Consider the following 288,358-nt stretch of genomic DNA (forward strand, 5'->3'; position numbering starts at 1 on the left):
TGCTTTAACAAATATCAATATTTTGCCTTTCTTGCAACACATACCCCCCATATTTTTTGTTTTGTTTCTTTTGCTGGAGAAGTTTAAGTAAACAAGAGGCATTAACATTTTAGTTGTAAATACTTAAAAATGTGTCTCTAACATAAAGCCTTTGTAATTTAAACAAATTTAAACAAATCACAATATTGTCACAGTCAACAAAAAAATCAGGACCCAACATTACATTTGGTTGCTATATTTCTTTTCTTTTTAAAATTTTTTGAAATTTATTTTTATTTGAGAGGTAGAGTTACAGAGAGAGAGAGAGAGAGAAAGGTCTTCCAGCCACTGGTTCACTACCCAAATGGCTGCAATAGCTGGATCTGGGCTGATCTGAAGCCAAGAGCCAGGAGCTTCTTCCAGGTTTCCCACGTGGGTACAGGGGCCCAAGGACTTGGGCCAAGGACTAGGCCATAGCAGAGAGCTGGATCGGAAGAGGAGCAGCTGGGATATGAACCCACACCCATATAGGATGCTGGTGCTGCAGATGGAGGCCCAGCCTACCAGGCTACAGCCCTATATTTCTTTTACTCTGCAACTTGTGGCCCTTGTTTTCTTTCCTCTTGCTATTTAATTGAGGAAGGAACTGAATCATCTGTCTTGTGGAGTTTCCTGCATTCAAGATTTGACTGATGGCATCCCCTTGGTGTGCATTAGATTTAGATGATTCCATTCTGGTTCAACTCTTCTCCCCCAGGAACACTTCATAGGTGATGCTGTATACTTTCTTTTGCATTACTTTCATTTTTGGTGATTTTAAGATTGATTCGTGGGTGCTGGAGATACCCACTATACAGCTTCCCATCGATCTTCCATCTAATGGTTTTAGCAGCCATTGATGATTGTTGCCTTGATCTATTATTTCATTTTAGAAGTTGCCAAATAGTGACTTTTTGATCCTATCAAACCTTTAGCACTTATCTCTTTGATTCTTCCATAAGAAACTATCTCTAAGGCTGAATGGGAAAGATGAGATAAACATTTATCACTTTTTAGAATGAATTATTGCCCTAGCAACCTCTAAATGTAACAAATGAGTATTCTTTTTAAAGCAGTGGTATGGCCCAACTAGAATTCTGGAGCGGTGTGTCTAGAATGGCTTGAAGCAGGAAGAGATGATTAGATCAGAAGGCTGAAAGACTGAAAGGATCTGAACGACACAGGAGGGGACAGAACCAAGAGGAGCTGGCAACTGATAGGAGGATTAAAGAAAAGGTACACATCAAAGATTACCTCCTGGGTTGTCTCAAAGCTAGTGGCAGGATTCTGATGGCATTAAAGGGAATAGAAGGCTCCATCAGATTAACCCATAGACAGCTGGATATATTTGAGAGGTGTTTGTCTCACGTTTAACTTCTGATACGGTTTTTAGTAATTTAGAATATGAGCCAGTAGTGAGGTCACTGTACGTCCATCAACACAGTGAGGTGCAGCATGTTCAGAGGTAAGATGTCAGTTCCTGGTTGGTGCTGCCAGAACATTCAGCTGGAGATGCAGAAGAGGAAACGCAGGAGAGAGTGCATCTCCACTTAGATGTCTACTCTTTACCTACATCAGGGTACTTCAAAACGTCTGTGGAAAGATGGAATTAAAAGATGAGTTTACCTTGGTGCAAAAAAACATTGTTGAAATCTATACATGAGGGGGTCTTCAAAGTTTGTGGAAAATGCCCATTACAAAAAAAATTGCATGAATTTCAACATTTTTTTGCACCAAGATAAACTCATCTTTTAATTCCACTTCTCCAAGAACGTTTTGAAGTACCCAAGTCCTTAATGTCTGCAAGTCTGTATCTGATGATGACCTAGTCTACTTCTACATTGCCTCAAAATGGCCAGTGGGCTGTGTGATGTGTGATGACACCACTGTTGGCTTAAATTCTAACTAACTAAAAACTGTGTAAGAGGCAAAACTGTGAGGTATATTTAATGTTTGTGAAATATGTGTGGTCCATTTGGGGGTTAACTGAGTACCTGTATTAGCTTCTTAGGGTTGCAGCAACAAATCACCATAGACTTCGTGGTTTAAAGCTACCCTACATTTTCTCTCCTCCTGCTCTGCAGGCCAGTAGTGTAAAGCGAGCTTCAATGGGGTCATCAGCAGAGCCATACCCCTCTGAAGAGTCCCTTTAGGAATCCCATGTTCAGTGTTACCTAAGCCTCACCCACATAGTTCTGCCCAATTTTACCTGAACAGATTTTTGCACTCAGTGGCTCTCCTATGGTTTCTACCTGAGATTCCCTTCCACTCTCTTTTATCACATGTGGCTTTTTGTTCACTTAGTACAGTGTTTTCAAGGTTCACCCATGTTGCATTGATACTTCCTTTTTATTGCCAAATTATATTCTCCTGTATCGATACATCACTTGATGATAAATGTATTCATTCACCAACTGATGGACATTTAGACTGTTTCCACTTTTTGGCTATTATGAATAATATTACCATGCATATTTGTGTGTAAGTTTTATGTAGATGTGTTTTCATTTCTCTTGAATGTGTTCATAGGAAGAGAACTGCTTGGTCACTTAGTAACTACTTTCCCATAACTGCATATCAGTTACGTCTTCTTTTCAAACCCAAATTTAGTACTGCATCCACAGTATTGCATTTACTCCCAACTAAAATCAGTTATCTTGCTACTACTCCCATTGTTTAGTAGCTCAATCTTGTGCTTACCAATTTGCCCTGGAGTTTGGTTATTCCTGCAAGGCTGTTCTCAGTATGCTGTGATTTTTGGAAAGCTGGGTGTACTCTCTGATTCTTGTCTATTCCCAGGCAGTGAGTGCACTGCCCTGCAGAAAGTAGAAACTCTATGTGCTTGGTATGGAATAAAAATCTGAGTTTTGTATGTTTGATCCTATAAAAATGTTTAATATTAAATAATAATGTTCTCAAATTTTGGTAATTTAATATTTGGCAAATAATATGTAAAGCATATAAAGTATAAGGTAAACAGATGTGATACATTATTTTTATTCTGAATTTCAGAAGCTACTATTTTGCACTAATAATTAAGAAAAATGAAACATTTCAGAAATTCTAGATAGGACTTTAACAAAAGTGAGTGACAACATGAGATGTTAAAACTGTTTCCAGTTTTACACAGATGTTCTTAAGCAAAAAAAAAAAATCTTTTCAATGTTTTGCTTTCCTCATTTTCATTACTCTCTAGTTATGAAGTCATGAAGGCCTATATGATAAATATAAGAATTTACTTCTTTTGAAGGCATGCATTTTTTAACCTAAGATAAATAATAATTGAGAGGTATTTCCCATTCTCTAAAGCTGGTCTAGTGCTAGCCCCAGACCAGAAAATGTAGACAACCCTGATGCAGACATGGGTTCCATCGAAGTTATTCCCATATTCAGCATAATTGTTCATGGACATATTCAAAATATCCTAGGCCAGTGGGTAGCTGTGAAGTGTCCTCATAATCATAGAGGAGAATGGGAGGAAGCCAGTTCCTGTCTAACTGCATTCCATCTGAAACTATCCACATAGCTTTAGGACTGACTAAATGTTACCATATTGGCAGAAATGACAGGAAACGATTTGATTGTAATCCCAAGGCAAGATGTACTCCATTGTTTTAGCTATTCATACTTTATTATTTTTACAAAACAATATTAAATAATAGTATATAGTCACATAAAGTCAATTATACATATATGTGAATATATATATGCAATATATATGTATATATATGTATATACATATTACATCCACAAAAATGGTTAGTGTTCTGGATGGAGAACCTGAGGCCCAGAAGTTAACTATACCAGTGGTTCTCAGGCCCTGCTGCTTCTTAGAATTGAGAGTACTGATATCCAAGACCATAGTGACTGATTACATTAGACTCTCAGAGGGCGGGACTTTTGCACTATTTGGGCAGAGTTAATACAAATTGTAGTTATCTTAACCCATGCAAATTTTGCTATTTTTTTTTCTTAAAAGCTTATCTGAAAAGCAGACTGACAGAGAAAGGGAGAGAGAGATCATCCATATACTGGTTCACTCTCCAGATGGCCACAACAGCTGAGGCTGGGTCAGGCGGAAGCCAGGAAACGAACTCCATCTGGGTCTCCCTTAAGGGTGGTGGGGCCCAAGTACTTTGGGCCATCTTATGTTGCTTTCTTTTTCTTTCTTTTTTTTTTTTTTTATTTTTAAAGATTTATTTATCTGAAAGGCAGAGTTACAGAGTGGCAGAGACAGAGAGAGAGAGAGATCTTCCATCTGCTGGTTCACTCCCCAAATAGCCACAATGACCATAGCTGAGCAGATCCGAAGCCAGAAGCCAGGAACTTCTTCCGGGTCTCCCACATGGGTACAGGGTCCCAGGTGCTCAGGCCATCTTCCATGCTTTCCCAGGCCATAGCAGAGAGCTGGATCATAAGAGGAGTAGCTGGGACTAGAACCAGTGCCGGCTGGGATGCGACTCCACAGTGGAGGGTTAACCTACTGTGGCACAGTGCCGGTCCCTCTGTTGCTTTCTGTAGCAGGGAGCTGGATTGTGAGTGGAGCAGCTGGGACTTAAATGGGTGCTCTGATATGGATGATGGCATTGCAGGTGGCAGCTTTACCACTGTGCCCCAAAGCTGGCCTAAAGCATAAACATTTTTAACAGGGATCATGATTTTGACATATTACACTGCATGAACTGGGCCAGAGGTATCACACGTATGCCTATAGCTACATTCGGTTAAATTTCAGTTAAATTATAGGCAGACAGGTACCAGTTTAAGAGACAAAACAGCTTTAAAAGTAATTTAGAAATATTACCCAGTAATGGGATGGGTTTTTTCTTTCTTCTTCTCCTCCTCCTTCTCCTCCTCCTCCTCCTCCTTCTCCTCCTTCTCCTTCCTTTTTTTTTTTTTTTTTTTTTTAAAGAGAAGAGGGAGACCTTCCATCTGCTGGTTCACTCCCTTGATGGCCACAATGGCTGGAGCTGGGCTGGTCCAAAGCCAGGAGTCAGGATCTTCTTCTTGGTCTCCCATGTGGGTACAGAGGATCAAGCACTTGTACCATCTTCCACTGCTTTTCCAGGCATATTAGCAGGGAGCTGGATTGGAAGTGGAGCAGCTGGATCTTCACCTGGTGCCCATATGCAATACTGGTGCTGTAGGCAGCAGCTTTATCTGCTACCCACAGTGCTGGGCCCCTGGGATGGCTTTATAGCAGTGAGCTCTCTGGGGCTCAAAGAATAAAAGCAGAAGTTGAATGATCACCTGCTGAGAATGTTGTCAAGGGACTTCCAAATTCATTAAGTCCTTGGATCCCATGACATTTAAGGTTCCTCCCAATTCTCAAGTTTCTTTAGCCAAAACTTAGGACAGATCACTTACAATGGATATACACATTGCTGTGAAAACTTTATGAGCAGTCTCTAAAACTGGTTAGAAGTCAGTGGTGTTCATGGCACACTGCCTCTGACGCCAGGCTCACTGAGGGGAATACTCCCTTCCTCCTCAGGCTTGGGTAAAGGGAACGGAACATCTGGCTCCCTAAGAGAGAAGTGTGGGAATAAGCTCGCTGAACCCTCACTCATTCCTTCTCAACAAGGAAGTGTCCTATCTGACCACGTGTGGAGCTGTCTCTGGTGGGATCCCAAACTGAGAACTAAGAGGACCCAGAATATAAAGAGGGACTCTGCCCCAGAAGGCAGAGGTCTGCACTTCTCTCCCATCACAGAGAAATATTAGGGAATATGACTGGAGGAAAAACGTCAACTTTGTTCTGTAGTTTAGCTTTTTCACTGACTGAGCTGATACTCTGACCTCTTTCTGACTCCCATGTCTTCCCAGTGGACAGGGGAATAAGACAGTTACCTGTTGGGATCCTTTAACCCCCACAAATATCACGATAATAGCATACACTGTAATTGTCCATGTCTGTGATATAGTACTGCATTATTTTTTTCAAGTTAATAAAACCATTCTATTCCAAGCACAAAGTACAAAAAGAACAAAGCATTATATAAAGATCCTCTTTCATTACCAATATAAAAAATTTCCACTTTATTGAGAATAATCTTAGTCATGATCTGCAGAAGTTGGTCCCGGGCAATTTGAAGACAGGTCTTCTTTGTCTGTAATTTATGTGAGGGAAATAAAAGATCAATGCAACTTTTATAGCAAAAAAGTCTGAAAAACTGTTTTAGTATAACATTTATTTGTGACTGGATGTATTTCCTATTTATTCTGCTAAACAAATCAGTTAAAGATAAAAGCAGCAATAAAGAAAAATTCCACACTGTCAAGTACAAAATCCTTAAATACAAGATAGTAAAGGCAGGTTGTGCAAATGTGTTAGAAGGAGATGCATATGGCTCAATGAGACATTGGCAAGTTTTAAGTAATTTCTTTCTTCATAAAGAAAAAAAAATTGGAGTGGATTTCAATGTATCTGTCTTTAATGGTTCAGGAACAATATTCTATATGTAAGTACATAAAAACTAGTTATATGGGGGCTGGTGCTGTGGCACAGTGGGTAAAGCCGCCACCTGCAGTGCTGGCATCACATACGGGTGCCGGTTCGAGTCCTAGCTGTTCCACTTCTGATTTAACTCTTTGCTATAGCCTGAGAAAGCAGTAGAACATGGCCCAAGTGTTTGGGCCCCTGCACCCATGTGGGAGACCTGGAAGAATCTCCTGGCTCCTGGCTTCGGATTGGCTCAGCTCCAGCCATTGCAGCCATTTGGTGAGTGAACTATCAGATGGAAGATCTCTCTTTCTCTCTTTTTCTCTCTCTCTCTCTCTCTCACTGCCTTTGCCTCTCTGTAACTCTGCCTTTCAAATAAATAAATAAATCTTTTTTAAAAAAGTTCTAAAACTTAATATAAGTATCTTTCAAATATCTGTAGCATAACAAAGAATCCTTAAAAAAGGCATGAGAAAATTCATGTTTTCTCAAGTTCTTGAGAATGAACTCATTCATTTTTCTTTCATTTTCAAGTTATTCTAAAATTATTTCTTTTGAAACAAAAACCAAAAATTTCCTTCTACACAGTCGTTTCTAAAAGGTTAAAAAGAATTTTAGTAAGGCCTCAATTATTTCTATGTCCACTACTGCTTTTCTTTATTTCTTTATTTATTGACCTGAAAGGCAGAGTGACAGAGAGAGACCCAGAAAGAGATCTACCTGCTGGTTCACCTGCCAAATGCCTCTAACCATTGGGGCTGGCCAGGCTGAAGCCTGGTTTCCATTATGGTCTTCCACATGGGTGGCACAGACACAAAACTTGCGCCATCATTTGCTGTGTCCCAGGCACATTAGCTGAAGCTGGATTGGAAGCAAAGGCGGGACTTGCTCCCAGACACTTTGTTATAGGATATAGCCAGCTACTATGCTATAAATCCCACCCCATCCACTGTTTCTTTAAAACATTCGTCACACATTGCCACCTGAGTAAAAAAGAAATTTCCATGTGTATTTGTGTGTGTGTGTGTGTGAAATCTGACTTCTGAAAAATCAAAGAGCATTCGTATTCAGTATTTATTAAAAACATCTTACCTTCATAGGCTGTTCCACACCAAATACAATACAGATGTTGTTCTCTTAAGTAACTAGTCAGTATCTGTAATTTTTCTAGTACCTAAATATAAAACACAAGTATATTAGTAGTTTACATTGAATAGAACCTTGATTTGCTGGCCCTTAGGTTATGCTAAATTAGCCCAATGCCTTAAATCTTCTGCTAAAGTCTCCAACAGTAAGGTCAGAACATGTCTCAGTTTACGAGCCACCCTGAGGTTTTCACGGGTCTAATAGATACAACAAGCACTATTTGTTAACACTGAGAAAAGTTTTGGGCTGGCTCTGTTATAATTAGTACTCTTAAAAGACCCTTCTACTTTCAAGGTCTGCCTCCCTTAGATGAAATGAAGGTTAACACTGCCTCCTTCTGGCATAAAAGTTCTCATCAGTGGGTTCCTAGGTTAAGTGGAACACAGGCGTTTGAAACTGTGAATGTTTTCTGCAAATTTCTTATACACAAATAACCACAGGAGTGTTATCTTCTTTTCTTGAATAATCTCCATTCCCTTTTGATCGACTTTTTTGGTGAAAGAAGTACATGTTAGAACCTCTTCCAGAAGTTTAAAAGGAAACAAGGTCTTAATGAAAATAATTTACATTTGCAGCCAATCCATCATCAAAGCTACAGCTGAGGTGAGAGAGTAATCTGAAACTAGAAGGGAAAATGACACGAAGATTTGGTTTGGGGCAAATACAATAATCCTGCAGTGCAGCAATTCTCAATCAGTTATTTTTCCCTCAGGGGAAATTTAGGACTAAATGGGATCTGGTAGGTTGAGGCCTAGGATGCCACTAAACAAGTCTAACACACAAAACACCCTCCACAACAGAGTTCTCCAGCTCTAAGTGTTAGTAGTGCTAAGCCTGAGACACCTGCTACAAAGGAAATGGTGCCACAACATACACTTAAATCTTCACTCTTATATTCATCTTCATCCTCTTCTTTTTCATCCTCTTCCTCTTCTTCAGTCTCCTCTTCTGGCCTCAACCAGTACCATGCCTCCCTGGGAACTTGAATATTCTGAAAATGCAGAATTGTTCTCATTAAACATAGCTAAGCATGAGCCCTCCCCCAAGTACATTCATGTTAACATGTATTTACTGAGAGCTGCTGTAACAGGGACGCTCATAACACGAGCTATGGGGATACAAAGTCCAATTAGAATATTGTCTCCAAGCTGCTGCTGACGGTCTAGCAGGAAAGACACATGATGGGTATAAAACAATACATGTGGCCGGCGCCGCTGCTCACTAGGCTAATCCTCCGCCTTGTGGCGCTGTCATACCGGGTTCTAGTCCTGGTCGGGGCGCCGGATTCTGTCCCGGTTGCCCCTCTTCCAGGCCAGCTCTCTGCTGTGGCAAGGGAGTGCAGTGGAGGATGGCCCAAGTGCTTGGGCCCTGCACCCCATGGGAGACCAGGATAAGTACCTGGCTCCTGCCATCGGATCAGCGCGGTGCGCCGGCTGTGTCGGCCATTGGAGGGTGAACCAACGGCAAAAGGAAGACCTTTCTCTCTGTCTCTCTCTCTCTCACTATCACTCTGCCTGTCAAAACAAAACAAAACAAAACAAAACAAAAAAACAATACATGTAAGCTATCAAATCAAAATGCTGCAAAAACACGTTCAAAATAAAGAACTATGGAAATACAGAAAAGTGAGATTGCTTCCAGCAGTCTATACGTGAGGGAAATTTCACATTTTTAAGACTTTAAATGAAGTTATTTTATTTTGATGGTATTTTGACCCCAAGATAAATTTTTACCCTAAGATAATAAAAGCAAAGATACATTATTAAAATCCAAATATGAATAATGCAACTGTTTTCCTTGATTTTACCAGTTAGAAACATACAAATTCTGAATATGGACTGAAAACAGGCTATTCTGGTTAGTTAAATATTCTGAAGAACAGAATTTTCACACATTCCAGTTTTATTTATTTATTTTCAACTACTTGAAAGGCAGAGAGAGAGAGAGAGAGGCAGACAGAGATCTTCCATTCTCCCATTTGCTGGTTCACTCCCCAAATGCCCCGAAGAGCCAGGACCGGGCCAGGCCAAAGGTAGGAGCCAGGACTCCATCTGAGTATCCCATATGAGTGACAGGAGCACAGGCACTTGAGCCAGAATCCACCGCTTCGAGAATACATTAGCTGGAAGCTAGATCAGACTCAAACCAGTACTCCATTGTGGGATGTGGGCTAAGAGGTGGCTTAACCCTCTGTGCTACAATGCCCACCCCTACTTTCTTTTTATTTTATTTTATTTGACAGGTAGAGTTAGACAGTGAGAGAGAGACAGAGAGAAAGGTCTTCCTTCCATTGGTTCACCCCTCAAATGGCCGCTACGGCTGGAGCTACACCGGTCCAAAGCCAGGAGCCGGGTTTTTAGTCCTGGTCTCCCATGCGGGTGCAGGGCCCAAGCACTTGGGCCATCCTCCACTGCACTCCCGGGGCACAGCAGAGAGCTGGACTGGAAGAGGAGCAGCCGGGACTAGAACCTGGCGCCCATATGGGATGCCTGTGCTGCAGGCAGAGGATTAGCCAAGTGAGCCACTGCGCTGGACCCTCTTTTTTTTTTTTTTTTTTTTTTTAAGATTTATTTATTTGTACAAAAGGCAGAAGGACACACAGAAAAGGAGGCAGAGAGATCTTTTACCTGTTGGTTCACCCCACCAAATGCCTGCAACAGTCATGCCAGGCAGAAGTCATGAGCCAGGAACTCCATCCAGGTCTCCCATGTGAGTGGCAGGAGCCCAAGTACTTGGGTCACCAGCTGTTGCATCCCAACTGCATTAGCTGGAAGTTGGATTGGAAGCATGGAGTAGCTGGGACTTGAACCAGGTACTCTGACATAGGACTGAGTTGTTCCAAGCAGCAGCTTAATCTGCTGTACCACAGTGCCCACTCTGGCATTTCAGTTCTGAGTAATCGATAGCCAAGTAAGCAGACGGCAACTAATGAAAAATACCATTTAACCCTTACTGGATAATGCAGACAACTCAGGTTCCTGCAGTATATAAATCATTATTGCATCCATTATTACAGGTTAACAGTATGCAACAAATGAAAGCTGTAGTAGGTAAAAGGTTAGATAAACCATACTTAGAGTTCTTTCTGTTTTGCTTTTCTTTTTTAAATAAAATATGTGGCAGATCACATTGGGTACCAAAACATGCACCAGGAAGTAAAAGGCTTACCTTCTGGGAATCCAATTGTTGGCAGGCTCGCTGGCTTCTTCTCAGATCTCCTTCTAGCTTCATCTCATCTTGCTTATTTTTAAGTCGCATTCTAATTGGAAGACAACATTTTATATTGACTATTTAACCATTTTGCATGTCCAAGTACCAGAAAACATCCCACTGTAAAGAGGAGATGAAAAGCAAACCAGCTCAATACAAAGTGTTACCGGAACTGTTCTGCAGCTTTCTCTTCAGCTTGGTTCTTCACGTGGACCTTTCTTCTGTAGCTTTCTAGTTTTTCCTCTGCTTTCCGTTTTAATAGTGCCTCGTGACCAAGGCCACCTTTCCCTGTTGACACAAAAAATTCTAATGAACATACTGACTTTGTACTTTAAAACATAACATTTTTTTTTTTTTTTGACAGGCAGGGTGGACAGTGAGAGAGAGAGACAGAGAGAAAGGTCTTCCTTTTGCCATTGGTTCACCCTCCAATGGCTGACACAGCCGGCGCACCGCGCTGATCCTATGGCAGGAGCCAGGAGCCAGGTGCTTTTCCTGGTCTCCCATGGGGTGCAGGGCCCAAGCACCTGGGCCATCCTCCACTGCACTCCCTGGCCACAGCAGAGGCCTGCCTGGAAGAGGGGCAACCGGGACAGAATCCGGCGCCCCGACCAGGACTAGAACCCGGTGTGCTGGCGCCGCTAGGCGGAGGATTAGCCTAGTGAGCCGTGGCGCCGGCCAAAACATAACATTTTAAATATTTACAATTGCCAGGAGGAAAAAACTAGATTTTTTTAAAAGCCCAAACACACAATGTGATTTTTATAAAGACAGTTAGTTTTATCTTGTAAGACAGTAATATTATACATAATATTCTATTAAAGTAGGAAAACTATCAACTGTCATACTTCCATGAATACCTAATGAATAAAATAAACCTTTTCTCTTGAATTGATCCAAAGTATTATGCAAAACATTTAATGGATAGATCTGCCTCAGAGCACTTTTAGGACATTTCAATGTACAAAAATAGCATTGTGGGGCTGGCATTGTGGCACTGCAGGTAAAGCTACCACCTGTGAGACCAGCATCCCATATGGGCACCAGTTCATGTCCTAGCAGCTTGACTTCTATTCTGGCTTCCTGATAATAGCCTGGGAAATGCAGCAGAAGATGGCCCAAATGTCTGGGCCCCTACCACCCATGTGAGAGCCTTGGATGAAGCTTCTGGCTTTGGCGTGGCCCAGCTTTGGCCATTGTGCACATCTCATGGAATAAACCAGGAGATGGAAGATCTCTCTCTCTCTCTCTCATTCTCTCTCTCTCTCTCTCTCTCTCTCTTTGTAACTCTCACTTTTAAATACGTAAATAAATATTTTTTAAAAAATAGCATTGTGCTTTCACGGTTACACCAATTTTCACCCATATTTTTATAAGTTAGAAGTTTAAAAAACATTTCAGTGAGGGTTTCCTGTGATTAGAACTTTTAAGTTATGCAAGTAATAAGTGATTAACATACAAGATCTATAAAGAGCTCAAGAAACTCAACAACAAAACAAACAATATAGTTAAGAAATGGGCAAAAGGCCATGAACAGGCAGTTTTCAGAGGATGACATTCAAATGCCCAACAGACACATGAAAGAATACTCAGGATCACTAGCCATCAGGGAAATGCAAATAAAAATCACAATGAGGTTTCACCTCACCCCAGTTAGAATGGGTGTCATCCAAAAATCAAAAAACAATAAATGCTGGTCAGGATGTGGGGAAAAGATACCCTAATACACTGTTAGTGGGAATGTAAACTAATACTTCCATGATGGAAGACACTATGGAGATTCCTCAGAAATCTGAAAATAAATCTACCATATGACCTAGCCATCCCATTCCTGGGAATTTATCAAATGAAATGAAATCATCCTATGAAAGAGTTATCTGTTCCCCTATGTTCACTGCAGCTGAATTCACAATAGCTAAGGTAAAGAATCAACCCAGAATGTTCATCAACTGATGACTAGATACAGAAAATATGATATATATACATTATGGAATACTACTCAGCCATAAAAGAGAATGAAATCCTGTCTTTTGCAACAAAAGTAATGCAACTGGAAACCATTATGCTAGTGAAATAAGCCAGTCTTGAAAAGATGAATATAAAAATTTTCTCTGATGTGTAGTAGTTAATATAAAATATAAAAAAATGTATAGGAATGAAATGGACATCTGATGATTTGATTGTTTATTTTAGCCCTTGTTTATCATCCCGTGGAACATGGTCTTTCTACTTTTTAACTTGTTGAATATTACGGTTAGTGGTGAAGTAAGCCTGTGATTATAAGGTGGTTAAAATCACATCTTTACAAAAATTAATGACAAGAAGGAAGGGAAGGAAGGGGATTAAGGAAGGGAGAGGTGGAGGGAGGGAAGTACAGTTATCTTAGAACCATACCTATGAGATACATGAAATCTGTTCTTTTTATATTAATAAAAATAAAAAGAACTTTAACAGTGCCTTCATAAAAGCATTTGTTAAGCAAATAGTCATAGTAGATCTAAGTAAGTTATTATTACTGATAAAAATGCACAAAAATAATTACATACCTGTTTTGACATTGAGAGGAATAGGTTCAACAATACCATCTCCTAAAACAGAGAACAAAATACAGACTACTTTAGAAATTCTTCCCTACATTACAGGTCAGTATAGCATAGAATTTTCCAATGTGTTTTTGTTTTTGTTTTATTGTTTTTTTGTTTTTGTTTTTGTTTGACAGGCAGAGTTAGACAGTGAGAGAGAGAGACAGAGAGAAAGGTCTTCCTTCTGCTGGTTCACCCCCAAAATGGCCGCTATAGCCAGCCACTGCGCTGATTTGAAGCCAGGAGCCAGGTGCTTCCTCCTGGTCTCCCATGCAAATGCAGGGCCCAAGCACTTGGGCCATCCTCCACTGCCTTCCGGGGCCACAGCAGAGAGCTGGACTGGAAGAGGAGCAACCAGGACAGAACTGGCACCCCAACCGGGACTAGAACCCGGAGTACCGGTGCCGCAGGCAGAGGATTAGCCTTGTGAGCCTGCGGCGCCAGCCCTTTCCAATGTTTTTATCAGAGGGCTTCAAATAGTTCATGGAAGGGCAGGAGTTTGGTAGTATGGTTAAGATGCTGCATGGGTTGCTTGCATCCCATATTGGAGTGACTAGTTTGGGTCCTGACTTACTAAGCTGCCCATCCAGTTTCCTGCTAAAGTGCACTCTGGGAGGTAGCAGGTACTCAAGTACTTGGGGCCCTGACACAGGGGAGATCAGAATGAGTTCTATGCTCCAGAGTTTGTCCCAACGCAGCCCTAGCTATTACAAGCATTTGGGGAATGAACCAGCTGATGGGAGATCTTTATGTCTTTTCTCTTTTACCTTTCAAATATATAAAAATAAATATACTTTTTAAAAATTGTGGAAAAATATGCATGAACTTTTTGAAGCCCTCGACTCTTCTGTACATAGCTCCCCTCAGAATGATATTCAAAACTGCAATCTATTAAGAGGAATTCAAAAAATTCATGGAAGACATAGATTATGAAAAAGCTATGCATAGATTTGAATTGTTTTGCATCAAACTAAATATCTTTTTTTTTTTAAAAGATTTTATTTATTTATTTGAGAGTCAGAGTTACAGAGAGGGAGAGACAGAGAGAAAGGTCTTCTATCCTCTGGTTCATTCACCAAATGGCTGGAGCTAGGCCAATCTGAAGCTAGAAGCTAGGAGTCTCCTTCAGGTCTCCCATGTGGGTGCAGGGGTCCAAGCACTTGGGCATCTTCCACTGCTTTCCCAGGCCATAAGCAGAGAGCTCGATCAGAAGAGAAGCAGCCAGGACAGGAACCCACATGGAATGCCGGCGCTGCAGGCGGGGGCTTAGCCTACTATGCCACAGCACCGGCCCATAAATTTATCTTTTAATTCTACTTTCCACGAAATTTTTTTAAAGAATCATATTTTTTTTATTTGAAAGAGTTACAGAGAGAGGTAGAGCCAGAGAGAGGTGTCTTCCATTCTTCTGGTTCACTCCCCTAATGACCGCAATGGCCAGAGCTGAGCCAATCTGAAGCCAGGAGCCAGGAGCCTCCTCCAAGTCCCCCATGTGGGTGCAGGGGCTGGGTCATCTTCTACTGATTTTCCTGGGCCACAGCAGAGAGCTGGATCGGAAGAGGAGCAGCTGGGACTTGAACCAGCGCCCATATGGGATGCCGGTGCTGCAGCCCGGGGTTATAACCCACTGCACCACAGCACCAGCCCCTCCATGAACTTTTAAAATTATCCTTGTATATATATAAAACAGATTACCTGTCTTAATTTTGAATTCCTCATCCATCAATAAGGCTAACTCACAGCTTCCTATGTTACCCTAAAAAATGGCAACAGCAGGAGTGGGCATTTAGCCTAGAAGATCAGAGGCCTATCTCCCACATCTGAGTGCCTGGGTTTGATTCCTGGTTCTGGCTCCTGACTTTAGCTTCCTACCAATGCAGACCCTCTGAGGCAGCAGGTAATGGCTGAGGAACTGGATTCCAGGTACCCACACAGGAAAGCTGGATTGTATTAATGACTCCTGGCTCAGGTCCTGGTCCAGCCCCAGCCATTTTGGGTATTTGGGGAAGCAAACCAGTGGTTAAGCACTTTCTGTCTGCCTCTGCCTCTAATATAGAAAAACAAGAAAAAAATGTTAAGAAGAGACGACACTAGTGGTGTAAGTCCAAGAGAATGAAAGTCCCAAAAGAAGGCAAAGTCTTGCTATGTGAAGACCAAACTAATTAGAAAAAAGGAGAGAAGAAAACAGTTTGCAGAAGCTACTAAACATCTGCAGCCCCTGCATTTGTTAGGCAGTTTCACTTCCTAAAAAGGGAGGTGGGACTGAGCTTCTCTAACTGCATGGTCACTCAGACAGTGACCCGCCGTCGCCCTCAACATTGTTCTGCTGTCCTCTGACCTCTGCTCTTCTCAACCCATCACTTGGCACCATTCTGTATGGCTTCCACTGTAAGCCACATCCACTCCCCTTAGAGCCTTGAAAGCCAGGCTGGACTGTAAGTAGCTCTTGAAGGCACCTGTAGTTTTTAAAATAGATACGGGAAGATGAAAATTCTCTGTAAGCCTTGTTAGTACATGAGAGATTAAGAAGCTTAAGTTTTCATTTGTACAGATGGAGAAAGACTCCAAGTATCTGCTCTGGCGTTCATCAGTAGCTGACAATTGAGCGGTTAGGAAACCTCTCTATTTCTGAACATGACTTACCACTTTTGCCAAGAGCCTGACCACTTTTATACCCCATCTTTTGGAGCAAGGCAAACCCTTTGTTTTCACAGCCTAGTGCATTCTTCAACCCAGTGTCACGTCTTTCTTGTTCTTCTTGTTTTATACTCTTCTGCCTATTTTTCAAATTAGCTTCCTGTTGTTTTTCTTCTTTTCGACGAGCTTCTCGGATTTGTCTTAGCACTGGCAATCCTGGTCTGATATCTTCTCTGAACAGTAAGGGAGGGGGAGTTTATTTTAGACAAGTATATCACATTTTCTCATAACATTGCTACATATTCACTTGACATGAGTTAATACCTCAGTATTTCAGCACTACTCTTTTTTTTTTAACTTTTATTTAATAAATATAAATTTCCAAAGTACAACTTTTGGATTATAGCAGCTTTTTCCCCCCATAACCTCACTCCCACACGCAACCATCCCATCTCCCACTCCCTCTCCCATTGCATTTGCATTAAGATTCATTTTCAATTATCTTTATATACAGAAGATCAATTTAGTATAAATTAAGTAAAGATTTCAACAGTTTGCACCCACACAGAACACAAAGTATAAAGTACTATTTGAGTACTAGTTATACTGTTAATTCACATAGCACAACACATTAAGGACAGAGATCTTACGTGAGGAGTAAGTGCACAGTGACTCCTTTTATTGATTTAACAATTGACACTCTTATTTATGGCATCAGTAATCACCCGAGGCTCTTGTCATGAGCTGCCAAGGCTATGGAAGCATTTGGAGTTCGCTGACTCTGATCTTATTTAGACAAGGTCATAGTCAAAGTGGAAGTTCTCTCCTCCCTTCAGAGAAAGGTACCTCCTTCCCTCCTTCTTTGATGGCTCCGTTCTTTCCACTGGGATCTCACTCACAGAGATCTTTCATTTAGGTTTTTTTTTTTTGGCAGAGTGTCTTGGCTTCCCATGCCTGAAATACTCTTAAGGGCTCTTCAGCCAGATCCAAATGCCTTAAGGCCTGATTCTGAGGCCAGAGTGCTGTTTAGGACATCTGCGATTCTATGAGTCTGCTGTGTATCCTGCTTCCCATGTTGGATTGTTCTCTCTTTTATAATTCTATCAGTTAGTATTGGCAGACACTAGTCTTGTTTATGTGATCCCTTTGACTCTTTTTTTTTTTTTTTTTTTTTTTTTGACAGGCAGAATTAGACAGTGAGAGAGACAGAGAGAAAGGTCTTCCTTCCATTGGTTCACCCTCCAATGACCGCTACTGCTGGTGCGCTGTGCTAATCCGAAGCCAGGAGCTAGGCGCTTCCTCCTGGTCTCCCATGTGGGTGCAGGGCCCAAGCACTTGGGCCATCCTCCATTGCTTTCCCAGGCCACAGCAGAGAGCTGGAATGGAAGAGGAGCAATCGGGATAGAATCCAGCGCCCCAACCAAGACTAGAACCTGGAGTGCTGGCGCCGCAGGCGGATGATTAACCAACTGAGCCACAGCGCTGGCCAGATCCCTTTGACTCTTAATTCTATCATTATGACCAATTATGAACTGAAACAGATCACTTTGACTAGTGAGATGGCATTGGTACATGCCACCTTGATGGGATTGAATTGGAATCCCCTGGCACATTTCTAACCCTACTATTAGGGGTAAGTCTGATTGAGCATGCAGTACTACTCTTAATGACCATCTTTGTTATCATGGATAACATCATCAGTGGTCTCTGAGAATGGTTATTTTATTAGAAACAATGAAAGCTGGTGCCAGGTTGTAGGAAACTAAAGAAAGTATAGAGTTAAAAAAATTAGAAGTAGCATGTTTAGACTAATTTTGGCATGAGGGTGGCAATAATAAAGAACAAAGCTCAACAGTAGCTAGATGAGAAAATATGATTAAATAAAGAAAAAAGGAGTACGTTTTCTTGGAAGAGAGCAGTAAGAAAGAACCAAAAGCTGAAGGAAAATGGATATCATTAAAAGGAGAAAGGTGCTCCTAGTATCTTTTCATGGATACATAATCCTTCCACAGAGCAGCAAGAACAATATTTAAAATCAATGTCATTGCTTATGGAGAAAGTGTTTGGTCCAGCAGTTGTGTCACTGCGTGGGATACCCACATCTCATATCATAGTGCCTGACTGGAGTTCCAGCTCCACTGATTTTCATTCAGCTTCCTGCTAATATGTACCCTGGGAGGCAGCAGGGGATAGCTTGAGTACTTGGGTCCCTGCCAGCCACCCGAGGGGGCCAGGTGGAGTTTGGCTTCTGGCTTTAGCCTGGCCCAGCCTTGGCTGTTATGGGCATTTAGGGAGTGGAACAGCAGATGGAAGATCTCTGTCTGTTTCATTCTCTTTCTCTGTCTGCCTTTCAAATACATAAATAAAAATTATTAAAATCAATGTCATTGCTTAATATTCTACCTGTCTAGAATATATCATCACATTCAATGTATACATTTACTTACTGGACATTAATGAAGGAATCTGACATATAGTCCTCTTCTTCTGCCATGTTCAACTTCATATGACAACAGTATCTACAAATCAAATAGAGTAAGTAACAATCAGTATTTTTTTTTTAGTTTACCAAAATGCATCACTTTATGCATCTCTAGCCATGAGCTTTATCCAGAGCTCAGTTATGTATTCAAGTACTTCGGACATCTCTCTCTGTGGAGTTCTCATATTCAATAATCCAAACTGCTCCTTATCTTCCTCTCAGAATTTTCTTTTATCCCCTGTATTTCCATATTAATGTTACCTCTATCTCCCCCTTCCAGACCTCTTACAAACTTTACCAATTCTTCCTCCATAATTTTCCTCCCAGACTTTTTTCCCTATAGTTGTGATCATTGCTTAATTTAGGTACTTTTTTTCCCCCTCACCTGAAATATTACAACAGCCACCTAAATGGTCTCACTGCCTTTAGCCTCTCCTTTTCTGATCCATACTTTATATCCCCTCTAGTGTTTTTGTTTTTAAAATACAAGTCAGGACAGGCTGCTTCCCTGTATCAAAAATTTTCAATAAACTTGACCGTGTAGGCAGGGAAGGAGTAGTCAATGCAATGCATGAGGTGTCATCTTTCACAGTCTGACTTGGACTCTCCCTTATGACTCATTATTCAAGCCACATGAGATTTTCATCGCCCACTGAACATACTGCAGACATTTCTTCCCTCTTAGGCCAAAGCTACCCTCATTCATAAACACTGCCCTGACCACTCGAGGCTCTCTCTACAGCACTTCATGTTCAAAATGTTCATCTGTAACTTGATATACTTTGTACTTCACTTACTTACATGAAAATATTTTGGGTGATGGTTTCTACCTAATGTAGTTAAAAACACGTAACTATTAGCCCACTAAGGGTTAAAATACTTAACTAGAAGTTATTCCCAAACTTTACTATGTATACAAATTGTCCTGGGATATTTTAAAATGCAGAATCTGGTTTTGGTACCAGTACCAGAGGGTCTGCATTCTAACCGGTTTCCAGGCAATGTTAATGCTGCCAGTCTAGTTGCCAGATATGAAATGTAGTCATTTACTGCAGTGAACATAGGTGCTTTTTCCTGCCCACCATTCTCCTCTTGGAAACCTAGTCCTTTTTGCCTTCCACATGGTACTGTGGATGGTGGCAATGTCAGTAATCCATAGTGCCTTGGGCACAAACATGGCCAGTTATAGTTTCCTATGTCTCAGCAACTGGGGAGAGGACTCAAAGCCAATTAATATCTCTTCTTACATGATATGAACGAATGGGTGGTGAAGGAAATAAGCTCTTTTCACTGGGGTTTCTGAACAGGGAATGTGTGAAACTGGGCTGTAGAAAGCCATCTTTTTTGCCACATGAAGATAATCTGTCTGTACAATGAAGCTAGACAGAGAAAATGGACAAAAGTAGATTTAAAAGCAAAGAGTCACTAATCCTAGTTCCATTATTTCTTTGATGTTGTAGCCTACCATTCTTCCTAGCTCCTGGCTTTGGATCAGCGTAGCTCCGGCCGTAGCGGCCATTTGGGAGGTGAACCAACAGAAGGAAGACCTTTCTCTCTGTCTCTCTCTCTCTCACTGCTAACTCTGTCAAATTAAAAAAATAGATAAATATTTAAAAACTTTTATTGACATAATTATAACTACTTAGGGAGCATACCATCAATTCATAATAAATGTTTAGCTATGATGAGGACAAGAAAGGTCTTTAACAGCTGTGATTTTGTAATAATAAAAGAATGCTTTTTCCTATATAAATGTCTTATTTCTTCAATTTATTTTCATTATTTGAAAGGTAGAGAAAGAGAGAGGAGAGACAGAGAGAGGTCTTCTATATACTGGTTCTCTCCAAATGGCTACAACAGCCAGGGCTGAGCCGGGTTGAAGCCGGGAGCCAGGAACTGCATCCAGGTCTCCCACATGGGTGGCAGGGAACCAAACATTTGGGCCATCTACCGCTGTCCTCCCAGACACATTAGTAGGGGGCTGGATCAGAAGTGAAGCAGCTGGGATGTGAACTGGCGCCCATATGGGATAGTGACATCGTAGGTGGCAGCTTATTCCATCACACCACTATGGCCCCAAGACAAACACTCTTATACCCTCTAAAATGGCTTCTAGGTTTTTAACATCCTTCTATATAGTCTCCTCTCCCACTAAACAGGATTGACCTGTATAACCAATAAGATGTGGAAATGAAGGGCTATGCCTTTTTGGTCATAATAGCTCTTAGTTAGATCACTCTGACGCTGAAGGTAGTTAGATGACTCACTTGAAGTAATTCACTATGATGGTCTGAGGATGTCTAGGAAGCTAATGGAGAAGTCTGCGTGGGAGGAACTGAGCCTTCCTGTCAACTACCAGTGCAAACTTGGGAGCCCCAGGAGTGGGCGACTTTGGAGTTGGATCCTCTAGCCCCCGGGAAGCCTTCAGATGACTCAGCCTGGCCTGCTATCTTCACTACAACTTCTTTTTTTTTTTTTTTAAAGATTTATTTTTATTTATTCGAAAGACAGATTTATAGAGAGGTCGAGACAGAGAGAGAGGTCTTCCCCAGATAGCTGCAATGGCCAGAACTGCGCAGATCTGAAGCCAGGAGCCAGGAGCCTTCTCCGGGTCTCCCACGTGGGTGCCAGGGCCCAAGTACTTGGGCCATCCTCCACTGCTTTCCCAGGCCACAGCAGAGAGCGGGATTGGAAGAGGAGCAACCGGGGCTCGAACTGGTGCCTATATGGGATGCCGGTGCTTCAGGCCAGGGCGTTAACCCGCTGCACCACAGCTCCAGCCCCCACTACAACTTCTTAAGAGAGTCCAAGCTAAGCTAAGCTGCTAACAAATTCCTGACTCACAAAAACCATGAGAATACATGATTATAGTTAACTGAGATGTCTAAATTTTGGGATAATTTGACATAAGGCAAAATAAACTGTCATTCTCATGAGGTGACAGCAACTTGTCAGCCACCTGGGGCTTTCTGTTCCCTACCCAGTCACACCCTTCCTGCCATTCTAGGAGTAGACACTATTCTGTCTTTTATGGCAGTAACTTCTGACCTTTTTAGTTTTGTTTTTCATGTCTGCATACTTAAACCTTATTTTATTTTGCCTATCTTATAACAAATTAAAAATGTATCCAATTGCATCATTTGTGGTAATTTACCCACTATCTCTAAACCTGATTCTTTATGATAACAGTGTTTTTTTTTTACAATAATAGCTTAGCATTTAACTAGGATAGCACACATCTTCGCAAAATCATCCCTGACAACACATTAAGACAGGAACAGTTAGTCCCAATTTCCAGTTGGAGAAATTAAGGCTGATATAGCTATATGACTTGCTCAAGAGTACAAAGGATCCAGGTTTCAGTGGTCTTGTCACTGCAAATAGGATTAGATTATAAGGGTCTCCAAAGTGCTAGGCAGATCTGAAAGGGGGCTATGGTTCTTTGTAAAGCTCCCTTTCTGTTGGTAATGATGTACGGTAGCATCATCCATTCCCATGAAACATAGAAGCTTCACAAGGCCATGGTCGGCTTGGCCAGAGTGACTACAGTGGAAGTGGTCAGGCTCTGGGTACATATTTTTGTAAAGATTTATTTATTTGAAAGGCAGAGTGGCAGAGAGAAAGGGAGGCATAAAGAGAGGTCTTCCAGCCGCTGGTCTTCCACCCAAGCTGCAACGGCTTGGGCCCTCTTCAGCGGCTTTGCCAGCCTCATTAGCAGGGAGCCGGATCAGAAGTGGAGCAGCCGGGAGGGGAACGCGCTCCGGGGGGACGCCGGTGTGGCAACCCCTCAGGGTATATCTGAAGGTAGGTTTGGATTGGAGGTGGTGTGTGAAATAATGACGGCAAGATTATGCCAGGCTTCCGGCTTGAATACCTGGAAGAATGGAGTTAACATGTTTTGAGTGGGAAAGCTCCAGGAGGTTTGTTTCTGTTTTTTGTTAATTTTTCGGCAGAGAGAGAGGAAGGAGATGGCCACAAAACTGCGTTTTCGTACAGATGAGGAGTCCCACTGCCCATCCCAGGGGAGCCACGAACTGAGTAGTTGGATGTATAGTAGGGAGGGAACAAGAAACGCATCAGGTCCCAACTCTTCCCTCGGAACCTGCCGATCCGGCCCTCCTCCGTTCCCCCGGACTACGAGCGCCCCCCAGACACCACCACCTCAGGGTGAGAATGTGGCTGACAGTGCAGTCGCAGCTGGCGCACAATGCCCCTTATCATTCTAACCCGCAGCCCCAAACCCCTTACCTGGTGCGCTCTTCCCGTCTTTGACCGGCGCCGGAGAGCGCGCCCCGCGCATGCGCCCACCAACCTGCGCAAGCGGGCCGAACCTGCGCTCTAGCGATTGGAAACTTGCCGGCGGGGCTAGGAGGACGTGGCGACTGCGCTTGCGCAAGGCCAGCTTTCCGCGCACGCGCTGTCCCCTTGTTTCCTGCTGGCAGGCGTGCGGGAGGCGGGGCATCCGGGTCCCTTGGCGGCTGCCTCTGCCTCCGGAGCTCAGCTGATCGGCTTCTGCCGCACAAGGAGGTGAGGTCGTCCCCATCCACAGCTAAAGCATGCACATTAAGTTGCACACCCCGAGTTGGCCCCTGGTACGCTTTCAGAGGGGGTGAGGCGGAAACTCGAGTTCCTAATGAACCTTTCCCCTTTCCCGGCCCGGCGCGCTATTCCGAGCCTCCGCCTCCTGGGGTTGACAGCTCCAGGAACCCTGCGACGAGGGGTTGGCCACCCGAGGAGGACTGCGGCGGCGCCGTGCATTTCCCGGAGTCCCGGCCGAGTAGCCCGGTGACCCCAGACCCCGTGCGCGAGGCCTCTGCCGGCTGCAGGGAGCGGCCGCCGGCTGTTGTCATTGACGCCGCTGCCGCGCGAACCCGCGGGGAGAGACGTGGGGAGCTTCGTGCTGGGGCGTCTAGGCGCCCTCCTGGTCCGGGTGGCAGCACCCCGAGCTGTGGGCAGGGGAGCGAAGAGGACGCGTGGTGGGGCCGCCGCGGGGGCCGACCCTGGTGCTTCCGTTTTCCAAGTGGGCTAATGGCATATGTTTTGCGAGGACAGTGCCTTTTCTGCAATATTTATTGTGATTTTCCCCTTGCCCCGTAATTCATTCTTCCTCACCAAGCCCAGTTATCTTGTGTTTTTTTTGTGTCGTACCATTATCCCTTCCAAACCTCAGATTTTGCCTCGAAGAAGTTAGGCTTTTTCCCCTCAAATGAAATGGGAAGCAAAACGATGCTTTTCACCTCTTAAGCGTGACTTTTCACATTACAGGGCCCTTACAGTGTGTTTTCCAATCTGTTAATTTAAGGTGTGAATTAACAGCGTCACTAATGGAGTTAGCACACAGTTTATTGCTAAATGAAGAAGCCTTGGCTCAAATCACCGAAGCCAAGAGACCAGTTTTTATCTTTGAGTGGTTGCGGTTCCTTGATAAAGTCCTGGTTGCTGCCAATAAGGTATGGTATTGCTTTCTTTCCAGTTGAATCAACATAAAGAAATCATGTGTTCATGATTTAAAAAACAAATGTTTTGGAAAGGTTGTGGGTACCTTGTGCAACTGGGGAATATTACACGAATGGAATTTCTAATCTAGCCTTTTTCTGTTCTGTGGCAAAACCCAGAGATCACTTAGATTCAGCTCATTATCTACTTCTTGTCTTTTCCTGGCATCTGAGTGTGACCAGTGTCACTTTAAATTCATCATCGTCCACTTCAAGTGATTTGCTTTGTAGCAATCTATATTTTCACTTAACTCTGAGGAGTTAATAGTATGCTTTATTTGTTTTCTTGCTGTACAATCTCTTCTATTCAGGTTGGTCTTTTATTGTCTATATGTTTTCTTTTGCACTTAAAACTAGATAACTTTTCTCAGATGTCTGATGACCTTTGACTGCACAAAACTGGTGATTAAAATTTATTCAGGAGACAGAGAGCAAGCTAACTCTCATGTGCTGGCTCACTCCCCCAAATGCCTCTAACAGTTGGGACGGTGCCAGGCTGAAGCCGGGAGCCGGGAACTCAATCCAGGTCTCCCACGTGGGTGGCAGGGAACCAACTACTTGAACTGCCTCTTGCCTCCTTCCAGGACCTGCATTGGCAGCCAAGCTGGGTGTCGAATCCAGAGACTCCAGTGTGGAATCTGGGCATCTTTACCTTTGTCTGCTCAAATTCAAGGGTGGATAGTGAAAAACTTCCTGGGCAGGTGAACTTTGTTAACTGAATATCATTGTAGGCTAGTCCAGTTCCTGACTTTACTCTGAAGTTCCTCTAGGCTGGCCATTTCCCCAAAGAGACTTTTCTGATGTAGTGTCTGAAGGGTGTATGGCTAGCTGCCTAGGCCCTATGAATTGAGGGAAAAGACTAAGAATGTCATCACTCAGTATGTGAATTTTCACTTAATCCTTCTGTTTCCAGTGCAATTTTCCCAGCCCACAGCTGTGCTTGGTTCCCCCAGTGTAGAAATACAATATTTTATTCTTTCCAGAGAATGAACCTCTTAGTTTTCCAGAATGTAGGATAGAAGAGTCATGGGGGGGGGGGTGTTTCACACAGTGTTTAGGATGTTGCTTGTGATACCTGCATTCTGAATTGGAGTACCTGGGTTCAAGTTCCTGCTCTGCTCATTTCTAACTTCCTGCTGATGAGTACCTTGGGAGACAGCAAGTAATGGTTTAACTAATTGGATCCTGGTTGGTTATGTGGAAGACCTAACTTCAATTCCCAGCTCCCAGCTTCAGTCTGGCCCAGCCCTGGCTACAGCAGTCTTGTGGGGGAGTGAATTAGCAGTTGGGATATCTCTGTCTCTTTGCCCTTCAAATAAATATTTTTAAAAAGTATTACAGTTTCAGGGCCTGCGCTATAGTGTAGCGGGTAAAGCTGCCACCTGCAGTGCCAGCATCTCATATGGGTGCCAGTTTGAGTCCCGGCTGCTCCACTTCCGATCCAGCTCTCTGCTATGGCCTAGGAAAGCAGTAGAAGATGGCCCAAGACCTTGGGCCCCTGCACCCATGTAGGAGACCTGGAAGAAGCTCCTGGCTCCTGGCTTCAGATAAGCCCAGCTCTGGCCATTGCAACCATTTGGGGAATGAATCAGCAGATGGAAGACTCTCTCTCCTTCTCTCTGCCTTTCAAATAAATAAATCTATAAAAAAAAAAAAGAAAGAAAGAAAAAGAAGTATTACAGTTTATTTTTTAAATTAATTTATTTGAAAGGCAGAATTACAGAGAGGCAGAAGCAGAGAGGTATATACTCAGTAGTGGGATAACTGGATCATATGGTAGTTCTATCTTTAGGTTTTTGAGGAACCTCCATATGATTTTCCACAGTATCTGTACTAATTTACTTTTTCACCAACTGTGTGTAAGAGTGGCCTTTTCTCCGCTCCTTCACCTACATTTGTTATCGTTAGTCTTTCCAATAATAGGTGATTTCTCATTGTTATTTTGATTTGCATTTCCCTCAATATCAGTGATGTTGACTTTTTTTTTTCTTATATATGTTGACCATTTGTATGTCTTCCTCTGAGAAACGTCTTTTAAAATATTTTTAGAGGGGAGTGTAATTTCACTTTTAGGCATGTAGATATCCAATTTCCCCAACACTGTTTATTGAAAAGACTCCTTTTTTTCCAGTGTAAGTTCCTTGCACCTTTGTGGAAAATCAGTTGACTATAGATGTATAGATTTACTTTTAGGGTCTCTATTCTGTTCCGTTGGTCCAGGCATCTGTTTTTATGATAATACCATGCTGTTTTAACTACTATGGCTTTGTAATATATTTTAAAGTCAGGTCATGTAACATCTCCTGCTTCGTTTCTTTTTGTTCAAGATTGCTTTCACTATTCAGGGTTTTTTTGTGATTCCAGGCAAATTTAATAGCTTCTTTTTCTAATTTTGTGAAAAATATCAGTGATATTTTGATAGGGATTGTGATGGATCTGTAAGCAGCTCTGGGTAGTAGAGACTTTTTAAAGATATTGATTCTTCCAATCCATCAATATGAGGTGTCTTTTCATTTCTTTGTGTCCTCTTTAATTTCTCTCATAAATGATGTATAGTTTTCATTGTACAGATGTTCCACTTGATTAAATTTATTCCTAATTATTTTTTAAGCTGTTGGATATAGGATTACTTTGTTGATTTATTTTTCAGATAATTCACTATTAGTTTATAACATTGCTACTGATTTTGTACATTGATTTTGTATCCTGCAACTTTGCTGAATTTGTTCTTTAGTATTAATAGTTTTTTGGTGGAGCCTTTGGGGCTTTCAATATATGAGATAGTGGCATCTTTAGACAGTGACATTTCTGTTTTTTTCCTTTCCCTTTCAGATGCTATTTATTTCTTTCTCTTGCCTAATTGCTCTGGCTAGGACTTCCAGTACTGTGTGAAATAAAAGTAGTGAAAGTGAGCATTCTGGGGCCAGCACTGTGGCGTAGTAGATAAAGCCTCTGTCTACAACACTGGCATCCCGTAGGGGCACCAGTTTGAGTCCCAGCTGCTACACTTCCAGTCCAGCTCCTTGCTAATCGCCAGGGAAGACCAGTGAAAGATGGCCCAAGTGTTTGGGTCCCTGCCACTCACTTGAGAGACCTGGGTGAAGCTCCTGGCTCTGGCTTCCTGGCTTTGGACTGGCCCAGCACTGGCTGTTGTGGCCATCTGGGAAGTGAACCGGCAGATGGAAGATCTCTCTGTCTCTCCCTCTCTCTCTGTCTCTAATTCTGATTTTCAAAATAAATAATGTTTTTTTTCTTTTTAAAGTGAACACCCTTGTCTTGTTCCAAGACAAAGAGAAAAGCCTTCAGCTTTTCCCCCATTCAATATGATGTTAGTTGTTGGCTTGTTATAAATGGCTTTTAATATTCTGAGCTATATTCTTCTATATTTCTTTTTTTTTTAGATTTTTATCATGAAGGATGTTGAGTTTTATCAAATGCTTTTTCTGCACTTATTGAGATGATCATATGCGTTTTGTTCTTCATTCTGTTGATGTGGTGTATTGTATTTGCATATATTAAACCATCCTTGCACCCCTGGGATGAATCCCAGTTGATCCTGGTAAATAATTTTTTAAATACGCTGTTGGATTTGGTTTGCTAGTGTTTTGTGGAAGATTTTAGCATCTGTACTCATCAAGAATATTGACCTGTAAGCTTTGTATTTTTGTTATGTCTGTTTCTGGTTTTGGTAGTTTTGAAAAATTCCTTCCTCTTCTATTTTTTGAAAAGTTTGAGGAGGATTGATGTTAATTCTTTATATGTTTGGTGGAATTCAGTAGTGAAACCATCTTGTCCTGGTTTTTCTTTTTATTACTGATTGAGCCTCAGTACTAGGGAATCATTATTGATCTGTTTAGGTACTCCCATTCTTCATGTCCTGGGAAGATACACGTGTCCAAGAACTTGTCCATTTCTTCTAGATTGTCAAGTTTGTTACCATGTAATTATTCATAGAAATCTTTAACAGTCTTTCACATGTCTGTGTTGTCAATCATAATGCTTCTCTTTTGGCTGGCGCCATGGCTCACTTGGCTAATCCTCCGCCTGCGGCGCCAGTACTCCGGGGTTCTAGTCCTGGTTGCTCCTCTTCCAGTCCAGCTCTCTGCTGTGGCCCGGGAGTACAGTGGAGGATGGCCCAAGTGCTTGGGTCCCTGCACCCACATGGGAGACTGGAAGGAAACACCTGGCTCCTGGCAGCACCGGCCATAGCTGCCATTAGGGGAGTGAACCAATGGAAGGAAGACCTTTCTCTCTGTCTCTCACTGTCTATAACTCTCTCTCTGTCTCTCTCTCTCACTGTCTAACTCTGCCTGTCAAAAAAAAATCATAATGCTTCTCTTTTAATCCTTAATTTTATGGATTTGAACCTTCTCTTTTTTTCTTAGTAACCTAGCTAAAGGTTTGTCAATTTTGTTTAACTTTTCAAAGAACCAGCTCTTTATTTCATTGACTTCTTTTTTTTTTCAGTTTCTATATCATTTATTTGTGCTCTGATTTTTGTAGTTTCTTTTACTAATTTTGATTTTGATTTATTCTTGTTTTCCTGGTTCCTTGAAGTATGCTGGTAAGTTGTTTGAGGTCTTTCTGCTTTGTTGAGGTAGATGTGGTTGCTATAAACTTCTGTCTTAGTACTGTTTTTGCTGTATTTCATAGGTTTTGGTATGTTGTATTATTTTTATTCATTTCAAGAATTTTTTTAAAAGGTTTATTTATTTATTTGAAAGGCAGAGTTACAGAGAGAAAGAGCACAATCTTCCATCTGCTCGTTCTCTCCCCAAATGGCTGCAACTGCCTGAGCTGGGTCAGTTTGAGTCAGGAGCTTCTTTTAGGTCTCCCATGTGGGTGCAGGGACCCAAGTACTTGGGCCATCCTTGGTTGCTTTTCCAGGTACTTCTAGGAGGGAGCTGGATTGGAAATGGAGCAGCTGGGACTCGAACTGGTGCCCTTATGGGATGCTGGCATTGCAGGTGGTGGCTTTACCCACTACACCACAACGCAGACCCCCATTTCAAAAAATTTTTAAGTTGTCTCCTTAGTTTCTTTCTTGATTCATTGGTTGTTCAGAAGTAAGTTTTCTCATTTCTATGTATTTATGTAGTTTCCATAGTTTTTCTTGTTAATGCTTTCTAGTTTTATTTCATTATTGGTCATAAAAGACGCTCAATATGATTTTTTTTTTGGTGACTTGTTTTGTGACCTAGCATGTGATCTTTCCTGGAGAATGCTCTGTGTGCTATTGAGAAAAATGTGTATTCTGCAGCTGCTAGATGGACTTTTCTCTCGATGTATGTTAAGTCCAGTTGATCTAAGGTACAGCTTAACTCTGTTGTTTTCTTGTTGATTTTCTGTTTGGATGATCTGTCCATTTCTGAAGGTGGGGTGTTAAAGTCTTCTACTCTTATTGTATGGTTATCTGTCTCTCCTTTAGGTCTGTTTATATTTGCTTTATGTATTTGGGTACTCCAATATTTACAGTTGTTATTTCCTCTTCCTGGGTTGAATACTTCATCATTATATGATGAGCTCCTTCTCTTTTTACTGCTTTTGATTTAAAATAGATTTTGTGTGATAGGAGCATGACTACTCTTGCCTTCTTTTGGGTTCCATTTGCATGGAATATCTTTTTCCATCCTTTCACTTTCAGTCTATGCAAGTCCTAAGAGGTAAAATAAGTCTCTTTGTTTTAACCATTTAGTCCCTGTGTGTTTTTAATTGGAAAGTTTAATCCATTTACATTTAAGTTATTTTTTGATAGGTAAGGTCTTACTATTGCTGTTTTGGTACTTGTTTTCTGTTTTATCAGAGTTCTTTTTTCTTCCTCCCTTATAAACAGCCTTTGTGATTAAATGATTTTGTTTAGTAATGCTTTGATTCCTTGCTTGTTATTTTTTGTAAGTCTATCATAGATTTTTGCTTTGTAATTTCCAGGAGACTTATAGAGAACCTCTTTTAGTTATAATAAGCTATTTTGAAATTATAGCAAGTAGCTTAAAAATACAAAAAACAGAAGTTTTCTGAGATAGAGATAAGAAGTACTAAAAACTACTCTATATGTATACTTTTCCCCACATTTGAATTTTTATGTCCATTTTATCTCTTTCTGTGTTGCCTGCATATTAACATTTTAATGTAGTTATTATCATTTTTACTTGTTTTTCACTCTTCACATATATGAATGGTTTACCTACATATTAAAATATTAGAATGTTCTGAATTTATACAGTTAATCAGTGAGTTTTCTGTCTTCTGATATTTTTTTCTTACTCATGAACTTCTCTTTCTTTGAAGAACTTGTGTTAGCATTTCTTGTAAGACAGGTTTGGTGATGATAAATTCTCTCAGATTTTGTTTGTCTGGGAGTGACTTTTCCCTTATATCTTAAGGGTGGTTTTGTTGGGTGTGAATTTTTGGCTGGGATTTTTTTTTTCTCCATCAGTACTTTAAAAGTATTATTCCGTTCCCTCCCGACCTGTAAGGTTCCTGTTGAAAAGTCTGCAGTCAGATGAACCGGGACCTTTTTGTGTGTTCTTTGCTTCTTTTCTTTTGCAGCTTTGAGAATTCTTTGGATTATGTCTTGGTGTAGACTTGGTTGTATCGAATCTGACTAATGATCTTTTACTAGATAGTTTTAACTTTCTGTAGATTTGGGATGTTTTCTGGTATCAACTTTTTGGATATGCTTTCTACCCCTTTTGAAATTCTCATGTCCCTCTTGGGTCCCAATAACTTGGATATTTACTGTTTTTATTCCATCCATAAATTTTTTTTAAAGACTTATTTATTTATTTGATAGAGTTACACAGAGAGAGAGGGAGAGGGGGAGAGAGAGAGATTGATCTTCCATCTGCTGGTTCACTCCCCAGTTGGCTGCAACGCTGGGGCTGTGCTGATCCAAAGCCAGTAGCTTCTTCCAGGTCTCCCAGGCAGGTGCAGGGGCCCAAGGATTTGGGCCATCTTCTGCTGCTTTCCCTGGCCATAGCAAAGAGCTGGATTGGAAGTGGAGCAGCTGGGACTCGAACCAGCATACATATGGGATGCTGGCACTGGAGGCGGCAGCTTTATTCTCTATGCTACAGTACCAGCCCCCATCCACAGATTCTTACAAGCTTTCTTCATTCTCCTTGATTCTTGTTTTTCTTCCACCTGTATATTTATGACCTGTCTTTGAGTTCATTGATTCAGTTTGATCTGTACTGCCTTTTCTGCCTTCCACTGCTTTTAATTTCACTTCGTATACTTTTCAGTTGGAGGATTTTGATTTTTAATTACTTCCATTTCTCATCAAGTTAAAGTATTAAATCTTTTCTTTGTGTTCTTTTGCAGTTTGTTGAGTTTCCTTGAAATAGTTTTTTAATTTTCATACCAGCCTTTGCAAGTTTCTATTCCTAGATGATTGGTTTCTGCCATCTATTTCTGTTTGTTGGGTGAAATCATGGTTCACTTGAAATTCTTTTTTTTTAAGATTTATTTTATTTTTATTTGATTGCTAGAGTGACACAGAGAGAGAGACAGAGAGACAAAGATCTTCCATCTGCTGGTCATTCTCCAGATGTCCACAATGGCCGGGACTGAGCAGGCTGAAGCTAGGAACCAGGAACTTCTTCCCGGTCTCCCTCACGTGTGCAGTGGCCTCAGCACTTGGATCATCCTGTGCTGCTTTCCCTGGCACAGTAGCAGGGAGCTAGATCAGAAGTGGATCAGCTGGGACTTGAATTGGCACTAATATGGGATACTAGGATGCAGGTGGTGGCTTCACCTGCTGTGCCACAATGCCGGCCCCTCCCTCAAAGTTCTTGATAATTGGTGGTGTACAACATTGAGTGCAGGATTACTTAGAGTAATTTGGCTTCATTTGTGGCTGTGCTTCTGGAAATTCTAAGTAGCCTTTTAGTTTTTTTCTGAGCATTTGGACACATGCTATGTCAGCAGTTGGTGACACTCTTAAGTCAAGGTTTTCCACATATCTGCTGTTGGTATGCTTTCACTGTTTCAGTCCTGTATTACTTCCCAAGTTCAGATTTGTCTGAAACTGTAGTTTGTATGTTACTCAGAATGAACTGGGAGGTGCCTATAAACTTCTTCCTGGGGCTTGAGTAGGCCTAGATGACTGGTCCCTGTGGCCTCATATACCAGGTTACTGGGTCAAACCTGGAGCCTACAGCCTGCTGAGATCAGTGAAGCCCAAGGGTAGGACTGAAGCCCACCCTAGTGTGGTCTGTCTGCTGTTGAGTTAGACTAGCTGCCTGATGATGCTCCTATCAAATACTGGAGATGTCTGAAGGGATGTAAGAGTGATCAGCTGATGCCACAGAACTCCACTGTGCACTGAAGCAAGTCAGAGGCTCTATCTGCAAACACTGGCCTAGGGACAGAGACCATTCAGATCTGCTCAATTTTTTTTTTTTTTTTAACCTTTCTCACACTGAGCCCCAGTACAGTCCCAAAGTTTCATGGTGTCTGTCAAAGGCAGGTGGAGAAGTGCTAGAAGCAGCCCCTCAGCTAGCCAGGCAGGCACTGTTTGAGTCACATGTGGGTCTTGTGGGCATGAGGTGCTATGCAATCTTGGGGGATACATGCCAGGGCCATATGAGGCTGGTGGTGGTACACACCAAAATATATCTTTCCCACCAAGTTTCAGGTCTCTGTCTGATGCTGGGGCAAGTCAAGAGACTTTCCACAGGCACTGACCTAGGGACAAAGACCATTAGGATCTGTTCAGTGTTGAATTTTACTGCTGTGGCACTGAGTCCCAATATAGTCCTTTGGTCCTTGCTGTCCATCTAAGCTGCAGGAAGGGTGATAAATGCAGCCCCTTAGCCACCTCTCCTGGCACTATCCTGATCACAGGCATTGGAGCCTACAAAGTCCCTGGGAGTACAAACTAGGCCCATCTGAGCCTGGCAGTGACACAGGCCAAAACAGGTCTGTCCCACCAGAGTACACGTGTCTGCCTGATGCCTGGGAAAGTCTAGACATTCTGTCTGCAAGCATTGGCCTGAAGGTAGAGGTCACCGGGCTTTATCCAGTACTAGGACTCAGGATAGCAGGTCTGTTCTGAGCTCCAAGGCAAAGTCTTAAGCCCTATCTCCTACCCTATTCTACACAGCTAGAGTCTTACTCCACTTTTTGCTGGAGGTTGGGTAGGAGTGATAGAGACGGTCCCCTGGCCATCCAGCTATGGAACATCCAAATACTCAATCTGCAGGTGTGAGCCTGGGGGCAAGGGACATGGAACCCTGTCTCATGCTGAATCTTATTGCTGGGGCCTGGTGCTGGGATTGGAGTCTAAGGACTGAACTTGATTCCCCCTTCTTTTCCCATCTCACTCCGAGATGAGTATCTCTCTTCAGGCTGTTTTCCCTGGAACTTGGAGAGAGGTGACATAGATAGCTCTTTCATTCCTGCTTTCTTCAATGGAAACTTTTTTTTTTTAAACAGGCACTGCAGTCTCTCACTTGGCTTCTGTGGCTCTCGTGATGGTGACCTCATGAATGAATAAGTAGCCACGTTGATGTCTCTTTGGGGAGGTGGGCATGGGCTGCTGTCTTGCTCTACCACTTTTACTTTATTTCACAACACTTTTACTTTGTTGTGAAATTGATAAATACAAGAGTATATAAAACATATCTAAATTAGAAGTATAGTAATGTGAATGTCTGCCCTCCCAAATTTAAAAAGTTTGCACATTTTCTGTGAAGTTGCACCTATTTGTGGCTTCCCAAGAGACCATTCGCTCGTAGTTATCCTCCTACTTCACCAGCTACTCCTTCTCATTCTTTTTTGTCGGCTCTTTCTCAGCCCTGGGCGTGTTTTTAATCTGTACTTAGCCCTTCAGTGATACACTTGATCTTAGGAATTTTACCTCCACTACAATCTAACAATGACTCCCAGGTCTCCATCTGCTTACTCTACCTCTTTCTTTTCTAAACAGCATCTCAAAGTTAACATCTTCAGACCAAATTCTTGATTTCCTCTCCCAGACATTCCTTTTCCCCAGTGTTCTCCATCACAGGAAATAACCTTTTCTTTTTTTTCTTTTGTAAAGATTTATTTGTTTGCAAGTCAGAGTTATATGGAGAAAAGAAGAGACGGGGCGGTGAAGGGGAGAGAGCGACAGCGTGCTAGAGATAGGTATTTTCCATCTACTGATTTACTCCCCAAAGTGCCACAGTGGCTGGGGCTGGGCCAGGCTGAAGCCAGGAGTCAGAAGCTTCTTCTGGATCCCACGTGTGTGCAGGGGCCCAAGCACTTGGGCCGTCCTCCAGTGGTATTCCAAGCACAGTAGCAGGGACCTGGATTGGAAGTGGAGCAGCTGGGTCTCCACATATGGGATGCTACATATGCTACATAGCACTGGTATATGGCAGATTTACTTGTTAGGCCACAGTGCCAGCCCCCAGAAAATAATCTTTTCATCCTTCTCATTGCTCAGGCCAAAAACCTTCCAGTCATTCTTGACCTTTTTTTTTCCCTCATACCTCTCATCGTAGTTATGGTTTTTCACATGAATTTATCTAGATTTCATTTCCTTCTTATCATCTGCATTGTTAACACCATTCAATCCCATCTGCATTCTTGCGGCAGTTTCCTGATTGCTCACCATGCTTCCGTCCATGCACTGTATAGCAGTATTAGCTCAGCGCTTAGAGCGGGCATGTTACAAAAGTTAGATCACTGCTTTCCTCTCCTTCAAATTCCTATTTAGAATAAAACACAAAATTCTTACAGTGGCATATATGAGGCTGCGTGATTAGTCCCTTCTGCTGTTATAACTTCAGCTTCTACTGCTTTCTTACTGCACTCTTGTCTAATTGGCCTTCTTTCTGTCCTCAAGTATGCTAAGCATATTTCAACTTCAAGGTCTTTGTTCTCTGCCTGGAATGTTTTTCCATATTTCACTCCTTCATAAGTTAACTCTTCACTTTTTTTTTTTCAGATTTATTAATTTATTTGAAAGGCAGGGTTACAAAGTGGCAGGGGCAGAGAGAGAGGTCTTCCATCTACTGATTCACTCCCCAGATGTCTGCAATGGCTGGAGCCAGGAGCCTCCTCTGGATCTCCCACGCGGGTGCAGGAGCCAAGGACTTGGGCCATCTTCTAGATTTTCCAGGCCATAGCAGGGAGCTGGATTGGAAGTGGAGCAGCGTAGACTCCACCTGGCACCCATGTGGGATGCCAGCACTGCAGGCGGTGGCTTTACCTGCTAAACCACAGCACCAGCCAGACTCTTCACTTTTTTCACAGGGTGTTTTCAAATTTAAATTTGTTTAAAATTGTTTGAGAGAGGAGAAGGAAGGAAGGAAAGGCTTCCCTTCTGCTAGTTCATCCCCCTAAATGCCTGCCATGGTACAGGACTGAGCTGGGTTGAAGACAGCAGCAGAGAATACAATCTAGTCTCCTATGTAGGTGGCAGGAACCCAGTTACTGAGCCATCACCACTGCCCTCCATGGTCCATATTAGCAAGCAGGTGGAATCAGCAGCCAGAGGCAGGTTTCAGACCCGGGCCTTCCGATATGGGATGCAGGTGTCCTAATGGGCAGCCTAACTGCTATGCCAAATGCCTACTCCTAGAGAATCGTTTTCCAACTAATGCATGTAAAACAATAAGCACTCATGTTATTCATTTATTTATGTGATAAACTCTGTCTTCCTCCTCAGAATGTAGTCTTCATGAGGGCAGTGACTTTGCTTATTTTGATCGCTATTGGCAGTGTGTTGCCTAGAATAGTGTATAGCATCCAATAAGTGCACAATGGGTATTTGTGGAAGGAATGAATAAATTATAGGTATTGATTATGGGTAGGTCTGGATTTTGTTAAATGTTAGCTGGGATTCTTCACTGTTTCTGTTGGTTTCTTTTACTGACCTGTAACTTTACAGAGTATTTACCTGCTTTAAACAGGGGAAACATATCTCTTTTTTTTTAATTTAAGATTTATTTTTATTTATTTGAAAGGCAGAGTTATGGGGGGGGGTAGATTTTCCATTCATTGGTTCATTCCCCAGGTGGCAAAACAACCAAGGCTCTGCCAGGCAGAAGCCAGGAGCCTGGAGATTCTTCTAGGTCTCCCACGTGGGTTCAGGGCCCCAAGCACTTAGGCCGTCTTCACTACTTTCCTAGGCACATTAGCAGGGAGCTGGACTGGAAGTGGAGCAGCCGGGTGTCAAACCAGCACCAATATGGAATGCTGGACTCACATGTGGTGGATTAACCTGCTGTGCCACAATGCCAACCCCAGTCTGGGTTTTTTAATGGATAAATTGTCCATATACCCAATATTTTGTATCTTTTGAATATTGATTTATTTTCTAGTAAATCAGCCTGGAGATGTTTTGGATCAGAGTACTTCACTTTTAAAAACTTTTTATTTATTTATTTGAAAGGCAGAGAGAGAGAGAGAGAGAAAGCTTCTATCTGCTAGTTCACTCTCCAAGTGAACTGCAGTAGCCAGATGTGGGCCAGCATCCGAGTAACTTGGGCCATTTTTTTTGCTGCCTTTCCAGGCACATTAGCAGGGAGCTGCATCTAGAGTAGCTAGAACTCAAACCAGCACCCTAATATGAGGGGCTGGTGTTGGCAAGCAGCTGCTTAACCTGCTGTGCCACCACTCCAGCTCCTGGAGTAGTCACTTACCTCGGAGGCTAACTTTTTTAGCATTGGAGAAGCATAAAGGAGAATTTAGGAAAGATTGGTTCATTTCTTACTGAGTTTTGCCTTATCTTAAAAATTCTCATTTATAGTTTATACTTAGTGTAATACAGATTTAAATAATTATAGAGTGACTGTATTGTTAAGTATTTTTAATATTGATTAAAAGGCAACGAAAGTATATTTAAGAAAAAACCAATGATTTTTTTTTTTAACAGACTGATGTAAAGGAAAAACAGAAAAAACTCGTTGAACAGTTAACTGGATTAATAAGTAGTTCACCTGGACCACCGACACGAAAATTGTTAGCTAAAAATCTTGCAGCCTTGTATAGCATTGGGGATACTTTTACAGTTTTTCAAACACTTGATAAATGTAATGATATTATCAGAAATAAAGATGACACTGCAGCCTACCTACCAACAAAATTGTAAGTACTTACTCTGACAGGGACCCTTGAAGTTGTTTTGTACCTCCAAAGTAATCTAGTAAGGGACTGCTGACCACAAAGACTTCCAGGTGGATGGAACCTGTGTAATGTTACTGCTAATAAAAACTCTGAGTATACCTGCAGAAGGGGCTCTCCTTCTCATCTCCTTTGCCAGTGATGCTTTGAACATCCTACAGGGAACTGATATGGTTTCAGTAATGTGCACATGGGTCTTTGGGTAAATTTGGAGGGAGATAATATTCTAGTCTGGGACAGAAAAAGTGTTTCTAGGTAATGGAATTTAGGCAGCATAGGCAAAAATTATGGCCCACAGGCCAAATCTAGCATGCTGCCTGTTTTGTAAATAAAGTTTTATTAGAATACAGCATGCCTATTCATTTCGGTACTAGTTGCTTTCAGGACATAGTTGATTTCACACTATAATGATAGAGTTGAGCAGCTGAGATGCAGCCCATATTGCCTGCAAGTTTCTTGACCCTTACATTAAGGGTTTCACCCAACTCTTTCAGTTGTATTTGTGATTTGGGTCAAAGAGATGTTTTTGGCATAAGTGCTGAGAGTAACAGCTATTGGACTGTCCTATGTATGAGTCAATAGGAAAATCACTAGTTATAGCACATAAGAGTGCTATGGGAGGGAAAATAACACCTGAATAAATTTAGTTTTGATGTGGGGTTAGAGCAGTGTCAGAGAAAGCTTCTCAAAGAAGCATTAGCCAAAAAAAAAAAAAAAAAAAAAAATCAACTATCAAAGATACTTGGAAATTAGTTAGTTAGTAAGGGGTTAAGATAGAAGGAAAAAAGGTAGATATGATAGGCTGGGGATCAGTAAACTTTCTGGAAAGGGCCAGCTGGTATTTTCATCTTCGTAGCAACTACTCACCTCTGCCATAGACAGTATGTAAATTAGTAAGTTTGGTTGTGTTCCAGTAAAATTTTATTTCCAAAGACAGGTGGCAGGCTAGATGGTGGGCCATATTTGGTCACTGGCTGTAGTTTGCCAGGCAATTTTCTAGGTAAAGAAAACTTCTTCATATTTTTGAAAAAATATTTATTTATTTGAGAGAGAGGTACAAACCTTGCAAGAGAAAGACAGAGATCTTCCATCTGCTAGTTCACTCCCCAAATGGCAGCAACAGCTGAGCTGATCCAAAGCCAGGAGCCAGGAGCTTCTTCCGGGTCTTCCACATGGGTGTAGGGGTCCAAGAACTTGGGCCATCTTCTGCTTTCCCAGGCCATAGCAGAGAGCTGGATCTAAAGAGGAGCAGCTGGGACTGGCATGCATATAGAATGCTGGTGCTGCAAATGGCAGCTTTATATGCAAAGCCACAGCGCCGGCTATGGATTTTGTGTTTGACATAGATGTGCATCTCAGAAGTTTTAGAGGACAGTGGAGGGTACTCATGCTTTCTAGTTTATTTTTGAGTTTGAAGCTGTGTTAGTACTTTGATGATATAGTTCTCCATTGCTTGGCAAATGCACGTATAATTTTGTAGTTCTGGATAAATATTTGTTTCATATTACTGATTGTTCATGCGTATTTCCAGTGGATTCATGGTTCTGTTTAGGAATTTTCTGATACATTCTGGAATGTAGCCTCAGTCATTTTTAACTTTGTTATCAACGTGTAGAACATTTTAGAAAGCATGGAATTTAGAGTCAGAGGGACTTAGACGGCCTGATTTTGCTACTTATTACATGTCTGATTCTGAGCCACATTTACTTCACCTCTCTCAGTCAAGAAATAACTTGTCAGATCACATTGCTACTAGGTGGCAGATTTTAGTTTTAGTTTTTTAGGCACAGGTGTGCCAGCATCTAAAACATATAGTCATAACCAAAGTGTCTAGCTCCACTTGCCTCCAAGATAAACCCACAGCTATTCACTCACGGTTGACATGAGTGATGGTGGGGTGCTTATTTGCCCCTGAAAATGAGAATACAGTGAAATTGTATTACTAACCTGAACAATAACCATTTCCTACAGGGCTGCAGTGGCTTGTGTTGGAGCATTTTATGAAAAAATGGGGAGAATGTTAGGCAGTGCATTTCCAGAAACAGTTAATAATCTTCTGAAGTCTTTGAAAAGTGCAGAGGTAAGTTTTATAACATATATTATTTGAATGTTTTGCTTGTGGCTAGAGTTAGACCAGTTAAAAATATGTTTGTTTTTTTTTCCTGTTACTTTAGTACTCACATTGTTTAGGAAGGTAGACTTTTCAAATTATTACCTATCCCTTCTTTTAATACATGTTGCCTTCTGTTTCTGGGAAAGGGAAAAGAATTTATTTCCCTGATAAGGAATAGGTTTACTTACTAGTTTTTATTTAACTGTATGGATAATTTTGGATTGGCATTTTTCTTTTTGTGCCATAGCTAATATGTTTCCTCTGACCGCTATAATAAATTACTGTTGACTGGGTGGTTTTAAATAACAGGCACTCACTGGCTTGTAGTTTATGAATATCAATCAAGTGTCAGCAGGGCCATGCTACCTCTGAAGGCTCTAGAGAAGAATCTTTCCTTCCTAGCTTCCAGCAGTTGCTGGGAACCCTCAGCCTTGCTTGGCTTGTAGGTGCATCTCTCCAATATCGGCCCCTTTTGCCACATGTCCTGTTCCTTGTGTATTTATGTGCTGTCTGGATTCTTCTCTTATGAGGATCCCAGTCACTGGGTTAAGGTCCATCATTATTTTACTTCATCCGTAAAGACCCTATTTCCTAATAAAGTTACACAGTTTACAACTTGGACTTATCCTTTTGGGGGACATAACTCAATCCATAACAGCTATACTAAAGTAAAAATAGCTGTTTTGTCATGTTAGTTCAGTGTAACCTTCATAAATTCCTGGTCACTTGGGATTAACAAAACATAAATAAATCCTAGATTCTCACGGTCTAATTCCTGTGTCCAGGAAAGCTAAATATTTATTGGATAATATTTCTGGGAACTATTTATTCATTCATTAAATAAGAATTGATTATATATTGCTTATCACGGATTAGGCATACAAAGATGCATGAGACATAATTTGTGACCTTGAAAAGCTACAATTTAGCTATGCATGAATACTATCAGAAATAAGGGTAAGAAACATATATATAGGAACAAAGTATAAAAATAAGAGTTTGAGTCACTTAGATGAGGGTTGCTTTATCTCTATGATGAGTATTTTAAATGGTTTGGTTTGTTCCTGTTTTGGATGTCTTATTTCTTAATCACTTCTTACTTAATCTTTTGTGTTCGAAGAGTTTGGACCCCAGAGAATGACATTGAAGCTTTTGAATCTTTCTGTTCTTATTGTATTCATATGTTATGGAAACACTGGAATATGTTTACTTAATTTCAGAAATTTACTGTTTAATTGGAGTTAATTATCTTTACCTTTCAGGGATTTTCTAGAATAATTAATTTTAACTTTATTGTACTGTTTACAATTTGGAGGTAACATCAATAGGCCCAGAATTTTTCTGTCTTGGTACATTCTTGTTCATATGTGGAATTTGTTTTTTTAATGTAATTTCAAAGTTTTGCTTTATGTACACATCTAGTCTCAAGGAAGAAGTGAAATCTTAATGAGTCTGCAAAAAGTTCTAAATGGACTGGGTGGTGCTGCAGCTTCCTCTCATCGTGATATTTACAAAAATGCCAGGTCCCTCTTGACTGATAGGTCAATGGCTGTTCGATGTGCAGTGGCTAAGGTTAGTACTCACCCAGTTTACAGTGCTGCTCCTTATCTTTCCTGCTCTTAAATAGTCAATGTATTTTTTCTTTGACAGTTTTAGATTATGGCTGCATGTTTTTGTTACCATGGGTTAGCTTTGTTTTCTGTAATTGTATATAAGTGGAATCATGTGATATGAATGTGTGTTCTAGCTTCTGTTTCTCATTGAGATTCATCTATACTATGATATGTCAGTAGTTCATTCCTTTTATTAGTGAATGGTATTTCATTGTGTGGATAAACCACATTTATTTGTTCCCTTACTGAACATTTGTGTTGTACCCAGTTTTGCCTATCACACACACAAAAAAAGCTGCTTTGAACATCAATGTCCAAAGTTTTGCATTTAAATATGCTTCATTTCACTTGGGTAAATACCTAGATATGGAATGACTGGATTATGGGGTAGATTTATATCTTTACCAACAATTTTTACTTAGATCTTTGTATTTTAGTTATTATAGTAGATACATACAGTTATCTTATTCTGACTTTAATTTCCATTTCTCTAATGCCTAGCAATTATACTATATACTAGTAATATTTTTGCACAATGATGTTATATCCACCAGCCTTGCTAAATTGACTTTTTGATTCTAGCTACTTTCCTAGAAGCATTAGCAGGGAGCTGGATCAGAAGTGGAGCAGCTGACATTTAGAACTAACCTTCTGATGTGGGATGCTGATATGGATTGTGAGTGGTAGCTTAATCTGATGCACAACAACATTGGCCCCAGAAGCTTGTCTGATCTTTAGAAAAAGTTCTACCAATTTCTTTTGGCAGCTTCCATTTTATATTCTATGTAGACAATCATTTTGCCTATATAAAAAGACAATTTTACTTTCCCAATCTTGGTGCATTTTATTTCTTCTTCTTTTTTTGCTTAACTTAATTGTACTAGCTAGTCCTCCTCAGTACAGTGTTGCATAGAAAACTTGAGAGCAGACATCTTTGTCTTGTTCTATATTCCAAGAGGGAAAATGTCCATTCCCTCATCATTAAATATGATGTTAACTGTAGGTGTTTTGTAGATTCCCTTTATAATCAGGTTGAGCCTGCTAAGAGTTTTTGTTGGAAACGTGTTCAATTTTATCACATGCCTTTTGTTTCAAATTTGATTTCTTGTGTTGTTGCTGTTTTCTACTTAAACTTTTTATTTTAAGACAATTGGAGGTTCACAAACAATTGTAAGAAATGGTATGTAAATCTATAAGTTCTTATCATTTCCTCCAGTGATAATACCTTGTAAAAGGATAGTAGAGAGTAATAAACAGGATATTGATATTGACATAATCTGCAGATCTTGTTCCAATTTCCCCAGTTTTAACATGTAAATCTGTTAAATCTTTCTCAGCATCTTTTGAGCTGATCATATGATTTTTCCTTTTTAGTTTGCTAATGTGATGAATTATATTTTTATGTTGTATATATTTTTTAATATTCACCAATCCTGCATTACCCTACTAGCTCATGATGTGTCGCTCCCCCTCTTCGTGGAGGAACGACACAGGACCCTGCGCTGTTCTTTTGTCTGCTCGGCCCTCCCCGGGTTTGCTGCTGGTTCTTCCCGGGTTGGCTGCCGTCCCCTCCACCTCCGTGGAAGGGCGGTTCCCCCTGCCACTTTCCCCACTTCCGCGGGGGAGCGGCACACCGCCGGCCGGCTCTCTCGGGGGCTGCACAGGTGTTCCTTCAGATAGATGTTCCCCTTAGATGTTCCCGGTGCATGTTGTCTCTCTCCTCCTTTATAGTCCTTTTCCACCAATCCCAACTCTGCTACCCACACGCCGAGTACGCTGCTCTCCTCCAATCAGGAGCAGGTCCTGCTGTTTATTGGTTGAACTGGAGGCAGCTGTGTAGAAGCTGCTTCTCCCTTCTCAGCGCCATATTGTGGGAGAGCAGATGCATAGAATAAGTCTTAATTCCAGTAACTTAGTCTAGTCCGAGTTGCTCCCAGTTGCTCCCCACGATGATGTATTATTCTTTTTATATTATATATATTATTATAATAGAACTGCCAATTTTTGTGTCTGTGTTCATGAAGAATATCAGTATATAGTTTTATTCTCTGTATCTTTGTTAGGTTTTTTTTTTTCTAAAGATTTATTTATTCATTTGAAAGAGTTACACACAGAGAGAGGGAGAGGCAGAGAGAGAGAGAGATCTTCCATCTGCTGGTTCACTTCCCAGATGACCGCAACGGCCAGAGCTGCGCCAATCCGGAGCCAGGAGCTTCTTCTAGGTCTCCCACATGGATGCAAGGGCCCAAGAACTTGGGCCATCTTTTACTGCTTTCCCAGGCCATAGCAGAGAGCTGGATTGGAAGAGGAGCAGCCGAGACTCAAACCAGTGCTCATATGAGATGCCAGCACTGCAGGTGGCGGCTTTACCTGCTACACCACAGCACCAGCCCCCGTTTGTTAGGTTTCATTATCAGTATGACACTAACCTAGTAGGATGAATTGGAAACCTCTTCAATTTTTTGGATTTTTTTTTTTTTTTTGAGAGCATTGGTATTATTCCTTACTTAAATATTTGGTTGAATTCACCAGTGCAACCATCTGGACCTAAAGTTTTCTTTGAGGGAAGATTTTTGAACTATAAAATTGATTTGTGTTTTTATTTAGTATTTTTTTTAAAAAGATTTATTTGCTTATTTGAAAGTCGGAGTTATGCAGAAAGAGAAGAAGAGGCAGAGAGAGAGAAAGAGAGAGAGAGAGAGAGGTCTTCCATCCGCTGGTTCACTCTGCAGATGGCCACAACAGCCGGAGCTGGGATGATCCGAAGCCAAGAGCCAGAAGTTTCTGCCAAGTCTCCCACGTGGATACAGGGACCCAAAAACTTGGGCCATCTTCTACTGCTTTCCCAGGCCATAGCAGAGAGCTGGATTGGGAGTGGGGCAGCTGGGACTCGAACTGGCGCCCATGTGGGATGGTGGAACTGCAGGCGGCAGCTTTACCTGCTATGCTACAGCGCTGGCTCCATATTTAGTGTTTTTAAACATGCTTTTTTATTTCTTGAAAGGCAGAGAGAGGGGCTGGCTCTGTGGCGTAGTGGGTAAAGCTGCTGCCTACAATGCCAGCATCCCATATGGGCACCAGTTTGAGTCCTGGCTGCTCCACTTCTGATTCATCTCTCTGCTGTGACCTGGGAAAGCAGTAGAAGATGGCCCAAGTCCTTGGCCCCGGCACCCATGTGGGAGTCCCGGAGGAAACTCCTGGCTCTTGGCTTTGTATTGGGGCAGCTTCTGCTGTTGCGGCCATCTGGAGAGTGAACTAGCATATGGAAGACCTCTCTATCTCTCTGCCTCTGCCTCTCTGTAACCTGCCTTTCAAATAAATAAATGTCTTTATATATATATATAAAAAAAAGGCAAAGAGAGAGATAGCTTCTATCTGATGATTCATTTCCCAAGTACCTGCAACCTCTAAGAATAGGCCAATCTGAAGCGGAAGCCTAAAACTCAGTCTGTGTTTCCTATGAGGGTGGCAGTGACCCAACTACTGGACCCATCCCTCTTCCCTCCCATGGTATGCATTAGCAGGAAGTTGGAATCAGAAGCAGAGTTGAGACATGATTGCTGGCATTCTGATATGGGATGTATGTATTCCAACTGGCATCCTAACCACTATGTTAAATGTCTGCCCCCCAAATAAAAAATATTTTAGAGGCTGGCGCCACGGCTCAGTAGGCTAATCCTACGCCTTGCGGCGCCGGCACACCGGGTTCTAGTCCCGGTCAGGGCGCCGGATTCTGTCCCGGTTGCCCCTCTTCCAGGCCAGCTCTCTGCTGTGGCCAGGGAGTACAGTGGAGGATGGCCCAGGTGCTTGGGCCCTGCAACCCGTGGGAGACCAGGATAAGTACCTGGCTCCTGCCATCGGATCAGCGTGGTGTGCCGGCCGCAGCACACCGGCCGCGGCGGCCATTGGAGGGTGAACCAATGGCAAAGGAAGACCTTTCTCTCTGTCTCTCTCGCTGTCCACTCTGCCTGTCAAAAAAAATTTTTTTTAGAAAGATTTATTTATTTATTTGAAAGGCAGAGTTAGTGGGAGAGACAGAGATCTTCCATCTACTGGTTTACTCCCCAAATGGCCACAATGACTAGGGCTGGACTAGTCTGAAGCAAGGAGCCAGAAGGCTCATTCAGGTCTCCCACATGGGTGCAGGGGCCCGAGTACTTGAGCCATCCTCTGCTGCTTTCCCTGGAGCATTAGCAGGGATTTGGATCAGAAGTGGAGCAGTCATGATAAAAACTGGCACCCAGATGGAATGCCAGTGTCATGGGTGGGGGCTTAATTCACTACAAAACAATTCTGGCACCCAAAATCAAATTTTCAAATGCAAGAGGTCTTCAGAAGATTCATGGATATTGTGTATTATGAAAAGCTATGCGTTAATTTTAATTTTTTACACCAAAATAATTAAATATAATTCCATTTTTAGAACTTTTGGGGAGTATCTTTGTAGATTTTGGGCTATTCAGTTTTTCTGTTTCTTCTTGAGCAAGTAGTTTATTTCATCTAAATTCACATTTATTAGCATAAGGTTGCTTATATATTCTTTTTATTCTTTTAATATTTATTGAATCTATTATGATTTGAATGCCCTTATTCTTGATTTTGATAGTATTGCCTCTATTTTTCCTGATCAGTTTTACTGGAGAGTTATCAAATTTATTGGGCTTCTCAAAGAAGCAGCTTTTTGTTTCATTTCTAGTCATTGCTCTGGTTCATTGATTTCCTTTATCTTTATTCTTTCCTGTTCCTGTTTTGTGTGTAGTTTGCCCCCTTTCCTCTAGTTTCTTCAAGTGAAGGCTAAAGTTATTGATTTGAGACCGTCATCTTCTCTGATACAGGATTTAGTGTTTCACAGTTTCCTTAAGTACTGGAAGTCCCCTCAGTGCAATAAACTGAGGCAGTCGTGGGCTTCAGCTTGTTTTTTTCCCATTTCTTAAAGATATAACCATCCTTCATTGCCTGATGTCACTTGTCTTGAAAACTGTTTTTCATACATTTTGTCCCGAATTTTGCCTATTTCAGGAAAGAGGGCAAATCTTGTTCTTAATCTATCTCTGGAAGAAGTTTTAGGTGTAATTTACTTTTTGGTTTTCATTTTTAATTCCAGTGTCTGCTGGAACTACAGAATGAAGCTGTATTCATGTGGACTGCTGAACTGGAAAACATAGCCACTCTTTGCTTTAAGGCTTTGGAAAACTCAAATTATGGAGTACGAGTGGCAGTGTCGAAACTCTTAGGAACAGTCATGGCTACAGCATTGATGCCAAAACAGGCCACAGGTACTGTTGTTTGCCAACCCCTGTTTTAGATTATCACAGATATTTGAAGATTTATGGAATGCTACTTTCTAAATTAATTACTAAATATAGGCAAGTTACTTTAAAGGATTTAAATTGTTAGGTATCTTTGTCTATTTTTTAAATAAAATGAAAGAATTCAAATGAAATTTTCCTTGATAGATTCATGATTTTTTTTTTGTGAAAATAAAGGTATAAAATAATATCTAGCAATTATGCTGGGTATGTAAGCAAGCAAGATTTATAAGATGGTTTTTGTAATATTCAAAAAACATTGGAATCTGGCACCTCATGTGCACATTTCTTACTTTCAGTCTCTGATGAGAATGTTCCCATTTCAGTATTAATTTTAGATTTTTCTTGACCATTACTGTAAGCATAATCAAAGGCAGAATTGATCTATCTTTCTTTTGCCTGTGTGCCTGCCTGCCTTCCTTTGTCTTTCTCTCTCTCTCTCTCATTTATTTTATTTATTTGAAAGGCAGAGTTACAGAGAGAGAAAGAGAGACAGAGCAAGGTCTTCCAACAACTAGTTCAATGTCCAAATGGCCTTAACAGTCCGAGCTGCGCCAGTCCGAAACCAGGAACCAGGATCTTCTCTCAGGTCTCCCCTGTGGGTATAGGGGCCCAAGGACTTGGGCTGTCCTTTGCTGCTTTCCCAAACATATTAGCAGGGAACTGGATCAGAAGTGAAGCAGCCAAGACTTGAACCCATGCCCATGGGATGCTGGCACTGCAGGCGGCAGCTTAATGCACTTTGCCACAACGTGCCCCCAGCATTAGTTTTTCAAGTGACTTCTGCTTTGCTTAAGAGTTTTATAGAGATGTCTCAGGGATGGTTGTGAGTAGATGCTGAATAAACCCAGCTTCTCTTTAGTTTACAGGTCTGTCCCACCTTTATATAGTAGAAAGACAATCAGTTGTATTAGTGAGTTTTGTGTTACCACAATGAAATACCTGAGGCAGAATATTTAACAAATACTATGAGCTATTTAGATAAAGAGTTTTGGAAGCTGGAGTATGAATGACAGGGCACTGGCCTCAGCTCATCTCTGATGAGGGCCCCCTCAACTATGTTACTTAATGGCTGATGGCAGTGGTGGCTATGTGTGAGGAAACAAGGGATCATATCTAATACAGGAAGCCAGAGAGACTCAGAGGTCAGGCTGAGGCTTTTGTAGCAACTCATTCTTGCGAGAACTCACTCTAGGAGACCTGCATTCCCCTCCAAGGGCAGTACCCGCTATGACTCAAGGATCTCCTATTAGGCCTCACTGTTGTATTTTTGTTGTTGTTGTTTTGTTTCGTTTTTGTTTTAATATTTATTTATTTATTTGAAAGGGTTACAAAGAGACAGGGTGAGAGATCCTCCATCTGCTGGTTCACCCTCCAGATGGTTGCATTAGCCAGGGCTGGGCCAGGCTGAAGCCAGGATCCAGGAGCTTCATCTGGGTCTCCTATGTGAGTGGCAGGGCCCAGGCAATTGGGCCATCTTCCACTGCTTTTCCCAGGCCTTCAGACAGGGAACTGGATCAAAAGTGGAGCACCCCAGACACGAACTGGCATCTACATAGGATGCCAGCATCATAGGTGGCAGCTTTACCTGCTACGCCACAACACCAGCCCTGAGGCCCCACTTAGTAAAGGTTCCACACCGTCTTCCACTGCTACACTGGGGAACAAGTTCCCAAAAAACCACATCCAAACAGTAGTAGATGTTATAGGGTCAGTTTCTTTTAATGATAAATAAAACTTTTATGACCATTATTTAATTAGATAGATTTTTTTTAAAAGATTTATTTATTTATTTGAAAAGCAGAGTGACAGAGACTGAGAGACAGAGAGACTGATCTTCGCACAACAGTGAGGGCTGGGCAAGGTCGAAACCAGGAGCCTGGAACAACATCCAGGTCTCCTGTGTGGGTGGTGGAGGCATCTTCCCCTGCTTTTCCAGGCCCATTAGCAGGGAGTTGTATGGGAAACGGAGCAGCTGGGACTTTATCTGGTACTCTGCTATAGGATACTGGCATTTCAGGCAGCAGCTTAACCTGCTGTGCCACAACATCAGCCCCAGATAGTTGATCTTTAATAACTATTTAATTGATGATGATGATATAATGTTTTCTGAGTACTGTGTTCCAATCATCAAATTAAGCATGTTAAATAATCTTCACAAAAGCCTTCTGAATTACAAGTATTGTTTTTTTCCATTTTATAGATGAGGAAGTCGAAGCTTAGAAAGATTGTGTAATTTGTGTTTTAAAAGGTGTTCTAGGGATGGACATTTGGCCAAGCAGTTAAGACGTGTGTCCCAAATTGGAGTGCCTGGGTTTTTTTTTTTGAAGCCCAGCCTTGACTTCTGACTCCAGATACTGCTAATGCAGACCCCAGGAGGCAGCTGTGATGCCTCAGCTGATTGGGGTCCTACCACCCATGTGGGAGACCTAGATTGAGTTCCCATCGCCTGGCTCTTGCCCCAGCTGGGAATGTTGTGGGCTTTTGGGAGTGAACCAGGAGATGGAAACTTTTCTGTCTCAAAGAGAAAAAGGTTTAAAGAAAAGTGTTCTGTTGAGTGTCAGAACTGAAATTCAAACATAAAATTCCCATAGAATTCTTGGGACTATGGTGGGTAATCTCTTATCTGAAATGCTTGGAACCAGAAGTGTTTCATAGGGGTCAGCCGTGTGGCCTGGCCAGTAAAGCCTTGTGATGCCAGCGTTCCATATGGAGTCCAGGTGGTAGCATCCTGGCTTGCTCCATGGTAGAAGATAGTACAAGTGTTTGGACTCCTGCCACCCATGTGGGAGACTACAGTGGCCTGACTCAGCCAACCTTTCTATGTGCAAGGATTTTATAAAATACGAAGTTCTGTATCAGGGATGGCGAATTAATCCATCTATAATTGCTAATAGAAAGCACTGTGTTGAGGGCTGGCATTGTGGAGCAGTGGGTTAGTAAGCCACTGTGTGTAACTCCTAGCATCCTATATCGGAGCACCAGTTTGAGTCCCAGCTGCTCTCCTTCCAATTCAGCTCCCTGCTAATGTGCCTTGGAGGGCAGTGGAAGATGGCTCAAGTGCTTGGGGCGCTGCCACTCTGTGAGACCTGGATTAAGTTCCAGGCTTCTGGCTTTGGCCTGGCTCGGCCCTGGCCATTTGCAGCCGTTTGGAGAGTGAACCAGCAGATGGAAGACCTTTCTGTCTTTCCCTCTTTTTGTTACTCTGCCTTTCAAATACATGAAATCTTTTTCAAAAAGGAAGAAAGCACTATATTAAGAAAATTTCTTTGCATCCACCTCAGCTGGGAATGAGAGCTGTGATCAATTAGCAGTAACTGCTATGTGTATACTTTATCCTTGTTGTGTTACGCTTAGTATATTTATCCTCATTAGACATTTGGGTATAGATTTATTGAATTGCTTTGATTTTCTAGCTCATTCCATTTTTCTTAGCATTTTTTTTTGTCTTAAGAGTAAATTCAGGTTTTAACAAGTACATTGTAAATTTTAGGATTATAAGAAAACTAAATGATGATATCCCCATTGTAGTAAATTTTTTCCCTAAAAATAATTGCTTGAATTTTAGAGACATCAGAAATTTGATTTAAGTAGTAAAAAAAACTAATTCAGAAATATATTTGCTTATAAATTTACTTTTCTTCTTGAAAGTGATGCGTCAAAATGTGAAGCGAGCGACATTTGATGAAGTCTTAGAGCTCATGGCCACAGGATTTCTCCGTGGAGGATCAGGTTTCTTAAAGAGTGGTGGAGAAATGTTAAAAGTTGGAGGATCTGTTAATCGTGAAGTGAGAGTTGGAGTTACACAGGTTTGTGTTATTGATGTATAATACAATTGTTTTCATATCTCCTTGTGAAAGTTTATAGAAGACTAAGTAACAGTACATACAGATTTTTCATGTTGTCTGGCTTCTTTTAAAACTCTTCTTTTACCAAGTAGATAAATAACATCCAAATTCCAAATGATATGCTTTTTGTAACTACATTTTGGATACTTTATGATATGTAAATAAACATATATCTACTCTATTTATATAAACATTAAAATTTTTTTGCCCAAATTCTCCTAGGATGAAAATAATTTGGTTTTAAAATGGAACTGTACTCAGGTAGCTTGAAACGTTTAACCTCTTGTTTTTTTTAAGATTTATTTATTTGAAAGGTGGAGTTAGAAGAAGAAACAGAGAGAGAGAGAGAGAGAGATCTTCCATCTGCTGGTTCACTCCCCTAATGACCACAATGGCCGAGGCTGGGCCAGGCTGAAGCCAGGAGCACAGAAATTCCTGTAGGTCTCCTCCATGGGTGCAGGGGCCCAAGCACTTAGGCCATCCTCTCCTGCTTTCCCAGGTGTATTAGCAGGGAGCTAGATAGGATACAGAGCAACCAGGACTCGAACCAGCACCCATATAGGATGCGGTTACTATAGGCAGCAGCTCAACTTGCTATGCACAACACCAGCCCCAAGGTAGTTGATCTTTTTTTTTTTTTTTTAAAGATTTATTTATTTTATTTGAGAGGTAAGAGTTACAGAGAGAGGGAGAAATGGACAGAAAGGTCTTCCACCCACTGATTCACTCCCCAAATGGCTACAAAGGCAGGAGCTGGGCTAATCTGAAGCCAGGAGCTTCTTCTGGAAGCCAGGAGCATTTGGGCCATTGTTCACTGCTTTCTCAGGCCATAGCAGAGAGCTAGGTCAGAAGAAGAGCAGCTGGGACCCGAATCAGTGCCCATATGGGATACTTAGCCTACTATACCACAGCATTGTTCTCCAGTGACCCTATAGCTAAACATATTGGTTATTACCCTGACTGGATTTACTATAATAATTAGTTACCAATGAATTAAGCAATTAATTGTGACTTAGAATTATGATTTCAAAGTAATAATTAGCACCAAATATTTATGGTTAATGATCTAATAATAATTAACTCCTAATAAGATGTTGTAGTTCTTCCTGATCATAGTGAAAATCACAACAACTGTACCTCCTCCCTGAAACACATTCAGTGTGGAAGTAAACCACTTCTACCATGCAGAGGAAGTCATAGGAAAGTGTTTTGTAGCTGTAGTCAGTGTTTTTTTTTTGCTTGTTAAGGTTTTCTTATTTCTGTAATGTGTTACATTGATCACTGGGTGAATTCAGCTTGCCTTCCCTCCCTTCCCATTCTCTGTGTTCTTCATGAAGCCATTATCCTAAGACCTCTTTTTAGTCGAAGATACTTTACCAGTAATTCTTGTGCTAGTAGTATTTAAAAAAAAAAAAAAAAAAAAAACAGAAAACAAAACTCAAGTTTTCTCTATTTTAATTTCAAACATAATTTTTTTTTATAGTTGCTTTATCTGTAATTTCTGTTCATGTACATAAATTTATCTGAAATTGTATGCTAATCTGTTTCTAGGCATATGTTGTTTTTGTAACAACACTGGGTGGTCAGTGGTTGGAGCGTAGCTTTGCTACGTTTTTGTCCCACGTTCTCGATCTGGTTTCCCATCCTCGAGCAACACAAACACATGTTGAGGCTGTGTACTCTAGACGATGTGTCTCCTTTATCCTAAGAGCTACTGTGGGAAGTTTGCTGGGTGAGAAAGCCCAGATTGCAGCTGCCAAGGAAATATGCCAAGCTATAGGAAAACAAATGAAAGCAGTGGGTAAGAAATGATGTCATAAAAGTGTGTTGCTAATGACCTCAGTTATCCATTTCTCTATTTACTCAGATCTGGCTAGTTTATATCTTCCTGGACTGCATTTCCATGGTCATTTTTGTTGAATACTTTTATTTACTATTAAAACAATGTACAATGACAATGAGATAGGTCAAGATTTGGTTAGCACATTTCTAAGATTACATTTTCTGTTTATTCTTAGTCCCCATACTGATTTTACAACTCTTTTGCTATGCAGCAGCGTACCTTCCTGTCTTCAAGGAATAGTCAGTTGTCATTTTTTCTGCTTTGTGTATATTGTTTTATAAACATATTGTTGTTGTTTTTTTCTCCCCTAATAAGCTTAATATGAATATTTATAAGGAATAATTGCAGGTGGCTATTAGCCACCTGTAGGATATATTTTGAAGCCTCAGTAATTCATAATTACAAGACATCCTTTTTTTTCCCACTTGGAAACTTCTGTTTTCTTTATTAATGCCTAGAAAAATCACAACTAATTTGTTAACTTAACATGTCCTAATAAAGTAAACACAAGTATAAACAAAACCAAATAAAGCGAACAACATGAAGGCCATATATCATTATATAATGATTATTGTAACATGATCATTGTCAATTTCAGTACTCGTATGGAATTATCATACAAAATATTGCTTATTTTGTCATGCAATTGAACAGTGATCTTAAAAATATATAATATAGGCATCTTACAATTTGCTCACATAAAATAAAAAGCAAAATTGAATTTTCAAATCAAGTTAAGTCTTTAAAACCATAAACATATATACACAAAGTGTATGAATTATTTTGTATGAAAATCTACTGGATATATGCCCCTCTCTTATTCCACTTACAAATCAATTCAATATAAAGACATCCTTTTTAAAAAAGATTTATTTATTTTATTCGAAAGAGTGACAGAGCCCAAGATTATATCTGCTGGTTCACTTTCCAAAGGCTAGGGCTGATCCATGCTGAAGCTAGGAGCCAGAAATTCCATCCTGGTCTCCCAAATGGGTGGGCAAGAGCCCAAGTACTTGGGCCATCGTCCACTGCTTTCCCAGGCAATTAACAGGGAGCTAGATCAGAAATGAAGCAACTGGGACTCAAACCAGTGCTCCTATATGGGATACAGGCATCTCAGGTAAAGTTTATCTTTTTTTTTTTTTTTTCCAAATTTATTTGAGAGGTGGAGTTACAGACAGAGGGAGAGACAGAGAGAGCAGTCTTCCATCCGTTGGTTTACTCTCCAAATGGCTGCAATGGCTGGAGCTGGGCTGATCTGAAGCCAGGAGTCAGGCACTTCTTCTGGGTGCAGGGACTTAAGCACTCGGGCTCTGTTGCCTCCTAAGTACATTTGCAGACAGCTGAATTGGAAGTGGAGCAACTAGGACTCAACCACATCCATATGGGATGCTGGCGCTGCAGACAGTGGCTTAACCTGCTGCACCACAGCACCTGCCCCAGAAAATAATTTTTAAATGCATAAGGCTAATTGAAAATTGTGAACTAAAGAATGTTTAAGTTAATGAGATATATCTATTTGGTAATGCTAAAATATTAATCTCTTCCAGATTCATAGCTTGAAAAAGATTTATACATGGATTTGTTGAAAAATTGTTGGAATGCCAGGAACACTTTGCCAAATAGTGGGAGTGAAATAGTAAGCCAGATCCAGGTAACACCTGTGTTGAGAGAGTTTAGACTTTAATAGTGAAAAGGGGCCAGCTTTGTGGCATCATGGATTAAGTGGTGCCAGCATCCAGTGTGAGTTATGGCTCATGTCCCGGCTATTCTTCCTGCTCAGCTCTCTGCTAATGCACCTGGGTAAGCAGTAGATGATGGCCCCAGTGTTTGAGCCCCTGCACCCATGTGGGAGACCTGAAGAAGCTCCTGGCTTCAGCTTAGGCCAGCTCCAATCCAGCTATGCAGCCATTTGGGGAGTGAAGCAGCAAATGGAAGATCTCTGTCTCTGTCTCTCCCTCTTTCTCTGTAACTCTGCTTTTTAAACAAATAAATCATTTTTTAAAAAGATTTATTTATTTATTTGAAAGAGTTAATAGTGAGACAGGGAGAGACAGAGAGAGAGGAGAGATCTTCCATCCACTGGTTCACTCCCCAAATGGCTGCAATGATCAGGACTAGGCCAAGCCAAAACCTGGTGCTAGGAGCTTCTTCCAGGTCTCCCAAGTAGGTGCAGGGGCTCGAGCATTGGCCCATATTCCGCTGCTTTCCCAGGCTTATTCGCAGGGAGCTGGATTGAAAGTGGACCAACTGGGACTTGAACCGGTGCCCATATGGGATGCTGGCATTGCAGACTATGGCTTAACCCATTGTGTCCCAGGGCTAGCCCCCCTGCATTATGTATTTCTATAGTTTATTCAAAATGAACACAAAAAGTAAGAAAGTTTTACTGTCATTTAAAGGTTAATAATGTTATGGTCATGGATTAGCTGCTTGATTTTATAAAATCGTAACAGCAGAATTAAATGCAGTGATATATTTTGAGACTTTATGGACCAGAGTATCTTTCCAGGTAGTTATTTGACGAGAGATCTCTAGTTTGTTCATATTAAATATATTTTAATTCTAGCAGTTCAGACGTCTGTATCCTACATTGGAAGGCTTGGATTCTATTCCTGGCTCCAGACTTACAGCATCCTACCAGTGCAGGTCTTGGAAGACAGCAGGGATGACTCATCTTAGTAATTAGGTTCTTGCCATGCACATGGAAGACCTGGATTGAGTTCCTGGCTCCCAGCTTCAGCCACGGTCCAACCCCCAACCTTTGAGGTCATGTGGGGAATGAACCAGTGAATAGGAGCTCACTCCCTTGCTCATTCTCTCTGTCTCTTTCACTCAAGAAAAAAAAAGGGTGGGGGGGTGGGAAAGATCAATGCTAATAACTTGAGGGACATTCCAGTAAGAAGTTCTAAAGCCAGTTTCCTATTGATTCACTTTTTGGTCAGTAATTTGACAATGATGCCTCTAGTATGTTGGAGTGCTTGAGATAGTAATAGTAGTAAAGCACAGTAGGGGCCAGCGCTGTGGCATAGTGGGTTAAGCCTCTGCCTGCAGCACCAGCATCCCATGTGGGCACTGGTTTGTGTCATGTCCCGGCTACCCCTCTTCCGATCCAGCTCTCTGCTATGGCCTGGGAAAGCCATGGAAGATGGTCCAAGTGCTTGATTAGGTCCGTGTACCCGCATGGGAGACTCGGAAGAAGCTCCTGGCTCCTAGCTTTGGGTCAGCCAGCTCTGCCGAGTGAACCAGCGGATGGAAGACCTTTCTCTCTGTCTCTGACTCTATCTTTAACTTTACCTCTCAAATGAATAAGCAAAATCTTTTTTAAAAAATAAAGCAACAGTAGTATTTGCTAAAATTTATTGGATGTGTACTGGGGACAGCATTGTGTTAGATTCTTTATGTATGCACTGCTTTCTTTATCAGTTATAGTACCCCTTGAGAAAGGCATGTGTAAGCCCTTTAACTGCTGAGAAAGTTAAGATAGAAAAGTTGAATGTTTTGCCTAGTCTTACATAGCTAATATGACATGTGGAATTGGGATTTGAACCCAAGTCTTCTTTGTCCAGAATCTGTGCTTTCATAAGATAGCATGGATTGCTGCTGCTTATTAAAATTCAGTTGTATTCCTAGGAGCAGTCAAATATATATCATTGTGTATATTTTTTGTATTGCCATTAGGTCATTAAACAGTATTTGTAAGTCAATCCAGTGTTTACTTATACAAGGTTCTTGCTGAGAAATAACTGCTTAGGATTTTTAGCATTCAAGGATCAACTGGTATGACTGAAAAGAAATTGTATAGACTAAGAAAATTGTGTTACAACTCAGTTCACCCATATCAAATATGTGATTTTGTGTTTACAGAAGCAGTAGTGAATGATACTAGTGGTGAAAACAAATCTGGTGCTGCAGACATTGCAGCAAGCCAGCATGTGATGGTCTGTGCCCTCCAGGAGCTCGGGAGCCTAGTGCAGAGCCTCAATGCCACTGCCTCCCCTCTTATTCAGGAAGCCTCTATAGGTATGGCATTCAGTTACTTGCTGGAATGTTTTTTCATTGTTTTTCAGAGTGATAAGTGTGATTGGTATTTAACTCTGGATTAAGTTTCTTATTATTTTAGTTAGCAATTTAGATCATTGGGTTGTATTTAATTTTCACTAGGGAATATTGAGCTAAATAGTGAAATAAAGTTGGGAGAGAAATCAAAAACCGTCATGATCGTTGTTTATAATTATTGACAAAATTTGTTGAAGACCTTAATTTTACATCAGCATTTTGTTTTGTTGGATATAATTGTACTATATTTTAGAAGCTGTTCTTTTAAAGCACTCTACTATTAATGACTAATGCAAGAATTTCAAAAATTCATGCAAACTGAGTATGATGAAAAAAACTATTCATGGATTTCAAAACTTTTTGCACCAGAATAAACTATTAATATCTTTGTCCATGTGTTCTTGGCAAAGGTATCAAACTACCTGTGTGAAATTGTGGCCATCATGATTTTAATTGTTTTATACACATCCCTTGGGTTTCTGAAGCTGTTTGACTTTTTTTCAGAGTCAGTTTTTGAGTATTTCTTTTCTAGGACTTCTGGAGATCGTAACTTCAGTGCTTCTTCATCCAAGTATGGCTGCTCGACTTGCTGCTGCATGGTGTTTGCGCTGTGTGGCTGTGGCATTACCTTTCCAGTTGACACCATTTCTAGACAGATGTGCAGAGCGACTCAACAACTTGAAGACTTCGCCAGAAGCTGTTAGTGGATACAGCTTTGCAATGGCTGCTCTATTAGGTGGTGTTCATCAGTGTCCTTTGGGCATTCCTCATGCTAAAGGAAAGGTATGAGGGAGATCCAAGATTTGTGAATGTTATCCTGTGGACTTTGGTCATTATTGGAACACTGCTGTGTTTAATATTGAAATGAATGATTAAATCAATAGTTTTTCTTTGGTAATATTAAGTATAGTTTTCTGTGAGCGTTTTTAATTAAGTTTGATATTTAATTCTGATACAGGAATAATACTTCTTGTCTGGGTGTGGTATCATTTTATAATTTGTTTTAGCTGAAAAAAACCTCATTATAATTACAGTTGTATACTGCATAATGACCTTTGGCCATCATTGCACTGCGTGTATGACAGTATATACCAGATAGCCTTAGTTTGTAGTAAACTGTACTATTTAGGTTTGTGAAAGCATACTCTGTGATATTTGCACAATAACAGAATCCTATAAGGAGGCATTTCTCTGTATAAACCATCATTAAGCAATGCATGACTGATCTTAAAAAATTCGTTTTTCTTTCAACTTTTAGAAATAAAAAATCACATGGTTGTATTGAGAATATGCTATTGCTATATTTAGCATTTTGGTAATAAAATAGACTTTCTGTTATGTTATATACTTAGGGTTTCTTCTTGGGAATCTTAAGTGTTTATGTAAATATTATTTGAAACTTTATATAGGCAGATTTGGGATAGCTTTTTAAATTCTTATTTTTTTCTGGAATGTTAGACCTGGATCCATTCATTCTTCTGAGTCCCAAAGCTATGGCACTAGTCCAGGTTTCCATTTTCCTTTGTCTTGATTGCTTTCTCATAAATTACCTTTCTTAAAGTCTTTTTCTCCTGTCTCTCTCGTTTGTATTTCACAGTTGTTCAGAGAACTTTAGGGGATGTCTAGTACTCAGAGAATAGAATATAATCTCCTCTGTTTGGTATACTGGTCTCATAATTTGCTTTTACTCTTTCTCCTTATTCTCAGGTTCTACTCAAATTCATCATCTTGCTTTCTTCTTGTGCCTTGTTTTCAGTCTGTAGCAATACTAACCATTTGGCACTACAATTTATATCTCCCTCTTTTATTCACTTGTACCAAACTTCAGGTTTTAAGGGTTTTTTTTGGTTTTGTTTTTAGAGGCCAATTTCAAAGTCTGTTTCTTTTGTGAAGTTTTTTGAAAACCACTCAATGTATAAAAGCCTTTCCTTTTGCTGATAACTACTACATCTGTGCTGCTATTTTATCATTTAATCATGTGCTGTTTTCTACTTCTCATTTTCTTATGTCTTTTCTCTCTGGACTGTAAGCTTTGTATGATTAGTTTAATAGTAGGTACATATGGGAGTTTACTAAATCTTTGAACATAGGATAGTAGTCCCATAATAATAGTGTTTATTAAATGGTTACATACATGAGCTAGCATTGTTCTGAGTACTGCGTTAACCCTTGAAAGAGTGGAAATTGGTGATTCCGTTTTATCATTGAGGGCTTTAAGGCAGGGTGGTTAAGTTGTCCCCAGTTAGAAAGTTAGCAAATGGAAGAGTTGGTATGTGAATACAGGCAGTCAGATTCTTGAGCTGGGGTCTTGTCAGAGTCATCAGGGAAATCAAGGCTGAATAGATCTTTTTTTTTTTATTTCTTTTATTTATTTATTTATTTATTTTTTTTTTGACAGGCAGAGTGGACAGTGAGAGAGAGAGACAGAGAGAAAGGTCTTCCTTTGCCGTTGGTTCACCCTCCAATGGCCGCCGCGGTCGGTGCGCTGCGGCCGGCGCACCGCGCTGATCCGATGGCAGGAGCCAGGAGCCAGGTGCTTTTCCTGGTCTCCCATGGGGTGCAGGGCCCAAGCACCTGGGCCATCCTCCACTGCACTCCCTGGCCACAGCAGAGGGCTGGCCTGGAAGAGGGGCAACCGGGACAGAATCCGGCGCCCCGACCGGGACTAGAACCTGGTGTGCCGGCGCCGCTAGGCGGAGGATTAGCCTAGTGAGCCGCGGCGCCGGCCCCAAGGCTGAATAGATCTTAAGGTTACCTCTCTGCAAACCTGTTAATAGCAACACCTCCAAAGGACAACTTTTAAAATAAAGTATACTAGTTGGCTGTTCAAATTAAAATCTAATTTGAAACTTCTCTTGCAGATGGTTGTTAGCATTGCTGAAGATCTTCTGAGAACTGCTGCCCAAAATAGCAGGCTGTCTTTGCAACGCACCCAAGCTGGATGGCTTTTACTTGGAGCACTTATGACTTTAGGTATAATTATATTTGAATGGGATTTTTGTCTTATTCTGTAACTGTCAGTAGATTCTCAAGCAAATTTAATTTACAGTATTAAATTTTACATTTTAGACTTTAAATGAAGTTGTAAAATGATTAAGCTGTTTTTCTTCACCATTTGGTGGTAAATTTCTCTTTTTGGTAATTTGTGCTTAAGTACATTTAATGAGAATGTTGTTAAAATTTTTGCCATTACCATCAGAATAACTATTGTCTATCTTATTAGCTTAGTGTTACTCTAAATAGATGAGAATGTGGGAAGTCAAATGCCATCCTCAAACTGAAGACAGCTGTATGATTTTAGTAGCATGATAAAATCATGCTCAGATAATATCACTGGTACTGCATTTATGGGGACCACTCTTAATTTGCTTTACTTTCATAAGTGATATGACAAATCTGAGATACAGGCAAAGGTTAGCGTAGTGCAGAAACACATAGTATCATTAAGATGAAGTGTGTCCACTTTTTAGTTCCTGTGTTTAGATGCTACTATGAGAAGTGTGTGTGTGTGTGTGTGTGTATGTGTATGTACCACAAAACTACTCACCATATTAAGCTTCTGTCTATTGAATGGGTGACTTGGTTTTCTTTTCTAAAGGAAATGAAAAATGATAACTCTTTTCTAGAAATTTATGTTAAGTATGTTGTTAAATGAATTCCTTGGCAATGTAAATATAGGTTCCTAGTTTTGAATATAGTGCTGTTACATAACATGGAATTAATCATATAAATTGTCCCTCAAATGGTGGTGTATACATACATGTATGTGAATGGGAGTGGGTGTATATGTTTATGAACATGTATATTTATAGTAAGGACTTCATGTGATTTGTCCCGGATATTTTCACCATTGAGAATATGTATGATCTGCCATTCTGAATATAGTGAAGATTTTTTAATTGCCTTTTATGTTTGGATGCTAAAAATATTAATGCCTTTATAATACCTTTTGTGCTTTAATAGAATACATATTTTATTCACTGGATAAAAACATTTTGAAAATAATGTTAACTTTGGAGGAGTGAAGTGACAATGTCAAAGCTTGTTTGGGACCCATTTACCTTCATTTGTAATGTATGATATAATTACATCTGTATATATACATTGTTCTGTATTCTCATTTTCTTGGTTAGGACCATCAGTTGTTCGTTACCATCTGCCCAAGATGCTGTTATTGTGGCGAAATGTTTTCCCTCGTTCTTTAAAGGAATTGGAGGCTGAGAAGGCACGAGGAGATTCCTTTACCTGGCAGGTAACTTTGGAAGGTCGTGCTGGAGCTTTATGTGGTAAGAACCAAAAGGGTTGTACTTACAAAATATTATTGTATTTTTAGAATGTTTGTAAAGTAAAAAAAAAAATCAGAGTGTTTTACTCTATTATTTAAATAATAAATTTGTAGACTTTGAGATTTAGAAACGTTATATAACTGTAGTGTGCTGATTTTGTAATGGAAATGAAGCTGGGAATCTGAGAAAGAGGCTAGAGTTGGTGATAAAACAGTAGCTAGAACTGCGGGCCTCTTGTTCCCAGTTGTTACAGTTTACACCTTTCAAAGAAGCACTGAGCCGCCACATTAAAAAACTGTGCATATTTATTTATAGGAAAAAGAAGCTCAGGATTGTCAAGGTTTTGGAGTTTACCATTAGTCTGTCCTTAATGGACAAAACAACTATTTTTTTTACATCATTATCAAGGCTGCAAGCATTGACACATTTTTCAGACATCAGTGTTAACAAAAATGATGGATACAGTTGTTTTTGTCTGGGAGTCAGCAACTTACAAGAAAGACTTCAGTATTGTTTAATTTAGGAAAGTGGAATCACATTGGGTGTCCCTGTTCTTGTTTTATGTCAGAGTAAAAATGCTGCTTTTTTCAAGAGGGAAAGAGATGTGTGTTTAACCCTAACAGTGGCAGGGCAAGGGGTCAGTTTTGCTTCTGTACGTTAAGAGGTGTTTTAGTCTTCACTCTCTTGCTAAAATAATGAGTGAAGATGCTGCTTCTCACTGGACCACTTTGTTCACTTCTTAGTCTTAAAACTGCTTTCTTTGTGGTCATTTGAGTTACTGTGGAGTTACAGTCTTCTCAGTTCCCACTCAGAGAAACCCCCTTAACAAATATCTTCCTTTCCTTCTTTTTCTGCTATCCACCTCCCTCCTGGTCTTTTCTGGGCATTTTTCTCTGTAGTTCTTGCTGGGTTAGTTTTTGATACGACATGGTTTCAGAACCTTGTATTTTATAGTAATTGAGAACTACAAATGCCTTTATGTAATTTTATAACTTTATTCCTTGCTCACAAAAGCTGCTCTAAATCTGTCCTTCGAACATTTTTGTGCAGCTATGAGAAGTTTTGTTGCACATTGTCCTGAACTCCTAACTGAAGATGTGATTAGAAAATTAATGACCCCAATTGAATGTGCCATGACTATGATGTCACAGTAAGTGAACAATTAAGACAAGTTATCCTATTTTTTGTATAGAAATAAATATTTATTTATGTATTTCTCGGCTATATTTTGTACTTCGTTCTGGAATCGTGGGGGAAACATAAAAACTTTATTTTTGTAAGATGACCTTAAAAATTGCAGTAGTAATATGGGTGAAATACAACTGTATTTTGAAGTGTTCTGCTTCTAACTGTAATGATCCCCTAACAAACTAAAACAAAGGTGTAATATTTATCAATGTTCTTTGGCAGAACATTAATACATTGCTGAAAAATACATTGCTAAAAGTTTGTAAGTCATACTTGTTCTAGTAAGCTGATACCAACTATGCTTTGATATTTTAGCATTCCATCTGTAATTAAAGCTCATGGTGCTCATCTGAAAGCCAGTGCTGCAATGGTCCGTTTAAGACTTTATGATATCTTGGCTTTGTTACCTCCAAAAACTTACGAAGGTAAATAAAAATTTCAGTGTCTGACAAAAGTTCCTCGTAATGCCTTGTCATAGAGTTCTGATTAAGACATTCCACTGACTAACACAGGAAGGTGACGACCATTCATAGAAGCAAGTTGACACTACTTCTGTGTTTTAGCCCTCTACATATGTTAGCTGCTGTGACTCTAACCCAACTTAAGAGGGTACTTACTGTTTTTGTAGATGAAGAGCCATGGGCAGAGAGGTAAAGCAACTTGCTGGTCTTAGAGCTAGTAAATAGCAGAGCTTAAGTTCAAACCCAGTGGGTTTATCTTAAAAATCTGTGCTTTAAAAGTGCTTCATAGACACTGTAATGCAGCCAGTAATTTAGGTAAATAAAGGGTCAATACTAATGTACTTTGCAGATATCAAACATTATATAAAGTATTAATGTTAAACCAACTATTGATTTGTTTCCAATACAGCCATGTTCAAGAATTTTGGTATGTTTTGGTATAGTATTTGCACATTATTGGGTGATGATTAATAAATAATCATGTCATTATAATGCACCTTTCCTCTGTTAGAGTGTTTTGGTTACTTTAAATAATTTGCGACGAAAGAACTACCATAATAATGAAAAAGAAAGTACCATTACTGTATATTAAAAATATTTTAATATAGATTTTTAAAAAGGAACATGGATTTAATTATTTTATTCTTATTAAACATGTTGCCACTCTTTGTGGACAGTTATTAAAATTTTTGTAAAAATTATTTTGTAATCTGATTTAGACTTCTGTTTCATAGGATCTTTCAATGCACTTCTTAGAGAACTGGTAGCAGAATTCACTTTGACTGACAACTCCGCCAACACAACCACTTCCCTTCTCAGATCCCTCTGCCATTATGATGATAGTGTTCTTCTTGGCTCCTGGCTTCAAGAAACTGATCATAAGTCAATTGAAGACCAGGTAATACACCATGCAGGGAAATGAAATACCAGCTTAATCTGAAATAGTGGTCCTATTACATATTATTACTTAAAAAGAAAATAGTATAGACTGAGGTTTAATATAGACTGAGATTTAATTTTCTTCTAGCTGTCTTGGACACTGAAAGATAGCATCTTGGTGGTGGATAAAGAGTCAAAAAGGAAAAAAAAGCAATAGTTAGAATTTGGCCAGTTGTCTTTACTCAATAGTCTTTAAATTTACATGCTCCAGGGTGACTGGCAAAAATCAGTTCTAAATGGCTTGGAGGTTACTGATGTTCTTTTTACTGTGTTCTAACAGTTGTGACATGTGGGAGAGGAATAAGAGTTAGTAGGAAGAAGATTTAGAACCTCTTTTGCCAACTGAATACATTATTTCTAACTTTTAAAAAAGAATGAATGAAGCTCTCTTAAAAAATTTTTGTGGCTTTAGTGATTGCAAATATTATTTCACTCAAAGTTTTGTGGATTTAGTGATTGCGAATATTGTCTTGCTCACACATTAAAGGGCATAGCATAATGATGTTTTAGAATGCATGAGACTTCACATTTCGTAAGGAGTTACTGGTGACTTTTTAAATAGCCAAATTATATTTTTGTGTGTTTTGCAATTTTCAGATCCAATCATTCTTTTTTCGTTCCCCTGCTGTATTCTTTATATACAGTTATTATTAAGTGAATTTCTAATGGTAGAGTAATTTTTATGTCACTGTCTTGTAGCTGCAACCAAACAGTGCCTCTGGAAGCGGGGCTCTGGAGCACGATCCCTCCTCCATTTACTTACGAATTCCTGCTGGGGAAGCTGTGCCTGGTCCTCTGCCTCTGGGAGTCTCAGTCATTGATGCCTCAGTGGCTCTTTTTGGTGTCGTGTTTCCTCATGTCTCTTATAAACACCGGTTAGTATAAAGTCAATCAGGTAATTTTAGTTAATTATGTTCAAACAATAGATTTTTTTCCATCCCAGTTAACTCCATAATATAATTACTACTTTAACCATATTCATTAATTTACTCACATAAGACACATTCACAGTAAAATAAATTGCATGCAAATTCCACTAGCTTGAAGTTATTTAAGATTTGGCCCTGTATACAGTCCACTGTATCGTGGACTCTGTGTTGGACAACAGAATTTTCATTACAGTAGTTTGACTCAGTTCGTAAGTGAGTTTGACCATCTAATAAGGAGCATCCAGTTGTTAAGGCTTGTTTTTGTTACTAAAGAAGTAAATAATTGGGAAGTCTACTCCTTGCTAACATTTGTCTGTGAGGTGGTTCAAGTCTGGAACTTGGGAACCTAAGGTAACTGGTTCTTTTTGTAGCAGAATCATTTTAGCTTTTGTATTCTATATCTGCAGATACTATCTGTGACTTCAGTAGGCATTTTGTATATTTATAGTGATTTTCCCAAAAGGAAAAGCAATAGTGAATTAATGTAAGACCTAAACAGATTTTACAAACTATACCTGAAAAGATTATTGTGTTTGTATCTAAAAAGTAGTATATATTTAAATATGTAAATTATTTGATTAATTGCTTTTTAAATTCATTTCAAGTAAAATATATTTCAACTTTAATATGAAATTTTACTTTACCCAGATACTGTTAAGAGCATTCAGTCACCACATAAATGTTAAAGAACATAAAGGTGAAAATCCTTTAGAGCTTCTGCTTTATCATCCTTGTTTTTTAGATCTAAGGAAATTCAGATATATGAGTTTGTGGTTTGTCCAAATTTATACAGCTAGGTGTGAGAGCTGTAAGTAAAATCCAAGATTGTTTTTAACTCTATGTGATCACTTTTATGGAACTAGAAGAAGTATAAGTACTTAAGTTCTATTAAAATATAATAAATAATACAAATATCCAGCACTGGAGGAATGAGTAAATAAATAATGAGAAGTCCTTAGGCCAGAATACATTTTTATAGAGATGTCATTTTGATATCAGAAAATGCTCATTATACAATGTTAGATTAAATATCAAAAGGCATGGCCGGCGCCGCGGCTCACTAGGCTAATCCTCCGCCTAGCGGCGCCGGCACACCGGGTTCTAGTCCCGGTCGGGGCGCCGGATTCTGTCCCGGTTGCCCCTCTTCCAGGCCAGCCCTCTGCTGTGGCCAGGGAGTGCAGTGGAGGATGGCCCAGGTGCTTGGGCCCTGCACCCCATGGGAGACCAGGAAAAGCACCTGGCTCCTGGCTCCTGCCATCGGATCAGCGCGGTGCGCTGGCCGCAGCGCGCCGGCCGCGGCAGCCATTGGAGGGTGAACCAACGGCAAAGGAAGACCTTTCTCTCTGTCTCTCTCTCTCTCACTGTCCACTCTGCCTGTCAAAAAAAAAAAAAAAAAAAAATCAAAAGGCAAGAAGCCATCCCAGTTCCATTTTTTAAAGCACATAATAATGTGAAAACGTGCCTGTGTATATGTGTATACATGACATGAAGCCCTAAAGGAAAGTGTACCAGAGGGCAACAGTGGTTATTTCTGGGTAATTGCTTTTTGCTAGTACTTTTCAAATTAAGCAAAATAAATGCTTTTATAATAAGGAACAAAGTTTTATAGCTAAATAAGCTTTTTATGTATTTGAGGTCAGATATAAGCAAATGACAGTGGTAATGTGGGTGCCATGTATAATACTGTTTTATTTATTTATTTATTATTTTTTTATTTTTTTAAAGACTGGTGTCCTAGGATCAGGAAACTCTAAACGTGGGTTCCTCTCTGGGACTTACTTTTTTTTTTTTTTTTAAAGATTTATTTATTTATTTGAAAGTCAGAGTTACACAGAGAGAGAAGGAGAGGCAGAGAGAGAGAGAGCGAGAGCGAGGTCTTCCATCTGATGGTTCACTCCCCAATGGGCTGCAACTGCTGGAGCTGTGCCGATCCGAAGCCAGGAGCCAGGAGCTTCTTGCATGTCTCCCATGCGGGCACAGGGGCCCAAGGACTTGGGCCATCTTCTGTTGCTTTCCCAGGCCATAGCAGAGAGCTGGATTGGAAGTGGAGCAGCCAGGTCTCGAACCGGAGCCCATATGGGATGCCAGCACTTCAGGCCAGGGCTTTAACCCGCTGTGCCACAGCGTCAGCCCTATTTATTTATTTTTAAAGATTTATTTAATCAAAGAGTTACAGAAAGAAAGAGCAAGAGAGAGAAATTTAATGTACTGGTTCACTCCCCAAATGGCCACAACAGCTGAAATTAGGCTAATCTGAAGCCAGGAGCCAGGAGCTTCTTCTGGGTCTCCCACATGAGTGCAAGGGCCCAAGTACTAGGGCCATCCTCCCCTGCTTTCCCAGGTGTATTAGCAGGAAGCTGGATCAGAAATGGAGCAGCTGGGACGTGAACCAGCACCCATATGGGATGTCAGTACCATAGGCAGCAGCTTTACTTTCTATGCCACATCACCAGCCCCTATTTATTTATTTTTTTTAAGATTTACATATTTGTTTATTTGAAGTGGGGAGAGAGTGCTGAGAAAGCCAGGAGCTGGGAACCCCATCCTAGTCTCCCACATGGGTGGCAGGGGCCCAAGTATTCAGGCCATCTTCTGCTGCCTTCCCAGGCACATTAGCAGGGAGCGGGTCAGAAGCAGAGTAGCCAGGACTCAAACTCTGATATGAAATGCAGGTGTCTCTGGTGCTGCTGTGCCATATTGCCCATCCATGTGCTTGTTTTAGCAATGTAAATAAGGCCCTGCTTCCTCAAGCATGGAAGATGTGAATCTATGATGAACGAAAGCAAGTTAGAAGCCGTCAGCTTTTAGCTGCAAGTACTCTGGCTGAAATTCACGCTGATGGCTAGATTGTTTTTTCCTTTGAGATTTTGAAAAATAATTTGACCTGAGACTGATGGCCCTTTATAAATTGGACTTAAATCCTTTTCAGTGACCTCAAAGAGATTTTGATTTCCTCCTTTAGATCATAATTATGCTGGTATGGTTCTACATCCAACTTTCATGGATTCCTTTGCTCCATCACACTTTTTTTTTTTTTTTTAAGATTTTATTTATCTATTTGAGAAGTAGAGTTACAGACAGTGAGAGGGAGAGACAGAGAGAAAGGTCTTCCATCCATTGGTTCACTCCCCAAATGGCCGCAATGGCCAGAGCTGCGCCGATGCGAAGCCAGAAGCCAAGTGCTTCTTCCTGGTCTCCCATGCAGGTGCAAGGGCCCAAGGACTTGGGCCATCCTCCACTGCTTTCCCAGGCCACAGAAGAGAGCTGGATTGGAACAGGAGCAGCTGGGACTAGAAGCAGCACCCACATGGGATGCTGGTGCCACAGGCAGAGGATTAACTTACTGCACCACGGCACCAGCCCCTCCATCATACTCCTTTTTGGAAGAATGATGTCATTCTCTTTTATCAGAAATCTCAAATGGCTTTTTTTTTTGTAAACCGTCTCATTTAAATTTTGAAATAATATAAAAAAATTCACTGTGGTTTTTCACATTTAAGAAGACCAAAACTAAACCCTTTTTAAAACATCTTGAGGCCTTCCAAACACAGGGTATGAAGTACTGTTTTGTAAGATCAAGGATAAAAAGTAGTGTCACATTTTAAAATTTCTAACCAAAAGCCTTCCATAGATAAACATAATTAATGATTGTTATTCGTTTTAAGAAACCAGCAGGACTTCTATGCCAAGCACTGTGTTGGATGCTGATGCTAATGTTGAAGAAGATCACTTCAGTTATAACCTTATTTCATGCATTGAGACTTAATAGTTAGTGTTTTGTTCCATTTAATAACATGTGTCCATATATATTAATTTAGGAGAAGGAGATCTGGTTGGAACAAGCTATAGGAATGAAATAGAAAAAAGACAGCATGGGGCATTACTTTCCAAACACTTCATTTGCACTCTTCTTATCTGTGTTTATTGACCCATATTTGAATAAGGAGTATCATTTATGTGATCTTTGTTCTAATACAATAGATTACAAATGTTGGATCACTTTGCTGAATGTGTGAAACAAGCCAAAGGTGTCCGCCAGCAGGCCGTACAGCTTAATATATTTACTGCTGTTCTGAGTGCACTGAAGGTATTTACTTTTAAAACATAATAACCATTCTGTAAAAAAATGTTGATGCATTTAATAAACCATTCATATTGAGATTATTATGAAGTTTATATATATATGACTTGATAACTGTGTTTTATATTAGGTTAATAAAATTGCTAGAAACTTTGTATTAGACTCATCATAATTTACTGAGTGTTTTATATACTAGCAATGTTACACTTCATGTTTCACTTTCAACCTCAGATTTTATAAGTGCCAGTAAGTATGTTAAGGATTTTTAAAGATGTCTGAATGATGAAATCTGATGCCCTGCAGAAAGTTAAAAATAAAATTTAAGTTCGATTTTATGGTTTAAACCATAAATCCTGAGAGGCTGCATTACAAAGTTGAAAGAATGTTCCATTCACAGATTGTGTTCTGGTTTAGCTACTTGCTGGCTGTGTGTTTAGGTAGTGTAACTCCTTCTACCTGTTTTGAAGTACGGTTTCCATCTGGCATGAAGTGGAATAGCAGATATTTTGCTGTCTCACAGAGTTCACGCATCCTACTATGCAGCCTCTCGTAATGTGCTTTAGAACTTTTATGTTGCTCAGCACTGAGCTCTGTGAGGTGGTAGCAGATACAAGTGGTTGAATGAGCATGTCTTGAAATCATGGTTTGGGAACCTCAGGAAAAAGGAATATAGGCATTGTTTACAGAAATACAGGTTTGTACTGTTTATATAATCATTAGTGTATGCCCCATTTAGAGGTCATCAAGCAGGACTAACATCTGAGTTTCTGAAGGAAGAGTGAGGCAGTCACGGTCTCCCTCAGTGGCTGGGAGAAGAGTGAGCCATCTGTAACTTTGCTGCACAGACTGCACTTTTCTTCATGGATATGCTGTTTCTTTTGTTGTAGTGCAGATTTTTTATAAAGCACCATGACTTGGATTTTTGGTGTCAAGTAAAAAAATTAAGTTCCAGGACAGTAAGTATAGCTAGAACAGAGATGTTAACATTTAGTGTGATGAACAAACTATATCCACATTCACTTGCTGATTATTTTTACTTCATTTTGTCTTTAAATATATATTGATTATATCTTCTTGGGAATTTTTTATAAATGATTCAAAATTTCATGCTCATGAGGCCTTTTTTACCCTCAAAGTTAGACTGATAAAATCCAACTGGTAGAGTGGTTGATTTAATAGCACAATATCCCTTATATGTAAAAGCAGCCTGTAAGTATTTGTCTTTGTATAGAAATACCCCCAGGCCTTGTTGATTTTAGAGCTAATCAGACTTTGACTATATTAGATATCATGTTCTGAAATCATATTTAAGATTAAAGTGATTACTATCAGTTTAATAGATGCTGGTTTTAGATATGATATATGCATGTGGAAATTGACTAAAGAAACAAATGTGTGAATATATATGTATGCTTACAATATTACAGAATATTTTTTCTTTTATTTAACATGGATTATGAGTTATCATAATCAGCATTATTTGTTTTTTAATAAATGTAGGGTTTAGCGGAAAATAAAAGTACTCTGGGACCTGAGGAAGTTCGTAAATCTGCCCTGACACTGGTTATGGGTGCTCTCGACAACCCCAACCCCATCTTACGATGCGCTGCAGGGGAAGCTCTTGGAAGAATGGCTCAGGTGGTTGGAGAAGCAACATTTATTGCTAGAATGGCCCAGTATAGCTTTGACAAGTAAGTGTGCCTCCTTACTAACCAGTAAGTTTCTTTTTTTTTTTTATTTTTATTTTTTTTTATTTTTATTTATTTTTTTTTTATTTTTTTGACAGGCAGAGTGGACAGTGAGTGAGAGAGACAGAGAGAAAGGTCTTCCTTTGCCGTTGGTTCACCCTCCAATGGCCGCCGCGGCCTGCGCGCTGCGGCCGGCGCACCGCGCTGATCCGATGGCAGGAGCCAGGAGCCAGGTGCTTTTCCTGGTCTCCCATGGGGTGCAGGGCCCAAGCACCTGGGCCATCCTCCACTGCACTCCCTGGCCACAGCAGAGGGCTGGCCTGGAAGAGGGGCAACCGGGACAGAATCCGGCGCCCCGACCGGGACTAGAACCCGGTGTGCTGGCGCCGCTAGGCGGAGGATTAGCCTAGTGAGCCGTGGCGCCGGCTCCAGTAAGTTTCTTTTAAGTTAATAATTACTAACTGTTTTGATTGGCTCAGCTCTGGCCATTGTGGCCATTTCGGGTGTGAACGAGCAGATGGGAGACCTCTCTTTCTGTCTCTACCTCTCTCTGCAACTCTGTCAAATAAATAAAGATAAATCTTTAAAAAAATTAACTGTTGGCCAGCGCCGTGGCTCACTAGGCTAGTCCTCCGCCTGCGGTGCTGGCACCCTGGGTTCTAGTCCCAGTCAGGGCACCAGTCCTGTCCCGGTTGCTCCTCTTCCAATCCAGCTCTCTGCTGTGGCCCGGGAGTGCAATGGAGGATGGCCCAAGTGCTTGGGCCCTGCACCCCATGGGAGACCAGGAGAAGCACCTGGCTCTTGGCTTTGGATCGGCGCAGTGTGCTGGCCATGGTAGCCATTTCGGGGGTGAACCAACAGAAGGAAGACCTTTCTCTCTCACTGTCTAACTCTGCATGTCCAAAAAAAAAAAAAAATTTACTGTTTTCCACATGGTATAGCATGTGAAATGTTTTGGGGTATTTTTTGTAATGATCTCAATTTTTAGTTTGATAATTGATTAGACTGTAATCAAGAAAAGTTGTAAAATGCCAAACAGTTTCAACCTGGGAGGGATTCTAATCCAGCTCTTGAATGTTATATGGAATCAGCAAGAATGTTAATAAGTACCTCTCAGTTTTGTGTATCCATGTAAGAGATGCTCTGGTCATTTTCTCTTCTCCCTGCCTTCTCCTACCCCCAGCTATTATTTCCGTTGTTTATCTAGGTTTTGGAACAAGCCATTATAAATTCTCATAATTATTTGGCAGCATTTGTTTTTCCTTTTTTAAAAAAGATTTTATTTATTCATTTAAAAGAGTTACAGAGAGGAGAGAGAGGAGGAGAGAGAGTTTTCATCTGTTGATTCATTCCCCAAATGGCCACAGTGGCCAGGGCAATGTTGGGCCAAAGCCAGGAGCTTCATTTGGGTCTCCCACATGGGTGGCAGGAACCCAAGTATTTGGGCCATCTTCCACTGCTTTCCCAGGTGCCTTAGCAGGGAGCTGGATCAGAAGTGGAATCAGCCAGGATTTGAACTGGAGCCCATATGGGATGCCAGTGTTGCAGGCGATGGCTTAACCAACTATGCCACAACTGCAGCCCTGTCATAGCTTTTTTTTTTTTTTAAAGTACCAATATGATGTAACAGTATTAAAGAAAAAGATTGGGGCCAGCATTACGGCACAGTGGGTTAAGCTGCCTCGTGTGACACTGGTGTCCCATATGGTGCCAGTTCAAGTCTCGGCTGCTTTACTTCCAATCTAGCTCCCTTCTGGAAAAGCAGCAAAAGATGGCCCATGTGCTTGGGTCCCTGCCACCCACATGGGAGACCTGGGAGAAGCTCCTGGCTCTTGGCTTTAGCCTGGACCAGCTTTGGTCATTGAGGCTTTCTGGGGAGTGAAGCAGCAGATAGGAAATCTCTCTCTCTTTCCCTCTCTTTCTGTAACTCTGACTTTCAAATACATAAATAATCTTTAATAAAAAGTACAGTCTTAAAAAAAAACCTTACATCAATGTAGCATTATGGGGGCCAGCGCTGTGGCGCAGCAGGTTAATGCCCTGGCCTGAAGCACCGGCATCCCATATGGGCGCCAGTTCAGTAGGCATCGGTTTAAGACCTGGCTGCTCCAATTCCGATCCAGCTCTCTGCTATGGCCTCGGAAAGCAGTGAAAGATGGCCCAAGTCTTTGGACACCTGCACCCATGTGGGAGACCCGGAAGAAGCTCCTGGCTCCTGGCTTCCGATCGGCGCAGCTCCAGCTGTTGCAACCACTTGGGGAGTGAACCATCAGATAGAAGATGTTTCTCTCTGCCTGTCCTCTCTCTGTGTAACTCTGACTTTCAAATAAATAAATAAATCTTTAAAAAATGTAGCATTAAGACAAATTAAGATAAGAATCATTCTTTTTTTATGTGTAGTCATATTTAACTTATTTTTAAATTTTTAATTAAATTGTAGTGTAAATACAGAATACGTTAGAAACTCATATTCCAATTGCAATGAATTATCACAGAGTGAACAAAAGAATCATTCTTATAAATCATTCTAAATTAATAAATAATAGCTTCAATTGCTTAAGACCCAGTTCTGATAAAAATAAAAATCTGTGCTGGTTGAATTTATTTCCATTCAAGTTGAAAATCACTTTGAGATCTCTGGGAAATATATTTTTTATATTCTAAATTATTTACTTTATTGAATATATGATTTATCACTGAGAAAACTGACCATGCTTTTTTGCTCAGTAAACTGTCACTTTTTGAGAAATAATATGAAGGTGTCTTCCTAATCTGTATCATGCTTTAGAATTCACAGATTGCATTCATTCTTCTTTCTTTCCTTTTAAGATTTATTTATTTATTTGAAAGAGTTACTGAGAGAGAGGGAGAGAGACAGAGATATTCCACCTCTGGTTCACACCTCCAAATGACTGCAATGGCTTGGGCTGGGCCAGTCCAAAACCAGGAGCCTGGAACTCCACATGGGTTGCGAGGGCCAGGTACCTGGGTCATCTTCCACTGCTTTCCCAGGCACTTACTTTCCTCCAGGAAGGAGGGAGCTGGATCAGAAGTAGAATAGCCGAGATTAACCAGTAATCATAAGGGATGCCAGCATTGCAGGCAGCAGCTTAACCGATTTGTGCCACAATATTTGCTCCTTAACCAGATTTTTAACACTCTGAAAAAGTCTATACATGTATTTATCCAAATTAACCTAGATACTGGGACCGGCACTGTGGCTCACTTGGTTAATCCTCTGCCTGCAGCACCGGCATCCCATATGGGCGCCGGGTTCTAGTACCGGTTGCTCCTCTTCTAGTCCAGCTCTCTGCTGTGGCCCAGGAGGGCAGTGGAAGATGGCCCAAGTGCTTGGGCCCTGTACCCGGTGGGAGACCAGGAGGAAGCACCTGGCTCCTGGCTTTGGATCAGTGCAGTGCCAGCTGTAGTGGCCATTTGTGGGTTGAACCAATGGAAGCAAAACCTTTCTCTCTTTCTGTCTTTCTCTCTCTCTCTCACTGTCTATAACCCTACCTGTAAAAAAAAAAAATACTAGATACTTAAAAATTTCATGTTTAAGTCTACTTAGTCTTGCCTTCTAGAAATGGCCTTTGAATATAATGGCATGTGTTAATGCCTGACACAAATGACATGATTTAATAAAAAAAGATTTATTTTATTTATTTGGAACACAGAGTTACAGGGGGAGAGAAAGAGAGAGATCTTCCATCCGCTGGTTCACTCCCTAGATGGCTATAACAACCAGGGTGAGTCCAGGCCGAAGCCAGGAGTCTGGAACTCTGGTCTTGTTGTGGGTGGCAGGGGTCCAAGTAGTTGGGCCATCTTCTGTTTTTCCAGCTCATTAGCAGAAAGATGGATTGGAAGTGGAGCAGCTAGGACTTGAATTGGTGCTCTTATTGGATGCCAGCACCATAGACAGAAGTTCAACCTGCTGTGTCACAACATAGGCCCCATCATGTGATTTTTTTTTTTTAACCTATGCTTCAGTTTGTCTACCTATATAATGGACATTTTCATTAGTCCCACATAGCAATAGTTTTGAGAAACGAGAGAAGAATGATATGGCCAACATTGTGGTGCCTGCCATTCATGGTGGAATAATAAGAAATAGATAACACTGTCTATCTAAACATCTGGAAAACTAGATATATAGATGAAGCAATGGTTTTAAGGCATTAGACATCAGCCAGTTCAGGACTGTGATCCCTGAGAAATGGGGAACATGCAAGGGAAGCCATACTGTTGTTCTGTATTATTGCTTGGAGGATGATTCCAGTCCAAAGTGAAAGAATAGTAAACCCAGCTCAACCTAACATTGAGCAAGAATTTGGAATCTCAAAAGACCAAGGTAGCTAAAATGTGTAAAGGAGAAAACCAGAGAGGAACTGTACAGGGAGAAAGCTATGAGCAGAGGGGTCATGTAAAGTATTTGAATCCTCACAGGAGTAGATGAAAACTGCCCAGGACCAGGGGAAGAACCATCAGAAAGGAGTGGGTGAAACAATCCCCAGGGTTCACACAGAGTCGAGAATGGGTATGTCCATATTCAGAATGGGGACACCTGAGCAGGAGTCCTCAGAAGGATGTGGCCTTATTAGTGGGAGCTACCCTACAAAAGCGTAAAAGCAAGTCTTAAAAGAATCAAACCCTTTCTCTCTCTGTAATGTCGCAGGTAAAATATTTAAAATTATGTTTGTAATTTAATGTTATATTCCTATTGGACATCTCTGTTCTATGTGTATGTGATAGTTACATAATCTATGCAGTTAACAAAATATCAAATTATATACTTTAATGGACACTTAAAATTTAATTATACATAAAATTTATTCATTTTACATATAAATACATCTCATTTGAGCTTATTTTTAAAAGTAGTATGAGAATACTTAATAAAGTTAATAGAAAATGGAATTAAGTTTATTTGGTGCAAAAAATTCTGAAATATAGGAATTTTTTTCATAATACACATTTTCAATGAACCTTTTGATGTGCTCTGATATGTAACATTTCCTTTTATATGTTTCTAAATTCTTTAAAAACATATTTCATGAAGAAAAAGAATTGGCTCATTTTAAAGAGTTTCAAAACAATTATAGTGAATTCTTAAGTGAAAAAGTATTTTATGAAATTCTGTGTATGCAGATAGTTTTAAAGTATATTTTCTAAACCAATTAAAATGCTATTATTTTATTTTAAAAACAATTATGAAAGTTTCAAATGGCTCTTGGCTTTTCAATGAGTAATATTAAAAATGGGCAAGTTGTCATTTTTCTCTCAAAGTAGCTTTTATTTAATGACTAGATACTTTAAATTTCTTTTATCTAATGACTAATTACTTTAAATTCTAGCTCTAACTTTTGCTAGGGAGTGAAGAAAGATGTAATCACGATTCTAATCTTCCCTGGTTTCCAGAATAAATCCATTCTATTTTGTGACATATAAGCTTGTAATCACCATAGGAAAATAGAGAAATCAGTCCCTTAAGCATAATGATCTTTTCAGGTTGAAATCAGCTCGAGATGTTGTATCTAGGACTGGCCATTCATTGGCTCTTGGATGTCTGCATCGTTATGTTGGGGGCATAGGCTCGGGACAGCATCTGAAGACCAGTGTCAGCATTTTACTGGCTCTAGCACAAGATGGAACATCCCCTGAAGTCCAGGTATGCTATTACTGATCTCTAAAGTGATGAGAGTTTAAAATGATATTTTTAGGGAAACCATTTGTTCTATAAAATAAAATGAGAACTCTCATAAATTGTTAGGAAAAATATATGAAGGTCTTCGTCATTTTGTTTGATGAGCCTTATTTTTAATAATATATAACAAGATTTTGTTATCCAACCTGTTTTTATAGTCTATCTTAGTCTGGGAATTTAACCCATTCACATACATTACTTCAAATATATTTTCTTTTTATTATTTATTTTCATTGAACCTGTTTTCCCATTTTGTTTTGTTTTGTTTTGTTTTGTATTACATCTGCCTTTCTCCACTAAAACCCTAACTGAGGTCCTGGGACATTGGCTGAATCTTTAGTTTTTGAAATTTTGTTTTTGCTACTTCTTCTTAAATGTTTTATACATAAATAAATATAACCATCTGGCGCCGTGGCTCAATAGGCTAATCCTCCACCTGTGGTGCCGGCACACTGGGTTCTAGTCCCGGTCAGGGTGCCGGATTCTATCCCGGTTGCCCCTCTTCCAGGCCAGCTCTCTGCTATGGCCCGGGAGTGCAGTGGAGGATGGCCCAAGTACTTGGGCCCTGCACCCGCATGGGAGACCAGGAGAAGCACCTGGCTCCTGGCTTTGGATCAGCGCGATGTGCCGGCCGCAGCACGCCGGCCGTGGTGGCCATTGAGGGATGAACCAACGGCAAAGGAAGACCTTTCTCTCTGTCTCTCTCTCACTGTCCACTCTGCCTGTCAAAAAAAGAAAAATAAATAAATAAATAAATATAATCACAGTAAGGGACAAAGGTGTATGAAAATATCCTATTTTCTTGGTTTACAAACTCACACTGATTTGCAAAAAAATTGTCAGGGCTATATGCCTGGAACAATTCAGTATATCCAAGTCAGTATACTGTGATCATTTCTTTCAACTAAAATTCAGTTATATTTTATTCTAGACTTGGTCTCTTCACTCACTTGCTTTGATAGTGGATTCTAGTGGCCCAATGTATCGTGGATATGTGGAACCAACGTTATCTCTAGTGCTTACCTTGCTGTTAACAGTTCCTCCTTCACATACAGAAGTTCATCAGTGTTTGGGTAGATGCTTGGGTGCTATCATAACTACTGTTGGCCCTGAACTACAAGGTAAGTAAATTTTATCTTAAATAATCTAGGCAGATAATTACTATCTTCTAATTTCTAGTGTCACCATTGTACTGCTTAAAGAAATTTTGTAGTAATAATAATAGTTACTGTGTACTGAACACTTGTGATTTACTGAAGACCTGGAACTCAGCATTTCACATGTGCTATCTTAATCCCTACACAAACTATGACCTGTATTTTTCCAAGTCTTGAACAAAGAAATAATTTCTCAATAAAATTTTACTTGAAAACAAGTATGATGGAGTTCCTTTGGCCTGGAGTGCATCCACTATTACTCATAGACTTTTGCTTCACTTTTTAACTCTAAGAATTAGGAACATAGGATGAAAACCACTTGTATTAGGTAACTAATATGGAAGATAGTAACTTGCTGAACTTGCTCACTCTGTGGACACAGTTATGATCCTAAAGCCTATGTTCTTAACACTCGATTCTGTTGAACTATTTCTACTAATGGTTACAATAAACATTTAAGTCAGCAGATTATTGTGAATGTTCCTGAAGATACAAACCACTTTCAGTTCTCTAGTTCTCCCTCTATCATATGTTAAATGCTTTCAATGGATCAAGCTTTTATATTCTTTACCTCATTTAATTCTGACAGCAATTCATAGGTAGATGTTATGTCCATTTTATAGATGAAACACTGGGGATAGGAGAGGTTTAAGACTGTTCCCAAGATTATATATGTTTGTTTGCTGTTAGTGAGTGGTTGGAGTCAAAAGGTGAAGCCCAGTTCTGTTACTATGCCTGCATTCTTAACCCCTCTGCTTTGTGCCTCCATTTGGAAATTGTATCATAACAAAAAAGTTAAAAAAGAAAAGATCTTAAGAATGCCAGTAATTGAAAAATACGTGATTTAAGTGGGTTTCTTCCTTGAACCCAGTTTGCACTTTGGGAAAGACATAGGAAAATATAGCTTTGATTAAGCAGACTTGTTTACCAACTGTCTTCTGAAGTGATGATGATAAAGCAATGCATATAGAAGTAGAACATAATGCTTTTCAATTGGCCACCGCTGCGGCTCACTAGGCTAATCCTCCACCTGCAGCGCCGGCACACCGGGTTCTAGTCCCGGTCCGGGCACCGGATTCTGTCCTGGTTGCTCCTCTTCCAGGCCAGCTCTCTGCTGTGGCCAGGGAGTGCAGTGGAGGATGGCCCAAGTGCTTGGGCCTTATACCCGCATGGGAGACCAGGGGAAGCACCTGGCTCCTGGCTTCTGATCAGCGTGGTGCGCTGGCCGCAGCGCGCCAGCCATGGTGGCCATTGGAGGGTGAACCAACGGCAAAGGAAGACCTTTCTCTCTGTCTCTCTCTCTCACTGTCCACTCTGCCTGTCAAAAAAAAAAAAAAAAAAACATAATGATTATGTGACAGGGATTTCCTTATTTGTTCATTATTTATATATTTTATAGTAACAAAGTATTTTAAGTGACATGTTTGACAAATTATTATTGACAGTATGTAATATTGTAATCTATTTTCCTTACTTGTCTCTAAAAAAATTGTCATTAATCTTATTAGGAAAAAAGGATTTGAAGTTACTGTATAATAGAAGTGATAATATTGGTTGAAAGAAAGAACAGAAATCTTCTGCTGTTTTAAATAAAACAATGATGGTTTTGAAAGACAGTATTATTCATGAGGAAATACAGAATAAGTATCTAAATAAGTTGCATTATTGTCATCCAAATGCAGTCATGTTGGGAATCATTTCCATGGATTTTGCAAATTGTGTTTTTCAAACAGTAATAACTAGAAGGAAGGGTGATTTAGAAGATATTTATTGTCTAGGAATCTTTTTAATGATCTAAGATACCTTATTTTGCATCTTTTATTTGTGTACAAGGGAATGGAGCAACGATTTCTACAATTCGTTCCTCTTGTTTGGTGGGATGTGCAATAACCCAGGACCACTCAGATTCTCTGGTGCAGGCAGCTGCCATTTCTTGCCTGCAGCAGCTTCACATGTTTGCACCACGACACGTCAACCTATCTAGTCTCGTTCCTAGCCTTTGTGTAAGTATAGAGCTGTTTGATGCATTGATTTTTTTTGGGAATCTCCCAAATTTCTTTCCTGAAAGACCAAACTGGACCAAAACAAATAAATTACCTGGATTGTGAATTAGGATTTCAGCTTTAGTAGTCAGTTTATGACTATTCACTTTATTCACTCTTTTTCACTTTTATCTTTTATAAAAAAAGTTTTAGTGTCTTTATTTTTATGTACTTTTATATTTTTAATTGACATGTAATTGAACATATTTATGAAGTACCATGTGATGTTTTGATACAGGTTTACATTTTAATGTTCAAATCATGATAAGAATATCTGTTTCCTCTATCGTTTATCATTTCTTTGTGATAGGAACATTCAAAAATTCTTTCTTCTAGCTCTTTAAAATAATGAATTATTTTGAAAAGCACACTATACAGAGAGAGAAAGGGAACTCCCATCGGCTGGTTCACTCCTCGAGAAAGAGACAGAGACAGAGACTGACAGACGAGAGAGCTCCCATCTGCTGGTTCACTCCCCAGATCCCTGCAGTGGCTGCCAGTCAGGAAGTTAATCCAGGTGTCCCATGTGGATGGCCTGGATCCAACTGCTTGAGCCATAACTGCTGCCTCCTAGGATCTGCATTAGCAGGAACCTAAATTCAGGAGCAGAGCTGAGTATCAAATCTAGACAACCCAATATAGCAGATTGGCATTTTAACCACTAGACCAAATGCTCACCCACTTTTCTAGTTTTTTTGAAATAAGCTGTACATTACTGTTATCTGTAGGCACTCTACTGTTTAATAGAACACCAGGACTTATTTTTCTCTCAGTAACAGTACCCATTGGCAACCAACTTTACCCCCAACCCTAGCTAAAAAATATTTTGATGAACTGTTGTCTTTCCCACTCAAGAGTTTTATTTCCTAAAACTTCCAAAGATCTGTTGTCATTACAGTCTTTAATTGTTGTCATTAATTTATTCATTTATCAGACACTGATAGCCAGTTATACATCAGGTATCATTCATTGTAATAGATATATTAGATGAACCAACATTAAGCTTCCATCATATTAAAGTTTGCAGTTTATAAGAAAAGTAGTCAATAATATTTCTTTACAAAGAAATCTTGTTACTAGAAAATACTGTAGGGAGCTGGCACTGTGGAGTAGTGGCTAAAGCTGCCACCTGCAGTGCCGGCATCTCATATGGGTGCTAGTTTGAGTCCCAGCTGTTCCACTTCCAGTCCAGCTCTCTACTATAGCCTGGGAAAGCAGTAGAAGGTGGCCCAAGTTCTTGGGCTCCTGTACCCACGTGGGAGACTCAGACAAATCTCCTGGCTCTGAATGGGCTCAGCTCCAGCTGTTGTGGCCATCTGGGAGATGAACCAGTAGATGGAAGGCCTGCCCTTCCCTCCCTCCCTCTTCTCCCTTTCTTCCTTTTCCCTCCTTCCCTCTCTCTCTCCCCCTTTCTCTCTGTCTCTCTCTCTCTCTCTCTCTCTGCCTCTGGCTCTGCTTCTGCTTCCGCCTCTGCCTCTCTGTAGCTCTGCCTTTCAAATAAATAAATAAATCTTTTTTAAAAATACTATAGGAGAGCGTAAGATATAAGGGAGCCTATCATAATCCAGGCATTCAGAAAAGATTTTCCTTAAAAAGTATTTAACGTATGATTTGCAGGATAAATGGCAGTTAGTTTGCAGAAGGGCATAATATTACAGCAGATACATTTATTTTTAATCAGAGGGAGAAACAAGTGAAAGGCCCCCAAATGGGAAGGAATGTGATACACTTAAAAATCAACTAATTGTGTTTTTAAAATATTTTTTAAGATTTATTTTAGGTCGGTGCCGCGGCTCACTAGGCTAATCCTCCGCCTTGCGGCGCCGGCACACTGGGTTCTAGTCCCGGTCAGGGCACCGGATTCTGTCCCGGTTGTCCCTCTTCCAGGCCAGCTCTCTGCTGTGGCCAGGGAGTGCAGTGGAGGATGGCCCAAGTACTTGGGCCCTGCACCCGCATGGGAGACCAGGAGAAGCACCTGGCTCCTGCCATTGGATCAGCGTGGTGCGCCGGCCGCAGCGCGCTGGCCGCGGCAGCCATTGGAGGGTGAACCAACGGCAAAGGAAGACCTTTCTCTCTGTCTCTCTCTCTCACTGTCCACTCTGCCTGTCAAAAAATAAAAATTAAAAAAAAAAAGATTTATTTTATTTATTTGAAAGAGTTAGAGAGAGAGAGAGAGATCTTCCATCCTCTGGTTCATTTCCCCAATGGTTGCTGTGCTGATTCGAAGCCAGGAGCTAGGAGCTTCCTCTGGGTCTCCCACGCAGGTGCAGGGACCCAAGGACTTGGGCCATCTTCTACTGCTTTCCCAGGCCATAGCAGAGAGCTGGATCAGAAGTGGAGCAGCCGAGACTCGAACTGGCACCCATATGGGATGCTGGCGCTTCAGGCCAGGGCTTTAACCCTCTGCTCCACAGCACCAGCCCCTAATTTGAGTGTTTAAGGCAAGAGAAAAGAGAGCAGTAATGGTAGAGAGGTGTACAAGATAAGGCTGGACAGATAACCAGGTGAAAGATCATGCAAAATTTTTAGATTTATTCAAACTTTGAACTTAATTCTACAGGCAGTGGGATAGCCAATAGAAGGTATTCCACAGCAGAGTAACGTGATGAAATTTGTTTTTCATTCTTGGTGTATGATGGAGAATGAACTATACAGGGTAAGAATTATGATGTTCTAGGAGGAATATCATAATGATTTGCTCTGAGTTGGTTGCTGTGGGAATTGGGGGAAATAAGTGAATTTGAGTGATATTTAGGAGGAAAGATTAATTGTTGATTAATTCACTCTTGGGGAAAGAGGAGACAGAGTGACCCTAGATTTCTGACTTAAGTGATCATTTCCTGATACTGGAAATATAGAGGGAGGAGAAGGTTGGGAAAACTGGATATCATTACCTCTGTTTTAGGCATGTGGATATTTAATTACATGGGCCTGGAGTTCAGAAAAGATAGAACTGTTTAGAGTTAAATTTGTGAGGCATAAACAAACATTTAGACAGTAAATGAAGACTTTGGAGTAGATGAGATCAACAGGAAGAGAATGCTGAACCCATCATAAGAAATTTAGAAAAGAAAAAAACATGAAGAAGCAGTCAGGGACGTAAAAGGAAGAATAAGAGATGTCATTGTTCACAGAAGCCAAGTAGAATAGAGGAGTGATGATCAGTTGATTCAAATATTGTCAAGATCAAGTGAGATGGGAGGTATGTGACCCTTGACCTTTGTCATGTGATATCCTCAGCAAGAGTTCATCAGATAGAGTTGTGCAAGTGGAACCCCGAGGATATTGTGTCAATGATGAAATATGAACAGAAACTCCTTTCCAGAAGTTTGACTGTAAAGGACAGCACAGGGGACAGTAGTGCAAGGGGTGACAGATTAGCACAGCCTTTTTCCTCTGAGAGAATGAGACATGAGCAGGTTTGAATATTAAGGGGATGGAGCCAGGAGAGCAGATATGTTAAAGATGTGGAGCAGAGAGGGAGTAATTAAGAATTTAGGGTTTCTAGCGGGATAGAATTCCCAGGACATAAGAAAGGAGAAATTGCTTCCAGTGCAATATGAAGAGAGGAGAGGATCAGTGTAGATATGGGTGGATTTAGAGATTTGGTGGCTGGACGTTAAAGAAATTGTTAGTTATTGGGTAATTTGTTCTTAAAAGGGAAAGTCAAGTTCTGTGATCTGAATTTGAGGACAGTGGGATATGGAGATTGAGCTGCCTGCAGAAATACCATCGTCTGTGGTAGTACAAGAGGTACAGGAGAGGTTGTTGATCCTCTGGGGCACCGTTGTGTGATTTATGATGGGATTAGTTTGCCTGGTTTTGAGTTTTCTACAACACCCATTGGCAGTCAGTAAAGAGACTTTGATACATTCAGAGTTGGACTTAGGCCAAGCAGATTCAGTGACAACAGAATGACAGAACTAAGGTTGTTAATAAGACAAGGCTGAAATGATAGACTGTGGAATTTTGGGTAGTGGTGAGGAAATTGATACTTAGGGAGGAGACCCCCTGGAGGTAACCATGGGAAGATATTATTGAACTGAAGGTAGATTATCCAGGATGAAGTAAAGGAACTGAATTAATTAGATATTATATCTGCTGCAGTACGTTTTGCTTTATGCAACAAGATTTACAAATATTTTACCACAGACTTAAGAGAACTAAATCAATCCCAGACCATCAAGGAATTTTAGTGAGCTATAGGGAAAATCCAAATGTATAAGAAATGTTTACAAATGGTTGTCTTGTTGCCACATTGCCAAAGCCTCTCAGGCCTTCTGCTTACCAGATCTTTGGACACTCTGAAAAACAGTCTATACATGGGTTCATCCAAATTAGTAAAATAAATTCAGATATATTAAGTGTTAATACCTAACACAAATGACATTTTTTTTCAGTAGATTATTGAGAGGTAAGTTTTATCATGGTAATATTTTTAAATGATACAAAACATTAAAATTTGTGTGACAATAGATAGAACTGTTCAAAATGTATTTTTTTTTAAAATATCCACTACTTTGAATTTATGAAATTTGTGTCCTGGCAGGCAGTTGCTTTTCCTGTCATGTCACCACAGTTACTCTTCTGTCCTGACAGAAGTACTTCTGCACATAGGCATTTATATCATCTGGGATAATTTTAGGAGTTGGCAGTAAGACATACTGACAGTAAATGTTATCTTTGTGATTAAAAAAAAAAATGCTTCTCTCTTTTCCTGCCAAAATTTTTTTGGTACCACGCCATTCCAAATAAATACAAGGTTGCACAGAACACTACTATATATGGCCAGGGAACATACAGTTGTCAATGCTACTGGTTTCCCATTGACATAAATGACAGCAAATAGACTTTACCATTATAATTACAAACTTTTTTATTATTTCATTCATAGCTTAGGCTAAAAATGTAATATATGTGTGTGTTTACATATATACATGTGTACACACAAGTATATATATATATGAAATATGTACATATAAAGTTATATATTGTTTATTTTTGTTTTTATTGGCCAACATAATTAAACAAAAAGCCCTAGACAGAAAAGCATCACAAAGCATTTGCCTTTGAAATCCTCCTGAACGAGAGGCAGGATTGTCTAACATTTTTGTCCTAAAAATACAGTAGTTGCAGTGAACTTTTTGACAGAGATTCCATAATTGAGCCTGTGTCAACACTTGCATTTGTGTCGTTACAAATTCCTGTCTTAAAGCATCCTACAAAATTGTTGCCAAAAAATTCTACCCCCAATCATTTATACGTTGGTGAAACCATGTGCCATAAGGAAATGGTGGAGTTGATTTGTGAAGGAAGGAAGAACACTGAAGAGTACCTCTGCAGATGAACTGAAGTTGTAGACATTTCTGTTAGCAATCTGGAATCACTCTTGGAGGAAGTAGTGGCGATGTTATTTTCCTTCAGCGCACGGCTTGATAAAACAGATTGTCTTCAGTTTCATCATGTATTCAATCTAATACCATCAAAGAATTCCTGATTACAAGCGTAGTACCTAAATTCCTAATCCCTTTTCCTTCTAGAAGGCAGACTTTGCCAAAGATGACTTCATTCACTTAAAGAGAAGGAAATAAAATACCTTGGCAAAGCAAGCCCTGGGTGTTCTGATGCCATTTGCTGCTAAGTATCTGTATGAATTAGTCATCTTTAGCTCTTACTGGCATCAAATGAAAAGACAACTTGAACTGGATTTCAAGATATTTATACACTGACATCAGAATATTCTGTTCCTTCAAACTTGTTAAAGTAAAAAAATGATTTATGTATGTATTTATTTATTTGAGAGGCCAAGTTAGAGACAAAGGGAAAGACAGAGGGAGATCTTCCCTCTACTGATTAACTCCCCAAATGGCTGCAATGGCTGGAGCTGGGACAATCTGAAGCCAGGAGCCAGAGCTTCTTCCAGGTGTCCCACACCAGTGCAGGGGCCCAAGGGCTTGAGCCATTTTCTGCTGCTTTCTCAGGCTGTAGCAGAGAGCTGGAATGGAAGTGGAGAATCTAGGACTTGAACTGGCATCCATATGGGATGCTGGCACTGCAGGTGGCAGCTTTACCTGCTACACCACAGTGCTGGCCCCAGAAGAGATTCTTTTTTGTTTGTTTTTTAAATTTTTTTAGATTTATTTATTTATTTGAAGGTCAGAGTTACACAGAGAGAGAAGGAAAGGCAGAGAGAGAGAGGTCTTCCATCCGCTGGTTCACTCCCCAGATGGCCACAACGACAGGCTGCGCTGATCGAAAATCAGGAACCAGGAGCCGGGAGCTTCTTCTGGGTCTCCCACGTGGGTGCAGGGGCCCAAAGACTTGGGCCATCTTCTGCTGCTTTCTCAGGCCATAGCAGAGAGCGGGATCGGAAGTGGAGCAACCGGGTCTTGAACTGGTGCCCATATGGGATGCCAGTGCTTCAGGCCAGGGCATTAACCTGCTGTGCCACAACGCCAGCCCCAAGATTATATTTATAATGAGCTAAAGGTCACAAGTATGGATTCACCAAACTATTAAAAATGAAAAAATTTTAAATATCATTAACATTAGTACCAAAAATAATCAAGTATCTATCCAACCAAAGATTTCTAGCAATTTGTTCTAAAAACTATGAAATATTGCTCAAACATTTGATCCCTTTGACTCTTAGACCTATCATTATGATCTATTATGACCTGAAATTGATCACTTGGACTAGTGAGATGGCATTGGTACATGCAACCTTGATGGGATTGTATTGGAATCCCCTGGCACATTTCTAACTCAACCACTTGGGGCAAGTCAGCTTGAGCATGTCCCAAATTGTACATCTCCTCCCTCTCTTATTCCCACTCTTATATTTAACAGGGATCACTTTTCAGTTAACTTTAAACACCTAAGAATAATTGTGTGTTAATTACAGAGTTCAACCAATAGTATTAAGTAGAACAAAAAAATACTAAAAGGGATACAGTATTAAATTGTACATCAACAGTCAGGACAAGGGCTGATCAAGTCACTGTTTCTCATAGTGTCCATTTCACTTCACCAGGCTTCCTTTTTGATGCTCGGTTAGTTGTCACTGATCAGGGAGAACATGATATTTGTCCCTCTGGGACTGGCTTATTTCACTCAACATGTTTTCCAGATTCCTCCATCTTGTTGTAAATGACCGGATTTCATTGTTTTTTTACTGCTGTATAGTATTCTATAGAATATATGTCCCATAATTTCCTTATCCAGTCTACTGTTGATGGGCATTTGGGTTGATTCCAGGTCTTAGCTATTGTGAATTGAGCTGCAATAAACATTAAGGTGCAGACAGCTTTTTTGTTGGCCAATTTAATTTCCTTTGGGTAAATTCCAGCTGCTCTCTCCTAATCCAGCTCTCTGCTGTGTCCTGGGAAAGCAGTAGGAAATGGCCCAAGTGCTTAGTCTTACCCATGTGGGAGACCGGGAAGAAGCACCTGGCTCCTGGCTTCAGATGGGCCAGCTCTGGCCGTTGCGGCCATTTGGGGAGTGAACCAACGGAAAGAAGACCTTTATGTCTGTCTCTCCCTCTGTCTGTAACTCTGCCTCTCAAATAAATAAATAAAATCTTTTAAAAATTAAAACAAGAAAGGAAAGAGGCGGAGAGTGGGAATATTGGTGGAAGAGAGGAGGGGGAGAGGGGGAATGTGGGTGGAAGAGAGGGGCAGGTGTGAAGTATCACTGTGCTCCTAAATAATTTTATATGAAATACATGAAATTTGTACACCTTATACCATTAAAACTCACATGTAAAAAAGGAAAGAAAAGTGTACCACAGATTCACTGAAATTAAGCTTTTGAAAACAATTTAGAAACTTTCATTTCTTTCACTTTGGCTCAGCCAGTCAGCGTTTGTTCAATGTGTTTTCTTAGTTACACTTCTCTGTATTTGTTACTAAATAAAATGTTCATGTGTTCTGCTTCACTTATATTTTATCATTTCATTCTTACAGTTGTGTAAGGCAGAGTGGACACTGTATAGATAAAAAGAAACTCCAAGAGACTCAGTGACTTGTTCTTCCCATTTGATGTGACCTGCTTAAACTTTTTAATTATATGGTATTTTAAAGTACCAAATGTCTTCACTTTCAGGAAGAGAAGTCAGTAACACATTTTGTTGATAAAAATACCAGATTTTTCTCCCCTTATTTATTTATATACTTAATGTAAATTTCATGGGCTGATAGGAAATGTGGGAATCCCAAATGACAGCTTAACCCCTGCACCACAATGCCAAACCCAGTATATTGATTCTTTTAGGAACTATTGAGATGAAAAAAAAAAAAATACTATACCCCAAAGCCTCATTTTGCAATTATTTTCTGTTTATGTTGCTTGATTTTATTTTTTCTTTTTAATAAATACTTCCCTTAGGCCAGCGCCGCGGCTCAATAGGCTAATCCTCTGCCTGTGGTGCCAGCACACCGGGTTCTAGTCCCGGTCGGGGCACTGGATTCTGTCCCGGTTGCCCCTCTTCCAGGCCAGCTCTCTGCTGTGGCCAGGGAGTGCAGTGGAGGATGGCCCAAGTGCTTGAGCCCTGCACCCCATGGGAGACCAGGAGAAGTACCTGGCTCCTGGCTTCGGATCAGTGCGGTCCGCCAGCCACAGCGCACCAGCTGCGACGGCCATTGGAGGGGAACCAACAGCAAAGGAAGACCTTTCTCTCTCTGTGTCTCTCTCTTTCTCTCACTGTCCACTCTGCCTGTCAAAAAATAAAAAATAAATAAATACTTCCCTTTGCTTTCTATTTGTGTGCTCTGCTCTCTAATTTTTCATTCATTACATTTGATTTCTATGTTCTGGAAAGATTTCAATGGCAAAGTTTATAGAACCATGTGTAAAATAGAATATTCAAAAGATCTTTCTGTATTTCCATCTGAGTATACTGTGTAAATTTTGATTTATAGCTGAGACAGTAATTTTGGCTACTAACACTTTTTTTGTATACTTATTGGCAAGCATGTTTTCCCAAAAGGTCATTATTTGACTATATCTTAAACAAGTAAAGTTGTTAAATGAAGAGTCTCTTCAGGAGTAAGATGTAAATATATATTCATTAGGCAAGTAAAAGTAAAGGATTACAACTTTTTAAAACATGCTTAAAATTGTTACGCTTTACAGGTTCACTTATGTAGTTCCCATTTGTTACTTCGACGAGCAGCTGTGGCGTGTCTCCGGCAACTTGCGCAGAGAGAAGCAGCTGAAGTATGTGAATATGCCATGAGCCTCGCAAAAAATGCCGGGGATAAAGAGAGCAGTGGTGCCAGTAAGTACCCTTATTGGTCAATACTTTTTGTTTTAATACTTTCATGTTTTGAATGAATATTATTTAATAAATAGCATTTTATGTGTGTTGAAGTGTGGCCACATTTCGTATTCTTTAAATAAAACCATTATCATTTTTAAAATTCCAGTGTAACTTTCTTGGTTATTTTACATTTTTACTATTTTAAAAGTTTCAGAGTTTAAAATGAATAGCATTAAGTACCAGAATACTTCTGTCAACCATGGAGGATTTCTAGGGTGAATTATTTTGGGAAAACTGAAAGCTTCCAGGCTTGCTTTTTAATTTTATTTATTTATTTGAAAGGCAGCGAGAGACAGAAACAAAGATTTTCCATCTGTTGGTTCACTTCTCAAGTGCCTGCAACATCTGGGCCTGGACCAAGCTAAAGCCAAGATCCCAAAACTCGGGGCTGACGCTGTGGCGTAGCAGGTTAAAGCCCTGGCCTGCAGCGCTAGCATCCTATATGGGCACTGGTTCTAGTCCTGGCTGCTCCACTTCCAATCCAGTTCCCTGCTATTGCCTGAAAAGCAGTGCAAGATGGCCCAGGTCCTTGGGCCCTTGCACCCACGTGGGAGACCTGGAGGAGGCTCCTGGCTCCGGGCTTCAGATCGGCCCAGTTCGGCTTTTGCAGCCTATTGGGGAATGAACCAGCGGATGGAAGACCTCTCTCTCTGTCTCTACCTCTCTCTGTAACTCTGTCTTTCAAATAAATAAAATAAATCTTTAACAAAAAAAAAAAGATCCCAAAACTCAATCTGGGGTTCCTACATGAGTAGTACTTGAGCCATCACTTGCTTCCTTCCAGGATATGCATTAGCAGCAAGCTGGAATCAGAAATGGAAAGGACTCAAACCTAGTCACTCTAATATGGAATGTCATTGTCCCAAGCGGTATCTTTTTTTTTTTTTTTAAGATTTTATTTATTTATTTGAGAGGTAGAGTTATAGACAGTGAGAGGGAGAAACAGAGAGAAAGGTCTTCCAACCATTGGTTCACCCCCCAAATGGCCGCATGTCTGGAGCTGCACCAATCCGAAGGCAGGAGCCAGGTGCTTCTCCTGGTCTCCCATGTGGGTACAGGGCCCAGGGACTTGGGCCATCCTCCACTGCACTCCCGGGCCACAGCAGAGAGCTGGCCTGGAAGAGGGGCAACCGGGACAGAATCTGGCGCCCCGACCAGGACTAGAACCCGGTGTGCCGGCGCCGCAAGGCGGAGGATTAGTCTAGTGAGCCACAGCGCCGGCCAAATACAGCAATTTTTAAAGTCCATTAAATATATTTAGAAGTACGTCTCTTTCCCATCTTTTTTTTTTTTTTTTTTTTTTTTTTTTTGTAAAGATTTATTGTTTATTTTCTTGAAAGAGTTAAAGAGAGAGGAGGAGAGACAGACAGAGAGTGAGATCTCCATCTGCTGGTCACTCCCCAAATGGCTGCAATGGCCAGGCCTGAGCCAGACCACAGCCAGGAGCCTGGAGCTTCCTGCAGGTCTCCCACATGGATACAAGGACCCAAGGACTTGGGCCATCCTCTGCTGCTCTCCCAAGTGCATTAGCAGGGAGCTGAATCATAAGTGTAGCAGCCAGTCCTCAAACTGGTGCTGATATGGGATGCTGGCATCGCAGGCAGAGGCTTAATCTGCTACCCAACAGTGTTGGCACCTTCCATACTTTTTCTTATTAGAAATATTGTGCATCTCCTGGAGATTTGTTTGCAATATCTCAGAAAAATTAGTATTAAAAAATGAAAGTTGTACACTTGTAAATTAAATTCTAATCCTAAAGATAATAGTTAAATAGTATATGTAGTTAGTTGATTTTGTTGTTATTGTGAATTTGCATGTAATACTTGGTCTTTAATAAAATTGTTACATAAAACATAACAGCAAAATCCCATTCAAGTTTATTTTACAAAAATTACTTTTCAGATGTCAATCCTTTTTCACCTGGGGTTAGTTCTCGGAGTGATATCCATTGCCGGCACCAAGGTGTGAATATAACAGAAACTGGTCTTGAGGGACTGCTTTTTGGAATGCTAGACCGGGAGACAGATCGAAAATTATGTTCTGATATTCATGACACTTTGGGACATATGCTTTCATCACTAGCAGTCGAAAAACTTTCTCATTGGCTAATGCTTTGTAAGGATGTCCTGGCAGCTTCTAGTGGTATGTATTTAATGTATGTTTTTAAAATCATGAAAATTGTTTTCCTCTCATACGGATACAGATGTACAATCAGACGTCACTTAACAGCAAGAATATTTTCTAAGAAATGTGTCATTGGGAATTTTTGACATTATGCAAACCTAGAATGTACTCAGACAAAGCTAGGTCGTGTAACGAACTACACACCAAAGCTAAAGGATGTATGTGTGTGTGTGTTTACAGTGTAGCCCATTTTTCGTAGAGTCATGATGAACAAAACAACACAAAATCAAATAAAGCACAAGAGAAAATGGTGTGATGAAAAGCACTGAGCGTGTGATGTTTGCAGTTCTTTTTCTTTTTTTTCTTTTTTTTTTTTTTTTGATAGGCAGAGTGGACAGTGAGAGAGAGAGACAGAGAGAAAGGTCTTCCTTTGCCGTTGGTTCACCCTCCAATGGCCGCCGCGGCTGGCACACCGTGCCTATCTGAAGGCAGGAGCCAGGTGCTTCTCCTGGTCTCCCATGGGGTGCAGGGCCCAAGCACTTGGGCCTTCCTCCACTGCACTCCCTGGCCATAGCAGAGAGCTGGCCTGGAAGAGGGGCAACCGGGACAGAATCTGGTGCCCCGATCGGGACTAGAACCCGGTGCCCCGATCGGGACTAGAACCCGGCGTGCCGGCGCTGCAAGGCGGAGGATTAGCCTACTGAGCCGCAGCGCCAGCCGTTTGCAGTTCTTGCCAGCATAAATGGCAGACTGTTTTATAGTAAACTTTTTTTGTAAGTAGTATTACACGCTAAAATAATGACAAATACACAGCATAGTAACTATATAAACCAGTAATATAGTTTTTATCATTATCAAATAGCATGTATTTTATGTAATTGTATTTGCTATACTTTTATATGTCTGACAGCATAGTAGGTTTGATTACACCAGCATCACTGCAAAGACAAAAGTAACGCATTGTGCTAGGACATTTTTATGGCTATCACCTCACTAGGCAGCAGGAATTTTTTAGCTCCATTGTAATCTAATGGCATCACAGTTGTACATGTGGCCCATAGTTGACTGAAATGTCAATGCAGCCTAACTATGGACAAATATACATCCATATAAATGTGAGTGTACATATAAACTACTAATTTTTTATAAATGTTGATGGTTAAATCATATTATAAACAGTAACCCATCTGTATTATTTAGAATATGTATTGTAAACTTTTTTGGAAAATAAAACTGAATTTTCATATGTAAAAATCCTAAGTAATTCCATAGTACACCATAGCATGTAAAACTATCATAATATGTGAGTGCATTTTACATAAATAGTAATTTATATTACCCTTCCTGGTTTTTGATTGTTAAAATAAAAGCTTGTCAGTTCTACTGTTTTCCAGAGAGTAAGAATTTAGTGCTTTTGAAAAATTTGAAATCTTATAACGTTTTTTTCTAAAGCATCATTTTTGCCTTATGTGAGGTTATAATATTTGTTATTTTTTTTAATAGATATGAGTACCGCAACTCCATTAAGTAGTGGAAAAGATGAAGAATCTGAAAAAAAAGATGAGATGGACGATGATACCATGTTTACCACCCTAGGTGAAGAAGATAAATCAAAGCCCTTTGTGGCACCGCGCTGGGCCACTCGGGTGTTTGCTGCTGATTGCCTGTGCCGAATCATCAATTTGTGTGAGAATGCAGACCAGGCTCACTTTGATCTAGCCATGGCGCGTTCTGCTAAACTACGAAACCCTACAAGTAAATTTAAATCAGTACTTCTTTTCCCCAAGTATTTTTATAGATTTGAGATATTCTACTATTAAGTAGCCTGCTTTAGTCTGTGCCTTTCATTTATTGTAAGTTTCCTTGCCTTCTGCCTTAGTTTTCCATCCCCTCTCCCTACTGTCTTCTAGTCCTTATTTGGAACATAAGTTGAAGAAAGTAGTCCAAAGCCATGGGTATATAACTTCCCCTAAGCGTGACAGTGGCAGTAACTTCTCAGCGCGTTGTCCTAGTTTTGGAACTTCAGTATAAGAGATCATAAATTTTCAAGGTGCATAAATAAAATGAGCTTTGTGGTCCCCAGCCATGGAGAATGTCAGATTTCATGAGTGCCATGGTAGATTTTCAAACTCTCAGATTTTAGAAATGCCACTGGGTATTTTTGAAAAGCTAGAAATTATTTGTTATTTGTTCTTTATCTTTCGTAAGTTTTTTCTAGCACGTATTTCCCTGGTTCAGATATCATAGGGAATTTGCAAAGAGACCATCAAGCCCAATGTCATCTTAGTAGGGTTGAGGAGGCCCTGAGGAGCTAAGAGAGGTAGACAAGTGCATTGGCTCCCCATCCTGTACTTTGTTGTCTTTCCCTTGCCTTGCCATCTGTTAAATATCTGAAGGCAAGTGTGTGAATGAACATTACTGAAGTCTATCAACTAAACATGCCTGTTAAGTTATGTTACTGTGTCTGGAAGCAGCAGAGCTCACAACTAGATTTAAAAACAAAATTAAAACAGGAGTATACCATGTATAAAATGTGACTCTAAATATAGAATTCAGCAAAGCACACCAGTTCTTTTTACATGTCATTTTTACATGTCTTTTTACATGTCATTACTATTATTTTTAAAGGATTTATTTATTTTGCTTGAGAGTCAGAGTTACACAGAGAGATGGAGAGGCAGAGAGAGAGGTCTTCATCTGCTGGTTTACTCCCCAGTTGGCCGCAGGAGCAGGAGCTTCTTCCAGGTCTCTCACACGAGTGCAGGGGCCCAAGGACTTGGGCCATCTCTTACTGCTTTCTCAGGCTACAGCAGAGAGCTGGATGGGAAGTGGAGCAGCCGGATTTCAAACTGGTGCCCATATGAGATGCTGGCAAGGCAGGCAGAGGCTTTACCTGCTATGCCACTGCTCTGGCCCAACATGTCATTATTTAACAAATATTTACAGAATCCTATTTTGGAAATACAAAGAAGGTAAAAACCATGGTTCTAGCCTGGAAGGATGTTGCGTCTAGAAGACAGAAAAAAGACTTATTTGTCCAATAATTATGATTTGCCTCAGTAGTAGTATAATAGAACACTTTGGGAATATTTTGAAGATAGTATTCATTTCCTGAAGAGACAGGAAAGACTTCCCAGAAGATATTATTTTGAAGCTGGGATTTTTTTGTTTGCTTGCTTTTTGTTAAAGATTCAGTTTTTCATTTGAAAGGCAGGGTTACAGAGAGGGAGAGACAGAGAGATCTTCCATCTGCTGGTTCACTCCAGAAGTGGCCGCAACAGCCAGGGCTGGGCCAGGCCGAAGCCAGGAGCCTCATCTTGGTCTTCGACTTGGGTGCAGGGTCCTAAGCACTTGGGCCATCCTCCTCTGCTTTCCCAGGTGCATTAGCAGGGAGCTGGGGCTGGCCCCGCGGCTCACTAGGCTAATCCTCCGCCTGCGGTGCTGGCATACCGGGCTCTAGTCCCGGTTGGGGCGCCGGATTCTGTCCTGGTTGCTCCTCTTCCAGTCCAGCTCTCTGCTGTGGCCCGGGAGTGCAGTGGAGGATGGCCCAGGTCCTTGGGCCCTGCACCCGCAAAGGAGGCCAGGAGGGGGCAGCTGGCTCCTGGCTCCTGGCTTTGGATCAGCGCAGTGTACCGGCTGCAACACACCGGCTGTAGTGGCCACTTGGGGGGTGAACCAATGGAAAAAGGAAGACCTTTCTCTCTGCCAGTGTAAAAACAAACAAACAAACAGAAAACAGGAAGTTGGATTGGAAGTAGAGCAGCTGGGACTCAAACCTGCACAGACATGTTAGTTTTCTGTTGCTGTTGTAACAAATGACTGCAAAATTTGGTTCAAAACAATACAGTTAAAATGGATAAAACTGGAGGACATTATGTTGAATAAAATAAGCCAAACACAGAAAGACAAATACCGCATATTTTCCCTTAGACATGGGAGCTAATATTTTAAAAAAGGAAGAAATAAATGCCTGTGTATATCAGTATTGCTGCAAATATAGTTTTGTAAAACTTTGTTCTATACTTTTTTCAAACCAGTGGTTAAGAATGTTATCTGTGATTACTTTAAAATTTAATGTATATGGGTAAATGATCATTTTTCCATTCAGTTATTGTTAGGATCTTTTTGCTTTTTAAAACAAAATATTTATTTATTTGAAAGAGTTACACAGAGAGAGAGGAGAGGCAGAGAGAGAGGTCTTCTATCTGATGGTTCACTCCCCAATTGGCCCCAACGGCCGGAGCTGTGCTGATCCGGAGCCAGGAGCCAGAGCTTCTTCTGGGTCTCCCATGTGGGTGCAGGGGCCCAAGGATTTGGGCCATCTTCTACTGCTTTCCCAGGCCATAGCAGAGAGCTGGATCGGAAGTGGAGCAGAAGGGACTAGAAATGGCGCCCACATGGGATGCCGGTGCTTCAGGCCAGGGCGTTAACCCACTGCGCCACAGTGCCGGCCCCTCAAGTTTATTATCTTAGAACTCCGTAGGTCTAAAGTCCAACATGAGTGTCAGTGGGCTAAAAGCAAGGCCCAACAGGTCTGTCTTCCTTTCCAGACACTGTGGGGAAATCTGTTTCCTTTTGTTTCCCAGCTTTAGCCCATTGTCTACATTCTTGTACTCATGGCTTTGTCTGTTTTCAAAGCCAGCAGTATCGAATCACTCTGTGATGTCTGTTTAGACTTAAAACCTCTCTTCTTGACTACAGCCTGGAATGGTGCTCTGATTTTTTAGCAATTATTTGTTTGTCAATATGTAATACTTGCACATTTTTATGGGGTACAGTGCAGTATTTCAACACTTACACACAGTGTAAACTGATCAAACCAGGCAATTAAAATTTCCAATTCCTTATCTTTAAGTTAAGCTCCTCTCCTCTGTCCAGTTCAGTATACTATATACAGGGAGAGAATCTAATACATGATTGTGAACAATAGCTGTTCCACTGAGCTATGGAACACTAGAACTTGTTACTTTTATTTGATTCTGTTTGATAGCCATTATCTAATCTCCCTCTATACCCCTTCACACTACCCTGCCCATACTTTAGTAATCTCATTTTTTTTTTTTTAAGATTTATTTGCTTTTTGAAAGGCAGAGTTTACAGAGAGGAGTTGAGGGGAGTCAGAGAGAGGTCTTCCGTCCTCTGGTTCACTCCCCAAATGGCTACAATGGCAGGAACTGGGCCAGGCTGAAGCCAGGAGCCAGGAGTTTCTTCTAGGTCTTCCACGTGGGTACTAGGGGCTCAAGCATTTGGGCCACCTTCCACCGCTTTCCCAGGCCCATTAGCACAGAGCTAGGTTGGAAGTGGAGCAATGTGTCTCAGGCAGCGGTGTTACCCACTACACTACAACGCCAACCCCCTAGTAATCACTATTCTCAGTTCTTGAAAAATTGCTCAGTGTCACTAGTCATCAGGGAAATGTAAATCAGAATCATATTGGGATAACATCTCATTAAAGTTTTAATGACCATTATCAAAAAGACAAAGTAACAAATGCTGGCAAGGATGTAGAGAAAAGGGAATCCTTACATACTTGTTGGATGGGAATGCAAATTAGTTATAACCACTATGGAAACTCTTCAAAAAAATTAAAAATAGAGCTACTGTATGACAGTTATCCTACTTCTGGGTAAATTTGTAAAGGAAATCTGCACATGAAAGTGGTCCCTTGGGGTCGGTGCTGTGGCCCCATGAAGCCGCTGCCTGCAGTGCTGGCATCCCATATGAGCGCTGGTTCGAGTCCCAGCTGCTCCACTTCTGATCCAGCTTGCTGCTATGGCCTGGGAAAGCCGTGGAAGATGGCCCAAGTGATTGGGCCCCTGCACCAGGGCGGGAGACATGGAAGAAGCTCCTGGTTCCTGGCTTCGGCCTGGCCCAGCTCTGGCCATTGCAGCTATTTGGGGAGTGAACCATCAGATGGAAGACCTTTCTCTCTCTCTCTCTCTCTTCCTCTCTCTCTCTACCTCTTTCTCTGCCTCTGCCTCTCTGTAAATCTGCCTTTCAAATAAATCAATCTAAAAAAAAAAAGAAAGTGATACCTCCACTCCCATGTTTATTGAAGCAATAGTCACAATAGCCCCATCAATAGATGAATGGATAAAGAGAATGTCTTACACTGTATAATATTATTCAGCCAATAAAAAAGAACAAGAGTCCTGACATGTACAGCACAATAGATAGAACAAAGGGTCAGTCTGTTAGGTGAAATGGCCAGACAAGAAAGACAAATACCACGTGCTCTTTCCCCTGTGTGGATGCTGAAAAAAATTAGTTGATCTGAACAGGACACAAGTTATTAGATTGGGCTCATCTAGGTAATTCAGAATGATCTCATTTCATAACTCATAACTTGTATTACCTTAATACAAAAACTAAAATAAAGGATATTCAGAGGTTAGCTGTATTTTGAATCTTGAGAATCTTTTTTCCTGGTTGTGTTTTTTCATAGCTTTATTTGTAAATCCTTGAAAAAGAAGAATGTTCTGTGTATTTGGAATTTGCTAACAGTGTGCTATGTGAGTGAGGGTTTGCCCATGTTCTCTATCTTTGCTTCCTGAGCACTTTATATTTCTTGGTGGATGGTACCCTGCTATAATAGTTCCTCACCCAGAGGCCAGGGTTTGGCATGTTCTAGTCTTTGTAACTGAAACAGGATCCTTTCCAGTGTCACTGCCTACTGTTCTGATTCTAAACAGTCGTGGAAAAGTATACAAAAATTTTATTTCAACCTCATCTCCCTACCTCCCTAGCTAATGTGCTTTAGTCATAGGGAATGACTACTTCCAGAATAAATAATTTTTGTACTAGTTCCTTCAACCTCCTTTTGGGAGTTTCTATGCAGTCTCTCTTCTCACTCTCAACTCTGGAAGTTCATCTCCTTGGATTTTAAGAGGAAGACTGTTGAAAGTAGAGATATGAAGAGAAGGAATTCAGATTGTTGGGGAAAGCAGCATTCCAAGGACAGTTGCTTAGGTTTGGGCTTGGTAGGTTGATGTAGTCTTAGACTTTGTGAATTAGGTAACTGAAAATCCAAGAGGAGTAATAGGTCTTTTAATTTATTTTTAGGTTGGTATAATATGACTAGACTCATTTTAACCCAACTTCTAAGCCTTGGAAATTTCTCCCCAAATCCTGGTCTATATTGTACCTTGATTTTTCTTATGGGTTGTATTTTTTTAAAAAAGATTTATTTATTTATTTGAAAGAGTTACACAGAGAGAGGAGAGGCAGGGGAGGGGGTGGGATCTTCCATCCACTGGTTCACTCCCCAATTGGCCTCAGTGGCTGGAGCTGTGCTTATCCAAAGCCAGGAGCCAGGAGCTTCTTCCAGGTCTCCCACACGGGTGGAGGGGCCCAAGGACTTGGGCCATCTTCTACTGCTTTCCCAGGCCACAGCAGAGAGCTGGATTGGAAGTAGAGCAGCTGGGGCTTGAACTGGCGTCCATATGGGATGCCAGCACTGCAGGCAGTGGCTTTATCCACTACACCACAATGCTGGCCCCCATATGTGTGGTTTTGCCTCCCTTAGATGAGAAAGCTCTAGCCAAACGCTTTCCCCTCTCAGGCTGAAGATTTGAAAGTGGTATTTTAGGTAGGAACATGAGCAAATGTGAAGATACTCATATTATAACCTTGAGGACAACAGTGACAACAATAGAAACCTATTTAAGTTGAAGCTGATTGGAGATCAGATGGAGCCACAGAATTGCTACTGTATCAAAAGACTTTGAGAATCCTGCAGCTTCCTGAAGAACTTTAGAGTACTTGAAGTTGATAAATTCTTTTGATAATTTCTGTTGGTGTCTTTTTAAGTTCACTACTGTTTAGTGTCTAATCTATTTAATATAGTATGTTTTTCATTTCAGACATTTTATCTCTCTAAACACCCCTTTTGTGTTTTTCCCTCCCTTCATTTCATTTCTGTCTTGATCATGCTCTTGCATTTCTTTCCCTTGTTAAGTATAGAAAACATATTTATAGTAGCTTTTTAAAGTCCTTATCTGCTAATATGCTTTCATTTCTGGACCTTTTTCTATTTATTGATTTTCCTTCTCTCTCTCACTCTCTCTTTCAACATATTCCCCTACTTTGCATCCTTTATAACTTTTTATTAAATGACAGATACTGCTACTTTTGTGGTGTTAATGCTGGATTTTGCTATGTTCCCTTAAATAGTGTTGGATTTTGTTCTGGGATTTAGGTGAATTACTTGGTATTCTTTGAATTCTTTCAAGGTTTGCTTTCACATTTTGTTAGAAAAGATCTAGAGCAACCCACATGGCTTTCCCACATTTTGTTCTTATTAAAATCTTTTTCATCTTATTTTATGGATTTAAGTTTCCTGACTACAAATCTGAGTTTTTTAAAGTTAGGGATTGGCAGACTGCAGCCTGCAGTCCAAATCCAACCCACAGCCTGTTTTTGTAAATAAGGTTTTATTTGAGCACAACACACACATATTGTATACATATTGTATGTGGTTGATTTTGTAGTGTAACAGCAGAATTTAGTAGTTGCACTAGAGACCACATAGCTTACAAAGCCAAAAATGTTTACTGTCTGGTCCTTTGCAGAAAAAGTCTGCCAATGTTTTTAAAAGTTTTAAAAGAAGTACATACTTGTTTGGGGAAAGTTCTGTTTCAGGGGTCTTTTTGCATCCTTGAATCATCAATATTACTGTGTATTTCTGTTTTTTAAAGAGTGATATAAAAATTCTCTTGAAAGAATATTATTATTTTTAAAATATTGTTATTTTAAAACATCATAAGTGCTTTTTCAGAAATGATTTCATATATTTATGTTATTTATTTTTGGAGAAGTTTTCCTTTATACACTCTATTTTTATTTTTAGATGACCTTTTGGTACTTCATCTCTCTGACCTGATTCGCATGGCATTTATGGCTGCAACTGATCATAGTAACCAACTGCGAATGGCTGGGCTCCAGGCGCTTGAAGACATTATCAAGAAATTTGCATCTGTCCCTGAGCCAGAATTTCCAGGTCATGTGATTCTGGAGCAGTATCAAGCTAATGTGAGATTTTTTTCTATTTATTTAGAAACTTACATCAATCTTTTGAGTAACCTGTGAAGGAGTGAAGACTCCCTGGAGAAATGTATTGGGAGTGCAGTTAGTTTTTGCATGTAGAATGCATACTTTTGCTTCCATTGTCTCTAACATGGTTTCAGTCAACCCACAATGAAAGAAAAAATATGTTAAACTGTTGTCACTCTTTTCAAGTTGTGATAGCATATTAGTGATAAAACTAGAATAGAAACTCCTGACTTCCCAGTCTTGCATTGAATATTTAGCCATGCCATGTACAAGATAAAAGGAACATTTTTCAAAGGATGTTGTGGATTTGCTGCCATTATTTATATGTCAAGCCTTGATAAGCATTTTTAGAAATAAAAAAAAAGCAATTGCTCTTTCTATACTGAAGGATAAATTAACCCTTTTTAAAAATATTTATTTGTTTGTTTGTTTATTTGAAAGAGTTAAAGAAAAGGAGAGGCAGAGGCAGAGAGAGAGATCTTCCATCCACTGGTTCACTCCCCAATTGGCCACATTGGTCAGGACTGGGCCAGGCCAAAGCCAGGAGCTAGGAGCTTCTTCCAGATCACCCATGTGGGTACAGGGCCCAAGCACTTGGGCCATCTTCCACTACTTTCCCAGGCCATAGCAGTGAGCTGGATCAAAAATGGAGCTGCTGCAGGTGACGACTTTACCAGCTAAGCCACAACACTGGCCCCAGGATAAATTAACTCTTAATGACAGCAGTTTTGGGCCAACATTTTGCCGTAGTTGATTAAGCCATGGCTTGTGATGCCGGCAGCCCATATGAGTGCTAGGTTCAAATACTGGCTGCTCCACTTCTGATCCAGCTTTCTGTTAATGTGCCTGGAAAAGCAGTAGAAGATGGCTCAAGTACTTGGGCTCCTGTACCCACATGGGAGGACCTGTACAGAGATCCAGCCTCTTGGCTTCTGCCTGTCCCAGTTCATACTGTTGTAGACACTTGGGCAATGAACCAGCAGGTGAAAGATCTCTCTCTCTCTCTCTCTGCCTTTCAAATAAACAGATAAATATTTTTAAAAATAGCTGTTAAAACTAATACTGAAGGAATTAGAAACTTTTAATAGAATTTTTATTGCATTCCAAACAGACATACTTGTTTTTCTTCAGATTTATACCCTTAATTATGTCCTTCAAATGAAACACAATAAACTAATCCTAGCAACAGGGGCTATGTTTGGGTAAAAAATTATATTAGCAAGGAAAAAATAAATGGTTTTTATTGTGATTATGCCAAAATCTTGACTCCAGGTCACCATACATCATCTAAAAATTGTTCTTAAATGTACACAAAATTTAAAACATGAAAAATGTATAATTCTTTTTTCTTCATAAGTACAGATGAGGAAGTTACAGCTTCTAGTCCAACTGGCTCTAAAAAACCTGGAAGTAGTTATTTACTCCCACATACCAAGTCTATTAGAATAAGAATCTTTTTTTTTAAGATTTTATTTATTTATTTGAGAGGTAGAGTTACAGACAGTGAGAGGGAGAGACAGAGATAAAGATCTTACACCCATTGGTTCATTCCCCAAATGGCTGCAATGGCCAGAGCTGAGCCGATCCGAAGCCAGGAGCCAGGTGCTTCTTCCAGGTCTCCCATGTGGGTGCAGGGGCCCAAGGACTTGGGCAAGCTTCTACTGCTTTCCCAGGCCACAGCAGAGAGCTGGATTGGAAAAGGAGCAGCTAGGTCTTGAACAGGCGCCCATCTGGGATGCTGGTGCCACAGGTGGAGGAGTAACCCACTGCACCACAGCACCAGCTCCAGAATAAGGATCTTTTAAAAAACTTTTATTTAGAAATAACTTCAGATTTACAGAAAAGTAGAAAGAATAGCACAAAAAGTCTTTCTATTTATTAATATTTTTAAAGGATTTATTTATTTATTTTATTTGAAAGATAGAGTGAGAGAGGTCTTCCATCCACTGGTTCACCTCCCAGATGGCCGCAATGGCCAGAGCTGAGCTGATCCAAAGCCAGGAGCCAGGAGCTTCTTCCAGGTCTCCCACGCATGTGGGAGATGGACTTCTACTGCTTTCCCAGGCCATAACAGAGAACTGGATTGGAAGAAGAGCAGCTGGGACATGAACAGGCACACATTTGGGATGCCAGTACTGCAGGTGGCGGCTTTATCTGCTATGCCACAGTGCCAGCCCCCCCTTTATTGATATTTGACAGTTACTAATTTTGCCTCATTTGCTTTAACTATGATATTCTCCCTCCCAACCCTATCTCTTTCCCTCTTCCCTCCCCCCCTCTCAGCACACATAAACATTTTTCCTAAGCCATTTAAAAGTAAATTATTTAAAGCGTATACTTTTATCCTTGAACATTTCATTCTACAAACCTTGTCTTATGTGGTCACAGAACATTTCCTGACTTTAGGAAATTCAACATTGAGATTACTATTTTATATAATTTATCATATTCCACTTGTGTCAGTTGACCCTATAGCTTCTTCTATGGTATTTTTTTTCCTCCAAGACAGGATTCTATACCAGTTTACATATTACAGTTAGTTATTGTGTATCTTTATCACAGAGATCCATTTGCCAGCTACTGTTGTTATGCCTTTTATTCAGCTCATACATATTAAATCTACTAATCTGAGATTCTGTGACTGATTGCTTTATTTAAAATCAAAGCTCATATTCCTTTGCCTCCTTATTGATACATCATCAAACCCTATATTAATAATTTTGAGTAGTCTTATTTATTTATTATTTTTTATTTTTTATTTCTTTGAACATCAGAGTTACAGAGAGAGAGAGAGAGAGGTCTTCCTTCTGCTTATTCACTCCCCATCTCCCCAGTTCACCACAATGGCCAGAGCTGAGCCAATCCGAAGCCAGGAGTCAGGAGCTTCCTCTGGGTCTCCCACGTGGGTGCAGGGGCCCAAGGACTTGGGCCAACTTCTGCTTTCCCAGGCCACAGTAGGGAGCTGGATCAGAAGTAGAGCAACTGGGACTTGAACTGGTGCCCATATGGGATACCAAGGACTGCAGGCAGCACCTTTACCTGCAACATCATAGGCTGGCCTAAATATAAATATTGAGTACTGTTTTAAAGCATCTCTTGTTGAGTCCAAATCATCTTGAAGGTCTTTAAGTGACAATGTGAATTTTTAGTACTATTCAGTTTTTTAAAGAAATTGATCCAGTTATATGAGATTTACCCATGACAAAAGTATAGTTAGAAATATGTTTAGAAAAATGCAAACAAAAAAATACAGAATAGCAGTTTTTTCTTTTCTCTGATAATGTGTGACTTTGTCACAGAATCCTGCTTATTATTAATTTAAAAAACAAAGGAATAATTGACAAGATTGTCTATTTGAGGCTGGCGCCGCGGCTCACTAGGCTAATCCTCCACCTTGCAGCGCCGGCACACCGGGTTCTAGTCCCGGTCGGGGCGCCGGATTCTGTCCCGGTTGCCCCTCTTCCAGGCCAGCTCTCTGCTATGGCCCAGGAGTGCAGTGGAGGATGGCCCAAGTGCTTGGGCCCTGCACCCGCATGGGAGACCAGGATAAGTACCTGGCTCCTGGCTTCGGATCAGCGCGGTGTGCCGGCCATAGCGCGCCAGCTGTGGCGGCCATTGGAGGGTGAACCAACGGTAAAGGAAGACCTTTCTCTCTGTCTCTCTCTCTCTCACTGTCCACTCTGCCTGTCAAAAAAAAAAAAAATTTGTCTATTTGATATAGCACTCATATAGATTTGATAATGATAACCTGCCAGAAAGCAAAGGAAAGGTTGTTTGGGTTTAGTTTATTCTAACTGTAGAGAGATAAGGGAGATAAAAAGGAAAGGAATGAAGATGTGTTTGGTGCTTTTTCATCTCTAAAGTTACAAGAAGCTTCTTCTTTTTTTTTTTTTTTTTACTACTTATCTCTAAAAATAAAATGCTTTATTCATTTTTCTAGGTGGGAGCTGCCCTGAGACCAGCCTTTTCACAAGATACACCATCTGATATAATAGCAAAAGCTTGCCAGGTAAGAGGACAAACAGGGCTCACTATAATTATCTTCTATAAATTTGTAGATATCTTTGAATTTCTGTACCAGGAAAAAACAGAAAGCAATATTTAATTTTATCTTGGAAATACAACAGGGTGAGTTTCCTAATTTATTTTATGGGAGATATTTTTTAAAGATCTATTCATTTATTTGAAAGGTGGATTTACAGAGAAGCAGAGGTGCAGACAGAGAAGTCTTCCATCCACTGGTTAACTCCCCAAATGGCTGCAATGGCCAGAGCTGTGCCCATCCGAAGCCAGGAGCCAGGAACTCCTTCCAGGTCTCCCATGCAGGAGCAGGGGCCCAAGGACTTGAGCCATCTTCTACTGTTTTCCCAGACTATGGCAGAGAGCTGGATTGGAAGTGGAGCATCTGGGACTTGAACCAGCACCCATATGGGATGCCGGCACTGCATGTGGCGGCTTTACCCACTATGCCATGGTGCTGGCCCCCAGAGGCTATTCTTACATTATTGTATCTTTAGTGAGTCACAAAACCGCCACAAACACATGTGTTCCTATACTTTTCATTTAAATTCCTCTTTTTTGTGTACCTCATCCTGAAAACGGATTCATGCATTAAGCTCTGCCCTCTCCAAAAATCAGATTCTTTTTTTTTTTTAAAGTTTTATTTTATTTATTTGAAAGAGTTACAGAGAGAGGTAGAGACAGACAGAGAGATCTTCTATCCGCTGGTTCACTCCCCAGATGGCCGCAATGGCCAGAGCTGAGCTGATCTGAAGTCAGGAGCCAGGAGCCTCTTCTAGGTCTCCCATGTGGTTGCAGGGGACCAAGGACTTGGGCCATCTTCTGCTGCTTCCCCAGGCCATAGCCGAGAGCTGGGTCAGAAGAGGAGCAGCCTGGACTAGAACCAGCTTCCATATGGGATGCCAGCTCTTCAGGCTAGAGCTTTAATCCGCTGTGCCACAGCACTGGCCCCAAAAATCAGATTCTTTATCTGCTTACCTAATAATAGAGGAGAAGCAGCTGTTTCCCACTTTCTGCAGTACAAGGCTGTGGCCCATCATTTTGCGGAGAAAATTCTGCTGTCTTCAGTGATAGGTTTGAAATTCTGCTTTCTTTGTGGATGTATAGTTTTGCTTCCTCTTTCCGTTATTATTTTTTTTTTAATTTTTTTTTTTAACTTTTATTTAATGCATATAAATTTCCAAAGTACGACTTATGGATTACAATGGCTTCCCCCCAATACCGTCCCTCCCACCCACAACCCTCCCCTTTCCCACTCCCTCTCCCCTTCCATTCACATCAAGATTCATTTTCGATTATCTTAATATACAGAAGATCAGCTTAGTATACATTAAGTATGGATTTCAACAGTTTGCTCCCACACAGAAACATAAAGTGAAAAATAATAGATGATTTTTTTTTAAATGATGATGAAATCAGATCAGACCTATTGTCATGTTTAATCCCAGTGAGAGTCAAGTTGGGAATTGATAATTTCTTCTTTTTTTTTTTTTTTTTTTACAGAGGATCAGTTTAGTATGCATTAAGTAAGGATTTCAACAGTTTGCACCCCCATAGAAACACAAAGTGAAATATATTGTTTGAGTACTCGTTATAGCATTAAATCTCAATGTACAGCACATTAAGGATAGAGATCCTACATGAGGAGTAAGTGCACAGTGACTCCTGTTGTTGACTTTACCAATTGACACTCCTGTCTATGGCATCAGTAATCTCCCTATGCTCCAGTCATGAGTTTCCAAGGCTATGGAAGCCCTCTGAGTTCTCCGACTCTTATCTTGTTTAGACAAGGTCATAGTCAAAGTGGAGGTTCTCTCCTCCCTTCAGAGAAAGGTACCTCCTTTGATGACCTGTTCTTTCCACTGGGATCTCACTCGCAGAGATCTTTTGCCAGAGTGTCTTGGCTTTCCATGCCTGAAATACTCTCATGAGCTTTTCAGCCAGCTCCGAATGCCTTTAGGGCTGATTCTGAGGCCAGAGTGCTATTTAGGACATCTGCCATTCTATGAGTCTGCTGAGTATCTCACTTCCCATGTTGGATCACTCTCTCCTTTATTTACTCCATCAGTTAGCGTTAGCAGGTACTAGACTTGTCTATGTGCTCCCTTTGACTCCCAGTCCCTTCACCATGACCAACTGTGAACTGAAACTGATCACCTGGAACAGTGAGATGGCATTGGTACATGCCACCTCGGTGGGATTGAATTGGAATCCCCTGGTATGCTTCCAACTCCACCACTTGGGGCAAGTCAGCCTGAGCATGTCCCAAATTATACATCTCTTCCCTCTCCCATTCCCACCACCATGTTCAACAGGGATCACATTTCAGTTAATTTTCAACACTTAAGAATAACTGTGCATCAATTACAGATCTAAACCAGTCATATTAAGTAGAACAGATATTTATTTATTTTGACAGGCAGAGTGGACAGTGAGAGAGAGAGACAGAGAGAAAGGTCTTCCTTTGCCGTTGGTTCACCCTCCAATGGCCGCCATGGCCGGCACACCGCGCTGATCCGATGGCAGGAGCCAGGTGCTTCTCCTGGTCTCCCATGGGGTGCAAGGCCCAAGCACTTGGGCCATCCTCCACTGCACTCCCTGGCCACAGCAGAGAGCTGGCCTGGAAGAGGGGCAACTGGGACAGAATCCGGCGCCCCAACCGGGACTAGAACCCGGTGTGCCGGCGCCGCAAGGCAGAGGATTAGCCTAGTGAGCCGCGGTACCGGCTCCTCTTTCCATTATTAAGATGTTTCTATGAAGCCTTCTGCCTTAATTAACAGTGGCCTTCAGAGAAAATTAACTCTTTCTACTGAGAGAGAAGAGGAAATATTATTTATTTATGAGAGATAGATCTCTGGACCACATAACAAAGCTTGGGATTAAAGTAGGTTATTTGGTTTGGGAAACTGACATACAAACATCAGAAATCACAGTTATGTTTATTTTATTTTTTTAAAGATTTATTTATTTGAAAGTCAGAGTTACCCAGAGAGAGAAGGAGAGGCAGAGAGAGAGAGAGAGAGAGAGAGTCTTCCATCCACTGGTTCACTCCCCAACTGACCTTAATGGCCAGAGCTGCACTGATCCAAAGGCAGCAGCCAGGAGCTTCCTCTGCATGGGCCTCCCATGCAGGTGCAGCGGCCCAAGGACTGAAACCATCTTCTGCTGCTTTCCCAGGCCATGGCAGAGGGCTGGATCAGAGGTGGGACAGCCGGGATTCAAACCCGTACCCATATGGGATGCTGCATCGCAGGCAGCAGCTTTACCTGCTAAGCCACAGTGCTGGCCACAACCATTTTTATTTTGATCTCAATACATCCTTAATTGATAACAATACTTTTTAAAATTCCCTTATTAATTTTTTAAAATTTAGTTTTGACTTCTTTGAGAATAGATTTTGGGAGAATAAAATCATTTACATAAATGTTTGTTCTCCACTTTTAAAAAGTATTAAATACGTGAACACATGTTCTGTCTCCGTGATTCAAAAGCCAAATGCTCTTAAAACTAAAAAACTGTCTTCATGATTTATTTGGTAGCAGAACCTGAACTGACTTGTGTTCATTTGGCTCTGACATGAAGCTGAGGGAGGCTATCCATATTGATTAATGTCTCTTAGCATGATTCATAATCTGTTCCACTCCAGAAATACCTGTAGTAATTATGAGGTGCTGTCACACATATTGCCAGGTATATTCTTTAATGAGATTCAGGTACCTTATTATCTGTTAGCCAAAGTTTGTGAGTTGTGACACATATCTAAGCCCAGGGATTTCAGATAAGAGTGTGGAAACTTGTAACTGTTGTTGAGAAAAGTGACTGTATCAGACCCTCCTTCCTTCCTGAAATTCTTCCCTTGGCTCCATTACCACTATACTTGCTTGCTCTCTTGTTTTTTGGGGGTGTTCCTTTCAATTGCTTTCTTTTTTTATACTTGTTTCACTGGCCCCTTAAGTATAAATATTTTCCCTGTGGTATGGCTTTAAGGCTGTTTGGGGGAAAATTGTCCTGGAACAAAGTTTACTTAGTAATGTGACTTTAGTATCACCTTTGTGCAGAAATTTCCAGGTTTATTTGGACACCCTTGACTTTGTTCCTGAAATCCAGACTCAAGTTTACTGAGGGCTGCTGAATATCTTTCCACAAGTCCCTTAAGTGGCACTTGGACTTCAGCATGTAAAAATGTTTGGAATCAAAATCATACTAACTTCTCTACTAAGCTTCCCTATTTTTCTATATTATCTCACTTTAGCAGTGGCAGCACTTTCATTCATCCAAGTTCAGATACTTTGACAATACAGATTGGGCAATCTTTGGTTCCTCACTTGTTTTCTTTTTTTTTTTTTTTTAAGATTTGTTTGTTTATTTGAAAGGCAGAGTTTTATAGAGAGGGAGAAAGAGAGAGATCTTCCATCTGCTGATTCACTCTCCATACAGCCACAATGGCTAGAGCTGGGCGGATCTGAAGCCAGGAGTCAGGAGCTTCTTCTGGTCTCCCACATGGGTGCAGAGTCCCAAGGACTTGGGCCATCTTCCACTGCCTTCCCAGATGATAGCAGGGAGCTGGATCAGAAGTGGAGCAGCTAGGATTCGAACTGGCCCCCATAGTGGGTGCCAGCATAGCAGGTGGCAGCTTTACCCTTTATGCCACAATGCTGGCCCTTCCTTACTTGTTTTGCATCTCTCTGGCTCAGCCCCCTAAAAGTGTCTAATTGATTTCCAAATCTTTTTAACTTCTACCTCCAGATCATTCCTCTTCTTTTTCATTACATTTCGTTTGATTCAAATCACTGCTATACATTCCAAGTATTGTAATAGGACTTAGTGAATGTACTGCTTACTACCTATACACACTACTTCCTCTGCATAAGCACTGGCACAGTCTTCCTGAAGTGCAGTTCTAATAATATCATCTCCCAGCTCAGAAGCCGTAGGAACTCATGACTACCTATAGAATGAAATCTGAATTCAGTTCACATGGAATTTACCTATTACCATAATCTGATCCCAATTAACGTTCCTAATTACATCTCTTCCTCATGTAGCTCCTCTATGTCTATACACACACGCCTTCTTGATACCTAAACACCCCCATTTCTCCTGCTAGAATTAATCTCTTCCTTCTCTGTTTTTAAGTGAAATATCACAGTCATAAAATGTCCCATATGTTCACTCAATCTGTGTTTTCTTACTTCAGAGTAGAGAATAAGTTTTCCCCTTTTACATATTTTTTAAAAATCTTCCATAGCAGCCAGGATAACCTTTTGCCTACAATAAGCAGAAATTTTATTGAAGAATTATTCAAGATTGTACTACTTCGGGTGGAAAATGATTGCTGTTAAATTTTAATTAAATTAGACAATGGCAACCTGATAAGTAAATACTCTCTGATTTATAAGAATTCTATAAAATCTATTCTTGCTGTGGTTTTTTTTTTTTTTTTTTTTTGCCAGGCAGTGTTAGACAGTGAGAGAGAGACAGAGAGAGAGTTATAGACAGTAAGAGAGAGACAGAGAGAAAAGTCTTCCTTCTGTTGGTTCACTCCCCTAATGGCCGCTACAGCCGGCGCTGCACTGATCCAAAGCCCAGAGCGGGTACTTCCTCCTGCTCTCCCATGAGGGTGCAGGGACCCAAGCACCTGGGCCATCCTCCACTGCACTCCTGGGCCACAGCAGAGAGCTGGACTGGAAGAGGAGCAACCGGGACTAGTACCTGGCGCCCCAACCGGGACTAAAATCTGGGGTGCCGGTGCCGCAGGTGGAGGATTAGCCAAGTGAGCCATGACGCAGTCTTGCCTTAATTTATTATAAAAAATAATTTTAAAGCATGGTGTTGTAGTTTCTGTTTTGTTGAATTGAAGAATTATTCAAGATTGTACTACTTTGGATGGAAAATAAGTGCTATAAAATTTTAATTAAATTAGACAATGGCAACCTGATAAGTAAATACTTACTGTTTTATTTGTAAGAGTACTATAAAATCTATTCTTGCTGTTAATTTGTTATAAATAATAATTTTAAAACATAGTATTGTGTAGTTTCTGTTTTTTCTTTTGTTTTGTGTTTTTCCTCCAAGAAAGAAAAATCATAATTATTCCATTTTCTTAGATACAGTATTAAGCTTTTTTTGTGTCCACAAAAGTTTTTATATTTTTTTGGTTAGGTGTGTAGTGCATGGATTGGAAGTGGAGTGGTCAGTGACCTCAATGATCTCCGTCGAGTACACAATCTTCTTGTTTCTTCTCTGGACAAAGTTCAGGCTGGAAAAGGATCTTCAAGCCAACTATACCGGGAGAGTGCCACAACCATGGAAAAACTTGCTGTTCTCAAAGCATGGGCAGAGGTAACCATGGTCTGTTGTTTTGAACCATTTCTCCATTGCAATAAAAGGATTCCCAACTCCCATTGGTTGAAAAAACCAACTCTTGTCATGGAATGCTTTTTGAATATCTGTTAATTAGTTTTTTTTGAAAATTCATAGTGAGAAAGGGCTTTCCTTACTTAATGTGGGCAAGGTAGACAAGGAAAACCCAAAAATATTCTTACCTGATTAAATTTCAGAAGACTTACCTACTTGGTATCAAAACTGCAGGAATTTTGTTTTTGTAATCATTGGCTTTATTTTTTTGACTCCCACAACCCCCTTTTAAAAAATATGTAACTATATTGTTTTAAATTCACTTTTCTAAATTCCTCCTCCGTTTGCTTTAGAATTCTTATCATCTGCCCTCCCATATTTCACGTAACTCATTCCTTCCTCCACTAGTCCTGCCCAGTCTCACTTCCCTTTTTCCATGGCATCAGCATCCTATGACCACCAGATAGGCAGTTGCTGGAGGAATGTGTTGGGGTTCTTTTCTTTCACATAAGAAAAAAATGGAAAAATGTAGATCTCAGTAAGATAGCAGAGGAATTAGTTTTCTCTCTGGTTTTTAGATTATAGGTTAAGCTGTAGAGTATCCCTATAGTTCCCTTTATTTTATTCTACTGCCATTTTGGGCTTGGACAAGTAAAATAGCATTTTCTCTTGCATTCATACAGTATTTTTACTGATTAAATTTTAGATGGAAAATATTACACGACTATTTTGTTATTTCACTTTGAAATTAATACAAATTCTTTGTTAATCTTTAAGTATCTAAATTTTTAACTGGAATTTTCTCCTACTTTTCATGTCTGAGGAAATTACATTGTGTCTGATTTAGTGCTTTTATAAAAAAAAAAAAACCCTCAAGATTGTCCTTAATTCTCCAACACATTTATTCGTTTCTCCAAATATAAAGATTATCATATACTTTATAAATCATTAGATCATTTGTCTGTTGGCTCTTTGCTCACTTATATAATGTGTTTGATTCATTTACTAGAAAATTTGGCACAGTTAAGTATATGAAACATTAAATGTTGAATCAGAGGCCCTAGAACAAGTTCTGTTTCTACAGTTCACCATCTGTGTGCTTAGTCAAGTGATCTGATCTCTGTGAACCCCAGTTTTCTTATTACTGGATGGAAATAATTTCTACTTCTAAGACTACATACACATGTACATACATACACACATACACAGAAGGGTCAGGCATTGTGTCTGTCACTAAATGGAAGATCATTGCTTTTAAAATTTAGATCACAACTAAATCCATGTGTATGTTTTTATTTGGAATCCTTTTCTTATTTGGGGGGTAATTATGTACTATTTAGTGACTGCACCTCAAGCGTAGCTTTTAATGTTGCTTAGGAATTCTTCTCCCTGCTTAGCTTCCTTTCTCCCAACATTCTCAAATGCCCAGCACATCCTACTTTTATTTACTCAAGATCTATTGATGCTTCTACTTTGTCACTTAGAAAATTGAGGCTATAAGTTTTCCAGCTCCTCAGATGGTTACCTTTAAATCCTTCAATTTGTATGAATCGGTAACTGTCCTTTTACCTATCTGGTATTGGATGAATTATTTAACTGCCTGTTAAAAGCCTCTTTTCTCTAAAAGTAAGGATGACTGGATTTTATTGTGAATTAAATGAGATAGATCAATGTAAAGGACTTTGTACAGTACCTATCACATTTTACATGCACAGTGAATGTCACTTGCTGTTATTCATGTTGTTATTTCAAAAATCTCAACTATGAGTCTTCTCATTCCATTTTGTGATCCACTCAACAAAATGTTATTAAGCATCAGCTCTGTGCTAGGTTGGCAGTTGAGAACTCAGTGGTGAACAAGATAGATGTACTATTTTCTGAGCAAGATGAACTAGTCAACAAGTAGATGTAACAAAATGTAAGGAGTGGTATCATAGGAGAAATGGAGTGTTATGAAGCCCAGGACAGAGGCACTTGAAATAGAAGACTCAGGGTAGGCTTCCTGGGGAAAGTGACAATTAAACCAAAACTTGGAGGATGAGGAAGAGACTGGTTAAAGTTAAGTGCTGTTGGTTTCCCCCATCCTGGCTCTTCAGTGTCTTCTCTGTGCCCATATTCTCCTGTCTCAGCATCCTTTCTCTTCACATCTGTATTTATTGAAGTTGTTCCATTATCTTCATTACCTCAACTATTGAATCATTCATGTTTCAGTTGCCTACAGTTGGTTACTCTCACCACTCCATTGAGATTACTTTGATTAAAGTTACTAATTACATAATTATTCAAATCAATGGACACTTTCTAATCCCTGTCTTACTTGGCTTCTCTACAGCATTGGCTATTGTGTCCTATAGAAACTCTTTGCTTTTTGTGACTTCTATGATACTAATCTCTTTCGGTTTTCCTCTTTCCTTTTCATTCTTTTTTTTTTTTTTTTAGGATTTATTTATTTACTTGAAAGAGTTACACAGAAAGAGGAGAGGCAGAGAGAGAGAGGCCTTCCATCCGATGTTTCACTCCCCAGTTGGCCGCAATTGCCCAAGCTGCACCGATCCAAAGTCAGGAGCCAGGAGCTTCTTCTGGGTCTCCCACGTGGATGCAGGGGTCCAAGGACTTGGGCCATCTTCTACTGCTTTCCCAGGCCATAGCAGAGAGCTGGATTGGAAGAGGAGCAGCCGGGACTCAAACCGGTGCCCATATGGGATGCTGGTGCTTAAGGCCAGGGCATTAACCCACTGAGCCACAGCGGAGGCCCCTTTTTTCATTTTTCATTCTCAGTGTCATTTGCTAGCTTCTGTTTAAATGGCCTCCTCTTTAAATGTTGGTATTTTTCTTGTCTCTCCCCTCTTTTTTTTTTAGTTCTCATACTTTATGGAGAGCCTCGTCCACACCCATAGCTTATAGCTTTTACTTGTACATTGAAAGATTTAAAATCTATTTGCACCTGTATCTCTGTCCCAAACTTAAATCCCATAGTTTTTGTCGCTTCCCTGCCCGCAAAGGAACGACGTTGCTCGCAGCTTCTCGGTCTTCAGTAGACTTTATTTAAACAGGATAGAAAAAGAAACCCTTGAGCAAGGGGAGCTCCGAAAGAAAGGGGAAGCTCCCGTTACTATTTCACGAACGGCTTATACAGTATATCATCGCAGAAGCATGTAATGCAAGCTTAGTCCATGCTACAGTCCATGCGGCGGCGCTCCAGTTGGGTGCCTGATCACGCACAGTCCATGCACTCCTTGTCCAACCATAAAGGTGATCACGTGTCTTCATCCAATCAAGCTCCTGGTCACGTAGCAGGCGGCTCGGACGCCAGCAGAAAGCTTATGGTTGCTCCACCTGGTGTTTTCTCAACTCGTGGTCAGTGGGAAAAGAAGTATGGGAAGCCCCAAGGCCATAGTTGTTGACTCAGCCCTGGGGTTATGGAAAGGTCCTGATATCGCAGCTCAACAAAAACCATAAACATCCACACAGCAGTAACTATTGCAAACGGTCAGCAAGCTAAGCCTTGGCATGTGGGCCCATGGCCGGCTCATGGGTCCCCACAGTTTTAGTTGTTAGAATATCCATTTAGGGGGACTATGCTGTGGCTTAGCATGTAAAGCTGCCGCCTGCAGTACCAGCATCCCATATGGGCACCAGTTCAAGTCCTAGCTGCTCTGCTTCCAATCCAGCTCTCTGCTATGACCTGGGAAAGCAGTAGAAGTTTGCCCCAGTCATTGCTCTCCTGTACCCATGAGGGAGACCCAGAAGAAGCTCCTGGTTTCAGATCGGCACAGCTCCGGCCGTTGTGGCCATCTGGGGAGTGAACCAGTGGATGGAAGACCTCTCTCTCTCCTCTCCTCTCTCTCTCTCTCTCTGCCTCTGCCTCTACCTCTCTGTAACCTTCCTTTCAAATAAGTAAATAAATGTTTAAAAAAAAAAAAAGAAGAATTTCCATTTGGATGAACTGTAGATTCAGCATATCTAAATAAGTCTGTTTTCTCTTTCCTCCGACAAATGGTTTTACCCCATCTTTAGATCAAAACCAGAATATGAGTCCGGACTCCTTTGTTTAACCTCATCACCTTATATATGATAAGTAATTACTGTTTCTTTTACTTAATGATTATCTTCAAAGATAACTTTTTATCTGATGATAGAAATATCCCCTTCTTTTTTTTAAGATTTATTTATTTATTTATTTGAAAGAGAGAGAGAGAGAGAGATCTTCCATCTGCTGGTTCATTCCCCAGAATGGCCGCAACAGCCAGAGCTGGGCCAATCTGAAGCCAGGAGTCAGAAGCTTCTTCCAGGTCTCTCATGTGGGTGCAGGGGCCTAGGAACTTAGATCATCTTCTGCTGCTTTTCCAGGCACATTAGCAGGGAGCTGAATTGGAAGTGGAGCAGCTGGCACTCCAACTAACCCCCATACAGAATGCTGGCACCACGGGTGGCAGCTTTACGCTCTGTGCCATAGTGCCAGCCCCAATGTCTGTGCTTTCTATACAAGTTCAGAATATAGAGAAAAGGTATAAAAATGAAAATTAAGCTCATCTGTAGTATTATCACCTAAAGATAGTCACTGGTAAAATTTTCATATATATCACTGTGTTCTGTATATGTCTATATACTGTACATATGTGTGTGTGTGTGTGTGTGTGTGTACACCTATGTATCTATAGTTTCAAAATAAGAATGGAGTTCTATTCGACATGGCAACTTCTTTTTAAGCTAGGTAATAGCTCCTGTATACCTTTTCCATCTCTATAAATACTTTCTCTCTCTCCTCACTGCCTTAGTTTGAGTCGTCATTACCTCTTATCTAGACTATGCAGTTTCATCCTCCAGCCAACAGTTTCTCAGAATAGTCCTTATAAAATGCAGACTTTTGGCAAACAGTATGAATTGACAATTCACAAAATGAAAACCAACCTACAAATAAACAGTTGGGAGAAAGAGAAATATAAAAATAGTCCCCAGCTAAATTAACCTAATTTTTAAAACGACGGTGTTAGTAAAACCTTTTCAATGGTAGTATGTCTTTAAACACTTTTTAAAACTTTACACATTGGGCCGGCGCCATGGCTCAATAGACTAATCCTCCGCCTTTCAGCGCCAGCACACCAGTTCTAGTCCCGGTCGGGGCGCCGGATTCTCTCCCAGTTGCCCCTCTTCCAGGCCAGCTCTCTGCTATGGCCCGGGAAGGCAGTGGAGGATGGCCCAAGTGCTTGGGCCCTGCACCCCATGGGAGACCAGGAGAAGCACCTGGCTCCTGCCTTCGGATCAGTGCGGACCAACGGCAAAGGAAGACCTTTCTCTCTGTCTCTCTCTCTCTCATTGTCCACTCTGCCTGTCCAAAAAAAAAAAAAAAACTTTACACATTGGTTGACCATTTTATCCTAAGGAATATTAAAGGATGTGCAGCAAGATTCTGCCACAAGGATGTTTATTGAGGTATTGTTTATATTTTTCTAAAGAAGTAGAGATAGCCTAAATATAGTTCTTGATCGTGAAAGATGGTGGTATTAAGGGAATAGAAAATTTCATTATAAGTGAAACATACATATGCAATATTTAAAAGTCTGCATATGCATATAGAAAATATCTAGAATCTTCACAGTGGTTTGTCTGAGTAGTAGGATTGGGTGCAGTTTTTCTGTTCTTTGTTTTGCTTATGCTTCTGGTTTTTCTTATATCCAATAAGGAAACTAAGCCTAAAAATTTTGTATAAAAACTAGTCTAAAAATATGTTCCATTTATTGCAGGTAATGATACAAAATATAGAAACCTTTTATAAAACATCTGGCAGTGGCTAGTCAGAGCCATACAAATATTTATAATAACTGACCCTGTAATTCTATTTCTGGGCCATTATTGTAGGAGAAAATGTCTAAAACAGGGAAAAGATAAGCTTACGAAAATTTTTTTTGCTACATTAATATGTGAATAAGTGAATACCTTTTGTTTTTGAAAAATGTATCTTATCTAAGATTTCCCAAGTTAAATAAAGAAGTAAATGTAAGATTTTAACTGTAGGGAAATTATTAGATAAATTGTGGGTCATTCACTGCAGCCATTAGAATAATGGTTATGAAATATATTTACATGGGAAAACTTCATGATATTTCAGTCAATAAAACCAATACAAAATTCTCTGTACAGCATCAAAGACAGAATTTGAAAACCTAGAAACTGCAATTATTAGTCATTTTTAAGCTTTTATTTTCAGAAATTTATATAGCACAGTTATTCAGATAAAAGAGGTGGAGAAAATGTATATGTGTGACCTTAAAATCTTGTAGTTGGGGCAGACATTTAGCCTACTGATTAAGTTGCCTGCTTCCCACATTAGACTATTTATGTTTAATTCCCAGCTCTGGCTCCTGATTCTAGCCTCCTACAAAGCGTACCCTAGGAAACAGCTGTGATGGCTCAACTAACTGAGTTCCTGCTACTCTCATGGGAGACTGCGATTATACTCCTGTCCCCCAGGTTAGGCCCAGCACTGCCATGTGCCCTGACCATCAATGGCATTTGGGGAATGAACTAGCAGATGAGAGTTTGCTGTCTTTCTGTTTGGCTTTGTCTTTGTCTTTGTATCTCTCTCTCTCTCTCTCTCTCTCTCTCTTTTCTTTCTCTTTCTCTTTCTCTTTCTCTTTCTCTTTCTCTTTCTCTTTCTCACTCAAATAAATAAATAAAAATTTTAAAGAGGAAATCCTGCAGTGATACTTCCCCTTTCCCCCATTGTCTGCAGAATAAAAGTATCAGCTACTTCCAGCTTATATCCTATGTTTGAGCTATCCCCAAAACTTGCCGTTTGTTCAAAGTGCCAGTTCCTGTTTTTATGATCTTGCTCTTGCTGTCCCCTCTGATAACATTCCTCCTTTCCATCTTTGACTGTGAGCAAGTGAATTCTTTTTTTTTTTTTAAGATTTATTTTATTTACTTGAAAAGCCCAGTTAACAGAGAGAGGCAGAGAGAGAGAGAGCTTCCTTTCACTGGTTAAATATTCAAATGGCTACAATAGCTAATGTGGGCCAGACCTAAGCCAGGAGCCAGGAGCCACCTCCTGGTCTTCCATGTGGGTGCAGGAGCCCAAGTATACTTGTACTATCTTCCACTCCTTTCCCAGGCTCATTAGCAGGGAGCTGGATCATAAGTGGAACAGCTGGCTCAAACTGGCACTGGATTCCAGTGCTGCAGGCGATGGTTTTATCTGCTATGCCACAGCACCAGCCCCAAGCAGGCTAACTCCGTCTTACCTATTTCTAGCTTTCAAGGTTGAGACCTGTCTGTCCTTGGTGTTCCCTTTGATTCATTCCTTTTTTGTTGTTTTTTTTTTGTTTTGTTTTTATTTTTGTTTTGGACAGGCAGAGTGGACCAGTGAGAGAGGGAGACAGAGAGAAAGGTCTTCCTTTTGCCGTTGGTTCACTCCCCAATGGCCACCATTCCCGGCGCACCGCGCTGATCCGAAGGCAGGAGCCAGGAACTTATCCTGGTCTCCCATGCGGGTGCAGGGCCCAAGCACTTGGGCCATCCTCCACTGCACTCTTGGGCCACAGCAGAGAGCTGGCCTGGAAGAGAGGCAACCGGGACAGAATCCGGTGCCCCGACAGGGACTAGAACCTGGTGTGCCGGCGCCGCAGGTGGAGGACTAGCCTATTGAGCCGCGGCGCCGGCCTTGATTCATTCCTTCACTATACAAACTTTGGGGTGCTTGTTAGGTGCCTGACACTACATTGGCATTAATGAAGTGGAGTAAGGAAGATAAATTATTAGAAATAATTTTTTAAAATTCCGTTTCTTAGCACTTTCCTGCTCCACTGTATTTACATTAGTCTGTGAGTTTCATGGAAAGAAAAAATCATGTATTATTTGTGTTTTTGGCTCCAGAGCTTTGCTTAATAACAGAAGTAAGGCAAAAAGTGCCTAGTAAGGAGCTGAGGAGTGAATGGCTTAATATAGTGCTTATTGAGGCATTTTCTTAAAATATCAGTGTAATAACAAGTTTAGAAGGAAAGACAGCTTATTTTGTTTTTAAGAGTTATTTATTTGAGAGGCAGAGTTAGAGAGAGAGGGAGAGACAGAGAGAAAGATCTAATATCTGCTGGTTCACTCCCCAAATGGCCTCAGTGCCAGAGCTGGGCTGATCTGAAGCCAGGAGCCAGGAGCTTCTTCCCGATCTCGCATGCAGTGACTAGATTAGACTAGAGACTTGGGTCATTGTCTGCTTTCCCAAGCCATAGTAGAGAGCTGGATCAGAACAGGAGCAGCTGGAACTTGAACCAGTACCCAAATGGAATACTGATGCTTTACACACTATGCCACAGCGCCGGTCCAATACAAGCTTATTACCACTAGAAAATATGTATGTGGCATATTTATAACTTCAGAACCATAGTCCCTACTTTAGAATATAGTCACTTACAGTATACTTTCTCTGTGCTGTGTGCTCAGTGTAGGGGTAGAGGGAAGACGGGGTCGCTCCCGTCAGGAAGTCTACAGTGTACCTGTACAGATGCGTAGCTTCCTCTGAAGATGCAATGGGAACAACACTGTGCAGGGAAAGCAGTTTCTCAAGATTTTTATCTTTGTTGATTTTCTTTCTTTCCTTTCCTTTCCTTTCCTTTCCTTTCCTTTCCTTTCCTTTCCTTTCCTTTCCTTTCCTTTCCTTTCCTTTCCTTTCCTTTCCTTTCCTTTCCTTTCCTTTCCTTTCCTTTCCTTTCCTTTCCTTTCCTTTCCTTTCCTTTCCTTTCCTTTCCTTTCCTTTCCTTTCCTTTCCTTTCCTTTCCTTTCCTTTCCTTTCCTTTCCTTTCCTTTCTTTCCTTTCCTTTCCTTTCCTTTCCTTTCCTTTCCTTTCCTTTCCTTTCCTTTCCTTTCCTTTCCTTTCCTTTCCTTTCCTTTCTTTCCTTTCCTTTCCTTTCCTTTCCTTTCCTTTCCTTTCCTTTCCTTTCCTTTCCTTTCCTTTCCTTTCCTTTCCTTTCCTTTCCTTTCCTTTCCTTTCCTTTCCTTTCCTTTCCTTTCCTTTCCTTTCCTTTCCTTTCCTTTCCTTTCCTTTCCTTTCCTTTCCTTCCTTTCCTTTCCTTTCCTTTCCTTTCCTTTCCTTTCCTTTCCTTCCTTTCCTTTCCTTTCCTTTCCTTTCTTTCCTTCCTCCTTCCTTCCTTCCTTCCTTCCTTCCTTCCTTCCTTCCTTCCTTCCTTCCTTCCTTCCTTCCTTCCTTTCTTTCTTTCTTTCTTTCTTTCAATTATTTTATTTATTTGAAAGAGAGTTACAGAGAGAGGTAGCACCAGAGAGAGAGAGAGAGGTCTTCTATTCTGTTGGTTCACTCCCCAAATGACCGCAATGGCCAGAGCTGAGCTGATCCAAAGCCAGGAGCCAGGAGCTTCTTCTGGGTCTCCTCCGCGGGTGCAGGGGCCCAAGGACTTGGGCCATCTTCTACTGCTTTCCCAGGCCATAGCAGAGAGCTGGATTGGAAGAGGAGCAGCTGGGACTCAAACTGGTGCCCATATGGGATGCCAGCGCTGCAGGCTGGGGCTTTAACCTGGCCACAGTGCCGGCCCCAATTTTATTTCTTTTTTTATTTAGTTTTTACATTAGTATGTATTTCAACTTTGTACATGCAAGTTGCCAAAGCCTAAATGTGTATACAAAAACAGAGGAAAACGAACAAATATAACTCAGTAAAGAAGAATGTTTAAAATCGTGTTTTAGGAGCCGGCGCCGTGGCTCAATAGGCTAATCCTCCACCTTGCGGCGCCGGCACACCGGGTTCTAGTCCCGGTTGGGGCGCCGGATTCTGTCCCGGTTGCCCCTCTTCCAGGCCAGCTCTCTGCTATGGCCAGGGAGTGCAGTGGAGGATGGCCCAGGTGCTTGGGCCCTGCACCCCATGGGAGACCAGGAAAAAGCACCTGGATCCTGGCTCCTGCCATCAGATCAGCACGGTGCGCCGGCTGCAGCGGCGGCCATTGGAGGGTGAACCAACGGCAAAGGAAGACCTTTCTCTCTCTGTCTCTCTCTCTCACTGTCCACTCTGCCTGTCAAAAAAAAAAAAAAAAAAATAAATAAATAAATAAATAAAATCGTGTTTTAGGAAAGTCTTTTTGGTTCACAAACTAGAGAGGAAAAGATAGAGATCATGTGTGTGACTCAAAAATTGTATTCTTGGCTCATCTCTCTGTTGTAAACACTAGATTGCCAAATATCATTTAAGGGCTTTGTAAGAAGGGGTTTGGAATGATATTTAGAAATCCTTTCTCTGGCCACCTCCCTCCTCTCATCTCAACCTTTTTTTTTTCTTTGAATGCTGTCTGATTGTGTCTAGTAAGTCCAGAAAAGTGAGGGCAGTAAACAGGAAGTTATACCCTGTGGCAAAAATAAAAATCAAAAGAGGGGCTTTGTGAAGCAGAATGAGGGAAGCCAGCAAAGTCTCCGATAAGTTTTACTCAAGGAATATGCTGTGAGAGGAATAGTCACAAGTCAGATTGATTAAAAAAGAGTGTAGCCTCCAAAGCAAGTGAAAATACTCTCTTGTAGTTATCAGCAAATCATTAAATTGCATGTTTTCTAACATCTCCACTCAGTTACCTTTGATGATTCAGTTGTTTGATTACAAAGAATTAAAATGTCTAATTTTCTATCTAATGTAATGTCTTGTTATTTTCACTTCCCAAATATCTCATTAGGTATATGTGGTTGCTATGAATATTAAAAAGGAAGCCGACTCCAAACCAAAAAGAACAATTAAAAATACTGATGATGATGAGGATGACTATGGGACGATAGATGAACTCCCACCAGATAGTTTAATAACACTGGTACAACCTGAACTACCAACACTGAGCCGCCTGTGGTTGGCAGCATTGAAAGACTATGCACTTTTAACTTTGCCAGCTGAATTTGCTAGTCAGCTCCCCCCAGATGGTAAGTAGTATACTCAGAGTTTTACTTTTTTACTTATTTATTTAAAGATTTATTTATTTATTTGAAAGGTAGAATTAGAGAGCTCTTTCATCCTCTGGGGCACTCCCCCAAAAGGCCACAATGACCGGGACTGGGCCTGCTCCGAAGCCAAAAGCTAAGAGCTTTGCCCACATGGATGGCAGAGGCCTGGGTACTTGGCTTATCTTCTGTTGCTTTCCCAGGCACATTAGCAGGGAACTGGATCAGAAATGGAGTAGCAGGGACTTGAACGGGCACTCACAGGTGCTGGCATCACAGGCGCTGGCTTAATTCACTACACCACAACGCTGGTTTTGTTTTATGGAGTCCAAAGTGGCAATTAAACAAAATGGACTTAGTGGAGACTAACAGCAGTAGTAATAATATAACATCTTATGGAGTCAACTCATAGAAGGTTAAGCTTCCGTTTAGAGTGTCAGAATCCCATATGGGCACCAGTTCAAGTCCCAGCTGCTCCACTTCTGATCCAACTCCCTGCTAATGAGCCTGGGAAAGCAGTGGAAAATTGCTCAAGTGGTTGGGCCCCTGCACCCATGTGGGAGACCCAGAAGAAGCTCCTGGCTGCTGATTTTGGGCTGGCCCAGTCCCGGCTGTTGTGGCCATTTGGGGAGTGAACCAGCAGAGAAAAGATCTCTCTCTCCTCCTCGCTGTATCTCTGCCTTTCAAATAAATAAATATTAAATACATATATATATATATAATATCCTAAATTTCTGTGGACTTCAACATGAGATTAGAGCATGTTTTCCATGTTGGATTTTGGATTCATGATCATATAGCATAAAACTTTTTTGTTAGCTAAAGCAAAAATGTTTACACTGTTATAGTAATAGCTGTATAACCTAGGATGCTTAAAATGACAGGATAACAAGTCATTATTCATAAGCATTGTCTTGGTCTGTTTTGTGTTGCTATAACAAAATACCTGAGGCTGGGTATTAAATGAAAGAGGTGTAGGCCGGCGCCGCGGCTCACTAGGCTAATCCTCCGCCTTGCGGCGCCGGCACACTGGGTTCTAGTCCCGGTCGGGGCGCCGGATTCTGTCCCGGTTGCCCCTCTTCCAGACCAGCTCTCTGCTGCGGCCAGGGAGTGCAGTGGAGGATGGCCCAAGTACTTGGGCCCTGCACCCCATGGGAGACCAGGAAAAGCACCTGGCTCCTGGCTCCTGCCTTCGGATCAGCGCGGTGCGCCGGCCACAGCGGCCATTGGAGTGTGAACCAACGGCAAAAGGAAGACCTTTCTCTCTGTCTCTCTCTCTCACTGTCCACTCTGCCTGTCAAAAAAAAAAAAAAAAGAAAGAGGTGTATTTTGTCACGTAGTTTTGGAGGCCCAGGAGCATGGAACTAGCACTGACTTCTAGTGAAGACCTCGTGGCTGATAGTATCACATGGCACAATCTTGTGTAATAGAGATTATCAGAGATGAGATAGGATGCAAGAGAGCGAGCCAAGAAAGTCTAATTCACTTCGTAACAACCAGTTCTCAGGAGAACTAACTCGGTTCCATGAAACTTGGTCCACTCCTAAGAGATAGCATTAATTCATTTATCGGGTTGGAATCCTCATGACCTAGTTTTTCTTTTTGTTTTTTTAAGATTTTTATTTATTTATTTAACAGGTAGAGTTTCAGACAGTGAAAGGGAGAGACAGAGAGAGAAGTCTGCCATTCACTGGTTCACTCCCCAAATGGCCACAATGGCCAGAGCTGGGCTGATCCAAAGCCAGGAGCCAGGAGCTTCTTCCAGGTCTCCCATGTGGGTGCAGGGGCCCAAGCACTTGGCTGCGCCACTGTGTCGGCCCCTCATGACCTAATTCTTTCCACTAAGCCCCACCTTTTAAAGGTTCTACCATGTTGACAGTGCCACACTGAGAACCAGACTTCTACTGCATGAACCTTTGGGAGACACTTCCAAACCATAACAACCATGATGAAGTTTACAGCTGTTGTAGTCGTTGTATGCATGTCCCTAGTCTGCCCATGAATTATGTTCCTAAAGTCTTACGCAAATTGTTTATACTCTAGTTAGTTTTCCTATTAAAATCAATGTAGGAATCATTAATGTTTTTCATATTTAGTAAAGGTATTATCACATCCTACTCAAAAAATCCACTCGTCTTCCCATATATTAATGATAATGATAATAGAGTGCCTCATTTTTTTCCCCTTCTTTCAACCATCATGACAGCAAGAAGAGATATGAAAGTCCTGTATATTGGTCGAACGGGAGGGGGAGGAGATGCAGAAGAGAAAAAAGAAAATGTAGAAAGAGAAGGAGATGATAGGGGCTTTAGGAGTCACTGGTGACAAAGGGTAGGAAAGGGTAAGGAAATCTCGCAGCAGCAGCAGAAGGCTGGAAACATAGCATTAGTAAGGACGAGAAAGGCTGCTGCCGGGAAGTGGTTAGTGTTAGTGGCCTTGTAAAGAGGAGCAGCTTTATGGCCAGATTGTTCATTTTGTATGTAACAGACGTTTTTGTTAATTCTTCTTAAGTGAGTGAATATTTATAATGAAAACTAATGTTTTTAATTGATTGGTCATTTCATAGGTGGAGCATTTTACACTCCTGAGACTATTGATACAGCCAGACTTCACTATAGGAATTCCTGGGCCCCAATTCTCCATGCGGTAGCACTTTGGTTAAATAGCACAGGGTTTACATGTTCAGAGTCCGCAGAAGCAGCAACAATATCTGGATTGCAAAAACGTTCTACATCTGCCAGTTTAAACCAGGCATCAGGAACAACGGCTTGTGCTAAATCTTTGCCAGAAATCAACAAGGACAGAATGCATCTGATTTTAGGTGGGTGTGTCATGTTCATGTGTTTCAAGATGTCTCACTTCTGAAAATTCATCTTTCATTTTAATGTTATAGCAAAGTCTGGTTTAGCATAACTCAGAGAAGAAATAGTAAAGTGACAGTTCATTTTATAAACTATTAAGAATATTATCTAAATTAAATTATTAAGGAATTACTCTGATAATTTTAGCTGTTTATTTACTAACAGAGCAATACTGAATGATATTCAAGGAAAAATTTTAATATATTTTTTATTTAACAGCAGGTTTTCTTTTTACTTGGCACTTAATAGATTGTGCCACAAAGAAATCTAAATGCATCCTAGTTTATAATTGCTTTTGTATTAGTCTTGTCTTTTGTTACTATGTACCTGAGGCTGGGTACTTATAAAGAAATGAGGTTTATTTAACTCACAGTTTTGGAGACTGAGAGGCAAAACAGCATGGTGCTGGTTCTGCTGAGGACCTCTGGGCCACAGCACCTCGTGGTGGATAGCTCTACTAAGGCAGGAGCACGTGTAAAAGGGAGAGATCATCTGGTGAGACAGGGAGCCAGAGCCAGGGGAAGGGATCAGTGTTGCAGACTTCCACTAAGCTGCAACCCCGATGGTCTCACCACCTCCCGTCTGCCACACTGAGAACCAAGCCTCCCACACACAAACTCTTGTGGAACAAACCATATGTAAGCCTTCGTACATTAACAGATGTTCTTTTAGGGGCTGGCACTGTGGTGCAGTAGGTTAAGCCTCCGCCTGTGGCGCCAGCATATAGGTGCTGGTTCGTGTCCTGGCTGCTCCTCTTTCCATCCAGCTCTCTGCTTATGGCTTGGGAAGGCAGTACAAGAAGGCCCAAGTACTTGGGCCCCTTCATCCCCATATGGTAGACCTGGAAAAAGGTCCTAGCTCCTGGCTTCGGATTGGCTCAGCTCCAGTAGTTTCGGCCATTTGGCATGTGAACCAGCAGATGGAAGACCTTTCTGTCTCTATCCACCTCTTTCTGTAACTCTATCTCAAATAAATAATTAAAATATTTTTTAAAAAAGTAGGTGTTCATTTAACATCTAAGGATTTGTCCATTCTAATGAAGCTATAGTGATTTTGTGTTTTCTGAGGGTTAGAAGGAATACACATGATAAGTCATAATTATAGAATTCATCTGTAGATCTTATAAAGTATGAAAATTTTCAGAGCAATGATGCTACCCTTGTTAAAATTAAGAGCTGTTTCTCCCTTCATACCCATTTTGGCTCTATACCTTGCTGTGTAGAAAACTGTGTATACAAACTTGTTTTGTAACCATTTAATGAATTTTTGTAGTGTTCATCAATTTATTCTTAATATATTATTTTTAAAGTCCTAGAAATAAAATACTGAATATCTTCATATCAGCCTGATAGCGTGAGAATGCCTTCCTTCTCACAACCTAATTTGAATATTAATCCAATTGCACAGCTACAACTTTATGCTGAGTTTGGCTGCTTAGGTGGGAAAACATTTTGAACTCTAGTGCATTAATAAATCTATGTTAAAGTAATCTGTAAAAAAATCAGAGAAGTGAGTCAAAGCAGCATAGAATATTTTGTATTGAAAACCCCATGTTTTTATTTTGTACATTTTAGGTGTGAGTATACAGTTTCTTTGTTCCCCTAGACCTGAAGAGCCTGTTGAGCATGTTACAGCATGTCTACAAGCCTTACATACTTTGCTAGATTCTCCTTATGCCCGAATCCATATTGCGGAAGATCAGGTACAGTATATTTCTGTAGTAGATAACTAATTGTATGTTTTGTTTTAGTCATATTTACCTTAATATCAGTTCCTATGTGAAATAATTTTATTATTTTATATTTTTTTATCATAAAGATTTATTAATGTATTTTGAAAGGCATAGTTACAGAGAGGCAGAGAGAGAGGTCTTCCATCTGCTGATTCACTCCCCAAATGACTTCAATGGCCAAAGCTGGGCCAAACCGAAGCTAGGAGCTTCTTCCGGGTCTCCCATGCGGGTGCAGGAGCCCAAGGACTGGAGCCATCTGCTGCTGCTTTCGCAGGCCACCAGCAGAGAGCTGGATTGGAAGTGGAGCAGCTGGGACTTGAACCAGTGGGATGCCAGCACTACAGGCGGTGCCAGTTCCTATATGTATATTATTTTATACATGATATGCTGTAATATTTTAATTTATTAATGACAGTATACTCTATAATTATTCAAGTTTGTGGTTCTGCTGAACCTTGGAAGATCAGACACAACTAGAGAATGTCATTATACCTTTGATTTTGTTCGTTGACAATCATGTAAAACTTAGGGGATATCTTTAGTTCCAGTTAGTGATTCTACTGATAAAAGCTAAAGTAGCTTACAAGGCCATTAAATAAATTATGCCAATTTTAAATGTTTGATAAAGTTTTTAAAAGATATTTATTTATTTGAAAGAGCAACAAACAGGAAGAGAGAGTAGAGCAAAAGAGAGAGAAAAATCTTCCATTCATTGGTTCCTTCCTCAAATGGCCGCAATAGCCAGGTCTGGGCCGGGCTGAAGTCAGGAGCCAGGAACTAAATCCTGGTCTCCCGCATGAATGGTAGGGACCCAAGTACTTGGGTCATCATTAACCTGCTTTCCCAGTTGCTGGCCAGAAGCAGAGCAGCTGCGACTCAGACTGGTGCTCTGATACAGAATGCTGGCATCACAAAGGTTGCTTAACCTGCTGCAACAATGTGGGCCCAAATGATTTGACAGCATTTTTGTTTTAATTATTTATTTTATTTGAAAGAGTTACATAGAGAATGAGAGATAGCAAGAGAGAAAGAAAGATCTTCTATCTGCTGATTCACTGCCATAATGGCCACAGTGGCAGAGGCTTGGAGCCTGGAGTCTGGAACTCCACCTTGGTCTCCCACACGGGTGCAGGAGCCCAAACACTTGGCCATCTTCTGCTGCTTTTCCAGGCACATTAGTAGACAGCTGGATCAGAAGTGGAGCAGCCAATGCTCAAACCAACATTTACATGAGATGCTGGCATCACTTAACGCTCTGTGCCGCAATGCCAGCCCAAAGTTTGGTAAAATTTCATCTCACATTTAATGAATGTTTTCTTACATTGTCTCAAACACTCAAGTAAGGTTTTATGAATTACTTTTTCTAATTTCATTATGGAATATTTAGTTGATTTTATTTGTATTACAGAACAAAGCTACTTCTACATTTGTTACTTTTTAATTAGGAATTTTTAAATTTTCAAAGTAAGAACCATCTCTCTCTTTTTTTTTTTTTTTAAAGATTTAGCTTTTTATTTATTTGAAGGCAAAGTTAGAGAGAAAGAAAGAGAGAAGGAATCTTCAATCCACTGATTCACTCCATAAATAACCATAACTGCCAGGGCGTGCCAGGCCAAAGCCAGGAGCCTGGAACTCCATCCAGGTTTTCCATATGGGTAGCAAGGTCCCAGATTCTTGGGCCATCTTCCACCGCTTTCCTGGCACATTAGTGGGGAACTGATTTGAAAGTGGAATAGCCGGGTTTTGAACCAGCACCCATATGGGATGCCAGCATCACAGGCAGCTGTTTAACCCACTGTGCCACAGTGCTGGCCCCAGAACCATCTCTTTATTTTATTTTATTTTTTTAAAGATTGATTTAAAGCAGAGTTACAGAGAGGCAGAGGCATAGCGAGAGGTCTTCCCTCTGCTTGATTCACTCCCCAGATGGCTGCAATGGCCAGAGCAGCACCGATCCGAAGCCAGGAGCCAGGAGCTTCTTCCGGGTCTCCCATGTGAGTGCAGGGGCCAAGGACTTGGGCCATCTTCTACTGCTTTCCCAGGCTATAGCAGAGACCTGGATGGGAAGTAGAGCAGCCGGGACTTGAACCATATGGGATGCCAGCACTGCAGGCGGCAGCTTTACCTGATTCGTCGCAGTGCTGACCCCAGCCATCTCTTTAGATGTGGCTGCTATCGCATGGTATCAGTTGGGGTAATTTTCCGTAAATTTTCCATAAATAAAACACAAGCAGATAAAATGCAAAGTTAATATCATTTTAGTGCATCAAAATTAGTTTTGCACCTTATGTTAACCAAAACCAACACAGGAACAGGTGTTTGTTGTAGTAGTTAGATGCCACCTGGTACACCCACATTTCATTTCAGAGTACCTGAGTTGGATTCCTGACTCTGCTATTGCACACTCTGAGAGGCAACAGGGATGACTCAAGTACTTGCCATCATGTGAGAGACCTGGATTTAATTCCAGCCCTTCTTGTCCCTGGCCTGGCACAGAGCTGGCTGTTTTGGGTATTTGGGGAGTGAATCAATTGGATGGAAGATATCCCTCTCTCTCTTTCTCGGCCTCTCAATAAAATGAAAATAAAAAAAGAAATAATTTTTAAAAATATCAAGTTTTTTTATAAACAAAAATGTATTCTTAATATAAGAATCACTCACTGGTTAACTCTTTTTGTACTGCAGCCTTGTAGCCTGAAGCTTATATTTTAGCTAGAAACTCATATTTTACTTCAAGAATCTTCCAGATTGTTTTCAAATAAATAAGCCTTTATTAAGCTGTGAAAGAAAATGGCCTAGTATATTTAAAATCAGTTATTTTGGTTTTGATCCATATGGCTAGCTGCTTTTTTGATTTAGTAATATTTATTCAAATATTGCTTTAAAATAGAAAAAAATAGATTTTTTTGAATGCTCTGATTTTGGCATTGTCAGAGTGCACTGACTGGTATTGTATTCATTCATTCACCCAACTGCATTTGCTGTGTGTCTGTCTGCCTGTGACACAATCTGAAACTATAGAAGCCAGAAACAGTGTTACAGTACCTGGATTAGGAGATAAGTAAAGAATGAGAAGTGCTGTGTGGTCAGAACACAATGAGATTGGAGAGTAGGGACACCAACGTTATGATGGGGACATAAAGGATGGCTTCTCGGAAGAATCAAATCTTGCAGAGGCAGTGTTGAAGCAGAACAGAAGGCCCACATTTACCTCCCAGAAGGAGCACTCAATACCAAGACTAGCTTGGAGGATGAGAGAACATGATAAGTTCAAGGGAGTTGCAGTCATTTACCATGGCTGATGTGAATGGAGCATCTAGAGATGAAGTGGGGCTGAGGGTAAAGATTTCTTCATGCCACGTAAAGAAATTCGAAGTCTGTTCTTTAAATGATGGAGATCATTAAAATGTTTAAATAGAGGAATGGCCTAATTAGCTCTGTATTTCAACGGGTCATTCTGTTAACCTTGTAGAAAGATTGGTTTGAATGAGATGAGAAGGGAGGCTATTTATAAGGCTCTTTTCATAGTTCCTTAAGAATTACAAATGAACTAGCCTCGGAGAACCAAACAAAGGAAAAAGAGAGTCAAGAATGGAACCTTAGAGATTAATAGCAGTTACGGGTTGAAGTAGGACAATAATATCAAAAGAAGCAAGGCAGAAAATAAGGAAAGCGTCCAGCAGATACTGTAAGTGACCTCCTGCAGAGGATTTTCCTAGGTAGGTGGGAGCCGCATTTTAGGAAATAAAGCTAGGATGAGAGTGGAGGAAGTAAGAGCATCTTAGGAAGGATAGCGGAGAGCAAGACTGATGGAAGAGGGCATGACGATTCAGAGAGCCTGGCAGGGTGTGTGGACATTAAATAAGAAAGTCTGACTTTTTCTCCTTATACTAAGGAGAGTAGCCTAATAGACGTGATAAGATAAGATTCAGGATCTTGAAGAATCCCTGGAAAGCCAAATAGGATGGGATAGGGAGTACCTGCAGAAAGATTAATCAGCCTTAGCTGAGGCTGGACACTTACTTAAGGTAAGAGGTAAAGCTGGCTTTGACTGCAGTTAAGTTTTTTCCCCTCTTTGAAATCTGAGGCAGATTCATTGGGTGGATTTTAATGTGGAAGATTGTGACTTAGAGGTTTGAAGTCTGTGGTAAGAGTTTGTGGTAGATACTAAGGTGAATGGTAGAGGGACTTAACAGAAATTCTTCATTTGGAAATTATAAATTTTAGTGGCACAAAATTCTAACAGTACTGTTTAGCCCAAGTGTTTCCTTCCAATAGGAGAATGATCATATTTGAATATAAAACTTATTTAAATAAGTAATAGTTGGTTTTGCTTGAAAATCTCTTGGAATAAAATATGATCATTTCTCAAGATTGTCATAATATTCTTGTTAGATAGTCCCATGTATTAGTTTTTACCACCAAATTTCTGTTTTTTTTTTTCTTTTTTAAAGATTTATTTATTTATTTGAAAGTCAGAATTACACAGGAGAAGAAGAGACAGAAAGACAATTTTTCCATCCACTGGTTCACTCCCCAAATGGCCACAGTGGCCGGAGCTGGATCTCAAGTGGAGCAGCTGGTACTTGAACCAGTGCCCATATGGGATGCCTGCATCTCAGGCAGCAGCAGCTTTACCTGCTGTGCCACGACGAGGGCCCCACCACCATATTTCTTTATTTTTACATGTGTGTTTATCCTTTGAACTGAAAATTAATTATATTTGTGTTACTGTATGATAGCTGATTGGTGTGGAGTTGCTGAGTGTTCTGCACCGCCTCCTGTTGACCTGGAATCCATCATCTGTTCAGCTCTTGGTTACTGGAGTTGTACAACAAATAGTAAGAGCTGCCCAGGATTATTTGCAAGAAAAAAGAAACACTCTAAGTAAGCATTGGAAATTACACTAACTTAAAATAAATCTTATTTGCACTCTAATTTTTTCTTTTTTTTTGTTTTTTTGGATGAACAAATGTGATTTATTTGCACAATGAAATGGTTTTCAGCCATGTAAAGAATTTTTTTTTAGTAAATGTTGGCTTCTAAATGGGTTTGTCAGCTTATCTTTTTTTTTAACTTTTATTTAATAAATATAAATTTCCAAAGTACAACTTTTGGATTACAGTGGCCTTTCCCCACCATAACTTCCCTCCTACCTGCAACCCTCCCATCTCCTGCTCCCTCTTCCATTCCATTCACATCAAGATTCATTTTCAATTATCTTTATATACAGAAGAAGATCAATTTAGTATATATTAAGTAAAGATTTCAACAGTTTGCACCCACACTGAAACACAAAGTGTAAAGTACTGTTTGAGTACTAGTTATAGCATTAATTCACATTGAACAACACACTAAGGACAGAGATCCTTCATGGGGAGTCAGTGCGCAGTGACTCCCGTTGTTGATTTAACAATTGACACTCTTGTTTAGGGAGTCAGGATTCACCCTAGGCTCTTGTCATGAGTTGCCAAGGCTATGGAAGCATTTTGAGTTCGCCAACTCTGATCTTATTTAGACAAGGTCATAGTCAAAGTGGAGGTTCTCTCCTCCCTTCAGAGAAAGGTACCCCCTTCTTTGATGGCCCATTCTTTCCACTGAGATCTTGCTCGCAGAGATCTTTCATTTAGGCCTTTTTTTTTTTTTTTTTTTGCCAGAGTGTCTTGGCTACACTCTACTTTTTTCAATAGTAATGACAGTAAGTTTTTAATAATGAAAAATAAAATCATATGAGGAGACTTCAAAACATTTATGGACAAATGGAATTAAATGATGTTTATTTTGGTACTAAGATGTTTTGAAATATATACATGGTTGTTTCATAATAGGCATTTTCCATGAACTTTTGAAGTTATTTCCTACACTGAGATGATTGGAAATTGATTTTGCTTTTGTTAGAATGTACCAAATGAAATTGCCAGAGTACCAAATCAACTGTTTTCCATCTTCAAACATGCCAATTTCATATGATTCAACCTAGCATATATGTTTTTCCTATTATTAAATGTTTACCTAATGATGATTTTCCAAATAAAAAATAAATTATTTTTAAGGAGTAGTCAGTACAAAATTCTAGTAAGACAGATAATTATACTAATAAAAATATGTGGCATCAGTAAGACATTTACTTGTAAATAATTTTGAAATAATTTATTAAATATACTTTATTGTGTTGTTTTACATAGTGTGTGCTATTTATTTTTTTGCTGGGAATTTCACCAAATTCTCTCTTATCTAAGATGAAGATGATATGGAAAAAGAGTCCTGTGCTATATTAGGAGAAGGAGGTGACAGCGGTGGTCTTGTTCCTGGAAAATCTCTTGTGTTTGCAACTATGGAGCTGTTGATGTTCATTTTAGTACGTCATATGCCACACCTCAGTGCCAAGATGTCGGACTCTCCCAGTCACGTAGCCGTTAAAACGCGACTCTCGGAAGAAAGCGCTCGTTTGGTTGCAGCCACAGTTACCATACTTTCTGATTTACCATCCCTTTGTTCACCTGCTGGTACAGTATTTAGAAATATTACAGTAGACAAAGATAAGCTTGCCTGTGATTTTAAGCATGGTTGTGATTTATTTTTCTCTTCAATCTCAAGTGTGAAATGAGAAGTTGGTCTTCCTTAAGGGTTTGTTTACCTTTAGGAGCCTATAAAGAGTAAAGATTCAGAAAAATCAGGAATCTGAAGTCCTCTTTTCAGATAAGTTTCAAACAAAAGAGAACTGCAGATTGGAGAAAGACATTGACTGTCAGCAGGTGGCTGTAAAGTGGAATTACCAACCTCTTTATTCCTAATCTTGTGCCACTCTTGAGCATCACTGAAAAACTGAATGTCAAAGCAGAGTGACAGCCGATTCTTATGAGTAACTAAGAAAATTATGTGTAATTCTTAAAGATAATAGCTCTCTGCAGGGGCTGAGAAGTTATTGTAAGGAAAAATACTCTTTTCTCATATCTTACTGGAAGGTAAAATCAGCATCAATTATTATATAGGCAAATTTCAGCTCAACACAATGAATACCCTTCTAACTCTTAGAGGTACCCTATGTTTGGGAAAATTATAAATTTTTCATTATTAAAGTTTTGCAGGCAGAGGCTACAATGACTGCATCTGAGATTAGGGAAGGGATTCTCTCATTGATTTTGATAACCTAAAAGGTGGGTTTTTAGATTTATTTGTTTGACAGAATTACACAGAGAAAAGGAGAGACACATAATGCTGACCCGTAAAAGTTTTTTCAGCTACGAATTTTAGGGTCCTTTCATTTCTTCTTTGGCTACCCCAAAAGTCTTTTTTTCTAAATATTTATTTTATTTATTTGAAAGGCCTAGTACAGAGAGAAAGGGAGGGAGAGAAAGAAATCTTCCAGAGCCAGCGCCGTGGCTCAATAGGCTAATCCTCCACCTTGCGGCGCCGGCACACCGGGTTCTAGTCCCGGTTGGGGCGCCGGATTCTGTCCCGGTTGCCCCTCTTCCAGGCCAGCTCTCTGCTATGGCCAGGGAGTGCAGTGGAGGATGGCCCAGGTGCTTGGGCCCTGCACCCCATGGGAGACCAGGAAAAGCACCTGGCTCCTGGCTCCTGCCAGGATCAGCGCGGTGCGCCGGCTGCAGCGGCGGCCATTGGAGGGTGAACCAGCGGCAAAGGAAGACCTTTCTCTCTCTGTCTCTCTCTCTCACTGTCCACTCTGCCTGTCAAAAAAAAAAAAAAAAAAAAAAAAGAAAGAAAGAAATCTTCCATCCTGGGGCCAGTGCTGTGGCGTAGCAGATAAAGCCACCACCTGCAGGGCTGGCATCCCATATGGGCGCTGATTCGAGTCCTGGCTGCTCCACTTCCGATCCAGCTCTCTGCTATGGCCTGGGAAAGCAGTGAAAGATGGCCCAAGTGCTTGGGCCCCTGCACCCGTGTGGGAGACCCGGAAGAAGCACCTGGCTCCTGGCTTCAGATCGGCACAGCTCCAGTTATTGTGGCCAACTGGGGAGTGAACCAGCGGATGGAAGACCTCTCTCTCTCTGCCAAAAATTTCTCTCACTGTGTAACTCTGAATTTTAAATAAATAAATAAATCTTAAAAAAAGAAAAAGAAAAAGAAAAAGAAATCTTCTATCCTCTGGTTCAATTCCGAAATGGCTGCCATGGCTGGGGCTGGGCCAGGCTGAAACCAGGAGCTACATCTGGATCTCCCACATGAGTACAGAGGACCAAGGACTTAACCCATCCTCTACTGCTTTCCCAGGCATATTAACTGGGAGCTGAATTAGAAGTGGAGCAGCTGGGACATGAACTGGCACCCACATGGAATGACAATATTGCCGCTGGGGGCCTTTTATTCCCCGCCCCCCCCCCCCAGTAGTCTTTTCATTTACCTGGCTTACTAGTCTGACTTTAGTCACTGAGGGTTGATTGCATGTTTTAGAATTGCTGTAAAAGCCCTCAAGTTACTCAGATGATTCTTAAAGTATATTGCAGTGGCTGCTTCTATTTTTCTATCTTCCTTTCTGATTTTCTTTATTAAGGGCATGCAGTATTAAATAAATGAAATAATGGAGGTAATACAAACAAGGCTGGTGTAAAAAGAAAATATTAACTGTGTCTTCTTTAAAATAGTATGACTCTTTCTTTCTTGTTTGTTTTTAAAGATTTTATCTATCTATTTTAGAGGTAGAGTTACAGAGAGAGAGAGCTCTTCTGTCTGCTGGTTCACTCCCTTAATGACTGCAGTGGCCAGAGCTGAGCTGATCTGAAGTCAGGAGCCAGAAGCTTCTTCTGGGTCCACCATACAGGTGCAGGGACTCAGGCACTTAGGCCATCCTCCACTGCTTTCCCAGGCCACAGACAGAGAGCTGAATGGGAAAAGGAGCAACTGGGACACAAACTGGCACCCACATGGGTTGCTAGCGCCACAGGTGGAGGCCCAGCCTACTGTGCCACAGCACTGGCAATATAACATGAATCTTTCATATTTTCCTTTTCAAACACTGAATTATAGTAGTAGTAATGCAGTAAATTTTATATGAAAACAAGGAAAAGTAATACTAAGCCACAAAATATAAACAATGGAAAAAATTACAATATTGGAACTGCAATAGTTACGAGGTTATCTGATTTGTTTTTGTTTCAGGATGTATGACAATCCTGCCCACAGTTCTGTTTTTAATTGCAAGAATATTGAAAGACACAGCGATAAAGTCTGCAGATAATCAGGTTCCTCCACCAGTCAGTGCAGCTCTTCAGGGAATTAAAAGTATTGTGACACTTTCATTGGCCAAGACTGAGGAAACCCAAAAACAATGGACAGCTCTGATTCGTAGCACTCTTGCATGCATCCTGGAATATTCTCAACCAGGTAATCTAATGGAGTTGTAAAATTTAATCTTTTAGGATATCTATTGGCTAATTATTTGAATAAGCTTGTCAGAAAATAGCTATGTTACACTGAATCATCTTAAATGTTTTAGTCACGTCTCTCAGATATGAACTTTAATATCCCTTTCTACATTGTTAACTAAACGCACTTTTCTTAGAATTTAGGTACAAATAAAAAGACCCAGAATTGACAAGCTCTGATATATTTATGTTTACTTCAAGTTGTTTCAATAAAAGATAAAGAAAAGAGAGTAAAGTGAAGTACTTGTCCCTAGCCTCACGTTTCACCAAGTGGAACCACAATCTGGGTATTGATATATTTCTTTCTAGGAATATCTAAATATCTAGACACTATTAATAGTTATCACCTATGTTAATAAGTACACATATATTTTAATATGTTTATGCATTATATAGAGAGTGTAATAAGTAACTAGGAGCAATATATAGTATTTAGATTTATTATTAGATTTATTAATATGGACATATATAGTATTTAGATTTATTATTAGATTTATTAATATGGACATATATAAGGCTTTCTTTTAACTCATATAGTTTTCTAGCACATGTATTGTCAACAATTATTCATTGTCCTATTAATGGATATTTTTGCTATTTATCATTTATCCAACATTGCTTCAGAGAGCATTCTTTTTTTTTTTAAGGTGTATTTATTTATTTGAAAGACAGAGGTAGAGAGAGATTCCATTCCTTCCTCTGGTTCACTCCCCAAATGGCCACAATGGCTGGGCCAGACTGAAGCTAGGAGCCAGGAGCTTCATCTGGATCTCCCACATATGTGGCAGAGACCCAACTACTTGGGCCATCTTCTGCTGCTTTCTCAGACACATTATCAGGAAGCTGGATTGGAAGTAGAACAGCAAGGACTTGAACTGGCACACTTATGGAATGCTGGCGTTGCAAGTGATGGCTTAACCCACTACACCACAGTGCCAGCTGCAGAGAGCTGTTTTGTAAATTCATCATGTACACTTGCTATGAGACATTTTCTAGGACATACACCTAGAAGTGAATTTGAAGGTGTTTTCAATTTTTATTTTATCAAACATTGCCAAATGGCTTTCCAACATAGCTATGTGAATTTATACTCCATCGACAGCATATGATAATCTCTATTTCCACACATCCTCAGTAATACCTGATATTGTCAGACTTTTAAATTTTGCTATCATACTATTTTTTAAAAAAATTAAGCTCTTTTTAAAAGATTTATTTTATTTATTTGAAGGACAAAGTTATAGAGAGAGGTAGACAGAAGTCTTCCATCCACTGATTCACTCCCCAGATAGCTGCAATGGCTGGAACAGAATCAATCCGAAGCCAGGAATTAGGAGCTTCTTCTGGGTCTCCCACGTGGATGCAGGAGCCCAAGGAGTTGGGCCATTTTTCGCTGCTTTCCCAAGTGCATTAGCAGGGAGCTGGATCAGAAGTGGAGCAGCCGGAATTCAAATTGGTGCCCATATGGGATGCCGGTGCTACAGTCCAAGGCTTTAACCCGCTGTGCCACGGCGCTGGCCCCATGATACTATAATTTGCAGTGCTCATTTTCCTGGTGAATTTAAGCATTTTTCATGTTTATTATTAGGGGAAATACTTAACACATGTTTCTTCGGTGTTTGGCTTTTTCTCCTGTTTGCTGTCTGTTGTAAAAAAAAAATAGAAAAGAACTAAAAACAGACAACAATAATCTGGCTCTCATTATTGCTAATCTTATCATTATTAATTTTCCTGATCTCTTTGAGAATATATTGAAGTCTTCATGACTCTTTTTTTTTTTTTTTTTTTTTTTTTTTTTGACAGGCAGAGTGGACAGTGAGAGAGAGAGAGAGAGAGAAAGGTCTTCCTTTGCCGTTGGTTCACCCTCCAATGGCCGCCGCAGCCGGCGCGCTGCAGCCGGCGCACCGCGCTGATCCGATAGCAGGAGCCAGGAGCCAGGTGCTTTTCCTGGTCTCCCATGGGGTGCAGGGCCCAAGCACCTGGGCCATCCTCCACTGCACTCCCTGGCCACAGCAGAGAGCTGGCCTGGAAGAGGGGCAACCGGGACAGAATCCGGCGCCCCAACCGGGACTAGAACTCAGTGTGCCGGTGCCGCTAGGCGGAGGATTAGCCTAGTGAGCCGCGGCGCCGACCGACTCTTTACTCTTAAATACTTCATGGATATCCTAAGAACATGACATTCTTTTACATAACCACAGAATTATCAAATTTATGCAATTTAGCTTGGATACAGTGCTTTTATTGTTCATATGCAAGTTTCTCCAGTTGTCCTAATGAACTTCATAGAACATTTTTTTCTTTAGTCATTTTATTGCTTTAGTGTCCTTTTTTGACAATGAAGATTATTTATTTAAAATTCTTTTTTAAATTTTTTTAAAGAATTATTTTATTTATTTGAAAGACAGAGAGAAGTAGAGCCAGAGAGAGAGAGAGGTCTTCCATTCCGCTGGTTCACTCCCCAAATGACTGCAACAGCCAGAGCTGAGCTGATCCAAAGCCAGGAGCCAGGAGCTTATTCTAGGTCTCCCATGTGGGTGCAGGGGCCCAAGGACTTGGGCCATCTTCCACTGCATTCCCAAACCATAGCAGAGAGCTAAATCAGAAGAAGAGCAGCTGGGATTCGAACCAGCACCCATATGGGATGCCGGTGCTGCAGGCTGGGGCTTACCTGCTGTGCCACAGTGCTGGGCCCTTCAAATTCTTAATTTATTTGAGCAGAAGAGAGAGAAAGAGCATGGCTATCTGCTGGTCCACACCCTAAATGCTCACAACAGCTGAGATTGGGCTGACTAGAATCTGGGAGCCAGGAACCCAATCCATTTTTTCCATATGGGTGGCAGGAACCCAATTGCTTAAGCCCTCACAACTGTCTCCCAAGATTTGCTTTAGCAGAAAGTTTAACTTAGGAGCCAGAGCCAGACATTGAATGAAGGCGCTCTGATAGGAGACATCAGCCTCTTAACTAGTAGGATAAATGCCAACCCATTTGGTCTCCTTTAATCTGGGACAGTTTCTCAGCCTTTATCTTTCATGACATCGGTGTTTTTTTTTTTTTTTTAAGAGTACAGGCCATATATTTTATAGAATGTTCTTCACCTTAGATTAGATTCAGCTTATGCATTTTTGACCAGAACACTGTAAAAGTTACATTCTTTCCCAGTGCATTATGTAAGGAGACATATAATGTTGCTTTGTCCAATTAATGGGAACCTTAATTTTAATTACTTTTTTAAGATGGTTTTTACCATGTTTTTCCATATAAAGTTGCCATTTCTTCCTTTTATGATTAATAAGTTATGTGTGGGGAGATAATCTGAGAGTATCTCAGCTGTCTATTCCCCAGCCAACTTTTACATAGTATTTCTAGCATCCATTTTGCCTGAATTATGTATTACTATGATAGCTTCAAATTATAAATTTTCTAATCTGTAATTTATTCCTTTTAAACTTATTAGCTAGCATTCTACTAAAAGGAGAAGCTTTCTTTTCACTTTCCCTTTACTATTGTAATATTTACTATCAGCAGTAGAGACTGATGATGGTTTTTTTACTTAAGTTGGTCCATTACTATTATTTCAATATGTCCTCATTAATAGCAAACATCTTGTGTTTTCTCTGTTTTTATTCTAGAATTATTATTATTATTTTTTTATTTTTTGACAGGCAGAGTGGACAGTGAGAGAGAGAGACAGAGAGAAAGGTCTTCCTTTGTCGTTGGTTCACCCTCCAACGGCCGCCACGGCCAGTGCACTGTGGCCGGCACACTGCGCTGATCTGATGGCAGGAGCCAGGTACTTATCCTGGTCTCCCATGGGGTGCAGGGCCCAAGCACTGGGGCCATCCTCCACTGCACTCCCTGGCCACAGCAGAGAGCTGGCCTGGAAGAGGGGCAACCGGGACAGAATCCGGCACCCCGACCGGGACTAGAACCCAGTGTGCCGGCGCCGCAAGGCGGAGGATTAGCCTATTGAGCCGCGGCACTGGCCTTATTCTAGAATTAGTTACTTCTCCAAAAACTCTTAGTTCCTTGTAGTAGCGAATCATATTTAGGTGCTTCATCTTAAAATCACAATTTTAAAATGATATGATAATTTTCTGACTGAAGATTGCTTGAGATATCACAAACTCGGAATAAGAGATTGTTCTCGTTCTACCTAGAGTAGTATTTCTACTATGTAGTTGTCAGATGTTTTGCATTTATGACTCAGGTTATTATAAATTACTTAAATCCGTCAGATTTTACATCTCTTTATTTCCTTAACTTTTTTTCTTTATGTTAATGGACTTCTAGACTGTTTCTTAGAACTTTTTATTTTAGGAAAACTTAATATATCAACCATGTTCATAATCCTAATAAAGTATTGATTATTATTGGGTGTCTAGAGTTGTCAGATTAACCCAAACTATTACATAAAATGCTGATAAGTTTAATTGTTGAAGCAATGAGAATCACAAAATACTTTGGGGCTCTTATATGTTTGATAGTATTGTTCTTTAGAATAAATGTCCATATTTCCTGTATTCCTAATTACATACTGTATTTCTTTTAAGTTAATGCTGTATCCATTCTTGAATAAATTATTGTAATAGCAATGTTATTTTTCCTGTTTGTTTTAGAGATTTATTTATTTATTTAAAAAGTAGAGTTTAGTTTTTGCTTTTTTAAAAATTTTTTTATTTGAAGGCAAAGTTAGAGGCATAGAGAGAGAGATCTTCTATTTGCTGGTTTTCTCCCTAAATCGCTGCAATAGGCAGGACTGAGCCAGGAGCCTGGAATTCCATCCAGGTCTTCCATATGGATGGCAGGAGCCCAAGTGCTTGGGCCATCTTCCACTGTTTTCCAGGCACATTAGCAAGGAGCTAGATGAGAAGTAGAGCAGACCCGGGCTTGAACCCATGCTCATATGGGATGCTGGTGTCGCTGGCCCCAATAAATTCTTTAAAATTGTTAGAACACTGTCTTCAAGATATTGTACAAAATTTTTTTCTTTAATGATTGTGTGAGATTTATAGTTTTTCATATTTATTAAATGGAAAGATATCACTAAGAAAGTCTACCTTGGATTTTTAAGTTACTTAGAATATCTTATAATAATTTACCTTTGTTGCAAGGAGAATGAAAATTTTTGATCCACCTGCACTCCACAGAAGTTAAATGACTTTTATTGTAATGTTATGTTTCCATGTGATCTTTTATATTTTAATTTTTTTCCATATTATTGTTCTTATTAGGATTTTTTCCTGGAATTTTTTTTCCAGTAATATTGTATCTTTTAGAATACTAAGGAGGACTTCTGGTAAAACATTCCCTGTTTCTCTTCATACAGTTATTTGTGAACTGTATTAGATTGTACACACATTGCTATAAACGTTGAAGAGAGAGAGTTGTTTTTCAAGATTAAAATTCCAAAATGCTTTAGAAACAACACACTGCTTTCATTTTTCCTTTTCAGAAGATTCAATGCCTCCACCTGATGAAGTAAGCATGCTAACAGCCATTGCACTCTTCCTGTGGTCTGCTAGTAGTGAAATAATAGGAGTCCAGTCATTACAGAATGGCTGTATGAACAGATTTAAAAATGCATTAAATTCATGTGACCCATGGGTAAGTTATACTTAACACAGATATTCTATTTTATTAAGAAAATTTCAGATTAATTCATTAAAATACGTGATGTAATGAAAGCTCAAGTATTTGTGGTATGGCTTTTAAATGGAAAAGCTGGAAAAGGTCCATGAGGTTAAACACTAGGAGAGACAGTATGTTTATTCACATATGCAGAAATTCTCCAGCACTCGAGTATTTAATTAGCCTGAGGTCACATTGCTAAAGACTTTACATGAGTCTGTGATTATGTTTTCCAGTGTTTATTTAAGTGACATCAAGGGCATTAATAGATATATTAGTTTGTGTTTTAATGTACCTCTTGGAAACTAGTTTGTCTAGAAAATAAGTTTTGTTGCTTCACAGTGTCAGTGTCTAAACTGATGATTCTTAGACCTTCTGTACAAGAGTAAGAAAAGCAGTTTATAAATATTTCTGAACTCTACCACTATTTTCCTGAATCAGTCTCCAGATTTGTGCCTCAAGGATGTCTATTTCTATACTATTTCCTGGATATATCTGATGTCCAGCAAGGTTTGGCAACTTGTATTCTACCAAAGCACTGAAGCAATTTTTAATCTGTCATTTGTTCCATATATTGATGGACCTTCCTTCCTTTAAAAAAATTGTTATGAAGTCTTTCTCTAATAACCAGATATACTTTTCTTTCTAGACTAAGTTGGTACAAGCAGTCATTTCCAGGAAATCAAATCAAATGGGTTCAAAGTATCTAAGCAGTGTACTTTTGTAGTTTTATTTCAGATCATTCAAATAATTAGCCTTCCTTCCTAAATACAAGGGGGACTCGGAAAGTTCGGGAGACATGTACATTCTCTTTTTATTCTATTTTTTTCACTAACTTTTTGAAGCCTAATTTTGGGAGGGACAATTATACATTAAAAGAAAAATTTAAAACAGAAATTGAAATTCCTGGTTCCTGTTTTCTTCCACATTGTAGAAATATATAAATTATGTAAGTGTGGTGATTTGGTAATTTACCCAAAGTGTTTTTCTTATTAGTTTCTTTACAATTTTATTTACTTAGCTTATTGAAAGTTCTATTTTTCTACATTTCTTTAAGGCAAAAATGGCATTCTATTTTCATCCTGCTGTATCACTTCTTTTCAATGTCTATTAAGATGCAATGTGATTTAGAGTAAATAAGAACTATCACATGTTAATTGATAAAGTGATCTTCTTATACAGGTTCAAGCCAAATGTTACCAGCTGCTCCTCTCCGTCTTCCAACATTCCAATCGTGCCCTTTCTACTCCCTATATCCATTCATTAGCTCCAATAGTGGTGGAAAAGCTGAAAGCTGTTGAAAGAAACAGACCAGCCAGTAACACAGAACTTTTAGCTGTTCAAGAAGGAATAAAAGTTCTTGAAACATTGGTTGCTCTTGGTGAAGAACAGAACAGTAAGTATTTTCTTATAAAAGGCCACTAAGTCCAAAAATGAAGATCTGTATTACATATCTTTTTGATATTAGACACAGGCTTTTATAACATAAACATTACTAAAGAGCACTTAATATCTGAAAACATAATGTACTTGCTTATGTTACTAACATAATGTGTGAGTTGATTTATATTTATTTTTTTATGAGCACGAAGTAAGTGAATTACTGATGGCATTTCAACACTGTGTCCTTTTAAGAACTAGGAAACATATGGATATTTAATAAAGGTTAAAAATCATGTTCTAGTATTTATAATAGAGGTACAAAAGCTTTATAACAAATATAGCCAGAGTAGTATTAATATCAAACATTATTAAAATACCTCATTTAATACTTTAAATTATTAATTTTTATAACATGAAAAACTATACATATCCATCTACTAACCAGACTTATGTAGCTTCATATGTACTTTATTTCCTTAATGCTTAAGTCTTGATTTCATCATAATTAAATATTTGCCATTACATATATTATTATAATTATAGTAAGACTATACTTTTTTCCACTTCTTTTTTTAAATATTTTAAGCATTCTTTTTTTTTTTTTTGAGAAACTTGATTAACTTTAAAGAAGAACCCAAGAATGATACATCTTTTGCAAGCACTTAGACATAGTATAACTTATGAGACATAAGAATATCCTTCACTTAATACACTAAAACGAAGTAAATCTTTGAGAACAAGTTTTACTATTAACTCTCATAATACAACTCTGAGTACAGAGGTTCTACATGGGAAGTTAGTGCACAGTGACTCCTGTTGTTAATTTAACTTTTAACACTCTTTGTATGACTTCAGTGATCACCTGAAGCCCCTGACAATGAGCTGCCAAGGCTATGGAAGCCTTTTGAGTCCACAAATTCTGTCAGTAGTTAGACAAGGCCATAAGCAAAGTGAAAGTTCTCTACTCCCTTCAGAGAAAAGTACATCCTTCTTTGATGACTACTTCTTTCCACTGGGGTCTTTTCACATAGTAAGACTATACTTTTTACACTAGTATTTTATGATTGTTACATTTTTTTAAGTTTTAAGGATCTTAAATAAATGAGATGAACATGCTGGTACATACTATCTGTGCATTCATTTTTAAAAATTTCTTTCAGATAAATTTCTAAAAGTGAAATTTTAGAATGAAGGAAATGTACATTTTTAGGACCTTTACTGTGTGTTGCCAAATTGCCTTCCAGATAAAAATTGTATCAATTTTTTATATGCTCTTTCTTCTTCTCTTGAAAAAATTAGGATAAGTAAAAGAGGCATTTGAAAAGCTATTATAATGGCTCTCCTAAAATTATAATGCAGAACTATGATAATGGAAGAATGCAGGGATGAATGTGACAGAAAATTTATTTAATGATTAACTGTTTAAAGAGAAGAAAAAAAGGTCAATATTACTTTGTTACATGGAAGTGATATCAAAACTGGGAAAATCATGAAGAAATGACTGTTATTAGAAGTTAATGAAATTGGGCCGGCGCCGCGGCTCAGTAGGCTAATCCTCCGCCTTGCAGCGCCGGCACTCCGGGTTCTAGTCCCGGTCGGGGCACCGGATTCTGTCCCGGTTGCCCCTCTTCCAGGCCAGCTCTCTGCTGTGGCCCGGGAGTGCAGTGGAGGATGGCCCAAGTCCTTGGGCCCTGCACCCCACGGGAGACCAGGAGAAGCACCTGGCTCCTGTCATCGGATCAGTGCAGTGCGCCAGCTGCAGCGCGCCGGCCATGGCGGCCATTGGAGGGTGAACCAACAGCAAAAGGAAGACCTCTCTCTCTCTCTCTCTCACTGTCCACTCTGCCTTAAAAAAAAAAAAGTTAATGAAATTACTAATATTAATGAAAACTAAAATTACTAATAATATACGGATTATTTGAGTCTAAATTTTATGTCATTAGGTGTATTTGACAACTCAACATAATTTTATTTTACTTTTTTTTTTTTTTTTTTGACAGGCAGAGTTAGACAAAGAGAGAGAGAGAGAGGCAGAGAGAAAGGTCTTCCTTCCGTTGGTTCACCCCCACAAATGGCTGCTACGGCCAGCACGCTGCGCCGATCCGAAGCCAGAAGCCAGGTGCTTCCTCCTGGTTTCCCATGCAGGTGCAGGGCCCAAGAATTTGAGTCATCCTCCACTGCCTTCCCAGGCCACAGCAGAGAGCTGGACTAGAAGAGGAGCAACCAGGACAGAATCCGGCGCCCCAACCGGGACTAGAACCCGGGGTGCCCGTGCTGCAGGCAGAGGATTAGCCAAGTGAGCCGCGGCACCGGCCTTATTTTACTATTTTATTAAAATATATTACATATTTTATTTATAATTTTATTTTAGTAAGATGAAACTAAGTCTTTCTCATTTTATAAGTCTAGCACTGAGCTTATTAACATTTAGTATTTTTTATAGAAAGCTTTTATTTAATAAATATAAATTTCTTTTATATATATATATATATAGACAGACAGAATGGACAGTGAGAGAGAGAGAGAGAGAGAAAGGTCTTCCTTTGCCTTTGGTTCACTCTCCAATGGCCGCTGCGGCCGGCGTGCTGAGGCTGACGCACTGCGCTGATCTGAAGCCCGGAGCCAGGTGCTTCTCCTGGTCTCCCATGGGGTGCAGGGCCCAAGCACTTGGGCCATCCTCCACTGCCTTCCCTGGCCACAGCAGAGAGCTGGCCTGGAAGAGGGGCATTTCCATTTCAGGCGTGGAAAGCCAAGACACTGGCAAAAACTGACCTAAATGAAAGATCTCTGCGAGCAAGATCCCAGTGGAAAGAACGGACCATCAAAGGAGGAGGTACCTTTCTCTGAAGGGAGGAGAGAACTTCCACTTTGATTATTGTGGGGAGCAAACCGGACTAGACTGAGTTACTGGAATTAAGACTTATTCTATGCATCTGCTCTCCCACAATATGGCGCTGGGAGAGAAGTAAACAGCTTCTACGCAGCTGCCTCCAGTTCAGCTAATAAACTGTAGGACTTGCTACTGATTGGAGGAGAGCAGCGTACTCGGCGTGTGGGCAGCCGAGTTGGGATTGGCGGAGGAGGACTATAAAGGAGGAGAGAGACAGCATGCACCAGGAACATCTAAGGGGGAACATCTAGCTGAAGGAACACCTGTGCAGCCCCCGAGAAGAGCCGGCCGGCGGTGTGCCGCTCCCCTGAGGAAGTGGGGAATGTGGCCAGGGGGAACTGCCCTTCCACGGAGGTGGAAGGGATAGTAGCCAACCCGGGAAGAACCAGCAGCAAACCCGGGGAGGGCCGAGCAGACGAAAGAACAGCGCAGGGTCCTGTGTCGTTCCTCCACGAAGAGGGGGAGCGACAGATTATGGCCTTGTCTATATAATGTCAGAGTTTGTGGACTCAAAAGGCTTCCATAGCCTTGGCAGCTCATGACAAGAGCCTTGGGTGATCACTGCCATCATAAAAAAGAGTCAGTTGTTAAATCAATAACAAGAGTCACTGCACACTTGCTCCCCATGTAGGACCTCTGTCCTTAATGTGTTGTACTATGAGAATTACCGGTAAAACTAGTCTTCAAACAGTACTTTATACTTTGTGTGTATGTGTGAGTGCAAACTGTTGAAATCTTTACTTACTTTAGAGTTGATCTTCTGTACATAAAGATAATTAAAAATGAATCTTAAGAATGGGATGGGAGAGGTAGTAGGAGATAAGATGGTTTGGGGATATAAGGACGGGTGCGGGGTAAGAACCACTATAAAAGTTGTACTTTTTTTTTTTTTTTTTTGACAGGCAGAGTGGACAGTGAGAGAGAGAGAGAGAGAGAAAGGTCTTCCTTTTGCCGTTGGTTCACCCTCCAGTGGCCGGCGCACCGTGCTGATCCAAAGCCAGGAGCCAGGTGCTTCTTCTGGTCTCCCATGGGGTGCAGGGCCCAAGCACCTGGGCCATCCTCCACTGCACTCCCTGGCCACAGCAGAGAGCTGGCCTGGAAGAGGGGCAACTGGGACAGAATCCGGCGCCCCAACCAGGACTAGAACCCGGTGTGCCGGCGCCACTAGGTGGAGGATTAGCCTATTAAGCCGCGGTGCCTGCCAAAAGTTGTACTTTTGAAATTTATATTTATTAAATTGGCCGGTGCCACGACTCAATATGCTAATCCTCCACCTTGCGGCGCCGGCACACCGGGTTCTAGTCCCGGTTGGGGTGCCGGATTCTGTCCCGGTTGCCCTCTTCCAGGCCAGCTCTCTGCTGTGGCCCGGGAGTGCAGTGGAGGATGGCCCAAGTGCCTGGGCCCTGCACCCCATGGGAGACCAGGATAAGCACCTGGCTCCTGCCATCGGATCAGCGCGGTGCGCCAGCCTTGGCGGCCATTGGAGGGTGAACCAATGGCAAAAGGAAGACCTTTCTCTCTCTCTCTCTCTCACTGTCCACTCTGCCTGTAAAAAAAAAAAAAAAAAAAAAAAGGAAGATGTCTGTCTGTCTGTCTGTCTCTCTCTCTAACTGCCTTTCAAGTAAATAAATAAATCTTGGAAAAAGAAATAAAGAGCAATATCACCTTTAATTAAAATATAAAAATGTATATACCAGAGTGGAGTTGTTGATTTAGAAAGAAAAAGAGATTAGCAAAGTAGATTAAGCCTCCAAATAAATTCATTTGAAAGGGCTTAGAATTTGTGTCATCAGACATGAGTTCTTGTTGCTTAACCCTAAGGTTTATATATTTCCATATATCTGAGGAATTTCCCCTCACTTACTTGGAGTTTGGGAGGCGATCAAATAGTATAACATCTGTATTACATTTCCACCTAAGAAAGAAAGCAACAAGTAATTTCAAATATTGGCAAACAAATGGTTTTCTGCTTCCTGTCCCCTCTTCCAACATCTTGATTCTAACCTTAAACACTTGATAATCTTACTCAAAATACATTGGACCAAATGGTAATTATAAAACATTTTCTTCCTTTTTAACTTTCTAGCCAGCAATGTTTTATAAAGCAAATGAAAAGTAAAGTTCAGAAACTTAACCTGCCTGCTCTCCAACCCTACCATGTGGCTTGGGCATTAAGTAAATATTTAACATTAATTATGAGTTATCATTGAGGTCTGAAATAGGTTGCATGTTATTTACTTTTAATTTACTCTGCAGTAGTAATTGCCTAGGTTTTAGATTAAAGTTTATCGGAATCCTCAGACTCATCATCCTTTCTCTCTGTGTTTTACAGGAGTCCAGTTACTTGCTCTCTTAGTTCCCACTTTAATCTCTTACCTGCTGGATGAAAATTCTTTCGCCTCAGCAAATGCAGCTTCCAAAGATCTTCATGAGTTTGCACTCCAGAATTTAATGCATATCGGACCTCTGTATCCTCATGCCTTCAAGACAGTAATGGGGGCTGCTCCGGAATTGAAAGTACGTCTAGAAACTGCTGTTCGAGCAAGCCAGGCTAGCAAAGCCAAAGCAGCTGCCAGGCAGCCGGCCCCTGCCATACATTCTGCACCGACTATTAAGCTGAAAACGAGCTTTTTTTAAACTTGCTCTTCCATTCATGTTTATTTATAATGTGAGCTAGCACCTAAGTAGTGTTAGCCACTGTATCATTTCAGGCTGTGGGTTCTGTTTTATTTGTATATTGGTGTTATAGTGCTTCCGAATAGGTTAAGTGAAATAATGCTCACCCCACATACTGATTTTTAAGGAATGAATTTTTATCATGTAGTGAATATGTTTTCATTTTTATTCTAATAATGTTTCTCTTTTATTAATTTATTTTTTAAACCCTGAGCCATGGTCTTTTAAATTCTAAAAACATAATTCTATCATGTTGTTGGGCAGCCTGTAGATATTGTTAGGGAATATAAGTCAAGCTTCAGCATCTGTCACGAAAAAAATTCAGCTGAAAAACAAGTAGGTTTTAAATTTTGAAATAAATTGCAAGATATGGGAAGTATCTGTTTTGTGGTGTATATACTATGAATAAAATCACATTTTGTAAGCATTTCCCCAACTGTCCTTATCTTTCTGATGGATGTTTTTACTTTCATATTAAATTACTAAATTACGCTTGTGTATATTTTAGTTGTTAACAAAATTCTCATTTATAGGTCCATTAAAATGTTTCAAATGTTATATAATGTTCGGCGTTTTTTTTTTAATAGCCTCAGTTATATTTTGTAATTACACAGCCTCAAGTCTGACTATGATGGTTAATTTTGTTCATCAAATATTTATTGAATGCCTACCGTGTATAAAGCATCAAGCTCAATGCTGCAGGGGATACAAAAATGAATTAGTCATAATTGTAGTTATCCCATTCTCTCATGTAATGCTTATATACCACAGCAAATAGGTAATAGAAAAAGGAATGTTTACCACAGCATTTAGCAAATTTTAAACACCAAATTTTACCAGACTGTAACATAGACTGTATCATTAAAAACAGATTATTTTTCTGATCATTGAAACTTGTGTAACTGTCACCTGCAACCTGTTTATTTACTCAACATACCTGTGCCAATTAGTAGCTAAAATATTGTGTTTATTCCTTAGTGTTTTAGATACCTCAAATAGAGGCTTTCTCTTACCTATTTTCTCAATAACATTTATTTCTACAGGATCTTTCATTTGCGACTTGGGTTTCTAGAGTTACTGGGGTTTTTGTTTTCATTTTATTTTATTTTTTTATTTTTTATTGTTTTAAGATCTATTTGTTTATTTGAAAGGCAAAGTTACAGAAAGAGAGAGCGAGATCTTCAATCTGCTGGTTTACTCCCCAAATGGCCACAGCAGCTGAAGCTGGGCCTGTTTGAAGCCAGGATCCAGGAGCTTCTTCTGGGCATCCCACATGGGTTTAGGATGGCCCAAGTTCTTGGTCCATCTTCCACTGCTTGCCCAGGAGCATTAGCAGGGAGTTGGATCAGAAGTGGAGCAGCTGGGACTCAAAACTGGCACCCATGGGGATGCTGGCACTGCAGGTGGTTTTACCCATCATGCCTCAGTGTCAGCCCCTGTTTTCATTTTCGGTAATGACTTTGTTAAGATCCAATTCACATACTATGCAGGTCACCCATTTATAGTGTACAATTCAATAATATATTCACAGAGAAGTGAACTATCAGCGTCTCAATCTTGCACGTGTTCATTATCCCAAAAAGAAACTCCATTCCCTTCAGCTATCATTATACAATCTGTATTTCCACCTCCCACCCTTTGTGTAGGCTGCTGCTAATCTTTTTATCTCTGTAGCTTTTCTTATCACTGCCATTTTGTATAAATGAGATCATATAATATGTAGTCCTTTGTAACTAGCTATTATTATTACTTTTTTTAACTTTTATTTAATAAATATAAATTTCCAAAGTACAGCTTATGGATTACAGCGGCTTTCCTCCCCGATAACTTCCCTCCCACCCACAACCTTCCCATCTCCTGCTCCCTCTCCCATTCCATTCACATCAAGATTCATTTTCAATTCCCTTTATATACAGAAGATCAATTTAGCATATATTAAGCAAAGATTTCAACAGTTTGCACCCACACAGAAACACAAAGTGCTGTTCTTGGTACCTCCAAGGCTTTCCCCATCATTTCCCTCTTCACTGAATATTGTATCAGACGTTAGCAAAGGTTCTCCTTTCCTCCTCTCCCTCTCTCTTCCCCTCTCAGTACGTCCTTAATACTTTCTTTGAATCCTTCTAATCTATGGACAACTTCTAGTTTCTGAGTGTATCCATAAAAGGAAGATGTTTGAAATTTTGTATATGTTTGTTTAACTTCCCAACCCATGAGATTTTCTCAAACTAAATAATCATATTTACTTGGTTATAAACATTCAATATCATGAAGGTAAAAGGAAAAGCACCATTATAGCCAGTAGATTATTTTTGAAGCATTATCTAAGTAGTTTTAATACTATAAAAAATAAAAGTATCTTCTGTTTGCTTTCCAAGTGCTCTTTAAATAACCAATATGATACATTTGAGTTAACAATTTAGTCAGAGAAAAGTCAACTCTGAACTCAGGTGTCCTTGCTCTAAATAGGTTCTACAAACAACAGATAGTACTTAAGACGGCCTCACTCTTTGGAACTTTATTTCCTCATCTATAAAATGAGAAAAATTTAGTAGATATTCTCTCTCTAGTTGTTCACACATCTATAAAGTACATACATCTATAGTTATCCTGCTTATTTTTATCATGTATGAATCTTTGGTCCTTTAATATGGGCATATAATATTACTTAGCCTAATAAGTTGTTTGTAAATGTATGTAGAATTGCTATCAGAGTGGCAGTATAAAATACAGACCAGACACAGAAGATAAAATACTGTAAATTGTTGAATAAGAGCTGACATTCTCTTGTGTGCCAGGAACTGTGCTAGACACTTTATATCCATTATTTCTTTTTATTCAAACAACACCAAATGATAGATATAATTAGCCCAATTGTCAATTTTTTGTATGCAGTACAGTGCCTCACATTTGCTTCATTCTTAATTGGAATTTTTAGGTTGATGTCAGAAAAGAAAGATTATTTTTTGAAAGGCAGAGTTACAGAGAAGCAGAGGCAGAGAGAGAGAGGTCTTCCATCTACTGGTTTACTCCCCAAATGGCCACAACAGCTGGAGCTGTGCCAATCCAAAGCCAGGAGCCAGGAGCTTCTTCCAGGTCTCACATGCGGGTGCAGAGGCCCAAGGATTTGGGCCATCTTCTGCTGCTTTCCCAGGCCACACTGCAGAGCTGGATTGGAAGTGCAGCAGCCAGCACTTGTACCGGCACCCATGTGGGATGCCAGCCCTTCAGGCAACTGCTTTACCCACTATGCCACAGCACCAGTGGCCCATGGATGCCTTATTTTCAATAATTATGAATTCTAGTTATATTTAGATGTTTACAAAATTATTACTTGTGAACTTAACAGACTTAAGCAAGAATTTCACATTGTGATTATAATTTAGAAAAGTTATCCTCAACTAAGTGTTTGGTGCTATCACTAAACAAATATGTGAAAATCAAGAATGTACAAATAAGCAACTCAAACTTTTCCTTTAAGGGATTTTTTTCACAGCCTTTGTCCCAGGTCCGCAATTCTTTTTGTCTTTGGAACTCATGTGAGTTTCTATTTCAGGCGTTGCTTTTCATTTATACATATACTTCTCTATTCCCTTTTTCTCCTATACTTTCAATTCTAATCAAATAATCTTTGGAAATTTAAGTGGAATCCATGGACTTGTAAAAGTTAATAATTGATCCTACTTTAAATATCTTTTTTTTTTTAAGATTATTTATTTATTTGAAAGGCAGAGTTAACAGTGAGGCAGAGGAAGAGAGAGAAATAGAGGTCTTTCATCTGCTGGTTCGCTCCACAAATGGTGGCAATAGCTACTACTGGGCCAATTCAAAGCCAGGAGCTTCTTCTGGGTCTCTCTTGGGTGCACCAGAGTAAACACTTGAGCCATCTTCTACAGCTTTCCCAGTAGTAGTGGAGCAGCCTGGACTCAAACCAGTGCCCATAAGGGATGCAGGCACTGTAGGCGGTGGCTTTACCTGCTACGCCACAGTGCCGGCCCCTTTAAATCTCTTCTTTGCAATTTATTTCCAACAAGAGGAAAATACTTCTTTTTATTTGTCAAGCAATAGAAAAAAAGCTTTTAATCTCTGAGTGTACAAGTAGAGTCAGAGGGAAAAGGAAAGTCATTTTTGTACCTTGTCATGAGTTAATGGATTTTAATAATAAAATCTGCATTCATTAATATGTTGGGAAAATTATAATTCAACACTCAGACTAAATTAATGTGGATATTTTAGTCCCTTTTCCCATAGTTGTGATCATTCTACACAGAGGATGTTGTATCCTGCTTTCCTCCATTTATTTTGTAAACATTTTCCCATTCTGTTACTCAAATCGGGATGTGAGATACCTTTAGTAATGGTCATTTTCTTTCTTTCTTTCTTTTTTATATATTTATGTAATTTGAAAGAGTTACAGAGAGAAGGAAAGACAGAAATCTTCCCTCTGCTGCTTCACTACCCAAATGGCTACAAAAGCCAGCACTGGGACAGGCCTAATCCAGGAGACAAGAGCTTTTTCCCATTCTCCCACATGGATAGCAGGGACCCAAACACTTGGGTCATCCATCCTCCACTGCTCTTCATAGGCCATTAGCAAGGAGCTCTATTAGAAGTGGAACAACTGGTGGCCGGCGCCGCGGCTCACTAGGCTAATCCTCCGCCTAGCGGCGCCGGCACACCGGGTTCTAGTCCCGGTTGGGGCGCTGGATTCTGTCCCGGTTGCCCCTCTTCCAGGCCAGCTCTCTGCTGTGGCCCGGGAGTGCAGTGGAGGATGGCCCAGGTGCTTGGGCCCTGCACCCCATGGAAGACCAGGAAAAGCACCTGGCTCCTGGTTCCTGCCATCGGATCAGCACGGTGCGCTGGCCGCAGCGCGCTGGCCGTGGCGGCCATTGGAGGGTGAACCAATGGCAAAAGGAAGACCTTTCTCTCTGTCTGTCTCTCTCACTGTCCACTCTGCCTGTCAAAAAAAAAAGAAGTGGAACAACTGGGACTCGAACTTGTACCCATATGGGATGGCAACACTGTAGGTAGTGGTTTTTCCTGCTATGCCACAATGCTGTCCCCTAATAACTACCATTTTTAAAATATCCACTTAATAGTGATTGTATGATTATTAACTTGGCTATTACCCTATACTTGAGTACTATTTCCAATTTTTACATTTTGATAAATAACATTGCATTTGAATTTTTAAAATGAAACTTCGGGGGCCAGCGCTGTGGTAGTGGGTTAAGCTGCTGACTGTGTCACCAGCATCCTACATGGGTGCAGGTTTGAGTCCCAGCTGCTCCATTTCCAGTTCAGCTCCCTGCTAATGTGCCTGGGAAAGCAACACAAGATGGTCCAAGTGCTTGGGCCCCTGCACGACGTGGGAGACCCAGAAGAGGCTCCTGGCTCCTAGCTTCAGATTGACCCAGCTCAGGCTGTTGCAGCTGCTTGGGGAGTGAACCAGCAGATGGAGGATCTCTCTCTCTCTCTCTCTCTCTCTCTCTCTCTCTCTCTAACTCTGCCTTTCAAATAAATAAATAAATCTTACAAAAAATGAAACTGTAGATTATTACCTTGAAATAGTTTTCCTAAAGAGGTTTTAAAAAATACAACAGGTCTGAGTTTTGTTACAGTTTGCTGAATCTTAGCAAGTGATTCTTTTTGGAGTGAACAGAATCAAAAATGAAACCAGCTCATTGTTTCCCAAATTCCAAGAAAATGGCTAGGAGAGCTCTTAAAATTCCACAGTTTGATATACCTTAACATATTTTTAAGTGTCATTGAGTTGATTATAAAGTCCATTAAGAAGCTAGCTTCTTATTGCTCAATATAAATGCTTAATGCAATGTAGACTTTTTAAAGGGAAAGTACACTCTTTAAAACAGGAAAATTATGGTCCTGCTATATACACTGTGACCCCAATGTGTGTACATGTCGAAGAGGGATCGGAGGCTCAGATTTGGGTACATCATATCAAGGGCAAGGACAACTGATAGGCATCCAAGCCCAGTGAGCCAGAGGATCAGCATTCTTTAGGTGGGAAGAGCAGACAGGACACCTGCACCAACAGGTCAACATTTAAAGTAAGTGGTTGGCAAATGAACATGAAAGGAAGCCTTATAAGAAAGTTGTTGAAATAAATAAAAGAGCAGCCTTGTGATTCCGCATTCCTTGACACTGGACATGTAGAAGGAGAACTTGAATTCCTGCTTGTCAAAAATTTTTGTAATATGATTCTCTAATGCTGTATATTTTTTAAAATATTTATTTTCTTCTACTTGAAAGAGTGACAGAGAGAGGTCGGCGCCGTGGCTCACTAGGCTAATCCTCTGCTTGTGGCGCTGGCACACCGGGTTCTAGTCCAGGTTGGGGCACCAGATTCTGTCCCGGTTGCCCCTCTTCCAGGCCAGCTCTCTGCTGTGTCCCGGGAGTGCAGTGGAGGATGACCCAAGTGCTTGGGCCCTGCACCCGCATGGGAGACCAGGAGGAAGCACCTGGCTCCTGGCTTCAGATCGGCACAGTGCGCTAGCCGTAGCGGCCATTTTGGGGGTGAACCAAAGGAAGGAAGACCTTTCTCTCTGTCTCTCTCTCTCTCACTGTCTAATTCTGCCTGTCAAAAAAAAAAAAAAAAAAAGTAAAGAAAAAATACATTAAAGGTTTATGGAAAATTAAATAAAAATCAAGTCAATTTTGTTGCACAAAATGTTGAAATCCATGCATAGTTTTTTTTATATAATGTACATTGTTCATGGCATTTTAAAGACCTCTCATTATATGTCAGGCATTGACAATATAATAGTGAACAGTCAAGCAAAGAATCTGCCATGTTAGGCTTACATTCTACTTAGAGACAGACATAATAAGGTGATCACAGATTGTGACAACTAGGAAGGAATGGTATGATGTATGATGTGACTGAGAATAGGAGGAGCTGTCTGGAGCCTTTGCTTCTCTGATCTTCTGATTTGCTTATGTAACTACCTACTCATTGAGTATGTCAGTCCTCAGACTCAATTAATTTAAAATAAACTCTTCACCTTCTTATCTAAACATGCTTTTTAACCCATAATCTCCCCCATCAGCATGCCAACTATTTTATCCTCTTCCTTAAGCCATTAACATTGGTTGGTATCATCCCTGACAATTCTCACTTTCTCTCTCACTGTATTTAGTTCATCACCAAGTCTGCTCAATATCTTATCACATTCTTCCATGTGTCTTTTTTGCAATTGTTACTACCTCAGCCCAAGTCATCATGTTCATTTGCAGGAGTGATGGTCCTTGATGTCCAATGGTTCAACTTAGAATTCTTGGGACTTTCCAAGGGTGCAAAAGCAATAAGCATTTAGTAAAAACTACTCCAAATTTTGGATTTTGATCTTTTCCCCAGACTGACAATACGTGGTCCAATCCTTCTCTGCGGTGCTGAGCAGTGGCTATGGCTGCTAGTCATACCCAGAAATCAAGAGGGGAGACAGCTGACAGTCTACTGTGTACTGTGTTGCCATGTGGGGTGTTTGGTAGGTTAGGTGTATTAAGTGCACTTTGAAATTACAGCATTTCCAATTTAATATGCGTATTGGAATGTAGCTCCATTGTCAACAGAGGAGCATGTGCCTAGCAAAGCGGTTAAGAGCGTAAGATGGTAGGGTCGGACTGCCTAGGTTAGAATTTGGTTCTGTCATTTACAACCTGTGTAACCTTGGGCAAGTCACTTTTCCTCTTTTACGTCAGTTTCTGCATCTGCAAGATGAGGCTAACAATATCTATCTCATAGAGTAGCTCTGGATGAAATGAGCAAATGCTGGCAAAGGGCCCTGAAATAATGCCTGGCCCTTAGAAAAGATTTTAGAAATGTTTGCTAAAAATATATATTTGCCTTCAGGAAATGAAAGGAGCCCCTGTTGAAAACTTCTCAGATGGTTGCCTTAACATCAGAGCGATTTCTTGATGTGATTCCGAAAGCCCTGCATAATCCAACCCTGCCTCCCTCACCCCCTCACTATTTCATGCCAGTGCCTATAGTATTGTCCTTGTCTGTCAAATGAAGATAAGGTTAGTCTGTATAACATAGGGGCATTACAACAATTTAATTAATACATGCAAAATGCACTACTTTCTTGATTAAAGGCTCAAGAATTATCAGTTATAAAATAATAATTATTACTTTAGTTTTGCTCTTTATGTGCCACCCATGTTGGACTTCTTTCAACAAATCAAATACACTCTTTTTTTTTTTTTAAGTTTTATTTATTTTAAGGAGATAGAGAGTTCTGGTTTGGTCCCCAAACGGCTTTTACAGTCATGGCTCATCCAGGCTGAAGCCACTAGCCCAGGGCCTCATCTGAGTCTCTCATATGGGTGACAGGGGCCCAAGTATGTTGGCCATCCTCCACTCCCTTCCCAGGCACATTGGCAGAGAGCTGTATCAGAAGCAGAGCAGCCGGGACTCGCACTGACACTCTGATGTGGGACACTGATGTTGCAAGGAGCAGCTTAACCTGCTGTGCCACAACACCCCTGTTGCTCTTTATGTTTTAATCTGATTACCTTCTAATAAAAATATTGTGGCGTTAGTTCAGTTATTGCCCTATGTCATATCATACCATATCATTTCGCGCTTCCCTTTTTGCTATAATGAATTTGTGTGTATGAGCTGTGTAAACTTGAATGCAATCAGCTTATTGTTAGATAATATGAATTCATGTGAATGTGTATGTGAGCCTCATTCGAACCAGTCCTGCCCTCCTACCCTTGTTGCTTCATGTCCTGCCACTGAGGGGAAATCTGGAAAAGGAGATAACATAGATAATGGTAGAATTTTCCATCCCAGAGAACAACTGCATGGACTATAATTAACACACAGTGAACATGAGTAGCATATTGAGGGCTTGCAGAGTAGAGGGAGAGAAATGTAGTACATGCAAAACAGGTTCAATCCTGTTGTAAGGAATAGGAGAAAAAGCATATATTTTCAAAGATTAAAAATGTACTGAACATCTTTAACTTCATTCATTTTTTTCCTGGCACAATGCCTAGATTTTTCCACTCTTAAGTCTGTGAAAAAACAAAAAATATATATACCTCTCTGTAATTCTTTTGAGGGCCAACTAAATTGATGGCTTAAGAATACCAGGTGGGAATTTGGGGAGGAGGTGCTGTTCTGAGCAACTCAAACCTAAATGAAGATTGGGTATCTAATGCTGGGAAAGTGACTACACCTAGAAACAAATGTGTCTCAGTTGCACAGTTGGCAGGAATAGCTAGCTTATAAAAACATTCTTACAGGGGCTGGCACTGTGGCTCAGTGGGTTAACGCCTATGCCTGAAGCACCAGCATCCCATATGGGCTCCGGTTCTAGTCCCGGCTGCTCCTCTTCCCATCCAGCTCTCTGCTACGGCCTAGGAAGGCAACAGAAGATGGTCCAAGTCCTTGGGCCCCTGCTCCCAAGTAGAAGACCCAGAGGAAGTTCCTGGCTCCTGGCTTTGGATCAGCACAGCCCCGGCCATTTCGGCCATCTGGGGAGTGAGCCATCGGATGGAAGACCTCTCTCTCTCTGCCTGTCCTCTCTCTGTGTAACTCTGACTTTCAAATAAATAAATAAATCTTTAAGAAAAATGTTCTTACATACACACGGTTATTTTTATACTCTGAAGATTACATTAATTATTTGAATTTCAGTTCCTAGCTTAGAAAATGGGGACATCTTAGTTGTGAAAAGGAAACAACAATTTGGTGAGTAGAGCTTTCATTCATTAGAGATTTCAAAACGGAAAAAAGTGGAGGCAGCGGGTGTCGTGGTGCAGGGGATTAAGCTGCCAACTGGGATACCCTCATCCCATATAGGAGCGCCTGTTTGAATCCCGGATACTCAGCTTCTGTTTCAGTTTCCTGTTCATACACCTGGAAGGATGATGACCTAAGTCCTTGGGTCCCTGCCACCCATGTGGAAGACCCAAGACCTAGGTTGTGTTCTGGGCTTCTGGGTTTGGCTTGGTCCAGTACCAGCTGTTGCAGGCATTTGGGGAGTAAACCAGCAGATGGAATATCTCTTTCTCTCTCTCTGTCTCTTTCTCTCTATCTACATTCCCAATAAATACATAAATAAATATTTAATTAAAAAGATGACACATTAAAAAATAGAAAAATGGTAAAAAGTGAAGGATGAAACAGATACAGTGAAAGGAAAAGAACATGTTCAAAAACCAGTTTAGCAAGGCAGGGCATTGGGTGTAGCAAGTAAAAAGCTGGCTGGATACTAATATCCCCTATTCCCAGGAGCGCCTAGGTTTGAGTCCTGGCTCTGCTTGCTATCCAGCTGCTGCCCTGGGGAGGCAGGTGCTTCTTCCTGGTCTCCCATGTGAGTGCAGCGGCCCAAGCACTTGGGCTATCCTCCACCACCTTCCCAGGCCATTGCAGAGAGCTGGGCTGGAAGAGGAGCAGCTGGGACTAGAACTGGTGCCCAAGTGGGATGCTGGTGCTTCAGGCCAGAGTGTTAACCCGCCACAGCGCCGGCCACCACTATTGAGATTTCTTAAAGGAATCATAGTTTTAGATTTGCAGTATTTATTTTCCTAATGGTCAATCACTACAAAATTAATTTTAAAATTAAATTTTATATAAATTTATTAAATTTAAATACATAAAAAAGTAAAATTTAAGAGCTTTTTAAGATATATTTTCTTTTTTTAATAAAAATTTTTAAAAAGATTTATTTATTTATTTGAAAATCAGAATTACACAGAGAGAGGAGAGGCGGGGGAGGGGGGTGTCTTCCATCCAATGATTCACTCCCCAGTTGGCAGCAAAGGCCAGAGCTGTGCTGATCTGAAGCCAGGAGTCAGGAGCTTCTTCCAGGTCTTCCATGTGGGAGCAGGGGCCCAAGGACTTGGGCCATCTTCTATTGTTTTCCATAGCAGAGAGCTGGATTGGAAATGGAACAGCTGGGATTCGAACCGGTGCCCATATGGGATGCCAGCACTACAGGCAGTGGCTTTACCTGCTGTGCCACAGCACTGGCTCCTTTAATAAAAATTTTTTTGAGGGGCTGGTGTTATGGTGTAGTGGTTTAGGTTGCCATTTGCAATGCTGGAATCCCTATGGGTGCCAGTTTGAGTCCTAGCTGCTCCGTTTCTGAACCAGCTCCCTGTTAACGTGCCTAGGCAGTAAGGTAGGCTGGAGCTGAAGGAAGGTACACACAGCCACTGGCTGGGTGTAGCAGGGCTGACATGGAGGAGTGGTGAGGAAGCCAAGGGAGCGGGCAGGTGGCATGCAAGGTGGACAGTTACTGCAAAATCTTCTCTCCATCCTTGGGCAGGCCTCTCTCCAGACAAGTAGTCCTTTCTTCATTTTCTGGCCAGAATTCTGAAAGAGCCATCCAATTCAATTTGAAGCCTTTTCTTCCAGCAGTTAAAGAGTTGGAGATGCAAAAACCAGTCATTTTGGAAAAGTAACCACTGCTCTTAAGGAAAAATACAAAGAGTGAGCAGATGAAAAAAATTTTTTTTGACAGGCAGAGTGGACAGAGAGAGAGACAGACAGAGAGAAAGGTCTTCCTTTGCCGTTGGTTCACCCTCCAATGGCCGCCATGGCCGGCACACTGCGCTGATCCAATGGCAGGAGCCAGGTACTTATCCTGGTCTCCCAAGGGGTGCAGGGCCCAAGCACTTGGGCCATCCTCCACTGCACTCCCTGGCCACAGCAGAGAGCTGGCCTGGAAGAGGGGCAACCAGGACAGAATCCGGCGCCCCGACCGGGACTAGAACCTGGTGTGCTGGCGCCGCGAGGCGGAGGATTAGCCTAATGAGCTTCAGTGCTGGCTTTTTTTTTTTTTTTTTTGAATTCTTTTTATTATAGAGCTATAATCCTCACCCTACAAAGCACACGTGTATGAATTACAAAATAACAAATGCTCCTATTTCCTAAATAACCTTTGAACATTTCACAATTTACACCTTAGCACTTGCTGTCCTGATACATAAATCAATATTTCAACAGTGGCTTTATGTTCTTAGAAAGGAAACCCTATTTTATGTCACGTAAGTCGTCTTAATTATGAAATTAAAAGGCCAGGAAATCAGTGACAACTTGAGGTCTGAGACTTAATGGTTAGGCTTTGGGGTTTTTGTTTGTTTGTTTGTTTTTTTAAAATTATACTATACTATACTATTTAAAAATTCTTATTAGGGGATGAGAAATGAAAAAAATATTGTAGTGTATTTATTTGTTAATCTTATGAACTCTATTGTAATAACAGGTATCATTATTTAGTATACATTATATCCTGAGCACTACGCTAAGGGGTTTTACTTTCTTCTCGCATATAATCTCACAATAATTACATAAGGTAAATATTCTTCCCATATTAAATATGAAGGAATTGGGGCCTGCACTGTGGCCTCGTAGGTTAAGCCTCCGCCTGCAGCACTGGCATCTGATATGGGTACCGATTCGTGTCCCGGCTGCTCCTGTGTCCATCCAGCTCTCTGCTGATGGCCTGGGAAAGCAGTGGAGGATGGCTCAAGTACTTGTGCCCCTGCCCCCAAAGAAGTCTTTGGCTCCTGGCTTCGGATGGGCCAAGTTCCAGCCGTGGTGGCATTTTGGGGATGAACCAGCAGATGCAAGACCTTTTTCTCTCTCTCTGTCTCTTCTTCTCTCTCTGTAACTCTGCCTTTCAAATAAATAAATAAAATCCTTTTAAAAAATGTAGCAATTGAGATTTAAGAAATCATATTTTTCCAAGATTTCCATATATGGGAAATTATACTATGTGGAATAAAATTTAGGCTTGACTTGTCCCTTCCAATTATTTTTTCAGAAACTTTTTTTTTTAATTTTCAGAAGACATTTGCTATAGAGATTAAAGTACATTGAGAGGAGACTTCTGGGGTGCCTGCCACATTCTGTTTCATGATTCAAGTGAGGGTTACATGAAGTGTTGGCTTTGTAAAAGTTCACTGAAGTGTTATTCACCATTTGTGAGCTTTTCTGAATATAAAGTGTTTAAAGTAATTCATGCTGAATACAGAAAGAGGAGAAAACAGACAAGCACAACTTGAAAAAAATCATCAGTAAGCTTGCAACTCAAAAACAAATTCTGAAGCTGATTCAACACAGGAGGAAATTATGGGCTTCATGGTTCTTATTCTCTTTAGCAATTTAAGGCAAAAGAATGGCAAAGGAAAGTTAGAAGTAATATTTTTGTTAAATTACAAAAGAAATTTGATTACACATGAACACTTTTGGAAAAGGTGAAAAGTATATGCATTGCTTCATACTTCTTTCTTACCATGACCCATCTTAATATTTTGGTGTACAGAATGGCTTCATGGCACATATCCTCAACACTATTTTGAGTGTAAATAAGTCTTTGAACAGCAAAAAGGTATTGCGGGTTATAATAATGACCTATGGGCCGGTGCTGCGGCTCACTAGACTAATCCTCCGCCTTGCGGCGCCGGCACACCGGGTTCTAGTCCCGGTCGGGGCGCCGGATTCTGTCCCGGTTGCCCCTCTTCCAGGCCAGCTCTCTGCTATGGCCAGGGAGTGCAGTGGAGGATGGCCCAAGTGCTTGGGCCCTGCACCCCATGGGAGACCAGGAGAAGTACCTGGCTCCCAGCTTCGGATCAGCGCGGTGCGCCAGCCACAGCGCGCCCACTGTGGCAGCCATTGGAGGGTGAACCAACAGCAAAAAGAAGACCTTTCTCTCTGTCTCTCTCTCTCTTTCACTGTCCACTCTGCCTGTCCAAAAAAAAAAAAAAAAAAAAAGACCTATGAATTTAAGAGGTGCTTTTGTATATGTGTGATTGAGTTCATATTATCTATCAATTTGTTTTATAGTCTGCTAATGAATTAAAGGAATTGTCAGACAAGTGTTCTATCAGAAAAAAAACTGCTGTTAACATTCAGACTTCTAAGATTACATAAATCCCTCAGATGAAAAAAGATGTCATTGGGGCATTATTGTCTTGTTGGTACTCTGGTGGGTTTAGAACTAAGAAATCAACCTGCTCATGAAGATTTCACTGAACTAACTGCCAGGAAATCTGAGTGCCAGTTTTGGCTCTTCCTCTCACTCAAGGACTCATTGTGAAGTTTAAATTTCTTTGGACTTTAGTTTTTGAACCATAAATGAGATGATTGGACTATAATCTCAAAGGATACTTGCAGCCAAAATAATTTATGACAGGGAATTTAGCCATGTCTGCATCAACCTTTATGATAATAAAGAATGAATTCAGAGAGCGGAAACGTTCAGTAGCTAGAAGTGAGCTTGCCATCTTTATTTGCAACCAGAGCAGATACAATGTGTTTCCTGTCCTTTCTAGGAGTGGCCATGGAAGGGGGGAGGGGAGAGAGGACAAGGACAGGATGTCCTTCCCTAACATGTCACTCAGCAGTCTACATCTTTACATTTTTTTCACGGCCACGAGGCCTGATATAGCCTGTAAGTTTATTCCACACAACAGAAGGATTACAAATAACTTGTTCGGGTAACAATATTAAGTGTCTCGTTTCCTTTTCCCTTGTTATGGATTGTTTCCAAGCGCCTTCCTTTCTTCCATGTTATAATGTGAGTTTAAAGTGACATAAAATCAGGGACATCAGAGAAGGAAAACATTTACAGATGTCACTCCAAAGGGAAGGACATGGGTGTGCCTTTGGTAGGATGATCCTGTTGCCAGTTAGCAGGTGAAACGTAGTAAAAAAAAAAAAAAACAAAACCCACCCTGACAACCGGATAAGTGAACATGAAGAGGTGCGTGGGTAAGACAGCTCTGGAGAGAGGGAGGGAAAAAAACCAAAAAACTTGTTCTTTTAGGTAGTGTAGCTTTAAGGCTCGGTGAGACTTGATTAAATATATGCCAGTCTCCCTTAGATGACAGGAACTGTGTCATCTATCTTTATATCCCCAGTGCGGGAGAGAACCGACAATCGAAATCCCTCTTCCATCGAACTGAGTTAAAAACTTATCCTTACTGGGGATAAGATAGGAAGTCACTGGCAACAACTTTTTACAGGATTGACGGCGGCGGAGCAGCTTCTCAGAGGTGGAAAACGCAGCCGAGAGCTGCCGCGCGCAGAGCCCAGGGAGCGGGGAAGGGGATCAGAGCCCGTCACTTGGGAAAACTCAGGCAACAGGTCTGCAGCCCTCCAGTGAAAAAGCCAGGGGCGGCGGCGACGCGCACCCCCGCAGGTCTGGCGGGTCCGAAACCGCCAAGTCCGAGTCCAGGGCACCGGACCCGCGGCCGACCGGCTTCTTCAAAGACGGCCAGGAAGCCCTCAAGATGTACGGCCCGGGTCTGTCTCCTGGCGTGATAACAACTTCCGCGTGTGTGTGTGTGTGTGTGTGTGTGCGCGCGCGCGCGCGCGCCGCGGGGAGCGCCGCTCGAAGACGAGGACGACTTCCGCGTGCCAGCACGAACGGAGCGTCGCCGGCCCGCGCCAGGTCGCCAGCGCCAGAGGAAACCCGCGCTTCCGCGGGCCGGGGGCGGGGCCGCCGCCACGCCCGAGCCGAGGCGAAGCCCCACAGGCCGCCGGGACCGCGCGCGCGCCCGCGCCCCGCCCCGGGACTACATTTCCCAGCAAGCCCCGGGCCGCCCGCGCGCCGCAGTTGACCCATTTCCCGGCCCGTCACGGGCTCGGCCGGCCCCCGCGCCCAGGCGGCTGCTCCCTGCTGACTGGGGTGTGGGCGGGGAGCGGCGGAGGGAGGAGGAGGCACTGCTGGCCGCCACCGTTGCCTCCGCTGCTGGGCGCCTGGGCAGCTCCCCGGGTTTCTGCGGCCGCCATGGACGAGCAGGCGGGTCCCGGCGTCTTTTTCGGCAACAACCACCCGGGCGCCGGCGGTGCCAAGGGGCTCGGGCCTCTGGCAGAGGCTGCCGCGGCCGGCGACGGGGCGGCTGCGGCGGGGGCGGCTCGAGCCCAGTACAGCCTCCCGGGGATCCTGCACTTCCTGCAGCACGAGTGGGCCCGCTTCGAGGTGGAGAGAGCCCAGTGGGAGGTGGAGCGGGCGGAGCTGCAGGTAAAGACCCTCCCGGCCTGGCCCTCTTCATCCCGCCTCTTCGCTCCCTTCCGCCCCGCCCCGGACCGTCGCCCCCTCCCCCAGTCCTCTCCCGTCCCTTCCCCCTTTGCTCCCGCCCATCCCACCCGGAGCCTCGTCCCCTCGCTCCCTTCACCTTTGCCTGTCGCTGTCCCCACTTCTTTCCCCGCGGTTCTCCCGCTCCTGATGTGTTGTTTACCCTCCCCGCTCCTTCTCGTCGGCTGCTTCCCACTCTTAACTCCCAGTCTCGTTTCAACTCTCTTGCCGCCCCGCACCTGAGGGCTTCCCGTGCAGTGTCCTGAAGGAGCTGACAGTAGTTTTGGGAGACGCTGAGCAAGTCATCGTCTGGGCTAGTGTGTCCCATCCGAGGTCTCTGCAAAAGGGACTGGCCGTTGGCGCCTCTCTCTGCAAGGAAGGCGACAGAAGTTGTGTCAGTGAGGCCTTGACTTTGGGCTAGAAGCTGACTTTGGGCAAAAGTGTTGTTAGAAATATCAGCCGCCTTGTCTACACGTGTATGTTTCTTCTCCCCCTGCCCCCCGCCCCCCGGCCCCGTATTGCAGATTCCTGGATTTTGAATGAGGGACTGAGATGATCAGCGAGCTGATGGTCCAGAGATGGTTCTTGTTGGAAAGCTGCAACTTCTCGAGGGTTTATTTCATGTTTAGTATTTTGTGAGATTGGGTTGTAGTTTGGAAGGAACTGAAGGGGCTTCACTGATAGGAACATTGCCTTGCATAATCTGCGAGATAAAGTAGGAGTCTATCCAGGGAGGAGCTATTGTGGGCTCTCGGGAGAATGAAAGCGAGGCTGATACTTTACAGGGCATGCTGAGTTGTAAGTAGGTTTTCAGTGGCTGTTCTTAAAACTTGCAAGGCAGCCGCCAGTTTCAGGAGGAATTGGGAAGACCATGAGGGGTTGTGTCTGTCTCTTACAAGATGATCCTGTACCCTTAGGAGATTTGAGTATGGTCTTGGTTTTTGAAACACTTGAAGGTAGAATGCTGTCCATTGTGTCACTTTTTTTTTTTTTTTTTTGGTAACATGTATTTCTTTGGTCCTGAAAAAGAAAAAGGAGGGGAGAAATCTGTCCAACACCATCGTGTGCTGGGATAGGCTACTTCGCTGGAGTGGCACTGGCTGTGCAAAGAGCCAACAGGGTTCCATTGGGTTGGGTTCTAGTGAGGGCTGTGTTTGCTGCCAGTTCTGTGACCTTGGGGAAATCTTTTAACCTCTCTGGGCTTCAGTTTCACCCCTTGTTTATTCAACACGTGTTAATTGAGAACCAGCTATATGTCTGGAGGCTCTGAGATGAACGAAACTCAGGAAGCTTCTGCCCTCACGGAGTTTCTGTTTAGTTGGAAGGCAACTGATCAGCAAATGAAACCATATAATATAATGGCCTATTGTGGGAACTGCTGAGAGGAGAAATCCATCAGGGTACAAGAATAGAGTGGTGGAGAATGCTGCTTTAGGTCGGCGCTTTAGGTGAGGCCTCTGGGAGGTGAGAGATGAGTGGTTGAATGAAGTCAGGAATGACACATAGTTTCTGTAATTCCTTGTCAGTCTATATGTCTATGGTTATGTGTTTATATGTTTTGGCTGTGTTTTCATCCCTACTGGCATGTTGCTTTAAAAGCTGGTCTGTTGGTATTTGTAAGTTTTCTCATGGTTATGGCCATGTCTCTGTGGTACCCAACACATTCGAATGTTTATGCATTTACCTTTTTCGCTGTGTATTCTATAAATGAGCTTGTGGATTTCAGGCTTCAAAGAAGTATTAAAGACTAGGTGTGACTTTCTTTAAAACAAACATTTTTCATTTTTTTTTTTTGAGAGACACAGAGACAAATCTTCCATCTGCTGGTTCACTCTCCAAGTGCCTACAATAGCCAGGGCTGGACCAGACTGAAGCCAGTATCCCAGAACTCAATCCCAGTCTTCAGCATGAGTGGCAGGCACCCAAGTACTTGAGCCAAGTACTCACAAGGTGTGTATTAGCAGGAAGTTGAATTTGAAGCAGGGGAAATGGTGTCCCAAGTAGTGACTTAACTGCATTGTGCTGCACGCCCACCCCAAAGTTAAGATTTATCTATTTATTTGAAAGTCAGAGTTACAGAGAGAAGGGGAAAGACAGAAAAAGTGATCTTCCATCCGTTGGTTCACTCCTCAGATACCTGCTGCACCCAGGGCTGGGCCAGGCCAAAGCCAAGAGCTTCATCTGGGTCTCCCATGTGGGTGGCAGGGGCCCAAACATTTGGGCCATCTTTTGCTACTTCTCCCAGTCTATTTGCAAGGAGCTGGATTGGAAGTGGAGCAACCGGGACAAGAATCAGCGCCCATATGGGATGCTGATGTCATAGGTGGTGTCTTTACCTGTCACGCCATAAAGGTGACCCCTAAAGTTTGACTTTTAATGTTACCCAGTTGTAGGAAATTATTTTTGTATGTAGATCCTTAGATTTCAGTTCCTTTTCCAATGTAGGGAATGTAAGTTACACTAATTTGAACAAAAACAAAGGAGAGAACAATGCTAACCTTCCTCTCTGTAGAAGTTTGGGGTCTTCTAACCCACCTTGTCTTCTGCTCACTCACTCCATTCATATTTAAGCTTTTCACTTTATCTGTAACTGTAGTCAGTCTTCAGTTTTTTGCCCACACATGTTACATTTAATGTAAGTTTCTCATTGGTGCACTACTTTATTTGCTTATTTATTTGAGCTAGAGATTCCTCACCACCTGGCTCATTTCTCAGATGCCTGAGGGCTGGGTGAGGGCTGAAACCTGGAATCAGGAACTCCTGTGTGGGTGTTAGGAACCCAGTACTTGAGTCTTTACTATTGCCTTCTAGGGTCTGCATGAGCAGGAAGCTGAGACCAAGAGCTGGAGCCAGGAATTGAACCCAGGCCCTCTGATGTGAGACATGTTTATCTTAACTGGCATTTTAACTGCTAGGCTAAATGCCATCCCTTGAACACTACCTTTTTTTTTTTTTTTTTTTTTTTTTTTTTACAGGCAGAGTGGACAGTGAGAGAGAGACAGAGAGAAAGGTCTTCCTTTGCTGTTGGTTCACCCTCCAATGGCGCACCGCGCTGATCCGTAGCCAGGAGCCAGGTACTTCTCCTGGTCTCCCATGGGGTGCAGGGCCCAAGTACTTGGGCCATCCTCCACTGCACTCCCTGGCCACAGCAGAGAGCTGGCCTGGAAGAGGGGCAACCAGGACAGAATCCGGCGCCCCGACCGGGACTAGAACCTGGTGTGCCGGCGCCGCAAGGTGGAGGATTAGCCTATTGAGCCGCGGCGCCGGCCCCCTGAACACTACTTTTTTAAAATAGTATCTTTCGATTTGTTCTCAAATTAGGCTTACCCAGAGAAGTTTAAAAAATGAGTTGTATATTATCTGAATAGAGTAAGTGTTATGTATTTTGGGGAAACAGGTTTTATGATAATCTGTGATCTTTGTCCCCCTTAGTGTAATTGAAAAAAATTATTCATTTCTTTAACATTGGATTGTTAAATTTGAACGTTTCTCTTCATGTCCTTGAAAACAGTAGGAAGTAAGAGTTGAGTAAATTGTGGTGAAATATGGATCAGTTGATGCTCTTTTTAATTTTTATATCTCTACTCAAGTCATTAAAACCAAAGTCAACAAAATGCCTTCAAGATTAAGTCTAACTCGTCCCTTCAGGAACCTGTCAATCCTGCTCCTTCCTAGTTGCCAGTCAGAGTTGTGAAAGGCAGTTCCAGCTCTCACAGTAGTCTGCCTTGGCCACTTTCCTCCTCCTTCAGATCTTGGGGCAAGGAAACAGCCACATTGTACCAAAAACTTCCTTGTCATTTACTATGGTACTTGAAAAAGTTTGTTGAAAATAGAATGAAATTAATTTTATTTTGTGCAAAATAATTTTGAAACGATATATATAAGGGATTTTAGAAAATGCACACTATGAAAAAATGCATGGATTTAAAAAAATTTTTGCACCAAAATAAGCTTTTTTAAAATCCCATTTCCCTTTCACTTTCTGAAGTACTCTTGTGATTTTTGGATACCCATCTAATTAATGGACTCTCTTTGTACTTTTGATAATGCTTGCCTGTCTACCCCTGTCCCCCACCTCAGATCCAGATGAGAATAGGCAATTCATAGGAAAGAAAAAGTAAGATTAGGATTATTATCGTGTTTTACATTTGTGAAAGGGATTGAAAATATTTTCTGGATGTGAGACATGTTCTAGATGACCTAAAAGAAACATGCAGTCTAGTTAGTATGATAGAACGTCCTCATGTGGAAGAATCAGAATATTTGCCATGGGAAAGAGTTAATTTTCTTAGAAAAGCATGAGAGAGAAGAGCTAGGAGTGAATGTGGAGGACAGCAGGAACTTTGTGAGGTCATGAGAACTGAAGGCTTAATGTTTGAAAATGAGTGACTTAGGGAATAGTATGTAAGTAAAAAATTGAAAGCGATCGGTCCTAGATTTTGGTGGTGTATTTGTGGAGTGAAGAAGGGTCTGATACTTACCTGGAAATGCTAGAGTTGTGTGAATAAGGGCGATAAGATCGAGTAGCTCAGGGCATGTGGTGAGGAGGCCATATACTGGCGTGTTCAGGAATTTGGGTTTTGGCATTAGTAGTTTGTGTTTTCATTCAGCAAATATTTTTCAAGTACACACCTCATGCCAGGTTTTGTTCTAGGCACTGGGGATAAAACAGTGGGGGAGAAACAGATTTTAACCTTGTGAGGTTTAAATTGGGGGGGCAGATAGACAAAGATAACTGAATAGGTAAAGTGTTGGAAGATAGTAAATGCTCTGATAGAGTAAGGGGGAATGACATGCTGGAGAGAGTGGAATGGGGAAGAAAGGCTTCACTTATAGGTGCCCTTTGAGCTCAGACCTGAAAAGGTGATATTTGAGGAAGGGAAAGAGCATTCTTGACAGGGAGCGGCTGGAGGAAGGAAGCTTACTTCCACAGTTTGAGGAAGAGCAGGGGTCAAATGTTACTGGAGTGGAGGAAGAGAGTGGAAGAAATGATGTCAGAGAAATACTGAGTCTTGTCCATTGTGAGGACTTTGGATTTTAGCCAGCAAGGCAGGTAGTCATTGGAATATTTTGACAGAGGAGTCATATCATTTTGATCTTTTTAAGATTTTTATTTACTTGAAAGGCAGAGTGATAGAGAAGGGAAAAGAGAGAAGAGAGATTTTCCATCAAATGGTTTACTTCCCAGATGCCCACGAAAACTAGGACAGGGCAAGGTTGAAGCCAGAAGCCAGTAATTCCATCTGGGTCTCCCATGCAGGATCCCAAGTGCTTGGGCCATCATCTGCTGCCTCCCAGATGCATTGGTAGGAAGCAGAATAACCAGGACAAGAATTGGCACTCCAGTATGGGATCCTGAGTGTCCCACGTGTTGGCTTAACCTGCTGTGGCACAGTGTCCTCCCTGGTATCATTTTGAAAGGGAGCCTTTAAAAGGATTCATAGTGGACTTGGAGGGAAGACAAGGGTTGAAAAAGAAGAGTAGTTAGGAGACTGTTTTAATTAATTCAGAATGGGGATGAACTAGAGAGGTAGCCATGAGATATGTGAACATATATTTTAATATTCAAAATGTAATGAATTCTGAATCCAGTTTTGAGGTATAATCAGCAAAGTGTGTTAAGAGTTAGTGAGATTTCATAAGATGGCTTATGAATATTTATTTGAAAAGCAGAGCAACAGGGAGAAGGAAAGGGAGAGAGAGAGAGAGAGAGAAAGAAAGAAAGGAAGGTATCTTCCATCTGTAGGTTTACTCCCCAAGTGGCCACAACAGCCAAATCTGGGCCAGACCAAAGGCAGGAGTCCAAAACTCCGTCCTGGTCTTTTATGTGCGTGTCAGGTACCCAAGTACTTGGGCCATAATCTGCTGCCTCTCAGGGCACTGGAATGAAGCTGATTCGGAAGTGGAGGCAGGACTCAATCCCAGGCACTCAGATACAGCATGTGGGCATCCCAAGCTACAACTTAACCTGCTGCTTCGCAATGCCCTCCTTAACTGCAGCCTTTAAATTTGCAGCAGGTGAATCCCATTGTGGTATGATTTTGTGAGCAGGTTCATGTTTTCATTGTGTGCATATCCTTGATACTTTCATAATGTTTAATTATATTTTGGAAAGTTTATATCCTATTATTTGTCATTAATTCTGTGTTTTTCAGTGTTAGCTGTTGTATTAGAATAATCTGAGAGAACCTTTAAAAATGCCCATTCTCTAGCTTTTTCCAAATAATTTAAATCAGAATCTTGGGTATTAGGATCCCTAACATTAGTGTTTTTTGAGCTTTCCAGTAGTTCTAATATGCAACAAGGTTTGCGAACCAGTGTTATAATTGATATATGTATTATGTGTATATGTGTGTGTATTTATACATAAATACATGTACACAGTTATATGTAGACATATACACAGTGTATATAAACAAAGCTTGATGATTTCAACACTTGTGGTATTCCATATATGGATAGCATTTGGAATATAATTTGTGTTATGCTTCCATTGTTCTTTCTAATGGTTGCTAGCATTTTATTTTTAGATAGTAGACTATTAATGATTTGCGTCACCTTCTGAGAGATATAATAATAATCTTTGCACTGGAATGAACTTTGGAAATAATCAGCTTCAACCTTCTTTTATAGGTAAAGTGGTTAAATGATCAAGAATGAAACAGATTCTGTACAAACTCCTTAAGTCTTCAGATATCATTACACCTTTCTTTATCATTACACCTTTCTTTTAAAGCCTTTCCAGATATATTATCTCGTTTGATCCTTGCAATTTCCTAAGTTAATCAGACTTACTTTTAATAAAAAGAAAAATGTTAGCCATACTGATACTTACCATTTTTCTTAAAGAGTTGAGAAGGCATAGCAAGTGAGTGAGAGACTGATTTATTCTCCAAGTGGCCACAACAGCCAGTTCTGGGCCAAGTCAATTTCAGGATCCTTGAACTCCATCCGGATCTCTTATGTGGGTAGCAGCACCCTAAGTACTTGGGCCATGTCCTGGTGCCTTCCGAAGCATATTAGCGAAGAGCTGGATGGGAAGGAGAGCAGTGAGGACTTGAACCACGACTCTGATAAGGGATGCTGACATCAAGGCAGGGTTGCAAGCAGCAGCTGAACTCCGGCCCCTCGTTTTTCTTTTTTTAAAATGATAGTTACAGGCATTTTACAGTGTTTTGCTGTTTCCTAGCTTGCTTAAGATTCATACTCGGCCGGCGCCGCGGCTCACTAGGCTAGTCCTCCGCCTTGTGTTGTCGGCACACCGGGTTCTAGTCCCGGTCGGGGCGCCAGATTCTGTCCCGGTTGCCCCTCTTCCAGGCCAGCTCTCTGCTGTGGCCCGGGAGTGCAGTGGAGGATGGCCCAAGTGCTTGGGAGACCAGGAGAAGCACCTGGCTCCTGCCATCGGATCAGCGCGGTGCGCCGGCTGCAGCACGCTGCCTGCGGTGGCCATTGGAGAGTGAACCAACGGCAAAAGGAAGACCTTTCTCTCTGTCTCTCCCTCTCACTGTCCACTCTGCCTGTCAAAAAAAAAAAAAAAAAAAAAGGAAAAAAAAAGGATTCATACTTAAAATCTTCTCTGTCTTTAGTATTTTGTCGTTTCACTATGATGTGTCAGTATAGGTTTGTTTTGTTTAGAACTTTGTTAGGCTCCTTGAATCTGTGGATTGGCATCTCGTTTGTTCTGCAAAATTCTCAGTTATTACCTCTTTAAATTTATTTTCTGTTACATTTTTGGGGTCTCTGTTACACGTATCTTAGGCCCTTTTTCATTTTTTGCTCTACATTTTCTTTTCTTTCTTTCTTTTTTTATTTTTTTAAGATTTATTTGTTTGAAAGGTAGAGTTAACAGACAGAGGTAGAGAGAGTGAGAGAGAGGTCTTCTGTCTGCTGATTCACTCACCAAATGGCCCAAACAACCAGAGCTGGGCGAGGCTGAAGCCAGGAGCCAGGAGCCAGGAGCTTCTTCTGGGTCTTCCACATGGGTTCAGGGGCCCAAGGACTTGGACCATCTTCTGCTTTCCAGACTCATTAGTAGAGAGCTGGATTGGAAGTGGAGCAGCTGGGACTTGAACTGTTGCCCATATGGGATGCTGGTGCTGCAGGCTGGGGATTTAACCCACTGCCCCACAGTGCTGCCCCCCACCCCTTTAAGATTTATTTATTTGAGGGGCCAGCGCTGTGGAGCAGCAGGTAAAGCCGCCACCTGCAGTGCTGGCTGTTCCACTTCCGATGCAGATCTCTGCTCTGTCCTGAGAATGCAGTAGAAGATGGCCCAAGTCCTTGGGTCCCTGCACACACATGGGAGACTTAGAAGCTCCTGGCTTTAGATTGGCCCAGTTCCAGCTGTTATGGCCATTTGGGGAGTGAACCAATGGATAGAAGACCTCTCTCTGCCTCTGCCACTCTGTAACTCTGCTTTTCAAAAAAAAAAAAATAAATCTTTAAAAAAATATTTATTTGTTTGAGAGGCAGCGTTATAGAAAGGGAGAGACAGAGAGATCTTTCACCTGCTTGTTCACTCCCCAAATGGCTGTGGTGGACCAGGATGGACCAGGTTAAAACCAGGAACCAGTAGCTTTATACAGGTCTCCCACATGGATGTCAGGGGCTCATGTACTTGGACCCTCTTCTGCTGCTTTCCCAGGCACATTAGCAGGAAGCTGGCTTGGAGGTAGATTGGCTGTGGCTTGAACTGTGCTCAAATGGATGTCAGGAGTTGTGGGCAGTGGCTTAACCTGCTGTATTACAACTCAGGCCCCTTTTGCTCTATATTTTCTGTCTGTACCTTATTCTGAATAATTTATTCTGGTTTAACTTCCAGTACATTAGTTTTCTTTTCTTTTCTTTTTTTTTTTTTAAAGATTTATTTTACTTATTTGAAAGGCACAGTATGAGAGACACACACACAGAGATAACTTCTTTTGCTGGTTGACTCCCCAAATGGCTGCAATGGTTAGGGCTGGGCCACACTGAATCCAGGAGCCAGGAGCTTCTTCTGGGTCTCCCACATGGGTTCCGGGGCCCAAGGACTTGGGCCATCTTCCACTGCTTTCCCAGGCACATTAGTAGGGAGCTGGATCAGAAGTGGAGTAGCTGGGACATGAATAGGATGCCAGTGTTGCAGGTGATAGCTTTATCCTCTGTGCTGCTATGTGGCCTCAAGTAAATTTAATTTTCTTCTCTTCAGTTGAATATATCTGTTAAAGACATCCAGTGAATTTTTAGTTTTGCTTATTGTTGAAGTTCATGTTGGTTCTTTTTCAAATTTACTGGTCTTTTTTTTTTTTTTTTGACAGGCAGAGTGGACAGTGAGAGAGAGAGACAGAGAGAAAGGTCTTCCTTTGCTGTTGGTTCACCCTCCAATGGTCGCCGCGGCTGGTGCGCTGCGGCCTGCGCACCGTGCTGATCCGATGGCAGGAGCCAGGTACTTCTCCTGGTCTCCCATGGGGTGCAGGGCCCAAGCACTTGGGCCATCCTCCACTGCACTCCCGGGCCACAGCAGAGAGCTGGCCTGGAAGAGGGGCAACCGGGACAGAATCCGGCGCCCCGACCGGGACTAGAACCCGGTGTGCCGGCGCCGCAAGGCGGAGGATTAGCCTAGTGAGCTGCGGCGCCGGCCTTTTTTTTTTTTTTTTAACATAAGTATTGTCCTGTTCTCCATAGATGTTTTTCAGAGTCATCTGTTTTTTTCGTTTGTTTTAACTTTGATTTTATTTAAGATTGAATTTATTTAATTATTTATTATTTATTTTTTTTGACAGGCAGAGTGGACAGTGAGAGAGAGAGACAGGGAGAAGGGTCTTCCTTTACTGTTGGTTCACCCTCCAATGGCTGCTTCGGCTGGTGCACTGCGCTAATCTGAAGCCAGGAGCCAGGTGCCTTTCCTGGTCTCCCATGCACGTGCAGGGCTCAAGCACTTGGGCCATCCTCCACTGCACTCCCAGGCCACAGCAGAGAGCTGGACTAGAAGAGGGGCAACCGGGACAGAATCCAGCACCCCGACTGGGACTAGAACCTGGTGTGCTGGCGCCGCAGGCGGAGGATTAGCCTATTGAGCCGCAGCACCAGCCAAGATTGAATTTATTTAAGATTGATTTTATTTATCTGAAAGATGGAGTTACAGATAGAATTGGAACCAGCCATCTGCTGGTTCACTCCCCAAATGGCCGCAACGGCACGAGCTGTACTGATCTGAATCCAGGAGCTTCTTCCGGGTCTCCCACATGGGTGTAGGGGCCCAAGCACTTAGGCCATCTTCTGTTGCTTTCCCAGGCCATAGCAGAGAGCTGGAACTCAAATCGGTGCCCATGTGGGATGCTGGCACTGCAGGCCAGGGCTTTAACCCACTGTACCACAGCGCCATCCCTCCCCCCCTTTTTTTTTCAAAAATGTATTATAACTAGTTTCCAATTATCTTCATTTAAAGAAAGCATCTTTTTAAAATATGTATTTATTTTAAAGAGTTAGAAGGAGAGAGAGAGAAATCTTCCATCTGTTGGTTCGCTCTACAAATGTCTGCAATGGTCAAGACCGGGTTGTCCCTAGCCATGAGTCAGGAGCTCCATCCAGGTCTCCCATGTGGGTGCAGGAGCTCAGGTACTTGGACCATGTTCCAACGCTTTCCTAGGTGCATTAGCAGGGAGCTGGATCAGAAGTGGAGCTGCTGGAACTCGAACCAGTGTCCATATGGGATGCTTGTGTCAGAGGACACAGCTTAACCTTCTGCTACACTGCAGCACTGGCTCCAAGGGTCATCTTCTGTTAATTAAAACTAGTACGTAGGGGCCGGCGCTGTGGTGTAATGGGCTAAGCATCCACCTGTGGCACCAGCATCCCATGTAGGTGGCGGTTCAAGTCGTGGCTGCTCCACTTCCAATCTAGCTCTCTGCTCTGGCCTAGGTAAGCAGAAGATGGTCCAAGTCCTTGGGCCCCTGTACCTGCGTGGGAGACCTGGAAGAGGCTCCTGGCTTCTGGCTTGGGATCAGGGCAGCTCTGGCCATTGTGGCCATTTGGGGAGTGAACCAGTGGATGGAAGACTTTTCTCTCTACCTCTCCTTCTCTCTGTCCGTAACTCTACCTCTCAAATAAATGAAAAAAAAAAAAAACTTAAGAAAAAATTCTAAAAAAATAAAAAAACCTAGTAAGTAGTTATAGTTGGTGTCTTTGTATTTCATGTATGTGAGGTCTTAGCTGTGTCTTAGATTCACTCATCCATTGGCTACAACAGCCAAGGCTGGGCCAGGTGGAAACTAGGAGCCCAGAACTCCATCTTGGTCTCCCACATTGGTGGCAGGGGCCCAGGTACTTGGGCCATATTCTGCTACTTTCCCTTGTGCCTTAGCAGGGAGCTGGATTGGAAGCAGAGAGGCTGAGGCTGGTACCTTTGCTCCCAGATGGGATGCCAGTGTTGCAGGTGGCAGCTTAGCTCATTACACTCAGTGCCTATTTATTTTAAATCCACTTTTCTTTGAATTACAACAGTAGAGTGAGAACTAGAATTTTTCTTCAAAATCTTGGTAACCTCAGAAGAATGTAGGGGCTGGCGCTATGGTGTAGTGGGTAAAGCCGCTGCCTGCAGTGCTGGCTTCCCATGTGGGTACCAGCTGGAGTCTTGGCTGTTCCTCTTCTTATTTGGCTCTCTGCTATGGCCTCGGAAAGCAATGGAAATCCTTGGGCCCCTGCACCCACATGGAAGACCTGGTGGAAGCTCCAGGCTCCTGGCTTCTGTTGGCCTAGCTCTGGCTGTTGTGGCCATCTGGGGAGTGAACCAGGGGATGGGAGACCTCTCTCTCTCTCTCTCTCTCTCTGCCTCTGTGTGATTCTGCCTTTCAAATAAATAAACAAATCTTAAAAAAAAAAAATGTAAACCAAAGAGAACTGATTACTATTGAGTCTTTGAGAAGTATTTGCAAGCCCAAATAATTTGGACAGATTTCCCTTGACAGATTTCCTGTTATCTGCATGATTTCAGGTGTACTTTTTGCTTTGTGAATGTTGTTAGTGGTATTCTGATTTCAGTCTCTTCTGAGATGCTCACGTGGTCTATCATGTGTAGGGGTTAAAAAAAAAAATGCCTTTGGGGCCGGCGCTGTGGCTCACTTGGCTAATCCTCCGCCTGCAGCGCCGGCATCCCATATGGGCGCTGGGTTCTAGTCCTGGTTGCTCCTCTTCCAGTCCAGCTCACTGCTGTGGCCTGGGAGGGCAGAGGAGGATGGCCCAAGTCCTTGGGTGCCTGCACCCACGTGGGAGACCAGGAAGAAGCACCTGGTTCCGTATCGGTGCAGCGCCAGCTGTAGCGGCCATTTGGGGGGTGAACCAATGGAAGGAAGACCTTTCTCTCTCTCTCTCTCTCTCTCTCTGACTCTCTCTCACTGTCTGTCAAAAAAAAAAAAAAAAAAAAAAGAAATGCCTTTGGAGTCTTTGGAGTTTCTTGCATGGTTCAATTTGACAAGCAATCAGTCTGTTGACTGTCTTAATCTGGCAGTGGAATGTGTTGGCCTTAGACTCAGATAGCTATGTAACTTCTGATTTATGATATTTCTGTGTCTAATTTTGATTTGTAAAATATTTGCTATATTATACCTACCAAATAGTGTGGTGTAAAGTTTGACAAAGGTAATTATGTAGAATGCAAGATGCATAATACATCCCTAGCTATTAAGTGGTTGCTCTTGTTGAGATTTCTGTGTAGTGGCTATTTGGGGGGGGGGGGTGAACCAACAGAAGGAAGACCTTTCTCTCTTTCTCTCTCTCTCTCTCTCTCTCTCTCTCTCTCTCTAACTCTGCCTGTCAAAAAAAGAAAAAAAAAAGGCAGAATAACAGAGAGGGGGAAATTTGTAGACAGAGACAGATAAATCTTCCATCTGTGGGTTTACTCCCTAAATGGCTGCAGTGGCCAGGGTGAGGAGCCTGGAACTTCATCTGGGCCTCACAACAAGGTGGCAGGGGCCCAAGCAGTTGGGCCATCCTTCACTGCTTTCCCATGCATATTAGCAAGAAGCTGTATTAGAAGTGGAGCAACTGGAACTCACTGGTGCTCACGTGTGATGCCACTGTCACAGTCCCACTACACCACAATGCCAGCCCCCAATATACACAATGCTTTAGATTGCATTATATCTTTAAATTGCATTTCAGGAGCCAAAATTGATTGAATTAGAGGACAGGCTAGAAATGGCAGTAGTAGATAATGATAGTTTGCAACCATCAATAACTTGAGGGGTGTGTGTGTGTGTGTGTGTGTGTATGTATGTAAATAAAATCCAGGAAACAAACTTGAGGCAACAGAGAAGTTGGAGAAGAGGGTCGGAAAGGGGATGAGACAGAAGAGAGAAACAGAGGTATAAGGAGAAGCAGAGGCAGATGGGGCAGAAGCTATACACATTAACTTATTCTTTTTTTTAATTTATTTTTTAAGAATAAAATTTTATAAGTACAACTTTAGGAATATAGTTATTCTTCCCACCATACCTGCCCTCCTACTCCCACTCCCACTCACACTCTCTTTGCTCTTCTCTTCCCTCAACAATTCCAAGTCCCATTCTTCATCAAGATTAAGTAAAGATTTCAACAATTTGCACACACACACACACACACACACACACACACACAAACCTGTTTGAACATTTACTTATTCTTAACTCCTAAAGGATATAGACAATACTTCAGAAAGGTCATCGAAAATGGAATTAAATGATCAGTTTATTTGGAAGGAAAAAATTTTGTTAAACACTTTGAAGAGTTTCTTGAATCCTTAACAGTATCATTGTTTCACTGACTTACTCTACTTGAAGAAAATTAGAAATAAATGATAAGAAGAATTTAAATTGTGACAGCTATTCAGAGCATACTTTATCATCTAAGAATTACAATTCACTAAGCTCTTTTGGGTCAGAAACAGCTACTTAGAGTAAGGGACCAATAACAGGATAGCATATGGTATAGAGAACCATGCCCTGGCCTTGGTTCCAGAACTTCTAGACCCTATACAAAGTCTTCACCAACTCAAAGTAACCAAAGACACATCATTTCATCTCTCTGGCACTCTCAGATTGAAACAAGGATGAGATTACTTAAATTCTAAGGTCCTTCGAAAGGTAAAATACCCTTAGTCTGATGAAGTAGATGGAAAATTGAGAACAGACACAGTGGAGCATTAGTAACTTTATTTTTGTATAGGGAATTATGAAATGGAATTTTTATCTTTTTTAACAAATTGTAAATTTGAAGCTTTTTCACTTGCTCTAGGAGTAGCTTTATTAAGTTCAGTATATATATTTTAAGTTTATTTCTCATATATCAAGTTTTATGTAGTGCTTTGGTTATTAGGTTGTTCTTAGCATGTTTTATGAATAATATATCCACTGTATATTTCTTATGTGGAGAGTTACTTGAGGAAATGAAATAATTTTCTTTGGCAGACATAATGCTGTTTAACCTTTGTTATGAATGTGCCTATCTGAACAAGATTATGGACTGTTAGAAAATATTGATATGTAAGAAGGAAAATTTATTGTAGATTGCTGGAAGCATTATAGCAGAAGTCAAAAGGAATAGGTGTTTTATTTTGAGAATTGAGTGGGAGGAGAAATAAGGGAGTGTGGGAGCCATGGTATTAAGGTGAACTTTGGGAATTACTGAATAAGGTTAGGATGAACAGGTATTTTGGGTGTGGTAAATGGTTCCTGAACTGCACTAAGAGATCCAAGGAAAGGACCAGCGGGAATGTTTCAGTACTGAACATAGTGTCTCCATTAGCACTCATTTACATGTGACAGAAATTGGATCCAATACTGGAGTATCTGCTTAGGAGAAATAAACAAGATATGGAATTCCACAAGGGTGATACCAATTTCACCTGATGGAAAATTACATCGCAGTCTGGCACTTGCTCTCAACATTTTTTGTTTATACTTCCTACATGAGAAGGTTAAGCAGTGAGCAAAGGAACTTAAATTATGGGCATAACCAAAACCTGCTCCTAAGGAATGTGGTTTCCAATAAAGCTGAAAGGAGGGATGGGTGGGGCCTAGGGAACTGGGTCAGCGTGTTACTGAGCTTGAAAGAGTAGAGCTGGTTGGGGAAGGAAGACATTCATGGTGCCAGTAATCTAACCCAACACTTTATCTGCTGTTTCCTCTTTCCTCTCTTCTTTACCTTCCCAAAATAGTAATAGTTCCATTTATTGAGCACTTAACCATGTGTGCTGTACATGTATAATATAATCTTTGTAAAAACTCAGTATGGTAGGTACTAATCCCTAATTCATGGGTGAGGCATTTGAGGAGAAAGGACAAACAATTTGTTAAAGGAAAAGTTTGAGTGATAAGTCTGAGCATGGTGAATAGTAGGAAAATATTGACATTTTTAATTTTCTCTTGTACTTCCGGGTCAGTGCACAGGGATAGACTGCTTTCCACCGCCTTGTCTGCCTGATCCATTTGTAATCAGCTTTCAAGATTCAGTTTACTTTTTCTGGGAAACCTGACTGACCTGCAGACCCAAAGAAGCTTCATGGTCCGGTACAGCTTGTGTATAGAAGACAGAAGTGGTGCTGTCTGGCACCATTCAGACTGGTAGTTGCTCAGTTAACTAGAAAGCATGGTTTAAATGATACCTTGAGTAATGTATTTAAGTTAAAAATACGGAAATACAGTCATTTGTCAGTGTAAGACCAAGCCTACCCATCCTTCACTTTTTTTTTATTATTTTTATTTTTGACAGGCAGAGTGGACAGTGAGAGGGAGAGACAGAGAGAAAGGTCTTCCTTTTGCCGTTGGTTCACCCTCCAATGGCTGCCGCGGTCAGTGCGCTGCGGCCGGCGCATTGCACTGATCCGAAGGCAGGAGCCAGGTGCTTCTCCTGGTCTCCCATGGGGTGCAGGGCCCAAGCACTTGGGCCATCCTCCACTGCACTCCCGGGCCATAGCAGAGAGCTGGCCTGGAAGAGGGGCAACCGGGACAGAATCCGGCGCCCCGACCGGGACTAGAACCCGGTGTGCTGGCGCCGCAAGGCAGAGGATTAGCCTAGTGAGCCGCGGCGCTGGCCCATCCTTCACTTTTTTTTTTAAGGATGCTTATTAGAATTCTGAATTGCAGTTCTTAATTAAGTTGCAATTATAATGTATTGTTTATGATTTCTGGTTTTGGTTTTTCTTGAGTAAAGCAAACTAAATCCAGAATCTTAGATTTTATGACCTTTCCCCCAGTCTTTTACAGTTTCACCCACATATAATTTGACAGAAATATTTTTAGTTTTATTGTCTTTCAAAAGCATTCTTTGTTTTGTATGTATATTTTATTGGCTTATGTAATATTCAGTTGAGTTATCTAATTAAAGTAACACATGCAACTGGCACAAACAGGTTTGGGATGAAACCTAGTTGACTCCTGGTGAGCTTACACAACTCTACTGTGGAAACTGAAATGTATAGATTCACAGCCTACTAGCTGTGCATATTTACCATGCAGTGGGCTTTGGACAGAATTTTACAAAGGGACTAGAGACTCTGAGTTAATCCATAGGGTTGGTTAAAATGGGATTAGTAGTGAAAACTTACGTATCTTTCTCAAGCTACCTATGCCATACTTTGTGTATTTGTACCCTCACTATACTGAGTCACTTCAGGGTGTTTTAATTTCTCTAAGGTCCAGTAGAGTTACTAGAATTTAGTAATTGCTTAATAAAGGGTTATTCAATGAATGAATCATATATTAGTTTACATTGTTACTGTGTATGTATTGAAAAATATGTGTCTGTATATGTATATTCTGTCTCCAAGCAAGATTATGTCCTTAAGGACAAGTTCTGTTTCTCACACATCTTTGACATTTATGTTTGTCATAAATGTAATGAATGTATAATATATGTTGGTGTTAGTAGAGCAGTGTGTCATTTGCTGCTAGCTGGTTCCACCAAATGTCTTCCACTGGAAGAGCCTTTTGGAGCAACTAGTGTCTGCATTCTATTGTGCAGAGCATTGCCTGGACCCTGCCAAGACGTATGTATTTATTTGAGAGACGAGAGAGAAAGAGATAGTGTGTGATCAAGTGCTCATGAGTGCTCTTGGCCACTGGTTCACTCCCCCAAATGCTTGCATCAGCCAAAGCTTGGCTGGGATGGAAGCCAGGAGCCACAAACTCAAACTCAATCCAGGTCTCCCCCAGGGGTGGCAGGAACTCAATAACTGGAGCCATCACCCCTGTCTGCCAGGGTCTGTATTAGCAGGGAGCTGGAATCAGGAGCTGGAGGTGGGGATTGAACTCAGGTAGTCCCATACGAGATGCAGGCATCTTAACCACTAGGTCAAATGCCTACTCTTTGCCAGATCCTTTTGGCAGAGCTTATTTCAGGGATGCCACTGACTTCACAATTGCTACTTGATGCTAGCTGCAACGAATGGCTCTTGGGTGTTGGTAGTTCTGAATATAAGGTTGTTTCCCCGACCCTTCTTGTGTGTTAAACATTGACTGCCAGAAAATGTCTTTGGTATTATGTCCTAAAATGTCTTTATCATCAGTAGAATCTTGTAACCTTTCCTTCTTTTCTAATACCTGTGCCTTCCAGTTTTATGCACGTTTCTTATCCTTCCTAAAGATACCTGATTTAGTATTTTTTTTCCTTGAAGATAAATCCTTTTTTTAAAAAAATTAATTTATTTGAAAGGCAGAGCTACAGAAAGGAGGGGGGGGGGAGAGAGAGAGAGAGAGAGAGATCAAGATCTTCTGTCTGCTGGTTCATTTCCCAAATGGCTGCAAAGACTGGGGCTGGGCCAGGCTGAAGCCAGGAGCCAACAGCTTCTTGCTGGTCTCCTGCATGGGTGCAGGGGCCCAAGCACTTGGGCCATCCTCAGCCGCTTTCCCAGGCGTTTAGCAGAGAGTTGGATTGGAAGTACAGCGGCTGGGACTTGAACTGGTGCCCATATTGGATGCTGTTACTGCAGGTGGCAGCTTAGCCTTAACCTTCTGTACCACAGCACCAGACCCAAAGATAAATTTTGGTTTAAATAAAATTTCTAGTTAAATTTACTACATTCTACTTTTCAATTTTGTTTATATTTCGTCACCAACATGTCATGAAATTAAAGGTTTTTTGAATTCTACTTTAAATACAGAAATAATGTAGTTATCTAAAACTTAGAATAAAAAACTCTGATGTTCTTATCTGTGAGCCTGTATCTTTTTGTTAAAAAATTGAGGTTTAGCTTTCTAGATCCTTATAACTAGCAAGTAAGTGAATAAGTACAATCAGGTTAAAATATGGAAATACCAAAGTTACCAAAGCTTCATAGAAAATATGTCATCATGGAATTTAAAAATTTATATGCTTTTACTCAAGACTTCTGGTTGGGGTTTTAGACACTTAATGAATATCTATATCTAGTATTCTCTAAGGCATTGGGAATACAGTGAAGTGGTAGATACAGTCCTGGGTCACATGGAGTTTATAATCAAGCAGTAATTCATAACTTTGGACAGACCCAAATCTATTATGGTGATAGTAATAGTCACTTTTGCCATGTCATTTTAGAGTCCCCTTTTTAATAAACCAGCCAAGGGGCAGGCACCGTGGCGCAGTGGGTTAATCCTCTGCCTGTGGTGCCAGCATCCCATATGGGTGCCAGTTCGAGTCCCGGCCACTCCTCACTTCCAATCCAGCTCTCTGCTATGGCTTGGGAAAACAGTTGAAGATGGCCCAAATCCTTGGGCCCCTGCACCCCACGTGGGAGACCGGGAGCAAGCTCCTGGCTCCTGGCTTCAGATTGGTGCAGCTCCAGCTGTTTCAGCCATTTGGGGAGTGAACTAACAGAAGGAAGACCCCTCTCTCTGTCTCTCCCTCTCACTGTAACTCTACCTCTCAAATAAATCTTAAAAAAAACAAAAACAAAAATAAAAACAAAAAAACCCAAAAACAGCCAAGCCAGGAGTGGGTGTTTAAGCCTACTGGCTGAGACTCCTGAATCCCACATTGGAGTACCTGGGTTCAAGTCTCAGCTTCTGATTCTAGCTTCCTGCCATTACAGACCCTAGGAGGCAGCTGTGACGGTTCCAGTAATTGGGTTCCTGTCTCCCATGTGAGAAACCTGGATTGCATTGTAGGCGTCAGCCCCAGTCCAGTCCTGCCTGTTGCAGTCCTGATGGTTGGGGAGTGAACCAGCAGATGGTTCACTCTGTATTAGCAGGGAGCTAATAAAGCTCTCCCAACCTTTCTATCTGCCTGGCTGTCCTCTGTTTCTGTGCTTCTCAAATAAATAAAAAAATTAAAAACAAGCCAGTAACAGGAAACCTTTTTCTCAGCTCTCTTATCCTTTACTGCTGTCATCCTATCCCTCATTCTCCTTCATTTCACTCTGAATTTCTTAGAACAGACTATATTTACTACCTTCAGTTGTATTTTACTAGTCTCATGTTTCTCTTTGTTTCTTTGTTCTCTTTTCTCTCTTGGGTTGCACATTTTTCCATCTCTTATGATTTTGTTACCACTTCGTACTTCTTTTAGTTGTTACCCTTTGACTTAAGTCTTGCCACTCTTACTAATTCCTTTTCTTTAGATAATTTGTAAAATGACGTCTCTGTTTATTCCTGGTACTTTTCTTCATTTAGAATTCTTCATGTCCAGTTCTTGCTAATGTCTTCACCTGCATTGCTTGCTATCACTAGAAACTTAATCATCCTACCTAAAATTCTTCTCCCAAACCACATTGATCTTCTTCCTCCTACCTAGTCGTAACTGGGTGACTAAAATAGGAACCATCCTAACTCTTTACTTTTGGTTTCTCCCATGGCCAGAGTAGTCTACAGTATTGACTTCCATGCTTCTAAAAATAATGATTTGTATTTATTTATCTTTTTGCCTATTATAGGTTTCAAAATCTCTCCTTGGTCAGACTTTTTATAAATCAAAATCAGTACTATTTATAAAACAAAATAGTATAATTTTGCTTTGTACATAAATAATACCTACTTTTTTGGTCATTGCTCAAAAATTTCATCATTTTGTGACTTTCATTTATCTCTTTGTAGTTTGCATTACTCTTTGAAGTTCAAATATTATTTATTCAAATTTTGCTCGTATCATTTTCAGCGTTAAAAGACTTTTGGCTACTCAGCTTTTAGTGATCGTTCCTTTTTTAGTATTTGTTTTTAATTTGGTATTTAGATTATACTGCCTTGTTTGTTATTTGCTTGTTTGTTATTTGCTTCTTATATATATGTTCAGTTAATTTAACAAGTATGTATTGAGCATCTGCTACATCCAAGTGACTGTTCTAGTCATTGGGGATATAGCAGTCAACAACATATATAATTTTTGACCTCTTGGAGTTCTGTTGGCTTCATCTGTACCTCTTCTCTTTTTTTAATGTTTATCATTTTCAACTAATTGATAGAGTGACAGAGAGAAATAGAACTTCCATTTGCTGGTTCATTCCCAAATGTGCACACCAGCTAGGGCTGGCCAAGGCAGAAGCTAGGATCTAGGAGCTCCATCTGGGTCTTCCACATGGATTACAGGAGCCAAACACTTGAACCATTATCTGCTGCTTCCCAGAATGCACTAGTAGGAAGGTAGATGGAAAACAGAGTAGCTATAACACAAACCAGTACTCTGATATAGGTTGTGAACGTCCCAAGCAGTGGCTTAACCTACTATGCCTTAATGCCTGTGCCCCTCTATAACTTTGTAAAACCCAGTTATTTATAGCACCTATCCTAGTTATAAATAATGATAATGTTAAAATTGAGTACAAATTGCAAGAAGGATGCCCTGGCTAATAATATAGGCAAAAAACAGAAAACAAAAAGACAACACTTTGCTCTTTCCCAAAATACACTAGAGATTTTATTTATTTACTTGAAAGTCAGAGTTACACAGAGATAAAGAAAGGAAAAGAGAGAGAGAGAGAGGTCTGCCATCCACTGGTTTATGCTCCAGATGGCTGCAATGGGTAGAGCTGTGCTGATCCAAAGCCAGGAGCCAGGAGCTTCTTCTGGGTCTCCCACATTGGTGCAGGAGCCAAAGGACTTGGACCATCTTCTACTGCTTTCCCAGGCCATAGCAGAGAGCTGGATTGGAAGTAGAACAGCCGGGACATGAACTGGTGCCCATTTGGAATGCTGGTACTGCAGGTGGCGGCTTTACCCGCTACGCCACAGCGCCGGCCGCCACTAATAACTCGATATGTTTGTTTTAAAGGATGAGGAAATCTTGGAAAGTGGCTGTTTTTGTCTTTGATTTAATACTTGTTTTTTAAAAATTTATTTATTTATTTGAAAGGCAGAGTTATAAAGAGGCAGAGGCAGAGAGAGAGAGAGAGAGAGAGAGAGAGGTCTTCCATCTACCGGTTCACGCCCCAGATGGCTGCAATGGGTGGAGCTATGCCAATCTGAAGCCAGAAGCCAGGAGCTTCTTCCAGGTCTCCCACATGGGTGCAGGGACCCAAGGAGTTGGGCCATCTTCTGCTTTCCCAGGCCATGGCAGAGAGCTGGATCAGAAGTAGAGCATCCAGAACCTGAACCAGTGCCCATATGGGATACTGGCACTGTAGGTGGTGGCATTACCCACTACCCCACAGCACCAGCCCCAATAATTAATTTTATTTTATTTTTACTTTTTTTTAAAGATTTATTTATTCATTTGAAAGAGTTACACAGAGAGAGGAGAGGCAGAGAGAGAGAGAGAGGCAGACAGACAGACAGACAGGTAGGTCTTCCATCTACTGGTTCACTCCCAATTGGCCGCAGTGGCCAGAGTTGTGCTGATCCAAAGCCAGGGGACAGGAACTTCTTCCTTGTCTCTTACGTAGGTGCAGGGCCCCAAGGACTTAGGCCATCTTCCACTGCTTTCCCAGGCCATAGCAGAGAGAGCTGGATGGGCAATGGAGCAGATGGGACTCAAACCAACACCCATTGGGATGCTGGCACTGCAGGCAGCAGCTTTACCCACTACGCCACAGCACTGGTCCCGCCAGTAATTAATTTTAGTTTATTTTATATTAAAGATTTTATGTTATTTATTTGAAAGTTAGAGTTATACACAGAGAGAGAGAGAGGCAGAGAGAGAAAGAGAGGTCTTGTATCAGCTGGTTCACTCCCCAATTTGCCTCAACATCTGGAGCTGCTTCGATCCAAAGCCAGGAAGCAGGAGCTTCTTCCCTGTTTCCCATGCAGGTACAGGGGCCCAAGCATTTGGGCCATCTTCTACTGCTTTCCCAGGCCATAGCAGAGAGCTGGATCAGAAGTGGAGCAGCCGGGACTAGAACCAGTGCCCATATGGGATGCTGGCACTGCAGGCGGTGTTGTTACCTGCTAAGCCACAGCACCAGGCCCGCCAATAATTAATTTTAAAAAGTAGTTATACTGCTTTGGAAGACATTAATTCAGCTGTATGCTGTTAGTCTTTCATGAATAGGACATTTAAAAGCAGAATGCAAACAATTAAATAGAAATCTTTTAAAAAATACTCATTGTCTCAAAATAAGTACTTATTTAGCTCTGCTCTCCATGAATCATCTTTAGTTTCAGATAATCATAAATGTCAAACTCTTGGATTTTATAGTCAAGGGAACTGAGGCTGCTCAGAAAGGTTATATAACTTTAATAAGATTTCACAGATTACTGAGTGAACCAGTAATAATCTCCTAACTCCCACAATAGTACTTTTTCTTTTTTTTTTTTTAAAGATTTATTTATTTATTTGAAAGTCAGAGTTACACAGAGAGAGGAGAGGCAGACAGAGAGAGAGAGAGCGAGAGAGAGAGGTCTTCCATCCTCTGGTTCACTCCCTAGGTGGCTGCAACAGCTGGAGCTGTGCCAATCAGAAGCCAGCAGCCAGGAGCTTCTTCCGGGTCTCCCACGTAGGTGCAGGGGCCCAAGGACTTGAGCCATCTTCTGCTTTCCTGGGCCATAGCAGAGAGCTGGACAGGAAGTGGAGCAGCTGGGTCTCAAACCAGCGCCCATGTGGGATGCTGGCACTTCAGGCCAGGGCGTTAACCTGCTGCGCCATAGCGCTGGCCCCAGTAGTACTTTTTCTTAAAAGAACATTGAAGTTTTATGTAACACAGTTTAATAATTGATGTGTATAGTGATAATCCTGGGTTACCAAGAAAAATTATGTTCACTGGCCTTTTTTGTAATAAGGCTAGGAATATGTAGTTACTTAGGGCTTAAATTATTTAATTTATCTCAGATTTTTTTATGTATGTCTAATATGTACTTTTCTAGTTTCACTACTTTATGTTCTCTTTTTCAGACTGAGTAAAAATTGCTTTGATATTTTCATTTAATTTTGTATGCTAGTTTTTGACAAGAAATAAATAATTGAAAATCAGCAATATATTAATTAACCTTTTGTTACTTCCACTAAAATACCTGGAGAGTAGGTACTTGGCTAGCAGTTAAGACTCTGATTATGATATCTGCATTTCACATTGGAGTATGAGTCTGTTCCCCAACTTGGGCTTCTGATTCTGTCTCCCTGCTAATGCGAACCTTGGGAGGCAGTGGTGATGGTTCAAGTAGTTGGGTTCCTGCCGCCTACTTCAGAGTCCTGAATTGAGTTCCTGGCTCCTGACTTTGGTCCCAGTTAGGTATTAAAGCAGTGGATGGAAGCTCTCTCTAAATGTCTCTCTCTGTTTCTTTGCCTCTCAAATAAGTTTTAAAAAATTAAATAATATGCCTGAGAGGAGCTAATTTATGAAGGAAGAAGGTTTATTGCAGCCCACAGTCCAAGATTGGGTGTCTTCACTAGTCTGGTGTCTCATGAGTGCAGTGGATGACAGAATACATGCAGGAGGAAAACGTGGAGAGCCAGGAAGCAGGAGACTGTTGGCTGAATTTGGCTCATATAGCTAGCCCTCTCATGAGAACTACCTTTTGAGGGCTAGTAACCAGTGACCTAAAGACCTCCTCCTGGGCCTGCTCTGAGGCACTATCATTGGATCAAGCCTCCACCCTTAGTCTATCAACTATTAACATTAATCCATTTTGGGGTTTAAGCTTTTACATGAGTTAGGGAGCCAAATCATGTTTAAACTGTAATAGGTAGTTAGTAGTAAAATTTGTTTAATAAAACTTGTTTTCTGTAGTTAAAGAATCTAATTTTTTTTTCCTTAAGTTTTTTTTTTTTCTTTTTATTTAATTGAAAGGCAGAGTTACAGAGAGAAGGGGAGAGACAGAGAAAGAGAGATCTTCTACCTGCTGGTTCACTCCCCTAATGGATGGCTGTAACAGCTAGGTCTGGGCCAGACTGAAACCAGGAGCCAGGAACTTCTTCCAGGTCTCCCATGTGGGTGCAGAGGCCCAAGTACTTGGACCATCCCCTGCTGCTTCCCCAGGCACACCAGCAGGGAGCTGGATCTGAAGTGAAGCTGCCGGGTCTTGAACTGGCTCTCATATAGAATGTTGGCGCTGCAGGTGGTGGCATTACCTGCTATGCCACAATGCCAGCCCCTTAAAAATGGTTTTTTGAGTTTGCTGTAATGTGAATTAAGAGAAAGATTTGGAGCATGAATCACAGATTAGAAACCATTAAGTTTTTTTTTTTTAAAAACAAAAAGTTTAGACTTAGAGCTAAATTTAGATTTTATTTTTATAAACTATCTAAATTTTGCACTTAACAGAAATGATTTATCTAACATTTAAAATAAGAATTGGTATATATAGAAACATGCAAGATGCACAGAAATATACAAAGTAGAAAATACCCCTTCCTCTCTCCTGTCCTTCTCACACCTTATTGTTTACAAATAAGTTACACTAAAAATTTTGTGTGTATTTTCCAGATTTTATGTATATATACACATGTAAAAACACACAATTGGGATTTTTGTTGAACTTTATGTTGATAATATTTTTACATTTCAGATCTCTCAACCAAGTTTTATTACCTTAAGTAAAGGTGTCTGGTGTTTAAATACTTAAAATTATTTTTAATTTATAGGTCTTTTTGCTAGTATATGATCTTTTCCATTACATTTTTTTAAGATTTATTTTTATTTATTTGGAAGACAGAGTTAGAGAGAAAGGTAGAGACAGAGAGGTCTTCCATCTGCTGGTTCACTTCCCAGATGGTTGCAATGGCCAGAGCTGTGCTGATCTGAAGTCAGGAGCCAGGAGCTTCCCCTGGGTCTCCCACGTGGGTGCAGGGGCCCAAGGACTTGGACCATCCTCTACTGCTTTCCCAGGCCATAGCAGAGAGTTGGATCGGAAATGGAGCAGCCAGGACTAGAACCGCACCCATATGGGATGCTGGCGCTTCAGGCCGGAGCTTTAATCTGCTGCGCCACAGCGCCGGCCCCTCCATTACATTTCTGACTGATGATTTCTAAAACATGGGAAAGCTGTGCAAATTCTTTTGGTCACCTTGGCAAATAATTTATTCTCTCTCACATTTGGATATTTTAGGTAGAAAAAAATAAACTTCAACAATTTTAAAAGTCATTCCTCTCTTCTAGTATTTGGTGTCAGTCTTGGACTGTGGCTTATAATGATAGTACTTTAGGTTCTTTTTTTTTAATTAAAACTTTCTATGAAGGAACTGTAACTGTTCACTATAGTATTTCTATAATTACTATATAGCATGCTAAAGTTTGCTTCTAGTTTTTAAAGAAGCATAACAGAAAGAGATACTGAATGTTGTTAATTTAGTTTAGTTTTTTGTGAATGGTGTGATAACCTGTTGATTTTTTTCTCTTTTAATCTGTTAATAAAAAAAAGCATGATCCTGCAGTATTTTTCTTTTGATATACTACTGTACTTGATCTGTTAATATCTTATTTAGGACTCTTGCATCTGTGTTCTTTTTTTTAAACTTTTATTTAATAAATATAAATTTCAAAGTACAACTTTTGGATTTTAGCAGCTTTTTACCCCCCATAACTTCCATCCTACCCACAACCATCCCATCTCCCATTCCATCTCCGATCCTATTCTTCATCAAGATTCATTTTCAATTATCTTTATATACAGAAGATCAATTTAGTATATACTAAGTAAAGATTTCAACAGTTTGTGCCCACACAGAAACACAAAATATAAAGTACTGTTTGAGTACTAGTTTTACCATTAATTCATATAGTACAACACATTAAGGGCAGTGATCCTACATGGGAAGTAAGTGCACAGTGACTCCTGTTGTTGATTTAACAATTGACACTCTTGTTTATGGAGTCAGTAATCACCCAAGGCTCTTGTCATGAGCTGCCAAGGCTATGGAAGCCTCTTGAGTTCATCAACTCTGATCTTATTTAGACAAGGTCATAGTCAAAGTGGAAGTTCTCTCCTTCTCCCTTCAGAGAAAGGTACCTCCTTCTTTGATGGCCCGTTCTTTCCACTGGGATCTCACTCACAGAGATCTTTCATTTAGCACCCCCCCCACCCCCCCAGTGTCTTGGCTTCCCATGCCTGAAATACTCTCATGGACTCTTCAGCCAGATCTGAATGCCTTAAGAGCTGATTCTGAAGTCAGAGTGCTGTTTAGGGCATTTGCCATTCTATGAGTCTGCTGTGTATCCTGCTTCCCATGTTGGATTGTTCTCTCTTTTTTAATTCTATCAGTTAGTATTAGCAGAAACTAGTCTTGTTTATGTGATCCCTTTGACACTTAATCCTATCATTATGATCAGTTTTGAACTGAAACTGTTCACTTTGATTAATGAGATGGCATTGGTACATGCCACCTTGATGGGATTGAATTGGAATCCCCTGGCACGTTTCTAACTCTACCATTAGGAGTAAGTCCAGTTGAGCATGTGCTGAACTGTACATCTCCTCCCTCTCTTATTCCCACTCTTATATTCAACAGGGATCACTTTTCAGTTAAATTTAAACCCCTAAGAATAATTGTATGTTAATTAAAGAGTTCAACCAATGGTATTAAGTAGAACAAAAAAAAAATACTAAAAGAAATAGAATAGTAAGTTGTTCCTCAAAATCAGGACAAGGACCATCAAGTCATTGTTTCTCATAGTGTCCATTTCACTTCAACAGGTTTCCTTTTAGGTGGTCAGTTAATTGTCACCGATCAAGGAGAACATATGATATTTGTCCCTTTGGGACTGGCTTATTTCACTCAGCATGATGTTTTCCAGATTCCTCCATTTTGTTGCAAATGACCGGATTTCTTTCTTTTTTCTTTTTTTTCTTTTTTTTTTTACTGCTGTATAGTATTCTACATATCCCATGAATTCTTTATCCAGTCTTCTGTTGATGGGCATTTAAGTTGATTCCATGCCTTAGCTATTGTGAATTGAGCTGCAATAAACATTGAGGTGCAGACAACTCTTTTATTTGCCAATTTAATTTCCTCTGGGTAAATTCCAGTGAGTGGGATGGCTGGGTTGTATGGTAGGGTTATATTCTGGTTTCTGAGCAATCTCGAGACTGACTTCCATAGTGGCTTTACCAGTTTGCATTCCCACCAACAGTGGGTTAGTGTCCCTTTCCCCCCACATCCTTGCCAGCATTATTTTTGGCAATCTTGAACTCACATGCAGTGTTGAGTGTTCATACTGTCAGTTCAGTGACACATGATCATTGCTGGTCTGCACACAATATCTCAATTATTATTTTTCTCTCCATTCCTTTCACATTCCTCTTCTTTTTTTTAATGCATCTTTGTAAAGTATTACTGCATTTTCTGCACATTACTTATTTATAAAGATCAAGTTGTATCACTTTCTCTCTCTCTTTTTTTTTTTTAAGATTTTATTTATTTATTTGAGAGGTAGTTAAGAGACAGTGAGAGGGAGTGAGAGAGAGAGGTCTTCCATCTACTGGTTCACTCCCCAAATGGCCACAATGGCTAGAGCTGGGCCCATCTGAAGCCAGGAGCCAGGAGCTTCTTCTGGGTCTCCCATGTGGGTTCAAGGGCCCAAGGACTTGGGCCATCTTCTACTGCTTTCCCAGGCCATAGCAGAGAGCTGCATTGGAAGAGGAGCAGCTGGGACTAGAACCAGCACCCATATGGGATGCAGGCACTGCAGGCAGAGGTTTAACCTACTGCACCACAGTGCCGACCTCACTTTCTCTTTTAAAAAAACTTTTTCATTTACTTGCTTGTTTGAAAGGCACACACACACACACACACACAGGCAGAGAGAGCTACTGGTTCACTCCCCAGAGAAGATGGGGCTGAGGCCAAAGGTAGGAGCTGGAAACTCAATTCAGGTCTCCTTTGTGTATGGAAGGAACCCAGTTTCTGGAGCTATCATCTGCTGCCTCTTCAGGTGTGCGTTAGCAGAAAATTAAGTCAGAAGCGGAACCAGGCACTCTGATAGGGGTGTGTTAACTGTGAGGCCAAATGTCCAACTCCAGTTTGTTGTTGTTGTTTTAATAGATCTAGTTGTGATGTTGTGTGTTCATTAAGTCCATTATTTTGAGTTGTTTGAGCATTTCACATATTTTTTTTTTAAAGATTTATTTTATTTGTTTGAAAGACAAAGTTACAGGGAGGTAGAGACAGAGAGAGAGGTCTTCCATCCAATGGTTCACTCCCCAGATGGCCACAATGGCTGGAGCTGTACTGATCCGAAGCCAGGAGCCAGGAGCTTCTTCTGGGTCTCCCAAGTGGGTGCAGGGGCCCAAAGACTTGGGGCATCTTCCACTGCTTTCCCAGGCCACAGCAGAGGGCTGGATGGGAAGTGGAACAGCTGGGACTCGAACCGGTGCCCATATGGGATGCCGGCACTGCAGGCGGCAGCCTTATCCGCTATACCACAGCGCCGGGCCCCGAGCATTTCACATATTAATAAGTAGTAGAGTTGCTGGTTTGTTGGGTATATGTAAACTTAAGTACTGCAGTTTGCTGTCTAGAATGATGCCTACATTCTTGTTAAGAGTATGTGATCTGCTGTGTCTGTTAACAGTTGGTATTATCTTACTTTTATTTTACTTCTTGCTACTGTGGTAAATGTAATGTTATGTTTCTGGGTGGGGATGCCATCTTCTTGGAGTGAGGTGAGAAGAACCTACAGCAGGCCTGTGTTCTGGTTATATTGTTTGAGAGAGAACTTTGTGGTTCCCATTGACTTTGAGCGCTAATGGGGGTGGGGTGAGGTGAGTTTGGGGGCAGGTATCTGGCAGCCAGCTGAGAGGAAGTGCCATCTTAATAAGGCAGAGGGAGGCTGCTGCAGCAGTGCACTGCTGGCAGATTTTGTTGGGTAGTTTGCAGTTCCCACTGACTCAGTTCTGTCTGGAGGGTTGGTGGGAACAAGGTGCCCACTGAATTCTACAAAGAGGGGCACATTGCTCCCTTCCTTTTCATGCCACCAAGATGCCAAACTCAGCTTGCTAAGGCACAGCACTCACTGACCTCTCCTGGGCTGGTGGCTGGCTCTGGGAACAAAGTGGCTCTCCCTGGACAAAGAGACTCACAGGGCAGAGTGTGACTGTGGGAGCCCTGCACCCTGTGACTGGGAATTCTGTGACTATGCAGTAGTGTGTGGGGTGCATCTGCGTCTGGGCAATCAGTGGGTTTGGCTCCAGAAGCTCAGAATTCCCGGCGTGCCGAGGGGGATCATCGTGGAGGGCTCTGTGCTCATACATTGATCCTTTGTGTGGGTTGTGGACCTGAGTGGGTGAGGTGCGCAGGCACTGTGGGCTTTCCCTGGGCAGTTGGTTCACCTTGGCCAAGTGCGGCTGGGGCTATGAACACACCAGCTGGCAGGATCATACTGTCCCCACTGCTGACAATAGAGATCATCTATTACATCAAACTTGGGTGTCACTCTGACCTCTTGCCTACCCTTGAGTACTGGCCAGAGCTCCCTGGCCCCACCCAGGACACACCTCTGGTATCTTCTGAAGGAGCAGGCATTCCACTAGGCCACAAAGGCCCATTTCAAAGAACAAAGAAAGCCCCGAGAGGAGAAAATTAGCAAGTATTTCTAGAGATACTTAAACAGAAATGTAGAGATACAAGAAGTATGAACAGAGAGGACAAAGGGAGAACAGCATACTTCAGTATTAGAATGTGAACAGGAAGATATTGATGAAATGGCTGAAAAGGAATTCAGAAAATCATAAGATTATTTAAAAAAAAAAAAACAGAAATACACGAGTTAAAGAAATCCATATGTGACATGGATGAGGAATTCTGCCAGGAGATAGAGATAGCAACAAAAACTCAAACTGTAGTATTAGGAATGATGAGAATTCAATGTGCCAAATACAAAATACAGTGGAGAGCCTTAACAACAGATGTGGTGAGGCTGAAGAAAGAATATTCGAGCTAGAAGATTTGCAATTATCTTTGTCAGACCAAAAAAAAAAAAAAAAAAAAGATTTTGAAAAACCAAGAATAGTGTTCAAGATTTTTGGGATGCTAACAACCAAATATACGTGTCTTAGGAGTTCTTGAAGGTATGGAAACAGAATGGCTTAGAAGATTTATTCAGTGAAATAATAGGATATTTCCCTAATTTGGAAAAAGATGCTTTTGTCCAATTACAGGAAGCACATAGAACCCCTAATAGACATGATCACAATCAGTCTTTACCATAACACATTAGAATCAAAATTTCATCTTAAAATGTGTAAAAGAGTGACTCCAGATTACCTCCAAAGGATCTTTATTAGATTGACAGCTGATTTCTCATTGTAGCAACCCAATCGGCTAGTAGAGAATGGAGAGACGTAGTTAAAATTCTAAATGAAAAAACTGTCAATCCAGGGCCGGTGCTGTGGCGTAGCAGGTTAATGCCCTGGCATGAAGCGCCGGCATCCCATATGGCTGCTAGTTGTCGCTCCCCCTCTTCGTGGAGGAACGACACAGGACCCTGCGCTGTTCTTTCGTCTGCTCGGCCCTCCCCGGGTTTGCTGCTGGTTCTTCCCGGGTTGGCTACTATCCCTTCCACCTCCGTGGAAGGGCGGTTCCCCCTGGCCGCTTTCCCCACTTCCGCAGGGGAGCGGCACACCGCCGGCCGGCTCTTCTCGGGGGCTGCACAGGTGTTCCTTCAGCTAGATGTTCCCCTTAGATGTTCCTGGTGCATGCCGTCTCTCTCCTCCTTTATAGTCCTCCTCCGCCAATCCCAACTCGGCTGCCCACACGCCGAGTACGCTGCTCTCCTCCAATCAGGAGCAAGTCTTACAGTTTATTGGCTGAACTGGAGGCAGCTGTGCAGAAGCTGTTTACTTCTCTCCCAGCGCCATATTGTGGGAGAGCAGATGCATAGAATAAGTCTTAATTCCAGTAACTCAGTCCAGTCCGGGCTGCTCCCCACAGCTAGTTCTAGTCCCATCTGCTCCTCTTCCGATCCAGCTCTCTGCTATGGCCTGGGATAGTAGTTGAAGATGGCCGAAGTCCTTGGGCTCCTGGGTGGGAGACCTGGATGAGGCTCCTGGCTCCTGGCTTTGGATCGGTGCAGCTCTGGCCATTGTGGCCATCTGGGGAGTGAGCCAGTGGATGGAAGACCTCTCTCTCTGTCTCTACCTCTCTCTCTAACTCTGTCTTTCAAATAAATAAAAATAATATCTTTTTTTTAAACTGTCAATCCAGAATACTGCACCTAGCAAAACTCCCATTTATAAATGAAGGCGAAATGAAGACCTTCCAAAACAAACAAATTCAAAGAATTCATTACCACAAATTCTTAAGGATGTGTTACACACAGAAACAAGGAAAGAAATCAAAGAATGTGAGAATAGAAAACCTAGTAAAAGCAAAAGAAATCCAAAACAAACAATAGGAATGTTTATGGGAAGCAAATCATTACTTATTAGTAATAACCATGAATTTAAATAAACTAAATTCTCTGTAATTAAAAAATAGAGGCTGGCTGAATGATTTAAAAACAAGACCCATCCATATGCTGCCTACAAGTAACACACCTCACCAACAAATGCACACAACCTGAAAGTGAAAGGATGGAAAAAGATATTGCATGCAAACAGAATTAAAAAGTAAGCAGGACTAGCCATCCTAATATCAGACAAAATAGACTTTAACACAAAAAAAGAGACAAAGGCATTATGTACTGATTAAGTGATCATCAGGAAGATGTGACCATAGTAAATGTATGTGCACCCAGGGCTAGGGCACTCAACCATTTTAAACAAATGTCAGTGGATCTAAAGGGAGACATGGGCTCCAATTCAGTAATAAAGGGTACTTCAACACCTTACTTTCATCAGTGAACAGATCAAGTAGACAAAAAAGTAACAACAAAACCACAGCTAATCTACATTGTTCACCTAATGGATCTAATTGATATATATTGAACATTTCATCCCACAGCTACAGAATGCACTTTTTTTTTTTTTCATCAGTGCTTGGAACATTCTCTGGCATACACCATATGCTAGACCATAGAACATATCTCAGCAAATTAAAAAAATATTGAAGTCATACTATATATTTCTATAATAAACTGTGTCCATAGATTTTTTTTTTTTTTAGGGTTTATTTATTTATTTGAAGGCAGAGTCAGAGGGAGAAACAGAAAGAGATCTTCTATCTGTTGTTCACTCCCCAGATGGTTGCAGTGGCCAGAGGTAGGCCCAGCCAAAGCTGGGAGCCAGGAGTTTTTTCTGGGTCTTCCACTTGGGGACAAAAGCCAAGACTCTTGGGGCATCCTCTGCTACTTTTCCCAGTCCATTAGCAGGGAACTGGATCAGAAGTTGAGCAGCCAGAACACAAGCTGGGGCCCATGTGGAATTCTGGCGTTGCAGGTGGCAGCCTTTCCCATATACCACCGTGCCCACCCTGTACCTGGAAATTAACAACTGAAGAAATTCTAGAAAATATACAGAACAACATACTCCTGAATGAACAGTGGGTCATGGAAGAAATCAAAAGGAAAATTAAAAAATTGTAGAAATAAATGAAGGTGATAACACAACGTATCAAGTCTGTTTTCTGGCTATTAGGCATTAACAAAAGACATAACTGTATCTGCTTTGTTTTTGGAAAATGTTATGTATTTGTATGTATGAAATGGAGAATATCAAATAACCTGAAAACCTGTTTGGCACTTCAGCTATGTGTTTCCTTCTGCCCTATATACCTTAGTGGTAAATTCATTGTAACGCTTTTCTATATTCCTCCCCTATAAATTCTTTTCATTATATCCCTGTTACCCTTTTGTATATTTATATGTGAGCCAAAGACAATGTAATTTTTTAAAAAGATTTATTTATTTATTATTTGAAAGAGTTATACAGAGAGAGAGAGAGAGGTTTTCCTGGTTCATTCCCTAATTGGCCGCAACAGCAGAAGCTGTGCTGATCTGAAGCTAGGAGCCAGGAGCTTCTTCTAGGTCTCCCACGTGGATGTAGGGGCCCAAAGACTTGTGCCATCTTCTACTGCTTTCCCAGGCCACAGCAGAGAGCTGGATCAGAAATGGAGCAGCGGAAACTCAAACCGGTGCCCATTTGGGATGCTGGCACTGCAGCTGGCAGCTTTATTCGCTATGCCACAGCGCCGGCCCCAAGACAATGTAATTTTAGCTTTAGGATCTATATAACATTCAGAATAATACAACATGGTAAAAGATTGATACAAGTTAGCTTTTATTAATTTTATTTGTTTTCAGGTATGTATTAGTTGTAGTCCCTGCACTTCTTTTTAGTAGGTATGTACCCAGAACAGATGTTCTTTTTGTCCATATTTCTGTCTTGTCCTGTGGGAAAGTTTAGAAGGGAATTTAGCTGTTTGCGTTGGTTACCTTTGGAGAATGAGATGAAGATAAAGGAGTAAATTGTTCAGTTTTGCTTTATATGTTTATATATGTATATTTAGGTAATTTTTGGGTATTTGTTTTCATTTTATACTGTGTTTTTAGGGAATAATAAAAATATAATTTACTAAACTACCGCTTTTTGATTATCTGGATAATTTTTTGTAAGGCAATAATGAATGTATGGCAAAATATTATTAATAATTATCATCAAAGAAATATGTATTTAAAAAATTCATGGTGGTACATTGTGTTGAAGAGATATATTAGAACTTTACGGCTAGTGCCACGGCTCACTAGGCTAATCCTCCACCTGCGGCACAGGCAATTAGGGTTCTAGTCCCTGTTGGGGCACTGGTTCTGTCCCGGTTGCTCCTCTTCCAGTCAAGCTCTCTGCTGTGGCCCGGGAAGACAATGGAGGATGGACCAAGTGCTTGGGCCCTGCACCTACATGGGAGACCAGGAGGAAGCACGTGGCTCCTGGCTTCGGATCAGTGCGGTGCAGTGCACCGGCAACAGCAGCCATTTGGGGGATGAACCAACGGAAGGAAGACCTTTTTGTCTCTCTCTCTCTGTCTAACTCTGCCTGTCCAAAAAAAAAAAAAAAAAAGAACTTTACACTTATACATTGTTGGTGCTATTGTTGTTTGGTCAGTATCTATCAGGAGATGTGACATAGTTATATTTTGACCTGTTAATCTCACATATGGTAGTGCATCCTATGGAAGTAAAAAGAAATTTGCATTTAAAGAATATATGCAATGGAGAACATTGTTGGCAAATTATTTCCTGGTAGTGAAGAATTACAATGTAAAAGGTCCTGCTGTAGGAAAAATGTTAGGAATGCTTTAAGCTGCGTGTAAACTCTCTTAAAAATGACATATAGAGATGATATAAAATGGGTAGTCTAGGGATGGGGCAGTGGCTGAGGGAAAAACCTAGAAAAAAATACGTTTATTTTCTGTCTTTTTCATCTGCCATGCTTCATCTCTAGTGTGTTACTTGCTGGCTTTCTCTTGTTACACTGTGATCATTAGATTGCTATGGCTAAGGTCTCAAGAAAACAGTGGAAAACAGTGAAAAGATTTTTAGAATGACTCTTCTTTTGTTAGTGAGTGATAAGCTTTCCCCATAGTGCCTTCTCATCCCCAGCAGATCTCCATATGTATCTTATTAGTCACATAGCCACACTAGAATCTAAGAAAGCTTTCCAGACTGTGTAGTTGGAAGCTGTGAGACAGAAAGGTCTTAGGAATATCTATGTTGAATAGCAGTCCACAACATCTTCAACAATGGTTAAGGAAGTTATGGTAAATCTATTTGAAGATTTATAATACAATCAATGAAAATGATGGTATAAAAACTCTTAACAACAGAGAATGTGTGCATGTGAAAAAATAAGTTGTAAAATTTTGTATCATGATTCTGTTCTTTTAGATAAATGAATTGAAAGGGAAATTAGAAGGAAATAAATGATAAAATAGAAGCCTAAATATAGTTGTCTTTGAACAGCTTTGCAAATAACCTCTGGAGGTAGGCATGGACAAGGGCTGCTGGTGTTCTCTTGGGTTGTGTTCTCAAAGGAAATTACCTGATCTTAGGTATGTGTTTAGCTTTATATAGCCCCTGTTTTCATAAGCGATTGAACTGATTTACATTGCCACCAATAATAAAGAAAATCTGTAATTTTGTCTCCAGTTTTTTTAATTTACTTTTTTTTAAAACAAAAAAAATCAATTTCGTGCTTACAGACAAGTTCCAAGAAGAGTGTGGAAACTTCATTCAGCCTCACCAGTTGTTAATATTAAAAAGATTATTTGTGAGCCGGCGCCGTGGCTCAATAGGCTAATCCTCCACCTTGCGGCGCCGGCACACCGGGTTCTAGTCCCGGTTGGGGCGCCGGATTCTGTCCCGGTTGCCCCTCTTCCAGGCCAGCTCTCTGCTATGGCCAGGGAGTGCAGTGGAGGATGGCCCAGGTGCTTGGGCCCTGCACCCCGTGGGAGACCAGGAAAAAGCACCTGGATCCTGGCTCCTGCCATCGGATCAGCGCGGTGCGCCGGCTGCAGCGGCGGCCATTGGAGGGTGAACCAACGGCAAAAGGAAGACCTTTCTCTCTCTGTCTCTCTCTCTCACTGTCCACTCTGCCTGTCAAAAATTTAAAAAAAAAAAAAAAAAAAAAAAGATTATTTGTGTTTTTTATTACTAGTTAGGCTCTGTATTTTTCCATGTGATAGCTATTTTCCATATGTTCTCATAGCTCTATACATGTCATGTTTCCAAGCACAATGTGATTATTTATTTTTTTTAAAGATTTATTTATTTGAGAGGTGGAGTTACAGACAGAGAAGAGGAGAGGCAGGGAGAAAGGTCTTCCATCTGCTGGTTCACTCCCCAAATGGCTGCAGTGGCTGGAGCTGGGCTGATCTGAAGCCAGGAGCCAGGGACTTCTTTCCAGTCTCTCATGCAGGTGCAGGTGCCCAAGCACTTGAGCTATCCTCCTGTGATTTCCTAGGCATACCACCATGGCGCTAAATTGGAAGTGGAGCAGGCAGGACTCGAACTGGTACCCATATAGGATGCTGACATTGCAGGTAGCGGCTTAAGCCACTATACTACAATTCCGGCCCCTCAAAAGAAGTCCTTTTAAAAATATTTTTAATTAGTTTATAAGCTCCATGAGAAATTGGACCAGGTCTAGGTGGGGATTTGACTCCAATGCTTAGTACAGTTCTGATATGTGGTAGACACTCAGTAAAGCAATGAGTGGATTTTATTGCAGTATATTGTTTGGAACATATGAGTTCAAATTATTTCTTTTCAAGATGCTTCCTTGTTTTGTCCTAGCAAGTATTAAATTGTGATCTTTCTCTAGTACTTAATTATCACTAGATTCCTCCAGGTTTAGATCCTCACACCAACCATTTGTAACTCTAGCTGCCATTTCTGTTACCTTTTGTATTTCAAATTCACATTCTTATACAGTACTTCCTTTGTCATTTTTTTAAAAGATTTTTTTCATTTGAAAGAGTGATGGGGCTGGTTCTATGGTGCAGTGGGTTAAAAGCCTTGGCCTGTAGCGCCGGCATCCCATATGGGCACTGGTTCGAGTCCCAGCTGCTCCACTTCCAATCCGGCTCCCTTCTAGTGCACTTGGGAAAGCAGTAGAAAATGGCCCAAGTGCTTGGGCCCTTGTACCCACGTGGGAAACCCAAAAGAAACTCAGGTTCCTGGCTTCAGATCAGCTCAGCTCTGGCTGTTGTGGCCATTTGGGGAGTGAACTAACGGATGGAAGGTTAATTCCTCTCTCTGTATCTCTGTAACTTGTCTTTCAAATAAGTAAATCTTAAAAAAAAAAAAAAAAAAAAAAAAAAAGCTGGGGCTTTTCCAGGACAAAGCCAGGAACCAGGAACTCTGTCTGGGTCTCCCACGTGGGTAGCAGGGGCCCAAGTATGTGGACCATCTTCTGCTTTCCCAGATTCATTAGCAGAAAACTAGAATGAAAGTGAAGCCAGGAGCCAGGAGCTTTTTCCAGGTCTCCTATGTGGGTGCAGGGCCCAAGGACTTGGGCCATCTTTTCCTGCTTTCCCAGGACATAGCAGAGAGTTGGATTGGAAGTGGAGCAGCTAGTCCTTGAACCAGCGCCCATATGGGATGCCGACACTGCAGGCAATGGCTTTACCCACTACCCCACAGTGCTGGCCCCCAAACATTTTTATAGCTATTAATATTCAAGCATTTTTCCCTAACTATACAAGGGAATTGGTGACAGGGCCTGTGTGGATCATCTTTAGGGCTTTATTTTCCAATGCAATTCTGACTTAATTTTAAGTAAGACATAAACAAGCACTTTGGATATGAAAATCTGCCTTTTGTATGCCTTATATAGTTTAATCTTTGCAATAACATAAGTTTGGAGGTTTCACCTCAGTTTTACTAATGAGGAAATGAAAGTAAGGTTAACTGATTTGTCACTATTAAGTGACAAAATGAGCTTTTTTTTCCCTTCTCCCTTTCCCTTTTTAAAAGAATTGCATTTAAGGATTACAGATTTCATGTATTTGATACATGAAGATTTAGAAACAGTAATACTTCTCATCCTCCTTTTCCTAATCCCTCTAAATTTTTACAGTGATCTACTTCGAATTTACTTTATATTCATAATATCAGCTCTACACTAAGTAAAGCGTTTCTCAAATTGTAAGAAGAAGAAAAAGCCATTCAAACCTGTAAACAATCATCAAAGCTCAAAATGTCAATTTTACTCCTATACATTACATTTTTGGTACTCTATTAGTTACCACAGATCAGGAAAAACATATAGTATTTGTCTTTGGCACTGGCTTATTTCAGTAAGTATAATGGTTTCTAGTGGCAGCCATTTTGTTGCAAAAGACAGGATTTCATTCTTTTTTATGGCTGAGTAGTATTCCATAGTATATACATTCACCAGAATTTTTTTATCCGGTCATCAGTCGTTGGACATCTGGGTTGATTCATATCTTAGCTATTGTGAATTGAGCTGCAATAAACATGGGGGTGCAGATATCTCTTTCATATGCTGATTTCATTTTGGTTGGGTAAATTCCCAGGAGTGAGATTGCTGGGTTATACGGTATATGTTTTAGCTTTCTGAGGTCTCTCCATACTGTCTTCTACAATGGCTGGACTAGTTTACATTCCCACCAACTGTGGATGAGGGTACCTTTTCACCCACATCCTCTCCAGCATTTATTGTTTATTGATTTCTGTCTGAGGGCCATTCTAACTGGGGTGAGGTGAAACTTCATTGTAGTTGTGATTTGCATTTTCCTGATGGCTAGTGATCCTGAGCAGTTTTTCATGTATCTGTTGGCTATTTAAGCTTCCTCTTTTGAAAAATACCTGTTCAATTCCTTTGCACATTTCTTAACTGGATTGTTTTGTTGAGTTTCTTGAGCTCTTTATAGATTCTGGATATCAATCATTTAGCAGTTTCATAGTTTGCAAGTATATTATCCCATACTATCAGTTGTCACTTCACTTTGCTGAGTGTTTCTTTTTTTTTTTTAAATTTTAATGTTAATATTTTTTTTGACAGGCAGATGGGCAGTGAGAGAGAGAGAGACAGAGAGAAAGGTCTTCGTTTTTCCGTTGCTTCATCCCTCATTGGCCGCTGTGGCCAGCGCACTGCGCTGATCCAAAGCCAGGAGCCAGGGCTTCTCCTGGTCTCCCATGCGGGTGCAGGGCCCAAGGACCTAGGCCATCCTCCACTGCACCCCCCGGGCCACAGCAGAGAGCCGGACTGGAAGAGGGGCAACTGGGACAGAATCCGGCGCCCCGACTGGGACTAGAACCCGGTGTGCCAGCGCCGCAGGCAGAGGATTAGCTTATTGAGCCGCGATGCCAGTCTATTTAAAAAAAAATTTTTTTTTTTTGACAGGCAGAGTTAGAGAGAGAGAGAGAGACAGAGAGAAAGGTCTTCCTTCCATTGGTTCACCCTCCAAATGGCCGCTACGGCCAGTGCGCTGAGCCTATCCGAAGCCAGGAGCCAGGTGCTTCCTCCTGGTCTTCCATGTGGGTGCAGGGCCCAAGGACCTGGGCCATCCTCCACTGCCTTCCTGGGCCATAGCAGAGAGCTGAACTGGAAGAGGAGCAACTGGGATAGAATCTGGCGCCCTGACCGGGACTAGAACCCAGGGTGCCGGCGCCGCAGGCAGAGGATTAGCCTATTGAGCCGTTGAGTGTTTCTTTTGCAGTGCAGAAGCTTTTCAGCTAGGTGTAATAAAAATGAGCTTTACAGTGCCAAAATATTGTAGTTTGTCTAATACCATTTTCAAATCTATTTAATTTATATCTCATATTGCTGCTATGAACTGAGTTACACAGTGCTAATAAAATAGATACATGTGCTTTGCAAGCCACAGTGGAAAGCTGGTTATTATTATCTCCAACATTTCTGGGGTGAGGTGTAGAGTGGTAATAATTTTTGTTGCCTTTTTTTTTTTAAAAAAAAAGATATATGTATTTGAGAGGTAGAGTTATGGATAGAGAGAGGGAGAGAGAGAGAGGGGTCTTCCATCAGCTGGTTTACTCTCTACATGGTTGCAATGGCCAGAGCTGGGCTAATCTGGGGCCAGGAGCTTCTTCTGGGTTTCCACGTGGATATGGGGGCCCAAGCACTTAGGCCATCATCCACTGCTTTCCCAGGCCATTAACAAGGAGTGGGATCAGTACTTAAACTAGTGCCACATGGGATGCTGGCACTGCAGGCGGAAACTTAACCTAGTACGCCACAATGCTAGTCCCAAGAGTGGTAATGTATTATGGATTTGGTCTGCAAAAGCAACAGGAGGTCCCTGAGTGGCTTCTGGTTAAGAATGACACATAAATTACCTCAATACAATATTTGTTTCATAGTAATAATAATAATTTAGAAATGTAGATACACTTAAGAAAGAAAGATGTATATTGTTGGTTTTTATATGTATATATATATATTTATTTTAAAGATTTATTTATTTATTATTTGAAAGATTACAGAGAGACTGAGGCAGAGAAAAGAGAGGTATTTCATCCACTGGTTCACTCCCACAAAGGCCTCAGGGCTGAGGCTGGGCTGATCCGCAGCCAGGAGCCAGGAACTTCTTCCCAGTCTCCCACGTGAGTGCAGCTAGTGCTGGGGCCCAAGGACTTGGGCCAGGTACTACTGCTTTTCCAGGCCATAGCAGAGAGCTGGATCAGATGTGGAGCAGGCGGGATTCAAACTGGTACTCAAATGGGATGCCGGTACTGCAGGCCTCTGCTTTATATGCTATGCCACAGCGCCAGCAACTGTTGGCTATTTTTAAAAATTGAGCATTTTTCCAATATTTCTTTTAAGAACAAATATAACAAATTTAATAAATGTGCCAAGATGTCTGGAATTAGAATAGTGGGTATTCTGTGCCTTCAGGGTTCGTGGCCTTCAGACTACCTACCCCGTGCTTCCTGGCCTACATGCTCCTCCATGTGGCTGGCTCCTGGTGCTCATTATGAATCCAGATTTCCCTCTCTCTTTTAGATAGAACCCTCGCTCTCCTATGCATTTCTCTCATTAAATAAAAGCTTAAAACTTAAAAAAAAAATTAGTGGGCATTTAGTGAATCTAATGCCTTTGATAAGACATAAAGGATGACTATATGAAAAATCATAAAATTGTCACTGAGTCCATAAAGGTGATAGTTAAAAGGGATGCATTAATTGTATATTCCAAAACATTAAAACTGAATATTAATACAAAATTTTAATAACTTTGACATTTTAGAATGTTGGAAAAAAGATTATAGACCACTCTTATTTATGAAAATCAAGAGGGGCCGGCGCTGTGGCTCACTTGGTTAATCCTCCGCCTGTGGCACTGACATCCCATATGGATGCGCCGTGTTCTAGTCCCAGTTGCTCCTCTTCCAGTCCAGCTCTCTGCTGTGGCCCGGGAGGGCAGTGGAGGATGGCCCAAGTGCTTGGGCCCTGCACCCCCATGGAAGACCAGGAAGAAGCACCTGGCTCCTGGCTTTGGAGTGGTGCTGCGCCGGCCTTAGCGGCCATTTGGGGAGTGAACCAGCGGAGGGAAAACCTTTCTCTCTGTCTCTCCCACTGTATGTAACTCTGCCTGTCAGAAAAGAAAAAAAAAAAATCAAGTACCAATAGACCACTCTTTATATATATATATATATATATATATTCATTTGTAAGGCAGAGGTACAGAGGTACAGAGGCAGAACCACAGAGAGAGAGAGAGAGAGAGCGAGCGAGCGAGAGTGAGCTTCATCCACTGGTTCATTCCCCCAAATGGCCACAACGGCTGGAAATGGGCTGATCTAAAGCCAGGAGCCAGGATCTTCCTCCAAGTCTCCTACATGGGTGCAGGGGCCCAAAGACTTGGGCCATCTTCTACCGCTTTCCCAGGCCATAGCAGAGAGCTGGATTGGAAGTGGAGCAGCTGGGACTGGAACCGGCGTTCATATGGGAAACCGGCTTTGCCCGCTATACCATGGTGACGGCTGCTAGACCACTCTTACTTATGAAAATCAAGTAGCAAATAGCAGATGAGTTCAATGCCACTTATCCAGTGAGTAGCAAATCCTGGATTCAAACCAGGTCTCTACCTGTACCCTTGAAAACATTTTAGATTTTTGATTATACCAAGTATATTTCTTTGAGTGATAGCTATTTTTCTGTCCTCTGAAAAGTTGATATTTTACAATACCTTAAAATTCAAAATATTCATTCTTGGTTTGCTGAAATACTTACTACCATGTGCTTGACCTTCAGATGCATGATCACATCTGGTTTGTTTTTCACTGGCTTAGTTGGGTTGGTGTGTGTGTGCATTTTACTTTTCCTTGTAGTACCATTTACTGGCAATGAGATCTATTTAAATATTACACTTTTCCTTCTTGTCAAGTGTTAAGAGTTAAGATTTTGTAACCACTCTGGTCACAGTCTCTCATTTCTTTTTGGTACTGTTTAAGGTATTTGTTTTCAAGTGAATATGATGTCTTTTATAGAGCAAGTCCTCCCCACCCCCATTTTCTTTAAAATATAACTTTCTTTTTAATTCATTTGACAGACAGAAATAGGAGAGAGAGATTTTTTTAAAAGATATATTTATTTGATGGGGCCGGCACTGTGGTGCAGTGGGTTAAAGCCACGGCCTGCAGTGCCGGCATCCCATATGGGCACCGGTTCAGGTCCTGCCTGCTCCACTTCCGATCCTGCTCTCTTCTATGGCCTGGGAAAGCAATAGAAGATGGCCTAAGTGCTTGGGCCCCTGCACCTATGTGGGAGATCTAGAGGAGACTCCAAGCTCCTGGTTTTGAATTGGCTCAGCTTTGGCCATTGCAGCCATTTGGGAGTGAACCAGTGAAAGACTTCTCAGACTTCTCTCGCTCGCTCTGTAACTCTGTCTTTCAGATAAATAAATCTTTAAAAAGAAATTATTTGCTTCATATTTTCTGCTTCTGTCATTTGATTTTGTCCAAATGTTTAATATTTATAATTTCATATATTAATATCAAAACTTTTTTTTGACAGGCAGAGTGGACAGTGAGAGAGAGAGACAGAGAGAAAGGTCTTCCTTTGCCGTTGGTTCACCCTCCAATGGCCGCCGCGGCCGGCGCACCGCGCTGATCCTATGGCAGGAGCCAGGTACTTCTCCTGGTCTCCCATGGAGTGCAGGGCCCAAGTACTTGGGCCATCCTCCACTGCACTCCCTGGCCACAACAGAGAACTGGCCTGGAAGAGGGGCAACCGGGACAGAATCCGGTGCCCCGACCGGGACTAGAACCTGGTATGCCGGCGCCGCAAGGCGGAGGATTAGCCTAGTGAGCCACGGTGCCGGCCTAATATCAAAACTTTTTACTTATTTTAGTAGGAGGTGTAATTCACATTTTATAACCACCCATATGGTAAATGGTAGAATTGAGAATCTTTTAAAAAAAGATTTATTTACTTGAATGGAAGTTAGAGAGAGAGAGAGAGAGAGAGAGAGAGAGAGAGAGAAATCGATCTACCATCTACTGGTTCACTCCCCATATGCCTGCAAGGGGCTGGTGCAAACTGAAGCCAGAAGCCTGGAACTTTATCCATGTCTCCCACTTGGGGGCGGGTGCCCAAGTACGTGAGCCATCCTCTGCTGCTTTCACATGCGTATCAGAGGGAGTTAGATTCGAAGTCTAACAGCCCAATCAGCTCCCATTTGTGGTGCCAGCATTGACAGTGGTGGCTTAACCTGGTGTGCCATAATGCTAACCCCAGGAACTAAGAATTTAAAATGTTTTAAAAACTGTGAAGAATAGAAACTTTCTTACTTAGGGTAATTAATTTTTATTTTTTTCATTTTGTATTTTTGCTTTACTTTTCTCTATTTGCTATAACTGAAATTTTATCTTTGTACTCAAATAACATTAAATAGCTACACTATTGCAAGATACAATACTTAGAAACAAAATTTATTCTGTTTAAGTAACAAATATAGTAGAACTTAAGAATCCTGTTTTTGTATCATCAATACAAGTTAAATGGTAAATACTTACTAAAAACTTAACAAATGCTTGTGGAGTAATAGAATGCTTCTTCCCGTGGAGACTTATAATCTGGATCGAATTGAGGTAAACTATAAGCACTTGAAAAATTAAATGAAAACAAGAAAATAATTATGTATTAGTCACAGTTAGATTAATTATAAGTTAAGTGTTTAGCAGAGTGCCTGGTATGTAGTAAATTCTCCAAAGTGCTAATTTTCTTGCCTTTTGATTGAGCATTAGTGTAAGTCCCATAAAGTACCATAAAGTGGAAAAGTAATTGAGATTTTCTTTTTGTTTCTTTTAAATAGAACATAAGTGGTCTTGGATTTCCAAGGAGGGATTACTGTGAGCTGACTAGGCACAGACTTGGACCTTGGTAAAATCTGAAAATGAAAGGGAATTTGAGGAAGTAATAGGGAGAAAGGAAGAGCATAAGCCAACACATGAGCTTGGGAAAATTCAGCCTTATCGGAAGATTGCGTTAGGAGGGAAATAGGGTGTGTATGTGTGTACCTGTTGTGGAAACAGAACTAGAAGGAAGTTGGGAACAGGTTGTGGATAGCCTTACTCCACTGGGGAGATTGGGCTTTATCTAGAACCTTATGATTTATAGGCTCATAATTTATACATAGAGAATGAATGCTTTAAATATAAAATTGTGTTGTCTCTTCAATATTTCTTTAGAAACTATATGCCTATCAAAAGATAGATTTATTGGTTTAAAACATGTTTAGAACTCCTTTGGAGTTCTCTAACCATAAACAAAATCATATGTTATAGAAGACTTGCCATTTACAGGGATACTTTTTGAGAACTTTACGAATTCTTAAATTTAAAAATTCAGATGTCTTTATGAAAGATCCTTTTCTCTGTATTTTATTTCCATTGAGGAGTGTCGCTCCCCCATTCGCGGAGGAACGACACAGGACCCTGCGCTGTTCTTTCGTCTGCTCGGCCCTTCCCGGGTTTGCTGCTGGTCCTTCCCGGGTTGGCTGCCGTCCCCTCCACCTCCGTGGAGGGGCGGCTCCCCCTGCCACTTTCCCCGCTTCTGCGGAGGAGCGGCACACCGCCGGCTGGCTCTCTCGGGGGCTGCTCAGGTGTTCCTTCAGATGTTCCTGGTGCATGTTGTCTCTCTCCTCCTTTATAGTCCTCTTCCACCAATCCCAACTCTGCTACCCACATGCCGAGCACACTGCTCTCCTCCAATCAGGAGCAGGATCAGCTCCTGCAGCTCATCAGTCAAATTGGCGAGAGGCAGCTGCGTAGAAGTTTACTCCTCCCCAGCGCCATATTGTGGGAGAGCAGATGCATAGAATAAGTCTTAATTCCAGTAACTTAGTCTAGTCTCAGTTGCTCCCCACAAGGAGTTGTATGTTTCTTATATATTCTACTGTTCTGTAAGTCAGTGTTGTTTTCAGCTTTAATGGAGACTTCATTTCACTTGATGAATCATTTTTGCTCAGATTGGAACATTTGTTGGATCAATTTAATGATTTTTTTAAATATAGAACATTTGGTAGACTTGTTCACATTTATAGCTATAAGCTATTACCAGATTTGATATTCTGTTCTTCTTTTGGTTTTCCTAGTCTTTATTTTATCTTTCTTTGAAAACCATTACTAGCAGTTTGGCTTTCTTTGATAGTGGTGGGGGAAGTCATTTTTTATGAAGAAACAGTTTTTTTTTTTTTTTAAAGATTTTATTTATTTGAGAGGTAGAGTTAAAGGCAGAGAGGGGGAGAGATCTTCCATCCACTGGTTCACTCCCTAGATGGCTGCAATAGCCAGAGCTGTGCCGATCCAAAGCCAGGAGCCAGGATCTTTTTCTGGGTCTTCCACGTAGGTGCAGGGGCCCAAAGACTTGGGCTATCTTCTGCTGCTTTCCCAGGCCACAGCAGAGAGTTGGAGCAGCCAGGACTTGAACTGGCGCCCATATGGGATGCTGGCACTGTAGGCAGCAGCTTTATTCACTAGCCCACAGCTCTTTCCCCTAGGCCATTTTCTGCTGTTTACCCAGGCAATGAGAGCAGAGCGAGCTGAATTGTAAGAGGAGCATTTGGGACACGAACCGGCTCATAGGGGATGCCTGCACTACACCGCAGGCAGAAGCTTAGCCTACAAGCCATAGCATGGTCCCCTAAAGTAATTTTTTTAGTTACTGCTTTTGAACTTGAGACACAAATTCTTGGTATTAGGTTGAGCTCATTCCTTTAGCCTCTGAAATGGAGTTTAGGTTTTCCTTAGTGCCTTAACAAAGTGTTTTTTGGGTGGCTTTCAAAACTGTGGTAACCTTATTAAGTCTATGACTACCATAGTCTGTTACACTGTACATCTACAGAGATTCCTTCCTTGATTGATACCTTTTCTCTCATTCCTCTCTTCTGTGTATGTATGTGTATACATGTATAAGTGATCTTCTCCATTAACTTTCTAGCCCTTTGAGGAAACATCAGTAATATTTGCACAGCTTTGAAAGATAGGAGGATGTTCTATGTGGGGATCTGAGGGAACGTTCATGAGATCACAGGAAACCTATGATTTGTGATCATTTATATACTGCCATGGATGATAATGTATGAGTAAGTCATTTAGTGCTTTAAACCAGCAGTTGGACAGTTGAGGGTTTCCTATATAGGACAATTTGTAATCATACATTTAGGAATGGAGGGGTTACTCTGTGAAAGGATACATCACTGACTTTTATAGCATTTCAGAAGTAGTGTTTCGTCTTAGAGTTGCTTGTATTTTTTGGAAAAGAATTATAGGTAATTGAATAAAAATGGTACAGAAATTTTGATTATAAGGAAAATTTCAGGAGATTCACTAGTTTGTTAAATACCAGTTTAAAATAACAGTTTTTAAGGTAAATAGGCATTTTGCTGTATTCTACTTGTTTTTATCCATTCTCTTGCCTATAACTGTTTCTTGTTACATTGAAATATCATATGCTATTGGTATATTAAGCAATGAATGTTTCATCTTCATAATGAGCTCTGTTTTGTTTTGTCATTACTGTAGTCCCAGTGCCAGTGAATGTGCCTGGTACAAAGTAGGTATTCACTTAATGTTACTAAGTGATGAATGTGAATATCTGTGTCATATGAATCCTTATTCATTAGTCTACACTGTCTTGTCTTTGTAGTTTTTTGTGGGCATGTTTGTGCTGGTTTTGTACCCAAAGCAGATTAGAAGCACACTATGAGTAGGGATTTGGTTTTATTTGTCTATAATCTATATAGTCTTTATATATATATATATATACACACACAGGCAGAATGGACAGTGAGAGAGAGAGACAGAGAGAAAGGTCTTCCTTTGCCGTTGGTTCACCCTCCAATGGCTGCTGCGGCAGGCGCACCACGCTGATCCAATGGCAGGAGCCAGGTGCTTCTCCTGGTCTCCCATGGGGTGCAGGACCCAAGTACTTGGGCCATCCTCCACTGCCTTCCTGGGCCACAGCAGAGAGCCGGACTAGAAGAGGGGCAACCGGGACAGAATCCGGTGCCTCGACTGGGACTAGAACCCGGTGTGCCAGTGCCACAGGCAGAGGATTAGCCTATTGAGCCCCGGCGCCAGCCTATATAGTCTTTTGTATAGTCTATATATACATAGTCTATAGTCTGTTTTAGAGTAGTTTGAACCATGGTGGACAGTAGGTATTTTCCAAATGTGATTGAACTGGAAAATTTCTCTATCAGAAGACTGCTAAAACCACAGTCATAAATAAAGAATTTGGAAAAGAATCAAAATGCTAGTATGTACTTATGTGTCAACTTGAGGGCCTTTGTAAGACTCCATGCTTCTGTGCAGTAAATAGCTGGGTTCTGGGAGAGTTTCTGCTCCTGGCTCCTTAGTGGTCTGTTTGCTTTATATTTGGCCTTCTGTGTCACAGGTGGTGTAAGTCAGTGGTTCTCCAAATCTGATCCCAGATCAGCAGCAGTTAACATCAACTGAGTACTTGCTAGAATTGCAAGTTCTTGGGCCCTGGTCCAGTCCTGCTAAATCAGAAACAGAGATACAAAGCAAATTTTTGAAACCTCATTGTATGATATTTCTTTGCTTAAGTGACTTTTACTTTTCAAATATTTCTCTTACTGTTTGTGAGTTTGTTTTCAGATTCAAAGATTAGAACCTTAAATCAGTCAAATTTGCTAGTCCTTCAGATTTTTTTAAAAATTTATTTGAAAGGCAGAGTTACAGAGAGGGAGGGAGGGAGGGAGAGAGAAAGAGAGAGAGAGAGAGAAATGTTCTGTCTGCTGGTTCACTCCCCAAATGGTTGCAACTGCCAGGGCTAGGCCAGCACCCAGGAGCTTCTTTGGGTCTCCCACGTGGGTGCAGGGGTGGAAACACTTTGGCCATCTACTACTTTCCCAGGCACAAGGGAGCTGGATCAGGAAGAGGAGCAGCTCTTAGTAAAGCATTTGAAATTTTCTTTGAGGGTAGGCAGAAGTTAAGATACCACTTGGAGTGCCTGCCCATATGCCATATTTGAGTGTGTGAATCTAAGTCTTTACTTGGATATTCCATTTTCCTGCTAATGGGCACACCGGGAGGCAGCATTTGATGGCTCTTGCCCAACAAAGCCAGAGACCCAAATTGAGTTCCAGCCTCTTGATTTGAATTTGGCCCAGTCCTGACTGTTGTGAGCATTGGGGAGTGAACCACTGGTTGGGAGATCCCTGTTTCATCTCAGTCTCTGATGGAAGATTTCTTTTGCTGTCTCTCCTTCTCTCTCTATTGGTTTGCATTTCAAATAAATAAACAAATCTAAAAAATTTAATAAATTTTTTAATTAAATTTTTCTTGTAAAGCTTATTCCAGTCATCATTTTGGTTATTGCGAATGAGATTTTCTTTTATTATATACTTTAAAAAATTGGTTTTTATAGAGTCCCATGGGTTTTGGTTTAATTTTGTTTGTACCTGTTTTACTAAAATGCCCCTTTTATAAATAATTTATAGGCTATTTTATGCATTTTCCTATTATCTCCTTGTGTCATTTGCAGATTTTGCGAATAATAATGTTTCCTCATCTATTTTTATATTCATTTCTTAATTTCACTGGTCTTCATGTACAAAACAATGTTAATGTTTGTGATAAAAATAGATATTCTTGTTTTGCCTCTTTGTTATAGTATATCTAGTTTCCTTATTAATATATGATGCTGGCTTTAGAGTTGAGATTGTTTGCATCTTATATTAAGGAGGTTAATACAGTGTTTGTTTCAAAATAAAAAAAAATAAAAATAAAACTGGAAAACCTAATTCTTAAACCAGCAGAAAAGTTCCTGGAACATTACAATGAAATTGTTTTTCATTTTTAAAAAAGATTTATTTGTTTATTTGAAAGTCAGAGAGAGATTGATCTATCCACTGGTTACTCCCCAAATAGCTTTAACAGCCTGTGCTAGGCCAATCTGAAGCCAGGAGCCACAAGCTTTTCACAGGTCTCCTACGTGGGTGCGAGGCCAAAGTCCTTAGGGCCATCCTCTGCTGCTTTCCCAGCCACATTTACAGGGATCTGGATTAGAAGTAGAGCAACCAGGATTTGGACTGGTGCCCATATAGGATACTGGTGCTGCAGGCAGCAGTTTTACCTGCAGTGCCACAGCACCAGCCACAAAATTGTTTTTTGGCAACCCAATTTCTCATCATCAAATACTTTAATGTTTACTTTTTAAATTTTTTTTTATTTGAAAGGCAGGGTTACATGGAGAGAGAGAATAAGAGACACAGAGAGAAAGATCTTATATCCATTGGTTCACTCACCAAATGGCCGCAACAACCAAAGCCAGGAGCCAGGAGCCAGGAGATTCTTCTGGGTCTCCCACATGGGTGCAGGGGCCCAATTACTTGGGACGTCTTCTGCTGCTTTCCCAGGCACATTAGCAGGGTAGTTGGATGGAAAGTGGAACAGCCAGAACTTGAACCAGTGCCCCTATTGGATGCTGTCATCCTATGGGGTGCTGGCATTGCAGGTGGTGGCTTAACCCCCTGCACCACAACGCTAGCACTTTTAGTGTTTACTACTACTACTACTACTACTACTACTACTTCTTCTTCTTCTTCTTTTTTTTTTTTTTGGACAGAGTTAGACAGTGAGAGAGAGACAGAGAGAAAGGTCTTCCTTCCGTTGATTTACCCCTCAAATGGCCACTATGGCTGGCATGCTGCGCCAATCTGAAACCAGAAGCCAGGTGCTTCCTCCTGGTCTCCCATGCAGGTGCAGGGCCCAAGGACTTGGGCCATCCTCCACTGCCTTCCTGGACCACAGCAGAGAGCTGGACTGGAAGAGGAGCAACCAGGACAGAACCAGCGCCCCAAATGGGACTAGAACCTGGGGTGCCGGCGCTGTAGGTGGAGGATTAGTCTAGTGAGCCGCGGCACTGGCCTAGTGTTTACTTCTTAAAGCAAGTTCTGTCCTGTGTGACCACAGATAGTCATCAAAATCAGAAAACTAATGCTGATGAATTACTACTGTTTAATTTTCACATCCCCTTCTTATTTTGCCAGTTGTCCTAATAGTGTCTTCTTATAGCCAGATGTAGTTTGGATTTGTGCATTGCATTTGGGTGGTTTTCAAGTCTCTTTAGACTGGAACAGATTTTTCTTTACTTTCATGAATACTTTTGAAGATTACAGGAAAGTTAATATCAAATATCTCTCAAGTTGAATTTATCTGAAGTTTCCTTATGATTGATTTCAGGTTATGCTTATTAGGCAGCAGTATCACACAGATAATCTGTGATCACAAAGGAATATCATAGATAGCCCCATTACTCATTTTTATATGCTTTTCCCAGTCATCCCTATCATCTTTGTAATCATTTTCTTTAACAGTTGATCTTCTCATTTTAGTAAATATTAATCCATTATGTAAATTGATGGGAGGATAGGGCAGTGTTTAGTGGATTGGAGATTGAGTCACAATAAAGAATTCAGGGTATTATAGATATTATATTTGAGGTTTCAGATTCATCTGAGCAATGATGGAAGCAAAAATAAAAAACTAGCCAAAGCATGTAGAGAGGACAGAACTCATCATTGAAATTATTATTTAATTATGTGATCATGTCATTGATTAAATTATTTATTGTATTAAAGCTGGAATTCCAGCCTAAAGCATTGTTTGGTCAAACAAGTTGTACTGTTATTTCCTTTAAACAAGAATTTTCTTTCCTTTTTGTTTCTTGTTTTTCAATTTGAAGGACAGTGGTAGAGAGAACAAGAGGGCTTCCATATGTTGATTCACCCCCAAAATACTCATAACAACTGAGCAGGAGCTAGGAGCCAAGAATTCGGTTTAGGCTCCCAACATAGGTGGCAGGGAACTGATTACTTGTGTGCCATTATTACTGCCTCCCATGGTTGCATTAACAAGAAGCTGCATTCAGGAGCCAGAATTGGATGATGAACTTAAGTAATACAGTGTGAGATGGCAGGTACCTCAAGCAGCACCTTAACCCCTAGGCTAAACACCTACCCCAAGATTTTCATTTTTATTGGTTTTAAATGCATGCCTCATTACTGTTTTGCTTAAGTAGAATACTTATAGCATTGCAGAATATATAATTTCAAAAGGTTTTATGGTCATTGAATTATAAATAGATGTTATGGATATTTGATGCCTGTTTCTGTGTACACAAATTATTTTGAGACTACACAGTTATTTCAAGAAGATAAACATAGTCCTCTTTTGTTTGTAACAGATTTTTTTGTCTGAAAATTTTTATCATTTTTTAAGCTTATCCTGAACTTAATTTTTTTAATTTTGTTTATTTTTTAGGGAATACAAATTTCATAAGTACAACATTAGGAATATAGTTATTCTTCCCACCATACCTGCCCTCCCATGCACACTCCCACCCCTACTCCTCTTCCCTCTCCTCTTCCCAGTCCCATTCTCTATTAAGGTTCATTTTCAGTTAACTTTGTACACAGAAGACCAGCTCTATACTAAGTAAAGATTTCAACAATATGCACAAACACACGCACAAACTGTTTGAGAACTAGTTTTACAGTTCACTCTCATAACACAATGCATTGAGGACAGAGGTCCTACATGGGGGGTAAGTACACAGTGACTCCTGTTGTTGATTTAACAATTAACACTCTTCTGTTTGATGTCAGTGACCACCTGAGGCTCTTGACATGAGCTACCTAGGCTATGGAAGCCTTTTGAGTTCACAAACTCTATCAGTATTTAGACAACTCCATAAGTAAAGTAGAAGTTCTCTCTTCCCTTTAGAGAAAAGTATATCCTTCCTTGATGGCCACTTCTTTCTACTGGGTTCTCACTCACAGAGATCCTTCATGTAGAACATTTTTTTTGCCAGTGTCTTAGCTTTCCATGCCTGAAATGCTCTCATGGGCTTTTCAGCCAGACCAGGAAGCCTTAAGGGCTGATTCTGAGGTCAGAATGTGTAACATAAATTTTAAGAGCTCATTGACATGAAACAAAAAGTATAGTATTTAGTTCTTGAAGTTTATAATGTGATGTTTGCCTCACATTAGAGTACCTAGGTTTGGCTCCTGGCTCATACTCCTGACTCCCAACTTCCTGCTAATGCAGACCCTAGGAGGCTGTGGTGATTGCTTAAGTAATTGAGTTCCTGCCATTCACGTGGGAGAACTGGCTCCCAGCTTCACCCCAGCTCAGTCCTAATCATTGAGAGCATTTGGAGAGTGAACCAGCAGATGGAGTGGTGTGCCTGCTTTCTTGTTCTGGCCTGCTCCCGCTCCCGCTCCCGCTCCTGCTCCCTTCCCCTCTCTCCTCCCCCCTCCCTCTCTTCTTCCATTTCCCCCCACTCCCCATGCCTCCTCTATCTCTCTTACTCTCAAATAAGTAGATCTTTTAAAAGTTTGGCAAAGTAGGTTTTATATTCATTGTGATACTGAATAAGTAATAAATCTCATTCAAACTCAGATTAAGTTTAGTGGGTCACTCAACCTTAGTTGGACAATCCCCATGATTTCTTGGGGATATGGTAAGATTATCCTTAACTGTTAATTTCTTGTTTACAAAATAATATTGTTAACTGTCTTCGTGGATTAATATATTAGAAATGGGCAGAGTGACATGCAGAATACTGAAATTGAGAAGCTATCCTTTGAGGGTCCTTAAATAGAGGTTCTCTCTTTTAGAAGTACAACTTTTAAGGAGCTAATGTGTGTATTATAGTTTGAATTTCTTAATGAAAAATATTTAAATTCTAAATCTGTTCTTGATTATTTGAAACTACAGCTCTTTAGCAGCTCTTGTGTTTTACTGAAAATAAAAGTTGTGTATAATTTATTTCATAGTCAAGTGTAGAGTTTTAGTAATTCTTTGGGGGGGGGGAGGGGCAAGAATGGGCTGAAAACCATTGTCTGATTTTCCTTTCTCCCACTTTTACTTTCTTTTCTCCTGCGTATTACATCACCTAAAAGGGGGTAGTAAAAGAATGGGAATTAAGAAGAGGGAGCTGTTTATCGCGTGGTCTAATCTGAGTTTTGTCTTTTTCTCCTCTACTTAGGCCCAGATTGCCTTTCTTCAGGGAGAAAGGAAAGGCCAAGAAAATTTGAAAAAGGATCTTGTGAGGAGGATCAAAATGCTGGAGTATGCACTGAAACAGGAAAGGTAATGTAGCGAAATGTAGGAGAGCATTCTTTTAAAGGTCAGATCTTAAAGTTAATCTCAAATTCCAATACTTTTTTCTCCTGAGTTCAGAAGTATATGTAGCAGTTTTATGAATGGTTGTTTTTATTAATTTTATTATGAATAATGTAGTAACAGTGATCTATAAACTGACTTACATGATTTTTAAAATTTTAGCAAATTTTCTCTCTATCCTATCTTTCCTTAAGAAACAAGTACTTCCTGAACTATTGATATCCATTTCTTTTTGGAATTGAAATAGTTTTTGAATTGTAAAAGAAACTTCTGTAATGCTTACTCCCTTTTTCTGTCGTTTATTATTATTCAGTTTGATATATTTTCTTAAATAAAAAGTTACTTTGGCACATTGTGATAAAAATCTTCTTATAGTCTTTCTAAAGAGGTATTTTGTTTGTTTGCTATCAGCTTATTCCTATCTGTCCAGAAGATAATCTTCCCTTTGTATTTGGCAGTGTCTAAGATACTCAAGTAGGTAAATTTGGGTCCCAGATAAAGGAAAAGAAGTCATGGATGTGAGTTCTGGAAGTTATTTGAATTAAGAGATATTCATTGTGTTTTTTATCAGCAGTTTGAGGCAGTTCATTGTTTACCCGAGTATCTGTGTTGCCACCCTTCTGCTTTTTGCTGATCACTTTTTGTCCTTTTTTGAGAAACTGTTAAATGGGCTGTTTGTTAAACTGCCAGAAAATAGTATTTAGCAGATGCTATTTATGAATATCATAGTAGATAAAACTTTGTTAGAACTTGTTTTCGCCTTCATTTAGGATTTTTTTGTTGTTGTGGTTCTTTTTTTATGAGACAGAGAGAAGTGGGGGCAAAGTGAGGAAGTGAGTGTGCACGTGGGCTCCCTGGTTGCTGGACATTGTCCAAATGCCCGCCATGATGGGCTGGACTAACCCAAAGCTGTGAGCTCAGAACTCAATCCATGTCTCCCGTGTGGGTGGCAGGAACTCAGTTACCATCACTGCTATATCCCAGAGCCATCACCAGTGTCTTCCTGACATTGGAGTCTGGAGGCAGAGCCAAGAACTGAACTCAGGTACTCTGATGTGGGATTTAGACTCCTCCTTTTTTTTTTTTTTTTTTTTTTTAAATATTTGTTTATTTGAAACACAGAGTTAGAGAGACAGAGACAAAGAGATATTCCATCTGCTAGTTCACTCCCCAAATGGCTGTAATGGCTGGAGCTTGGCCATTCTGAGGCCAGGAGCAAGGTGCTTCTTCAGGGTGTCCCACATAGGTGCAGAGGCCCAAGCACATGGGCCATCTTCTGCTGCTTTCTCAGGCACATAAACAGAGAGCTGGGTTGGAAGTGGAGTGGCTAGGACTCAAATCGGTGCCCATATGGGATGCCAGCACCACAAGCAGTGGCTTTACCCACTATGCCATAGAACTGGCCCTGGGATTTTAGACTCTTATCTGGTATTTTAACCACTACACTAAGTGCCTGCCCCTACCTGAAATCTTTAGATGGCATAAGAAATTGAAAACAGATTAATCTCTTCGTGAAAAACAGGTGTTTTTTTCAGACCTCAAGAGTTTGATTAAAAGCTGTGTTGGGGAGATGGAAAGAAAAGCTTAAAAGTACATAATCTAGTGATATTTGACATTTTAAATTGCCTCTCTATAAGCTTAATCAAAGACAGAGAGCAATAGCATAATGGCAACTGTTTATTGAAGTGCTACTGTGTACCAGGCTTTGAGCCTTGAAGACTGAGTAATTTGCACAGAAAATCAGAAATGGTTGAGCTGAGATTCAGAGCCCTCCGAGTTTTCTGTTTTCTGAAGCCTGTACTCTTGACCCAGTACATTTTGCTATCTTGTACATAGTAAAATTCTAATACACAAGTACTGAAGTAACCAGGGGTGTGTGTGTGTGCATGTGTATCCAGACTTGTTAACCACAAAAGTATAGTGCAATGTGATACTGCTGTGGTAGAAATCTATTTAGGGTGCACTGGGGTCACAACAAAGAGTGGTTATTACCATCTGGATGATGGAAATACAAAGGAGGGTATAGTTAAAGGAACAGCATCATAAAAATAAGGTGTAGGCCAGTCAGGCACGGTGCAGGAAGTAGAGAGGACCTGCTTGCTTGACATGGAACAAAGCAATTTAGTGTGTTTTGAAATTTGTAATTGTTGTGTATGGAGAGTAGGATGTTGTGATTTGATGACGCATAAAGGTAGGGGAGGGCAAAAGTCAGGTTATAGAGAGTCCACATAATGAGGAACATGGCAAGTCTTCAAAAACATTTTATCCAAAATGATCTCAAGTTGCAAGAACTCCTCCGTACCTTTTACCCAGATTCACCAGTTGACTCATTTTGCTGTATTTGCTTTGTCATGCTCACTCTATGCATATTGTTTTTTTCCTAGATCATTTGCTATTTAGTTTGCCCCTAAATAACTCAGTGTCCATTTTCTAAGAGCAAAGACATTCCTTTATTTAATCATAACACATTATCAAATTAAGGAAACAATATCAATATAATTCTGTTATTTAGTCAATATTAAAATGTTCCAATAAAGATCTCCATAGCATTTTTCTTTTCTAATTAGAAAGCCAATCTAGGATCCAGTCTGGGAATACGTATTACATTTAGTTGTTACGTAATTGAAGGATTTTATGTATAAAATAGTGTGAAATATGTTTTAGAAAAAATTACCTTGACCTCATTGTGACAGATGTACTAGAAAGATCTCTTAATACAGGCAGGAAGATTATAATACTCGAAGATGAGAAATGGTAGCATAATAGCATAATAGCTGCTGAAATTGGGAGGTGTCAGTTATAAAGCCTTTTAAGTAGAAATAATCCATAAAATTTGGAGATGATATAAAAATTTGGAGATCGGGGGCCGACACTGTGGCATAGCACATAAAGCTGCTGCCTGCAGTACTGGCACCCCATATGGGTGCCAGTTGAAATCCCGGCTGGTCCACTGCTGATCCAGCTCTTTGCTATGGCTTGGGAAAGCAGTAGAAGATGGCCCAAGTCCTTGAGTCTCTGCACCCACGTGGGAGAACTGGAAGAAGCTCCTGGCTCCTGGCTTCACATCAGCGCGGCTCCAGCCATTGCAGCCAATTGGAGAGTGAACCAGTGGATGGAAGATATCTCTCTCTCTCTTTTTCTCTCTCTCTGCCTCTCCTCTCTCTGTGTAACTCTGAGTTTCAAATAAATAAATAAATCTGTGCCAATCTGAAGCCAGAAGCCAGGAGCTTCTTCCGGGTCTCCCAAGTGGGTGCAGGGGCCCAAGAACATGGGCAATCTTCTATTGCTTTCCCAGGCCATAGCAGAGAGCTGGATTGGAAGAGGAGCAGCTGGGACTAGAACCGGTGCCCATATGGGATTCCGACGCTTCAGGCTAGGGCCCCAAAGATAAAGTGTTAAAGAGCAGATATGGAGGGGTGACTTCTGACTAGAGATATGCACATACTTGGGAATCATGAGTATTGTTGTGGCTAAAGTGAAAGCAGTAATTGGGAGAACGAGCCTTACAGAAAGAGCAGAGAGCTAGCAGGGGCACTGGAAATAGAAAATTTGAAGAGAAGATAGTAGAGAAAAGCCAACTAAAGAATAAGAGAAGGAAGAAGTAGAGTGCGGTATTTTGGAAGCAAGCTAAAGGAGGGATTTTAACAATTGCAAATGCCGAAACAGACTCCAAGTAAGTTGTGTTCTGAAAATAGTCATTCAGATTTACTGGTTGGGAGCTTATTGGTATCCTTGCCAAGCAGCATCAGTGAGATAGGAGAGACATACGCCAGAAACCAGGAGTTTGAGAGTTCAGAAGGGTAACATGGTAGCAGATATATAGTGGCTTATTTTGTTCAAGAAGTTTGACTTTGATGAACAGAAGAGATATAGGACTGGCTGAATCTAACGAAGAATGTTTTCTTCTTTTCCTTAATTAATGTGATACTCCTGGAAAACAGTGCTCTATTTTCTAGCTTTTGAAGGGTAATGAATGATTTGGAGGTATTCCTGATGTAAAGGCAGTAGTTAAATTCAGGCATCAAAATCATTTGTAGTGTGGAGCTCTGTAACATTTCAATTCTAATTTTTCTAATGCCTTAAATGCCAGTAAATTATTTTTTTTTTTTTTTTGACAGGCAGAGTGGACAGTGAGAGAGACAGAGAGAAAGGACTTCCTTTTTCCGTTGGTTCACCCCTCAATGGCCGCTGCGGCCCGCGCACTGCGCTGATCCGAAGCCAGGAGCCAGGTGCCTCTCCTGGTCTCCCATGCGGGTGTAGGGCCCAAGGACTAGGGCCATCCTCCACTGCCTTCCCAGGCCACAGCAGAGAGCTGGATTGGAAAAGGAGCAACCAGGACAGAATCTGGCACCCTGACAGGGACTAGAACCCTGGGTGCTGGCGCCGCAGGTGGAGGATTGAGCCGCGGCGCTAGCCAAATGCCAGTAATTGAAAAAATTATTGAGGATAATTTGAAAAACAGATGTGGACAAACTAGTACCCTTTTTCCCCTCCCAGCCTTAAACAGTTAATATTTTTAGTCTTGCTTTTTTTCTTGATCTGTTTTAGAACATATTTGCCACATCTTGTCATTTCAGCTGTAAATAAGGATCATGGTTTTGCATTGCAGTGTTATAGATTTTCTGTGTAGTTCCACCTTTTTTTTTTTTAAACAGGCAGAGTTAGAGACTGAGAGAAAGGTCTTCCTTTCCATTGGTTCACCCCCCAAATAGCCGCCACAGCCGGTGCGCTGCGCCCATCTGAAGCCAGGAGCCAGGTGCTTCCTCCTGGTCTCCCATGCGGGTGCAGGGCCCAAGCACTTGGGCCATCCTGCACTGCCTTCCCGGGCCACAGCAGAGAGCTGGACTGGAAGAGGAGTAACCGGGACAGAATCCAGTGCCCCAACCAGGACTAGAACCCGGGGTGCCAGCACCACAGGTGGAGGATTAGCCAAGTGAGCCGCAGTGCCGGCCCCACTTTTTTTTTTTTAAAAACAAGATTTATTTATTTATTTTAAAGGCACAGTTACAGACAGAAAGAGAGAGAAAGATAAATGTCCCATCTGTTGGTTCATTCCCTAAATGGCCACAATGGCCAGAACTGAGCCCATCTGGAGCCAGTAGCTTCTTCTGTATCTCTCATGTAGGTGCAGAGGCCCAAGCACTTGGACTGTCTTCCACTGCTTTCCCAGGCTCATTAGCAGGGAGCTGGATTGGAAGTGGGACTTGAACCTTCACCCATGTCGGTTGCTGGTGCTGCAGGTGGTGGCTTTGCCCACTATACCATAGTGCTGGGCCCCTACATAGTTCCACTTTAAGATCCCAAATTAACTAAAACTGAGTCATTAATATTTTAGAGATATTACTTACTTAGCTGTGGATTTATCACAGCATTCCTTAAAGTGTTAGCAAATTTGCAAAATTAGCACATTTATAACACCTTTTCACGAATACATAGTGTGTCATCTGAAGTTTATTCAGGAACTTCTATACTAAGGAACCTCAAATACTATGTAAAACATAATTCTAAGCATCTCATTTTCCCTATTTCTTTCCATTCACTGAAACTTTTGTTTGATCTTCATTACTGTATTCTTCTTGCCTCCAGTATTTCTTTTTCTTTCTTTTTTTTTTTTTTATGATTTATTTTATTTATTTGAAAGGCAGAGTTAGAGAGAGGGAAAGACAGAGATCTTCTATCTGCATTCCCCAGATGGCTACAATGGCCAGAGGTGGGCCAATCTGAAGCCAGGATCCAGGGACTCTGTTGGGATCTCCCATGTGGGTTGCAGGGGTCCAAGCATTTGGGCCATCCTCCACTGCTTTCATGGGCACATTAGCAGGGAGCTGTGCCAGAAGTGGAGCAGCAAGGACTCAAACGGGTGCCCGTGTGGGATGCTGGCATTGTAGGTGGTGGCTTTACCTGCTATGCCATAACATCAGCCCCAGCCTTCAGTATTTCTATATTCCAATTCATCTTCCACATCAATAGGATTCATTTTTAAAATCACAAGTATGATAATCAGGTAATATCACTACTAAAGATATCTGACTAGTTTCAGAGTTCTTCTTAGTAAAATTTTGCAGCCAGGTCTCTTTTTTAGTTCCTTCTCTAAACTCCATTCCTTTTGGGTATTAAATGTTTGATTTTGGACACTGTTTTTGCTTCTCATTTTATGATACTCCTTCTGTCAGAAATGTGCTCTGCATCATTTCTTTGATACCTTCTTTTTGATAACTTTCTTTGACATCATCTTAGACATACTTAGATATTCTCTCATCTGCACTCTTAGAACACCTGCTAAAACGCTTGCAGTTGTTACCACAGTCATGCTATAGCTATTTATTTACATTCTGGTCTTTTAGGCATCCCCTTGTCTCCACTCTCACCTGACTGCAAGCTACAGATTATTCATGGTACCTGGCACATGATAGAAATTCTGTAATGTGTCATTAAAATTCATCAGATTATCAGGTCATATTTGAGTTGTGATTGGGATGCTGTGTTATTTTCCTAGCACATGTAAATTTAAAATGTTATCTCAAAAATAAAAAAGAAAGAGGGAGGGAGGAAGGAAAATCATGTTCTTAGATTTGTGTATCTACAAATCATATTGAATCTGTTAAAAATTAAAAATAGACTGAAATGAAGCTAGTATGAAACTTTTAGTACATTATAATTATTAAGTACTCTTTATGCTATTTTATCTAGTCAAGACCAGTTGGGGGACCTAGCTGTGTATCACATGAGAGTGGTTAGATATGAGATCTACTTATTTATCCTATAGTCAGAGTTAGACAGAAAAAGAATAGTAAACAAGAAAGATTGGTAACACAGTAATCTAAGGGTTAAAACAGTGGGGAACAATTAGTGCCATAGTATTTTTAGCACATTGGCAGCAAAAGGAATATTATTAAACTAAAAAGGAGGTTCTCTGAGTGAAATATTTTTCAGTGAATGTAACAATTCCATAAGGAGACCTTGATACAAGAGACCATAACTTGTGATAAACACAACAGATCTTTATGTTTTATTGTTATCTAGGTTTTTTTTAGTAAGTGTTAGTTCATGATGTGTTATTTCTGTTACATTTATTTATTTAGATTTTACTCAAGTTAGACAAGTTTCATGTATTTCACATATACAGATTTAGGAACATAGTGATACTTCCTCCCTACCCTGAATCCCACCCAAGCTCCGATTCTTCTTGCTTCTCTCTCTCACATTCCCACTCTTAATTTTTACAAAGATCTATTTATTTTTGTAGAATATTTTTTACTGTTTTTTGGAAAATATGTTGCAGTTTTCCCCAAGACCACTAGAATGCACTATAATGCAGTGTTTTGTGTTCAAAAATATTTTTTGTTGATATATGTATATATATATATACATTATATATACATACATACATTATATATAGAATGTATGTGTGTGTGTATATATATATATATATACATATATATACTCTTTCCTACAGTTTATTGCCGTTTTTATTTAAAAAGCTTTAGCATAGTCTGTCATCAGGCTGGTTACATTACAATGTTATTTTGACTTCTAGGAAGTATTCTTAATTTGGCTTATGGTAGATAAAAGAACTTGTATGTTTTGGGAAAATTTGAATATTGACAATTACATTAAGAACCTTGTTTACTTTATGGTAACTCTAAGTCAAATTGATGTCTATAAATCTTATCCTCTAATAATCAAAATTATTACAAATCTAGTAAGTTAGGAAACATTTAGTCTTGAAATGATGAAAGCTTTGTGATTAAGATGTACATTGGTTACAGTGTGAAAGATACTCTAGATGATTTGGGCTAAAAAATAAATATGTATGTACAGTTAGTTAACCAAATAACAGCAAAATAGTTTTTCTTTTGCCTCAGTTCACTGATTTTCTTTCCAAGGAGGTGTTACTGATGAATGTCTATGTATCAGATATCCTTTAGAAATGTTTTTTGCATATGCACACACACACATTTAATTTAAACTTCTGTGTGAGCATTTTGAACATAGTATTTTGAACCTTACTCTTTTGCTTAAGCTTACAGATCAATACATATTAGCAGACAAATATTGTTTTTTATATATATATATATATACACACAGGTGTGAAGCCTACTATAAAAATACTCATGTACTTACCATGCATCTTAAGGAATAGGCCATCAGCTGCTAATAATTTTCATAAGATTTCCCTGTATATAGAAATGAAAAATCTTTCATCACTTAAAAACAAAACTTTGTTTTCTTTTGTTGTAATTAAAAAATGACTATTATTCAAAGTAATCATGAAGAATTCCAATACTTTACATATTTGAACAAATAATTTTCATTTTCTTTATAATTTTCTTGAACTATAAAAAACTTAATGATAGAGTGTTCTATTTATTTTTTTTGTAAAGAAAAAAAGATTTCAGATTTCGCTGTTACTCTTTCCTTCCTTCCTTATTACTTTATTCCTTGGTGTTTTGAGTTACTGTTGCTTTTGTTACTATCCCAATTTTAACACACTGAATATTGATTACAAATGGTCTCAATATTTGGGGAGGGTGGCAAACAAAGTATAAAAGTATACAGATATGCCAGGCACGTATGGCCATTTTTAATTAGTCTTCCAGAAATATCTACCTTTTCTGGATTATTTTTCAGGTCTCAGATTATTTAATGGTGAAATATGATTAATTAGAAGTAATAGCATTCTATTAACTTTAGAAAAGAAGATAGACAGTATTCCCATTCATAGTTCTTCCATAGTAAACAACAAAGGATACCTATTCATTCCTACTGGAATATCTTATTCAACTTGGAAGATTTGGACTGGATTTCCCTTTCTCCCTTGGATTGTTCACTGTAATGCATACTCAGCAAATTGTAATTACCTGGCAAGACATAATATTATAGATGAATTTTCTTTGTAAAATGCTTGATTTTGAGAAAGGTTAGTTTATTTTTTACAAGTTTATTTTGCAGTCCAAACTTTTTTTTTTTTTTTTTTGACAAAGTTGGACAGTGAGAGAGAGAGAGAGAGACAGAGAGAAAGGTCTTCCTTTTCCATTGGTTCACCCCCGAAATGGCCGCTACGGCTGGCCATTTGTAATTGCAAGATTTCTGATTCCCAGTGTTCTTTCTTTCTTTTATTATAATGACACTTGATGGTGTAGTAACAACAAAAGGCAAGTGTTTTTGTATTATGACTTTGACTCTATGGAAAGCTATGAGCCTTTGAAAGTTCTAAAAGTGGCTTGTCAGGACTTCTGCATACTGATGACTACTCCTATTATGTATCATGAAGTTCATTTAAATATGTTTTAAGATGGTTTGTATTTTCTCATTTCTTTGTTAGAGCCAAATACCACAAGTTGAAATATGGGACAGAATTGAATCAGGGAGATATGAAGCCACCAAGCTATGATTCTGGTAAGCTATTTTAAAGGAAGTTTAAGTGAAAAAGAAGTTGATATCCAATATTTTGTAGTAAGAGCATTTATAACTGTAAGTTAATGTCTAATTATTTGTGTGTTGTATTTTCTGTTCTATTTACCTTTTGGCAGTAATCATTAGTATCATTTAGATAATTTTCTGCCACCTTCCTTCCTTTACCCTCTTCCCCGTTCTTTTAGTTTCTCATTTCCTGCTTGTGTTCTACACTTACTGGAAGGATTGGAATTCATGAGTAACATGTGTCAACTTATTCTTGTCTTGCTGGATCTGCCCAGCATTAATGGAAATTTTGAGATGTGCAGTAGAAAGTATATCATGCCCTTGAAATTCTGAAAGAGTAGGAACTGTAGAGGTGAGAGATTTCTCCTAAAGCACAGGAGAATTCCTAATTTGGATTTTCTTACAGGAGATTCTACACCCAGCATATGTTTTAACAGCTAAAACATTTTTTATGGTATTTCTTCTTTTTTCCTTCTCCTACTTTCCTCTTCACATTACCAGATAGTACTTGTAAACAATCAGGAATAATTAAGAAATATAGATACAATTTATTTACTAGTAGGTGTTAGGGACAAGTAAGAAAAATTATTCAAAAGTTGTCACTGTTTCACTGTTTTGTGTATACATGTAAATATTTCAAATTAAATTTCTTGGTCAAGTATCAGAAGAAATTAATGACCATTTATATCAATTACTGAAATATCTGCCTGTGTAAGGGACTCTATGTATCTATATTAACATTAATTGTTAAAATACGGCCGGCGCCGCAGCTCACTAGGCTAATCCTCCGCCTAGCGGCGCCGGCACACCAGGTTCTAGTCCCGGTCGGAGCGCTGGATTCTGTCCCGGTTGCCCCTCTTCCAGGCCAGCCCTCTGCTGTGGCCAGGGAGTGCAGTGGAGGATGGCCCAGGTGCTTGGGTCCTGCACCCCATGGGATACCAGGAAAAGCACCTTGCTCCTGGCTCCTGCCATCAGATCAGCGCAGTGCGCCGGCCGCAGCGCGCTGGCCGCGGCGGCCATTGGAGGGTGAACCAACGGCAAAGGAAGACCTTTCTCTCTGTCTCTCTCTCTCACTGTCCACTCTGCCTGTCAAAAAAAAAAAAAAAAAATTAATTGTTAAAATAGTTAATAAAGATAACATTCTCATTTATGTGTGTGAAATTGATTTTTTTTTAAAAGATTTAAAGGCAGAAATAAGGAGAGAAGAGAGAGAAAAAGAGAGAAGGAGAGAGATCTTCCATCTGCTGGTTCACTCCCCAGATGGCCTGAATAGCCAGGGCTGTGCCAGGCTGAAGCCAGGAGCCAGGAGCTTCTTCCAGGTCTCCCACATGGGTGACAGGGCCCAAGCACTTGGGCCGTCTTCCACTGGTTTCCCAGGCACATTAGCTGGGAGCTAGATCAGAAGTGGATCAGCTGGGACTTGAATCAGCACCCTTATGGGATTCTGGCACTGTAGGCAGAGGCTTATTAACCTTCTATGCCACAGTGCTAGCTCTATTGTGTTTGAAATTTAAGCTCTGAGAAGTAGAGAAACTTGTCCAAGGTTGTACAACTATTAAGTGATGATATATTTAGCTGAATCCAGGTCTGTCTGACTCTAAAATTCGTATTTCCATTTTACCATGCTGCAGTCGTATTTGACAATGTATGAAAGAACTTTCCAAAATGAGTTCTAGATGTGCTGCCAATTTTATAGTTAATTCATTGTGGTACTGTATCAATATGTTGGTATAGCTAAATATTAAATCCTTGATATTTAGAGAAATATTAATTCCATCAATGGTATAATTTTTCCCTTTTTCTTTTTCTTTTTTTTTTTTTAATATATATATATAGAAAGATCTTCCATCCTGTTGTTCACTCCCAAATGGCTGCAACAGCTGGAGCTAAGCAAGGCCAAAGGAACTTCTTCCAGGTCTTCCATATGGGTGCAGGGGCCCAAGGACTTAGGCCGTCTTCTGCTGCTTTCTCAGGCCACAGTAGAGAGCTGGATCAAAAGTGGAGCACCCAGGACTGGTGCTCATATAGGATGCTCATATAGAATGCTCATTCAGTGACTTAACCTGCTGCTACATTGCACTGGCCAACCACACTTTTTCTGAAGAGTGATGATGGGGCTGGTGCTGTGGCTTAGTAGGGGTAAAGCTGCCGCCTGCAGTGCTGGCATTTCATTTGGGTGCTGGTTCTCATCCTGACTGCTCCACTTCTGATCCAGCTCTTCTGTGGCCTACAAAAGTAATAGGAGATGGCCCAAGTCCTTGGGCCCCTGCACCTGGGTGGAAGACCCAGAAGAAGCTCTTGGCTCCTGGCTTCAGATTGGTTCAGCTCCGACTGTTGCAGCCATTTGGGGAGTGGGACAGCAGATGGAAGACCTCTCTTTCTCTGACCCTGCCTCTCTGTAATAACTCTGCCTTTCAAATAAATAAATAAATCTTTTTTTTTTTTTTTTTTGAAAAAGGAGTGATAAGAAGGAATTTGAAGGATCCTAATTAGGGCTGTTTGATCAGATTATCTCTTTGATCACACTGGCTATTGTATGGAAGATGGATTAGAGAACAGCAAAATCAGAGATGAGCAAACTGGCTAGAGAACAGTTATAGTCACCTGAGTAAATCGGAGGTTACTTTGACAAGGGTAGTAACAATAGACTTGAAGGATGTGTTGAGGAAATAGTTGGGAAGTAAAATCTCCAGGAACTTGTTCTTGATTAGATGAAGGGGATGAAACAGGGCAAGTCAAAGATGATTCTTGGATAGACTAGAAGTAGGAAAGTGGTGGGTTTACCTTTTGGATTTGTTGCTCAGGCAACCAAGTAAAGATAGCTGGTACTGCTGGGTGTATGGGTATACAGCTCAAGATAGAGGTCTGGTTAGATATGTGGATTTCAGTCGTATCAGCATATATTTTTGGTGGCACTCAAAGCCATTGAAGTAGAAGAAAACACTGAGGAATCTTATGTAGAGTAATAAGAGACCCTAAAATGGAACCCTGAGGAATGAAAGCATTTAAAATACTAGTAAAAGAATAGAAAACTGTTAAAGACTGCCTTAATGAGGAAAATTATAAGATGAGAATTTTAGAAGGAGTTAGTGTTCAGCACTCTTGATTAACTCTCAGATGGGTAGAGTGTCTGTAGAATTTAATGGCACACAGGTCACTGAAAACTTTATTGCCAGCAGTTTTAGGAGAAAGGTGAGGGCAGAAATGAAGAATGAATGGAAAACAAAGACTGAGTGAGTGCAGTGAACTTTCAGGAAGCCCAGGTAGTCAAAATGAAGAGTGATTACAGGGCAGTAGCTGAAAGGACACATGGGTCTATGAAAGAGAGAAAGACACACCGAGAGAGGCATGTTTCTTAGAGGAGTAATAAAAAGGAAAAAGTAGCAGGACCAGTGTTGTGGTGCAGTGGGTTAAGCCTCCTGTGATGCTGCCATCCCATGTCAGAGCAACAGTTCAAGTCCCAGCTGCTCTGCTTCTGGTCCAGCTCCCTGCTACTATGCCTGGGAAGGCAGCAGAAGATGTCGCTAAGTGCTTGGGTCCCTGCCACCCATGTGGGAAACTCACATGGAGTTCCTGGCTCCTGGTTTCAGCTTGAGCCAAATCCCATTGTGGCCATTTGGGGATTGTGAACCAAGATGGGGAAGATCTCTGTCTCTCTCTCTAATTGTCTTTCAAATACATACATAAATCTTTTTAAAAGAAAGGAGAAAGTAGAGATGCTCAAAATAGGAATATATCTAAAGAAAGGATATGAATTGGATTCTGAACACAGCTAGAGACATACTGGAAAAAGAATATGTCTTTTATTATTGCCAAGAGCGAGTTTTAGTTAGGTGGTGTGTTTTTAAGCGAATTGTCCATATGATAGCTTTATATGTGCCACAGGATTCTCTGCTATGAGTGGGTCAGACATCTAAGACAATAGAGGAACTTTAAAGTAGTGAGGGTGAACTGGAGGAATAGCAGGATCAAGAAAAGATAAGAATCTTGTTGGGGTGTGTGATTATGAGTTTATATAGAGGCACTGGTAACAAATTTGGTAGCCCAGGTAGAATCAAAGGGAATGTAGATAGATAATAGTTGAATTCATTGAATTCATAGGGAGACAAAGGTATAAGAAAATTGAGGATATTGGCAAAAGAATGCTATGCATGGACTACAATTAGAGAAAGAAGGAAGTGAAGATGAAAGGAAGCTAAAGTTGAAAGGATATCAGCTGTGGGCTAGAACGGATCGGCCAGCTTCTTATGTAAAGGGCCAAAGTGTGAATACTTCTGACTTTGTAGGTTATGTGTTCTCTGTCATAGCTACTTAGCTCTGGCTTTGTAACAGGAAATTGTAACAGAAAGCATTTATAGACAATACGTAATTGAGTGAGTGTGTCTGTGTTCAGTGAAACTTTATAAAAATTGGTAATGGATTTGACCTGCAGGCAGAGGAGTAAGTGAATTGGAAGTAATTGAGCCTGAAGGATGTATGTTTGGAGAATGAGTATGCATCAATGATGATTCTTCATAATGACAAGATCTTGTGAAAGTTCAAGAAGGTGGTAGTTGTGCAGAGGCAGAAGTGGATAACCTATGTGAATATTCATTCAAGATGAAGTAGGGTATTCAAGGGATTTGTAGATAACAGTGATAAGGACAAAGATGAAGAGGCAGTAGAAAGTGGTGTATCCAAATAGTATTTTTTGCAAAAAATTATTATTTCCTTCTGATCCCCCCCATTTTCTTTCACTTTCAAATCTTTTATTTCTACTTTAGAAGAATGTTATCTCAGGTTGTGTTGAAAAAATATATTTGTCCTTGATATTTTAGTTTTTCCTGTTTTAGTATTATAAGCCAGATAGTTATTGAAAATAACTTGAATATGTTATTCAGTGTGATTATTGATATGGTTAGATTTAACTCTACTACTTCTAATTTTTATTTTCTATTTGGTAAATCAGTTCTTTGTTCCTTGTTTCTTTTTTTAACCTTGTAAATTGATTTTTATGACTCCATTTTGCCTCTTTAGCAGTAAGTGTTATTTTAGTGATTTTTTTTTTTTGGTTAAAGGGTACATTTCTAACTTATTACAGCTTATCTTCAAGTAATAACAATACTGTTTCATGTGTAGTATGAGAACTTTATAACAATATGTTTCCATTTCTCCTCTACTTGCTTTTGTACTATTGTATATAAAATATATTGTCATATATCTTTACTTTCAATGTATGCTATAAACTACATCCTATGTTTTTATTTTTGTTTCAGCAGTTAATTCTCTTTCAAAGAAACTTAAAAACATGAAAAAATATTTCCAGTACTCATTATTCAATTGTGTAAATTCATATTTCCATCTGGTATTGTTTTCCTTCTGCCTTAAAGACATTTAAAAAAATATTTTGTGATATGGACTGCTGGAATGAATCCTTTCAGCTTTCATAATGTCTGAGAAAGTTTTGCTGACTGACATTGCTACTGATGAAATAAGTACCTGCTGTCATCCTTTGTCATCCTTTTTCTTTCTTTCTCTGTATATAATATGATCTTTTTCTATGGCTGCTTTTAAGTTTTTTTTTTTGTCTTGGTTCTAAGTAATTTTATTATGATATACCTTGGTATAATGTTGTCTTCTTCCCTCTCAGTGTTTCATATGATTGTGATTTGTTGAGTTTCTTGGATATATGGATATGTAGTTGACTTGAAATTTGGAAACTTTCAGCCATTATTTTTTCCGATATTATATTTGTTCCATCTGCTTTTTCTGTGATTTAGAACTTACCAGGGCAGAAGCTGGGATGATCATAAGGCTCACTTGTTTGCTTTCTCTCAAGAATCACTGTTCCTTGTTGACTGATGTCCAGTGTCTTGAAAATCCTAGTTTTATCTCTTTTATACTTACTTCAAGTAGGGGGATGAATCTAGTTTCTGTTACTCCAACTTGACTGGAAGTGGCAGTCAAATAATTTTATTATTATAAATACTTATTATTATTATTATTCACTTCAGAATCCTTACTTTCATATAATATCACTTTTTAACCTTGATATGACAAGAAGAAATCTGATAGTTGGTGACTGTTTACTGTTCATGGATAGAACTGTGAGCTTGTGAGCTTCACCTGGCTAACGAAGTAAAAGAGTAATTTTAGCTTAAAAGTTTAGAAGTATATTCATATTTAATTTGTCTTATCTTAGTTTCTTTTAAGGTATAATTTGCATACATTAAAATTTACCACTTTAAGTGTTCACAAACACATACAATGTGTGGCTACTTCTCCTTTCTAGTCAAGCCCTCCCTTCCCACTCTAATATCTTGGCAACTAGTAATCTATTTTACATTTTTATAGTTTGCTGTTTTTAGAAAGTCATATGAATGCCAGAATCTTACAGAATGTGGCTTTTTGAGTCCAGCTTATCATCCGTGTTGGTATATATCAGTAGTTCATTCCTTATTCTTGCTGAGTAATACTCCATTGAATTGATGCACCACACTTTTGTAACATCAGTGGCAGCTGAAGTAGGTAGAAGTAGTTGAGCATGGCATAGAAAGGATTTGAGCCTATACTGATGAGAGATTAAGTAGCCTTAAAACTTCCTAAAATGCTAGTGTAAATTTTCTTACTTGGCATGTGCAGATTATTAATGACAATGGACTATATTGGAATATATGGTGTTATACAGAGTTACTGAATTTATGTAATAAGATGTATATTTTTTCTTTGGTATTACAGCATTGTTTTTGCCTTTTTTTTAAATTTATTTGACAGGTAGAGTTTTAGACAGTGAGAGAGAGAGAGACAGAAGAAAGGTCTTCTTCTGTTGGTTCACTCCCCAAATGGCCACAGCTGGTGCTGCACCAATCCGAAGCCAGGAGCCAGGTGCTTCTTCCTGGTCTCCCATGTAGGTGCAGGGGCCCAAGCACTTGGGCCATCTTCCACTGCCTTCCTGGGCCACAGCAGAAAGCTGGACTGGAAGAGGAGCAGCCGGGACTAGAACCCGGTGTCCATATGGGATGCTAGTGCTGCAGGTGGGGGATTAACCAAGTGAGCCACGGTTAATTTCCCTCTTTTTTTTTTTTTTTTTTTTTTTACTGCCAGTCTACTATTATTTCTTGGTATATCACAAGATTTACCTAGTTATTTCAGAGTCATATAGGGGGAAGAACCAAACATAAAAAATCTAATTCTTATTTTTATTCACATGTACCTACAGTTTTTTTTAAGGTTCATTTTTTTTGAAAGGCGGAGAGAGAGAGAGAGACAGAGAGAGAAAATCTTCCATCTGCTGGCTCACTTGCCAGATGGCTACAACATCTCAGCTGGGCCAGGCTGATGCCAGGAGCCTCGTTCAGGTCTCCCACGTGGGTGCAGGGGCTCAAGTACTTGGGCCATCTTCTGCCTTCCCAAGTACATTAATAGGGAGCTTGATCAGAAGTGGAGCAGCAGGGACTTGAACCTGTGTGCATATGGGATGCCAGCATTACAGAAAGAGGTTTAACCTATGCCACAGTACTGACCCCATCTCCAATTTCCTGTCATTATATTGATAGCATGTGGAGGAAAATGCTGGGACTCTAGAGTGAAACAGACAGAAAGTTAACTTCTAAAACTCAGTTTTCTTTTTTATATAATGGGGTTAAACAACTGTCTTTGGAGGTTGTAAGAAGCAAGGATATAATGTATACATATTTTTAACACAGTGACTGAAACTCAATAAGCATGTAGTGAATGATTCATTTCAAACATAAACAAAAGCAAATTTTCATTTCATAAGTACAGTTCTAAGATGAGCAGTTTCTTATAGTTTGGTCAAAGACTGATAAAGTATGAATTCTTTGTTTTGTTAAAAAACAGTTGGGAATTTTTTCAGTTTGAACTTACTATGGAGAAAACTTTTTATTTCAGCAGTTTGAAAAAATTTAGCTTCTACCTAATGAAGAATTTAGCTTTAAAAGGTGTAAGAGATTTCCATTCAAGAATAGTCATTAAAAGAATATTTCAGATTTTTATTTAATAGCTAGTGGAAGAGACAGATTTGGATTGAGATTATGTCATGTATATCTACTTTTTACCAAACTGGTTATTTTGCCATCAGACCTGGGCATTTTGTTCTAGTTCTGATATGATACTTCATACTTTTATTTGGCTCTTACTGTGTGACTTATTGTATAGGTCTTTGCCCTGGAGGAATTTCTAGGTTACTTAAATAGTAGAGAAAATGCTATTATTTTAGTTCTACTCCAAGGGAATCCATTAGCAATAATTAATTTATATTTGAGTTTTGTTATAGAAATGAGAGTTGTAAAAACAATTTGCATTGTTCTAAAACAGACCTTACAATTGCAGTTTTACATATTTAATCTTTTAGATGTTTATTTGACTTTTTAAATGAATTGGGATGCCCTAAAGAAGTCAATTTTTTTATAATTTAATTTTTCTAGATGAAGGTAATGAAACAGAGGTGCAACCACAACAAAACAGCCAGTTAATGTGGAAACAAGGTCGGCAACTACTCAGACAGTAAGTATCCCAAGGTTAAATTATCCATGGTTAAAAGTGAAAAGCATATTTTCTTTGTTTATCCCCCAGAAACCTTTTATTTAACATATACAAACTTCATGCATTTCATAAATACAACGTTAAGAATGTAGTGATTTTTCCCACTGTATCCACTCTCCCACTTGCTCACCCGTCGTTCTTCTTCCTCCTTCTCCTAATCCCATTCTTATTTTTTGCTAAAAACTATTTTCAGTTAACTTTATACACAGAAGATTAACTATACTAAGTAAAGAGTTCAACAAATAGTATGAGAAAAAATTGTTTCTCAACAAACGGCGCACTGTTCATTCAGGAGCGTGTTGTTTAGTCTCCATGTATTTACATATGTTCTAGAGATTCTTGAGCTGTTGATTTCCAGTTTAATTCCATTGTGGTCAGAGGAGATGCATGATATGATTTCAGTTTTTTTTTAATTTGTTGAGACTTGCTTTATGGCCTAGCCTGTGGTCTATCCTAGAGAAAGTCCATGCATTGGTGAGAAGAATGTGTTTTCTGCAATTGTAGGATAAAAACTTCTGTAGATAACCATTAGGTTCATTTGGTTATAGTATTGATTAACTGTTGTTTCCTTGCTGATTTTCTGTCTGGTTGATCTGTCCATTGATGAAAGTGGGGTATTGAAGTCCCCCCATTACTATTTTGTGGGGTCTATGTCTCCCTTTATATCCATTAGCATTTCTTTTTAATAGCCAGGTGACCTGTAATTAGGTGCATATACATTTATAATAGTCACATCTTCCTGTTGAACTGATCCCTTAATCATTAAATAGTGCCCTTCTTTATCTCTTTTAACAGTTTTTGTGTTAATGTCTATTTTGTTTGATAGTAGGATGGCTACCCCAGCTCTTTTTTTGGTTTCTGTTAGCATGGAATATCTTTTCCCTCCCTTTCACTTTCAGTCTGCATGTATCTTTGTTGGTGAGATGAGTTTCTTGTAGGAAACAAATAGATGGGTTTTACTTTTTAATCCATTCAGCCAATCTGTATCTTTTAACTGGAGAATTAAGGCCATTTACATTCAAGGTGACTATTCATGAGTAATGACTTGACCCTGCTGTTTTTCTATAAGTATTCTTGTTATTTACTTCGGATTTCCTTTGTACTTTTTTCATAGTGATGACCATGTTTCTGTGGTTCTGTGTGTAGCACATCCTTAAGTCTCTTTTGTAATGCTGGACAAGTGGTGATAAATTCTTTCAATTTCTGTTTGTTATGGAAGGTCTTTATTGCACTTTCATTCTTAAATGTGAGCTTTGCAGCATACAGTATTCTGGATTGACAGTTTTTCTCTTAAGACTTGGAATATATCTCACCATTCTGTCCTAGCATGTAGGGTTTCTGACGAGAAGTCCACTGTGAGTCTAATTGGAGATCATCTGAAAGTAATCTGGAATTTCTCTCGTGCACATTTTAGAATATTTTCTTTATGTTTTTCTGTGGAGAGTTTGATTACAAAGTGTCATGGTGAGAATCTTTTCTGGTCCATGTATTAGGATTTGTATGTGCTTCCTGTACTTGGATGTCCCTTAGTTTTCTGTAATTATTTCATTAAAAATATGTAATCTATTCTCTCTTTCCACGCTTTCAGGAACTCCTAAGACCCATGTATTGGGTCGTTTAATAGCATCCCATAAATTTCCAACACTGTCTCATAATTTTCTAGTTTCTTCTCTTTTTTTGGTCTAAAATTTCCAAAGATTTGTCTTTTAACTCAGATATTCTTTCTTCTGCCTTATGAGTCTGTTGTTAAGCCTTTCCACCACATTTTTATTTGTTCTATTGACTTTTTCATTTCCAATATTTCTTTTTTATTTCTCTTTAAAATCTCAATTGCATGGGAGAACTTTTCGTTCATGTCATGTATGGATTTCGTTAGTTCTTGGATTTACTTCTGATTACTCTGAATTCCATTTTTGGCATTTCTTCAGTCTCTTCATTTTCACATTCTAGTATTGAAGTGTTGTGTTCTTTGGAGGCATCATGTTGTCTTCCTTATTCTTGTTTCTTGAATTGCAGTGTTTATTTTTAGGCATTTGTGGAGATACTTTTTGTTTTTTTTTTTTTGTTTGTTTCCCTTATGATGGCTTTTATCTTTAAACTGTGCCTCTGTGGATTAGTGGAGTGTCTCTTTTGGTGAATATGCAGAGGGGTGTGCTGAGTGTGGCCAAGAAGCTCTGTTCAGTATTCCAGGGTGAGGAAGTGTCCAAGGTGACTCCCAAATTGGGGATGGCAAATCTCTTTCTATCTTTTTTATTTTTAATAAGAGGGGAGGTTTAATCTACTCTGTTGGCAGTCTCATGCTTACCCTCTCTGCTCCAAGGAGATCAAGGCCTGGTGGCTAGCTGCAGTGGGTATAATATGCGTTTGTGTTGCCATAGCAACCACACAAAGGATCCATGCAGTTCTCACTGTGAGCATGGATCCCACAGCAGTGACCTTCACTAGGGAATCAGGGAGCCCCAAACTTGTGGAGCTGCCCACAGTGACTGCCCAAAAACCCAGCCACATCCTATGTCTTCACATGCAACTACAGTGTTTTCACAGTCCCAGCACACAGGCCTCCAACAGTCATGAGCACCTAGCCTCCTGTCACTTCTCCCTAGGCGTCTCCTCTTGGCTGGTTGCTGGGCATGCAGACACAAGCTGGCACAGCTGTTGCATATGTTCAAAATGGCATCCACCCCTTCTTGGCTAGTTACAGGATGCTGATGCTGGGTGGCTGGGGAGAGGGAAACATGCCCCTCCCCCTTTTTGCTACTAGATGGGCAAGTATACTGGAGCTCCAAGCTGGATTCAGGTCAGGCTCTTCTTGCAGCCTTATTGCTGGTGGTTTGGGCTACTGCATTCTGGTCTCACATCACTCTCTAAAGCTGGTGCTAAGACTCTTGGCTGCTGGGGTTCTGAGTTGTGTGTGTCCACACACTCTGCGTAGATCTACATTGTCCCTCTAATTTGTGTCTAGTTTCCTCTGCCATTTTCTCCCTAACTCTTCCCTGAGATTACACTCTGTCCACGGTGTTTTAACTGTCTTCCCATAGACAAGAGCAGTAAGCTCCCTCCCTATCCTTTTTTTTTTTAGAAAGCTTTTATTTAATAATTACAAATTTCATAGGTACAGCTTTAGCAAAATAGCAGTTCTTGCCCCAAGCCATTCTTCATTAAGATTCATTTTTAATTATCTTCATATACAGAAGATCAACTCTATACTAAGTAAATCTTTCAACAGTTTGCACCCACACAGACATACAAAGTATAAAGTACTGTTTGAAGACTAGTTTTATCGTTAATTCTTATAGTACAGGTCATTAAGACAGAGGTCCTACATGGGGAGCAAGTGTGCAGTGACTGCTGTTGTTGATTTAACAGTTGACACTCTTATAAATTTAGGACGTCAGTGATCACTCGAGGCTCTTGTCATGAGCTGCCAAGGCTATGGAAGCCTCTTGAATTCACCAACTCTGATCTTCTTTAGACAGGGCCATAAGCAAAGTGGAAGTTCTCGCGTCCCTTCAGAGAAAAGTACATCCTTCTTTGATGACCCCTTCTTTCCACTGGGATCTCACTGACAGAGATCCTTCATGTAGATCACTTTTTGCCACAGTGTCTTGGCTTTCCATGCCTGAAATGCTCTCATGGGCTTTTCAGCCAGATCCGAATGCCTTAAGGGCTGATTCTGAGGCCAGAGTGCTGTTTAGGGTGTTTGTCATTCTCTGAGTCTGCTATGCGGCCTGCTTCTCATGTTGGATCATTCTCTCCTTTTTAATTCTATCTATTGTTACTACCAGACACTTGGTCTTATTTATGTGATCCCTTTGACACTTATTCCTATCTATATCATTAGTTACACACTTAAAATGATCACTTTAACATGTGCTGCCTTCCTCTTCTGCCATCTTGATTTCTCCTAGCTCTGAAAAGTATATGTTCATGAGATTATTTTGTGTTGTTACTAGAATAATTTTATCTCATTATCATACTGCTATGAAAAAGTTTATTACCTTCATATTAAACACGTCTTTTCTCTGGTGGTGTTCATATCATTAAAAGATTATATATATTGGCTGGCGCTGCAGCTCACTAGGCTAATCCTCTGTCTGTGGCACTGGCACCCTGGGTTCTAATCCCAGTTGGGATACCGGATTCTGTCCCGGTTGCTCCTCTTCCAGTCTTGCTCTCTGCTTGGCCTGGGAAGGCAGTGGAAGATGGCCCAAGTGCTTGGGCCCCTGCACCCGCATGGGAGACCAGGAGGAGGCACCTAGCTCCTGGCTTCGGATCGGTGCAGCGCAGCAATTTGGGGGGTGAACCAACGGAAGGAAGACCTTTGTATCTGTCTCTCTCTCTCACTGTCTAAAACTCTCTCTATCTCTCTCTTTCACTGTCTAAGTCTGCCTGGCCAAAAAAAAAAAAAAGGTTCTACATATTTAAATTATTCTTTTCACTACATATTTTGTGGAAGAATCTACATTTGTTTTAGGATTGTTTAGTCAGTGCTTATATATAATTTTTTATGTTTTTACACTTTTAATTTTAAATGGATTAAAGAACTTTTTTTAATTCCCCATTTTTCTGAAAATGATTTTATTTATTTAAAAGACAGAGTTACAGACAGAAAGAGGTCTTCCATCCTTGGTTCACTCCCCAAATGGCTGCAATGGCTGGATCTGAGTCGATCTGAAGTCAGGAACCAGGAGCTTCTTCCAGGTCTTCCATATGGGTGCAGGGGCCCAAGCAATTGGTCCATCCTCCACTTTTTTCCCAGGAGAATTAGCAGGGAGCTGGATAGGAACGGGAGCAGCCAAAACTCAACTGGCTCCCATATGGGATACCAGTGCTGCAGACTGGAACTTTAACCTACTGTGCCACAGCACTGGTCCCTTAATTACCCAGTTTTGCAAATATTCTATAACATATACTTTTTCTGCTAACATGTATATCTTTGTCCAAAGAGGAAAAAAAGCTGGGTTGAGGTTCTGTTATCAAGTAGTTGTACAGACCCACTTACTAGCTCAGTGCCTGGTTCTTGCATACTGTCTTTGAAACTGGTATTCAGATTTATGGCTCAGTAAAATAAAACTTACTATGTAATTTGGTTTTTTGGAGTCATTTACATGTAGTTTAAACCTGTGGTTTCTAAGTTGAATAATGCTATTCATTTCTATTTATCATGGAAAGAGAATATTAAAGCGTCTCCTTATATCTGGGTTTTTTTTTGTTTGTTTGTTTTTTTTTTTTTTTTTTTTGGTCTCGATAAAGTAGAAGAAAAAGAGACTACTAACCTGAAATAAGTGGATTTTCACTAATATTTTCATTTGGTCTTAAATATGACTTAGGGCATTTCCCTTTTTTATATAGATAAGTGTTTTTAAAATACTGGTCTTTTTGTTATGAGAAGTGGTTTCAGAGGAGCTGTTTGGGAGATATTTTGGAAACTTAAAAATCCACAGCCTACCAGTTAAAGAAAAAGTGACATTTTTATAGTGTATGATAAAGTAACCATTTAGTAAATGATCTATGGCAAGAGCATTTTTCTTAAAAAATTATTTTCATTTTATTTGAGACAGAGATAGAGAGATTTTCTCTGTGCTGATTCACTCCCCAAATGCCCACAGTAGCCTAGGGTGTATCAAACAGAAAGCCATCAGTCTAAGACTCTGGCTGGATCCTTAGTGAATAGCAGGAACTCAAGTACTTGAGCCATCATCTGCTGCTTTCCATGGTTTATACTAGCAAGAAGCTGGATCAGAAGCAGAGTTGCTGGGTCTCAAACCGTGTATTGGGATATGGGATGTGGGTGTCCCAGTCAGTAACTTAAATCACTGTGTTTAACCCTGCCCCATATGAGCAGTTTTGAAATAAGTATTTGTAATGAGATTTTTGTTGCCAAAATGAGTTATATATCAAATATTATTTTTCAAAAATAGAAAATTATAGCCCTTTTGTAGTAGTTTCTAAGAATGTTTGATTAAATTCAGAAAAATAAAAAATGTGTTCTAAATTTCATTAAAGACCATTCTATAAATATTGGATGGGTTTGAAAAACAAACTTCTTGATTTGATAAGATGCACTTATTCCATTTGATCACATGTCTTTGTGAAGTATTTCACTTTCAGTAACTGTTAAAATCAAATCTTGGGATTGGTGTTGTGGTGTAGCAGGTTAAGCTGTCACCTGCAATGCTGACATCTCATGTGAGCACTGGTTATAGTCCTGGCTGCTCACTTCTGATCCAGCTTCCTGCTAATGCACCTGGGAAAGTAGCAGAAGATGGCCCAAGTGCCAGGGTCTCTGCAACCCACATTGGAGAACTAGATCGAGTTTTAGGCTTCTGGGTTTGGCCTGGCCCAGCCCTGGCTATTGCAGGGGGAATGAGCAGCAGAAGAAATATCTGTTTCTCTTTGTAACTCAGCATTTCAAATAAATTAATAAGTCTTTTTAAAAAGTAAAATCTTGAGACAAACAAACTGGTTGTCTTGTAAACCTTTGTTTCCTTTTTTCATCTGGTAGAGTCCATTTCTCCTTTCATGTTAATGCCTCACGTTTTGTCTCCTGTTTATGAACAGCCTTTGCCTTTTTCATTATTTTACTACTGCCAGTTTTGGTCTTTTTGGGTAAATGTTGGTGTTGGTAGGTAGGAAGTGCTTTCTACCTGCTAGATTCAGGATTAGGCATGTCTGTTTTAGGAGAAAGAAAAGTGACGTTTAGGGCAATTAAAATTGCACAGCAAGTAAGTGACAGAATTGATTATAGACCCAGATCTAACTCTCAGTATAAAGTGTGTGCACTTTTTTTGTTTTGTTGCTTCTCTGTAACTCATACATATACATGTACACACATACACCACGTAGCTCAATTTGATTGCAGTCTATTTTTAGAATTTTCTCTGGCTTGAAGATTGCCTTCTATAGAAATGACTCTACACCAGAAACATTCCTGTGTATCTCAAACAATTGATCCATGACACTTTACATTAGAAATGTAAACAAACTAGTGGAATCACTATAATAAAATTCTAATTTGGTAGCATTTGGGAGTGAGCTTACTGCAGGCCTGCAAAAAGAAAAGAATGTGCTCTGGGATATATTAAAGAACAGCATCGTCTTATGATGAATGAATGGTGTATTGTATAGTTCTTTGATTTTTCTCAGTGACTGTAGAGGCTGGTACTGCAAGAGACAGCTCCATCTGCAGCTGGAAGATTATTTAGTAACAAGCCTTACTAGCATAGTACTGTACTGTTAAGTCTTATGCAGGCAAGAATTTGAAGAAATTCTTTTATTTACACATTAAATTATGGAATTCCAGTGTGACTGAATTATAAGGATCCTCTTCACACAGGTATCTACAGGAAGTGGGCTACACAGATACTATTCTAGATGTGAAATCTAAACGAGTGCGAGCTTTGTTGGGCTTTTCAAGTGATGTCACTGACAGGGAAGATGACAAAAATCAGGATTCAGTTATAAATGGTACAGAGGCTGAAGTTAAAGAGACAGCGATGATTGGGTAAGTATTTTGTCTGAAAAATGTTTTAGTTATAATTTTAGTTCTTATGAAATATTTCTGCTTTTATGTGTGTTACTTGGACTTTTAGATAGTGAAATAGAAATAATTAAGACAAGTTTAATAAAAATATTAAAATTTCATTTGGTTTGAGGGCAACATGGGGATTAGAGTTAACATTTATGATTATGTTAAGTCATGAAAATTTGGAGCGTTATTTTTTGCTTGGAATTTATTTAATGTAGATTTGAATATCTGAAGCTCAGGCATCTACTGTTAGGATCTTATTTTAAAATTTTGTATGAATTTATAGGAAAGAAATTTCATTTACATACTTAATTCTTTAGAAGTTAACCTTTTCTTAACAAGTTTGGTTTATATAATAATGCTGTAGCTCAGCTTTGCTTTCAAGTTAAAATACCTCATTTAAATATATATTCTTTAATTGACACAGTAAGTGTGAAAAATTGAATAGCTGCTTAAAATATGTTGCTTTTCATTTTGAATCATATACAATTATACATAATTCTACTGAAAATGAACATGACAGTTCAATAAAGATATTATTTATTAGAAAAAGTTTGTCATGCTTTTTAATAGAATAAAAAGTCAGATTCTGTGAAAGACTAAGTGTGAGATTACATTATTTTAATACTTATTTAGGCTGGAAGAATGGTTTTAGTTGTACTCTAAATTTCTAGTGAGTACACAGTTCCTGTTATTTGAACATAAACTAGAATCATATGATTAAGTAAAGATTCAAAGTGGAACTTTTATTAACAAAGGTCATTGGAATATTCTTAAATATTTATTTGATTATGAATGCATTAGTTTGTATTCGTAAGTGGGAAGTAGACATACAGACTTAAACTTAAGTCATTAAGTTAGATTTTAAATATTTTTAGGGACTGTAATGCATACTTAAAAAAACCTTTAGTGAAGACTTTCAGGAAAGATCTGTATGTTTTGGTGTTGACCTGTGTTAAGAAAGATATTACTCTGAATCTTAACAGAGTTCTGTAGGAATGAGCAATAGAAATGGGAAAAGTGAAAAATATGGTTGACAACAGATTTGAAATTTAAGATTTATTTCTTTTGGAAATTTTATTCATAGTTGTGGTTAAGTTTCTTTAGGGAAGTACCTTTGTATCTAAAACATTTTTTTGGCGAGGGAGTTTGAAAATGTTTTATTCCTCTCTTCCTTCCCAACTCAGTTTGCTTCCTAAAGAGAAATCAATTGTACAGAAGGCCTCAGTTATAAATGTTCAGTTCCTCTGCTCTTAGAAATCCACCTGATTTTGACCCCAGCTGGGGGTGTCCCTGTGAAGGAAGCATGGGGAGGAGAGACCCCCCGCCCCAGTGTGAGATTTGCAGTGTGTTGGGGGCACAGTGGAACCAACAGATTACCTGGAATGTCCTGGAGGTCTTGGTGGGGAAGCCCCAGTGCAGCAGAGACTGGGGGTTGAACTGCATATGTCGTTACACAGCCCTATGACTTCCAGGCTGAGCTCAATTTTGCAGGTGAAGAGAGAGGGGAGCAGTGGACATTGCAGAGGGCACCCAGGCAGCTGAGGGGGTGGCTGGAAGGCTCAGAGGAGGGCAAGGGAACTGGACAACGATTGTGACTCCTGGAAGCTCTAAAACACTTTCTAATGTGGAGATACCATTTTGTTCTGACCATTAGTAAAACTGTTCACCAGGTGAATTTTGAAGGAACTCAACACAAGTATTAAATATTGGAAAATTCGTTTCTAAAAAATAAATGGTTTCTTTATCAACAGGATCAAGTCTTATAGTAATATGAATTTGAGTAATGTATTGTTTTTAATAACTGCATATTTTCTCTTTTTCATCTCTTCAGCTATTCAGCAGAAATAAAAGACTGCAGCAGAGGAAAATGATATAGTTACTAGTTCTTTTTTTTTTTTTTTAAGATTTGTTTTATTTATTTGAAAGACAGAGTTACAGAGAGAGGTAGAGACAGAGAGAGAGCTCTCTTTCATCTGCTGATTCACTCCCCAAATGGCTGCAACAGCTAGAGCTGGGCCGATCCATTGTGAGGAGGTAGGAGTTTCTTCAGGCTTCCCATGTGGGTGCAGAGGCCCAATTATTGGGCCATCGGCCGTCGCCGTGGCTCAGTAGGCTAATCCTCCGCCTTGCGGCGCCGGCACACCGGGTTCTGGTCCCGGTCGGGGCGCTGGATTCTGTCCCGGTTGCCCCTCTTCCAGGCCAGCTCTCTGCTGTGGCCAGGGAGTGCAGTGGAGGATGGCCCAAGTGCTTGGGTCCTGCACCCCATGGAAGACCAGGATAAGTACCTGGCTCCTGGTTTCGGATCAGCACGGTGCGCCAGCCGCAGCGTGCTGGCTGCTGTGGCCATTGGAGAGTGAACCAACGGCAAAAGGAAGACTTTTCTCTCTGTCTCTGTCACTGTCCACTCTGCCTGTCCAAAAAAAAAAAAAGGATAAAAGGATTGGGCCATCCTCCACTGCTTTCCCAGGCGCATTAGTAGGGATCTGGATCGGAAATGGAGCAGCCGAGACTCGAACTGGCACCCATATGTGATGCTGGCGCTGCTGGCCAGGGCTTCTGCACCACAGCGCCAGCCCTACTAGTTATTTTTTTACTGTGGAAATTTGTGTATGAGATCAAAGGAAGAGACAGAGATAATAGGAAAAAAAATTTTTTTGAATTTTATTTGAAAAGCAAAGAGTTAGGAACAGAGATTTTCCACTCACTGGTTTGCTCTCCAACTGCCTGCAACAGCCAAAGCTGGATCAGACCAAGGCCACCCGAGTCTCCCACATAGTTGGAAGGGACACTAATACTTGTGCCATCATCACCTGCTGCCTCCCAGGCTGTGTATTAGCAGGAAGATGGAATTGGAAGCAGAACTGGGACTGGAGCCCTGGCATTCCCACGTGGAATGTGGACATCTCAAGTGCTGTCTTTAACTGCTTTATCAAATGCACCTACCCTGAAAAAGTGATTTAAAAAAAAAAAAAAAAGGAACACGTTAGAGTTGTAAGAACCAAAGAAATATGGAATCAGTAATGCAAGTACTTTTCTAAAAGAGAAGCCACTTCCTATGTTGCTTTCTCAGTTAATCCACAGAAATGTAATAGTTAAGAATCAATGTAGGTAATAATAGGATTTGGGGCTTATAATTACAGCATAAACAGAAGTTAGTGCAACACATCATAAACTAATTTTTATGTTGAGGTTAAAAAATGTAACTGAGCTTATGTATCTATTTTAAACCAGAAAATCCGAATTAACGGATTCTGCCTCTGTACTGGATAATTTCAAATTCCTTGAAAATGCAGCTGCAGATTTCAGTGATGAAGATGAAGATGATGACATGGATGGAAGAGAGAAAAGTATCATTGATACTTCGACGGTGAGTGAGATAACTTAGATAACATAAATACTTTTAAGAACTTTAAGAATCCATGTCCTTCAGTCAAAATCCTTAACTTTTTTTTCCTCCATAAATTTTTTGAAATTTAAGGGTATATTTTGATTTCAAATTTAAGAATATTTTTATAATAGTAACTTTCCCCTAAAAGTCTTTACTTTTCTTGTTAATTCCTTAAATGTGACAGCTTTTCTGTAGGGCCAGTGAATGTGATAAATGTGTGCTGTAACATTGTAGTGTTATTGGTTGCTAAAAGACATTTGAACTCAGGCATAACTTGGGGCCTGATGGTAACTAGGGTCCACTTTAATCAGCGCAGTTGTTGTCACTCTTGGGAGGTTTTCTTTGGTTATTCTATAGACTTTCAAAATTCTTCCATTAGATATCTTCAGAATTGTTTAGGATTCTTCTGTAGTTTTGTCCAGAGCTTTAGAAGTTTATTGAGAGCTTTAAAAGTTTATTGCCTTTCTTGTGACACTTTCCTGAAATAAGAGATGTCTAAATTGCTGCTCCTTCCTTCTCTTTTTTGTCTGTTTTCTTTCTCCTTCCCTTTCTCCTCTTTTCTTTCTACCCCCTTTTCTTTATGGCAGCTTTTCTCCTTCCTCTTTGTCCTTTTTTTGTCTTCCACCTCTTCCTTCTTTTTAAATTGAGGATGAGGGCATACTTTGCTTTGTTTAGGAAAATATTTGCATTTCCTCTTTCACATTTATATAATAGAATAAGTCAAATAATATAAAGCAGACTGGATCTAGAGTTTAAGTCCCAGTTCTGCCACTAATTATGCTTCTTGCTTTTTAGTTTGTAAAATGAGAATTATAATAAGTACACATCCTATCCCTGGAGGATTTTGTGAGGAACAACAACAAAATTACATGTGAAAATGATGTGTTTAACTATACGGTGCTTTATAAGTGTAACTTCTCTGTTTTTTATATATCTTCCTTCAGGGCTTCATCAGAGACTCTCAAATTATTAGGCCAGGTTATTGCTTCCAGAGTATTCAGTACTTTGCTGATATGACCCTGCTGTGAATATGTTCTGAACTTCAGATGTAACCCCAGATTTTTCTTGTCCAAACTATTAACAGTTGTGTATATCTTGATTTAATTATAGTAAAGAAAAAGCCTAAACTTCTGTGACAGTTTTTCTCCATCTAATTATCTGGAAATTGTGTTGTTCTTTGTGATTTCTGTGATATGATTGCATTGAGAAATTATTTTTACTGATGGAATACTTTATTAATAGCTCAGTGGGAAATAATAATTCCATGATAGTGTAAATTTTTTGTTAGTGATTACATCAGTTTAAATATTTTAATAATCTGTAATCTGATTATTAAACTACTATATTATGATCTTCTTAGAAATTCTTAAATGTAAGCTAACCATTTGATTTCTTAATTTGTAACCATTTGGTTTCTTTTTAAGTAATCAAACTCATAAATATACTGTCTTCCAGTTAGTGCAGATCATAGCAATCCCGTGACCAAGCAGTGAAGGAACATCTTATGTAAACTGATGTAACTCCATTCAGGCGCTATACTCAAAATATTCTTGTAGTTTTACAGGCAAAAAGATTTCAAAACAAATACCTGGTTTTGTTATAACAGTGTTGCTGATTTTTGCATTATAATACATTAACATTCACAGCTGCAATCTGATAGCTACTTGCCAAAAGGATTTTAAAAGTCTATTTAGTAGTGAATAAGCGTTACTTCGGAAATTTATTACATTCTGTAGAGAAAATGGCTAAAATTATTAATTATCCTATTAAAATGTTAATAGAACAAATAAGTTTTCAAAATGTTATTTTATTTCTTTAATCAAAGTAGTTTAATGGATTTAACTAAGAAAATACAGAAACATAAACTCTTCGTACCTGCAGGTTGTATTTAGAATATTTTATTGCAGAGTCTCCATAGCCCATCTCCTCTCTTTTCTTTCTCTTTGCTCTCTTTGGAGTGTGATTGTTCCTTGGGTAATGTACTGGATTATGTTTCTTCTAGGCAGCTTTCCCATCCTCAGGATCAACCTCTTCACCATATTTTTCTTTACCATCACGATTACCAGCATTTTCACCATCAAAAGTTACATATTGTAAATATCTTGAAATCATGCAAGAAAGGAAAAAGTGATTAGTTTCAAAGTGAAGGATAAATTTTGCAACAAAATTTAAGTAATTGAATTGAAAATTATTAGCTGTTCTTTTAGTCAAGTTTAAAGAATACCATCCCCTTTAGTGTTCTGCTTCTTCTAGTGGTTTTCAGAATAGCATGTCTGTATTTCAAATCTGTTCAACACCCTGTGCAACCCATAACTTTTTTGTTTTTGTCATCATTTTTACAAAATACATTTATTTATCTGAATGGTAGAGATGTGGCGGGGGGGAGAGAGAGAGAGAGAGGGAGAGAAAGAGAGAAGGTGACAGATATAGATAATCTTCCATCTGCTGGTTCATTCCCTAAATGACCACAGCAGCAGGGTCTGGACCAGGCCTAGACAAGGAGCCTAGACAAGGTACTCCATCTTGGTCCTCCCACATGGGTGGCAGGGGCCAAGTACTTGGGCCATCTTCCACTGCCTTCCCAGGCCTGTTACCAGGATACTTGATTGGAGTGGAACAACTGGGACTAAGCTGGCACTCCAATACCGGAGTTTTGCATGGGATACTGGCATTTCAAGTGATGACTTAACCATGCTGGCCCCATGTCACTTCTTAAATTGATTTGGAAGCACAGGGCAGAAGTGGCGTAGAACCTTCTGTGTAAGGAGAGAAAATAATAAATATTTATTACTACGGATCCCACCTCTTCCCATTTACTAATCATATCTCCATTGGAAACAACAGATCATTTTAAAAAAAAGATTTATATATTTATTTTGAAAGGCTTACAGAGAAAGGGAGAAACAGTGAGCTCTTCCATCCCCTGGTTCACTCCTTAGATGGCTCATTGGCCAGCACTGAGCCAGGCTGATGCCAGGAGCCATGAGTTTCATCTCGGTCTCTCATGTGGGTGGCAGCGGCCCAAACACTTGGGTCATCTCCTGCTGCTTTTCCCAGGTCACAGTGAACTGGATCAGAAGTGGAGCAGCTGGGACATGAATTGGCACCTATCTGGGATGCTGGTGTCACAGGCCACAGCTTTACCCACTAGGCCACAATGCCAGCCCCACCACCAGAGATCATTTTCCCCCTTACATTTAAGCATAAGAAACACAGAAATTTTATTTTAATTGTTTTAAAACAGAATACTTGATAGTGATCTGCAGTGACAGGGATAAACTTACCATCTTTCTCCATTTTTTGTAAGGTGTACTGAGGAAATTTTTTTTTTTTAGATTTTATTTATTTGAGAGGTAGTGTTACAGAGAGAGGGAGAGACAGAAAGAAAGGTCTTCCATCTGCTGGTTCACTCCCCAGATGTCTGCAATGGCCAGAGCCAGGCCGATCTGAAGCCAGGAGCCTGGAGCTTTGTCCAGGTCTCTCATGTGGGTGCAGGGGCCCAAGGTCCTATACCATCTGCCACAGCTTTCCCAGGCCATGGCAGAAAATTGCTGCTCCACTTTCGATCCATGAACCAGTGTCCATGTGGGATGCTGGTGCTGCAGGCAGAAGCTTAGCCTGCAACACCACAGCACCAGCTTGGAAATAAGTCTTAGAAACAGAATTTCCCGCAAGTTGCTTTTATGACTGAAAACCATATTTAGTAATAACTAATGCTGAAAATGTATTCAGGCTTTTACTTTGAGATTCCAGATTCTTATTGATTTACCCTGCCATTTTGTCAGGCATTAAAACAAGTACTCTCTACCTACCAGGTGCTGGTGGTGGCCCCTCTGAATTACAGCCAGTATCCTGTGAGGGTCAGAGAAGGCGTGTAGTCAGTCCTGTAGGCTAGCCGAAAGTAGAATGGAGAGTAGATTTGTATATGGAATGTGAGGATCAGGGCGTCCTGTTGGTAACTTTTCAGAGACAGTTTTTATGCCTTAGTCCAGACTATCTAGGGAAAATCAGAATAGATATAAGCTTATGGTTTGTCAGTACACTAAAGAATGCATGTTCAGCATCAGTTTCCTATTCAAAATCTGCCATACTAATCTCTTTTGTTTGTTTAATAGATCTAGTAGATGTTAGTTTGGAAACTACCATAAGCATAGAAATATGTCTTGATTTTAGGGAAATATTCCTAAAAGTTAAACTATTTTGGGGCCAGAGTTGTACAGTGGGTTAAGCGATCACCTATAATGATGGCATCCCCTATGAGCAGTGATTCAAGTCTTGGCTGCTTCACTTCCAATCCAGCTCACTGCTGATGCGCCAGGGAAAGCAGACCATGAGCCAAGTATTTGGGCCTCTGCCATCCACGTTGCAGACCCAGGTGTAGTTCCTGGCTCCTGGTTTCAGCCTGGCCCAATTCTGGCTGTTGTGACCATTTGGGGAGTAAACCATAGATGAAGACCTCTTTCTCCGTCTTTCCCTCTCTCTCTCTGGCACTTTGTCTTTCAAATAAATAAGCAAATCGTAAAACAAAAAGTTAAACTGTCCTAACGCCATTACATGATCTATGGTTTCTTCTGTTCAGTTCTTGTACATATACAGGACAGTTAAGGTAGGTAGTTTTCATTTGTGATGCCAACTTGATTTCGATGGTAATGGCTTCTGTTGGTAGTGGTTCTGTTGGGAGTGTCGTGTTGAGAAGGATTTTGGAGACTGTGGCTTATTATCTTTAGTGAGAAGTGCTGTCTTCGAGAAGTGTTAGCAATTACGGACATGGAAACAGGACCATACAAATCAGGTGTTTCTTATCTGCCTCATTGAAATATATGTTAAACCTTTATAATTTTAAACCACTCAGAAAAGACCAGGGATAACATTTAGTCAGATTATGTTATTTCTTTTTTGTATAAAGTGAAGAAACTGAGATCTGGAGTCATATAGAGTCATTTTGTCAAAAAACAAAACAAAACCACACAACTGCAAGCTAGTGATTGTAATTTATCTGTGCTCATAGTGATGGAGATATCCAAACAGGATAATTCATAAAGATCATAGGTGTGTAGACCTCAGAAATCATCTCTGCACTCAGTAAACTTAAATTCTAACTCTATTTAACTGCATTTATGATTCTGTAGGTACTCTTAAATATATAAAAATGAGTCCTAGCAACCCCTACCAAATTTAATATCTAAGTCATCTCACTCTGGAAAAATCAATATTTTAGAGAGAAAAAAAAGAATATATGGAGAATTGTTGGAGAAATGTGATGCAAGGTTAGCACAGTAAAAATAATAATGGAATCTAACAGAGCACCAGTACTTCTTAAGTCTTAAGCAAGTGTTTCTGAATTTGTAGTTTTTGTAATTTTAGGTTTTGTGAGCAAGTGATAGAGGTATAAAAATCATGGTTATAGTCTTAAAAACTGCTGAAGTGTTTTATAAAATGTCTCTCCTGTTTTGGCTAGATTAAAATATCTGCAAACTGTAGATTGCATCCAAGAAATCTAAGATTTAGTTTTGGTTCTCACAGTATGCTAGAAACATTTTTCAAGTATCTGTAACTTAAATGCATATCTTATTTTCCTAATGATTTCAGTATGCTTCCATTAGATTGTCTAAAAAATGGGAACATTTAAATTATTTAAAATAATGAAAACATTGTTTAAACATTCATACCATTGAGCAAATTTTAAATCACTGGTTTAAATTGTATAATGTACATCTTTTAAAAATGATATTTGCAGTTTTCATTCAGTCAGGTTATTCAGAAAGATACTTTTTTTTTAATAAAAAATTGACTTTTCTCAACAGTAAAGGGATGCTGTCTCCTTTATTTAATTTTATTTAAATCAAATTCATAACATTTTCATATTTTAATGTAGCATGTTTTTTCATTAGATTGTTAGGAAAAAAACATTGCCTGATAGCAGTGAAGACCGAGATACAAAAGAAGCTCTAAAGGAGTTTGATTTCTTGGTTGCATCAGAAGAAGGAGACAATGAATCAAGAAGCACAGGTGATGGAACAGACTGGGGTAAGGAAGCATACTGGATCTAGTCATAAGTGTTAAGTAAATCAAAGAAATGAATGCTTTATCAGGTAGGTGACATCTTCAAGAACTGTAATGTGGAAATATTGAACAACCTATGGACTTTTTATTGCTGTCACCTATTATCCAGAGTATGTATATGTGTGTTAAGAAAGATTGAATAATTAGTAACCTTTTCATTTTTATATACATCCAATACAATATGAAAATAATTTGGGGCCTGTGCCATGGCTCACTTGGTTAATCCTCCGCCTGAGGCACCAGCATCACATATGGGCACTGGGTTCTAGTCCCAGTTGCTCCTCTTCCAGTCCAGCTCTCTGCTGTGGCCCAGAAAAGCAGTGGAGGATGGCCCAAGTGCTTGGGCCCCTGCCAGGAGGAAGCACCTGGCCTCCTGGCTTTGGATCAGCACAGCGCCGGCCATGGTGGCCATTTGGGGAGTGAACCAACGGAAGGAAGACCTTTCTGTCTGTCTCTCTCTCACTGTCTATAAGTCTACTTGTTAAAATAAATAAATTTAAAAAAATAATTTGAATTAAAATACAGAATATTCTGTTTTCTGCTGTAATATTTACTAGACAGTACACCTTGAAAATCTTGATTTTGAGGAAATTGAGGGACTATGGTAGAGAATTTTGGAGGTGTCATCTCTGGCATCTTCTGTGCAAAGTGTGAATTAAAAATTGTAGTTACTCACTTTAGTTTAGGTTTCAATAATTCAAATAAGCCTTAGAATTTATTTTTCTTATTTTTTTCCTCAAATTGTTTTAAATGAATCTAGTATTTTAAGCACCTAATAAAAGTTAAACACAAGTGTTTTTGGAGAAAACCTCTGTAGCATAGATCATTCTAATTTAGGATTGCTTAGATCAATATCAGTTGGTGGGATTGTGATAAATTCTTCAGAAATGATCAGTTCTATCAGAGGGGTATGTGTGTGTGTGTGTGTGATGTGTATGCATGTGTATAATTAATGAATGAGAGAGAATGAGAATGAAAGTTTTCTTTTGAAGTTAAAGAATTCTAGAACTCAAGTAGCTTATGCTCTATACCTTAGAAATAGATAAGGAGGAAATGTACAGTTAGTCACACATTCCCATTGACTTATCCCTAAGGGTAAAGCTAAAAACTTGCCATGGGACTTCAAATCCCATTAAGCTGGGTGGTACTAATGCCATCTTACATGTTAAAGTGATCATTTTAAGTGTGTAACTAATGATATAGATAGGAATAAGTGTCAAAGGGATCACATAAATAAGACCAAGTGTCTGGTAGTAACAATAGATAGAATTAAAAAGGAGAGAATGATCCAACATGAGAAGCAGGCCGCATAGCAGACTCAGAGAATGACAAACACCCTAAACAGCACTCTGGCCTCAGAATCAGCCCTTAAGGCATTCGGATCTGGCTGAAAAGCCCATGAGAGCATTTCAGGCATGGAAAGCCAAGACACTGTGGCAAAAAGTGATCTACATGAAGGATCTCTGTCAGTGAGATCCCAGTGGAAAGAAGGGGTCATCAAAGAAGGATGTACTTTTCTCTGAAGGGACGCGAGAACTTCCACTTTGCTTATGGCCCTGTCTAAAGAAGATCAGAGTTGGTGAATTCAAGAGGCTTCCATAGCCTTGGCAGCTCATGACAAGAGCCTCGAGTGATCACTGACGTCCTAAATTTATAAGAGTGTCAACTGTTAAATCAACAACAGCAGTCACTGCACACTTGCTCCCCATGTAGGACCTCTGTCTTAATGACCTGTACTATAAGAATTAACGATAAAACTAGTCTTCAAACAGTACTTTATACTTTGTATGTCTGTGTGGGTGCAAACTGTTGAAAGATTTACTTAGTATAGAGTTGATCTTCTGTATATGAAGATAATTAAAAATAAATCTTTATGAAGAATACGATAGGAGATGGAGTAGAAGGTGGGATGGGAGTGGGGGTTGGAGGGTGGGAGAGTGGGTATGAGGAGAAGAACTGCTATTTTGCTAAAGCTGTACCTATGAAATTTGATTTTATTAAATAAAAGCTTTCTTTAAAAATAGATCATGTTAGGGAGTCAATACCTATACTCATTTTTCCTTGAGCCTTTTCTTTGGGGCAGTTTAAAACATATTAAGCTTTAATTGAGTATTTTTTTCACTAAAAAAAAATGGATAAGGTTATTTTCTCATGTTTGTAGTTTGCTGTCCTTTGGATAGAAGACCCAGTCATCTTCTGCTGCTGATGAAATGTAACTCCCTACTTATTTCATCTTTGCTTTTGAAATTGTGGTGCCAGCATTGTGGCATAGTGGGTTAAGCTGACACCTTCCATGCTGACATCCCATATTGGATGCTGCTGCAGTTCTGAAGTAGTTCCCCCATGCTGGGAAAATCAGCAAAATACCGCCCAAGTATTGGGCCCATGCTACCCATGTGAGAGACCTGGTATAAGCTCCTGGCTTTGGCTTGGCCCAGCCCTGGCTTTGGCAGCCATTTGGGAGTGAACCACCAGATGGAAGACAATCTATCTGACTCTCTGTGGCTCTACCTTTCAAATAAATAAATAAATCTTCGAAATTGTGATTTTACTATGGCTTATATGTTTTGTATAAAACAAGATTACACAGATTCCTCATGAAGGGTTTAGGAAACTAGTTTTCTAAACAACTATATATTGTGTTGGGAAAAGGTAGGGACAAGATGCTTCTTTCTTTTTGGCAATTCTGCCACATTAACTATTGATCTTCTGCCTTTAATGGACAGATCTAAAAATCAGCTTACATTAACACCTTGTAGAGAGGGCTAGCAATTTCTTTGCCCCTTTAAGGTAAAAGAAATGGATGTTGATTCTTTTTTTTTTTAATTTAAAGAACACAGTATATTTTACTGTAGTGTCTACACATCTAGGGGAGATTATTAAATAGCTCATGACAGTGGGAATTACGTGGTAATTTACTAAACGTTTTGAAAAGCAGTTTTCTTATATTCAACATATTTTAAAATTGCATTCTTTAGCTTTCACTGAAAAATGATTGCTGCATTTTTTTTTGCCACTGAGAAGTGAGAGTTGTCAAATACAGAGGAAATGAGATTATATGCTGTAATTTGGAAATGTGACTGTTCAAGGACTGTCCTTTGGCATAGGGGAATGTGAGAGACAAATGTAAATGGTTAAATTATTTCCAGTATCTAATTTGAAATCATAGGAGTCTTTGGTTTTACATCTGTAGAAAGTTTCTGTAGTTTCTGAGAGCTATCAGTGAGATCATAGAATATATTGCTTTGCTAATTGGTTTATTATAAAACATTTACTTATTTCCACATAGATTCATGACACTGTAGATGTGGTTGTATAGAAAACTTAAATATTATGTTAAAATACAATGTTAGTTATATAATGTTAGTAAAATAAATATATTATCTAATATTAAATATAATATTAGATAAATAATAAATTACTTAAATATGAGAAAATAAGTAAAGTATTAATGGAAGAGAATTAGAATTTTAACATTAGAATTTCTAATTTCTACTAACTTTAAATAATATTGATCTTTTACCAGCCTGTAAGAATTTTAACAAAACAGAATTTCACTGAGTAATATTATAGATGAGTTTTATTTTTAAAAAGTTACTGTTAGAAGTAGTTAGAGATGATTTTTTTTTCATTATGGATTTTTTTTTGTCCACTTTTGTTTACGCTGCTACTTTAAATATAGATTGTGGTGTACTTTTAAGTACTAAAAGTAGTATTGAATGAGAATTAAGTTAAAATGTAAATTCAATTTTTCTTGGTTTAAAGTACATTCTAACAATTAGATGTATATATAATAGGTATATAGTGATCACCATTTCTTGACTCAGTTAAATATTTAGCCATTTTGATTATTTATATAATGATATAAATACTATCTATATTTACATTTTTATAAAGACATTTCAGGTGAGACCTATGATTTGTGTTGCTTCACCTATTGAAACTGGAGAACATTTGATTTAATAGTAACAGTGGTGTTTACTTATATATTAATTTACTGAACCTTTTGAAAGGCAGTTTTGTATTTAACATATTTTAAAATTAAACAGCATTTAATATTCTTTAGCTTTTAGCTGAGAAATGTTTGCTACATTTTTCTGCCACTGAGAAACTAAAATTCTCAATACAGAGATTATATGCTGTGATTTGGTAATGTAATTTACTCCTAACGATCTGATATTTGGAAAATTATCTATTGAATAAACATAATGTTGCCAGTCATCTTGATACTATTTGAAGTTTTTCTTTATAAAAACACCTGCTAGTTATTTTTTAAAAGATGAACAGGTGCTTTTTTACTTGAAATAGGTGTCCTTTAAATAATTACAGAAATATTTCAGAAAGTTCATGGAACATAGAATCAAAGATGTTTGTTTCAAAAGACAATCTTGAAAACTATGCATAGTTTTTTCATAACATGTATTTTTCATGAACTTTCTGAAGAACCCTGTTATGCATGGATTTAAAATTTTTTTACACCAAAATAAACTTTTAATTCCATTTTACACAAATTTTTAAAGTATTGTCATATTTTAACCATATAAATGGAAGTAGCAGCAATCATGGTATAAAACTGTATTGTAGACTTATTTAGTATTTATATATGGACATATACCACATTTTGAACTTTTCAACTACCTTTATTCAAGCAGCTACTTTAAATATATATTTGAATGTATTCAAGAAATGGAAGAACATAGACCTTGAGACTAGAACTCAGGGTATTCTGTCCAAGTGTTTCTTAGTATATTTTTATTATTTAAAGAACTTTATTGGGGGCCGGCGCTGTGTTGCAGTGGGTTAAAGCCCTGGCCTGAAGCGCTGGCATCCCATATGGATACCAGTTCTAGTCCCAGCTGCTCCACTTCTATCCAGCTCTCTGCTAAGGCTTGGGAAAGCAGCAGAAGATGGCCCAAGTGCTTGGGCCCCTGCACCCATGTGGGAGACGCGGAAGAAGCTCCTGGTTCCTGGCTTCAGATTGGCTCAGCTCTGGCCACTGCGGCCATCTGGGGAGTGCACGAGTGGATGGAAGACTTCTCTGTCTCTACCTCTCTCTGTAACTCTGTCTTTCAAATAAATAAAATAAATCTTTAAAAAAAATAACTTTTTTTTTACAACTTTTAAAGTTATGAACTTTAGAAATATAAATTTTTTTAAAGATTTATTTTTTATTTGAAAGGCAGAGTTATAGAGAGGCAGAGACAGAGGCAGAGAGAAAGAGAAAGGCTTCAATCTACAGGTGCACTCCCCAAATGGCCACAACAGCTGGAGCTGTGCCAATCTGAAGCCAGGAGCCAGGAGCTTCTTTGGTTTCTTCCACATGGGAGCAGGGGCCCAAGTCCTTGGGCCATCTTTTACTGCTTTCCCAGGCTATAGCAGAGAGCTGGATTGGAAGTGGAACAGCCAGGACTCGAACTGGTGCCCCTATGGGATGCCAGCACTGCAGGCGGCAGCTTTTACCCACTATGCCACATTGCCGGCCCCTAGAAATGTATAAATTTACCCTCATTTTTTTTGTTATTTCTCTCTGAAGGAAATAGAAAAGGATTATAATGCCAAAAGGAAAGTATAATATATATATTTTTGCTTTCTCATTGTTACTAAAAGTTTTGTTCATATTTTTCCTCTTTCATACTTGCTTGATTGTAATATAGTGACCAAATAACCAGGTCTCTTTGAATAAGTTCAGGGAATCGATTGCCTAATATTTCAAAAGAAAAAAAAAACACAAAACCATTTTTTTTCCCTCCACTTAAAATATTCTACAATGAAAATGATCTGTGATTACTTCAAGGCAAGATTCTTTTTCTATACATTGTGAAGTTTCTCTTTTTTTTTTTTTTTTGACAGGCAGAGTGGACAGTGAGAGAGAGAGACAGAGAGAAAGGTCTTCCTTTGCCGTTGGTTCACCCTCCAATGGCCGCCGCGGCCGGCACGCTGCGGCCGGCGCACCGCGCTGATCCGATGGCAGGAGCCAGGAGCCAGGTGCTTTTCCTGGTCTCCCATGGGGTGCAGGGCCCAAGCACTTGGGCCATCCTCCATTGCACTCCCTGACCCAGCAGAGAGCTGGCCTGGAAGAGGGGCAACCGGGACAGAATCCGGTGCCCCGACCGGGACTAGAACCCGGTGTGCTGGCGCCGCTAGGCGGAGGATTAGCCTAGTGAGCCGCGGCGCTGGCCCGTGAAGTTTCTCTTAAGTTCTGCTTTGCATTCAAGGTAGACTTTAGCTACCTCATTTGTTAGAAACCATTATGGTGGTAGGGGCATTTGTTGAATCTTTTCATGACTTTTCCTGTTGGGCATTTAAGTGAGTTACTAGTGTTTTCTTTTGCTTTTATTAAAATGTCCCATGAGAGGAAGGAACTGATTATACTTCTGAGCCCAGCTGACTTCTTAGTACCCTGAGCTCACTGGAAGGTATTTACAAACATATGCCCATAGTCATAAAGAAGTAATTTTCTGGTACAGTGGTGACATTGACAATAATAACTTCACAACCATAGCACACAGTAGATTTTCCATTTGCTTTTACTTTTCATTAAGTTATATAATTTCTCTTCAAGATCTTACCTTCAGGAACTCTGTCCTGGCACCAGTGCTTCTTTCCCTTATTATGGCAAATACTTGAATAATTACTTAAGGTAATTACTTAGTCACTGAAAAGTACAGTAGCTGTCTAGTGACTGACTTTTAAGAGAACAAAGTTTGGAAATCAAAAGGAAGTGAACATGAAACAGATCTCTCCTTATTCCCTACTAAGCTTATATATTCAGCTATTTTAGACACCAGTTCCACTAATACAGCTAGGTAACTGTGCTATGCTAAAGTCTAAGAAATCACACATCTGCAGAGATAGTTGACCCTTTTCATTGCCAGTCTTATTGCAGGGGTACTTAGGGTTGGTTTTTCTCCAAAGATAGCTATGTTGATACTTGTGTGAATTTCTTTAATTAATGTGTTTCATAGCCCAGTGTGTTGTATGACATAGGTATACTTTTTTTTTTTTTTTTTGACAGGCAGAGTGGACAGTGAGAGAGAGAAAGACAGAGAGAAAGGTCTTCCTTTGCCGTAGGTTCATCCTCCAATGGCCGCCACGGCCGGCGCGCTGCGGCCGGCGCACCGCGCCTATCTGAAGGCAGGAGCCAGGTGCTTCTCCTGGTCTCCCATGGGGTGCAGGGCCCAAGTACTTGGGCCATCCTCCACTGCACTCCCTGGCCGCAGCAAAGAGCTGGCCTGGAAGAGGGGCAACTGGGACAGAATCCGGTGCCCCGACCGGGACTAGACCCCGGTGTGCCGGCACCGCAAGGTGGAGGATTAGCCTACTGAGCCGCGGCGCCGGCCAATATGTATACTTTTTAACCTACCCTGCTCTGTGAGGCAGCTACTAAGAACCTAAGTTACTGTTTCCGCAGATGTGAGTATGCTAGATCATTGTTTTATTGAGTTGAGTGAATGGCATCTTTCCATTTTCGGGAGATTTCTTTACTGGTAGTCTGAAGTTTTATAACTTCAGTTCAAAGCATTACACTTTAAGTAAATTAACAAAGCTAGATTGCAAATCTTGTTTAATTAAATGGTCATTTAAACCATTGAAAGTGCTCCCTCCATCTTTCTCCTACTGCACTCCCTCAAAAAAGATTTTATGGCTAGTAAATGATTTTTATCATGTCTTTTGTGATCTTCCATTGCCTTTTTTTTTTTTTTTAAGAGTTATTTACTTGTTTGAAAGGCACAAAGAGAGCCACAAAGAGAGGGAGGGAGAGAGAGAAATAGAGAATATTCCATCCGCTGGTTCATTCCCCAAAAGGCAGCAATGGCCTGTGTTGGACCAGGCTGAACCCAGGAGCTGGGAGCTTCTTCTGGGTCTCCCATGTTGCTGACAGGGGCCCAAGTACTTTGGCCATCTTCTGCTTTCCCAAGTGCATTAGCAGGGGGCTGGATAGGAAGTAGAGCAGCTGGGACTTGAGCCATTGCTCATATGGGATGCCGGTGTTGCAGGTGGCATAACCGGCTGCATCAGAACACTGTTCCTCCCCACCCCCAATTGCTGCTGTTATTGAGTCTAGTAAGATTATGGTAAGACTAGATTTTTTACTTCAAGGGTCCAAAAGACATGTAGTTTTAATTAAGATTTTAAAACCTAATACCAATTATCATTTTTCAGTTGCTAAGTCTTTGGGAAAAAGAAATACTAGTTCTGGTATTTATAGATTATAGTTAGCTGTATAAAAACGTCATCCTGTCTCTTCTTTTGATCCAGCTTCCTGTAAATATGCCTGGGAAGGCAGCAGCAGATGGCCTGAGTATTTGGATCCCTGCCATCTACACAGGAGGTCTGGGTGGACTTCCTGCCCTTTTTTTTTTTTTGACAGGTAGAGTTATAGACAGTGAGAGAGAGACAGAGAGAAAGGTCTTCCTTCCATTGGTTCACTCCTCAAATGGCTGCCACGGCTGGCGCTGCACCAATCTGAAGCCAGGAGCCAGGTGCTTCTTCCTGGTCTCCCATGTGGGTGCAGGGGCCCAAATACTTGGGCCATCCTCCACTGCCCTCCTGGGCCACAGCAGAGAGCTGGACTGGAAGAGGAGCAACTGAGACTAGAACCCGGTGCCCATATGGGATGCCGGTGCTGCAGGCAGAGGATTAACCAAATGAGCCACGGCACCGGCCCCCTTCCTGCTTCTTGTCTTTAGCTTGGCCCAGATGTGGCTGCTACAGCCATGGGGCAAGTGAACCGGCAAATGGAAGATCTGTCTCCCCTCCCACTCCCCATGCTCTGCCTTTCAAATAAATAAATAAATCTTTTTAAAAATGTTGAGTCGTGGGACCAGCACTGTGGTGTAGCAGGCTAAGCCTCCATCCACACTGCTGTCATCCTATATGGGTGCCAGTTCAATTCCTGGCTGATCCTCTTCCTATCCAGCTCTCGGCTATGGCCTGGGAAAGCAGTGGAAGATGACCCAAGTGCTTGGGCCCTGCTCCTGGGTGGAAGACCTGGAAGAAGCTCTTGACTCCTGGCTTCAGTTCAGCCCGGATCTGGCTGTTGGGGCTGTTTGGGGAGTGCACCTGCGGATGGAAGACCTTTCTCTTTCTCTCTCTCTCTGTAGCTCTGCCTCTCAAATAAATAAATAAATCTTTAAAAAGAAAAATAAAAATGTTGAATCTTATATAAAATATTTATTTGAGAGAGAGAAAGAGACAAAAATTCTATCTACTAGTTCACTCCCCCATATTCCCGCAGTGACTAAGGCTGGGCCAGGCCAATGCCAGGAGCTACTAACTCATTCAAAGCCTCTCATGTGTTTGGACCCCAGTACTTGAGTATCACCTTCTGCCTCCTGAGGTTCACATTAGCAGGAAGCTGGAATTGGAAGTAGAGCTGGGACTCAATCCCAAGCACTCCAATATGAAATACAAATGGCCCAGCTGATAGGCTTAATATCTTGAGCTTAAAATTTTTTTTATGTAGTGTTAGATTTACAGGCCCAGTAGATTTTTTTTAATTGTTAAAAATAGCTTTCTGTTTATTTGGTTCATTTCAGTTTATTCCTGTCATTCATTCAACAAATATGGATTTAGTGCTTTCTATGGGCCAGATCTTGTAAGTGATGATTCTTACTCTTAAGGTGTTTGCAATCTGCTTTGAGAATGTAAGCAATAAGCAATAAACATATAAAATAATACAGTATATCAGAAGGTGATAAATGCTATAGAAAATAAAACAGCATAAGGGCGATGGAGCAGGGATGAGTTGGGGTGGAGATGGCAATTTACAGTTTAAAATCGGGTGGCTTGCTAAACACCATTGAGAGTAACAAAGTTGATGAGATAGCTGACAATATGGTATTCAAGAAGATGTGTTCAAGAAAAGGAAAGGAAGGGCAAATACCCTAACGTAACCACAGCCATGGCACACTTGAGGAATTCAAGGAAAGAGAGTGGCTGGAGCAACCGGGACTAGAACCGGCACCCATATGGGATGCCGGCTCCACAGGTGGAGGATTAACTGAGTGTGTCACGGCGCTGGCCCCGATTGATAAGTTTTGCAAAATGCTATTTAAGTCTGTGAAATCGAAATGATCATTTTGTTAGACATGTGCCAAAAATATAAAATTCTTTAAAATAATTGGAAAATATGCTGTGCAATCTCTTAATCGTTTTTAAAGATTTATTTACTTGAAAGGCAGAGTTAGAGAGAGAGAGTGTTAGAGAGAGATCTTCCATCGCTGGTTCACTCTCCAAATGGCTGCAACAGCTGGAAGTTAGGAGCCAGGAGCTCCTTTCCAGTCTCCCACGTGGGTGCGGGGGCCCAGGGACTTGGGCCAGCCTCCTCTGCTTTCTCAGGTGCATTATCAGGGAGCTGGATGGGAAGTGGAGCAGCCTGGACTGGCTTCCGTATGGGATACCAGCACTGCAGGTGGCAACTTAACCCACTGTACCACAGCACTTTCCCTCCACCCCTGCAATCTCTTAATCCTATTTAATTGCATAAATTAATACTTTTGTGATTCAGTTCTTATAGATTTCAGAAAATAGAATGAAAATGATTGTAAAGTGTTTGGGCTTAATTTACTAAAAGGCACTAAAACTTTTCAGGTTTTTTTTTTCCTTGTCTCTTTCAAGAGAACGGTGTTGTTATTACCTTCGAATTTGAATTGATTTTTTTTAGTTATTATATGTGACATATCTAATAAATAAGCATTGACTATACTTTTTAACTAATGAGATTACAAAAAAATTGGTTGTTAATGTCTTTCAGATGTATTGACTTAAATGCATTCAGTATTTTATTGAAAAACGCTGTTTCATTTGTTTCACTATGTTTAGAAAAGGAAGACCAGTGTCTCATGCCTGAAGCTTGGAATGTGGACCAGGGAGTAATTACCAAACTCAAGGAACAATACAAAAAGGAGAGAAAGGGGAAGAAAGGGGTGAAGAGTAAGTGGAAAACATTGCATCTTTAAATTAGAAATCTTGTCTCATTTTTATCTCCATTTTTTTCTCCAATGTTTTCCTAAAACCACTTACTCTTTTTCATTTCTGTTCCTGACCTCATTCCTTTGTACCTCTCTCAGGGGTTGAAATTAAGTGGTTAGCTGTTTCATTATAAGCTTTAAAAAAAAAACAGAATTCATTTATGACTGTGAAACCATAACATATACAAATAGCAAATGTAGAGCCTTATGAGAGTGTTGGGCCATGTGTTAAAGCATAGTGGTGATTTTTAAAAAATATATATGCTTAATTACAATAAAAACTATTACAACAAAAACTATTTTCATTTAGCCTGACTCTGGCAATTCATAAAAATTATTTCTTAGAATTATAGATTTTGGAGACAAAAAGAAAGTTAATTTCTACCCCTGAATATTCTGTGTATTCACAACACACGGTTCATTTGCTCTCAGCACTATATGCAATACAGGGCACAAAGTCAATTACATAGCCTTTAAAAGTATTTTCTAATTTAAAAATTTGATCAGTTTCATTTATAGCAATATTAACCAGTTACCTTTTTTTCTTTACAATGAAATGTGCTGACACATCAAAAACAGAAGGTAAAATGGAATTTCTAGCACTGTGAATCATATAACTTTTTCAGTATGCAAATTAACATTTAGCATAGATCTAATTAAATGTGTAAAACCGAAATGGGAAAGTTTTGAAAGCATCCCTGGAAACATTCTTAAATGTCTTTGTTAAGAGAGCCAGGTTAAACTACCTCCTTGTGGTTCTACCCTCATTGATGATACGAACATAAATATCCCTTTTATGGCATTAGGAACTTCATCCTTCTAGATATTAAGGTATCATAAAGCTAGATTAAAATCTAACCTAGTGAGAAATGTTTATTTATTTAAAAGTTGCAGAAGATTGAAAGAGTATGTTTTTTTCTTTTTCTTGACAGTGATACTAAAGTTTATTAAAAACTGGTCATTCCTGTTAGGGAACTCTTTTAAAACCTGCTAGTTGCTTAAAAACTTTTATATCTTTATTTAAAATATGTTAGAATTGAAAAATGTTTAACTTGATTCAATAAAATGTGTCCATTATTGATGTTAGCATCATATTAAAACTATCACATCATAAAAGATGTCATTGGTTATCAATTTAGATTAAATCAGAATGAGAAAGATTAATATTAAAAAGAGCATTTGGTACCTTTTATCCAATCTGATAAAACAACTTAATCTTCGCAAATATAGTGTGACATGATTTGTTCTGGATTTTTGGAGTTTGGACAATATCGGTTAGACTAAAATTTTGAGAGAAATTTGGATATTAAATGAGAAGCATTTTCCAGATTAGCTTACTACTCATGTGTATCTCTTTAGGTCATTGTACTACAAAAATTAATGTCTTTTGAATGTAAAAGTGTACTGATAGAAAAGGGTAGCCAGGACTTGTGTAGAATCCATCGACTCTTACATTGATTATTTGGTGTTTATCAAATATCAAGGTATTGCTGTAGTTGGAATTTAGCACATGAGGTGTAAAACTGCACCATTTGACTGGAACAGTATTCTTGCCAGTGGAAGCAGTTGGATTTTCTGAATCTGGGGATTATGGTCCATTTTCAGGCCTATAGTATATAGTTTTTATAGTATAGTACACTGAAGTTAGACTGTAGACTGACGTTGGCCACATTTATCATCTTAAGTTCACATTATATTGATAAAAGATACCAGTTGAGAACAACTGAAGGCTTATAAAAATAAAACTAAAGCAAAGCTTTGAATAGATACATGAAGCATTAGTTTACAAACTACTATATAAATTTTTAAATTGAATTATTAATCACTAGGAAAGTTCGAGTCTTTTTAATATAATCAAGTTGAAATATTTCCAGTCAAATTGTGTCCTCTAGTCATACTGTCTTGAAATACATTTGTAGGTATTAGTTAAAATTGCTTTAAAATAGTTATATTCTTTGGTGGTATAGGAGAAAAACCATAATGGACTATGGGTAAGATTTTCCCATTCTTAATTAAACTTATAACAGGAAAAACTACCGAAGATCTGTTTCAGCCTCTATGCTATATAAAACAGTCAAAACAGGGATGTGGGAGAATGAAGAATCAAAGCTCAGGTAAGTAACTGACAGGGCCTAAGACTTCACCTCAGGATGATAGCTTCAAGATGGAAGGCACTGAATGCGTCTTAATTTAAATAGGGATGTCATTGTTTAATTTAGTACTCTGTAGGTTCATAATCTGTGGTATCTGTCATCATTTAACGTGATAGACAATGGTTGGATTATAAACTAATATTACTTGTAATGATCCAGATGGACATGATATACATGTTTATGCAAATGTGATATTGCATTCACTTATAAAAATACATGTAAAATGCAATTGTTTTCAGGAATAGTACATTTTTAAAATAATTTGAAAACTTTGAAAATAATTAATCCAGTAGAATATTTTTAAAGATGAATGTCAACGGATGTGAAATAAGATTTATGGTACCTTTTTGATGCAGTGGAATAATTCTGTTTCCTCTTTTTTATTTTCCTCTCCCCCTACCTTTTTTTTTTTTTTTTTTTTTTTGATAGGGCCCAATAGGTCAAAACTACAAGATATGCTTGCTAATTTGAGAGATGTTGATGAACTTCCTTCATTGCAGCCATCTGTCGGTTCACCTTCCAGACCCAGTAGTTCCAGACTTCCTGAACATGAAATTAATAGGGCAGATGAAGGCAAGTATTTCAGATATTTTGGGCCACAGAAAGCACTTGATGAATCTCTCTCAGTTAAGATGTTAGAAAGGACTCTTACCTTTGAGAGAATTTTATTCTGCAAATAGTTGATCTATATGGAATTCCTTAAATGCAAGCTTTGTTGCATTCAAGGGAGTTTGATTTCAACTTCAGTCTTTAAGATAAGGGAAAATTAGTGTTATTACTTGGAGACTCAAAAATATTTAAGCAGCTTATCACTGATAAATGGAAATGGGGAAAAGTCACCTGAAGGTCTAATCACATCTTCTACTTTCTGCTTTTTCTCATTCCCTTTCAGTCCTGACCCACATGCATATAGTTTTACATAGGTTAGTCTTCATGTAGAGTAATTCTTTCTTACTTTATTTGCTTAATATAAGATCATACCAATAACTTTATTATTATAATTTTAAGATTATTTATTTAGAGTTAATATGAGATCAGTATTTAGGTTGTGCCCAGTTTTTTACAGTATAATCTTATGCTTATATATTTCTTTTAGATACAAGTTCTATTATAAATGTATAAAATGCTTATATGTGAAAATTGATTTCAGAGTATACATTTCTATTAGCTGATAATCCAGGATCACATAAACATAATTTTTGTTAATAAAAATTTTTCAAATTTTATTTTAAAAATTTCCTTGATCTTAAATACTATAATTTCTTACAATTTATATGTCCATTCAAATGAATATTTATGGAACAAAACAGCCTGAGAAAAAGCCACAGAATAAAAATTGTATTTTTCTTTTTTTTTTGAATTCAGGTGCATTGTTAAAGAGACATAAAGTGAAAAGATTGCGAATTTTCATGTTTGAATAGTTTTTCAGTGCAATTTTTGGCCCATGAGTAATTTAGCATAGTTGTAATTTATTACTCGTGTAAAGAATCATTGTGTCATACTCTAGATGTGCAATTTATTTGAGGTAGATTCATGTCTTTTGAATTACAAATTTGAAATCGTGGTCCTCAGTAGATCTGTTCACTAGTAGATTTGTTCCACTGACATTATGGAAACAAGACTTACTCAGTTTCATTTACTTGAAGATTAGGTCTTAGATATGGAGGAAAATAGTTTTTCTCTTATTCTCAAAAAGAGTTTTTATCAGAGATTCCATCCTGTATCATACATAAATTAGAATTCTTGTAAGAGAGGCAGAATACTGTTTACTACGTGATTTGGGCCATCCTCCACTGCTTTCCCAGGCCATAGCAGACAGCTGGATGGGAAGTGGAGCAGCTGGAACTTGAACCGGTGCCCATGTGGCATGCTGGCACTGTAGGCAGAGGCTTTACCTGCTATGCCACAGCACCAGCCCCTGTATATTTTCTATATTGTGAAAAGGGAAGAACAGTTGATTATTAGATTTGTTTTATGTTTACTCTTTTTTTTTTTTTTTTTTTTTGACAGGCAGAGTGGACAGTGAGAGAGAGAGACAGGGAGAAAGGTCTTCCTTTGCCGTTGGTTCACCCTCCAGTGGCCGCCGCGGCCGGTGTGCTGCGGCCGGCGCACTGCGCTGATCCGATGGCAGGAGCCAGGTACTTCTCCTGGTCTCCCATGGGGTGCAGGGCCCAAGTACTTGGGCCATCCTCCACTGTACTCCCTGGCCACAGCAGAGAGCTGGCCTGGAAGAGGGGCAACTGGGACAGAATCCGGTGCCCCGACCGGGACTAGAACCTGGTGTGCCGGTGCCACAAGGTGGAGGATTAGCCTAGTGAGCCACGGCGCCGGCCTGTTTTACTCTTCTAATTAGTTAATCCCTTCAGCTGTGGTTAAGGTATGGATAAAGCAATAAATTCCTCAGGGTTTTCTGCTCACTGAATTTTATTGTGTTTAAAAGCACTTTACAATAATTAAATGTATACATACCCTTTCAAGAAAATTGATAGAAGCAAATTAGACTAATTATTGGCTCTTCAGAGGTATGTTATGTTTCCTTTCAGTGGAAGCATTAACATTTCCTCCTTCTTCTGGGAAGTCATTCATCATGGGAGCTGATGAAGCCCTTGAAAGTGAACTGGGACTTGGAGAATTAGCAGGCCTTACAGTGGCCAATGAAGCAGATTCACTAACTTATGATGTAAGTATTTTTTAAAATGTTTTCATAAGTATATAGCTTGTTCAGTTTTAATTGTAAATATTGAGCATCGTATTTTTGCTTTTGTTGTTTTCTGCTTAAGTCAAGTATCATTTCTGTTGTTGGTCCTTTAATGGTCTGATTCTTTTCTCTGATTTTATTTATGACTTTATTGTCAGACGAAGTTTGATTTTTTGTTTAAACTTCTTGAAGCTCTTAGATCTTCATGGCTTTACGTATTTTCATTAGTTTAGTAAAGTTCTCAGCCATGCAATGACTGCTTTTTATTCTCTTCCTTCTGGAACTTTTATTTATTAGATCTCCTTTCCATAACCTCAGTTCGTTATTCTCCTTTATCTTTCTGTGACCTGTCTTTGAGATCACTAATTTTCTTTTCAGTTGAATGCAACCTATAGGTAAACCTGCCTATTGAGATTTTTTGCTTCTAGAATTCTTTTTGTTCAAAAATTTCTTCCAAAACTTTTAGTCTTGCAGTCTTTAAAAAAATGTAAGATTTATTTATTTATATGAAAGGCAGAGTCACAAAAACAGAGATGGAGAGAGAGGTCTTCTGTCTGCTGGTTCACTCCCCAAGTGGCCGCTAGGACCAGGACTAGGCCATGTTGAAGCCAGGATCCTTGACCTCCATCCAGGTCTCCTGTGTGGGTGACAGGGACCCAAGCACTTGGGCCATCTTCCACTGTTCTCCCAGGCACATTAGCAGGAAGCTGGATTGGAAGTGGAGCATCTGGGACTCAAATCAGCACTCGTATATGGGATGCCAGCCTTGCAGGTGGTGGCTTAACTGCCCATAATTCTGGTTTCCCATCTTTTGTCTTTATATATATATAATATATATATGTAAAATATATATATTATTTTTTTCTTTATTTGAAGACAGAGTTACAGAGAGGTATACACACACAGAGAGAGAGAGAGGTCTTCATTCGTTCGCTGGTTCACTCCCCAATTGGCTGCAATAGCCAGAGCTGAGCTGATCCAAAGCCAGGAACCAGGAGCTTCTTCCAGGTGTCCCACATAGGTACAGGGGCTCAGGTGCTTGGGCCATCTTCCACGCTTTCCCAGGCCATAGAAGAGAGCTGGATTAGAAGTGAAGCAGCTGGGGCTTGAACTGGCCCCTAAATGGGATGCTGGCAATGCAGGCTGGGGCTTTACCCGCTTTACCACAGCACAAGCCCCTTTTGTCTTTTTGAACGTAGTGAAAGCGTGATTGCTTTAAAGTTGGAGACTCTGTAGTTGTATTACCATTATGTCTTGTTTTCTGTTTACACTGTCTTAGCTCCTGTGTGCAGTTACTTTTTATGTCTGAATAACTTTATTTGGAAAGTTGTTTGTAGAAATAACTTCAGACTCAGGGTGATAGCTTCCATTAGAGAATATATGTTCATTTGTTTTTCTCAGAGGTCTGTAACCACTACAAACCTGAAATTAGTTTCTTCCATTTTCAGTTTTTGAGATGGTCTAAACCTGACCTTTAGTCCGCAAGGCCTTCTCTGGGATGCAACCCTATAAAGCCATAAGCAAAGCAAAGTAGTGCACCACGCCTAATTTTCTTGGTAGGTCCTCTGCATCAGTTTTTATCTCTGTGGCAACAGAAAACCATGAAAAATATTGCTTGGTTTCTCAGCCATCCTTCTGGAATCAGTAAATACCCTCTGGGAAAAAATAGCCACAAACATTGTGCTCACCTCTGTAGGCCTGTGTTCTCCCTTGGATCTTAGCTTTCTTAGTTTATCTTCACTATTTTTCACTATTTTGTTGATTCTTCACATTTTATATTTAGTTCTGCTTTTCCACTTCTCCATAATCAGAGGTGCTGCCAGTTATCTAGTTCATCATGACTAGAAGCAGAAGTTCGCATTAGATACTTCATTCTTTCTATAACAACCCTACAAAGAATTTGTCCAGTATTTAATGAAACTTACTCTTCTCTCTAGAGAAAGTTCATTCTTTTTTCATAGAAAATGTGGTATTGTGTCACCCTGTTTTCAAAAGTAGTTCTTGGTTTTATTAAATGTATTAGTAATTTTTTGCTGTGTAACAGATTATGCCAAAGCTTAATAACTTAAAATGACAAACATTGTATAGTTTCTTTGAGTCAGGAATTCAGGAAGCAGCTTAGCTGTGCAGTTCTGGCTCAAGGACTTTCATGTAGTCAGGATGTTGTCAGGGACTGAAGTCTTACCTGAAGACTAGGCTTGGGGAGGATATACTTCATTGCTCCTCGTGGATAGTGGAAGTCCTGGGTTCTTTGCTAGGTATTGTCTGGAAAACTAGTTCTTCACCACATGGACCTCACCATGGCAGATGGCTTCCTCTGCGGTGAGTGTATGGGGAAAGAGGAAGGGGCCGGCGCTGTGGCGCAGCGGGTTAACACCCTGGCCTGAAGCACCGGCATCCCATATGGACGCCGGTTCTAGTCCCAGCTGCTCCTGTTCTGATCCAATTCTCTGCTATGGCCTGGGAAAGCAGTAGAAGATGGCCCAAGTCCTTGGGCCCCTGCACCCACGTGGGAGACCTGGAAGAAACTCCTGGCTCCTGGCTTCGGATCGGCACAGCTCCGGCCGTTGCAGCCATCTGGTGAGCAAACCAGCAGAGGGAAGATCTCTCTCTGTCTCTACCTCTCTCTGTAACTCTGTCTTTCAAATAAATAAAATAAATATTAAAAAAAAAAAAAAGAGGAAGAGAGGGACATCCAAGATATGTGGCTTTATAACTTAATCTTGTAAGTAGCTTGAGTCACTTCTGTATGCTCTTAGTTACACAGATCAACACTGTAATGTGTGAGGGAACTATACAAGGTATAAGTACAGGGAGGTAGGGCTGACTGGAAACCATTTTGGTGGCTACCTTCCACATTAAGAGATTCACAAAGATTCAGCTGTTTTACAAGAGCAAACATAATTCAACCCAAGATGATTTTTTCCAGGATAACCAGCCTCAACAGTTAGAGTAGTCTTTGCATGATATGTTTTGTGTTCTCTTATCACCATATTTGTGATATTTTCTATCTAGTTCTTTTCTGAGCACTGCCTTACTGAGTATGCCCTCTAGAACCAGACTGCTTTGGTTTGTATGTAGGCTTCTTTATTTAGTAGCAGGGTTCTTTGGGCAAGTCACTCAAATTCTCCATTCCTGATGTGTTAAGTCTGTAAAGTAGAGATGACATTAATTCCTAAATCAAAAAATTATTATGAGGGTTAAACAATTTACTAATGCATGTAAAGTATTTTAAATAATGTTTAAAATAATGGATAATATTCAAAATAGCAACTGTTGTTAGTTTTGCTGCTTTTTTGTCATTGTAAGTATGGTAATATTTCTCCTATATGTCAACAATTCTTGTCCCAATCTTGTTTAAACCTAGTGTGATTGTTAGTCTTAAAGTATGAAGAGGTCATATGTGGTGCTAGTGTAAAGTCAATTACCAGCTACTCTTCAGCTTTCTTGTTAGTTGGAATGAAAAATAATGCAGTATTTTCAATTGTTGAGATAAAGTTAACATAGAGAAAAAAAACCCACATTGTTTGTTTTACCGATGAACAATAGTTTTTGTGATATTGGATTATGTTTTCCATTTTTAACATTCTCTTTCTACTTTGTAAACCTTGTTCCTAATTTGATGAAGAAAATTGGCTCCTGTTACAAAGTATTGAAAACTCAGAAGTATGATCATATTCTAAAATGTTGTTTAAAGACAACTTAGTTATTTAATTCTTATGAAAATTATACTTTCTATCCTACATTATAATTTGAATTACTTGGCTTTTAAATTCATGTGGTGGCTGGCGACACGGATCACTAGGCTAATTCTCCGCCTGCAGCACTGGCATTCCAGGTAGTAGTCCCGGTTGGGGCACCGGTTCCGTCCCGGTTGCTCTTCTTCCAGTCCAGCTTGCTCTTCTTCCAGTCCAGCTCTCTGCTGTGGCCCGGGAAGGCAGTGGAGGATGGCCCAAGTGCTTGGGCCCTGCACCTGCATGGGAGACCAGGAGGAAGCACCTGACTGCTGGCTTCGGATTGGCGTGGTGCACTGGCTGTAGGGCCATTTTGGGGGTGAACCAACGGAAGGAAGACCTTTCTCTCTCTCTCTCTCTCTCTCTTATTGTCTAATTCTGCCTGTTAAAAAAGAAAATTTAAAAAATTCATATGGTGATGATCTATTTCATATATGACTATCCACTTTTTATATTGAATTATATTTTCTTGTTATAACTTTCATATTTCTTCAAAGAAAACTGTTGACATCTTGCTAATTTTACCTATTGATCTGGTTATTTACATTTAAAAATTATTGTTTTGAAAATCATGACATGTGATGATTTAATGGCAAATCAGTAAGAAGTAATGTTATAACAGATTTTTTTTGCCTTATCTTGAACTAAATGTTTAAGTATCTTTGTTTTGTTTCTTTAATAGATAGCAAACAATAAAGATGCATTGAGGAAGACATGGAACCCTAAGTTTACATTAAGAAGTCACTTTGATGGCATCCGAGCCCTTGCTTTCCACCCTGTCGAGCCTATTTTGATAACAGCATCAGAGGATCATACTTTAAAAATGTGGAATTTGCAGAAAACAGCCCCAGCCAAAAAGTAAGGATATTCTACTCTGAGTATTTTTTAAAAGGTTTATTTATTTAAAAGACGAGTGACAGAGAGAGAGTAAGAGACAGAGAGAAAGATTTATCTTCCATCCATCCAGGGATGGGCCATGCTGAAGCCAGGAGCCAAGAACTTTATTCGAGTCTCCCACATGGGTGGGAGGAACTCAGGTTCTTGAACCATTATTGCTGCTTCCTAGGCACATTAGCAGGGATCCCGCTGGTTTGGAAGTGGAGTAGCCAGGACTTGAACCGGCATTCCAGTATGGGATGCAGGCATTGCAAGTGGTGACTTAACCCACTTCATCACCATAGCACCTGCCCTTATTTGAATATATTTTAATTAAACTTTTAAGCACAAAAAATATATATTTTTTAAAAGATTTTATTTATTTATTTGAGAGGTAGAGTTACAGACAGTGAGAGGGAGAGACAGAGAAAGGTCTTCCATCTGCTGGTTCACTCCCCAGATGGCCACAACAGCCAGAGCTGGGCTCATCTGAAGCCAGGACCCAGGAGCTTCTTCCAGGTCTCCCACGTGGATGTAGGGGCCCCTTTCACTGGACTACCTTTCACTGCTTTCCCAGGCTATAGCAGAGAGCTAGATTGTTAAGAAGAGCATCTGGGACTAGAACCAGTGCCCATATGGGATGCCGGCACTGCAGGCAGAGGACTAACCTACTGTGTCCCATGTATTGTATTCTTTGCTGTAGTGTTCCAAGAATCTCTTCCAGTTCAGGCTACTTGAACACATCATGCAGCTTAGAGTATTTTTTTCCATTGTGCAATCTAATATTAGATTGGAAAACTGATGCTTAGGAAAGAATGATATTAACCAATTGTATCCACAGGGTTTGTGAATGATGATTACAGTCTTCATAATATAAAGTATTTTAAATGACTCATATTTGGGGAATCTCTTATCTATAGTGAAGGTTTATTCTATTTTTTCTAAAAAGGCATAGCATGTTTAAAATCATCAAAGTTTTTCACTTTCCTCCCCCATTGTTTACTAGGTTTGGACTTAGACAAGGTAGAGTAGAGAAAAGCTGATTGGGAGGTCTAGGGCACTTCTCTTAGGTCTAGTCTTTTGACCTAAACCCTGCAGGTACTTTTCACACCCAGCAATATGTCTGGATTGAAAGGTACTCTTGGGGCCTTTGTTTTGTGGCATAGTGGGTAAAGCCACTGCCTGTGATGCTGGCATCCCACATGGCGCCGGTTCATGTTCCAGCTGCTGTACTTATCATCCAGCTCCCTGCTATTGGCCAGTGCACTCCTCCTACTCATATGAGAGACCTGGAAGAAATTCCTGCCTCCTGGCTTTGGCCTGGCTTAGCTGTGATCATTGCAACAATCTGGGGAGTGAACCAGCTGATAGAAGATTGATTCTCTCTGTCTCTCTCTCCCCCGCACCTCTCTCCCTCTCCGTACCCCTTTTCCTCTCCCTCCTCCTCCTCCTCTTACCCTGTGTAACTCTGACTTTGAAATAAATAAACAGATGGCCGGCGCTGCGGCTCACTAGGCTAATCCTCCGCCTTGCGGCGCCGGCACACTGGGTTCTAGTCCCGGTCGGGGCTCTGGATTCTGTCCCGGTTGCCCCTCTTCCAGGCCAGCTCTCTGCTGTGGCCAGGGAGTGCAGTGGAGGATGGCCCAAGTGATTGGGCCCTGCACCCCATGGGAGACCAGGATAAGCACCTGGCTCCTGCCATCAGATCGGCGCGGTGCGCCAGCTGCGGCGGCCATTGGAGGGTGAACCAACAGCAAAGGAAGACCTTTCTCTCTGTCTCTCTCTCACTGTCCACTCTGCCTGTCAAATAAATAAATAAACAAACAAACAAACAAACAGGAACAAAAAGGGGCACTGTTTTTTCTGTCCCTTTAACTGTTAGTGCTTGCCTCAGATCATTGATTTCCTATCTAAGTGTGGGCAGACATGACTTAGTAGAAAGCCTTTTAACAGCCCCCAAGCTGATTTCCATCCCACTTAGGATAATTATTGGAGCTTCTCTCCTTCTGTGGGTCACATGGTCCAGAATCAGTGTGTGCCAGCATTGGCCTTCTGCTGTGTCAAGCACTTCTATTATTACAAGAATACAACTGAACATCAGATAGAGAAGATTACAGAAATTTTACTACTGGTAGAGGAAGAAATCTGTTGTATAGTTTGAAAGAGATAAGAAATGTATCCCTTCAAAACCCTCATTGTTTCTCCTGAGTGAAGCTATTTCTCAACTCAGATTTTGACAGTCTAAAATCACAGTAGCAAAATACTACTATTAAACAAGTAGTTTTGATTCTTGATGCCATGGAAATATGATTGAAATTGGGTAAGCTTATTTTTGTAACCTGTGGTTGAGAATGGTGTATTACAACTGTATTTGTATTTCTAAAGGCAGTTTTGTCATGTTTCTGTCATATTGTTTACTACCAAAACTTCAATTGGTAAAAGTTGTCTTCTATCTCTGATTTAGGAGTACTTCTCTGGATGTAGAGCCTATCTATACATTTAGGGCTCATAAGTAAGTATGTGATTTTTCTTTATTTTAAACCAACATCATTGTCAAAGAGCTTGTAGGATATTTTACTTTTGTTTACTTACTTTTTTTTGTATTTAGTAGTTTTTGTAAATGTGAAAGAAGCTGACAGATAATACTAAAAGCAAGTTTATCACAAAAATAGGGATCCCTGCTGAAATTGGTTTTTATTTGCATGTTTAAGTGATATATGTATATATTAAAGTGATTGGATTTAAATATTAGATATCCTAGTAATTTTTTTTTCCTTAAAGATAACCTGATTCAAGTATCGAAAGTTTTTTTTTCTTTATTGTGATCACACATTGCATGCTTATCCTATTTCTATTTAAGGTTAAGGTGTCTTTTCATTTGATGAAGTACAGAGATTGGCATACTGTTTGTATAAAGGGTCAGATGGTAAATATTTTTTAATCTTTGCAGGTTATATATACTTGCTTTTGTATATTGATTTTATTTGTTTTACAATCCTTTAAAAATGTAAAAGACATTGTTCACATGAGGACTATATAGAAGCAAGCCTACTGGTTGGATTTGGCCTGTAGTCTGTAGCTTGCCAACTGCTGTTTTAGCAGAGAAAGAAAAACAAGTAATGCTTTATAGTATTTTTATTCACTGTAAAAAAAAAAAAAAGTAACCACTTGAGTAATTAAACCTTCTTATTTTTAATGTTAAGAATATTATCAGGTTGATGTTTAAATTTTTTAATCTCTCAGAGGTCCAGTTCTTTGTGTGGTAATGAGCAGCAATGGTGAGCAGTGTTACAGTGGTGGTTCTGATGGACTAATACAAGGCTGGAATACCACTAATCCCAACATTGACCCCTATGACTCTTACGGTATGTGATGGCCCGAAGGTCTGAAAGAGTAAATGTTTTCTTTTTATATGTTTTTTCATGATAGGTACAGGTTAAACATCCCTTATCCTAAATGCTTGGAACCAGAAGTGTTTCAGATGTTGGATTTTTTTTTTTTAAGATACGTTTGTTTATTTGAAAGGCAGAGTTACAGAGAGGCAGAGGCAGAAGCAGAGGGGGAGAGAGAGGGAGAGGAAAGTCTTCATTCCGTTGCCATAGGCCATAGCAGAGAGCTGGATCAGAAGTGGAGCAGCTGGAACCAGCGCACACATGATATGCCAGCACTGCAGGTAGCAGCTTTATGCGCTTTACCTGCTACATCACAGCACCGGCCCTCAATTTTTTTTAATTTTGTGATATTTGCATAGGCATAATGAGATATCCTGTAGAGTGGGACCCAAATCCAAATCCAAATTAATTTATGTTTAATGTACATACTTTATACATAGCCCAAAGGCAGTTTAATACAATATTTTAGTGTGCCTGGCTTTTCACTGTGACCTGTAACATGAGACCAGTTGTAGAACTTTTCACGTGTGGAGTTCTATCTGTGCTCAAAGAGTTTTCAGATATTGAAGCACTTTGGATTTCATATTTGGATTAGACATGTCCAACATGTGAAAGAATTCAAATAGATATTTCTGAAGACTAATATGTAAAAAGAGAATCACATCTCTTTTTTTGCTTAAAAAATGGATGACTATATTTAGTTATCAATTTGATACGCTATGTCAAAAGAAAAAAGGCTACACTTCTAGAGAAAACAGTTCCCACTCGTCAGAGTCTTATTGATTAGAAATGCTGTCTTGATTGACAATTATTTTCTTTTTAGGTTTTTCTACAGTACTTGATACTTTATTATTAATCTGTAATCACGTTTCATCACTGCTCTTAACAAATGACTTTGAAGGAAAGATAAGTGTTGGCATCCTCTCCTTAATCAGTTGTTGGAGGAAAATGTAGAGGCTAGTAACTTAAATTTTCTGATGCCCCTTTTTTTGTGTGTGTAGTGGGGGAGATACAAGAACTTTATTGAAAGAAGAGTGCCGTGAAATTTGTTGAAAGTTTGAGAGCGGGAACTTAGACACTTCCCCTCAGGTGCAGGGCCAAGTGCAGAGTGGACTCTTTCTGAATGTTGTAGTCAGACAGGGTACGATCATCTACCAGCCACTTTCAACAAAGATCAACCTCTGCTGGTCAGAGGGGATGCCTTCCTTGTCTTGGACCTTTGCCTGGATTTTGTCAGTGGTGTTACTGGGCTCAACTTCGAGGGTTCATACGTTAAGATGTGTCATTTGGTCTTAAGAAAGGTATCCTAAACCATAAATCCATATCTTACTAGAATTTCCCTGGTTTTCTCAAATTGTAGAATGGTTTAAAAGTATCATATTTGTGTAACAGTATATTTTAATTTCAGTATCACTGTGGACTGAATTTGATACCAAACCTTACTAAAGATAAGGAATTCAATAAAAATTTCTTCCAATATTTATTTATTTGAAAGAGTAACAGAGAGGGAGGGAAAGAGAGAGAGAGAGATACCTTGTATCTGCTGATTCACTCCCCAGCTGCCCTAAATAGTCAGATCTGGGCCAGGCTGAAGCCAGGAGCTCAGAACTCCATGTGAGTGGCAGAAACCCAGGAATTGGAACCATTATCTGCCATCTCCCAGGCACATTAGCAGGGAGATTCTGGATTGAAAGCAGAGCAACTGGAACTAGGAGTGGCATTCCAATATGAAATATAGGCATTGCAATGGATGACTTAACCCCCTGTGCTACAATACTCTCCCCACTAATATTTATTTGGTAATCATTAAACACATACTGTGAAAACTTACACACCCTCAACTCTCCCCATAACAAATTATCTGTTTTGTGCTTTCTTTCTCTGTGTCTCATTCTGCCCCAGTCCCACCCTTCCTTTTTTGTTGCTGACCTTATTCTTTCAGTTTCTTTAGGGGCTATACTTGAATCTGTCTCTCTTTGGAACTGCGCTCCAATCTCTTACTCTTGCTCTTGTACTGATTCTCATCTTAATTAAACTTTACCCTCTTTGCTCTCTTTTTTTCCTATTTTTTTCAACTTTTATTTAATAAATATAAATTTCAAAAGTACAACTTTTGGATTATAGCAGCTTTTCCCCCCATAACCTCCCTCCCACCCACAACCATCCCATCTCTCCCATTCCATCTCCCATCCCATTCTTCATCAAGATTCATTTTCAATTATCTTTATATACAGAAGATCAACTTAGTATATACTAAGTAAAGATTTCAACAGACTGCACCCACACAGACATACAAAGTATAGAGTACTGTTTGAGTACTAGTTATATCGTTAATTCGCATAGTACAACACATTAAGGACAGAGGTCCTACATGGGGAGCAGGTGCACAGTGACTCCCGTTGTTGATTTAACAATTGACACTCTTGTTTATGGAGTCAGTAATCACCCAAGGCTCTTGTCATGAGCTGCCAAGGCTATGGAAGCCACTTGAATTCACAAACTCTGATCGTATTTAGACAGGGCCATAAGCAAAGTGGAAGTTCTCTCCTCCCTTCAGAGAAAGGTACCTCCTTGAATGGCTCGTTCTTTCCTCTGGGATCTCCCTTACAGAGATCTTTTATTTAGTGTTTTTTTTTTTTGTTTTTTTTTTTTTTGTTTTTTTTTTTTTGCCAGAGTTTCTTGGTTTTCCATGCCTGCGAAACTCTCATGGGCTTTTTAGCCAGATCTGAATGCCTTAAGGGCTGATTCTGAAGCTAGAGTGCTGTTTAGGGTGTTTGTCATTCTATGAGTCTGCTGTGTATCCTGCTTCCCATGTAGGATCATTCTCTCCTTTTTTAATTCTATCAATTATTATTTGCAGACATTGGTCTTATTTATGTAATCCCTTTGACACTTAATCCTATCTTTTTGATCAATTATGAACTTAAACTGATCACTTTAACAAGTGAGATGGCATTGGTACATGCCACCTTGATTTGATTGAATTGGAATCCCCTGGCACGTTTCTAGCTCTACTGTTAGGGGTAAGTCCGAGTGAGCATGTGTCGACTGTACATCTTCTCTCTTATTCCTACTCTTATATTTAACAGGAATCACTTTTCAGTTAATTTTAAATGCCTAAGAATAATTGTATGTTAATTAAAGGGTTCAACCAATGGTATTAAGTAGAACAACAAAATACTAAAAGGAATAAAATAGTAAGTTGTTCCTTGACAGTCAGGACAAGGGCTGATCAAGACATTGTTTCTCATAGTGTCCATTTCACTTCAACAGGTTTCCTTTTAGGTGCTCAGTTAGTTGTCACCGATCAGGGAGAACATATATTTGTCCCAAAGGGACTGTCTTTGCTCTCTTAAAGCAAAAATTTCCTCAAATTTAGGTATCTCCCATTCTTGGCAAGAAGACTTTTCTTGACCCCATTTTCCTTTTTGTCTTCTATTTAGTCTCTTTCTTTTCCTTATCATTTATGTTTTTCTTGATGATATTGTCTAGAAAACATAATGACTAGTTACTAATTCCATGTCCTTTCCCTGTGTATCATCTCCATGCATTGTGGCTTCTGGCTACATTACGTAAATACAAGATTGCCAATGATCAGCTAATTACCTGGTCTGAAAGTATATTGTAATCCTTATTTACTAAATGTATGGGCTGTTTCAGGAACTTTCACAACTTTTTTTTTTTTTTTTTTTTAAAGATTTATTTGAAAGAATCAAAGAGAAGGAGGGAAAGAGAGTTGGGAGGGGAGGGGGAATGAGAGAGGGAGAGGAAAGCTCTTCCTTCCACTGGTTCACTCCACAAATGGCTTTAACAGCCAGGGATGGGCTATGCTGAAGCCAGGAGCCAGGAATTCTATTTGGGTGTCCCACATGTGTGGCAATAGCCCGAACACTTACACCATCTTCTGCTGCTTTCTCAGGCACATTAGCAGGAACCTCGAACAGCCATGACTCAAGCTGTTGCTCATTTGAAATGCTGGCATTGCAGATGATGACTTAACTCACTCTGCTCCAACACCAGTCTCCACCCTCCTTTTTCAAATTTGTCCTATTGCCTTTTTTTTTTTTTTTGACACTATAACAGTTTCTGTTCCCTATCCTTCATGAATTCTCTTTATTTCTCTTACCTTAAGTATCTGCATTTCCCAAGGCTAAGATCTGACTCATTCTTTGTAGTGTTCAAATGTTCCTTGGGAGATTGAATCTACTTCTGTCGCTTTTATGTGCTGTTGACTTATAAGTGTATTCAGAAAGTAAGCTTCAGACTGCTTACAGGAAGTTTCAGATCGGCTGTCTTCATTCTCTATAAATCCCAACATGTCCTGTGTTTCTTCTGTTTATTCCAGAATTACCTGAAGTAGAAACCTGAGAATTACCTGATTTTTTTTTTTTCCTCTGACATGCTATCCACAGCTCCTTAATTACCTTGTTTTTTTTTTTTTTTTTTTTTTTTTTTTTTTATCTGATTCCCTAAATATTTCTTGAATTTTCTCCCTCTGCTCTGGTCTTTTACACTTGATCTTTGCCAAAAGGCCGAGAAGTGATTGCTCTATATTATGTCTTTTTCATCACTCTTCCAATGTGCTAAACCAGTCCCCTTGCCTTTATCTGGATTCTGTCCAGGTTATCGTCTGTATTACAGCTGTGTTTTCCTTAGACACTTCACTGCTCCCTTTTTGTTTCCTGTTGCTTTCAGGATAGCTCCAGTTTCCTTAATGTATCACAGAGATTCCACCATGAACTAACTCTCCTCATCTCATACATTTCCTGCTTCAGCCGCCACATGACAGTAATACTGAATTTCTTAGAAATCTCCTTGCATAGCATATTATTTTTCCTTTAGTGTTTTGTAGGTGCTGCCCCCTTGCCAGGCACACCCTTCTGTTTTCTGACTTGCTGCATCTTTATACTATAATGTCATGCTCTCCAAGAGGTTTCTACTCACGCCAGTTACTCTCCATGGTAGCTGGTATCTGTCACTTGTGTGTACTCCCAATATTCTTTGAGGACGGGGCAGTGTTGTGTCCTCATCACTGAGTGGTGCTAGCATTAATGATAGTGTTTGATATACAGTGTATTTTCAATAAATATTTTGTGGTGTCAGAGAGAAGGTAGAAGACATTTCCAGACTTAATGTCTGTAACTCATCTTGAAAATGCCAGTTTTTAGAATCCTTGTGAGGATTAATAATGAAATATTCCAAATTAACTTTTTCATGAGATTGTGCAACTCGCCCTCCTCACCTCCCTCCTCCTCTTCCCCCCACATACATCATCCATATATCAGTTATTGTTGTTTGAAAATTTGGGGAATCCTGTAAGTCTCAGAGCTGTCCATTCTTATGTCATGCTCCTAGGAATAATTGCCATATTCGTTGTACAGCAGGGTAAACGGCCTGCAAGACGTGAGGCCAGAGTGCTACAGGTGTTCGGGGTGGGGGCAAAGACCTTTTCACTTCCTCAGAGAGTGAGTTGTGGTTGCTCCAAGGTGATTTAGTTCGAATACTATGTATTAACATTCTTTTAAAAATTCAGACAAGTGGAAGAACACAAGGAAAGCGAAAGGCAATGCCTGTCTTGTTTAAGGAGAAATAGATGTGCAATTTAGTTTAAAAATTTAAACTCTACATTTGTGTATTTCCAAGCTCCCCCTCCCTTTATTTATTACTGCAGAAGTGTAGAATAATAATAAACTAGAAAACATTCTCTACTATTGTCAAATGCTTTTGTTTATACATTTTAGTTTCTGTGGAATCTAAGTGCCTTTTTAATTTGGGTTTTCTCCTCTTGACTTTGCAATGTTTTGCTGTTTCGTGTAGATCCTTCTGTTTTAAGAGGACCTCTGCTCGGCCACACGGATGCAGTCTGGGGTTTGGCTTACAGTGCAGCACACCAGCGTTTGTTGTCCTGCTCAGCAGATGGCACTCTGCGTTTATGGAATACAGCTGAGGCTGCTCCAGCACTGAGTGTATTTAATGATAACAAAGGTACATACTTTTAAAAATTATTGTATTAAATCTTTATAAACATCTTTTACTGAAAACAAACGAACAAATAAAAAATGGTTCTATAAACTCTTATTCTTAATTATTCTCTAAATTCTTCACCTCTCCAAAGTTCCTTTGTGTCCTTTCCAATCAATCCCTTCTCCCCATTACCAACTAGAGGTCCTCACTGTTGTGGTTTCTTTTTCTTTTTCTTTTTTTTTTCTATTTATTTTATTTATTTATTTTTGACAGGCAGAGTGGACAGTGAGAGAGAGACAGAGAGAAAGGTCTTCTTTTTGCCATTGGTTCACCCTCCAATGGCCACTGCGGCTGGCGCGCTGTGGCTGGTGCACCGTGCTGTCCGATGGCAGGAGCCAGGTGCTTCTCCTGGTCTCCCATGGGGTGCAGGGCCCAAGCACTTGGGCCATCCTCCACTGCACTCCCTGGCCACAGCAGAGAGCTGGCCTGGAAGAGGGGCAACCGGGACAGAATCCGGCGCCCTGACCGGGACTAGAACCCTGTGTGCCGGTGCCGCAGCCGGAGAATTAGCCTATTGAGCCGCGGCACCGGATTGTTGTGGTTTCTTTCATCATAGGTTAGTATTGTCTATTCTCTGTAAGTGAAATAGGTATTAAAATTTCACATAAGTGAAATAATACCATATAAACTTTTTTTTTTTCTTTTTTTGGACAGGCAGAGTTAGACAGTGAGTGAGAGAGTTACAGACAGTGAGAGAGAGACAGAGAGAAAGGTCTTCCTTCCATTGGTTCACTCCCCTAATGGCTGCTACGGCTGGTGCTGCACCAATCCGAAGCCAGGAGCTGGGTACTTCCTCCCGGTCTCCCATGTGGGTGCAGGGGCCCAGGCACTCGGGCCATCCTCCACTGCCCTCCCGGGCCACAGCAGAGAGCTGGATTGGAAGAGGAGCAACCGGGACTAGAACCAGGGTGTGGGCATCGCAGGCGGAGGATTAGCCAAGTGAGCCACAGCGCCAGCCCATATATACTCTTTCATATCAGGCTTTTTACTGACTATAATGTTTCTATAATTCATCTATGTTATATCGGTTTATTTGCCTTTATTGCTTAATAGTCTGACTAAACTATAATTTTGTCTGTTCATTTACTTCTTGATGGACATTCAGGTTGTTTCCAGGTTTTGGCTATTATGAACACAGCTGCTATGAACATTGATATATTTTCATTATAGGTGGGTAGACACCTAGAAGTAGAACTGCTAGGCTTCAGGGTGGGTGCTTATTCTACTGTATGTGAAATTGGCAAAAATTTTCCCCAAGGTGGTTGTGGCATTTTATACCACTTATAGCAATGTCTGAGAGTTCTTGCTCTATATCCATACCAGCATTTGGTGTTGTCAGTCTGTTTTAACATTAGCCATACTGTTGGGCATGTAGTCGTATTTCATTTTAGTGGTTGTTTGCATTTCCTTGATGACTAATTATGTTGAATACTTTTGCTTATTGACCATTTGTATATCTTCTGTAATATAAACATTTTTGAGTTGTTGGTTTGCTTCAGATTTTGAGCCAAATGAAAAAATCAGATTATGATATTCATTTTATACATAATTACCCTATTTGATGTTTATAAATAAGGTGAAAGTAAAAATACCTTCTTTGTTCTTGACCTATTATGCTTGTCTCTGTGCTTTGATGAATTGCCTGCATTTGAGATCTGCATGACTAACAATAAATAACAACATGAATTTACTTTTTAAATTTGATGAATTAAAATTCCTAATAAGAGATGTTATACAGGGAGCTAGTGCTGTAACATAGCAAGTGGCATTCCATATAGGCACTGATTTGAGTTCTGGCTGCCCCAGTCTGATCAAGCTCTCTGCTATGGCCTGGAAAAGCAGCGGAAGATGGCTCAAGTACTTGGGCCCCTGCACCCACATGGGAGACCTGGAAGAAGCTCCTCACTCTTGGCTTCTTTTTTTTTTTTTTTTTAATTTTTTTTTTTATTTTTTGACAGGCAGAGTGGACAGTGAGAGAGAGAGACAGAGAGAAAGGTCTTCCTTTGCCGTTGGTTCACCCTCTAGTGGGCGCCGCGGCCGCAAGGCAGAGGATTAGCCTACTGAGCCGCGGCGCCGGCCACTCCTGGCTTCTGTTCTGCCCATCTCCAGCCATCGTGACCATCTGGGGAGTGACTCGGTGGATGGAAGATCTCGCTTTCTCTCTCTCTGTCTCTCTGCCCTTCAAATAAATAAATAAAAATCTTTTAAAAAATGTTATATAAATGAAGAATTGCTACAATCCAAGCTCAGGTTAAAGTAGAAACAGCAAAACTTGCAATCCATACACATTTTCATTTGCTTTCTTTTTTTTTTAAGATTTATTTATTTATTCATTTGAAAGTCAGAATTACACAGAGAAAGAGAGAGATCTCCTTCGTATCCACGGGTTCACTCTCCAAATGGCCACAACCCAGGATCCACGAACTTTTTCTAGGTCTCCCACGTGGATGCAGGGGCTCAGTATTTGGACCATCTTCCACTGCTTTCCTAGGCACCTTAACAGGAAGCTGGATTGGAAGTATAACAACTGGATCTTGAACCTGCACCATATGGGAAGGCAGCATTGCAGGCGGTGGTTTTACCTGCTGTGCCACAATGCCAGTTCCTTCGTTTGCTTTCTAGTTAAAAATTTGCATTCCTTGAATGTATTATTTGCATTATAAGTAGGAAATCTGCTGAACAGGTAAGGATAATAAATAATCTAGAGCTAAAAGTTACAAAATAAATAATCTTTGTTGATTGGTTATGAACTAATTCTTAATCTAATGACAAACTTTATTTCTTAAAGAAACCTTTCCATAATTTGTTTTGCTAGATATTAAGCACATTTTTAAGGAGACCCTTTAATTGCCATTCTTTTGTTTATTTTCCGTCTCTTTTAGAATTGGGAATCCCTGCTTCTGTGGATCTAGTAAGCAGTGACCCAAGCCTTATGGTAGCATCATTCAGCAAAGGATATACCAGCATATTTAACATGGAAACACAACAACGCATTCTTACTTTAGAATCCAATCCAGATACAAGTATGTATACTACTTTTAAATAGACTTTGCTTGGATCAGTTTTTAACTTAAAATTATAACTAGTAGTGTCAACTATGAAAACGACTTGTGATTATTAAGTTCTCTGCATCTTGTATCTCAGAACAGAGTTGCTTAGAAGGACATAATGATTTACAATTGATTTTTCAAGAGTTCAGGTTAAGTTTCTAGAAATACTATTTAGGATAGCATTTGAACTATTCCAAAGATAAGTCAAGCTTATGTTATACCAAAGGACTAATTTTCAATTCTGTTGGAAGAAAGCAGTATTTGTTCTGAATAAAAAATTAAATAGGCAGAACTCAGTAGCTGCCAGAAACGTCTGATGCTTTGGCCCTAGGAGCAGTTAGTGGAGCAAGCAAGGGATCGCTTACACCTGCGTGGACTACAGAACAGCATGTGCCAGAAGGGAAGTACAAGTCAAACGTAGGAAGATGGCTTCATTGAGCAATCAAGAGTGTCAGTTGTATGGACGTTCTCAGCGGCAGTAAATACCTGCAGAGGATTTCCAGGAGGAACTGAGGCAGACATTCTTAGCTGAGACACCAAGAGGTGGTTAGAGGAAGTATTAGAACATCAAGGTAGCTGATTTCCAAGCAAAAACAAGACAGTGCAATTTGTATTTTCCTGTCTATCTCTTTTATAACCAAACAGGCCAAAGTTCTATTTATGCTATTTTCCCAAACAATCCTTACCGTGTATCAGGAAGAAACAAAAAGAACACAGAGGATAACAGATTAGAAAAGGAAAAGGAAGAAAGTCCAAATAAAATGGATGACATTTTTAAGAGAGAGCCATGCGGCGCCGGCACACGGGGTTGTGGTCCCGGTCGGGGCGCCGGATTCTGTCCCGGTTGCCCCTCTTCCAGGCCAGCTCTCTGCTGTGGCTAGGGAGTGCAGTGGAGGATGGCCCAAGTGCCTGGGCTCTGCACCCCATGGGAAACCAGGATAAGTACCTGGCTCCTGCCTTCGGATCAGCGCGGTGCACTGGGCGCAGCACGCTGGCCGCGGTGGCCATTGGAGGGTGAACCAACAGCAAAGAAAGACCTTTCTCTCTGTCTCTCTCTCTCACTGTCCACTCTGCCTGTCAAAAAAAAAAATTATCTATAAATTTAAAAAAATTTTTTGTTTCTTTTTTTTTTTAAGATTTTATTTATTTATTTGAGAGGTAGAGTTACAGACAGAAGAAGAGACAGAGAGAAAGGTCTTCCCTCCGTTGGTTCACTCCCCAAATGGTCGCAACAGCCAGTGCAGTGCCGATCCGAAGCCAGGAGCCTCTTTCCTGGTCTCCCATGTGAGTGCAGGGGCCCAAGGACCTGGGCCATCCTCCACTGCTTTCCCAGGCCACAGCAGAGAGCTGGATTGGAAGAGGAGCAGCCAAGAGTAAACCAGCACCCATATGGGATGCTGGCACCACAGGCGGAGGATTAACCTACTGCGCCATGGCGCCGGCCGCACGTTTTTCATTTCTTAAAATTTAATTTTTTAAATAATCTTAATTTTCTGTTGTATAATTTATATAACTCAATATTGATTAGAATGTAGATCATGTTGTATTAGTGATTTGATACAGCAAATCAGGAAACAAATGTTTTCTCAGATTATGAAAAAGATACTACAGATTTTTTTGTTTTTGTTCTTTTCCAACCATTGCTCTCTTTGGTTATAATTCAGTCAGTTTAGATTGTATTCAGTAAAGAAAACCACATACACATACAGAGCTGTGTTTAATGGTGTGTGGATATGTGTGCATATCTTTGTGTTAACAAACCTGTCCATGCATATGTGTAAGGAATGGGTATTCCTGCATCTGATGATCTGTCCCTTGCTCTCTCTTAAAAATGTCATCCATTTTATTTGGACTTTCTTCCTTTTCCTTTTCTAATCTGTTATCCTCTGTGTTCTTTTTGTTTCTTCCTGATACACGGTAAGGATTGTTTGGGAAAATAGCATAAATAGAACTTTGGCCTGTTTGGTTATAAAAGAGATAGACAGGAAAATACAAATTGAGACTATAGAATTAAAGAGTTTTTTTTTCTAAGAAATACAATTTTGAGGCCGGCGCTGCAGCTCACTAGGCTAATCCTCCGCCTTGCGGCGCTGGCACACCGGGTTCTAGTCCCAGTCTAGGTGCCGGATTCTGTCCCAGTTGCCCCTCTTCCAGGCCAGCTCTCTGCTGTGGCCAGGGAGTGCAGTGGAGGATGGCCCAAGTGCTTGGGCCCTGCACCCCATGGGAGACCAGGAGAAGTACCTGGCTCCTGCCATCAGATCAGCGTGGTGCGCCGGCTGCAGCCCGCCAGCCGCAGCGGCCATTGGAGGGTGAACCAACGGCAAAAAGAAGACTTTTCTCTCTGTCTCTCTCTCTCTCACTGTCCACTCTGCCTGTCAAAAAAAAAAAAAAAAAAAAATTTTGAGGGCCCATGTTATGGCATAGTGGTGGGTAAAGCCACTGCCTGCGACGCTAGCATCCCATATGGATGCTGGTTCAAGTCCTGACTGCTCCACTTCGAATCCAGCTCTCTGCTAATGGCCTGGGAAAGCAGCAAAAGATGGCCCAAGTGTTTGAACACCTGCACCCACATGGGAGACCTAGATGAAGCTCCTGGCTCTTGGCTTCTGTCTGGCTCAGCTCTAGCCATTGTGGACACTTGGGGAATGAACCAGTAGATGGAAGAACTATCCCTCTCTCTGTCTCTCTCTCTCAATCTCTCAATCTCTCTCTTTCTCTCCTTCTCCCTTGTCTCCCCTCCCCCATTTCTCCCTCTCTCTTTTATAACTCTGTCTTTCAAATAAATAAATAAATCTTAAATATAGTTTTGAACTCTCAGTAAATTTAAAATCACATTTAAAAGCACAGTAGTAAAATTAAAAAGCAGTATGAAATAAAGAAGAATGTGAGCATTTCTAGAAATTACCATCGGAAAATATGACCAATTCTTAATTTCCTGAGTGGCAAATGTTTATTTTAATGATTACTACAAGTAGTGAATGCATCAGGTCTTGTGGATAAAATGTATAAGTTGAAACCACTCAAGGGATGTGACCATAAAGTAATATTCTGCCAGGTAATGGAAGCATTTCAGAAGACTGCCAAGAATGTTTTTAACCAAGACAACATTTCTGAAATAAGTGATAATTATTTTAAATTATGATAAATATATCCTGATATTCCTGGATTTACAAGTTATATTACTTTTTTTTTAAAATAAGATGTATGGATTTATTTGAAAGGCAGAGTTACAGAGAGGCAGAGAGAGAAAGAGAGAGAGAGGTCTTCCATCCACTGATTCACTCCCCTGATGGCTGCAACAACTGGAGCTGCGCTGATCCGAAGCCAAGAGACAGGAGCTTCTTTTGGTCTCCCATGCGGGTGCAGGGGTCCAAGGACTTGGGCCATCTTCTACTGCTTTCCCAGGTCATAGCAGAGAGTTGAATCGGAAGTGGAGCAGCTGGGACTCGAACCGGTGCCCATATGGGATGCCAGTACTTCAAGCAGCAGCTTCACCCACTGTGCCACAGTGCTGGTCCCTTGTATTACTTTTAAAGTTATAAAAAGCAAACGCATTAATCCTTTACTCCATTCTGCTATGGACTATCCCATTGCTATTTGTGTTTGATTATGTTGTTATATTCTGGAATTTAGTATTCGTTTTAAAAATGATTTATTTTTATTTCTTTGAAAGCAGAGAGAGAGTGAGAGACTGGGACCATCCAAGATGATCCATCCACTGGTTCACTCTCTGAAGGGCTAGGCCAGGCTGAAGTCAGAATCTAGGAAATGTGTCAGATTCTCGCACATGGGTAGCGGGAACTCATCATCCCTACTTTCCACACACAGTAACAGGAAGCTGGATCAGAAGCCAAGATCTGGAGCCCTCATTCCAATATGGGATGTGAGCATCCTAACTGGACCTTAATCCACCAGGACAAAATGCCGGCCTCAAGATTTTTTTGAAGAATTTGGGCCATTCTTGTGTAGCAGGTTAAGCTGCTGCTTGCGGTGCCAGCATTTCTGATCCAGCTCCCTGTTGGTGCGCCTGGGAAAGCAGTGGCAGATGACCCAAGAACTTGAGCCCCTGCCACCTAGTGGGAGATCTGGATGGAGTTCCTGGGTCCTGGCTTTGGCCTGGCCCAGCTTCAGCTGTTGAGGCTATTTAATGAGAGAACCAGCGGATGGAAGGTCTCCTCTGGCTCTCCCTTTCCTCTTTCAAATAAGTAAATAAATATTAGAAGAATTTTAAATTGAAGTTCAAACCAAACATGCTTCAAGGTGAAAGTGAATTTCATATAGAATTGGAAATAATGAAAGATGTTTGTTGTTAGAATAAATTGTTTCTTCTTTTTGATATCAATAGTTATTTTAC

At 40.4% G+C, this 288,358-nt stretch overlaps 3 protein-coding genes and 1 pseudogene across 6 annotated transcripts in view; 3 read left to right on the top strand and 1 right to left on the bottom strand.

Annotated features, from left to right (window-relative positions):
* Positions 1–6,028: 6,028 nt before the first annotated feature.
* On the bottom strand, positions 6,029–22,922 carry GPATCH11 (G-patch domain containing 11). 2 transcript variants are annotated; one of them, XM_002709921.5, is made up of 9 exons: positions 22,766–22,922; positions 18,483–18,554; positions 16,042–16,268; positions 13,363–13,404; positions 10,984–11,104; positions 10,775–10,865; positions 8,481–8,597; positions 7,553–7,634; positions 6,029–6,128 (listed from the first exon to the last, which is right to left on the bottom strand). In XM_002709921.5, exons 2-9 carry the CDS (start codon positions 18,539–18,541, stop codon positions 6,073–6,075), a joined length of 795 nt encoding a protein of 264 aa, XP_002709967.2. In that variant the 5' UTR covers positions 18,542–18,554; positions 22,766–22,922; the 3' UTR covers positions 6,029–6,072. The 2 variants fall into 2 exon arrangements, with proteins under 2 accessions (XP_002709967.2, XP_069925353.1); XM_070069252.1 differs by lacking the exon at positions 22,766–22,922 and adding an exon at positions 19,983–20,094.
* On the top strand, positions 22,915–147,285 carry HEATR5B (HEAT repeat containing 5B). Of its 2 annotated transcripts, none has more exons than XM_002709922.5 (36): positions 22,915–23,044; positions 23,820–23,967; positions 36,881–37,092; positions 39,100–39,208; positions 40,664–40,813; positions 45,959–46,130; positions 49,815–49,972; positions 51,563–51,812; positions 55,722–55,877; positions 56,446–56,696; positions 58,775–58,886; positions 60,047–60,199; positions 61,250–61,349; positions 61,703–61,812; positions 62,583–62,746; positions 63,487–63,662; positions 67,698–67,803; positions 69,298–69,488; positions 74,991–75,150; positions 76,118–76,307; positions 78,177–78,346; positions 87,518–87,662; positions 89,607–89,846; positions 91,332–91,583; positions 98,677–98,858; positions 102,820–102,888; positions 109,062–109,241; positions 119,918–120,155; positions 122,740–122,994; positions 124,609–124,736; positions 129,509–129,653; positions 131,006–131,272; positions 133,884–134,108; positions 139,603–139,754; positions 140,961–141,174; positions 146,384–147,285. In XM_002709922.5, exons 2-36 carry the CDS (start codon positions 23,842–23,844, stop codon positions 146,686–146,688), a joined length of 6,213 nt encoding a protein of 2,070 aa, XP_002709968.2. In that variant the 5' UTR covers positions 22,915–23,044; positions 23,820–23,841; the 3' UTR covers positions 146,689–147,285. The 2 variants fall into 2 exon arrangements, with proteins under 2 accessions (XP_002709968.2, XP_051698944.2); XM_051842984.2 differs by having other exon boundaries at positions 22,988–23,109.
* A 15,140-nt stretch (positions 147,286–162,425) lies between these two features.
* STRN (striatin) overlaps positions 162,426–288,358 on the top strand; it is a 131,805-nt gene continuing 5,872 nt past the window's right edge. Inside the window, exons 1-16 of one of the 2 annotated variants that reach the window (XM_070069253.1) lie at positions 162,504–162,737; positions 216,019–216,122; positions 225,481–225,554; positions 234,005–234,083; positions 241,459–241,626; positions 244,885–245,020; positions 250,933–251,068; positions 261,929–262,039; positions 264,105–264,191; positions 264,660–264,803; positions 266,774–266,910; positions 271,345–271,520; positions 274,003–274,050; positions 274,782–274,903; positions 280,748–280,915; positions 283,837–283,977. In XM_070069253.1, coding sequence (XP_069925354.1) covers positions 162,504–162,737; positions 216,019–216,122; positions 225,481–225,554; positions 234,005–234,083; positions 241,459–241,626; positions 244,885–245,020; positions 250,933–251,068; positions 261,929–262,039; positions 264,105–264,191; positions 264,660–264,803; positions 266,774–266,910; positions 271,345–271,520; positions 274,003–274,050; positions 274,782–274,903; positions 280,748–280,915; positions 283,837–283,977 — 2,065 coding nt within the window. Of the gene's footprint in view, positions 162,738–216,018; positions 216,123–225,480; positions 225,555–234,004; positions 234,084–241,458; positions 241,627–244,884; positions 245,021–250,932; positions 251,069–261,928; positions 262,040–264,104; positions 264,192–264,659; positions 264,804–266,773; positions 266,911–271,344; positions 271,521–274,002; positions 274,051–274,781; positions 274,904–280,747; positions 280,916–283,836; positions 283,978–288,358 lie in introns of both variants that reach the window. The other variant, XM_051842991.2, reaches the window with a different exon arrangement.
* Positions 284,217–284,694, top strand: LOC108176393 (SNRPN upstream reading frame protein-like; annotated as a pseudogene).

The sequence above is a fragment of the Oryctolagus cuniculus genome, chromosome 2 (assembly GCF_964237555.1).
Source record: "Oryctolagus cuniculus chromosome 2, mOryCun1.1, whole genome shotgun sequence".
NCBI classification, from domain to species: Eukaryota; Metazoa; Chordata; class Mammalia; order Lagomorpha; family Leporidae; genus Oryctolagus; species Oryctolagus cuniculus.

What these genes read in the sequence shown, in the direction of transcription:
- HEATR5B (XM_002709922.5), top strand. Translation starts at nt 23,842, where the DNA reads ATGGAGTTAGCACACAGTTTATTGCTAAATGAAGAAGCCTTGGCTCAA. An exon ending in ATAAGTCAATTGAAGACCAG is followed by an intron (nt 62,747 to 63,486) that starts GTAATACACCAT and finishes ACTGTCTTGTAG; the next exon opens with CTGCAACCAAACAGTGCCTC. An exon ending in CCTGGAATATTCTCAACCAG is followed by an intron (nt 134,109 to 139,602) that starts GTAATCTAATGG and finishes TTTCCTTTTCAG; the next exon opens with AAGATTCAATGCCTCCACCT.
- GPATCH11 (XM_002709921.5), bottom strand. Translation starts at nt 18,541, where the DNA reads ATGAAGTTGAACATGGCAGAAGAAGAGGACTATATGTCAGATTCCTTC. An exon ending in GATTCCTTCATTAATGTCCA is followed by an intron (nt 16,269 to 18,482) that starts GTAAGTAAATGT and finishes CTTACTGTTCAG; the next exon opens with AGAAGATATCAGACCAGGAT. An exon ending in TCCTCTCAATGTCAAAACAG is followed by an intron (nt 11,105 to 13,362) that starts GTATGTAATTAT and finishes TTGTGTCAACAG; the next exon opens with GGAAAGGTGGCCTTGGTCAC.